This window comes from Chiroxiphia lanceolata, chromosome 6 (genome assembly GCF_009829145.1).
Source record: "Chiroxiphia lanceolata isolate bChiLan1 chromosome 6, bChiLan1.pri, whole genome shotgun sequence".
NCBI lineage: Eukaryota > Metazoa > Chordata > Aves > Passeriformes > Pipridae > Chiroxiphia > Chiroxiphia lanceolata.
Window position 1 is genome coordinate 47,403,718 of NC_045642.1, and position 288,358 is coordinate 47,692,075.

Below are 288,358 nucleotides of genomic sequence, written 5' to 3' on the forward strand. Positions count from 1 at the left end.
TGCACAGCACAAGTGCCTGTATATTCTCCATTTTCTTCTGTCACTTCCAGGACTGAAGTAGCCTCATCAGAGTCAGCAGCTTTCACCTCTCTGCAGTCACCAGAATAAGTCATAGGGTCTGCTCTTCCAAGAAGATTGAATCCAGTTGGATCACATAATTCATTTAGAAGAGCTGAGCACTGTGCCTCAGTGTTTGCTGTGAAATCTGAGAAGACTGATGGACTATTGATGACAGCATAACGCTGCCCTAGCAGGAGAATGAAGACAGCCTGCCAAACACTACTGATTTGCTAATGATGCTTATCTGCTGTAATCATCCAGAGAATTGGAAATGGCAGAGTATAGAGAAGAAAATCCTCAGGGAAATCAGTTTGAGACAAACTTCTGGAGTCAGCCAAAGGAGTAAGAAGGCTCTAATTTGTGAAAGACTCATATTAGAATTAGAAGTTCTCTTAAATAAGTCAGCAAAACTTAGAGGTGATTTTGCAGGTTTTGGCCAAGGGCTTTCTTTAGAGCTCTACTCTCATGCACTAGATCTACTGGAAAAATGGTTTGAATTTAAAAGACCTTATATAAAGATGTGCAAAACCTAATGAAACTTCTAGTCTTTGAAAGATGTGATTATTAATCAGAGTATCTATGAAGGTAAGGATGGAAATGTTCTGTGGGAGGATGACCTTAACCTATCTGGGGAGTCAGTACAGGGACTGCGGACAGCTGGACAATGGGGCTCCACATACCCAAAGGAAAGCAAATGAATGAATGCTCTGCCATGCCAAATTAAGACACTGAGTTCATTGTGGGTTTGAACCTATGACCACTTCATCACTGCAGTTGAGTTCAGAATAGAGTGAACCTCCAGAAGAGGAATCTAACACAGATTATAACACGTTACAGCTACAGCCTATTCAAGCTAAGGAATAAAGAATATCAGGACAGAATTTCAAAGATAATTCATATGTAAAAATTAGATATACACCTATTGGGCTTAAGCTCTACTGTTCCCAACAAAGCATCTTCCATGATTTTGACAGTTCTCATGGACTGATTTTTTCTTAGTTGGACTTCCTTCACATGAGAAATTTCACCACCTTAGCTAGAAACAAAAACCTGAGTTATCCATGAAGAAGAGTGCACAGTTCATGTATAAACCAGGACTGGCATATTATCAAAGATAACTAGGGCATATAGAAAAGGTTTTACAGTTCTGCCATCTGTCCAAAAAGATCTGTATTCCCCATGGAAATGGCCTAAGGGCAGCCTGATTGTTCCTTGATATGGATCTCCCACATGCACTTCTATCCTGCAGAAGGCAGGAAGGACTTTCTCTGCCAGGTCTCTGCTGTCAGTAAGTCATCAATAGCATTGCTGTAATGGAGCATTATCTGATGTTCTTGTCATGTTAGATATATTCAGACCGGTTTTATTTCCTCTTTCTCCTGTTCCTGTGGATCTTGTCCATTTTTGAAGCACTATTACTAAAATAGCAGTTGGCTGCAAAAAGTTTGATGAAATCTTATTTTAGTCTGATATGCAGTCTGTCAAAATCCACATTATTCTGAAATGGGATTTGCTACGATTTCTGTTTTATACAATAAAATTGGAAAAATAGTTCAGATGGTGTTGAAATATTCTTTTGCCATTTTTGGGAATAGAATACAGCAGTGTTCTATACTGAAAGAATTGCACATTATTCCTCTGCAAAAGAGAGATAAGAGGTATTGTAAATGATCAGTATCAAGAACATCAATAGCTTACTAATGACCTAAAAATCAAAAATTTACTGTTTAAAAATGAAAACACAGATGCTCAGTGAACACAAATTGATTTGCAGATAACATCAGAAAATCTGAGGTATAAAATGAGAGGTAACCACCAAAGGACATAAAAGGCAGTGAGGAAAAACTTTTATAAATACATCCGGGATAAAAGGCGGATGAGGGCATTGCACTGGTCTTAAGCAGGAATGGTGAAAAATGTATGAAGGAATGTAAAAGGACAAAGTGTTCAGAGCCTGAACCTTCATAAAAAGACTATTTGTGATCAGATTCTTAAAACATTCAGTGATGTGGAACACTGGCTAGAATTAGAAGAGAACAGATAGCAAATATTCAGCTGTGATGTGTCTGTGATAACAGAGCCTGCTGAAAGGTTAAGAACCTTAGAAGGTTAAGAAATAATTGAAACAGTCTGGACTACTTTGAGGGCACACAGAGGACTGATGAGAACAACTACAGTGCTCTTTTACAGAAAGGGAAAAGGAAAAGATAGAAAATTGTAGGCTACTCAGTTTAAGTTTAATACCTGGAATGATACCACAACAAAATGTGAAACAATCTGTGTATAAGCATCTAAAGATACAAACATGGTAAGAAACAGCCAGCTTGTATTTATCAAAATAAAGTGTGCTAACAAGCTAAGTTCTTTCCAAGTGAATAATTTGTCTTTTCAGAATAATTTGTCTTCTTGGGTGGAAGAAAGTAGTAGAGAAAATGGAAGTTCAGTTCACTGAAGTTGTTGCAGTCTCAGACAACCTTCTCCACAAACAAACTCAGGAATATGGCTTTTATTATATCACCATAAAATAAGCCCATCAGCTGTGGAAAACACCTGCTCAAAGTATAGTCAATATTATTCTCAATTCCAACTTGAAATTGGAAATACTTTTGAAATACTGAAATGCTTCACAGTGCAGAACTTCTGTTCTCAGCACACCTGTAACGGGAAGGGGTGATTTTTTTGCAAGCAGCAAGAGCAGCCCTGTGCAGAGGAAGTGTCCCAAATCTTATCTGCACTTACCACCAGACAAGATGGTTAGTCTGGAAGCACTAAAGCATCTCTGCTGGAGAGCAGCCACTAAGCCAGTTCTCTGCCTGTGCTGGGTGACTTGGTGTCAGGACAGAGGGGAGTAGCCATGACTGTGTTCCAGTGACCCTGATTGTCAGTGACTCCCAATGCAATTAGCAGTTTTATCCCCATCTGTAAACCAAACTATTCCTAGGAAATAGTCACTGGTATTGTGCTACATAACTGTGGCATCTATGCTTGAGTGTCTCTTCCTTGGTACTCTTTGGTCTGAAGATCCAATGACTTTGACAGGTGGGAAAAAATGCCCCTCTTGTAGGGCACCTCAAAAAGCATCTTCTTCAGCATTTCAGTAGAAAGAAGGGGACAAACACCTGTCTCTTATCCTTGAGGTACAGCAGACAAATTCAGCTTGGTTGTACCAACCCTGTGCTGAATGTCTGGTAACACTTAGTCCCAGATAGCAAAGGCACACGCCCATGTAAGTTCATCCAGCTGGTCTTTACTGTTTCAAATTCAAAGAGGCTGCAATTCTATCAAAATATTCACCAATTCACAGATTGTACAATAATATATTTATACCAATCCACAGTGACTCAATTGACTTTCAAATCATTAACTACTAGTCCTAAATATGAAATTACCATAAAGTAGATAATTTGGGAAAAATTAAGGGATTATTTGAATACATGGCGTGCATCATTTTGCACACGTACATTTGTTTACAAAGAGATATATAATTGTTTACATGGAGTATCAGTAAGCTACTTATTATATTCCTAAGTTACTGATTTTCATCAACTGACATACATGAACTGAGCAATTATCTGAGCAGTTGAGGCATACATGCAGTCCCCTATAGTAACTTCAGCTGACAGGCTGCCATAGTTAATTGGATCACATTGGATAGGCTCACATGTGCCTAAGCCCTGTATTACATCTAGACAGAGTTTACTATCTTTTTATGCATATTTTTTAGACTTTTCTAAGCTTTTTATTAATATATAGTAGTCTTTTAATAATAAAAGCAGTTAAGACTGTTTCTTTTCTTATCTTTAAAAAAGGAGATCAGGTCGTAGGTTCTACTATAACCATGAAGTAAAACTACACCTTTAATAATAAATATTCTGTGACTGAAATTCTTCTTTTCTATCAGCTTTCCTATGGGTCATTTTCTTTCAATAGGCAAAGTCAGGGACAGTTACTAGACCATGCAAGACTCATCTCTCCCTCAGGAGGGTTTTAAATTATAACTTACCTTATTGTATTTAACATCAAGTAGAAACTGATCTATAGGTTCTGCTTGGGGCCTTTGTGGTGTCACAGAAATTAAGTTACTTGCAAGAGTCACCTAAGGGGTTGTCTACAGGGGACACTCAAAAAAAGGGGTAAGATTTCATCCAAAAGCAAACAGTACAAAGGCAGAATGCCTGTAACTAACAACGAGTTAAGACTAAAGTGTAATGGCAGATATCTTGAGTACTGTGTGCAGTTTTAGGTACCACAATATAAAAAGGACTTTCAGCTATTTTGGAGTATCCACAGGAGGGCCACAAGGATGGCGAAGGGTCTGCAGGGGAAGCCTTATGAGGAGCAACTGATGTCACTTGGTTTGTTTAACCTGCAGAAGAGGAGACTGAGGGAGACCTCACTGCAGTCTACAACTTTCTCATGAGGGGACGAGGAGCAGGTACCAATCTCTTCACTCCTGTGACTAGTGACAGGGCTCAAGGAAACAGCATAAAGCTGAGTCAGGGGAGATTTAGGTTAGATTTCAGGGAAATGTTCTTCACTCAGAGGGTATTTGGGCACTGGAACAGGCTCCCCGGGGAAGTGGTCACAGCACCAAGCCTGACAGAGTTCAGGAAGTGTTTGGACAATGCTCTTGGGCACATGGTGTGACTCTTGGGGATGGCCCTGTGCAGGGCCAGGAGGTGGACTCGATGATCCTGACTGGTCCCTTTCAACTCAGCATATTCTATGATTCTAAGTTCCCATGTCAAACAGTAAGTGTTATGACATCTTTGGCTTCTTAGATTCCTGCTCTCAGCTTGATGAGGGTGAAAAGCAGGGAAGGGAGGAATCTTCATAACAGGTCCAAATCTGGCGTATTCATTACATTTGAGTCAACAGCAAGGTGTTGTACCAAATTTACTTCTGCATCCCCCATCAAAGTAAAATACCTACATTAGCAAAATGGCTTTACATAAAATATAATTGGTTCTGTGGAGCTCAGAGGGGAAGAAGAATGACAGGAGTCTAAAATTCCCATGCCAGGTTATCGTCCAGCCAAAGCCATTCCTAGATAGAAAGGAACTGCACTAGAAGAGGCAGTAGCTCAGCAGTCAAGAGGTCAAGAGGAAAGGGAAAAATAAGCCTCTGGTTTTGTCCACTTCCAGAATTCTGAAGAAATCTTCTCTGATGTCTTCTCCCTCATTGGTTGATAGCAGTGACAGAAATGCTACTGTAAAAACAGTTTGTGAGTACTTATACTACAGGTTAAGTTGTAAAGGTGACAGGTTGCTTTTTTCCACTGTGCTGTGTACTGACTGAATGTCAAGGGCTAGAGAGATGCAGCCCCTGAGGCACTACAGAGTTCACTGTTATTGATAGCATTGCTGAGACCTCATTAGGGAAAGCCTTGCAGCTCAGAAATTAGTGTGAATGTGGGCCTGATGTCTGGATTCAACAGATTCGTCAGGTTCCTCTATAGCACTTTGTCCACCCAGTCTCAGCTGCCTCTCGTGACTGGCTAAAATTTCAATGAATTCTTTCATAAACTTTAGGACAAGAGAGCCTCTGGTCTACTCTTTACAATATTGCCAGGTCCTGGCATTTGCCACTTTGTGTGGAGCAAGCTACATCACAATTTAAGTTTGAAATATGCGCTATGTATGTTAGGAATTTCATTCCAATAACCTCAAGGACAGTGTTTTGAATAGTTCTCCTGAGCTAATTAGTTGAATGGCTTTTTAAAGTTTAACTGATAATAATTTTATTGTCACAGACAATAAAATTAATTAGGAATGCATCTAACAATCAGTGTAATTATATCCTTCGCTAATTTTTCAGTGGGTAAGCCTTATCAAGATAATAGGTCTGATCATCCTTTGCATTAGTTGGCACCTTGCATTGTTACTGTGCTTCGGAAGCCTCAGGAAAAAAAGAAAACCTGGTTTGGGAAAACACCTCTCAGTGACTGCAAGGTTTTCTTTTCCCTGTTTTCTCACCATCAGGCTTCATTATCACAACACTCTTTGGTACTAACTCTGATATATCAGAAACCTCTGCTTCTTCGAGGACAAAAACACAGTTTCACATTCTAGGATCAGAAAAACAAGGCAAGGAAATGTACTGAGGTATTCTGGTTTGGGGTTTTTTTGGATACACCTAAAAATTAGAGAAAATTGAGAGCCAATAATAAGTGAAGCAGGAATGATTGTACATGAAAAGGTAATGAATTAAGGAAGAATCATTCAATAACCTTGTTCTACAAAAAACCCCAACAGTTTCACTAATGAAATAATTTTTATTTGAGATCTTTAGGAATACAAACAATTTTAGAAATTGTCTGCAGCTTTGACGAAACGTCAGAAATTCAGGGCATGTGATATCAAAAGATGAGCACTCTGTCTAGAACAGAACTTAGTAACTATCCACTCTGATGTCACAAGGTAAAAAGCAGTAACTTTTAACTTACCCTTGAGGATCAAGCTTGTGTAGAGCTTATGGTGTAACTTCCTGCTATTAGTCTTGCTCCTGCTCTTAGTCGTGCACTTCACTGACATTCAGTGTCAGTACAGTTCCTTCTAGTCATGCAATACTTACATATGCACTAATGGACTTGTCATCACTGACAGCCAAATGCTGAAGTCCTTACTTAGCATCTAGCCAACATTTCCTCAGGATGATGTCAATGGAAGTTCTGAGGTAGGTATGAGTGAAATGCTGACGGACCATGCTGCCACAGAGCACAAAGTATAGGTGAATTGTCATTGCTTTCATTTGAATGAAATAAAGGGAACCAAGAGACACAGCTGAACAAAATAGGTCTCAAATCCTAGTTACTCAGTTCTATTGGACTTTAATTTTACTACACTCTAATTCAGCTACCACTATATAACTGATGCTGAAGTTGTTTTGACTTAAGAAAATATGACATCATTTTTATGAGAAAAAACAATACCGATGTCACCATAATCTTATTTTAGGATTTTATTTCTAATTTAAACTCTGTAATCCAAGTTGGGCAACTGAAGTTTGGGGATAGCAGGAGAATATAGCTGGTTTAAGAATGTTTAGTAAAAAGCAGCCTTAGTAAATCATTCAGCAGAGCAATGAGGATTAAGGAAACCACTCAGACTGAATCCACATCATCGGCAAATCTGATGTTTATAGTGGTCTCTGTATTGCCCAGACCTTTCGCAAACTATTTTTAGTGGCTAATTGTCCAGCTGCATTACATCTTCACCTAGTTTCTCTTTCTTAGCCAAAAGGAAATTGAAACCCTGAGGAAGCACAAAAGCCAAGCTGTATATGAAATGGCATTGGAAATGCTGGAGTACTAGGATATAAAAAAAAAAGGAAAATGAAAAATCATCACAGGAAAATCTATCTATTTTTGGGGGTCATTTAAAAAAAAAAAAGATTGAACTTGTCTGTGAGAGTGTGTTGAAAAAGCATATCCAAGGGCTTTTGTGGCAGGATAAAGCAACAAAGAGATATAAATTAAAGACCAGCTTTTAAAAAGCAGATTAGAACAGTAACAGATAAATGCAAATGAAGGGTCAAAGCAGCATGAAGCCAAGGGAGCAAGGACGTATGGAAAGCCCAGGGCAGGATGGAGAAATGGATAAAAGACATGCTGGATCACAGGCTTGAGCTGTTACAGCAGCATCACTGAGGGCTGGCTGAGTTACAGGCTTCTGTCAGCAGTGGTTTAGGAGTATTAGGTTTGCCTGAACTAGTCTGACATTTCCTCAGATGTGTTTATCAACTCTCTTTGAGGGCAACTGGCCCCTAGCACTTCGCAGCTCTGAGGGGAGGAGCAAGAATTGATTCTTCATGATTGATGCTGCTGTGCTTGTATAAAGTCACTAATTCCTCTGCACAGCTGCACAGCAAGTTCCCCTCATCCCCCAAGCACAGCTGGAATGCAGCCTGTGTGCATTACAAGAAGCTGTATATTATAACAGCCCCTATTTATGGCAGATACCTGTAATACTTCAGCAGTCTACTATTTCATCGACTAGCTGGAGGGGAATTGAGCAGACATGCTGTTGTGCTAGGCAAGCTATGCAGAATGGGGTAGAGAGATGAAAATCACAGTGAAAACTTGGCACATCCCAAGTTCTTACACAGATAATTCTAAAATGACAAGCCCAAACAAAATGTGATACTCACAGTACTCAATGCTTAAAAAGTTATAAATAGCTGAGGAATTTCTAATCTACGAGGAAAGTTTCTCATAGACTGCACTTCGGTGTGTTAAATTTAAGCTTTCTCATCTTAATTTCCTCGTTTCAAGAAACACGCAGTGCTTTCAATTTGAGAAGCCTATGCACAGGGTCTGTCTGAGAGGTAATCAGATATATGCAGATGGGCAGTCAGATACACAGAGCACTAGGTAGTGTTCTAACAGCTCTGTTGTTAGCAGACAGTTTCTCTGCTTTGAACAGAGTTGACACCAGCCTTATTTTACAGCACAAGTTCTCCATTTACAGTATTTGGATTAATTTATGTTCATATTAAGATAGGCTGGAACTAGATAAATTTAGAGAACCAGTCCAAGAGAAGCAGGCAAGAAAGCTGAATTACCTTTTCTTTTTTCCTAATACTTTAGAGTTGCAATTCTAAATTTTATTTAAGCCTCAACTTGTCCCTAAGATTAGTTCTATTGCGTGCTAATTTTTGGTAACCTGAAAGCCAGAAATATTGTAATAATCTAGGAATCCATTGAGTTTAGTGATGTCAGAAGGGATTTTTTTGTCTATACATAACATACATAGATTCTAAATGAACAGTGCTTCACCCTTTCTAAACTCAAGCTCTCTTGCTCTTTTTCAGATGCTTTCAAGTCATAATAAATTACACATGCATGTAAACTTTCTAAAGGACCATCTCCTGTACTGCTGTATGTGTTTCATTATAATCAAACCTATTGTACTGTGCCTAGATTCTGTACTGCCAGGACCCAGTGTTCCCATCATTAGATTAAAAACTGTATGAAAAAAAAGGCAACATCTTTCTACTGAAGCACACCATCAAAACCTAAAGGCAGGTATTGATATTAAAATATAAGCACAGTTACCATCACATATTGCACAGTTAGTTAAATATCTTGGGGAGTTGAAATAAGACATTGCTATTTGCTTTTCTTCTGTTAGGAAAGATTCCCTGAAAATATAGAAAACACTATTTTTCTTTAAGACACAACAGTCAGGGCCCTGGCAAACACTGAATGTTTTAATTTATCTGCACTTTTTCATTACCAGAGAGGCCCCCATTATTTTTAAGCATCTTTCTTCATATGCCAGCATGGCAGTAAATAACATCCATACTAGAAGCCAAACAGGTTCATTAGTTGTGCCTCCATCCATAGCTAACTGGCTCAGGAATATGGTCTTTTGCCAAGAATACCAGTAAGCACAGATTTATCCAACGTTACTCCTCTGTGAAGATTGCCTCGCATCATCATTCAAAGTCCTAATGCATTGAGCTCCCACTTCATCTGGGAATGCATTTGGCCTGCGACTTGTCTCGAACAACGGTATTTCAGTTACTTCCTTTTAAAAGGGAGAGATTTCTTGACAGAGGAGGAGGAAAAGGGGCCAAGAGACAGCTCAATCTGGAGGTCAGGATATACCAGACTGGATCAATATTATAGCTAGTGATTGTGGTGTGCAGATTTCTTTCTCCTCATCTTCAAACAACTCTTGCAAATTCGTCAATGACACCCTAGAGAAAGGAACTCCATACAAAGTACCAGGACTGTTAAACTTGTAAAAAATAAGTGGTCAGGCATCAAGCGTGGAACATCCTGGAAGAGCCTGACTAGGACCATGTTAGCTTGTCCCACACAAGGAATTTTGTGTTGCTTTAGAAACTAGGAGAGGAGAAATGTCTAACATAAAAACAGTATCTTTAGAAGACAAACACTTTTTTCTTTTTTGGTGTTACTGTTAATAGCTTATTTTCTGTGAACATTTTCACTGTTCATTGAAGACTTTCTTCATGGCTGTATGTGCATCAGGTCAGGAAAAAAAAGCCTGAGCTTTCACTTTTTGGCTTTATCTCACTGGCAGAAATCTGAAGTCTGATATCAAACTAAAGTACTTGAAAGTACAGAAACATAAGTCAGACTTTTTCAGTTCTTTTCTTACAAAACAAATGGAAACATTTTTTATTAATCTTAAGTTTAGGAAGTGCTTGGAACTTGATATGAGAGAGGTTGTTTGGGTTTTTTAGAAATTTGTGTTGTTTTAGCAGCATCTGTACAATATTAAAGCATGTGGAATACTGAAAGTGTTTATATGTAATTAATTTTTCCTCAGTTGATGAAACCAGTTTCACAGTCATAGACTTTGATTCTCTATTCTCATTGTCAAAAATTACATCACCCTGCAGTAAGCTATGCTTAGATACGTCAATTTTTGTTACATATCTAGAAAAAAAAATAGTAGACTCATGAAAAAAACAGCTTCTTCTTGTCTAAAGCCTCCTGCTGTTGAACTGAGCAAGATGAGTATAAATTTCCTGGAAAAAAACAGAACAAGAAGAAATATCTCCCAAATGAGTTCAGAATGCCTTGCAGCGATGGCAAGGTATCTGTCTTTCCAGACACTGTGGTAATTCCCGAGGGCTCTGCTAGCAGTCCAAAATGGAAACACAATTAGTGCTATCCAGGCTCCTCACCACAGCTTGCAGAAACAAACCGTACAGACATTTTCTAATGATATCACCAATTACTGTATTACTGGACCTAGTGAAGGTCACCTCAGCGTTTTTGAGCAAAGCTTTTACACATTTCTCACCTTCAGCAACAGCAGCTACTAATAAAGCTCCCTTTTAGCAAGAAATGGAGTGCAGATGACAGCACTTGCAGATGGAGGAAATTTTGGGGTTGCTCATTGGCTGGAATCAGGGAATGGTATATAGGTGTCCCATGGAGGATGGAGAAGGCAGGAAGATCAATCAGCTCGAAAGAAGCCTGGGTGAACCTCCTGCTTCCCATTAATGCCAGTGCGCGGATGCACTGGGGGCAGGGGAGGTGGCACCGATGGCTCTTGCCACCGGGCATGCTTCCCATGGGAAGGCACGAAGCGGTGCAGGCCGGCACACCGAGGGGCCGGCGAGTCCTGCTGGTGCCTCGCTGCTCTCCTCGCTGAAGGAGGCGGGGGGCACAGCACGGCACCGGCTCTGCTGTGTGCCACAGAGCAGCAGAGCGAGACTCGCGAGTCCGCCGTTTTAAAACACGCTCTGCTTAATTGTGAAGAAACGTCTTTGGAAAATGAAAAATCGGCCGTATCCGCAGAAGACTCTGGATTCACAGCAGCCTTCCCCGCCGCTCTGTACCACCCGCCCCTCCCCGCCCAGTGCGGGGGGACCCGCGGCCCCACCGCGAACACCCCCGCGGCGAAGGGAGCGGGTTCGGCGCACGGCCACGGCCACGGCCCGGCGGAGGAGGCGGCGGCGGCGGCGGCGGCGGCAGCGCTCCACCCGCTCGGAGGCGGCTCTCCCTCCTCTCCTCCCTCCCGGTCGGAGGAGCCGGCTCTCCCTCTGGAGGCCTCCGGCGGCATCGGCCGTGTTCCGCCGCTTATGTAACGCCGGGCCCGGCGGTACCCGGGGCTCCTGCGGGGCAGCCCTGCCATGGAAGCCCCACTCCCGCGTCCACAAGGCTCTCAGGGCACACTGAGCATGCCGGCAGCTTACATATGTGGCTCCAACAAACGGGTATAGGTGAGCCCTGTTCCTGTAGTACTTGGTGGACGTGGGAAACACTGCGGCCAAGCACTGGTGCATGATCTTCCCTCCCGTGGCTGAAGCGCCGCAGCCCGTCCCTGCAGGCAGGCAGCGATCGCCCTGGGCTGTGCCGGGCCCAGCAGTTCAGCTCCTGCACGTTTGTTCTGGAGGAGCCTGCGGGACAGTAAGCAAACCATGCAGCCTCTAGAAGTACATGCATGACTTCTGAAGGCCACCTATGACAGCCCAGGGATCTGGTAGTGCTCTGGTTGGCCATGGCAAGATCCAGCTCCCTACCAGTAGGGAAACGTTGCACCCAGCCTCGACCGGACCCCCTGGAGAGAACAGATCCTCCCAAGGGATGGGTTTTAGCACCACCTCCATGGAGCTGAGGAGTGCTGAACCAAGGAATTGCCTAGGATAGTAGTCAGGGGGTAACACCAAGATTAGGATCAAGCACTGTTTTCCTAGATGGGATGGGGAGGCAATGCTGCAAACAAGGAGTCATTCCATATAAACCCTTATGTGCAAGTACCCTAAAGCCCTGCAAATTCAAATGCTTTTTGGACTTCCTGGCACAGCACGAGTTCAGTCATACAGGGGAAATAGCCTGTTAGCCTCCTGCTCCTCTCACCACAGCAATGGCAACTCATCCAGTCCTGTGCATCCTCACAACTCTGATCTACTCTCAGCAGAGGAAGGAGGCTGGAGAGAAGCTGTGATAGGAGCTGTGGGGGTATAATATGGGCTGCAAGTGCTGTGATGCAGCCCACGGGTCTTCTCATCACATCTGGCAGGCTGAGCCTCAACCTGTGGCAGCTGGCTGTCTGTTCAACAGCTCTGCCGTGGTTTGAGCCCCGTGCAGCCTGTGGGCTGCAGGTGCTGTCCTCTCCCCCTCACCAAGTGCATATATTAATCTCCCTGTTTGATGTTGGTAACAATTGCTGTCGTGTTTGCAGTGCTAGAAACCAAACACCTTGCTGACAAGGTTTCTGAAAAAAATAAATGCATATTTTTGAAGTGTTGTGCTCAGGAGGATTTTTGTTGAGCTTTCTAGTTCTTTCTATAACCTAAAAAGAAAAAAAAAAAAAAGGCAAAGAATCATTACACCTCCGCTGTCCAGCCTCCAGCACAGAAATAAACCCAACAGGCTGGCTTGCCTGACAAGCTGTGAAGACTCAGATAATCCTGTCCAGCTTATTCTCCACTCAGGGGCAATTTGTTCCTTTTAAACCCCTTAACAGCATTTTGCCAAAGCTGCCATCAGGGAAATTGTGACACGAGCTGTGCAAATATTTACTAAGCCATCCCCACGCTCCTTCCCAAAGAGGTTATTGTTCCCCCCACCCCCCTGCCAGCACGAAGCATAGTCATGAGTTAATTTGGTATTACTGTTAACACTCAGATTTTACTAAGTGCGTTTGTTTCCAAAGCGTTTTCCTTAGCAAAAAGCCCCCCGGAGCCCGCACGAACGCTCAAGTCCGCCACCACCAAAACACCCAAAATCAGGCTCGTTACACGTGCGTGCAGCCAAGGCCTGTACCATCTTAGGAAGAAAAAGACAAAAGCACCCACAGGCCCCAGCGAGGATCGAACTCGCGACCCCTGGTTTACAAGACCAGTGCTCTAACCACTGAGCTATGGAGCCGCCGCTCAAAAGTCACGCCGGCTGTGTGTAACGAGCGTCCGCCTCCCTCCCCGCCGCCCCCTGCCGGGCGCCTCGGGCCCCGCCCGCCCCCGGCACTGCACAGCCGTACCTCCCCCGGCACAGCCGTACCGACACCGACACTGCACAGCCGTACCTCCCGCGGCACAGCCGTACCGACACCGACACTGCACAGCCGTACCTCCCGCGGCACAGCCGTACCGCCCCCGGCACAGCCGTACCGGTACCGACACCGACACCGCCGCGCCGCAGCCGCCGCCGGGAGGAGCCCGCGGCCCGCCGGAGCCGCTCCTCGCCCGCCGGCCGGCAAGGCGCTGGCCGCCCTGTCTGTCACCTCGCGCCGGCCGCCCTGTTTGTCGCCTTGCCTCGGCCGCCCTGCACCTCTCTCTCCTCGCCCGCCAGCACCGGGCGGGCGCTCCCGGCGCTCCCAGCCGGCCGCGGGTCCGTGGGAGCGCCCGGGCCGTGGGAGGGTCCCAGGGCCCTCTGCAATAGCAGGAAATAGACCTGCTGGAAGGCGCACGTGCGGCCGAGCCGACAAAGGCACCGGAGGTGAAATAGGGGATGGGCCAATGTCTGACATACAGCCTGATTTGTACCGGTTGGGAGTAAAAAACCCTATCGTGACAAAGCAGTATAAGAAGGTGGGTTTTTTTCTGCAGAGGTTGGGCGTTCCTCGGAAGTTTGAGCTAGGCTGCAGCAGGCCAGAGGTGCTGACCAGGGCTTCACCATCACTTGTTGCATGACCCCCCTCAGCACTGAGGATGTACCTCAGAGAAGGTTTCCAGGTAGTTCTCTCACCTGGTGCCTGCAAACTACCTTCACAGAGGTTTTGGAACTCAGAGCTGGAATGTGGAAGCTTCAGAGAACAGCTCAAAGGTGGAAGGCGGCAGTGCCGCCACATCCATTTTTAAGCACGCTGCTGGTATCCAGAGCTAGTGCTGGGTATAGTCACTTCTAACTGCACAAGTTAAAGCAGAGTTCTCTAATCACTTATGTGTGGACTGGACATTTTTTTAAAACTTAGTGGCAGATAAAATTATTGCAGTCATGTAACTTTCAGAAAGCAATATTCAGGGCCCTGTCTTGATTCTGTACTATTATCTCTTTATATAGAATTCAGACTTGGCTCAGCAAATGGGAAAGAGATGCAATAGGATAGCTCATAAAAATGGCTTGGCTTAGAAAAGTCTTAAAAACCCAGAAAGTTATGGAAATAAACCCCAAAGTCCACGGCAGTAGTAGGGTCTGCAGCACCCTGGGTGCTAGATGTGTAAATATGTGATTTCTGCCCAAAGGGTTTTCCTTCCAAGTATTCCCTCACATTAATGCCCTGATAGTTTGTAATAATGACAGCAGTGAAATTTGAAATTAAACACTGAACAATTATTGCTGGCTCCTGGAAAACAAAGCTCCATGGGGCAGCTGCATAGTAGATACAGTCAACAAACCAACAGAGTGCAGGTCCATCTTCACTGAATGTTACTCATTACATGCGTGTGAATTTGAATTATTGTGAAAATATTCAGTGAAGATTAAGTGTTTAAATCCATTAAGCATTTCATCCTAATTCTCTACTAATGCTGGAAATAACAAGAAGGTCTAAGTTGTATTTCTAGTCATCATGACAAAGATATTCTAGTAAAAATTACAAATGTATGTGTTAATCATGCGTTATTTGCTGTGTTGTTTTAGAGACATATCTCAGTAATAAGCCAGGTTGCAGGCTTTTCAGTCTTCAAAGCTATGATGGCTACCAGTGGCAGCTTTAATGCTTTTCTAGATGGTATGTGTGTGTCCTATCTGCACATGTGTACTGCAATGGAAGTTTAAGAGCACTACATTGTAGAAAACAAAAGGCCTACAGATCATTTGTTATTAAGATAATATTGTCACAGTTCGTTGTCATACCCTGGAAAACAGAAAAATGCTATTCCCTTGCTAAGACCATGCAATTTTCTCTTGTGTGCCCCTTTTCATGCTCAGCCTGAGTTACCATACACCCATCTGTGAACTTTGAAAAGTCAGTGAAATCCCTGCTGGAGGCTGTCATGCAAGTGCATCAATGCACAAGAAGTCCCAGAACACATTTAAACATTATTTTTAAAACCCAAACACCCCAAAATGCCCAAAACAAAACAAAAAAATCCTTTATGAAAACTCGTTACATGTTACCATATTGTTCTCTTGAACTTCCTGTTTGTTCTTCTGCTACCTCACATCATTACTAAGGCAGAACAGCCAAAAATTATTTCAGCAAGGTTTTTTAAGTCCTGAGGGGGATGAACCTGTCACCAGTAGGGCAAGAGCTGCCAGAAATTCCAGCTATAGGACAAAGGGACCCTCTTTGAACAAGAACAATTGTACTGGATTTAGTATTTAAAACACATCCTTAAGAAAGACAGTCCTTAAGAACTAATGGGCGTTTCCACTCATTCAATTAACCTGGAAAAAGCAAACAACTGTGCACTGAAAAAAAGCAATATAGAACACAGCTCCTTCTTTAGGAGTCAAAACTCACAAAGACAGGATTGTACAAAACCTCTGGGAGAACTGTCAGCACAGCTGAGGGGGTTGGCACTTACCTTCTCACTTCAACAGGGACTGACTCCTGGAGTCAAAGATGTTCACCTTCCCTCAAACACCAGAAGAAATGCACCAGCTGGGATAGGTGAAAAGGAGAAAAGGAGAAAAGAACTGAAAGTGGCAGCACATATCTGTGGGAGGAGTAAAGTATTTCCTGCATTGTTCAGGGAGAGCATTATCAAAAAACCCCACAATGATAATTAAAAGTAAATTCTTACCTCTCTTATCATCATATTAAATGATTGAATGTAAAGGTTTGAAACTTTGGCTTTTTCTCTCTTGCTATCGCTTTACTGTAGGCTCATTTACAGCAATAAAACAAGATTGACCGGTTTTCATTTGGTTCTGCAAGATGTGCACCAAAACCCCATAGTAGTAATACTGAATCTTCATCGAGCGGTTATTTAGTCCAAAATGAGTGGCAAGGTCAGAGATGTCTGAATTCAGGATAAGAGAGTGGACCCTGATCTCAAAGTGGAGGCAATTGTGCTTTAAAATTTGCATGCACTGGGTCTTTGTTTCTATATGTTCATATCACTTTAGGGAATGTACAGATCACATCTAAAACCCCTTCTGATTACTATGGAAATAAGAATCAACAAATAAACCAATAAATCATTAACATTCCTGCCAGTACTCTTCCTCTACACTGCTCTATTTTATCTCTCCCCCCCATCTTTCAAACACATTTTCAGAGCCAAACCAATATCTAGTTGGCAGAATTTCTTTAAACACATATTCTTATTTCACCTCAATATTACTGAGTAGCTCATCTTTCTATAACTGAGGGTGATTCTTTGCATATGAAGTCTGAAAATGCTGTCTAACATAAAGCTACTAGAATCTATTATGCAGTAATCACTCCCTCACTAAGTCTGAACATCAGTGCCTGAACTGGAAAGCCCTCCCTTTCTTGAGTGCATTGGTATTGACAAAGCTAGTCCTTCAAATACATTTTTAATAACATTTTTATATGGTGCAATATCACTGAAAGTTCACTGCATTTATTTTTGTCAGTTCTGAACGGTGGGATTTTATATGAAAGGATTGAAAAGATTTTGCTGTTAGTGCTCTTCATTTTAAAGGCTCCAAAGCATTAATGCTGTGAACGTTAATATTTTGGCCCGATACATAATCTGCTTCTGCACATATTGCAGTTGGGCTAATGGGACAAACCAGAAAAGTAGCTTTGTGGATTGGGAGCCCTGCCAAATGGCAGGGATCTCCTCTATGGTTGATGATTTCCATTTCTTTTTGATTTTTTTTTTTAATGTCGCTGTACCAGAACAGTGGCATAGGCTGCCTTTCATGTTACCTGAGACATCAAAGGGAGGTACTGAGGACCTGCCTCTTTACTGTTTTCCACCTTTTTCAGGCCCTGACACTGCTGCCTAATGAGTACAACATGCTGCAAAAATAGCATCCCTGTGCATGAGCGGCATGCTAGTCTTTGTTGTGTCAGAGGCGCCAGCTTGTGGCTTTCAGGCTCTTAGAAGCTTTGAGCCTAAATCTAGTCACATCTAGCCACATGGCAGACATGCCTGTGCTTTAGATCACAGACTGGTCCTACTCCTGAGCTCACCAGGACATGGCATGGGCTAGGACCTACAAGATGAGGTGTGGGCGGGGGCAGCAGTGCCTGACAGGGTATTCTCCCATTACATTGCATCCAGCTGCCTCCTTGCCATAGCAAAATCTCCTGTGCTGGGCAAGTAAGGTGCCAGAGCGGAATGTTCCTGCTGGAGCCATGATGCAGACATCTGACCAATAAGTTTCCTGGTACAAGTCCAAAGGGATGAGTTTTGAGTGTCAGCATGTGAGGCTCCAGAGATCTGCCCCAACCTATATTACCCACCAAAGTAAGGGAAGTACCAGCTCTTAAGTGGTAAATTGCATGGTTGCGTCTCTGAAGCTGTGTGCACTTACTGGGGCTGGCACTGACTGGGAATCTTCCTGGCAGTCAGAACAGATGAGCAAAAGAATAAATTGGTTTGCCCTGCACATTGCTTCCCAGTTTGGTCCTTTGGTCAGGGATGAGGTCCTCGGAAGAGGACGTGACTCTTCTGAAGTGAATCAACAGAGGATTTTGACATTATCCACTGTCTTTCAAGAACATGAAATTCATTTTCCAGCTGTCACTCACAATTAATCTATTTATTCACACAGGAGGGTAAAATTTAGTTCTCTCACATTACTTAGATATAAAGTTCACTCTGCAAGTCTGTTTTCTGAGTGAAGAAGGAATTTTCTTAGAATGGACCAAGACTGCTTCCTGCAAAGAGACTGCCACAGTCTCTTTCCTTCTCATCACAATAAAAAAGTCCCTTTGCATTTCCCTATCTTTAATTCTTTCTGTATTCACTTCCATTATTGGTTTATCTTTCCATTAGGGGGTAGGCCAGGAGGAAGGCTCACCAGGGAGCTCTCTTCTGTATATGAAATAATACTGTAGCAAATGAAAACACCAAAGCAAGTTTCTTTCTTTTTTTAATAGGCAAGCTGATAGGAAATGAGTTTCCTATGGGATGGAGCCGGAGGGAGTGGAGTTCATATAAGATTTTCCACACCATTTCATAGCTATCCAGTTAAGAATAGGCATCAAGCTACAGCAAGGGTCAACAGGTAATTTTCCCTGACACAGAGTGCATGCTGCTCATTCCATTAAAACCACATCAAGGTAATGCAGTGAACATTACACTGACTTGCCAAACTGCATTAACTGTAATGCCTTCTCTCCAAGACTTTAAGGTGACATCTCTTGGAATAATAGCTGCATGAGGCTTTTGGGAAATCTGACCAATATTTGGATCTTTGCAAAGGCTCAAATGCTTCAACTTTCTTGAAGCAGGAAAAAAATTTCCCTGTGAACAATATTCATATACACCCTAATATTCATATGAATTACCATATTAGACATTCAAAAGGGACAAGAACAGGTTATTAAATAAAAACCAATATGCAGCACCTCATCAACAACAGAGTAGGACTGGTTTTCCCTAGAAAGAAACATCAAACCCTTGAGTATGATCTCAGGCAATCCTGGCTGTAAAATCAATGCAGGGATCTGTCTCATCTATAACTTTAATTTTGCACAGTGCAACGTTATAAGGAGTGGAAAGAACTCACTCTGCTATTCCATTGGGCATTATTGGAAGACCAGGAAAGAATGACAATCTTTTTGAGAGCCCAGAGAGCAAATGCCCATTTCAGTTTATATGGAATTTCAATGTAGCCAAATCTATTTCATGGCAAGCCATGTGATAGCTCCAAGTTCCTCAGTTATTTTCACTATTTGGAGTGGGGGAATTATCACGTCTTCCATTCCTTTGTTTGATTTCAGCTGAATCGCCAGAAAGCTGTGCATCACTACCTACATTTTATGTTGACAGCCTCCTCTGAAAAATGGCAGGTGCGATGGGCACATTTTGCTGGCTTGCACAAGACTTCTTTTTATCTGTAATAAAAATTCTTCTTGTTTCCTATCTGCACTGCTTTTAGGTGGCTAATTTAGAGTCCTGGGGTAATTCTAATTGTAAGCTAGGAGTTTTATGTCCCAGTAACAGATCCTATACCAATACCACCATATTCTCCTGCTAAAACATCTCAATTGTAGATGAGAAAATAATTCAAGTGTTCACGCAGGCCTTTTGGTGAAACTTCAAGCAGTCTCCTGCTCTTGCTTGGTTACTGTCAATAGCAGTGTCTACTGTAAATTAAAACTGCAGCAGCTCACTTCAAACAGGCTGTGAGAGTGATGACTTCACCATCACCAAGTCAAGCTGCATCTGAACCTCAACCTCACAGTCAATATTTCTGCACCCAGTGACCAGGAACCCCAGACCTATATTCATGAGCCACGGAGAGATTTAGAGGCCAGGACTAAGTGGTACAATCACAGCCCTGCCTCAGTGAAACCCACAGAAGGAAGTACTTTTTCTTTCTGTTCTTAGAAATGAGACATGGCCCCAGCATTTTCTTAATTACAATGAAGAATTTGTGAACTTCAGTAGTTTTCCAGCTGGAATTTTGTCTAACAGAAATCACGGTTGTGGGTGTCTAGTTATGATAGTGAAAAAGAAAGGCTCCAACCAGAAATTAATTGATATGGAAAGATCAGGGCTTTTAGTTTAAAAGAAAACAAAACAAAACAAAAAACAAACAAACAAACAAAAACCCACAAAAAACCAAACAAAAACAAACAAACAAACAAAAACCAACAAAAACCAAAACAAAACAAAAAAAAACAAACAAACCAAAAAACCCTCCAACTTTTCAAATAACTAGCCCAGATTCCAAAGGAGATAGATTTAGTTTTCCAAATATAGATGGAGAATTGCTTTTAAAATCGACACCTACACATACCAGCATAATTTTTTTATTGTTAGCATACCTTTTAAAACATGTTCTCATTATACCATTTGCCTGGTGTATATCACAGTGGTACTACTAAGCCTTGAAATGTAACTCTTTGGGGACACTTAGCAGTGATATGCTGGCTCTTTTCAGGTATTACATTATTATTATTTATTTACACAAATGACAAAAAGAACTCTGCATTAATATCACAATGACTCCATTCTTCTGGAAGAAAAGGATACTTGATAAAAGTCACCACAGCTCCTGGCAGTATCTTTAGTGTGACTTATTAAGGACTATTCTGTCGAAAAGCCAAGTTTCTTTTTTTGAAAAAAACCCCAAAGAATTAATTTAAAATTACAGAATAAAGTGGTTTGGAGGACCTAACAAGCATAGTACAGTAAATAAAATCAGTCTGGTTTTAATATACTAAATACCACTGGCTGAAAGTCATATTTTAGAATACATTTATTATAAGAAACTACTTAGATAATGAAAGCAGATCTGAAAATCTAATTTAATTTTCCTCATTTATGCAGTTTGTTTGCTTTTTACATTTAATTCTGCTTGGATAATGGAAACAGACTGCTTTTTTCCCTTGGTAGTATCATTTTTCTGATTGTCAGACACTTGCCAAGGCTGCAGTGACTGGATTTCAGACATCTCAGGGGAAACGGTTAAATCCTGTTTTCAGTGGAGAAGTGAGCAGGGGAATTCCTGAAAACAGGTATATGTAATTTGGTCAGATCAGAGCCTTCCCATGACCGCACTGGTGACAGTCAGCCAAACAGCACATACCAGACCATGCTGCAAAGGTTTGGGTCATGCATTGCACCCCTCAAAAGTCAGTGCAAGACTGACTAGAAAGTGCTCCCATAAGCCATTCCCTTTTCGTGCTCACAGTCAGCACTTGGGTTTGGTTTGGTTTGGTTCCAAGAGCACTTGGGTTCTTGGGCTCAGGTTCCAGACTCACAGTGAACACACAGAGCTGAACTGCCACTTCGGGTCCCAAGAAGGGAAGCTCAATTGGTTCATTTCAGGGACTGGATCTACCTTGTTTAACATCATGAGCATAAGAGAATCACATCTGAAGAAAGAGAAAGGAACCCACAGCTGTAAGAAGTTTTTCAAAGGTATTTTTAAAATCTAACTCCAAATAATGGGATGCAGGCCACTTCAGAATTTAGAAGTCTACTAACTTGTGACAATTTGGGCAGTAGTTCTTGGAGAACCACTCCAAGTTGTTAAGTGCTGCCTCTCGTTTTCACAGTTTCTGTTAAATTGAGTAAAGTCCAGATCCGGTCCTTCATTGAAACACAGCTACAGACATTATCTCACTAATGTGCTGAAGCTGGATGTAACATCCCTGAGTTTCAGAAAGCTCTGGATTTGAATTCTCTGGTTTCAGTACAGTCTCATTTTTTAACTGTAAATCCCTGATACCTTCCAGTGAGATAAAAATCCAACTCAGTAGAACTCATTTTCAGGTTCTACAATTGTTGAGTGCAGGGACATGAGGGATTACATCTAGGATGATCTTCAAGCTTGCAATTCTTTCTCTCTAAGTTGTTAAGATTGTAGCAGAGAGATTTTATTATGGTTTAATATTAAACATCCTCATTCAGCTAAGGCTTTTAGAAGAATCTGATTTCTTGCAAATTCTTATACACTAGGGGGTGCAAAGATCCTTTTAATGAGTCCAGAAATAAATGGTCTCATCAATACCAGGAAGGCAAGTGCCTGGTCCTGTACTAAAGCTTGTGTGAAAAATATCTAATGTTTTAAGTCACATTTGACTCATAAAAATTAATAAATAAAAGCTCTACTTTCAGTAACAGCTTTTTAATGTTTTCCAGTTTATATATGGAGCAGAGAAGATGCTAACGTTGGAGTTACATAAGAGGAGAATTCAGACCCAGCCTACTTTGCATGCCATTGCCTGCAGCTTTCTCATGTCCTGTGGTGACTCAGACACCGCCATAAGCTTCGCGGAGGGACAGTCTCAACTTTTTACCCCACATTTTCATATCGTTATGTGATGAGCTAGTCTTCTGACTCAGGCACTGGCTGAAGTCCTTATTTCAAAGCACTTATTCTTCTGTTGTTACACAAAGACCTGTCACTTGCAAGTCATGGTGTGAGGCGCAGTGGGCTAAGCAAGGAAATGTTGTTTCACCTGCATGGGCTCCAGCAGACAAAGTGCTGATTTTCTCAGCTTGTGCCAGCAGAGCATTTAAGCATTTACTTAACAGAGAATGGTGGTGGTTCTGCTGAATGTGATAGGATTGCTCACACGGGCAAGCATTAATCATATGTTTATGCACCGGTAAAAGCAAAGGAGCAGTGCTGAGTACCAGTACAGATTTCCAGCTCCAGCATCAGTAAGGCTTCAGTCCCTCTGCTTATGCATTGTTACTTACTTATACATCTTTACTTTCAGATAGGGAACAGAGCATCTGAAGAGATATCATCCTCTCATAATAATGCATTCTCCTTTTAGGTAACAGAAATAATTCTGCAGCTAATGCAGGATCCTCTTGTGCAACATTTCTTCCTTTGCATTTATTCATTTGCCCGTTCCTTATCTCAGTAAGGCATGATCAGAGCTAGAAAGTCCCTTCTCCTAAATCATATGCAGAAATGACTAAATTCTGAACTCATAAATTAAGGCTGGAAAAAAAATCCCATGATTTTACACACTTAGGCTTTTACATCTGTTTTGTCTATGTTCTGTTTTTCCAAGTACAGGGGTTTGGAGATGTCTTTTCATCTCAGACACAAATGCTGTCTTGTGATTGATGGAACGCTACCTAAATACCTCAAATTCTGCCTGCCACTTAATACTGTTCATACTATCAGCTTTTATTTCTGCATAGTGTTTCATATTACCTTATTTTTCCTGTGTTACCTTCATCACTACATCAAAACAAAACAAGAGGATTAAAGCAGGTCAATACATTATGGTTAAATATTTTTTTCTAAGGCAGAGCAGACCATTCAGAATACCATTAAGACAGAATCCTGATTGAATCTGGTGCAGCCAGATTAAATGAATGTTAATAGAAAAGGACAATTATTGTTGACTTCCGAATGCAAACAAGAACTTCAGACACTGATTCCTATCAGCCCATTAGAGCTGGCTGAATTCTACACACTGTTTTAACAGTTGCTTAGCAATGGCAAATAAGCTATTCTGTCTTTTATCACTGGAGGTATAGTTAGAACAATACCTATTATTGAACTGAATAGGTATGAAATTAGTTTATATTGTTCCTCTTTTTGAGATGGCACTTGGCAGCAAAGTGAATTGTTTAGGCTGCAGGCAGAAGTAGCAATATTTTTCCTGGAGCTAAAATGGAGCTAAAATGAAGCTCAGGCTTTGCTGTGGCTGTTTATCTGAAAGCATGATCAAAAAAACTTTGCTTGTGTGTGTTTGTGTGTGCAGAAATAAAGAGGTGTTCCTTCAGATATCTTCTTTGAGTAAATTTCCAGGGTTGTGACAACATTAATGACTAGAACCTATTCAAAAATCAAATACAGCAATACTGCACTGTGATGTCATCTCCTCCCTCCTTCCTCCACAAGCATCTCTGATGAAGTACCTCAGCTCTGATCTGGGGAAACATACTGGAGATTAAGCCACAAAGCCAAGATCCAGAAGGACACTTGTCATTTACTGTTGCAACTCCTGTCTTTTAAGTGTGCACCCACAGCTGCAGAATTCAACATCTGCAGTAACATCCACATCCAGCATGCAGGGTTTGTGGTCACAACAATAGGGAATGCTTAGCAGAGCAGTGTGGTTTAATTCCTGGTGCTGCAAGGTCTTAATTATGTCTTTCTAGTTAGGTTTTATACTCACAACTCCTGCCTCCCACAGGAATACCCCAGTAACGTGGCTGTAGTCTACTTTGAGGTAGATACTTTACAAGACAAACTGAGCTTAGATAAGGGCTGCAGACCCAAGCAAAAATTTCAGATTTTAGGCCAGCTTGTCATCCTTCAAATCTGGTACAATAAAGTATGAGTTGTTTTAAGTACATTGAGTAATTTCAACAGAAAAATTGAAAATGTTTCTACTTTGCAGTAGACTAGTCTTGTAGCTGGTGCTTTGGGGCAGTGAAAGGTTTGGGTTTGGATATCTCTGTCTGAGGAAATAATGTAACTTAACATCTTTTTGGATTCTCTGACAGAGAGAACCACTGTGCTACTGCAGAGATAACCTGCCACTGCTTACTTTTCCTCCAGCTACATTTCATAGAAAAGAGCAGCAGCTGCTTTGGACCCACATAGCTGGTCCCTAAAGCTAGTTCTCAGGTCACTTACCAGGTTTAACCAGAACAGGCTAACAAGGGAATCCTTGTTTCTGAAACCTGAGTGTAACACCTGGTGTTTGTGATCTTATGTATCCAGCTTCTGAAGTGTCTCAGTACTGAAGCACTTCTGGGCGCCAGCAGAGGTGGAAATCAGGTACCTTTGAAATGCTGTGCATAGCGTGGAGCAACATGCTCTGGGCTCCTGGCACACCACTGGCAGCACTGTTCTGAGTTTAAAGACCAGCTGAATATGGGTTTTGAAGCATTGGAATCATAGAGTGGTTGGAGTTTGAAGGGACCTCTTGAGATCATCTAGTCCAACCCTTCATCTCAAGCAAGGTCATCTGGAACAAATTGCCCAGGACCGTGTGCAGCTGGGTTTCAAAGATCTTCACAGATGGAGGCTCATAACTCTCTAGGCAACCTGTGCCACTGTTTGACCACCCTCAAAGTAAAAAAAAGTCCTGTGTTCAGTTTGAATTGAATGTGGTTTAATTTGGGCCCGTTGTGTCTTGTTTTATCACTGGGCACTACTGAGAAGAGTTTGGCTCCCTTGTCTTCATTCCTTTCCATCAGGTATTTACATACACTGGTAAGATCACAGAATCACCAAATCACAGAATGGGTAAGGCTGGAAGGGACCACGTCTGGTCAAGCCTCCCTGTTCTAGCAGGATCATCCTAGAGCACATTACAGAGGATTGTTTCCAGACAGACTGCCTCTGAGCCTTCTCTTCACCAGGCTTAACAGTTCTAGCTGTTCTACCCTCCACTCACACGAAAGGTTCTGATATTGAACTGAACCCCTCATGGAGGCAACTCCAGTTCCTCTCCAGATCTGAGCCTTCACACTAATTTACTTTTTCAGTCCTCAGCCCATCAGTACAGCTTCCAACAAGTGTGCAAAATGTAGCTTTGCACACCTTTCCATCAGAAGTGGGTGTGAAGCTTTCAGGTTCATTATGCCAACAAGTATTCACAATCTGAGAATGATTTAGGGATTCCTGCAATGCAAGTCAATCTTGTGTTCTGTGAAAGGAGCTTTGTTACCAACCTCACTGCCTTCCAAAAGACACCAAAAGACACTCTTTTATTAATAATCCATGTAAATTTCCAGTGGAAAAAAAATTACATGGGAAAATAAAAACCCTTATTCATTTCTTGCTTGAGCTGCTGGGTTCTTATAATGTCTACAGTACTAATCAGTCATGTGCACTGATTCAAATTATCCCAGTTAATATTTTTACTAATAATTTGATTGCTATAACCAGACACAGCAAGAGCAGTTTAACCTGAGCTTAAAGCTGGAGTCACAGATGAAAGGTTTGATCATTCATTCTTACCTGAATTCCTGTCCTGCAGCTAAATAACTGCTTTTGGGTAACTAAATGAAAAAATTAAATTCTCAAGTAGAAATATAAAATGGAGTGGAACTGCAAAATTTCCCATTAAATGTGTAAAGGACTCCTCATGGGAGAGTCTTAGCCAGAAAAATGGGCAGGCTGAAAAAATGTCTTGGGCTGCCAAGTCACGTAGCAGTCAGATACCAGAGGGAACAGTCCAGGAGCCAGGCAACACTGGAGCCATCTTCCCACTTCTCTGGGTGTTGAGGGTCACCTGGAAGCAGGACTGCCTGTTTGGGGTATGTGGGGGAGTTCTAAGAACCTGAAACACCAGTGGGGTTGCCAGGGGATGTGAAAACTGGGCTGGCCAGAAATGAGCTATGGTCTTGGCAGAGGGCAAGAAAGGAGAGAGCACCTGCCCAGTCAGACCTTCTCAAAACAAGGGCATCATAAGCATTTCCACCCCAGCTTGATGCAGAAAACCTCAGCTGATCCCTGCACAGTTTCAGTGGTATTAACATGCTTTCCAAACTTCTATGGTGTAGGCTTGCACAACCTGCAGCTGGAAAAATACTGAGAAACGAAATGATTGGAACAGTCAACAAAGTGTATAAAAATAAATGCTATAGCAAAGTAGATAAACAAGACCATTCCAATCACATTTAAATCAGTTACAAACCTTTTTATTTTTGTTTTTGTGTTTGTTGGTTTTTTTTGTTTTAAAATAATGCCACTGCAGGAATCCCTACCTACCACAGAATTTGCCATGGTGCATTGCAGAAGCCAGGTGGGGCTGGCCCAGGTTTGATGCTGGTTATAAAATATAATTAGTTACAAAAGAAAAAGCCAGTATCAGCAGTCTGATATTCAAGAGAAGCTCTAGAAGAACAAGTCTCTGGAACAAAATAAAAAGATACTACAGATTTGGTTTCAGGTGTGCACAAGGCTGTAAATTATAGTTCACTGATTCTAACACAGTGACTGCAGCAGAGACACTTGGACAGACAGAGTCCTTGCCACACAGTAGTTACAGGATACACTTTGGAAATAGTGAAATGGTATGTGAACCCTATAGCAAACTATCATTTGTGATTGCCTTAAAACAGCTCTCAGAAGGGCCGGCAGAGTTGACACACACGGCTTGTGTGGAAGGGCTGCAGAGAGATCCCAGTTTTCTGGGATTTGGGGTTTTGTCCCATATGTAATCTTGCATGTGAATAACACCCAGGTCACCCACCTAAGGCCACAAATGACTCTGTCCCTAAGTGCCAGTAGATGTTCCAACTCCACCTCTTGCCTTCTGTTGTGAAAAATCTTCACCAAAACTGTGATCTCACTAATACTCACTCTTGAGGCTTGCAAACTAGATTATGGCTTTGAAATACCAGGCTTCTTGGTATCTCTCTCAAATCCTACACCATCTCTGTTGTTGTCTCACATCCCTGAAGAGATTAACAGCATTTTCAAGGTTTCAAATATAGATATGTCTTTCCAGAACTGTCTGCTTTGCCTAGCATGAGCAATGCTGTTTTCATTTAAATAGCTCTACCCACATCACTCTGTTTTTAAAGCTATGACAATTGTTGTCATACCACAACCATCTAATGGCAGGAGCTGTAGTTCTGGGACTAATAGCTGTCATCTGCTGCAACCCAACTGAAAATTTTGATAAGGTCCCCTCACTTACAGCAGTGAAGTCTCTGGCACACAGAAACTGTATGTCTCAGATCCAGTGTAGGATCCTATTTCTATTCAACTATATTCAATATAGAAAATAGAATTTAGAAACAAAATAAACTAAATCAAACCATCATGGAATCCTGCCCAAGCTGATGCCAGTAACAATTCTGCATTCTATTTTCCTGGACTGGGGTTTCACACTGAGGATTTTACTGCCTACTTTCACCTCTAAAATTGTCTGCTAATGTTTCACGTTTTATAATAGCTTTTTATTAATTTTTCAAATATTACCTTCTGTTTCATGAGCCTTCAACAACAATTTTTGGAGGAGGAGGAGGGTTTGCATCACCCACCAATGCAGAGTGAATAGGAATCCCATACAACTTTCAGTAGAGTTTCAGCTCCAAGAGTTTGCAATAATTTTGCTACAGAGTCACTCTAGCCTGCAATTTGGTCCTCTGCTTTCCCATCTTCTGCATTTACGCTACTGTTGGTTGCTGGAGGTTAAAAAAACCCCCCCAAAAAAACCAGGAAAAAAAGCTATCTATATGCAAACTACTGCCAATTCCATGAACAGATCTTTTTCTTCTTTAATGTGTTATGTATAGCTTTCTCAGGTGCTAATTAAAACAGCAGCATGAGCTTCCAGTAAGTTTTATGGGGATTTTTAAAAAAAAATGAGGGTGTCTTTTTTCATCAATCCTGCTGTTACCATGCAGTGTTAGCAGGAAGGTTTTTTCCTTACCTCATTGCAAGAGAAATATTACACAAGATATTTTACAGTTTAAGTTCTTATCAGAAGGCAAAACTGAATATCAAAATTTCTTCACAACTAAGCAACCCCTGTACCACGATTACAAACTATATTACTGTTTCCCATACTCTGGTATCTAAGCTTGGCCTTATCCAACTTCCCCATCAATCACTTCACACTACTCTTTGGTATCATGTCATCATATTTCCATAATCATTAATCATGTTACCAAATAAATCCTTGGGCAATTATTTAAGCTGCTCTCTTAACAGCTGTCCACTTCGCACATTGCCACCTCGGCTGCTCATTTACCAGCATGCCTTTGATCTGGGAACTGTTCAATCAGATCAATAACATGTAAGGAAAATGCAAATTGTTTGAAACAAGAGAAATTCTTTCATGTGGAATATTCACATTTGAAACAAGCCTTTCAACTCAGCAGCTGAAGCTTTCCTTTATAGTGATAAAGTTCTTTATAACAATTTAACAAATTACAGCTAGGTAATGGCAAAGCATATTGCATTTAGCAGCAGAGCAAGTGGTTGTGTGAGGAGGAGCTGGAAGTTCCCAGTCACACATGCACTGGAAAGCCCCCCTCCTTCCCAGTAACCCAGGAGATGAGATGACAGACTTTTCCCTGTGGGAGACAGATAAAGTGAGACACAAAAGGCCAATTGCACGTTCAGGTCTGTGGGAAACTGCCTTGTTTATCCCTGTGCCTTTCCACTGGTCTCAGACCTGACTTCCCCATCCCTTTCCACCTTGCATACTTTTTCCCATCATCTGTCCTGCTCCTTTTCCCACCCTTTCCAGCTCTCTTGTGCATTGCTGTCACAGGATTTCTGACTTTAGGGGATCATTTTGGTTGGTCTGGTTTTGATGATAGGTTTTCTCATGTGTGAGAGAATCTCTTTGGCTTCAGGCAGATGTACAGCTCCTGTCTCTCTGTCAAGAAGATTCATGAGAAAGAGGCAAGATTACTAAATACAGTTTACTATCTGCAATGACTAAGTGCCAAATGCAGATATAAATTGTAGTGCTCTTGGAAAGCCGATTAATTAAAAAACCCTAACACCACTGACAAATGCTCAAGTTTCAAATGTTTCTTTATCAGCATCATCTTACTCTTCCTAGACTGAGGGCAGATTATCATCAAGTATTTTTCAGCCTCCTCTAGTGAAGCTTTCTTAAGCATTTTCATATTTTGAAACAAATCTTTTTCTGGAGCCCTGTTTTCTAATGGTACCAATCCTCTTAGTCACAATTTACCATGGTGGTGTATACATTTCCCCTCTAAAGAAGACAAAATTGGAGGGAAAGAAAGTAATATACATCTTTAGGAATTATTATATTCCATACTTTGTTTTCTGAAGTGAGGGCTGTGAGATAAATGGTGCCACGTGGCTCTGTAGTTCATCATTTTACCACAAACCTGCACTGCTAACATTTGTACTGCAATCCCACCCCCAGGCCCCAGTGGGGCAGCTCCCCTGTGCTAAATGCTGTACATAAACACTGAGTGACAGGCCATTCTTCAAAGGCCTTATGAGCTAGAGACAAGAGATTCCTACTGATCAAAAATGTCTGCTTTCTTCAAACAGACGAATAGCACATTTTGTTTCCATGACACTTGTAGCCACAGATTGGCTGGGGGAGCAGGAGGAGGACAATTTTGATGATGCCATAAGTAGAGGGTGAATAAAGAAGTCTGCCTTCATGAGACACAGAAAGGATGCAGTGGAGACCACTGGAAGAATCTGGAAATATCCAAAAGCAGTTTTCCTATGGTACAGGGAATGGAGTACAGACTTCTGTAACACAGCAGTATGGCTTTACTGGCCTTCATTTAGGATACCTTATTTGCCTCTTGCCTGTCTTTACCACTTTATCAATAGTTTAATTCCCAAGTTCCTGCTAGTAAATACATATGTGTATAGGATTGAATACACAACATATGAGCAGGTGTTTGATTACAACTCAATCTTTTAAAATAAATAGTTATTAGGATACGATAATTTATGCAACAATTATGAAAATATATACATGCATAACATCAGTTAACATAAACATACCTAAACTCAACTTCAACACTTTATTCGGAAAGGCTGGTCAAATCTGATGCAATTTGGTATTTCCTCCTCACAAGGTACATCATAATGGTTCTTGTTTCGTTTAATTTATATATCCAGTTGAAATCCAGTCCACCTTCCTTTCACAGCAATGTGAACACTGTCATTCTGTCAAAAATGGGTAATACAACCTGCAAACAGAATGTTACAGAATGGTTAAGCAAGTGACAGAGACAAATAGGTGAGCTGAAAATTGAGTAGTGTAACTAGACAGTCCTTTGGGGGTTATGCTTCAGATATTCTGTTACTTACACCTTGAAGTATAACTCTGTGCTGAGAAAACCATCCTTATTCCAAGGCTTTTGCTCTTAAGACATGCACAAGAAATCTGGAGGCATAAGAAGATGCACAGATTACAACAGCAGGTCATGTCATGAGCCAGAATAATAAAGGGCATAGTTCCTTCGGCTTTGGCAGCTTCCATGAAGCTTCCAAGTTCATGTGAGCAGTGAGAATTTCTACCACTAAGAAACATTGCATGTTTCTGAACAGTGCTGGGTATGGCCAAGTTATGAGATCTAATAACAAATGATAATGTGTAATTTTGGAGAAAGAAGCTGGCTGACCACAATTGGGGAGCCACTTAGGTGTTTAAACATGTCTGGTGCCACTTTAAAATCCTTTAGGATTTCACAAGCTAATGATCAGTATGAAACCTCCTTTTGGAAATGTTGCAAAGGGAGGACTGGTGATACCTCTTAGCCCATCTAACTACAACAGCACTCAACAGATGCTACTGGGAACCCAAACCCCACTGCTGACCTCCCATGCAGAAGAAAGGAAAATGTTCCTGAGAGTTCAGAAGCAGCAGCTCAGAAAATGCATGCAAACATGAGTGGTGGAAAGTACGTATAAGGGAATATTGAAGTTGAAAAAATTGAGATTGGGAGTAGGAGGAAATAGGAGAGGTGGTTTGGAGGAGGAAGGAATGGCATGAGGCAGATGTTCCTTTTGTGCTATGTGTAATATTACCACTACAAAATCTGCTCCAGAGAGGAACACAGCCTGGCATGGGCAGGGAGATGCTGTTGTTGCTGCTGATAGCAGGGGCTAGCAAATCAAGTGTGGTAAGGGGCAGAGTACAAGGAAATGAAGCAGCAGCAGGGAATGAGATATGGCTGGAGAATGAGAAATAAGAGGTTTAAGTCCATCCCATTTTGTACAGATTGCAGTGGAAGCGTGGTGTTTTCTGTTGATAGGAACCAGTACTCAACAATGTGGCCTGATGGACACCAGCCCATGTTTCTGAGGAAAAAAACTCAGGCTGCCCTTCCCCCCCTGTTCCTACAGTTCCTATTCATTTGTATCCATTCTTTTCATCACTTTCCAGGCAGGTCATGGCAAAATGAAGGTGGCTGACACTTTTAGAAATAGCTTTTAAACTGAGATCTCCTCTTTAATTTTGTTGGGTTTAAGGATTGGGACTTACATATTGATTTAGACAGAGATGCTCCAATACCATACTACAAGACCTCAGTGATTTGTACAGATGGCTTAAAGATGCACAGAGAAGGAAGGCAAACAAACGTGCTAATGACAGCAAGCATAAAGCTTCACAAAATATTACCTGAGACTTGTACCTTAATTCCAACTGTACCATCACTAAGATGATAAAAAGCTACTGCAATATCCAAAATGTCTTAAAAATTTTTTGACTTTGTTTTTCTTAAAATTAGTGAATCCTTTGTACTGCTGTGACAGCTGTCTATGAGCTAGGAATTTTAAGGCAGTCTGATCAGGGTGATAATTAACAATTTTACTAGAGTATGTCAGAGATGAAATGCGAGTGAAATCCTGATCCTAGTGCAACCAATATTCTCAGGGAATTAAGGGGTCAGCTCTTCACTCTCTAAGTTTTGTATCATCTGGATAAATAATTTTTAATATGATTGCATAAATCCTGCAACTGCACTGGTCTCTTGGCAAAAAGTATTTCTTTATATTAATAGCATATTCAAGAGTATACCAAGAGTAAGTGTTCCAAAGGACACATACAATGGTTTTGCAGCAGAAAAGCTGTTATAATATCACATTTTCTATTAAGTAATTGCAAAATATTGCACCCCCTTTCTGGTTTTTGTTTGTTTGTTTTGCAAGTTGTTTGTTTTCCAAAACTTATTTGAAACCAATCCCAGGACTTTAACAATGCACAGTTAATTGCTGTGACTGAATCTTTTTAACCTAGTGAGAAGCTTCCAAAGAGCTAGTCTCTACCAGTGATCCCAGTAGTATGGGCATCACTGTTGATGCTCTACCCTCTGGGATGATACAGGATAGCATTTGTAGTGCAGATTTTTCCCCATGGATCATCCTTCGAAGTTATTCTGAGGTGTAATTCACCCGGATGCTCAGTTCCCACTTGTCATTCTTGCTTGTAATGAAGTTCGTTTCTTAAAAAATGTCTTGCACTGCAGGATGTTAATGCCTCTTCTTCTGCTGTTGCTGGTTCTAAGCAATAAGAATAAGCAAAGGCTGCTACCCAAAAAAAGAGTAAAAGTAGCAGGAAAGGGAAAGGGGAGCAGCTATTAGAAATTAGCCAGAATAAATCTTTCTGGAAATGTCCTAATAACAGTTACTCTCCACTCCCATCAGGAAAAAACTAAGATGGGCAGCAAAGCACTCTTAGGGCTCAAATGCATGCAGACAGATAAGGTGCAGTGTAATGCAGACAAACTGACAAGACATAAAACTGTTTTAGAAAGAACTTCCAAAAGTCTACCAACGGGGAAAGGTCATTTGTTAGGTTTGATTAGAACAAGGCGAGAGTAAACACTGTGCATTCCCCTGGCTTCCTGAGACAGAAGGGGTTTTTCGCAGGCCACCAACTCCTCTTTCAGGAAACACGGGCAAAATATTTCAGAAGTCCTGTCTAAGCACATAGAGTGAAGGGTGTAGAAAGTAATAACATAATATATTGAGTCAAAGGTGGGTCATAACAGGGAAGTTTAATCATCTTCCTCAGCAGTGATATACAGAAATAAGTAAATAAAAGGGATCTTGGAGACATCACACATGCTGAGAACAGCAAAAGCAAACTGGCTTCTTTAGCTTAACTCTGCCAAGCAAGTGGATGGGACTCTACTTCTATGGCTTTGCTTCATATTCTGCCACCAATTCTTATGGAATGAGAAACCTTCTTTTTCAAAGGACATCTCTTTTAGAAGAATTTCCCTTTCTTCCCAACTGAAGTTTCTGTATGCCCAGAGACAAGACATCCCCACATTTACCTGCTATGAATAGGCTTTGTTACACAGGAGTCTACCAGCTTTCTCTTTGGACAGTATCATCCCACATTCATGCAGTCCTACATGAAAAGAGATGGGGTTGGATTGCATCAAGAATACCTTGTGCTCAGGTACCCCCTAGTAATCCAGACTGTCCTGCTTATAGTCACTCTCTTCTATGGAATAAAAGTCATTGCGTTAAGGGTTATTTCAAGAGGATTAGGGAAACTGGGGAATTAAAAAATCAACAAATAAACTGAGGAAAGCATCTGAGCTGGAGCAGTGCAGAGAGGCAGTCTGGCACAGGGACATTTAAAACACACTCCATAAAGGATACTCATCTCCAGCTGGAATCAAGTGCACGGTCTTCCCATGGAGCACCCAGTGCTAGAGGAAGAGTCTGAGGCTGCCTTTTCCATGTGTGGTCACTGCAATCAGAGAAGCAAATTAACAATCCTGTGCTGTATGGCAACTTCTTCTTTTGCTTTGCAGACCTGCATTCGCAATGTTCTTCCTACAGAAATTGTCTCTTCACCAGATGGAAAGGGACATGTTCTTATAATACCTGCTGGCTTTGTGGTGTGGTATAGGGAGGAATCCTTTCCTTTCTAATCATGTCTCAGACCCCAGTGAGGACAATATTCCAGCCTTGAAGCCAGCAGAAAAATCTGACATCTCTCATGATGGATAGAGAGGAAAGACTTTCCCAACACATGGGCTAGTCATGCCATTTACCCTACAAACAACTTAAAAAAATTCCCTTGTGCAAAGTTAAGAAGAAGGAGGAACCAGACAAGTAGAAAGAATTCTGGATTTTTCTGCTCCCATTGTATAGTCAGAGAAATAAAAGAGGATATTTGTGAAAAGCCACCAAGGACTGAGCCTGCAGTCTGATAAACAACAATAACCTTTTTCTTGACACTAATTCTGTTATTATATTTTTAGAAGAATTTAAAAGCCACTTATTTTTGAAAACTATGATTTCAGGAAAAAAGTATAATTTTCACATTTCCTCTGATGTGTTGTATGCCCTGCTGTGTTATGACATTTCAAGTTTCATCAAGTCACATTAATTTACATTCTCACATGTTTTCTCAGTGGAACCTGCTCTTTGGGTCTATTTTCATTTATTGCTTGATCACTTTAATGTATTTGTTTTACTGAATACTTGGGCCATATTAACTGATCTTTCCATACCCCATGCTTGCAATTCATTAGCAATCATTTCTCTTCCCTGCACAAGGAAAAAGGAAATGAGAGAGAGAGAAAAAATGAGAGAAAGACAAGGACTTGGAAAGAAAGTGAAGAGCAGTTTAGTACACAGCCTGGGATGCAGCCTGCTCTGTTGTTTGGGCTTTGGTTATATCAGGAAATTTTATCTGGTGTGACCAATAGAAATTAGTGATCCAGTAGAAGAGATCGTGTACAATAAATGCAGCTAACTGGTTGTAAGTCATCCTTTACTTCAACCTCCTCAACTTTGGTGTGTTCAAAGTAGTGCAAATAAATATGTGTTTAGAGATTTGTTTTGGCATTAGGTAAAGCAGACTGTTGGATCCCATCATGCAGAAATTTTCCAGGCTTGTGCAATGCTGATGTGAGGGAGAGCTGGGCATCAATCCCATTTGTGGGCATTGTGCAGCACCATTTTGGTTGCCCATGCCACACCTTGAGGTTGAGAAGATGCCCAAATTCTCAAGTTTGGGCCCCCTAAATTCAGTTGGTTCAGAGTAGGTAGCACAGCTGAAGTACAGTATTGCCATTCTTCGTCTCCTGGCATAGATAAAGGTCAAATGATGAAACATTTTGCATACCATTTCCCTATATTTATTAATTTAATGACTGAATGAACCATCGTGTTTCTCCCTGCTCTTGGTCACCTTCTACTTGCAACTGGCACATGAATACAAAATGAGTGATCTCACTTGGAAAACTGCAACCTCCCAGTAAATTCCCTTCCCTCCTCAATGTTAGGATGCTTGATCTTCTCTGGTACTGCTCTCAAGCCCGTGCTGCATGACCTGAACATGAGGTAAAGTGGGTTCTGACACCCTGTGTAGGCAGCTGCTAATCCCCCAGTCCAGAAACCTGCAGCAAGGATTTCAGTGGCCGTGCAAGGCATGAGCCTTTCTCAGCCATGGTGCAGCCAAACATAGTGAGAGTTGGAAGCCTCAGGCATTGGGTGGAAAGGAGCAATCTGCACTTAAAAAAATCATGTTGCCTGCAGCTTTCCATCAGTGAGGAGTCACATACAGCTCTGATATGATCACCATGAGCATCCTTCCCCTCTGCTGTTAACACACTCCTATCAGACAAAGCATCACCAGTCAGTTGAGGGAGGGGATTGTCCAGCTCTGCTCTGCACTGGTGTGGCCTCACCTTAAATATTGTGTGCAGTTTTGGGCACAACAATATAAGAAAGATATTAAGCTGTTACAGAGTGTCCAGAGGAGGGCAATGGAGATGGTGATGGACCTTGAGGCAAAGCCGTATGAGGAGTAGCGGAGGGCACTTGGTCTGTTCAGCCTGGAGGAGACTGAGGTGAGACCTCATTGCAGTCTACAACTTCCTTGTGAGGGGAGGAGGAGGGGCAGACACTGATCTCTTCTCTGTGGTGACCAGGACCCGAGGGAATGGCCTGAAGTTGTGTCAGGGGTGGTTTAGGTTGGATATTAGAAACAAGTTCTTCACCCAGAGGATGTTTGGGCACTGGGACAGGCTCCTCAGGGAAATGGTCACAGCACCAAGCCTGATGGAGTTCAAGAAGCATCTGGATGATACTCTCAAGCACATGGTGTGACTCTTGGGGATGGTCCTGTGCAGGGTTAAGAGTTGGACTTGATGGTCCTTGTGGGTCCCTTCCAACTCAGCATATTCTGTAATTCTGTCACTTACCCCATATTGAGATCTTGCCTGTAACCTCATCTTTCTGAGTTTGCAGCCACAACACGATAGATACAGGCAAGTGGAACAGTCAGCAACATAGCAGGTTGCAGCTTGTATTCCCCCACCTATCTCTGTGTGGATACACACCTACTGCTCCCACACCTCCCCCTAGCAGTGAAGACATTGCATAAGAGTCCAGCTGTTGGCTAATCTCAAGATACATAATTCCACTTCCTGTCCTAAAAGCAGCTCTACCTGCGGAAGAAGAAAATGGTGAGGTGAGGAATTGCCCCAGACAGACATTTCTGTTACTTTGGTCTCATTGTCATTAAGCTGTTTGGAGCAATCAGGCCAGACAGTAGTTTAGTGACAGCTGCATTTAATTTCAAACCTTCTCTCCACTCTTTGGCAACTCTGGGGAGCTGCCATGAAAGTAAAACACTGGAAAATTCTACGGGCAGAGGAGAGACTCCCAAATGTGATCACAACCACAGACAGTCCAGCCTGCCCATTGAGAACTCCTTATGTCCCTGAAAGAGTAGAAAGATGATGCTAAAGCTTCCCACAGAAGGTTGAAAGGAGCAGCTTGATGTATCAAAGCATTGGGAAGAGAGGGGAAGGAACTTATCCCAGCCAATATATCATTGATGACAAGTGATCTGGTGCCACATGCTCAGTAGGAGAGTGATCAGCACAGCCCAGGGAAAGCAGCACAGATATGACAGCATGCCTGTAATCCAGGGGACACTGTTGACAGAATGGAATGTAATTTGCGTGTTTACATTCGCAGATTAAAGACAACGACTGCCTCCAACAGGACGTGCTGTCCTGCAATGGAGAGCAGAAAAGGATGCTTACATAAAATGGCCTGGCAGCAGTGCACAGGAGGTACAGACAGACTCATTTTCTACTGCGAGCAGCACAGAAAGGGATTACTGCTACGGGGGGAGGGAGGCAGGAACAGGGAGAGAGAAAGTAGGAGTCCAGATGTCTACTCTGTATATAGAATTTCCAAGGATCTGGGAAATAAAATAGAAATAAACCATACTGTACTACAAATTCAGACATAAGTGCAAGGAGTCCACATTTACTCAAGACTGAGGTTGTGTTATATGACCTTAAGCAAAATGAATAGCGGGACTGAGTCTCCTCAGTCTTCTTCAGCACCTGTGAACCTGAGAGGTGGATTTTGCAGAGCTAAAAGTCAGTCCCTCCCTTTCACTGGGATGCAGATGTCTAAATGTCTTTGTCCCTCTTAAGAGATCTCAGAGTACAGGGTGGAAGAACTGTAAGAGAAGTGGGGACTGATGTGATCATCCCATTCACAGTTGTGGCAGCTACAGTTCATCTTAACCCTGCTTCAGAAATAAATAGCTGTAAAGTAATTCAACCCATTCTGAAATCTAGGTGGAAAATGGGCCAGGTTAGATTGGCCACAATACAGTCAATCAGAATTTAAATAGTATTGTAAATAGTATTCAGGCTTAATTAGGGCTGAGAGAAGGAATGCCAAAATGCCAGAGGCTGCCTTACCTTTCCTCTTGGAGTAATATGATTCCTGACACTAGCAGACTAAAAGAACTAGTTTAGAAGCCCTGATGCCTTCCAAACACCAGGTGCAGCACTATCAATATCTTACCTAGGCTACAATTGACCTTTTAGCTCCTTTTTTTTTTGTGTCTTTTCTCATGGGAGGTACCAGTTATTTCTGTCAGGATGAAAACATAAAAATGCCATCTGCGTGTGCCAAAAGGTTTATGAAATGAGAGAATAAGAAACTAAACCAAGTGGCTCTCTTGCTATCACTTCCCTGCTGCCTCCTTGAATGACTTTTTGTATCCTTAAAGATGCTGTCCCACTGGCACTGAGCAGCAAGGCAGGAGCCTGTCACGGGGAAATATGCACAGGAAAATGTGCCAAATTTTCCTATTTTACTTACTGCCAGTTGACATCAGTACAGAAAGTCATTCCTAGCCAGTCAGCATAGGAAAGTTATCTTTTAAGTGATGTGCACTGCACAGTATATGGAGACTGAGATCAGCGGAGGACAATAGAAATCTCAATTGACAGTACAGTAATAATTGTTGACATTAACTAATCAGATGTGATTTTAAAGTTCATACTGTGAACACTTATATCTTCTGTGTGATGGGAAGACAGTTTGAACTGATATTTTTTCTATTAATAAATGTTTGAAAGGGTGGTAGAAAGAAATTATTGCTGCAGTAATCAGAGCTCTCTGTGTGAAATCGCTTCATAGTCTTTGAGTTTCATAAAGCATAATACAGATACTCTGTATTCAAAATAGTATGAGCCTTTACCTGACTACCTAATAAAAATGTAAAAGTTACCATTGCTTGCAGACTTCACCAGGAGCCAGGATGGAGCTACCCATACCAGGTCTCTGCTGAGGGGAACAGGAACACAGGACACCAGCCCTGTGTGTTTTGAATAAAACTGCTGGATGTCACTGGCTTATATGCCTACAACTCAGAGCAACCCTACATCAACACTGGAGTAGGTGCAGTTATGTTTGTTTAAGCACATTTCACTTTTCACTAATGACAATCAAACCAGTTCTGATTTAATGGCATCTTTAGACCACAGCACACTGGATTAGACACTTTCCTGTGTTTGCACAGGTGTTCAGTGCATCAACTAGGATGTATGGAAGAGCCCTGCTGGTTCTTACAAATATGAACATGTTGGTTCATAAAGATGAGAAGGTTCTTAGCATCACAGGATCATTTAGATTGGAAAAGACCTTTAAGATCATCGAGACAACTATTAACCTAACACTGTCAGGTCTTGAGCACGCATCCATTGTGCCATTAGTGCACATAATTCAGCATCAGGTAGCTATACACAATGGTTTCTAGCTCTTGCTTGAACTGGGAAAAATATTATTCCCTTTTCCCATGGTGTAGTGGAGACTAATAGTGTAACTTGTACTGATGTTCAACATGCTATGCATATGAAATACAAACCAACCTTCCCTTTGACAAAGAATTATATTTATGACACAATGCACCTACAATATTATGCAAGAAAGTCTGGAAATGAGGGCTTGACACTCAGTCCATATCAGAATGTATCTTCAGTCAAAAAAACCCCAAGTGTTAGCACCTGATACTCCTTCCCAGCAGCCTGCTAGAGGGGTGAACACATTCATGCCTGCTTCAAATCAAATCCTTTTGTTTTCTCCTTGTGTTACCCACTCCCTCTTCTGACTTTACCTTATGATCAATACAGTTCAACCTTAGGGAATATTATCAGAGCTATGATTGCAACCTCTAACATTATAATCTATAGGGTTGCTGAGAGCATTAGAACATCCAGGATAAATTAATTCAGTGTAAGTAAAAGCTTTGAAGCTAGGAGCATCACCAGGCTTTTGAAGCTTAGCCCTGTTTAGATCACTTGATTAAAGTCGGTCCAAAGCTTCACGAATCAATATATTTTGCTTAGGAGTGGTGTTGATACAGAAGCATATTTAATGGGATCTGCAGTACTCACCCAGAAGATGCTCTGTCAGAGCAAAATAAGATAACGTGTGTGGGGGAAGAGGGACAAAATCATTGCCATGTGCTTGTGAGTGCCTGAGTAGATTAGTTGCAGCTGCGGTACAGAATAGCCTGTGTAAAGAAAAAGGGAGCAGGGAAATGACTAGAAAATTATAGGCTTGGAAAAGAAGTAACTGAATCTTCTATTAGTTTAAAATTGTAAAAAATGACCAAATGTAAATAGATGTACTTACAGCCATGCGTTATTAAAGGGACAGCCCTGCTCTTTGGCCACGTTAATTAGTGCTGCAATGTCCAGCAGGACAAGGACTGATGGTCTGGTTATGTGGATGGCAGCATCTCTGTCAAGATTACCGACACGATACCTGTGGGCCAATATTGACAAAACAACAATTATTTGTACTATAATTAAGAAAATTTAAGCCTGACCATTAGATCATAGTTGAGAAATGCCAAAAATACAATCAGCTCATGAATTTTTTTCTCATCTAGAAATATGAATATGCAACAGGTAATGGGGGAGAGCACAGGTTCAGTTTTGCTCCTCTTGCTTCCTTGCTTTACCTCCCGAGTTAGTTATACCTGTTTGGTTATTCATGTACAAAATTTCTTGCAAGTGAGGGGCAGGGCAAAGCAAAGTAGTGGGTCAAGCCACATCAGAGAACATCCACATAAGTGCTTTGCTTTCTTCAGCAAAGGGAGTAATTGTTTTATGTCAACAGAGTACAGCTGAAGTTGGCAGTGCTGATGGCAGAGCTGTGGGCAGCCCTGTAGTTAAGAGCTGTTGAAGCCCTTACTGTTGCTTGTTACGTGGGGACCAGTTCAGCGAGCAGTGCATGAGGTCTGAGGTACGGCAGGCATGGAGCCTGGCCCTGCACAGCTGCAGAGCTGGCGGGAGGTGACCTCCAAATGTGTGCTGCTCCAGTGGCACAAATGCTGTACGTGCCTGAGTACACCCTCAGGGATATGGGGGGTCCACTCCACGGCTTCCACACCAGTGCCTGTGATCAGAAACAGGCTGTCCCTTGTATCCCGATGGAAAACATAATCCATTTAGATTTCTAATTGGTCTTAATTAGACATTTAGATAACTTTTTTGCAGTAGCAATTTAAATGAATTTGTTATATTTTCCAGTCTATTGAACAGAGCAGAAAAACAAATCGTGTGCTACCTTCACGGCACAGTGTGCACCAAGTGCAATGCCCAAGTCCTGTAGCTCCCTTAGGAGGCCTGACCCCACCTTGGTGCCGTGAAGCTGCTCCCCAAGAGTCACGGACCCCTCCAGCCAGGGCCTAGCCCCACACAGTACCTGAGCAAGGTGTGGGGAAGACCTGCAGACAGTAGCCAGGTTCTACCAAGAATCCAGATCTTATCAGGCAACACTGTGTCTATAAGGCAGCTCCAAAATCTCACTGGGAAGTCCATCAGTTATCAGAGTCAAGTGATGATAACCAGGGCTGGGTACAACACAGTGATTGCTGGGCAGGTCCCCAGTGACTGGGCAGGTCCCCAGTGACAAGGCAGGTCTGCAATCAAGATGGGAAGTCAGTCTGATGGTCAGGGTCTGGATCAACAAGGGTCCATGGCCATGCACAGGAGCAGCTCTGCCTGAGGCAGAGACTGATACTCCAATAGCACAGCCCAGACTGACAGCTCAGGGATGAGCTGAAACGGGGCTCCTGGGTCCACAGGCAGACATGCATGTGGAGAACTCAGATGAGGCTGGTCAGGGCCATTAAGGTCTATTAGTGCCCTAACATTAAATCTGATAGTGCAAGACAAACCTTTACATTTCCATTTCATCAAGAACCTCAGTTTAGAGCTGGTGTTTGCTCATGTCATGGTAATAAACACTTCACATGCAGGAAAAGCTCACAAAAAGAATGAAATGAGCATGCCAGGAGACTTTTATGTCTGAAAAAGAGAGCATCCACCCCTGCATTGAAAACTTTGAGCATAGCACAGGGTGGTTATCTTAGAGAAGTACAAGTGTCTGCTTAGGAGACAACATGAGGCAGTACAACCCTCCTCTGCTGTTAAAGATCTGGGCAGGAAGCATTTCTGTGCATTTACACAGGATTCCCTTGGCCAGCACAGCTGCTGTCTGGCCCCCTGGCACAGCACTCAAGGTCCCCATGGTGAGGGAAATGCGAAGGTATCTCAAGTGTCACAGACACCAGTTATCTCTATTGCCAGTGTAAGACAGACAGTCCTGCTGATGTCCACACAGCAGTGCCATATAGAGGTAGCTGGTCTGGTCTGGAAGCTATCTTCCTGCTGTGCCATTCTGGAGATAGCAGAGCTCCACTGCTCAGAGCACAGCACAGCTAGGATGTGCTGACTTGTCCACCTTGTAGTTCATTTGGCACCAACCACCTTGTGTACCCACAGCCAGGGGTACACAAGGCAGTTTCCTGTCCTTTCCACGGCTTGAGTGGCATTAGCTCTGACAGACTGAAGGTTTCCTCACCACTTATCAGTGGAAAACACTTTGCATGTTGCACCATGTCCCCACACTTCTCTGATGTGTAACTAACTTCCACATTTAGATTCTGGGTTACAGACTTACAGTACGAGAGAAAATACAAGCCTCTATTGCCAGAAGTGACTAAATCCCAGCCAGAAGTGCTGTGTATTTAGAAGCAATAAATCCACACGATATTTGCCTCTGTGACAGCCAGGGATTGAGACAAAAATTTGCAGTTTGGAAGTTCAAATTGAAAGATAGACAGGCAGTGAGATGTCTCGGATAATGCTGGGAATGGGAATGGGGTCTTTTCCATGAGTTCATACATCAGCAGCAGACTGAGGAGAGAAAACCCAGCAATCTGGTAAGACTCACTGGAAAGGAGAAGCGAACAAAACACCCTGGCCCAGATGAAAAAGTTAGCAGGGCAGGACCCTCAAAGCTTATTATCCTGTCCCTTGGGAGCCCCTTTGCATCCCTGCTCATGCCGCAGCTGCAGGCTCTGTCCAACGCCCTACACAGGTGTGGACTGAGCCTTCACCTAGAATTCCAGCCCTTGCTCCCATGAAAAATTTCTGTCTTGGGAACACATCCCTTCCCTTTGGCAGCCCCTTTGCAGCCTGAGTCATGCCAGGGCTCCAGGCTTTTTTTCCCTCCTAACCCTAATATTAACATTAGGAGTGGGATAGGTCTCATCTGGCAAACCCTGGCCATGCCCTAGTGAGCAAAACTTCTCAGGGGCTAATCCTTCTGGCAGCCCACCCTTTCCTTTGGCAGCCACTTTCAAGTTTCTCATTTTGTGTCAAAATCTATATGTTCAAGTAACATGTCTTCTGTCTAAAATTAAGTATGGTTGTCTTTTTATTTTTATACTCATCAGACAGTTGTCCTCATAGTGAGCTCTCATGTATTTTAGTGGCATATACAGTCTGCATGAATAAACAACTGGAGGCACTTGAAGGGATGCAAGCTCTGTCTGCCTTTGTCTGCCAAATAATCTTTGTCCCTGAACCCTGAACCAGAAATTATTATAATTCTGCTTTGCAAACACAGTCAGGCACAAGTTATTACTTGGCTGTTTCAGGATGAATTTTTTAAAAAAAAACATATCTCCCAACTTTTGGAAATAATGAATCCTTTTTTTTTTTCCTGCCACTGGTACTTAACCCTCATACAAGTCATCCAAAGCAAGCTTCAGCACTGGGCTGATTGTGGTTCCCTGGCCATGACCAGCCAGTGTGTTCTCAGCAGTGACTTGTCCTACAGAGCAGGGTCCCCATGTGGTCCCTCTGGCTGCCGTGAACACCACTGTCGGTGGAGATGATATTATCCATGCAATGGAGGTGACTGATTTGCTTCCAGTAAGATACATTGTCACAGACTATTAATTTTACTGCAGCCTCATTGGAAAGGAGTGGTAAAGCAGCAGAGCAAGCAAACAGCTCCTGTCTGCGTGGGAACACTAAATGCCCAAGCAATTAGGCTTCTAGTTCACCAAATTTCAGCAGTCCCGATTCCACTTTTGTTTACACTCCATTTTACTGAAGCGAACAATGCCTGAGTAAGGTCAGAGCTGTCTCAGAGTTCAGACGCCTCTGGGTTAAGTCGGAGGGGTCTATTTGCAAATAGCTGTAAAAACAGAGGTAAGAAAAATGATGAAAGGTCCTTAGTACCCAGAATTTATGTTTGGGACAGCTAGTCTGCCAGCACTTAGGATATGGTTCAGTTGCCCAAAATGAAGCAAAGCAGGATAGTGAGGAAGAAGATAGGAGAATGGAGACAAGACTTTTCAGAAGCAGAGATGCATCCTGACATGGAAACAGGAATTTTTTTGATAATTCTCTTCCACACCATTGAAGTCCTCCATCCAGCCCACAGAGGTAATGGTGTTTAGCCTAACTGAGGTTCAGTGTCACCTGGGCGAGGAGGTCACACAGGGCAGCTAGGCCCCAGATGGTGAGGAGCAGACACGGTGCTGGGAGAGTGAAGAGCCCTGGCACAGAACAGGCAGCCATGATGCTCTGGAGTGGGCCTAATGCTTTAAAAGGTGGTGTGGGAGAAGTTCCTCAGAAAGGTAAGGGCTAATAGAGACAAAGCCACATTGGCTTCCTAAGTCAGATGCTGAGCATTTGCTTCTCACAAGGATTTTCCCCAGTCCTTTCCCTACGTACATCTCCCGGATGCTTCAGGTAGCACCAGAAACCTCCCACACTGTTACCTCTTCCTTTTAAGCACGACAGCAGGAGTTTTCCTTTCCTTTCCTTGCAGGCACTTCCCTTTCCTTTGCCTTCTTTTCCCTTCCTCCCTACCTTCCTCGCAAAGCTCAAAATTGCTGACTGAATGCTGTTTGCAGCCTTTTAGATAAAATTCCCCAAATCCATTTTTTTGGATGGTGGATCACCCTTTAGATCTCACTGCACCACACCTCCTCCCCACTGCCATGCCAGGAGCAGACAGCAGCGAGTGGCCACCAGGAGCAGGAGTTGGGACTCTCCTCCTGATTGATGATCTGCTTCTTACAGTACTGTAATAGGCAAAGCCAATTGTATTTGATTACACCCCAGATAGTGTGGCTTCTGTAACTGAAATGGTGAATGAACCAGGTTGGAATAATTAGAATGCCGATAGCTGAATAAAGCTATTTTTAAAATCACTGAACAGCACTGCTCTTTACTATGATTGCAGAGATTATGTAAGACGATGATTAAAACCAGGTCCCTGCATCACAGAGTGATCTGTGTTTTAGAGATGAGAAAACAAAGCTGCAAAGGAATGAGAGGAGACTATTATTTTAGAAAGGTCTCTGCCTGCCCTAATTAAGGGCAAACCAGCCATGTCATCAACCTCTTCATTGTCATTCTAACCCATCTTACTTTTTCTATCATATTTTGCCAATAAGCCATTTATTTTTTAAGGCTGGGTTTGTACATACGGAAATGTCAGCTCAGGAGGGATCTGCTGCGTCATCCTACAATACGCAGCCGTGTTACAGGGTGTCCCTAATGCACAGCTTCTGCTTCTTAAGGTGCATCTACCAAGAACATTTTCGTCCTACTTGCTGATGTATTACCATTCATTTAAAAAAGCAGGAGAAGTAAAACATGAGGGCTACCTTTGTGTATTGTCTAACTGATTGAAAACAGACAGATAAGGGAGAGTTGTATCTCAGCAGTAGGAAGATGCTGTGTTTCAGGACCAAGCTACCAAAAAGGATGCTGTTGTTTTCAATGACAGTTATTTGGGAAAAGCCTCTAGAAATTGATTGTCATTAAAGACCTGGAGAGAACATTGCTTATGATGATAAGCAGAGATTTTAAAATTTCGTGTTTACAGCCTCCTGCACTCTAATGCTCAGATTGCTATATATACACAATCATTATTTGATTTCTTACACCACAGTGAATAGCAGCTCTGCTGATCAAATATAAAGTGGCAACCAATCCTAATGCAAATAGAAATATAAACAAACCCTGCAGATTTATAGCCAATAAAAATTATGTCAAACAGTGTAAGATGAAAAGCAGAGTGTATGCTTGTTATTCAGTCTGACAGATGTTTGCCGTAGAGTGTTTTCCATGAAGTTACTCACCATTATTAATCATCTGTATTCTATGATGAAGTTTAAAAACTCTTTAATTATCTTATGTGGATTGAATGTGCCCATTCAAAGCACCACACTGTGTTAAAGCTGAGATTTATTCATTTATAATATTTCTTTAAGAAGCAGATGTCACAGGAACCATTGTTACTTCATTTCCTGGCATGACACAGGATCTGGAGCACACAGAACAAAGTCTTTTGTTGTTATTTACTTATTTCTTTGAAGCAACTTCCCCAACCAAGGTGCATTATGCCAATAGAAGAGTCAAATGCCACCTCTTCAGAGGGGAGTCTGTAGTACCAGATGCTGTTATGTGAAGACAGGAATTTAACACGGAGGCCATATGAACTTGGCCATTTTGTGTGGATCTACCTATTTTGTGCGAAACACACATTAGGTACCTGCCCTTACATGCAAGGTGGGTGAGCCTGGGGGCCCACGTTTTTCCCTCAAGTGCCGTGAGCGGGTGAGGTCTGTCTTCCTTGCTCATTTGGGTCCCCAGAGCCTCACACCTCTGGCCATGCAGCTGCTGAACTTCAGCGAGAATGCAGGGATGTCTGGATGGGGCTGTGCAGTACCTTCACACTCAGTGGGAAGCAGCCTGCCTGGGCTGTTTGGACTTCTGTAGCCAAAGTTTGCAGTGTAAAAGCTCATATGCCTCATATGCTCTGTGTTACACACTTACGCAACCACTTCTATTTCTACTTGGTGAGAAGGGGCAGGAGCCCTGCCATCCCACTCTGCCTAGGGACTACTAAACGGAAGATATGCAAGGGGCTGGGAGGACAGAGGCAGCTGCCCCAGGGCAGGTGCCCGTGCCAGGAGTGGGTACCTTGGCCACGAGGGTGGGCTAGTGCTCTTCCTCTGCCCCATGCAGTCCCCAAGGGCTCTCTCCCAGAGTGCAGCCTCGGCACCTGCCCTGGTGGGTTCCTCATCAGAGGAACCTGAGTGGGCTGAACACCACTGCCACCGCAGCTGAGATGTTGAGGGAGCGAGGGGCTGCAGTGACCAGGAGAGACAAGATTTAAGCACAGGGGTGGCAGCATCACCGATGTGGCAGTCAGCCAGGAGAGGTCACAGCCAGTTTCAGCCCACTGAGGGCTGAGGTCAACAACAAGGGGAGACCAATCCACTGGGTGGCACCGCTGCAGGCAGTCAGAGGGGCACAGGATGCTCCTCCTCAGATGTGTTTTACAAAGGAACCAGCACACGGAGGGCTGCTGGAGACCCACTTGAGGTTAGGATTCTGTGCACCCCTGAGGGACTGCAGCCTGTGGACCACCCTGCCAGGGCAGGAATTCCTGGAGTGGCTGCAGGCAATATGTGCTGGAGCAGGGACATCCCTGAAGAAAGAGCAGGAGAAAGAGACCGTACATAAATCACCTCACCTGCCCATGTTGCCCAAGGGCTTGTCAGAGGCATTTTGACAAATTGAGCACAACCCACAGTGCAAAAAAAGGTGTTGAGCCTGGAGAGGAGGTAGGACAGGTGTTTGGTTGTTTATGTCCTTTCTAAACACCCAAATAAGTGATCAGAAGTCTGTGTTAATTGCAATGAAGTAAAACTCACAACTTGAGACTGTTTTGCCCATAACAGGCAAATGGCACCGCTGCACAGAAGTCTGTAGCACAACTGGCATTCAGCCATCTCCGACAGCGCCCCTGAGCTGAATGGCTTAGGGCCCTCCCATAATGCCCTATGCTGAAAAGAGCCCACAACCAGCCTCTTGGCAAGCTTGCTGCCTCGTATATAAGGGCTAAAACATGTTCTGTGGAGACTGCAGGTCTCCCTGCTCCTCTACACACGTCACTACAGATACATCCACAGATGGTGCTGCGTGATACTTGCTTAACTGGCGGCAGATGGGAGGGGGGATCCATTAGAGGAAGATGATTCAGAGCACAGTTAAGTGCTTTTGCCTTCTCACTAGTCTCCTCCTATTTTGTCTCCTCAGCCAAGTCTCTTTTCTCTCTTCCTTGTTCCATTGCAGTGGCAGTGGGTACCAAGGGTAGATTACAAACAGAAACTTTTCCAGGCAATACACTGAAGTAGTAATTGCCTGGACAGACACTGAGGCTAGGCACTTTTATGCTCTTTCATGCATATCTTTCTTCTGCCCCACTCCCCCCAGGACCTGTTTACATCCATCTTGTCCCTCAGCTGCCTACTGTGGTGTGTCCCATACCAACCACTCTGGATGGCATTGAGATAAGTGAGGGGGACACACTTTCAGCTCCAAGTCAGCAGAGTTCCAGCTTCAGCAGCTATACATTCTCCTTACACGGCTGAGAAACCATCCTCCTCTGCTTCAGCAGAGTTTCAAACCAGGTGTGACAAAGTTTGACAGAAGAACTGGGTTTTTTTTTTCTTCTCAATCCTTTGGAAAGTTAACGTATAAATACCTAGGGCTGTTAACAAAACACTTTCAAACCACAGAGTTTGGGGAATGATGATTTGTAAGATTCTACTATTCAGTTTAATTTTAATTGGAAAATGCTATGAGGCATTTGCAACTACAATTTTTTTATACACCCTATTATTTACTCTCTGAAGAGAATCCTTCTGCACTGTTTTCTTCAACTCTAGACTTAGGTTGGATTGCTGAATCTACAGAGAGAGGGACCAGTTTTTAGCATCAGTGAACAAAGAGCATTACTATTCCTGCTGCAGCCCAAGGTGACCAGGGAGGCTCCAAGTATCTGAAGATCAGGATACCTCCTAGGTGGTTACAGATTGAGCCAGCTGAGGCAACTAGCTTTGAAGCTCTTGACTCTACAGGATTTCCTCCTGCAAACAATGCACTCATGCCGCGAGGTAAAGGAGTAACATGGCAAAAGAATTATGAGCCCTAGTGCTGCAGAAACCTGAATAAAACCTGTGGAGGGTTGATGCAACAACTACAAAGCAATGTTTTTTGGGATGTTATATATATACACCATTAGACACGTTTTATTACTGGATCTCTTCTGATTGTTGCTAATTAAAAGAAGAGATACAATTCCCAGTGAAATCAGCTTTGTTTCTGGGCTGCAAAACTGATGAGAAATGAAGATCAGGCCCTAAATTAACGCCAATTTTGGTATGCCTAGCCATTTGCACATGACAGCAAATTAACATGAGTTGATATCTACTGCAGTGAAGATACACGTAACATCCCATGAGTGGAAGAACTATTTAATAATGAAGGAATTAATTTGTAAAAAAAAAATAAAAAAATCACTGTTGTTCTTTCTTAATATCTGGACATATTTTGAAGCCAATGTTCACACAAATACAATTGTTCAATTGATGCAACTCAGTAATTTTTATTGCAACTGGAAGACAATACATCACAGAAACTTTATGGTAGATTTTGGGAAAGTGTTATTTACAATAATAATTGATGAAATAGTTTGTCTTTGGCAATATGATTACACATCAAGAAAATGTAAAATGCAAGTATGCCTCTAAATCAACAATTTCATATTTCCTAAAGATCAGCTGATTGCACTTGCCTTCGGACTGCTCATTTAGGTAAACACAAATACAACTTAACATCACTGTTCATTCCCCATCACAGTTCGTATTTTAATATTGTTGAAATTGGCAGTTTCAGATGCCAAGTACAGGAAAAAAAATTGGCTTATCACTGTACTAAATTAACTTATTGGCCAGTTAAGGTCCTGTGACCCTTAAGCATTGATACTAAATCTCTTGGTCTTTTGATTGCTTTATCACTTTTTCTGTAAAACAAAATATTTCAGAAATTACAGATCAGAGTATAAAAAAATGTACAAGTTCATAATGCTTTTCATACACACACAAATCATTCCCCCCAACATTTTACATCATGGCAGTTTTAAGTAGTGAGTGTGAATGATGCAGGCATGGAACTGGTTATCAGATACAGGTATGACTTTCAATTGCTGTCCCACACATACTCAGAAAATGTACAATGCTCTAGTAACTTAAAAATGTACTCAAGTTCAATGTCATCCGAACAAAAAAGAGAGTCTTGGGATTTCAGGCCAGAGTAAACAAATGAAAAAGATTCCCATTTCTAGATGAACAGCCATTCCAGCATCCAGCATGTTATTTTGGCATTCGATAAAATCCCTTCTAGCACTGAGGGCCAGCACAAGTTGTCATTTATCCCTTAAACCCTCAGATGATGAGCTCCTGTAACTGCTGGCCTGATCCAAAGCTCAACAAAATCCACTGAAAATAAAAATGTGAAACAAAACCCCCTTCCACTGACTGTGAAAGGATGTTACATCAGGTCAATATTCCCCTCTTTGCAAAAGGAAATGTGATACAGTAGAAAAACCATTTCATAGCTTCAGATAAATATACCTTGTTTCAATGCTAAAACAAAACCCAAACTCCCCAAACTAGGAAAGGCTACTTATTAGAAGAACTTGAAAGTGACCTTTAAATAATTTCTGGCTTTAAATGTATACCAGCAAAATACAGCACCATAGACACATTAGGTTGACACTTTTTTTTTTTGGTCAGTGAAACTAGTACTTGTTTGCTGAACTGTGGAAGAATTATAAGGTCATGTACATGATCAAAGATAAAGCAACCCAGCTGACAAGTCTCTGCTTAATTCAAGAATAACCAGTACTAAAAAAAAAACAAATGCAAAAATAAAAAACCCTAATAAACCACCATCTATTAATACTTTCTAAATAAAAGGGGATTAACAGATGAATTCACAAATGTATGCAGATTTATACAGAACATTGAATGTTGTGTGTAAATCCTTATAAACTGCATCTCAAAACAGAAACACACAAAATGTATAGTTTGACTTACACATCCCATTTCAAAGGAAAAGAGACATCATTACAACTTGGTAACTGTGCTAATTGCAATACAAACCAAACAGAAATTCAGAGTTTGGCAGGTAACTAAGAAGAGGGTTATCACTTAGGTTATATAGCAAAGTGTTGATGTATATTACATAGAGTAGTATAAATAATAAAAAAGTATTATTTAAATTAGATCACAGTGCTGCATTATGTGCATAACAGTGTTTGATATATTACTGGAGGGCTGTGAAGAACACTACTAAAACTTAACTGGTCAGACGGTCAACACTGATATTCCATTACAATCAGGAGGATGTATGGTTCAAATGCTCTTTTGGTGGCAAAGTCAAGAAAATGTTTCAAAATATTTCCTACAAAATATGCCAATGAGCTATTCAGGCAGGAATGATGTGCCCAAAGGAGCTGGGTTTGCATTCTCCATCAAGCGAAGTAAATTGCATTGGAAATGCATTCTCTCAATAGTTTTATTCTGATCCTGGAGCACAGGAGAGTAATGTTTTCAAGAATGCCTAGCATCAGATTCAAGGAAAAATGGTAATAGCAGTGAAATGGTAAAGGCTTCCAGGAGCACTTGGGTGTCTGTAGCTCCACAGACTGCAAAGGAGATCAGACACCTTCAAGTTCCAGAAAACATCAGACTGTGCACTCTCAGGCACATGGTGTGATTCTTGAGGTGTCCTGCGCAGGGCCAGGAGTTGGCCTCAATCCTGATGGGTCCCTTCCAAATCAGCATATTCTATGATTCCATAACTCTATGATCTATCTACATCTTTAGATGGATTGGGAGCCAAAATCTCAGTGAAAATCAATCACTGCCACCAAGAAACCAGGACAAAGTGTTGTTTTGGTAATTTTATCCTTGGTGCTATTTGGTGTAGAATTTAGGATTTCATTCTCTGCTAAAGTATGTTGATGTAACTCTACCTCACTACAGTGAAGAATGCAGCCTCCAGCTCTTTTCTGTATCTTTTCCAAAGGTAGACAGTTAACTCAGTTGAACACTGGAAGTCAATGCATTTCCTTCGGGATTCCCTTCTCCCATTAATGTAAGAGAAGAACAAGAATATGAACCTCAACTGAATTGCCATTGAGAAGAGAACACAGTCTCAGGACAGTTCTCTAGTCCTACACAGCATACCTCCTCACTTCCATGTTCGGCTTTTCAGCTGTGAAACCCTGTGATCTTGGTAGAACTACTGCCAGTTTTGCCAGGAGAAGAACAGAAGCAGACTGCTTTCAGAAACAGCTACAGGGTGATACATTTAAGCTGTTCAAGACCTGTGCCTGAATTTTTAAATGCAAGCAGAATCTGCATCAAAATGCAGTAGGACATCCAACTGCTTGCAGAATGCAAGCACGACCAGCAGATTTCACCTCCGTGCAGGTGCCGGTGAAATCTGCTTATGGCGTTAGCTCTGGCCTGCAAGAGCTTCTTGCTGCAAAAGGCATATTCCAAAGGAACCCGCCATGAAGTCCAGCAACCCTTACAATTCATGCCTATGTGAAACTCGCCACTGAATGCTTGCTGACCTCCTGGGATTCCCCCAGACCCCACCTGTCTTGGAGAAATGCTAATTTGGCAATACTGATAGGGTGAGAAGAATGGAAAGTTAGAGATTTGACAACTTCTCACTCCAAAATGGCTTAGTAAGGAAAGCAAACAAGCAAAACCACACTACCTCATATCTGGCAAGTGAGAGAGTTTGTAATACAGTGCAATTACCACTCTGTTTTGACATCATTCAGTCAAGGTAGAGACAACTCTATTGAAAAGCTGACATTGTATTTCCTGGAAAACAAATCAGTTTCAGTTCTTACAAGAAAAAGAGAACTTCTCTGATGGAGTAGAACCAGTTCTGAAAAAGTTGCCACTGTCAGCCAGGCACAAAAATGGTTTAAAAGGTGACTCCTAAATATTTTATACAATCCAAATTATGTACTTCTCATCAACAGTCGGAGTAAGCATCAATAAGGACAAGTTGTTTTTAAACACCAGAAATAATCAGCTGATGGCATTAGCCCTCAGCCAAACTGCTGGTTCCTGAACATAAATTTGTAAACTCCTACCAAAGCACATGTCCTTAGCAGATCAGACTAGGAGAAACAAATTTGACGTGAAAATAGATGCTTGCCAACATTTTAGGTTTACCAGCAAATATATAGAGGAGTTGTTGAAGTCTTAGATAAGTTTTATATATATATATATATGTATATATATCTGTATAAAGATAACTTGCCTAATTAGATATTTATGCAAAATGACTGTTTTCTAAGATGAGTAATACTAGTGGTAATTATATATTTAGCCACCAAGAGTCCACATTAATGAATGGTACTTGTTGTTCAACAGATACTGATCTCATTTGCACTGACACACTGCAATCAGAGAAGTTGCCCTGGAATTAGTGTTGTGGACAGAATCTGGCCACTGACACACAAACACGTTGCTTCCCCTGGAGGACAGAGATAGCTGAGCCATGGTTTAAGTGTATCTTCTGCTACTAGATTTAACTTTTCAGTGCTGCTTTTTGATAAATATTAAACTACTCCTGAGATGGTACAACTATGCATTAATGAGCAAAGGTGGTGGCAAAGTGATACTGTAGTATTTTCTATCCAAATTACTCTCCCCAAAGTCTGTAAAAGATGAAGACCAAGTTTTCTTGCACAGGGTTGTGTGGACTTTGGCTGTAGCAAGCATGGATCTGGAAAGAAGCTGATTATCCAGGTCCAAACGGACAAGGGAAAACTATGGCTCATTCATCTCTGTGCTACCTGGTCAAGGGACTGGCCTTTTCTGTTTCCCCCATTATTATCTCGAGGGCTGCAGGCAGTCAAGAAAACTTAGTATCTATGTATTCCTGACTTAACTAATGCAGGGAATCAACCCTGCATGCATCAGCCCCAGCAAACTGAGAGGAATACAGGCTGTTTTTTGCACTATCTGTGGCTCTCTCCTTCTTTATTTCCATAGCTGGCAGTTGTGCTGAGCTACGCAGCTGTCAGGCAGCTTCTGGATCCCAGGACACGCTGGCTGAGATGGGAATAGAGGCACCCTTTTGCTGTGCTGCTGCCAGCGTGGCCCTGTTCTTTACTGTGAAAATGCTTGTGGAGCACAGGACCAGGTCCAGACCAGCCCTTCAGTCCTTCCACTTCCTAACTGAACACACCACAGGCATCTCCAAATGCAACTTTTAAGTCACTGCACGGAGTGGGAAGTCAAACCCTTCTCTAACTCACTCTTCATAAACTAGATCCATCTTGGTGAAACTGCTGCCTGAAACAGTTGTTAGGGATAAATCTAAACCTATACTCTTTAAGAAACCGACCATTCTGTTCTACTAAGTGGTTGGTTCCTGGGATTTTCTTTTTGCCTCTAGGATATTCTAAGTGTTGAATTTTTCATGCCAAATGCAAGAATCCAGGTGAGAGAGACTGTTTTAATTATTTCACAGTTTCTCTCTGCTGTAGTGATCTCCAGTCTCACAGTCATCATTACCAGGAGAGTAGCACTGTACCTGAATCACACTCTCTGTAACACTGGTTTTTCTCCGGACACCTCCGTAAGGCTCTTAATTAACTTCATTTTTTCATGGCAAATTAGCAAAGCTATTTTCTTGTCTACTTATTCCTGAATCAAATCAGAGAGTCTTCCTCAATTAACCTCCCATTATTCTCTTGATTCTGTCATACACACTCACTACTAAATTTGCCCTCAGATTATTGCGTCATGTTACACATGTACAGACGAAGAAAGGACACATTTTTACTTTTTTTTTTCTTTTTTTAAAGAGAAGTAGGGAGAGGGGGGCTGAATGTGCAGACAAGGCAGTATAATTCAACCATCCAAGCCCTACCAGAGCATGAAGATTTTATTTTTTAATATTGCAGAGTAAGTTCCCCAACAGTCAGTGTTTGTCCCTGAAGAAGGTTAAACCTTAAACACCTGCTTCAAAAAAACCCCAACAACAACAAAAAAGAACCAAAACAAAAACAAAAACAAAACAAAACAAAACAAAAATAAAACCCCAAAAAACCAAACTCTAAGCCTAAGGGCTTAAAAATTAGAGGCATAGCCTTTTTCTCTATTTTCTATATTTATATGAAAATAATTCATGCTTCATGCTAAATACATTATTTACCTTACAAGAACTTTGTCATCTTTGAATAAAAAAAATTGTTTGCTTTTTGTTTTCCCCCCCTCCCTAAGGAATCCATGCAATGTGGATCAAATTTTTTCTGCTGGCTACGCTGGTTCAATCTGGAAATTTGTTGTCATTTTTGCACAGATGAATCCTGACTGACGGCCACTGCACACTCATTTCTGAGGGCAGTGTAGGAGCTCTTTTGTTAAACTTCTGAATTTTACTGTTCACCAATATGCTTTCCTTTTATTTTTAAATACAGAATACTACTAATGGCAGGTTTGGTAGCTTTGTTTCCCCAGTTAGATCAAGGATGTGATCCACAGAAAAAGATTCTGATGTACATTGTATCTACTGTAATTTCTTAGACTTGATTGCTTTTCACTCAGGCAGTTTAGAAGACATAGCTTGTTTTTCCCTATTACTATGATTTTTTGCACGCAGTGCCAATCTTCAGGCTTATGGCTTTTTGAACATTCTTTCAATTTAATATAGAAGACAGAATTCAATGGTTAAGGATGCTACTAACAGTGACCCCCCTCCCATTTCTTGTTATTTCACTGAAATCCATTGCATACATAGTTCAAATTTCCTCAAACTTATAGTTATCAGTCTTCACATTATGAGCCACATGGGATACACGAAGCACTGAAAGTGCATTACAGCTTGCACAGTTGCCACCAGTGGCTGTCCAAAGACTTGTATGGCACAATGTATCCAAGTGCCACTAGATGGTTCTTGGCGGAGAAGTACATGCCTCCTCTTTCCCACAAATCTCTTTATTCACATTCACTTCTAACCCAATTGTAAGGCCATTAAAAAAATTCTTAAGGGCCAGGCCTGAATGAATACTAAATTATGCACAGCTCTTCTACTATAAGAGGGATTTCCAAGTACCCAATTTTACTCCCATCACATTAATGTTGATGTCACTGCGTATTCAACCACGCATTTTTGACAAGCTGGAGAAAGCAATGGCGATTTTGGCTTTTTTTTTGTTAACTTTTTGTCTTCAGGTAATGAAAAGCTTTTCGTAAATTAGCTGAGTGTCAGTATGAGTTCTATGGCTTCAATCTCCTTTAAAAATAAAAATCTTAAGGGTTCAAAAAATAAAAAGAAAAAAAGAAAGAAACAAAACAAAAACAAATAGAAGAAAAACAAAAAAGGAAAAAATTGCTGATATTGCCACAAATCATTAGAATTCACCTGACGTGCTGAAACAAAACTTTGTAAGTTCAAACAAATCATTGATTTGTTCTAATTTTTTGTGGTTTCCTTTTGCTCTTTCTGCCCCTTTGCCGTCCGATTCGTGATGTTGTTCAAACAGGACCGAATTCCTGCTAAATGCAGGAGTGATCCTGCTGCTTCTTTCATCTCCTCATCGTCACTCTCAGGGGGCTTTTCTGTACGTCTCTTTTTAAGAGGCAGTGTGTCACTTGGTACTTTTTTCGCCTTCATTAAATGTTGCCTTTTCTTGTGCTGAGATGCATACCCACTGTCAGCTAAAGAATCCTTGGTCTCCTTCCGACTTTGCTTTTTGTCCTCCTCTTCTGTTTCACTATGGCTCTCGTGGCTCTGGAAGCTAACTTCACTTCCTTCACTGCTGTCTTGGCTACCTTTAGTTGCAAATTCATACTGGTCATCAGCAGAGGAAGAGGAAACGGAGTCACTAGCAGGTGATGTGCTCCTGTGGTTGGAAGATTTGGCACTGCTGTAGTTGTGATCCTCCTTTGGGTCACCGCTCACAACTGGAGAGCCGCAGGACTGTTCGCTTTCTGTCCGCATCCGGCAGTTTGTTATTCCGTTCCTGTAAAAACAAATCAAAGCAGTCTTAGAAGCCACAAAGATGTGATCCTGCTTCAAAGCAAAAGATGATAAAGCCAACTGACAGGTACTGACAGGTAAATTGAAATTATCATCTGCAATTATGAGTTTTAAAGTAATGTCCATGCAAGGTGGTTTTCAAAGCCTAATTGCTCATGGATTGGACTTGACATATAAAACAAGCCAAAAGAAGGAAAAGAGCACAAGAGGCAGGAGCAAGTAAGGGATGGTTACAAATAAATGATATCTAAACAGTCCTGATTTACATTTTGACTAATAGCTTACACTTCCAGAAATTAAAAAGAAAAACCCCCAACATAATTTTATCTCCTGGATAAATAAACTCTGGTGAGTTGCATAAATATGCCCTCCTCTTTTTCATATAAAATGTGGGGAAGAGACACTAGCTTTCTTCAGTAATTCTTTGCCACCTCTGAAAGACACTTTCCAGCTCCAGCACTCCAAGTGCAGGAGATGTTTCACCTGGAAATAGCACAGCTTCCATTTAGGACTCTTTCCAACAAAAGGAGCAACTAAGTATAAAACCTAGGTCCAGTCACATTTCTGATTCTGATCAGTTAATGAATAATCTTAAAAGCAATACAATTTTAAGCTACTAGCTACCAAGAAAATATTACAATGTGCTCAAAAACAAGCATTAGAAAAAATAAATAAATCTGGATTTGCTCTAGAAGTTGTCATGTCCTCCTTTGGTTTTATGGCACCCTGTGCTGTGGGAACTACTGCAACATGATACATTTAAAAACTAACAGTGTTCCTTTCTGGACTGAAAAGCATTAGAGCATCAATGTGGCAACACTGATGTTACAGCTGGAATACAATGCCTGCAAGACTATTAAAAAGAAGGGACTGACCCTTAATTCTTAATCCTTAATTCCTGTTGAAAAAAGGAGAGTGGGATGCTCATCGTTGAGTAAAGCCATCATCATTGCTACCTGCCAATTCACCAGCTTTGAATCTCTCTATCAGTTAAAAAAAAAAAAAAAAAACCAACAAAAAAGCAAGGCTGTTTAAACCATCACTTGATAAACTGATTTAAAATCTCCTCTTGCCATCTCTGTGCTACCACTAGAGTGCTTTTGCACAACGCTCATGGCAGCGTTGGATTAACGCCTTTTCTTAAATGCATGCACTGAACGTAGATATTTAAGAGGAATGGCACAGGGGCAAGTCCAGAGTATTACTGCTCTTCTTAAAAAAATGGTTTCAAGGAATGGACCTCACATATGTTATTTTAAATAGAATAAGCAGCAGACTATTATCTATTTTTGAAAGGTAAGGTTGAAAGGTGGGAAATATATGAGTGATATCTAATTCCACAGCTCCTATTCATCTTGTCTGTGGACCTCACTGAGATAAGAAACCTGCTTGCTTTTAAGAACCAGTGACAGGATAGTGCTAGAAGGTAGCAAATTCATGGGTCATTCCAAATGTTTTTATTTACAGTATTTTTCAAAGAAATGTTTAGAATAGAAGGCCCAGTTATTAGCAAAGAAAGCCTCTTGTCATCCTCTTTTGCTCAACAAAATTACCGTGCCCTAGATTTCTTAGTACATGCATGATCCATAAATTCAATATAGAATCCAAAGGGACTTCAATTATTAATAACTAAATGCAATGTCATTCATGACTGTGTAGCAAGCCAGCTGCATTTACTCTGTGATGGCTTGCCACTGCAGGGGATGTCATTAGAGGTTGCCAAATGCTTAAAAGAAGAAATCATCCATACTAAACTAGTTTTAAGGTGAATTTATAACCCACTCCTTAAGATCAGCCATTACAAGGAAGCATGTGATGCATTTTAAGTGACAGATTCTTCATTTTTAGGGTAAATTTACATTTAAATATGTTAAAAATTATCATAAATTAGCATAAAATTAAAGTTACTTGATTTTACTAGGCAGCTAAAAGTCAGAGCAATGTAGCTCACTAAAAGTCACATGCTACTAATTTTCCATTAAAAAATAATCTATTCGTGCTCCAAGGAAACAAATACAGGACAGAATGGGTGGGAACTCATGGGATTCCTACTGACTGTTAGCGAACGAGGCTTCTAATGGATGGGATTTAAACCAAGATGCCCATTTTTATGTTATTAAATCTACTTGTTAGTTTGTACTGAGAGACTGTTAATAAAAGGAAAGCTACAGTTCCATGGAGCAGCGCAACCATGTGCCAATAAGACATCCCTGATTTGCCCTAGTCCTGAGTCTCTAGTGTTGCTTTTACATAAAAGGGCTATAATTTGGATTCAGAAACTCTGCCCATGGGACTTACTCTGGATCCCAGTTCTTTCAAATCAGCATAAGAACACAATGAAATGCCTGGGGAGTACAGAGGCAATGCCCCAGGGGAAGGTGTACTACTATGGGGTTAGCATCCCACAGGGAGTGACTGCAAACAGGGATGCTGATAAAGAAAAACAGAAGTTCAAAGAAAGGTGCAAAAAAGGAATCATTTAAAAAAAAAGAGGAGGAAAGGAAATACCAATACACTTCAGAAGAAAGGCTTCTATAGTGGAACTGGTCAGGAAATGGGCAGCATTTGCATCTCAGAAAAATCTTTAGGTTTCACTTACATTTTGAAAGATTTCCAACCAGTTCTGCTTGAGGAAATAAAAAAGGAAGAGAAAGTTGTCAAGGAGAGAATTAGCAAGGAATATTTGCAGAAATAAAAAAGTTACACAGGCAGAGTGTTTTAGGATATTCACATCAAAAGTCATGTACCCTGAAAGGAAATTAATCTAATCTGTATCTTGATATGCAACAGCTCAAACACAAGATTAATTACTTGTAACTGATATTAGTAGATTAGTAAGAGTTGAATAAACTAATATCTAAACCATTCAAACTCCATACTTGCTTCTGAAACATTCTAAAGCTTTACATTGCTCTTATACAATCACATGTTCACTAGGAAATGAATCTGTGGTCTGCTTAGTTCAGTCTGGATCAGTGGACAGAACTCCACGGGGTTTCAGGAGACAGATTTTGGCTAGCTGAATCTATTTTTGCTCACAGTTCTAGTTGTACTTCTAAGTTCGTTACTAAACAGTAAAAGATTTTTAAAACATGCCTGCTCTGATGTTTGGATTATTTTTAAATTACAGAAGAGAAGAAAAGGTATTTAAGAATTCTGTGTTTACTGTAACAATGAGACGAAATTTATTTTGAGTAATACCTTATTTTCCCCCCATTTTTCTTCAGAACTTTATGTCAAAATTTCCAGAAACTGACATATTTTCACGTTTTAAAGCAGTGGCTTACCCTTTCAAGAACCTCCATGGGACAATCTCTAGATCTTTTCATCCTGCTGACATGGACATTTTATTTGCTTGAGATCTGAACCCAAAGCACTGTGCACAGATTCTTTTTAGAATATTTCCATTTGAGTGTAGCACAGTGACACAATCCTCAAGCAGTGCAGAGGTAAGTTTAGACTTTTGAAAGTCCAACTTCATTCCCATTGTTGATGGATAAGAATTCTGCTACTAATATAATCAGAAGTCAGATGGCACTCACAGCAGCTGGATCTTAAACAGTAAGGAAATTATGTCTCTCACACAGTGTTAGTGCCTCTGCCTTTTAAAGAGGTCTTCCTCAGGATGAGACAAAGGTAAGCCTCTGTCATTTTATCAAGGACAGATATATCTTACTTAAATTTCTCTGCTAGCTTTAAAAAAACAAAAAAGGCAATCACATTCTGTCTGCAAAATGGCAAAAAGTTTTCCTGAAAAATACTTACTGTATTCCACCCTTGAGACAGGTGTATCCTTTGATGAACACAGAAAACCTATGTGGATTTTAAATATCACCTTAATCTACCTCTGATCCTTCTGGATGACAGCTACTGTGTACCCATAGATGACAGTTTTGGTATGTAACTGGAAATACCCAGTTAGAAGATACAAAGAAAGCAGTACAGGTAACTTGAGTTTGCAGATTTTGACAAGTTCCAGGTTTGCTAAAATAAAAAAAAAATAGCACTCTTCTTTTATTTTAAAGGGAAATTCAGGACAGTCAGAACTTTTGGCTACAGGTAGTTGAACTGCTTCTTAAAACCACTACACACCAGCAGACAGGAGGATGAGCAAGCATATGGAAAAGTAAGTGCTGCTCACTTGCTGTATGATGAGATTCTGTCAGGGGTTATTGAGTTGAAAGTCAACAAGCTGCTCACACTAGTGACAGCAGCTCTTACAAAGGTACTTCAGAGCATAATTGTATACAAAGGACCACAGTAAATGTGAGTCATGAACTGCCAGCAGTATCAACAGCAGATCTGAGGTTAAGCCAAATACAGCCCACTGCATTTTGCAAAGAAAAGAATTTAATGAAGTCAGTCATTGTTATTGTCCTTTAGTTACTAAGGATTCCTTTGGCTCCCAAGGATAACTCATCCTGCCTCTTACAGGTGGAAAGGGGAATGCAATGCAACAAAGATGACTTGGGGTTTGTTAAGCTGATCATGACAGTAATAAGCAAGAGCATTAAGAAGATGCAATTAGGAATTTATAAAAGAAAATACCTACCAATTTCTTTATCTAAATAAAAATAATCATTCACAGATAATATAAGTGAATGATAATAACTGTACTTATGCTTTGGCATCTATTCTGCACATGTTACTTAAGTTTGGTGTACTTAACCACTGCTTGAATGGGAGAAAAAAATAAGCAAAAATAAAGCCAGCATGAAAATTAAAATCACAATAATTAAAATTACACCCGAGGAATAATCTAGTAATTGCCCTATAAATTTAAAGTGAAAATAATCCTAAATAACAATCTTTCATCTTCAAATAAAGTTAGGCACAAAATTCTTGTCACACCCCAATGACCAGGAGTTGCATAAGGAACTGTGGCATTAATAGCAGAAGAACAGGTATTTTAAAACCTACTCATGATTTACTCATAGGTAAGGTTTGTTACTGCTGCATTTTTGGGTGTTTTGTTGATTTCTCTTTTTCTTAATTTTTTTTCTTCCCCTCCCTCTTCCCTCAAGGAAGAGCAGTAGCTCTGCCAGTGTGGATGCGCTTGCTTTCCCTAGGAAGAGGGAACATTTTATCTTGGAAACCTCAATAGAGGTTTTGTGTGTGTGTGTGTTGTTTTTTTTTTTTTGTTTACTGAGGGAAATTCCCTAGAAGTTTGTTTGGAATTTACAGATCAATGTGAAATTCCTGGACAATGTTGGTGTTTAACCCCAGTCAGCAACTAGTACAATGCAGCTGCTTGCTCCTCCCAGATCCATGTGGCACAGGGAGGAGAATTTGAGATAAGAATACTTTAAAAATTGAAATAAAGTAAATAATAACAACAACAGTAACGATGTTGTTACAACGATGACAATGAAAAGGGAGGAACAAAGAGAGGAATAAAACACAAGAAAGACAAGGAATGCACAATACAATTGCTCACCACTCACCACATCCCCTAGGAGCAACCAGCCCCTCCCAGCTAACTCTCCTGGTTTATATACTGAGCATGATGCTCTATCGTATGGAATACCCCTTTGGCCAGTTTGGGTCAAGTTGTCCTGGCTATGCTCCCTCTCAGCTTCTTGTCCACCTGCTCACTGGCAGAGCATGGGAAACTGAAAAGTCCCTGACTTGGGGTAAGCTCTATTCAGCAAGAAAACCATTATTCTTGCACTAAATCCGACACACAGCTCTGTACCAGCTAGTAGAAAGAAAATGAACTTTATCCTATCCAAAACCAGGCAGAGAAGTTACAAATGTTTGGTGAGAAAGAAGAATTGCAAAAAAAGGGAAAACCCCCATGTAATATCCCATTAATTTTTATTTTTAACCTGCAATAATTTAAAACCCAAGGTATTTCTAACAAACACTACCAAAAGTAATCTAACCTACTAACCTAGGCATACGTAGCATATAAAGAATTGGTTTTTTTAAATTACCACAGATATTTTGTAAAACATCTTCTGCAGAATAACCTGAACCAAATTACAAGGCCTGTCCTAAACAGCTGGTGAGATTCTTTGTGGGGTGAATTTCTCTCAACCTCCCCTCAGAGTGGATCTGTCCACATCAGGCAGATGTGGCTTAGGCTCAGCAGTTCTACTGCACTGCAGCAGGACTTTGACATAGTCACAAATCACTCACACTATGGATAACCAGACAAAATCACAAACATGGTGGAGGCTGTCTGCTGAATGTACTGAAATTGTAGTTCCAACAGTTCTAATGTTGGATCACTTTCCAAGCTTGTGCTCTTCCCAAGGGCTGATGCAACAGGTGATATCTGACTCAAAGGAAGGTGAAGGTGATTATTTATGATAGAACTTCTTGCACCTTGCCAAGACATGTGATGGCAGATAAACTTGCCACTTTGACAGACTGTGCCTACTAAAGTGAACACAGAAGTTCTCCTAGGAAAACAGTTAAAAAATATTTTCCAATGGATGATGATAGGAAGAGGAAGAGCTCACCTTCAAAGCACAACCAGCTTCTTGCTGCATGTAAAGAAATACTGGCTTTGCCTGCTTTCATTGAATACCTTTGTAAGTTAATATTTTCTTTTCTACATATTCAGATTATCGCTGCATTTGCTTTTAGATTCTCTCAGGGAACTGTATGGGGATATGGTCTGCCAAAAATATATATGATGGATCTCATGTTAGAGACATGTTACACGCTGTGCAGCTTTGAAGCGTTATTTTTCCCTGCTGTCTTTGGGTGGGTCTTAGACTCGTCAGCCACAATATGGAAAATATGGATGGTAAACAAGCTAAAAGCGGTGTGAATAAAGTCAATAAAAAGCTACTGTCAAAACACATCCAATTATGCTCTGCTGTGGAGATTTAACACCAGAGGATGATTGTCAAAGTAAAAATAGTGTGGGATGCCTTTTCCATTTGTAGATTAGTTTGGAATGAAAGGCCTATTTGTGCAATTTAAGGCAAATGCACTACAAAATAATGAAGCTCTCTTCAATTGCTATTCTTTATTCATGAAAAGTCATGTTTGTTAAACACATTTCAGTAGGGTTTTTAACCCGAAGTACTTAATTCAATTGTACTTTATTTTATATATAAAAATATAAAGTAATTACATGTAATTACAAGGGAACAGCAACACATTGATACCTTGTGCAGGATCAAAATGCATTCAGTTGCACTGTCAAAGATGAATAGCACAGTAAACCTTCCAACTGATGGGAGCTAACACATCAGAAATCACAGATTTCAGCATTTTAGTCCAGTGCTATGGCTTTGGTCTCCTTTCTGAATAACACATGAGTCAAAACACTCCACCTCATTACAACTGTGAACTTAATCCAAGACCAAACTTTTTGTTACTCTGTTTTGGCATTAATGACACTGCACAATATGACAACATACTGCAAGTTATATGCTCCAGTTTGGGGGACAACAAAACCAAAGAACATTAAGATAGTGAGGAAATAAACACAAAATTAAATAAACAGCTCAGACAGCAAGGAAGTGCCAACAGAAGACCAGCACCTTAAAAAAGAACCTGTAACTTCTACACATGGTAACTAAAGAAAAACAGATAAGAGGTTTAATTTATTATGCAACAATCCTCTACCAAGAAAATGCTACAGGTGCCCTATATGAATGATGAAAAATACCTTCTTTAAGTGGCTTTAGGCCTTTCATTCACAACACCAAAGGAACTCTTCTCAAGAAAATACACACTTGAGTAAAAACTTCTTAGAAAGAAGCTGTCTGGCTTCTCAGTATATAGCCAGAGGCATACAATTTCTGCAGAACTGTAACAGGAGACTGTACCACCGCCCATGCCTGCCCAGACCTCCCTCCTGGTGAAAGCTAGAAGAGGAAATCAACCTTCCTGCACCTAAACAGGTCTGAAAACATCCCCTGCCAGCCTGACTGGAGCATCGTCCTCTGTGCAGGAATGACAGCTCAATCTGAGCAGTACTCCCACTTTTAACTGCAAAAGAAGGCTGTATGGATGCTGTTGTAAATTCTCCCTGTTGCACATTATAAGCAGAAGTTATTCTCATGAGATGCCATGAAAACTCAACATGACAGGTCCTATTTAGCCCTATGTATCTGAGGAGAGGGATAGGCACCAAGAAACGATGTCATTTTTACAGTAACTGATAACAGAAATATCCAGTTTTGAGAGGACCAGATGATGTTCTAAGAGGCACTGTGAATCCAGATTGATCTTCTTCCTAAAGAAATTCTGAATATTACTATTACTATTCCTGAGGGAAGCAAGGCAAAACTGCCTGTACAACTCTGTTGTAGAGTCCCCTAACTTCTCAAAAGCTTTCAAGCCTCTTGTCGTGCCAAACCCTGCCTTTCAAGAATTAAAAGAGGGGATATTGCAGAAGCCTTTAAATATGAGCAGACATCATGCACACTAGGAATATATTCATAGCAAGCTATTTCTAATACTGCCTAAGGCTGGAGAACAAAAAGAATTAGAAATGTCTGCATTAACTAATTATAAATGATTTTCTTCAAGACAGAGCAAAAAGAACATAAGCAAAGGAGGGGTAAAATCCCTAATTTCCCAACTCTACATTAACAGGTAGCTGGTAAAGATCCTGTTCTCTACCTGCTGGGAAAAAACATAAGAAATAGTCCTCTGAAAACACATAAAATTTAACTATATACAGATTTACAGCACAGCAATTTGAGGAAACCTATATAGAATTAAGTTTTCAAGTGGCCTGGAAGTAAAACAGTTTTATCTCCTCCTTGAGTCAACCCTGATTATGAAACAGGGTCTAAAAGCAGGAAATGCAGATAAACTCTACACGGAATATTCAGACCACTATGTCCTCCATTTAGCTTGGACACCTCATAAAAATGATATATAATTAATGACCCAGAAGTCCCACAGCTCTGCAATCCCCACTGGAGCAGAATACAAGTCCTGGGTAAAGCCAGTGGCAAAGCTGATGCAGAGGCTGACCTCCGCTGCCAGCAAGGCCTGGCTGCGGTCAAGCCAGAGGGAGGGAACTCCACAGAATTCTGGAGGATGACCCTTGGGGTTGCATCCCTTCAGCATAGCAAATGTGAAAAACAGCTGAAAAAGTTGCCCATCAAAAAATATGGATTTTATTTCAATTAGTGTCTTCCCCTCTATGCATTTTAAGCATCAAGAGTACACGAATGTCACAGGCTCTCTCTGTCTCTCTTTCCATTTATTGAAATACTGCACCCAAAGGGCTAGACACTGATTCTGAAAAGAGATAAAAAATTAAAGAGTAACTGAGTATAAAACCCCAAGTAAATAATAATGAAATAAGAGCTTTCAAGATACTTTATTTCATTGCCTTGCAGCCGTTTCCTGAGAAAAGAGGATGTAATTGGAACAGCCCAGCAAAGCGGGGTCAGCACTAATTATGAAACCCCACCCAGAATACTCCACTGCCTGAGCTGAAATAGCTTTTGCAGATACTGAGAGTTCTGAAAGAGAAGGGCACTGGCAGAACACTTGACCAAATTCATCTCTGTTGTGACTGACTGAAAATGGAGCTACACCTGAGGCAAATTGTTCTTCCACCAATAAACCAGTACTGCTTTAAGCAAAGCAAACCACGGAACCACAGTTCTTACTGCCATCACTAGATGTCTCTTACTGCCCTGCTTCCTGAGATAATTGAGTATCTTAAACAACATTTACCCTTGAATGTTTCGGTATAACCTTGAAATAAAACTTCAGTGAAAGAAACAGCCTCACAAAGACCCCAATTAATAACAACATGACAGCTATGTGTTCTGATATCTTTCAGGGTTTGCTTTAATATTACTGATATTCTTTTCTCTGGTATTCAATTCAGGAAAAGGTCTTTAAGAAAAAGGGGTGGGGGAGCAGCAGGAAAAAGCATCTGCACTTAGAAAAACAGGCCACAGTAGGAGGTTCTCACTATAAACTGTCTGTAATTTGCTAGTGAAAATAAAACTGCTTTTTACAAACCAGTGTGCAACACAAATATGCCATGACTATGTTGCAAAGAATGATAACCCAAGAATTTTAGCTGTCAAAGTTTTATTTCATTTAGAACCTCAGAAGTATGAGCAAGCAGCAAAGTATCTGTTGACCAGAGCTCACATATACTTTTACACTTTCTGCAAAATACTAATTTATTTCATATGGATCCCACAATGAGCCACTCTTACCTTACTGCGACAGCCATGCTTCCTATAGGGTTGATTGGCAATGGCCTGGCTCCAGGAAATATTCCTCTACTCAGTACTCGAGCTCCATTTTGTATCACTCCCGAAGGAACTAAAAACAAAACATAAAACATTTTTTCTTTGAAAAGAAATGTTAGAAAATTATGGGAGCACAACATGGAACTTAAGCTTTTCAATGTACTGAAAAATCATGAGAGAGGCTCGTGCACTGCTTACCTTGGACATGTCAGCCTCAACTCTTCTGAGTGCCATGCTACTTCCAATGCTACTTTCACAGCAACCAATGATAACATGACTTGTGAAAGCCACTGCGCCTGACCTAACTGCTGCAGATCATTCCTTGTACAATTGAATCACTTTTGTTTTGTAATTGCCATTCTGCTGGGAATGCATGTGTTTAGAGTCAAAATCATCTATGAGAACAGATTAAACTATTTTGTCTACAAAAAGAAACAATGATCCTTTACAGATAAACAGAACATAAGTACTTCATTGCAAGAATACAGTTCATAGCTTTTTATCATCCCAGTTTACTTTCTGAGCAGCAATTTCTTTGCCTCTGCCTCCTGCAAAATAAAATATTAACTACAAATATGTATTTACCAGGAAGGGAGAGAGAAGAGGTTAAAAAGACATTATGTTCATGCCACTAATTAGCCCCTCTCTCTGGCATCAATAACCTCTGTCACCCAGCCTGGCAGTACAGGGATGGTCACAGCCCAGCCTCTCCCATCCAACAAGGCATGCTGATGCCACTGACACTGAACTGTGCAGGTACTGGCCACTACAGATGAGAGATTTCACTGAGGCCTTTTAACTTGGCTGTGTATCAAAAACTGCAGCTCTGGCCAAGAAGATTTTAACCTACAACGCAGTACTTGTTTTCTACGCTATGCAGGCATGTTTCTGTGCACTGCTCAGGCCAGGGCAGCCAGGCCTGCAGCTGAATGAACAGCAGAGAAGCACTACCAAGGCACCATCAAAGGAAGAGTTACCTTAGCAGGTCTCAGTATTTTCATCCTCCACTGTGAGATGCAGGACTACTGAATACAGTTCTTAGCCTAGGCACTTACCAGGGACTTACTTAGATGCAATGGCATTTGTTTGCACAGATGTTATGTCCCTTCAGGCTGGAGCAGTAACCTCCAAGAGCCTGTGCCCCAACTTGCATGTTTAACATCCGTAGCTAGCCAGTTGGGTCACTTTCTGTTTACTGTAAGTCATCATTCATACCATAACTTCCCGTAATGGGGAATGTCCAAAAAGAAAATGATTATCATTACTCTGGGTATATTATTTTTAAACACACAGATATTATATAAACACATACAAGATAAATGTAAACCTTATCACTTTATATACACCCACGGAATTTATTTTTAAACAAATTACAAGGAGACTAGAAAAATTATTCAGCCTAAGAATCAACACATACATTTTACATGCCCATCTTCAAATACTCACACCCCAAAATATTAGTGTATTCTGAGGCAGAGGAATATTGGCTCAGAAGTATATTAGTTCTAAGCTGCTGAGGCAGACTTCAACTTTGTATTAACACCAAGCCAGATCCACAATTCCCTTCCTGCTATCCTGGTGCTCACCTTGCTTTACTCCAGGCTACACAGATTAGTTCTGGGAAAATAATTTTCTTTCTCCTGCTTGTGAGAGTACATCACTTCCCTGAACAAATCCTATCCCTGTGTTACACCCACCCTTCTAAGCACCTCTGAAGAACAGATAATTTATATTTAAGTGCTTAAGTACAGTCTCAAATGGCTAAAATTACAGAACCTACTTTATAACAACTTGGGTCAGCTTTCAATGACCAAAATAATTTTAAAATTGCATTTTGCTATTTATACTTCACTTTTTTGTACACTTTTCCATCCAGCACTAGTTCATGAGAAATCGATCAAATGTTTCACTCAGGGGACACTATGATGCTTTCAATGCTACGATGTTTGGGTTTGTAGATACTGTAGAGCAATGTTATATTGCTAAAAACCCCCAAATCTGAATTTACTATTATTTGTTTCAACAGCACGACCTTGAGATGGTCGAAACACCAGTGTCATGAAAGAAAAGCAGCCTGCTCAAGGATATGGCTAACCTAAAATGCACAGATAACAGGTAAATTCAAAGTAACAGATAAACATGCTAAATACCAAAAGATCAATAAATAGACATAATTTCCAATGGGCATGGTTTTTCCAACAAGTTTTTAAGAAGGACAGATTTTATACTGCACTACACAGTATGGTTTCTCTACATTTACAAAGTCCTGTTAAAAGAAATGAACAAGAGTTTTGACAAAGATTTCGACAAAGAAAGATCTGGGACTTTTCTCTTTAGTATGATACAAACCACAGAGTTTTATATTGAAATGAAATATTTATGCGAACGCACAGAACCACGTGTCAGTTAGCTATGGATATTGTCTAAATATACACAGTGTAAAACTTCAAAGCAAACATACTGTAAGTTCTACTGCAAAAAGAGAGCAACAGGCTCCTTGATGCCCAAACTCTTCTTTCCATGGTTACCATATAATTATCCTGGTCTGCTGGCAGAGTTAGCTGATGCTTATTTTATTCTTTTTCTTCTCCCATCCTCTCCTTCTGCCTTATTGACAAATCCCATTGCTTCTTCAAAAAATCCTGTTTGCTTCCTCATCAATTCTATAGTCTCCTGTCTTTCCTTCTTTACCTTCCCTGAGTTTCCTTTTTTCCTGCACTCCTATATATATATATATATATGTATATATATATATATTTATATACATATATATACTTAATACACTTCCAAGTCTCACAACTTAGACCCTCTATACATTGACATCCTCACTGGAACCCATACTCCATGTTCCTTGACTCTTTGCAGGTTTCTAAGTCACAGTGTGCTACCCAGGAAACACTCTCTTCAAAGGCTTCACATTCTAAAACATTCCCACCTCAACACACAGGCAACACTCCACATATTCCCTTCAAGGATTAACAAATGTTTGAAAACAGAGAAAACATGGAAATTTGCTGTCCTCTGAAAATATCCCCAGAGAGACAACTTGGTATTTTCTCCTGCCTATGAAATTCCCTTCAGTGACGTCTGGTCTGTGCCACATGCCACCACTCACTGAAAGGCTTCAATAGGACTATTTAGGGCAGAAGAGGCCTTAACTATGATTCTGGGATTCTAACTTTTCTTCGAAGTACACCACAGCTTTGTGTGCTGAAATCATCACTCAGAATTCAGTAACTATCTCAGCTTACAATAGCATTGTTATTGCCACTGATTTTTGGTTTTGTTTCCCCAAACTCTCTGAATTATGATGCAGCAATACCACTACATCACTCAGACAAAGAGAAAGGTGGTATGCAATGGATCACTGAAGGAGGACACTGGACAATGCAGTGTATCCTTTCAGTAAGTATCTAGAACCATAAAGAAAACAGCCCCAAACATCCCAACTTGCTAGTACATTAGTTTCCATAGCATTTTAAACCTAAAATGAAAAGCAGAATCAAAATAATTCAATGGTAAAAGGTATGAATTTCTAGTTACCCACATAACCAATGTGCCACTGTAAGACCGATCTTTCCTGCTCATGCATCTCTACTTACAACATTTAAAGCATCAATACTCATCCTTCTCAAAAATAACAATTACTGAATTGTAAACTACTAATACATTGTCCCTAACACCCACACACTTTTCCTGCCTTTGTGCAGGTTGTATGAAGATGGCTACTTATATGCAATTATTTCTACATCTTTGTGATTTTGAAGGGTCATGGATTATTTACTGGAAATTACCTGGTGCTTTTATTCCAAAGATATATTTACGCCTTACAAGCTTTAATTACGTTTCAAATGCATACTTCGAGGTGAGGTATTTATATTTTAGATTGAAGATTCAAAGTGTAGAGGCAAGATAATTTACTCCAAGCCATTTCATCAATCACTGCCATCCTGGACTAACACCTTACATTCCAGACCCCTCTCTTCTAATGCTTCTTTAACCAACAGTACAGGCAGGTTACATGGTTCCTAATGCTTAGGTACAAGTGTGAAATGTAATTTACACCTTTTTGTGCAAGTGGCGAGAGCCGTTTATGTCTGAGATACTCAGCTCAAGAAAAGACCTGTGCGTCTCTTTGATGAAGGTTTCCTCTTTCACAAAATGTTCCTACTGAAATATAAAGAGTCTGAAACAACAAAATCATTATTCACCTTTCAACTCTCATCACTGCTATGTTCTCATTCTGCTCTCAGGAAACTTAAACCCAGGAAACACTTCCACTGGACTAGAGTTAAACTGTGTACAGAGAATATGCTGCATGAATGGAGAGATGATTTTTGGATCTTATGCTGCTTATGTCAAATATCAAGACTGCATCTCTGAAATTCTCCAAGGGGAAAAATCTGTCTTTTGTAGCGAACATTCATACTATAGTTTAAGAGAAAATAAAGTGAATGATGTCCAAGAGAACATATCATAATCTGAATCCATGAAGACACTGTTCAGCCAGTGTTAAAAGGATCCAACAAAAGCCCTTCAAAAATCCAATGTTGTTTTGTAGCCTGTTCTCAGGCTCTGTAGGTGGAAAACAAGTAGATGGTCATATGATCACTCCATAGTCAGAGCAGGACTGTCTTAATCCAGAGCATGGTCTTGAGTGCACATTAGCCGAGTAGAATATCCCAAACTGTGGACTTCTTTGATCACATCCCTCAACAGACTGCATCCATAATCTCTTATTTGCAAGTGTGTGTGCAGGTGAAGCAAGCTTCCCTGCTCCAGCTGAGACAACCACCTCATCCAGGACCTTCACAACAATCAAAACCATGTCAGACTGTGTCCTTCCCTGAAGATTTGATTGTTAAACATAAAATGTAGCAATTTGGCAAAATCGAAATGGAAAAGAACTCGGGAATTGGACTTTAGGGGTCTCAAACTACGACAAGGAGGAAATACTCAATGGATAGAGTCACCAGACACACTGACACCTCAACAGCTCAAAAAAAAGGAAACTAACTTCTTGGTTAAATGTTGGCACATGGAAGTTAAATATCAGCACTGAGTGAGATTTGCTGTCAAGGAAATGAAGAAGAAAGGGGTAACAAACATAACATGTTCTTTGTGTCATCTGGGAAACAAGCATACACTTCATTAAAATGTCCAGCTCAAGGTAGGCAATACTTAGTAAGGAAGACTGAATAGTATTTATTGAAAATGAACTTTAAAAAAGTGGAATATGGGAGTGTGAAAGTATCTTGTAGAGATAGACTGATTCTTTGCTTCTTTTGTCATCATGTGGCACATGCATTTATCTCAGGGCTCCCTTCCATGACCCATCTTTTGTAGCACAGATGAAATTATTACAGACAAGAGGTACTGAATTTCTGCTAAAATCTGTCAGCTTCAGGTCTTTTCTGCCAAGCTTTCTTCCAGTACAGAGTTCAGCAGAGTACTTTGTCTCAGGCTACAAGAACTGAAAATCGGAACTTGCTGATGATGTATAATTGATGGGACGTTAGAAGATGCCAAAAGCAAATGTTATCTGCCAAATGAGTAACTTTATTCACTTCAACTATCTTATCCCAGGCATAAATTTGATGCCATCTGCCTAACTTCTATTTTACTGCTCAAGAACAATTTTAAAGCTCTTAAATTTCATAGTCTGTAGTCCTTAAAAACTGTCAATCTAGGATACATCCAAAAAGCCATTTATTCTAAACAAAAATTTGAGGTGGGGGAGAGAAATGTATCCTGATAATCCTATCACACTCATATCTTGTTCAAGAGTATTACGAGGACTAGAGAGAAAGAAGTAGAAAGTATTTCATAAAAGTTTTCTTTCCAATTCTATTCCATCACTTCAGTGACTTAATACATTAACAACAAAGTAAGAAAAAAAACCAACAAAAACCCACCAACTAAAACCCAGCAACTGGAATGGGAAAGTTTGAACCTTATGAAAATGTCTTTTCCTAGTTTTTGTTTTAAAATGAAATTGTCAACAAAAATAGCTTTATGAGACATTTTGCTGACAATGATTTATCATTTATCATTTTAATATCATTTTCTGATATTAAAAGTCAGACTGGAAGCTGTCTACTAAGTTATAATAAGTGACTTGTTCACAAGCAGTATAAACAACATTAGAGTTTTCAAGTTTCATATACAATAAAAACGTCCCAAGAAAACAGCATGATCTATTTTATCCTATTTGAAGAATTTCTGACTGTCATTAAGGCAATTTTATCTTGGTCTTGATTTCTGTATATGTACCTTCCACATATACAGTCCACTTGCATTAGCTTAAACAGCATATTTCATTGGGGTAAAATTTTAGCGGTATAGTGGAAAAGTATTAGTAGATCTCTTTAGGGAATTACTTCTCCTCCTACCAAATTTAAAATATATGTATCTAGTCTGGGTTTTAAATGCTTTCAGACAAAGATTATTAAAGATTTCCAAACCACAGAGAGAACTAGTTTCACCCTTGGAAAAACCGCTTTTTTAGAAGCACCAAGCAAAACTCCATGCTCATATCTTCCCAAACATCTCCACCACAGCACTTCGGTCTCCTACAAGGAACCACCCACAAAACCAGTGTTGCAAAGTCTTCTGACCCCTTTCCAGCCACCCTGAATGAGTAGTGATGAGCAGTACTGAAACCAGAAGATGGATGTTCAGGACTCTCAGGTTCCTGGTTTCTACCCAAACTTTTTCTGTGAGCAGTTTTATAGCTGTTTGCGGTATTAAACTTTAGCTTGAGAAATATACTTACATTTATGTGCAATTCACAAATTATACAGCAATGGGCAAAGGACTACATGTGAATTTAAAGCTATGTGTAATAGCACTGAGTAAGAAGCTTCTTGAATTAAATCAGTATTTCCAGGATAATCCCTGTGACCACAGGACTGTTCGCCAGCAGTAGCAGCAATACACTACTCGTCCTCGCTTCTTCACTGGTCCTTCCTGAAGAGCAAGTGGCTCCAAGTTCAGAATGAGCTCACCAGTTAAGAAGGTGTTGCTACTGACATGCTTCCAGTGACTTGAATCTCAGGAATTTAAACACACTGCAAAATCACCAAAACCAATCTCCATTTTAATCATGGCAAAACACAACGGTTTGGCAAGACTGAATGATGTGCCCAGAATGCTACACTCTCTAGAGTAGAGAATGCTATGCTGGAGTGACAGCTGGTAATATTTACTTTCAAGACATTGATAAGAACTGAAGTGTTGAAAATCTTTTGTACAAAAAACCAACTGTACAAAACTAACCTATGGACTTCACTAACTTAATACCCATGATTTCTAAATTGAGCCCTAACATTTGTTCGCTATCCCTTTTTCCTCTGTCCTCTCTGTGAACTAGATTCCCATCAGGGAAACAGGCCCAGAAACGTGATGCAACTTGCCCAAGATGGCGCAGACAGTACCCAGTCCCCTGCAGGTCAAGATACAGTTTTTAATGCAAATCACATATTTTGGAATTAATATTCATGAACAGGCTACTAAGAAAAATCCAAACTATTTGTAACTTACGATAGCTGCTACTGAAGAAAGCAGATGTTCCAGCTGTTGTTTCTTTTTAAACATAATTTAACTATACAAAACCCAATCAAACACAAGGACTTCAATAAACTGAGGCAAAAGAAGTATTAAATCTATGTTCTTACATGCCCTTCCTTAGCATATCACAGTATCTTTCACGCTTTAGCTTCTGGTTCCAGTTGGATTGCATGTTTCAGTAGGAACTTGTACACAGCTGGCTACTTTGAACTTCTGCCTTTAGTTACAGTATAGAAGCATTTGGTCTGTGAATATACTGCAAAGTGTTAATAATTTAGAAATTGATTTCTGATGTTAACACTTTAACTATAATTGTATAATTCCTATCCTTTAGCAGCAAAGTGAACAATCAATTTCATGAGTCTATAAAGTAAAACCCCCACAAACAAAATAATCCTAATAACAGTGTTTTACTCTTTTATTCTGCCTTTTTGGTTTTTTGAATGAAAACTAAAGCATGATGGAACTGGGGTAAATGGTAAGCAATATTTGTCAGGCAACATTTCAATATTTCATATAAAAGAAAAAGTAAAAGTAATTAATCAATCTGTTACAAAGCAGGAATAGTTTACTCTGGATTTTCTCATGCCATTGAGATGGGATTCCTTTCTGACAGACTATATTAGAAGAATAAATTTCAATAAGACTTTGAATAATAACTTCAACCTAAAGATGCTTTTAGCACTCACATTGCCTAGTTGAACATTGATTTTTATGCCACTTGAAAAGCAAGATGTCTTCAAAGATGTCAATACATGTAACCATCCACAGAAAACGAATCCAGACTCTCACAATCTGCTTTGGAGGTATCCACTTGTCACAACAATGGTTAAATGTTGGTAGAATAGGCAAAGGTCTTAATTGACCAGTTTTAAACTTCCTGAGTCATAGAGTTGTTATAAGGTGAAATGACCTCAGGTTCTTCCTCCATCTGATTCTTTGCTGTGCCAGTAAGTGGCATATTTGGAGTCAGACTCTCGGACTGAAAGAATGTTTTCTGTCAAGTATTAACACCTGTGGCCAAACAGCAAACTAGGTCCTTCCCTTTTCAAATCTTGTCTTCAGAGGATGGGGCATTTTGCAGCCCTTATGCACATACTTGACACCACAGTTTGATACCAACAACAGAATTCTCGGTCTTCAAGGGATCAAACAGTATCCACACACTTAACTGCCCTGATTATTCAGAGTTTGATTTACAGACCACTGTAGCCACTGACAGAGCAGAGAACGAACTGTGAGCTTCTAGATGATGTTCAACATTGTGATGAAACTTTTATAAACAATCTGCCTTTTATTTGAAAACAAATTTGCAGTGTGGTTTTTTCCAAGCAATTTTTTCTTAATGTGCAGTAACAGTTAATTAGGTTGTCTAAGATTTTCCTAACATAGTACTTAAGTGAGACCCAACTGGAATTCATAGGACAGGCTGATTTACTTCCTCAAGGTATCCATTCACATCCCCCCCAAAATATTTCTCCTTTGTAATTTAGAAGACCTCTGAGGTTACAATAAAAACTTCTGCCCTGTCCTCCTGGCAATTCTACCAACATCTGGAAGGATTCATGAACTTCTGAGCAGACCCTGCATTTGAGTTTAAAGGCACAGAGAAGGGCCTCGTTACTTGTGGACATCAAGAAAGGAGAAATGTGAATGAGGAGCCATCTTTTTGCTTTCATCTCCCTCTCACTTTTGACATCCTGACACAAGAGCCCACTGGGAAGGATAGAGATTTGCCAACCTTCAAACTATGAAGTCTATGAAACGTACTAAACACACTGCAGATTTAGGCCAAACTGGTGCCTAAAGAGACCACAGAGAAAAAGACTGCAGGCCAATTTAGTGTATAAGATAAGATAAAAAGAGCAGGTCCTTTAATAAGGCCTCAGGCCCAGGAGAATACACATGATGTGCGCTGTACAACTGCATCAGCTGCTCATAGGACATGTCGAGGAGCTGATCCAGGTCAATCCTACAGTAGGGAAATTTACGGAAGGTTCTTTTCTTCCTCTGCTCCACCTCCGCCATCTTTTCTGGATTCTCTCTGTATTCCCCAACTGCAGCCTTCCATTGTTGTAACTCAACCAGAGAAAAAGGAACTTTTATCGAAGTGCAGAAGTCTCCAAATCACTTCCACTGCAATGTTGGCAAACATGTGCACGTGATAAAAATCTGCGGTGTGCTTAGTACATGTTTAGTACTATGTATCTCCTCCTTTTCTTGTCTGCAATCTTCTCCCATTCTCCAGTTCCTCCAGGAGTTCATATTACTCAGTGTTTTCCCCATCCTTTTCTATGCACATACTGCTTTATGTCCCCTTCCCTCTCTCACATGCCCTTTTACCCCTGCGCTTTCATTCTACACCAACTCCTTTCCCTCTTTTCTCTGCCCCGCAAATCTGTCTTCTTTAAACCTGGGATCCTTTGGAAGATGTCTCATTTTATTCTTCCCACTAAGTCCAAGGGTAACCCCCTCTTCCCAGTAAAATCTTTCCTTTTTCCTACCTACACAAAGAGGGGATTGGTCGCCCTTTTACCACGCACAGTCCCTGAAGACTGCTTAGGAGAAGACAAGGACCATTCTTTTCCTTCCAGAACAGAGAGTTAACTTGGTACATCATGCACTACTGAGAGAAGCTTCTCAAAAGGCATTCCTCTGGCAGGGTCACTAGGCAGGCTGACTGTATCTTTCCTCGGCTGCATGGGAAATGCTTTGATGGTAATTGACTCTCTTCCCCAGGCAGAGTAGCAAAGTGCGAATCATGGCTTCCCCTGGAATTTGGATTTGGTTGCCCAGGCTAGAACAATAGCAGTGATGCTAGACAGGCTTGATAATGGTTTCTATTTTAACTTCTGCCTTTATTTTTTACAGCTGCCTGTCACTTGGCATTACCACCGTGCTTGCTGACCAGCGATGTGTTTGTTTTCTTGTACTGCCTGTTTCTGTGCGCTGTATTCCACTATGGATTCCTTTAATACCTTCACTGCGAACCCTGTGGGGCAGGACGATTCCTGCAGTATTTGCACAGCTCCGTACAGCGGGGGCCAAGGCCCCTTCAGTGCTCTGCTAATACGCAGCACCAAACCCTTAGGTCTGGTCATAGAAGAGGGAGGACAGTATTGGCAGGAAATGAGACCTCTCTTTGCTCCCTGTAGCTGCTACTGCCTTGCATCAGACAGAGTAGAAAAAAAGCAAAACAGGCAGGATGTGTGCAAGGAAGGAGCTGAAACAGTGCCCAAGTGAATGGAAAGTATCCAGATGGCTGTGGTAACTCACACGATGGGAGTCAAATCAAAACAAAATGAAAACAAAACCATATGCCATGTACCCTTCACTCTATTGCTCTCTCTCCTTGCCTTTCTCCTGACTGTTGCCCCAGGTCTTTCTATCAGTATGGATAATAGTATGTTATTCATTTAAGTGTATGCCATGAATAACAATAACCCCTCTTTTACATTAGAGATCATGGATTAATATTATTCATGTAACAAAGAATGTAATATGAACCACAAAATTATACTCGTGTAAGGGTCAAGGAAGTGTAAGGTTCTATAAGGGATGCTATATTTCTTTATTAAATCCTTTTTATCTGGTAGGTTGTATACTTATAAAAGAGAATATTAACTTTACATGTCTATGTTGCTATAGAAATATCTACTCACAACCTGCTTGTATCTCAGGGGGAGTATTCAAAAGCATCATGGCAGTGGCAGCATCAATGTCAGGATCTGGAAAAATCAACCAATAAATACATTATTTACAACTGGGCTAATCTTCTTGCCCCCGTTGCTAAACTATAGGTTCAACCAAATCTCTTCAGTGAAAAGGTATGAGAGTTTATTATTCAGAGGGCTTGTTGATCACACACTGAATTTACCCACAAACTTGCATGTGATCCCATTGCTATTATGAAGTAGAGCACAGTGACCTGTGTCACCAAACCATACTCGTGCTCGTACGTGCATGAAACTTTTGTTGTCAGCCTCATCAATTCGCTGTTTAATTCTGTGAAGAGTATTAAATTTCATTACAAAGGATCTGTGAAAGCAGGTGCAACATCACAATTTGGAAGCAACAGAGAGGATGAGCCAACAGTAGAGTGGGAAAGCGTAAGGAATACCTACACCTGAGCAAGTACAGAAGACGACACTCAGTCATTTTGATTTGTCAAGAAAGATTTCAGTGAAGTTTGAGAAGGTGTTGGAAGACTGCTACAATTAAGGGAAAAAAAAAGAAACTAGCATTTCATTGAAGCATTTGCATGCTCATACATTGTCACTTTAATATAAGCAAAAATCATCAGCTGGCTGCTGTTATTCTTAAATTGGTTTCTGCATCCATCATGAACAGTCAGCTGACAGATGGTAAGTTATAGAGACAGAACAAAATATGATCCTTTTATAACTATATTCACTTGCTTCGCACACAACAGCTCGGCTGCTATGGAAATGCAGGTAGCTATGACAACAGTAAACAACCTCACAACGGCCACTGAATAAGCTGAAAAGAACATCTGCCCCAGCAAAGCGTCCCAGCTGCCCTGGGGCGCAACTTGCTAATCGTGCAGTGATGCCGTGTGACAGAGAAAGCCGCCTATGCCATGTCCAAATAAATGAAGTGTGCAATTGAAGCAGACATAAAAACGCACACCCTGGCCGACTGCTGCCTCTGTACGGCTAAACTGAATGACTAATGAGTATGCATTTGTTGTTTGGGGGTGGGCTTTTTTTTCAGCTTGTCAGTATTTATACCAAATTACATACTAAAAAATTTAATTTACTGCTAATAGCTTCATGGCACTTTATTTTGGCTATTATGTCAGAAAATTGTTAAAAATATGTGTATTTTTGATCTTCATATCTTTCAAATCTATTCGCAGTGAAGTGATGTGGTATAAAGCCCTGTAATTTATTAACAAGACAAATGACGTAGACAGGATTTTAAAATCTGCTTAAGCCAAACAGAAATTCACTTGACTGGTGAATTAAAAAAAGGGATTTTTTTTATTAGTTTAAGAATGTACTACTTTTCTCTGAATCGCTGCAAACACACTTCTAAAGGCTACGATATTATTTAATTGCTGAAACAGTAAACAGAGAACCAGTGCAGCAGGTGTAAAACTGAAGTTGAAGCAGCAGCAGACTTAGTATAAAAGGTGCCCACATAATGGAAAGCAAGTGCCTGTGTCTCCTGGACAGGTCATCATACTCTTTTCCAATAGTCACCAGCAGACTATTGAGAAAAGCAGCTTTACCAACTCATGTTCATCTTCAAGTCTGAAGATACCTCAAAAGCAGCATTCCTGCTGCAATTATCTATGCTGAAAGTGCCATTTCCAAACAGCTTCACTCCCAAACATGTGCCATGTTGCAGGAATGGGTCCACGTACCACACAGTGAGTGTGTGGTATCAAACTGAAGAGGGATAATCTATCCAATGTTAAAAAGCGAGACAAAAAAAGCAAAGAAACCGGAGAAATAAAGACAACCCAAACCAGAATTCTTCCATCTCTTTCATACCATAAAATCAGAAGATTGTTAGAAGTTGAATTTACTGTGTCATGATTCATACAGCCAACTTCAGCATTTGCTTATTGGCTGTTCCTAAATTTTGTTTTATTGTTTTACTTCAAATATGGCCCCTCCCCTGGGTAACATTGTAGAATAATGTTAATCTTGCTGTTGAAAGAATAAAAGGACATTACCAGAAAAAACACTGGTGACTTTGGGTTTTGTTTGTGTAACAAACTCTGTGATTTGAGATAAAATTGATGCAATGAGTTTATCTTGAAAGGTGCATTCTTAGCCTTTGGAGCACTAACAGTACCACTCTGTTTCTGTAATGACGTCAGGACACTACCATGAGCTCAACACAGGTCTGCATCCATAGTGGCTGTTTCCTAAAGTACAGCCATGTTTCAAGCTCATCCACACCTACTATTGTGCCTAGCTCTCTTTCTATTGGTATATTCCTGAAGAAATTGGACAGCTATTTTATAATGCTTTGGCAGAGGTAAGAGGGCTTGCGGACAAGCACGAAGGATGCTGTCAGTAGGATCCAGGACAACGTACTTTGGGTTGTCCTACTGGAAGGAGACAAGAAAAAGAACAGACTGGTGCACAAGGGACACAAGGGCCAAGGGCCAGCAGTCTGAGACTACAAAAAGAGGTGCAGAAGAAACGTCCAAGGGCAAACTGAAAAGCCAGTACATTCATGTGCAGCATTTACGTTCATGATTTGGAGGCGTTCTCCTGAGCAGCATGTCAAAAAGAGCCAAGAAGGAGTCATGAGGAGCAGCACTGAAGGCAGGTGAAGGAAGGGCACGTTTGCTGGGACTGGCCCTTCCTGCTTTGGCTCCTGGTACCCATCAGTGCCCCACACTGATGGCCCTTTCTCCACAGTGGCCATCCTTGTGAAGTCTCCTCCATGCGGATTCTCTTACTTCAAGGAGTAAGGGCTGACCCTGTGTGACAGCCCCACCAGCCTGGTAACTGGATCCTCTCCCTTCTACCTGCCTGTCTGCATTCGTGAAGCTGTGGATTTCAGAATTGAGATCTCTGTCCCACCTGAAGTCTGCGATCAGCACAAAAGCTCCTGAAGTTATTAACAGTGGGTGGTTAGTGAAAAATGATTGCAGGAACATCTTTCCCTAGGAAATCAGGTTAAAAATAACTACATACAATGCTTTGGAATATAGAAAATTAAGTATTTAAATGAATGCATTCTGGTTTCTTTTTTTGCTAATTCAAGTAAGTGGTGAACTGACTGCATACACAAACAGTTAATTTTTTGCCAGTGGAAAGTAGAAGATGCTTGGCCTTCCCTGTGAAAGAGGGAAGTAAGAAACAACAAAGAAAAGGAAGGATTGTGGGTATTGTACAAATAAGTAAGAGTATATCAAGGTCTCAGATAGGCAACATTGGAGAGGGACAAAAAAATGAGAAGAATGTCCAGCAGCCACAGTTTTTCCTAACAAACAACTGCTGTCTTGTTGAACTTGGTATCTCATGCTACATTCAGAAGTTTCAGTGCTTGGTCCCTCATACACCAAGGGACCTTCACAAGGTACCAGAAAGGACCTGGACCTTAAGTACTTACACAAACTCATAGGGCATGAAAGTCACCAAGGAGCAGGAATTCCATCACAGCTGCAGTACCTCCCGTTGCAGTGTGAGCCTACTGGTGTTTTTGCCAGCACTGCTTTCAAAGACAAAACTTCTTTTCATGAAGTCGATACCAACAATGGCAGAAACCTCATGGCAGGGCTGTTTGCTGCATTTTAGATTCATGCCCCTTGTCAGCAGAGTGTTCAGAAATGAACACGAAATCTCTAAACAGCACCTAGTTCTTTCACTGAGGAATTAACCTACAATTTATCACTTTGTGGAATTATATCTGCATGTTGTCAAGATACGCTTTGAACGAAACTCACTTTGCATGTTAACTGTATAGGATTGGAATCTGCCTTGCACAGACATGAGAAGTGGCAAAATGGTAGACATGAAATATTCTGGCATAAGATTTCATACAAGCAATGCAGAGGTAGCTCAGGTAGCAGACTGTTTATTCTGGACTTGTCAAAAAACAATTAAAATCAAACAGGTACCTGAGAAAGCCGGATGTGACAGCTGTTGTTTTATTATGTGGTGATCTCTGATCTGAGTTCATTTCATAGAGAGAGAAAGTGGTTTATAATAATTCATATTATTTTGATATTAGTTCAAACTTTGATCTGGTTTCATCAATTGCTTCAAATCCATCCCCTTCCAACTAAATAAAAATTAGGATAACGCAGTCCCCTCTTGACTTTGCTAAGCTAAAGGGTATTTATCTTTACAGCCATACTATAAGTTTTTAAAGAAAATAGCAGCTGAAGCAGTTCAAAGCAACCATGGCCTGAATTTTCCAGTAGAGATGCCTAGAGAGAGGCACTTAAGATGCATATTTGGGTATTACTAAAATGTTACTGCCAACTGACGTAAAAAATGTAGCTAGTAAATAAACTGCACCATCTGTACACTACAGCCATGGTTATGTTATCTCATCAGGAAGGAATTTATAAGATCTTATTTTAAGTTACTACATCTAAAATAGAACTATTTTTGTAAAGAACTTCACTATTGAGTATGCTAGTTTTTGGTCCATTTTACTTCTGTCTCAGCATCCTCCACTGTTTTTTTCCATTTAAATGCTCTACTCTAGATGGAATGCCTAAAACTCACTGCCACTGTACTCAGAAGGCAGAAGTCCAGTTTATTCCTTGTCTACAACATCAGTCTTTTTACCCCCTGCCTCACTTTCTAGCACAGACCAGTCCTACATATTTTGTGGTGATTTGATTCTTTGATATTAAATTTTCAGCAGCTAGAAAATGCTGCAAAAGCAAGACTCTTGTCTTCCACCTTTTACCTTTAGGCTTATTAAACTGCAACAGAGCAAATAGCAGCTTGCCCCTATTTAACTTGTCTGTTAACACACGTGTCCTTTCCCTTCCCACATCATGATAGTTAACCTTGGTATGAGTTAGGTTAGGTCAAAGACACAGAGAATAATGACCAGAGTGGAGGCTTTTTTCCCATTTGTTTTCTTCTCTTTTCTTTTCCATTTTTATTTTGCCTAATGACAGAATAAGAACATAGCTGTTAAAATAAAATTGCAATGTGCAATATAGAAAGAAATACCTGAAGAGCACTGTAAGTACTGTAACTCTGTCAAACGCCTTGGTGTAGGATGCCATTGAGTTCACTTCTGAAACACTTAAATAAGGTTGAGAAAATCTCTTAAAATAAACAGAATACTTGTTGAAATATAAGGTAAACCAGTAGGATTCAGAACCAAGATCTTGGGAAGAAACAAGAAATTATATTCATATCTCAACAACAGTGCATGAAAGACCAAGAATGAGAATTTTGGAAGCTATATAATAGAGGCCAGGAGGAAGCAATTTCACTAACAATACAAAACTGGGCTGGCAGTCACAGTGGTTCTCCCACTCCTTAGAAAGGATCTAGTATGAGACACAGAAGAATAAAGGTATGAGTCTAAATGAACTAATAGTTTTTCCTATTTAAGTTCATTTCTGGCACTGCCAAGTAAGCTATGGCACAAATTATCCTGAGAAAAAATACAGAACATTTGCAACAGAAACCTTCTTCCTGCTCCTCTATTTTGTTACATTTGTATTGTCATGAAGCTACACATATGATTTCCATTCTCTAACAATACCATTTTATCAGCTGAAAAACTGAAACAAACAGTTACAACATATTCTTGTTAAAAATACTAGCTTTAATAAAAAGAATGGTAGTAGGAAGAGTTATAGATGGTCTTGCACATCATTCAGAAACCTGTAGAAAACCAAAGCATCTTAACTTTACATCTTGGGGGTAAAGATTAAGATCATGTAATTGTTAGACAGACTCACAACACTGATATGTTTTTCACCAGCGCAAGATAAAAATATTTTAAGAGACAGCTGACTAAAGAGAGATGAGATATACATCTTACACATAAAGATGACATATTATAATATATACTCTTCTTAAAAACAGGTTGGAGATGTCTGCCGTGGTTTTGTTCCTTTATTTTAAAAGTATTTTTCCATTTTGATGCATATTACTGGCAAGCTTAATTTTCAGTGCAGAAGGATGTGAAAATAAAATTTACCCATTACAAAGGCAACAGTAAAGTCTTTTTTTGACTCCATTCAGCCTGTGGAGCTTGTAGTACTGAACAGAAAACATCACCGAGAGAAAACACTAGCCAATGAGCTAGCAGAGAAGAGAGAAACAATTTGCTGTTCCATCATGTACTTACCTAATCTGTGATCAGGAATTTCAACCATCTTCTTGACTGATTGCTGCAGCCTCTGCTTCTACAGTGGAAGATGGGATTATGAGGGCTGTAACTCCTTGCAGCCTTACAGGTTGCACACATATTTTTTTTGACTGAAGAATACACATACACACAAACACATGTTTTTTGTACCCAGTTATGCAGATGTGTGTTACTTCTGCACTGAGGTCATCATTGCTCAAGCTTTCATAATGTCCCTGCTGTTAACAATAGGTTTTCCTTCCAGCAAAATGGGAGGATGGCTGGCAGGAGGAAGTCCTCTATAAAATTCTGACCATTTAAGACCAAATAAACCCAACCTTACTGTCCCATACCAATGTTTGTTGTAAGCACTCATTTCCTTCTCATTGCCATTTCAAAATACACTCGTGTCACCTAGACCTTGAAAATTGAGTATGTCTTTCTGTCTTTCAGTCCAGCAAGTGCAGAACATGCCAGTTGGAAAAGAACTGACATATTTCACACAATCCCTTGAGGAAATGTTTACAGTCCTCCTGCCTCTCTCAGCTGCTAGTTCTGCATAAAATGGTGGCTTCTGGGTACTTTGCAAGATGAGTCTTCAGGAGGGTCTCACCCAAATATTCCAACTGCTAGAACCACCGTGGCACAATCCACATTATGAACACAGCAAGGAAAGGCCTGGGGAGTTGAACATAAATTCCTCACTGGTTTCAGGATCCAGAAAGCAATGGGGGAAAATGTCAGATAAACATTAAAATAACAGTGAGAAGGGTATTTGGGGGATTTGAAGAAAAAGAAAATGCAACTAATGATGAGAAAAGGGTCAGGCATGTGATACTGCCAGTGAAAGCACTGTATATAGTCTAACTACGGAGCCAAATGCAGTCTAAAACCAAAATAAGAGCAGAAAAGGTGAACAAAAAATCCAGCAGCTAAAATAGCTGTGTGCTATTAACACAAGCAGACTGACATAATGGAAGGGGAACTCAAGGCATTAGTGTTATTACAGGAAAATTCACAAACAGGGTGGAACACCAATTATTATTGAAACAAGTGTCAAAAGGTCTGTGCTTTTCAAAGAAAAGAAATATGGGTTTTATGTGGTAGGATACTGTCATGCAATAATGAAGCAGCAGACTTTGGAAACAGCATAAAATGAATATATTTGGAAATGCTGTGGACAGATGGTCAAACAAGGCTACTAAGAGAGAGACACTGGGTCTGCTCTTGACTTCTTACAGCAGATATGGATCTGGATAGAGCTCTACATCATTACTGAAATGGGAATTGTATCAACAAGGGAGACCTAACTTCGCAGTACAGATTGGAGAACAAATGCTATTAACCACAGTAAGACCAGTTATTCCTGGATGTGACAGCTGAAAAGTTTCTTTATCCATGTTGCTGAATGAACATGAATAGATTCTATTCTGCTCTTTATCTTAAATAATGAGGATAACTTTGGAACAGAGGACCACGAAGTGATGCAGTTTAGATTAAGTGGGAAGGATAACAGCAAGCCTAATTTTGTTTAAGATCTATTATTCCCAAAGAGTAAGTTCTGATGAACTAAATGGTTCCTGTGGAACCTCTGGGAAACACACTGGGCTGAGGAACTCTAGATTTCAGTCTGGGGGAGGCTGCAGTTTCTGCAAGTCACTGCACAAAGACCTAACTGAAACTTTTATCTGGAAAAAAGCAGGAAAGATGCACTCTTTGAAAATAAGAACACAAAAGCTTAAAAACCCAAGCTGGACAGAAAGCAGAGAGCTTGGCTTGCTCAGTTAAGCAAAACAGAGGCAGAGAAGTAAAACTATCACAACGAGGTATCCATGGGATGCAAGGGTGAAAAGCAAGGTAGAAGAACTATTAACTTCTAAGACAATTTCAGTAAAGCAATACTGGCTGAAGACACAAGTGGTAATCGGAACACTTATAAGAGCAAGGCAATGGTATTTTGGTAAACTCTTCTAACTGGAGCTGAAACAAAGCAAAAAGTTTGAATGTCAATTTTCAGAAGTATTTACAGAGTATTGCTGCCCACAATGTGTCCTGGGGGAGGGGCTCTCCAGAAGCTGCCTTCGAAACTGCTTCTCTAGGGCAGGTAAGCTCTCTGTAAAACCCTATGACAGAGTGGGAAAGAGCACAAAAACACAGTCATGAAGAAACTATGCCAGTGAAGGCCTATTTGCAAAATGGCTTATGTACATAAACGTGCAGAAGCACCAGGATGATGTTTGACACTCCAGGACCGGATTCATGCCACTTCATGTCAAAGGTGACTTGCAATAAACTTAGGGGCTGTGCTATGGACACACAGGACTATCAGCTTCCAGCATGTTCTGTGCCCTGAGCCGCTAAACTTGGGCAGGATGCCTGCAGATCAGTGGTGTCTGCACTTGGAGGAGACAGTTGCAGAGCTGGAGCCTCACACCAGCTCAGAGCAGAGCAGTGATGTGAGCCCACAGCTGTCACCCGTAGCTGGCCTGAGCCCTATGGCAACAGCCTTGAGCATGTAAGTAAGACTCCAGGTGCAACAAAGAAGAGTTGGCCAGTAGCACTGGAGTCATGGCACTTATGAAGAAAAGTCAAGTTACATGAGACCCGGGGCAAGCTACATGAGACCCGGCTTGCAAGTCCTCTCACCCCTCTGACTGCACTCCCATGCCTGCTCATAAACTCCGGTTCAAACTGTCACATTCCCTCTTCTGCTTTCTCTGCAGAACAGCAGAGCGCGTCCAGGCAGGAAGGTGCAGAGAGGTGCCAGCAGGCAGCGCCTTGTACACGGGGGACGGGGAGAATCAGAGGGAAAGGATGCTGGCCCACAGCTTAGGGAGGTCTGTGCACAGGGGCTTCTTCGTGAACCTAGGAAAGGCTGCAAGAATTAGCTGCAAGCCCAACAGTCCCCACTGGTGTACACCGGGCAATCCTGGGTTTCAAGGTGTAGATGCAGGCAGGACAGCTAGAATTGTCACCAGAAGTATGTTAAAAAAGCCAGTATAAGCTTGATAACTAGCAGGTACACAGTCAGGCAGGCATGCAGTCTGGTGGAGGTCAACTCCATGCCATACAGCCATGACAGCAAGCCGAGGCTTAGAGAGGCTTTGAAGAACTTGACATTCCCACTGCAGATGTCTACAAGATAACCCATGGAGTAGAAGATTACTTTCAAATTACAAGTCAATATTCTGAGACCACATTGGCCTTTTTTAGTGAAAGTTTCTGCTGAAAGCAACACAGTGAAGGTAGGCTCCCTGAACACTGAAGAGACCTTAAGAGTGAAATTAGTCAGCCTTAGGGTGGGGCTTTAACTTAGCTTAAAAAGCATACATAAGAACAGGATTTATTTAAAACAACTGCAACGCTATTTGTTGAGACTAAACACTGCATCCTAATTATCAGGTGTGTTTTGTTTCTCACTTACATTCTTCATAGAAGAGATTTTGTAGAAGATATGTTCCAAACCTGAAAAATCCTATCAAACTTGTTTTCACTTACTTTTTTCTTGCATTCAGTTGCATATGCATCTCAGATCTTCCAGTAAACACTTTGCTAGCATTAATTTAGTACCACTTATGCTATATAGTAGCAAATGTGTAAGTTCAATATTGTCATCGCTGGAATTTTTACTTGAACATTTCAAAAGCAGAGGAAACACGAAATGTCATGAACTGAAATGTGGTGAAAAAATAATTCACTTGAGTGTCTAAAGAGCAAGCACTAAGGTGAGACTTTGCTGCCAAGTCACATTTACAGGCCCCTTGGATGCTTCTAACTTGCCAACAGTTATCATATAGCTCCTTTCTGGCCAAAACAGTTGAACTATCTTTTTACTTATTATTATTTGTCATATTTCAATTAAAATGAAGAAGGGGAGATACAGGATTCCACTTCTGCCAACCTCCAATTTGCTATGAATGATCCTATTCAAGCTCTTTGGACTCTGAATGGCCACTAGCTGACAAGTTAGGTTAGCAAAGGAGTAAGGAATGGGCAGAACACGACCAGAATTCTTTTGCAGACTCTTTCAGCTCCTCATCTGAAAGGTGTAAAAGTATATGTACTTCACAAAACAGAGCAGGTAAGCTAAGAGGCTCTCAACCCCTTCTCTTTGTGCACTGAACAGGGACTCAACTGACCACGTGCACAGGCCTAAAATAAGTTGTTGGACATTAAAAAAAAAGTAAGAAGAAATACAACTTTATCCAGGAAGTAGTGAGAGCTGTCTCTGTAATCCAGGAAAACACTTGTACGTGTATACAAGCCAGAAAACGAGTAGCATCTGTGGAAGAGGATCAGAGTACCAGCATCCAGCAGGGCTCAGCCCTGGACTGGAACAGCTGGGCAGCTTAACTATAGCTCAGGACAGTTTTGTAAAAAACTAGTGCTTTCATTAACAAGAATCATAAGAACATCCTGCACAATTCTCACGGGCATACAGCATGGTCAGAGAGGAAATCACCTTTTACACGATGCTAGATCTCATCTCTCTGCAGCCCCCCAAATGCAGCTCCTGATGCCAGGCAGCTGTGTCTCTGCTTGGGAGGAACAGACATTGCTCCCACCAAGTGGATGGCATGGCAAAAGCCACCCTGAAGAAAGAGCGAGCTTGCTTTTAGTAAGTATTTAGTCATCTTATCAACTTTGTGTTTACAACCAAACAGAGAAAAAGCCTCACACTGCTTTTTGTACTCCAAAATTTCAACAAACTCTAGTGAGAGCTGGTTTATTGATTTTAAACAGCAGTTTTTGCAATTCTTGCCAGTGCAGCACACAGGTATCTCTCTGGCCTTTCAGAGAGTTCTGCTTCATGTCCATAGCATACAGTTCATACGAACTCTGCCAGTGCAAATTCAGTTTACTAAGATGATCATCATCAGATCTGATGTCTGTGAGAGTAAGGCATGGGCTATCTGGGGAAATGAATCTTAGTGATGTTGTGTAATCAAATCGATTACACCAAAACAAACCAGAGAGAACAAACACATTTGCCTTGCCCCCCTCCTCATCTCTGCGCACTCATCTTCAATGAGCACCTGCCCTCTCCTGGCAGCACTGAACAGACTCACTACCCCGCTGCCCCCTCCATACTGAGGTCCTCATGGTGCATCTCAACACTTCTGCACAGCCAGAAGCAGAAGAGTTTCTAAGCTCCCCAATGGGACTGTTGCACTTTGCATCTCTCTGCCTCTCTCCTTCCTGTCTCCAGCAGGGGGTAGGGAAATCTCAAAGGATAATGGTGGTGAACCTCCAGAAAAGCAAATATGAAAAGAAAAGCTTGTATTTATTTTTCATTTTAATGCCATCATTTATAGGCAAACAGCTGCCTTGTACACACAGTGAGGAACAGAACTGAAAGCCTTATAAGGGATCCTTTCCCCTCCCCTAAAAAATAACTGACGCCCCCATTTAGAAACAATTATTCATAAATCTGGTGCAACATTTCATCCAGTACAACACACATGCTAATAGCATGTACTATAGAATTGTAAGGCTTTATTTATAAAAGCCAGTAATATTCTTCCTTAGGGAATACATCAATGAAAATGTTTTATGCAAAATTGTCAATAACATTCCAGCAAAGTTAGAGACCTGATAGTTACAGGACTCCTTAGAGTAGAAAATAAGTGCTACAATTATTCTACAACTATAATACAGTTATGGAAAACAGTGTAAAGCCTTAAAATGGCTGGAGAGGAGTTGTCTCTCACTTGTTTCAGGAGACTAACAGCAGTAATTATGCCTGATTAAAAATCAATGTTGCTAGATCTGATACTGGCTGGAAAGGACCTGGAATTCATAAACCCCCAAACTCTTAGCGCTGGGTATGCACTGAGCTACATCTTCATTTATCAGAGATGAATGTAAGCAGCTACCTTCCTTTTAGTTTCAAGGCAAAGTATCCGGAAACATGTTTGAGGTTGGTTTTCATGTCACTATTGGGTATTTTAACAGAAACGTGAGGATGTATTTGCAATGTAACAAAGAGCTTATTTATAAAGTCAGTTTTAGAAGTGGGAAAACTTCGTTTGCTACTCATGTCAGCCAGCAACATCAAATCTGATCTGGCCCTCAATCATGATAATGCAGCACAGGCTTAGGCTTTTTACTGATGGGACTGCTTTGAGATTGCTAGAAAGGATGCTGATGAGCATTAACTATGATGTCTGTCATTTTGTATCTCTGGATTAATAATCCTATAGCTCTATCATTATGATAGCAGACTACCTCTCAAGAATTTAAACACAAAATTCTCTCTTTTCTTTCAAAACTTTTGTAGTAAGTAGTTTGGCAAGGGTATATGTGTATATCAAAGAAAAAGAGACATGCATGTGAGTACAAGGTATCAAAGAAAAAGTGCAAAATGTAAAAAAGTGAATTCTGCAAAACCTGTGATAACATTCTGGCTGAGCATGTCTACCTGAACTCCTCCTTCCATGGTTCATAAAGCCAAGGCTACACAGCAATTACCAAAGGATGTCACAACCTTTCAGGGGGCAAAACCGCAGAAAATCTCCTGGAAAACTTTGACAATTATGTTGGCTTTCCAGGATGGAAACTGAATAGATATATTTGTAAAAGTCTCTATAAAACAAAGCAGAAAATTTCCTTTTAAATCAGATGGAGTGTCATGTCAGAGCAGCAAATCCATTTTTACTATGAAGTCCTGTAAGTGCATATATTTCAGTCACAGCAGCAGAGCGTCTAAGCTCACTGTCATAGATCGATGGAGCAGATACTTCTCACTGGTGTAACAGAATGACATTCAACAGCTCTGAAAAACTGAAAGGCCCCCAGAGCAGAAGCAGAAGCAATGGTCTGTCACAGAAAGGACATTTCCTAGTGCTGTCCCATCTTACCCACCATCCCACATTTGAAACCTGCTCACAGATATCTGGATTTGCTATAATAGTCCAAAGGCCTGGTTTGGAAGAGCTGCAGGATTGCCTCCCATGATGGCTGATGCCATCGTTTCCATGGACGCAAGATGCACAAATCTGACATCAATACTGAGCCACCAGCTGACCAAATCCAGAGGAAGCTCGTCCCTGACCCCCACACAGATGTTTGGCCTTCTCCTAAATTGCTCATTTGCATGTGTTCTTCTCAAACCAACCTTTTCCTGTGCTTCAGGAATGCAGCTATGGAAAGGCAGCTGACCACAACCACCTCTGCATTTCACAAGCTGGCAAAACAGCGTTCCTTTCAGATACCCAAAGTGTACCCAGAGCCATTAGTGGCTTGCCCTTTTCCCTTACAGAATGCAATCAAAACCCCATTTCTGGTCAAAACCTTTCATACCATTTAAACATCACTCCTCTCCAATTTTCTTTAATTTTCCTGTTCCTCTTGGGCATTTATCAGTTCTTTCAGCAGGCTTTTCCCCCTTTTTCCACAGGGATAAGTGTGTGGTGCCCATTGCTGTGGTACCAGAGCTCCTCACACCAAACAGACGTACCCACATGTCCTGCCCAAGACTCCCCAGAAGGCTGGGACATGGCTGGGGCCTGAGTTTCAGCAGGGCTGGAAACACAACCCCTCTGGGGCAGACAGCCATAGCTGAACACTGAAATACAATGCCTTAATAAGTAGGTCAGCCTGTTCCTATAAAAGCAACGGGTTTAACGCTGACCGTGCCTGACAGCGGGAATAGGAAGAGACTGCAGTTTTCCTCCATTTCCCACATTTGAACCCTTTGAAGCCACTACACTCCTCGCCTGCTGTCACCCTCTCGGCAGCAGGACTGGACTTGTGGGGTGCCCGCAGCCCTGCCATACTTTGGCCCATAGTAACTCCACCTCTGCAGGATTGCAGTCAGGACTGCCGGAACATTGCATCAGAAAGCAAATTCCAAGAAAACAAACACTATCACTAGGCAATTGAAATGCAGTTGGTAGCAACAAACAAACCCTCTGCAATGAGGATCTAGGGCTCTGTTCTTGCCAACAGGTTCAACAGGTTTTGAATATTAAGTCACCCTGAGCTTTATTAGTGCTTAAAAGGGAAACACCACAAGATCTTGGCAGCTGAGGTTTCACACTGTCTCTGCTTTAGAGTAGCCCACTCCCCTTCTCCCCTTTCTCTCCCTTTGCCAAAGAAGTATTTTCACCCTCCTTAAATTAGTGAAGAAAATATTCCTCTCTGTCCAACTAACACATGCAAGCACCCCAGCACACTGCGTGGGAAGGGGAGGTGGTGGGGGGAAGCACCCTGCCTGCAGGGCAGCGGGAGCACCCCTCAGTTTCCAGGAGTTTTCAGTTGCACAATGAAGCAGATATGGGAGTGAAACGTGGTGCCAAGGCAGTGTGCTGGCCCTTTGTGCCACAGGAGCACACCTGGGCTGCCAGCTCAGCAGGCACCACTGTGTGATCCCACTCCAAACACCTGGGGCTGAACCTTACCTGCATGGCTTCTTACCCTTACCATAGTCAACACAGACAGCTCTACTGAAAGGAAGGATCATCGCTTGCAAAGGACACCAATTTATTTTAATAAAGGCTCTGATATACTCTTGTCACTTTCTTTAAATATAGCAGCAGTAAATGGCATTTACTAAAGACAGCACAAAAGACAAGAAAGTTCATTCAAATGTGTCTTCTCCTCTCAGTGAAGGAGCTCACTATGATGCCTCTGCAAATGGAGCTTCATGAATCAGCCCAACATGGCACTGCGTGGACTGCAAGACCACAACACAATGCCCAAATACCATCTGCTCCTCCCATGAGTTGGTCTTGAAAGTCTTTAGCTTGTGTAAACAACTGCTGGTCCATTTTATTTTGAGATGTTGCACAATGTAGCAGAGCACACTTACAAGCTGACTATAATCAAAAGCTTTATAGTCTGCTAAACTCGTTTTAAATAATGCATAAATACCAAAAAAGACACACTGTACTCTTCATCAATTTTCATGTGAACTCTGTTCTCTCTGTTTGCTGCATTCTCTGTTCATAGCAGCACAGTATAAACCATAGAATAAGTAGTATTATTGTCTGTTCCCTTTTAGCTCTAGTCCAGAAACATACACTATATTTAATTACTGTTTTGGTAGCATCCACCTACACAGACAGGCTGTGCTTACATGAATCAACTGGTATTTCTGGATTCAGAGCACTGAAGAGGTTAAAAAAACATGAGGGCACTTATGTCAGCCCCTCCTTCCTCTCTCCCCTGCATGTCATCACACTGAAAGGGTTTAAAAGTAAAAAATTCCTTCCACATCATATAATCCTGGCATCTGCTGTGTAGCAAATCAAGCTCACTCATTTTGCTGTGTTATTCCCAAAAGTAACTATACAGATTCAGGTCTACAACTCCATTTTCCACTTCCTGAAGTTTCCTTAGGCACATTAGAAAAAGCAGTAAACACAGCTAGTAAATACAAAGCAATCTTCTCTGTCTAAGTGCAATTCTGATTGCATTACTTAAGAAATATAACTTCCTGGGGCTTTTACTACCTTACTTTATGATACACATGATATGGTATCAATCTACCAACTTCCTTCTGCTGCCCCTTTCTTCAGAAGCTCACAGCTCACCCATGACATTTTTTAGTTCAAATATGAAGCCATTACCAAGATTAAGCCACAGAAGGAATCCAGTTCAGAGAGTGAGTAGGTCGCTGTGTCATGTTTATTATTTAATAACAGTGGGAATAATTCATATCACAGCAACAATTCTCTACCACTCCATTTATCAATTTCAAAGAAAAGTAAATCAGACCTCCAGGCAGTGATGGGAAGGCTCAATCCATCTAGACACTGTCTGTTAAACACTGGGCCCCTATTCAAGGATGGACCCTATAGTAAGATATACGGGAACAATTCTACCTATACTTAGGTCTAGCAAACCTGTGCCACAAAACCTTGGGAGTAGCATGGCTTCAAATTCACATTCTATTTCCAAGCAGACACTGTGGTTTCAGGTAATGTGTTTCATCCCTTCCCAACGGACGAAGTTTAATTTTTCTCCTTTGCATCAGCTGCCTAGCTGGTATATTCACTCTGCAAGCTTTTTGAGGTAAAGACTGCCTCCTACTACGTGTGTCTTGGCTGACAATAATTGTTATAGTTGTCCTGAAGTCTACAATTTCTCATATTTTTTAAAATGTGATTGAAAGAAACCTTATGGCCTTACTAATACCTGTCTCGGATCTTTCTTCTTTGCAACAGAGGACAGTGTCATTAAGCTAACATATCCCTTAATTTTCTTCTTTAACATGCTTTCCTTCACACCCTTGCTATTTGTTAATGTGATTTCCAATACCTATTGAAGGTGCAATGAAACAGAAAGGAAGAGATAACACTGAAACTTAAACCTTTAACACAAGTATTCCTAAATATCTCATAGATGAGCTGTTTTACTTTCAGCTTGCTTCTACCTACTCGCCTTTATCCTGCAACCCCAACAACTGATGAACTACTGGGTTTCCAAATCCTTACAACAGGGCCAAGGTTTTTGCCTTTTTGTTTGGCTGATCTTTTCACATCTATTTGCCTTGCTGCCACAACAACTAAACAGCACATAAGTGATTTTGGTTCATTAAATAGATTCCAAATTGGGAGACTGCCTATTTTGTTTGCTTTAGGGCAAGAGGAGGAAGCAAACAGCAGCTTTGTAAGTGAAGTTGCTCGATATTCTTCTCTCAATTATGGCTGTGAAAAGATTTAGAAATGCAAAGTACTCCTTACAAACAGAGTCACTTCATGCTGATCCAACTTGTTTCAATTCACGTTAATTTGATTCCACGTCTAGAAGTGGTTAAACTTTGATACCTACTATGTTTTTTTACACTTAGACAGACTGTTTTCAACTCAGCAGGGCAAACTAATGTTAATAAGTTCCATTTAGTTTTGAATATTTGCTTAACATGGGGCTAGGAGCTCACAAGCAACAAACCCCAAGGCTGTAACCAACTCTCTGGGAGCCCAATGCCATCTTCTCATTTGTATCAGCTGACCAATTCCCAGCGCTGACATCAACACTTTTAAGACTTCTCCACTAAGGTGGAAAAGAAAAAGCTACTTTAAATAGTCTAATAAGCCCCCACAAAACCATTTTTAATAACTGCTTGCCAAGAATTGCATAATAATTTTGCAGAGTAGCTGGCAGGCAATCAGGTCTGGAATACGGTAGTTCAGCTGCAGTATGAAATAGGTACTGCTTTGAAGCACAATTTTACTGCTCCATGCCTTTATGGCAGCAATTTGAAGACTTCTTACTCAATGTAAAAAAAATCAAACAAAACTAACACAAACAAAAAATTCCCAACAAAACATTATAAAAACCCCAACCCCAAACCAACCAACCAACACAATTCAAAAGAGCCCACTGGAATCAACATATTCTTTAATAAAATAAATGCATTTTGAAACTTTCCAAGTTCATTCAGCTTTCTCCCAACCTGGCCCTGGCAACTAAACAAGCGTAACACAAATACACATAATAGCAAGAAGCCAGAGTAATATTGCAGCTAGGAATCCTTTTCCTTCTGAAGTCCACACAATTGCACGAATAAGATTCATCATTTGTTAAACAGGTTTCAAAACCCAAACAATTCCTGCATCTTCACTGAAAGGGAAATGTCACAAAATCCTGCAAGGAGCAGAGTCCCAGAGGAACACAGAGGCTTGATTCTCTTGGCTCCTTCAGCAGAGACAGGGCATCTCCCCTTTCAGCTGCTCCCTAAGCACTACTGGCATTGGCATAAAACTGTGAATTTAGTGACATCATGTAAAACCCCACAGCCACTAACACATAACTATCAGGAAGTTCCTAATGGTGCCTTATTAATTCAGTCCTTACTTAATATATCCTTGAAAACAGTCACTGTACATATATGATTAAAAATAAATTCTTTAAAAAAATTGTTAAACTGTTGAGATTATTGTTATTGCAATTACTGTTGGGTAGGAGAGGATAGATGAATGAAAGAAAGGGAGAGGAGGAACAACAGATTTCTTACCTGAAGACATACGAGAAAAGAAACAAAAAGATGCTGGCTCAGAGTCCTAAGAAACTCTGGGTAACTGAATACAGAAATACAAAAACATACAACGGATAGAGACCTTGAGGGGGGATAGAAATTTGCTCCTTTGTAAGATGAAGGTCAACCAAAAGAAATGAACAGACCTCTACAAAGTTGACTCAACTCTACTTTCTGGTGTTGATGACAGCCCTGTAGAGACACCTCCCCTGCCTCACCGCCCTGTACTTCCCACACAATGGTTGTCCCGTTACGCAAACACTACAAATGATTAAAAACTACATGAAATTTTACAAAATTACATGGTATGCTTCTGCTCCTGTGGCACACTCTTATGCTATCAAGTTTTGTACTCTGTGCCAGTCACTCCCCAAGGTGTTTATGTGAAGCACTCAGGCAAACTGAACAGAACATCTGTATTCTATTTGCTAATGAGCAATCATCATTTCCACAATTCTCCAGCCAGAGATTGTGCTGTTTGGAATACTAATGCCATTTGAAAAAAATTAAAAGAAAAAAAATATGTTCTGCTCATTAGTATTAGAGTTACTAAAATACTTCAGCACTATTTACAATGCAACCAGGTTTCTATTTCCATTGCTTTCCAGTATTTTTACAAAATTAGAACTTTCAGAGATAAAAACTTTGATGATACATACTTAATGTATTTTCTGAATTAGCACCATTTACAACACATCTCTTGCTTTAATTATATTTTACCTGCACAGAGGCCAGGTTGTAAAATCAGCTATTATAAAAACTTTTCAAATGAACCCTACTGAGGATTCCCTTCATTGCTTGCTTTATGTGGCAGCACCCACAGCAGGCGAAATGAGGTAAAAAAGTTATGAAAGTACAGCCCATGGTTTACAAGCTTGATCATATGAAATTCCTATGTGTGCAGAGAGTGAGGGAATACCACAGCTTTGAAACTCAGGACACGTTTTGTCTGTAGACAGAAACAGCTACCACTTTCCTTCTAACCAACGGATATTCAGATCACGTGAGGATCAGGATTATCCTCTGATGGAAAGGTCACATCAGGAAAATGGCAACATACAAGGGAGCACTCCTGACTGCCTCCCCTCACTGCAGTACTTTGGGCATCTCAGATGCGAACCTCTCTCACCATCTGGTGCATCAGAAATGCTGCTGAAGTCACTGAAGTTGAAGGGCAGCAAACAAGTTCAGAATGGAATATTAAAGTCTACAAACTCAATTAAAGTGGCTTATGTAAGAATTGTCTTTATTCTTGCTCATAGCATACTGGAATGTAGTTTACAAAGCAAGAGAACAACGACTAAATAGAGGATTTGACTGATGTAGCTAAGGAAGTCCGATGTGGTACTCATGCTCTCACACGGGAGCAGGTGAGGGCAAGGCAACCCTGCTAGGCAGAAGAAACACAGTACTCCAAAAAGGTATGTATTCCACACAAGAGCAGAGATGTACTTCAATATGCCAGGATACCCTTTCAGGCAATAAACACCCTCATCCCTATGATCCCAAAGAACATCAGGTAAGGTCAGTACATTTCAATCACCCATGAGATACTCAAAGCCAGCTCGGCTCCCTAGCAGGGAAAGATGTCTCTGCTGCTGTAGCTAATTCCCAGGGAAGACACAGCGATGGAGCAGCTCCTCGGCTGGGGAGGCTTTTTATTGCCATGGCAACTGGCTGCAGTCCACCACCACAGAGGACCGCAGTCATCACCCCGGCAGGACAGGAAATGCAGTGTTATACTTAAAAGTCACCTTCCTTAAAGACAAAACAAAATAATAGAAGAGATCGAGAGACCCTGACTCTTGCAGATGCTGGATGAAATAATCTGCTCATCACAAACCTCTCCCTCACACAGTTTCAGACTGCTTTAAATCACTCCAAGGGAGGAATTCTGAAATACCCACCTGGCCTTATTTCAGTCAGCCAGGCAGGAGGCAGCCTTGGGTTTTTTTCAGCATTTACCTCCCCTTTTAACCAGTCATCAACCAACTTGGAAATGCATGTCCCTCCTCCTCACAGAGCTTCCAGCCATTAGCAAAGCCAGATGTACAGAGGAGCTGGACACCTCAGAAAGAAGGTGACCCCAAAGCCCCCCACATCAAGCCAAGTTTGAGGCAGAACAAAACCAAAGCTATAAATAATATGCAGGAGAAATTAATGTTTCTTGTGCCATGTTAAGGTAACTTGCACCCATCCCCTTCTGCCCTCGGAGTGCAGGATGTTCTACCCAAGGGAAGGAAAAATGCACTACCAGAACTACTTCTATTTGGTTAAAGCATTCTATATCTGTTTAAGAAAATAATATAAACCTATTTTAATATAGAGATTACCACAAACCATAACTCACTCTTGTTTGCCCAGAACTAATTATATACATGTCACCAGAGTATCATATATATCTTTCCTTCCACCTAGAGAACATGCTGCAGTCTAGTACATTACATACTGAATAGTAGTCTCCATGTAACAGTTCAGGAGAAAAAAACCCAAATACCTAGTCCTAGTCCTAGTGCTCTTTTATAAACTTACCTCGAAATAATACTGAGCTATGGCTGTTATTATTTAACAACACATCCATCCAGTGTGGAAAAATAAACCATACACCTTATATAAATATTGATGAAAACCTTTCTTCTTACTGTGTTAGTTGTAGCCTACATCCACACCAACAGCAAACATTAAGGAACACCGTGTGCTTGCAGAGAAACAGCCAGTGAGCCTTTACTATGAAAGTAAAGCATGCAACCACGTTTAAAAGCAAACAAAGTTAAAACCTGACCCATGTTAAACACAAAGTTCATTTGAAGGTAGAGGATTTGTGACCTGGCAGTTTGAGCAAAGCTGCACAACTATCTAGAGGGACAGAAGCTTCTTTTGAAGGGAAACACAAGAGTAAGCACTCAAAAGAACCTGTAAAATCTCCAAAACTATTGAAGGAAAATGTTAAACTGACCATACATAAATGCCTGAGAGAAATAAAATATCAGGGAAAGACCAGACTGAAAGACTAAAAAGAGGAAACAGTTTACACAAATACTGAGTGTCCGTCATCTGCACATCACAATTCCCCTTCTTGCTGTGAATAAAATGGGATACCTAGAGGCAGAATCAGTTATTTTCATCATGCAATGCCTATACAATTTTGCCAGAATATACTAACAAAAAATACGCCAATTCTGCTTCAAAATGTGTTAAAATCACAAATATTGATGTGTTTCTCCAACTTCAAGAACCAAAAAAAACCAAAAATGGCATTGGAGATTGAATGCCTGATAAGAATAAAAGTCCAAACAAACATGAGAAAGTACAGACAGGCCTGTGTCTCCTCTAAAATCTCCAAACATCCTCCCCCTGTCTCAGTATGACAGCTTGCTGTACTGGGCCATGTACCAGAGACACACTACAAATAGAAGAGGTTGCAATACCGAACCAACATCAAGAAACCATATCTTAAAACTAAATTTTAAATGAAGCACTTTCATGAAAACTGAAAAATGAAAGGACGCCAAGAAAATCTGATGGAGTTCAATATAACACAAATAAGTCAGATAAAATTTTCAGTTTCTGTTTTATGTCAAAGAGCCAGATTAGAGGTTGTTCTCACAGTAAGTCAACTAATGAGGAAGTTTCATGTTTCAAGCATAAAAAAGATAGTATATTCAAATTTTAAGTGTGAGAATAAAGTCATCTGCTTTCAAAGTACTTGTGAACAAAAGAAATCAAGTGAGTTGAATCTTTCTTTCTTTTCACACATTAATGAATAATGGCCACTCTCATCATTACTAAACTAGTTTAAGCAGTGCAAGTTGATAATTAGGAGAGAAAATTCATATGCTCATCCCAAAAGGAGAGATGTACGAAGACCATTAAGCAGCAGGACTGCAGGAAACAACTGATAGCCAAACGTGTGCACATAACGTAAAATGGAGAGATTTGTTTATTGACAGTTCCAAAGCAGGCTGAGCATTTTATTTACTGTTATCTCATTTTCAGTATTACACAGACCATTTGAAAGAGGGCAATAGGGACATAAGTTTACCAAGCATGAAGAGTGCCCGTGTGCATACGTTTATGCCAACAACCATGAGGAACTTCAGCTCTTTACCTTCTGCCTTTTCCCTGTGTGGGGCCACGAAAGAAGAACAACTTCAGTGCGTGCCAGGCACACAGTCTTTCCTCCTGACCTCTTTAGGCAGCTCCTGAACCAGGATAACCACTGGTGGTCATAGCTGTTCTCTCTTTGGAAGCAGGACTGTCTGATCTAGTGGCCCGCTGGCTTATTCCCTCCCCACCCCTCTGAAGTAAAGTCTTGGCTCCCGCTAAGAGAACTGGCAGAAAACACTTCTGCCAGCAGCACACAGAGCCATGCACTGTGTTCTACGGTCAAACTTATCAGGTTGGGATAACCTTGGTAGGACATCTACCACTATAGATGTAAAGGCCTGAAATAACAAGTCTCCAAAACGTCCAGCCCTCCCACACCATTTGGATCCATTTTAAGATGGAGCATCCAACCAAGTTCTTGTGTTAAAGTCAAACCAAGGAAAGACCAACCAACTGAATTTTAAACTGTCAGGGCTGTGATAGAAATATACTGACAAAATTAGAAGGCCAAATCAACATGAGTGCTGTGCAAGCTGTGGAGGTTGTCTCAAATCCCTTCCTGTACAACAGTACACCTGACTGCACAGGGCCCAAAGGCAGACAGACAGACACCCTCAGTCCTTCCAAGTCAGTCTCTCTCCAAGAAGAACTGCACTAGGTGAGCCTCGTCCTTTAAGTGCACCATGTTAGACAATGTTGTTTCCAAAGAGCTGCTCACTGAAATGATTCTCGCTCCACAATTAGCAACCACCTGAGTATGGAAAATCAGACCTGTCCCTTGCCCAGTTCCAGCCTTCCTGTACTGAGTCCAGGGCAACAATTTTATAACATACTGCAATATTCTGTACAGCTGCGTAACACTGATCGCCTGTGACAGGAGGCATTTGTACCCAGAGATTTCTGAAAGCAGTACAGTATTTCTTTGTGTGAAGTAGCTGAGAAATAATACTCTCAACACCCCCCAGCCCCCAACCTTCTTTTCCTTTGTGCACTGCCAAGTAAAATGGGCCCAAAACCATGCTCTCTTTATTCTTTTACTGATGGAAATTACATTAGAGAGAAGCCCAGCACAAAAGAAGTTTTGGCAAGGAATGTGCCTTTTATGTTATGTTCCACAAAACACTCGGAGATGCATCAACTGATATTTGCAAAATGATGCTCTTCATACATCTATACACGGTGGCTACTGCAATGCTGACTTGATCTGTACTTCAGGCTGGCAATATAAAACAAAACATTTAAAAACATATTAAGAAACAAATACTTGGAAAAAACCATCCAAGTCCTATTCCTGTATACCTGTATTTTAAACTAATTATTGCAAAGACATGCCAACTTACAATGTACTTCTAAGTATTACTGAAAATAGAAGTGGCCAAAAACATAAGCATTGGACTACAAACACATATGGAGTCTTTTTCCTAAAAAACCCCCTACCATAACTAATGGCATAGGCAATCCTTGTAACCTCCTCTACTGAGCCTCTGAGTTTGATTTTTTCCCCATTTCTTGGTACACTGTCACAGGCAGCACTGATTGTCTGCCCTCCTTGGTGACTGCTGAACTCCAAGTTCAGGAAGCCTTTTGGATTCAAACTTGTGCTCCGTTTTCAGGAATAGCAACAGTGTAGCTGGAGTAGCTTTTGTTGCAAGACAGCAAAGAGCCAACAAATCACACGAACACGGGCAAGGTGTGCAGCGCTGTGCCAGAAGACACAGTCCTTTCTGGTAATATCTTTTCCTCACAGCTATGACCTAATCTGTAGCTATGGAGTTTTGCTTATTGCTGATACTTATCACTGTGCTCTCAAATGCTTTAATAGTTGCAAGTCCTCACCAAAAGGTAGTCTTATCTGCACAACCAAGAAACTGTTCATCAGTAACAACACTAAAATATTTTCCATTTTTAATAAGGAAAAAGAATACACTAACATACTTGCCAATTCCAATTTCCCCAGTTACAGTTGGCATATTGCTGATGAGATACCCAGTGCAGCAAGATCCTGTCCCACAGCCAGCCAGGGACACATCCATGTCACCTTTGGATGAAGCCAGGGGCAAGCAGAGTGTAGCAGGGCTGGGGTATGATCCTGGCATGCATGGTCTCACACTGCTGAGGAACCAGATCACAGCCAGTTCTCAGCAGGTACCCAAGCTTGTTGAGTGACAGAACAAACACAGTCACCACGTGCCAACCGGTGGTATTTGATGATGCCTCTGAAGTAAGTTACTCTACTTAGTAAATTCAGCTGTGCCAGCAAAAATGTTTTTTGTTGGTATACAGTGTATCTGCAAAGAGAATTTACTTGTAAAACTGCATTAACAAACACTCACCAACACAAAATTTGCCCAAGCTAAGTGTTTGGGAGGTACAGCTACAGTTCTGCATAATCCATAAAGAAAAAAAAAAAGCGCTATGAATTATTTCCAAATAAGTATTTTTAAATATAGTAATTGCAGCAATGTTTATAAAAGTTAATAATATTTCAAAATATTGCTGCTTTGCATATTAAATAATTTCTACTGCACTTGTGCGAATTAGAAACAAAAATCTGGACAGTCTTTAAAGAAATTAGTTTTTAATACAGTACAGTAACTAAATTTTCTTTCTTTTAGCAAGCTGAATCAGTGTCATAATTTACTTTCCCTAACTTTGGTAAATAATTTTCTCCCTGAACTTCATAAATGATTAAAACCAGCCCAATATTTGGGAAGAATTTTAGGTTACAGACAAAATACACATTTTAAAATACAGAAACTTTAACTGAAGTAATGACTCATCACCCGTTGCATCTCTCTAAATTTACTTCACAAATTCTATTACTTCAGGGTCTGTCTGTCATTTCTGGAGGGAAGAGAAATACTTGATTGAAAGATCCAACTAAATAAAAGCCACAGGGGGGCTGTTCAGCTCCTGTACAGGTGTTGCCCCCAGTAACGTGACTGGCAGTCAGACACACCTGCATGGGTGAGAGAACTGCATACAAAGAAAATATTTAAGTTGATTAGCAGTCAAAAGGCCTCTTAGATAACCTGATAGTACTGCTGCAACCTCTTCAGAGTTTCACCCTGTTTAGTTTCAAACATGTGTCTCAGCTGTAAATCATTCAACTGGCAGCATGCTGCATACAGGTCCATGAGTCACTGGGGGGAAAAGATAGACTGATAAAATCTACACTTCTTTAATGTCTTCCAACATCATAATAAACCCTAAACTCTTTATAATTAGTTACGTTATATTCAGTAAATGATGTTTATGTAATTAAACACTCATTGATACTGTGGGCAAAGGAAAGCCACCGGGAAAACTCAAACTGCCAGCTGAAGCCTTGCATTCAACAAATGTTGTGCTGCCCCAGGATTTGCCCTGTGCAAAAGCCCAGCAGAAATTCAGGCAACGCATGAGTTGCTTCCCTATCACATCTCTTTAACATTAAACTGTTACACCAAGATAATTTCATTTTCAGTTGCTTGCCTCCTCCCCCATTTATCTCTCAGTACACCTCTCTGAGTTAACTGCTTTTTAAACATTGCTCACACTTAACATTCAGACTCAGCTGATACCATTTACTTACAAGTAAAACTTGATGTTCAGAGTAAAACACATAATTATTGTATAAAAAGTTGTACAAATATGATTAAATATGAGGTGGAAACTTGTCCCCTCCTGCAATTCATTTTACAACATACATGCCCTAATTAAGCTTCAAGCCCCCAGTTTTTGCCAGTATTTTGAATCTTGTTCAAACTACAGCTACATGAAAGGTACTTGTCAGCATTATCACAGCAAACTCTCAGTCTTTATGGAAAAGTTTTCTCGAAACTTCCTTCACTGAAAACATGCACAGTCTGCAATCTTTTGCTGAAAGCTTCTGTAACTCCACAGACTTCCAGGGGCTGAACAGTTAGTTCTTCATGTGACACGGCTGAACATCACTGCTGGTGTTTTCACCACCTATGGATTAGCCCACCAGTGATCACACTGCACTGTGTGTATCAGACACGCGGGTTGGTACCAGGGCTCAACACGTGGGTAACAAAGAAGTGGCTTTAGTACTAGTATTCAGTATTCTGCTCTATCAGCTGATGTATCGCCTCCCTGAAGTTCCTTTATAAAAGAAGGAAAATAAATAAAACCTATGCTTAGACAAGGCAACACTATACCACTGTTCTCTGCTAGTACATAGACACAGTGCAAAACTTGTGCACACATTTTTTCTTAATTAATGTGTGTGAAATCAGGACTTCCCCAGAAACTAAGCAAATCCATGCTGTCAAAAGGTGTGAGGGGGAGGGGAGGGAAATACAGTATTTTTCACCTAAAAAAACCTGGTCAATATTTCCCCCAAACAGCTCTTACCAACCACCAGCGGTGCTTGCTGTGTACACTGTCTCATACCACAGGCTCAAGCAGGAGCAACGTGTTTGCTTTTGTTCCGCTAATGGCCACAGGAAAAGACGACTGCAGGAATTATCCTCAAACTGGAGCATCATTATCTTGAAACTGTTTACCCTCTCAGGAAATGTAAATTTTATACTTACCTCTGGCTAACAAGAAACTCAGGTTTTCATTGCAAAGTTTGGGGTTAATTATTCTTGAAAAATATAGATTTTTCGGGAAGAACTGATGTTGTAAGATGTTCTGGTTTTAGTTCAACAGGATAATACTGACTTTCTTACCTCTTTAATTGATCTCCCATGTAGTGTTTTGGGTCACTGCTGACCTGGAAGCAGGTCAGGTACTAACTCTTCCTTCTCTACAACATTTGCATCTATTTCCACAATCTCTGTTCTAGGTCAGGACATCCATGCCTTGGAAAGTGTAACTATGAAATGCCCATTCTTCTTTCTTGATTCAGACAGCAGAATCAAGAAATGCAGAAATTGAGGCAATACCAAAGTTCAAACATTTTGAGTGTGAGCCTACTCTCACTTCAGAGCAACCAGCTCTAAGCTGAATGGATGCCACAGTACATGGCAGATTCAGATACACGACTGGTAAGTGGTCCCAAACTTTAAGTAGTTGGCACATTATTTGAAGCTTTTGAAAATCTTGCTAGATACTGATGGATCCCTCCCACTTACCGCAGCAGAGGTGCTGACAAAATTTAATCATAAACTACCTACAAAGTAATCTTTTTATAAAACTGGTAAAACGACAGATGCCTTCCCCTACATCATTTAATTGGAAGTGATAAAAGAGATATGGGGGAAAAAAGGAAAGTATGTCTAGGAAACCATGACCAAAACCAGTTACAGTGGCTCAACAATTTGCTTCTGCTCTTTGTCCCAAGCAAACCAGTCAGTGTCTCATGGAATGGGCATATATCACCCCTTCCAAAATAAACAAGCAACCAAGCTATGCTAAAGCACTGCCAAAAAATATGCATAGAGCATCAATGCAGCAGGGAAGAGAAACTTAGGCTTGCAACAGATGCTGCAACTAAAATAAAAAGAGCTGCAAAGCTACTCTTCATTTCACCCCAGAAGTAAATTGTTTAAGTGTAATTAATGATCAGTTTATTAAATAAACATCAGGCTTTTACGTCATAATTCTCCTAAAATCCTCAGCTGTTACATAACACTTAAGAGTGAATTTACATGGGAGACTTTGATTCTGAAACATCAATATTCATTTATCCATCCGGGCCCAGTAGGATAGCTTACCACTCCTTTTAAAGTCAAACACAATGTGATTTTACTTACTCTTCAAGATTAGTTCAGTGCATTTGCACTTTTGTGTGTCAGGTGTGTTTTAAAGACTCACTTTCAGAAGTCCCCAGAATGCACTGCATTTATCACAGCAACAAAGCCACAGGAAAGATCTTTTTGAGTTTTTTATGCTTGCCTTTCCCCCCCCCCTCTTTGTAAAAGTACAGTATTTTCTAGCATTCTTTTCACAGTCACTTTTCACAGGTCAACACTGCAACAAAGGCAATGCACTTCATCACATTTACTGAATTCTTATTGTGACGAGAGACTATAGATTTGCCAGTGAAATGCTGAAGTTACTACTGTCTGTGAATAAAACCTGCTGTGATACAGTGCAATGCAAATAGTTAATCCTAGCTAGTTTGCAGAACACAGCTAAAACAAGCCCGTTCTCGGTGGTGACACCATCGAGCTTTCTAGGGTACTATCAGACACCTCAGCTTCAGCACTAATAGAGAAAAAACCCCTCCAAGTTAGTCTTGAAAACATCAAATCCACAGTGCAGCAAAGAATCACAGGTTTTATAGCTCTTTCCACTAACTCAGAGAACATGCGCAAAGAACAAAATACCACCCTGTCAGCTTTGAGAGAGCCGTTATGCTCTGCTACCCATCAAGGCAGAGAATGATTAAGTCTTGATTCCTGGTGCCAAAGACTTCAGATAAAAAAGCGAACCATTCATTTCCAGCCATGATCGCACTTAGCAAAGCAAGTGAGGGAACCAATAGTAAAGTATACTTGGCTACTGAAGTTTTTTGTGAATTGCTTGGAAGTAAGATTCCTTTCTACTATGACGTAAAAAAATCCATTCCATGGAGGCACCAACAGATATTTATTCATCTGAGGTTTGCATGGCTTCGTGAAGAAGGAAGGAATACTTAATTTGGATGACAAATCATTCCACAAACATTATAAATCCTCCAAGCAGTAAATATTTCAGGTTTCAAGAGCCAATTAGAAAGGTCAGCATTTATCTTTTTGTCTGTTTCTAGCCTTAATAACTTTTGCTCTCTGCCTGTAGATTAATCATTGAAGTGAAAGATACAGAGGTTTATAAATAGGAAAAAAACCCCAGGCATAATAAGAGAAGGTTCAGACTGGACAAAAATTATCTCTACCTGTTCTGATTTTGATGACTATAGCCTACCTTAATCCAAAATCTAATTATTTGGATTAGATTAGGACAGTGGATCAGTGGATTTTCCTGAAATGCCCAGGCAAACTACACGCAATTTTGTATTTGGGGCACAGGGTTCCATTTCATTTCCAAATACCTTTTAATTCCACACGGCATTTATAACTTCTTTTTCCCATGGCAAGAAATATTTGCCCTCTGCAAAAGTTTAAAAAACAAAGATCAAAATTCCAGCCTCTAAACCTAGTAGAAGACTGCTCTTTGGCTCTCATTATTATTCATTAGCTGCGCCTGGAATCATTGCAATTATTACAAATCCAAGAAATTCTACTGTTTTTCAAGTGAGAAGTATTTTGCAGGGGGAATTTTTTTTTTTGATGTGTTATGTGCCTATATTCCACAAAAAGGCACAGTAGCAAATAAAATATCAGCAGTACCCATCTCTTCCAGTGTATGAGATCATTCCACCCAAGACACAGAATTTGGGATGTTATGAAGAAGCAAGGATGCCTACAAATCAGACTCATGTATGCAAAGAAAGCACAACTGACAAGATGATGAAAAACATGCCTGCCATGTAAATATTTTCTGATTACTAAATGGGAACCTTGTTCCTACACCTACAATAAACAGACAACCAGACCCACCTATGACAGGTTTAACTCATCCAAACTGGTTCATGGATAAGTTTGTTCAAGCAGTCTTCATGAAGAAAAATCATTAAGAAATAAGTAAAACTCCTTAATTCCTATCAAAAATTTTCTTTTAAAACTGATGACTCCTTTCTGTATTCATGACTCAGACTTCTCCATCTCAAACTGTTCACCTCTATTGATTCACAAACATTGCTTTGTTCCTTCTTGACATAATGATATCCAAAATGCATTATTATGAACAAAATAAAAACAACTCTCCAAAACTATCAACATATATATATAACCCCAATGCTTAAAGACAGCATATAATTTGGACTGTTTGCCTCAGTACAGTTCTTACAGGCTGCACTGAGCAGGCATGTACAACTCACAATTTACTTCCAAAACATCCCCTTAGGAAAAGATCCTCAGAAAGATTTGCTAAATGCTAGTTTGTACATTATGTGTTTTAATTAACGTACAGAATAGAAATTACCATTTAGATAAGATAATGCTCCCCAGCCACCCCACCTTTGCTTTCTGAAACTCTGCCAGGTTTCTCAGCCCCTTATCCACTCGTTATTTATTTCTAGCAATCCTCAGGCCCTGGTTAGCATTAATTCAGCTGCAGTTGGAGAGTTTCTCCAAGGCAGTCTCTTCAATTCCAAAGTGCATGAACTACTTAATTTGAGTGCTCTGTGATTTGAAGGCTTTAAATAGAGAAAATACTGCGGGAAATGAGAGAGCTCATACTTGCTTACGAGACTGCTCCAACAGCTGTATGGACATGGTGAGCTGCACACATATTTGCAGCCTCAACTGCCATTACAGACACCCATGGGACAACACCTGAGATATGCCTTAGTCTCCTGACAGAAATTTCAGAGAGTTCATATGCCAAAGTTCAGGAACCCACAGCAGAAGGTGTCACTGGCATTTGAAACATGAAAGCTAGCCCAGCTATTACACAGCAGCCATGCCTACAATAAGGAATCATACAGACTACCAGAGATTAAAATATACCCTTCTCTAGTCATGGAAGTGCTAATGGGATTTATAACCTCTCCTCACAGATAATGCATTATTCCCCGACTCCTTTCCCCACTCCTTGGTCGTGATGTGTACCTTCCCATTTGTCCAGGTGCAGAAGCTCTTTCAACCCCTGTAACACCTGCCTATTTCTGGCCTTCTGTGAAGCAATCTCGCTGTAAATGTCCATTACCAATAAAGAAAACCTGTGGCAAATTTCCTACCAAACTGAGAGACCATGCAATTTTTCATTCATTGGAAACTCTGTGTCCAAAATGTACAGGTAGATACTTAATAATTTTGAGGCACACTTCTGGACTATGATGGGAATCTCTCTCAAAGTGGATTTTTAAAAAGTATGCAGGAATCAAGGAGGGATCAGGGATCTTGTGGCTTCTGCCACACCTGATAGGTCCAGGCTCGCTCTGAAGAAGTTGCTCAAACTCTTCATTTAAGCCAGGGGTGCTAGTGCTCACCCAAACCCATGAAAAGGGGTGCTTTGTGATTTGACAATGCTTTGAAGTACTTTGAGTGACAAGTGCTGTATGGGGCAACTGCTCAGTTATTATCACGATCCAAGTAATTTATCACTCCTGAAAAGACTCCATAGTTTTTGAGAATAACAAAAAAGATCTAAGGGGTCCAATTTAGGCATGTTACATTTAGACACTGGATACCACAGGGCCAAGGTCTCTCATCTTGATTTTCTGCCAAGTGCCATACCACACCTACAGAAAAGCACTGCCTGAATAAACTTAGGTACCATATACTACGCTTCTATTAGAGTGACAAGCTTATAAAGTCTTAAAAAATGCATATGGATTTCCTTGATAACAGAACTGACCCACAGTTTCAATTTCAGTGAATGAAATAATAAATAATGACACTAGCAACTGTAATGGGCAGAGGTAAGGGGAACAACCCACTGACTAAACAACTAAGTAACAGAATAATCTTTGTTAAATGGATACCTCAGTCTCTGAGCAGAATAAAACCTTTAGAATGTGTGCTCAAGAGTTCCTTTTTTTATTATTCTTTTGAGCACCTTAGATAATACAATATAGAAATTCATTCCATCTCATACAGAATTGGCAAGCAGAATGCAGAAGTGTGATAGAATTGAGTCTAAATTTTCTTACATATACAAATAAAAAACCTAAATGAAAGTCATGAAGCTGGCAGAACCAAAAAAACCCAAATCCAACTCCACCCACCAAAAAAGGTGAAGCACTTAAAAGCTAGGAAATGATACATTTCAGTAGATTTACAGTAGTCCTCCAAATCTCAGTTTCCATAGTTAATACACCAAATAAAGCAAGAGACGAATGGAAAAAAACCCAAACAGGTTAAGCAATTTTATAATAAGAGGATCTGTATTCTAAAGTACACATAACAGGAGAGCTGAATTAAAATTGCATGGAAAGATATAAGCTTATTTTTTCCAGTCTGTATTTGACTTGTAGGAGACAAATCACTACCAATAGGTAATTAATGTAACTGACAGTCAGCTTTGTCAGTAGAATGCATTATGGCAGAAGAGCAGTCTGGCGGGGTTCAGCAAGTGTAGAAGAAATATGACTTGTGAAACCACCACCACAAAGCAGTGCAGTGAAAGCTGCGATGAATCTTTGTGTTGGTATAACAAAAACAGCATGTCAAAATCTTCTCAAACTTCAGCATTTGTTCTAAATTCATGAGAATTAGCTAAATCTTGAGTCATTTAGGAAACTTAGTGCTTGATGTAAAACTGTTCCTTGTCAGCTCAGGGAATCCAAGCAGAGAAAAAAAGTATTGAAATTCTCAGAAAGGCGACATGAAATGGGGCATTTCTAAAGACATCTTTAATATTAACCATAGTTTACTCAAATTAGTCCCTATCAGCTGGTTTCTCCTTTCATGGATCTCAAAGAATGCTTTTCAAATTGCCTCTTTTCGGAACAGTAGCTGCTCACAGGAACTGTGGGATCAAACCCACAGACTGCTTCCTTTCAGAGGCCACCTTGCCCTGCCCCTTGCAGGGGCCTCTTGGCATCAGGCAGATGAGGATCACCACCCTTCCCAAGGAGTGACTCCCCTAAGTGGCCAGACTCCTGGCCAAAGGTAACTGCTGCTTTCCACCCAGTGAGGACAACAGGAAACTCTTGTTTATTATTTTGCATGCAGCTTGCATACCTGAAGGTACTTATCATACAAGTTTTTTTGCTGCTGAATGACAAATGCCTGCAGGGAAGAACTTCTACAGGCTTCAGCTTGCTGTCTTCCCCATGTAAAGTCAGCAGCCCATTCTTCTTCCTGATTTTTTGTTAATAAATACTGAAGAAACAACATAAATGAAGAATTCAGGAAAGCTGATGTTGGAAAAGTGACCTGTAATAAGACAATGCCTCAAGTCTGTTGAGTGCTGCACTGGAACACATCAGGCAGTCCCTAACAGCAGTGCAGGTGGCTGTTTTAACTAGCACAGACATACAAGTGGAGGCTCACCATGCCAATTACTGCTGCCACACAGTGATTCATGCACTTCATGTGCCTTGATAAGAATATTCCAACCTTCAATAAAATTATTTGTGTAGTGATACATGTACAATAACCTGAAACATGTGGAAAGTGTGGTGGAGGGGTTGCACATTTACAGACACAGTTGCCCCCGTGAGTTCAGAGTTCAAAATGAAGCCACAGCCAGACATTTTAAACTCAAGTTTTCTAAGGTAGCAGACAGGCAGCACAAACTGCTGAAGCTCCACTCCTCTCTCAGGACTCTTGGCCAGTCACTACAACACTTGGGTGTGCCCCAAACTGCAGGTGATGGGTTGTTTAAAAAGCAGTTTTAAGATTCTTTGCATGTTGTCTTGGGTCTGTAAAGCTGTCCCTCCTCCTGTCAGGCTTACAGAGTATACTCCCCTAGGATATTATCTGGAAAAGAATTTCAGCTTATAAAACAGGTTTACCAGCTGAATAAAACATCTAGAGGAACTGCAGACTTTAGGATCTCTTGTCCCGTAACTGTGAAGATCTGTTCTAAGTTACATTTTTTCCCTTATTATTACTTTAAACTGATCTACAGTGGAAAAGGTTGTTATTCCAACCAAAGTACTGTGCACATCTCTATTTATTCAGATATACTAAAAAAAAACCGCACAAAAAACCCAACCCATAAACCAAACCAAACTTAAAAAAAAAAAAATATGCCTTTAGTTAGACTAGTAATTCACTAGCATCATCTTGAGCTATTTTACCCAATCTGTACATGGCTAAACAGCTGTTTAGTGGTCTTCTGTACTAGCAAATCTCATTCTGAACCTTTATATTTCATTTTCTTCCTCAAATACATATTTAAGATTTTTTGTTGCAGTTAATCACAGAGAAAGTGAAGTATCAGTAAAAAACTCAGCAATGTTTGTTTTATCATCTTTGCTGGAAGAGTTTAATGTATGTTACTCTTCAAGAAAAACATATCCATGTAGACAGAGGAGGCATCTCTAAAGATAGCAGTCAAATCATGGAATGTTTACAAAATAATTCATGATGTCACAGACCTATATGCCCTTGCAAGTCTGGCAAAAGAGTAACTGCTCCTCCTAGGAACAAAATTTCAGAAGGATTAATTTCAGAAATCTTCCAGTAAATTATGAACCTGTCCTTCAGAAGTAATTGGAGCCCTGCTAGCCCCATCGTGACTGAACTGAAAAGCCAGGGAGTCGTGACCTTGCAGTACCATGTGCTCACTATGTCCTGTCCCCATCCAGTTCTGCCATGTCTCATTTCTTCCTTCCAGCATTAAGCTGTTCCACAGAAGTTATGAGGAAATTAAGGGTTCGCTGGGTATTTTGAGTATCAATTTGAGTAGAAGTGCCTTTCTGTATGAAACTACATGCTGAGCACTCATGTCGTACACAGGTTGCCTTGTCAGTGATTAATACCGTCAAAATCACCAAGAAAAGTGTCAGCGCTGTACTCTGTGACAATCATGTCAAACCCTTAGTCAGACATCAATTCACATGTTTCAGGCTTCATCTTCTTACAAATAATACACCGGCTTCATTTGCTTAGGTAGGGTAGAAAGAGCTGTATTTGTGTAAGACATTGTAATCAATTTAAAGCAGCAGCTAAGTTACAGACACAATAAAAGGAACTATCTAGAAAAGCCAAAAAGCAAAACCAAATAGCCAGAACAGCTCCCAGACTGATGGCAACCCAATAAAATAAATAAATGAAATTCTCCACTTTCTTAATTGATCATGCATCTGGGTCAGCATTTGCTATTCTATGCTTTCAAATCACATACTCACTTCTACAAGAAGTTTGAAAATGCAGACCTATCTATTTTTGTGGCTTATCAGTGTGACCAAGGTAAGTTGTGATATTATTAAAAGAAACCCAACAAAATAAGTCTTCTCTCTCATGAGCAAAATCTGCAAGAGACAGGTCCAGAAATATACCTCGACCTCTCTAGACTTCATACAGCAAATCTTCTATCTAAGACGCAGACAGAAACCTATCTTTGGTAACAGAGTAAATTGACACGGACATAATTTCAACACAAATTAAAGGATTTTTTTTTTTTTTCAACAAAACAACTTTACAATCAACCTAGTTTATTTAACTTCAAACTGCCTCAAGCATTAGCAATGCCAATTGCAGCGATCAAAACTTGAACTGCTTGAAGTGGAATGGGGAGGAAAAATCATTAGGGGAACAACTTCAGTTCTGCTCTAGAGGACCAGAACAGAGAATTGACAGAAACATAAAAGAGGAAAAAAATGTTTATAGAGCTCGCAAACCCTTAAGCTTGAGATACTTGAAGCATCACTGCAGATGATGAGGCCTAAGCTGATATTCCCCCCCCCCCCCATATCCATGCTCCTCAAGGTGCAACCCTCACCTGGTAGGAAACACAAAGGGATTTGATACGAATATGTCACTGAACCCAAGAGGTGCCTATTTTTGATAGGTACCTCTACACACACAGAAACAGGTGTACATATTGTTTTACCTGTTGATGATTATATGAATGTTACTAACTCAACCACATAGTTATAACTGTAGTGAACCATATTGAATCACTTTGTAAATGTTCAAGTACTCAGTGATTAAGAAGTACTAAACCCTTTTGCCTCTTTATCTCTGCATCCACATCCTTTGCACTCTTAGCCCCTTTTGCATTTTTGGCTTCCATGTAAATCATTCCAAGTTCCTTCTAACCTGAGCCTCCTTGGTATGTTTTAACCTGTGTAATAATGTTCACTGTATCGAGTGAACTCTGTAAAGTCTCATTTTCACAAATTCATATTAAACCCTGCTTTTGCCAATACCTTTGAGAGTGTTTCTTTAAGCGGCCAAACTGCTCATTTGTGACAATGAGAATGGGGCAGATGCACCGAATTTTTAGCACAAAAAGGGAAATTTTTCTACATAACCGTGTATTTCTTTGTACATGTTCAATATATTAGATAACCATATATATTTATATTTAAATGCATTTATTTAAATATACACACATGCACAGAAATATTTGTACACACACAGTTGATCAAGTGGGTGTGGCCTTAGCTGTTTTATTTTTTCACCTCCAGGAGAAATCACGTATTGTTCTTATTTCTCAGGAGAAACAAATTACTTAATATATTAATCACAGAAACTGAGTGCTGAAACTCAACTTGTGGATCACAAAGCAGTAGTTCCTATTTTCTTATGATGAAAACCAACGTACGTATTCACACGAAATAAATAAACTGTGTTTAAATGATGCAAAGCAAGGATGTACTGCAGAAATATGAAAAAGAAAGATATGCAGGAAGTGTTCAAGTATCTCGAATCAAGTACCTTGATTCAAAATATGCGTGTATATAAAAATCAGGACTGGAATTTTCCATCGCTGTATAAACAACTTTAATTTCAATTTCACCTTATTCTTCTTGCGTACTAGACAGCAGAATTATGGGTTAGGCACAGAAATAAATACTGTCAGAGAGAAAAAGAATTTATTACCTTTATTGTATGCAATTGCAAGCACTGTAACACTCTGACCTATAAAGAGAAAGGAAACTAAGAGAAATTACATGTAAGATGAAGCCAAGGATCCTATAATCCTATTTTCAAATTGACAGAAGTTGTCCTAAAATAATTTACAAAGAAAAGTCATGTTTTCTTTGCTAATTTAGGATCAGTATTAAACACATCAAAGAGAGGATAAATATTTTTACTAGTTGAAAAGTCTTACAGACTCTTACCTTTGTAAGAAATGAGTTTATTCCACTCTGCTGATTAGAGAGGACTGTTTTGTAAAAATTCATCTTTCAAGATTCAGGTGCAACCTAATCTTTCTTTTACAAAGGGTGAGGGACGCGAGGAAGAAGCGTTGTATAGAGTAGTTCACAGTCTACTGTCTTGGCAGGTGTACTTCAAATAGTTTGAAACCAGTAGTGTAAAGCACTACTTACCCCAAAAGATGCCCCAGCTTTGGTTCTGGGATTTCTGAACACACTGTACTGAAAAAGAAAATAAAATCCTGCCTCCTTCCCTCTCACAGTCCCAATTCATTTTCTAGTCTGTTATAAATTTCAGAAAACCAAATTATGAATTCACAGTTGTAAGAACAAACTTGGCCATCTGATAGCTCTGCATACTCTCAAGTGTACAACTGAAGAATTTCTAGCGGCAAGATTTATTCCAATATCTGAAATTAATGGATTTTTTCACATTTAGCTTAAATAACACAGCAGTGAAACGTGCAAGCCACTGACCATGCTTTCAATTCAAGATAGCGTCTACTTTTCTCAACAGTTCAAATAAAATTAAGCTCTCCTAGTAATATTCGACTGCAACTAATTTGCCATTTTTTTCTAGATGTTTAAGAAATGCCTTTTAAATAATCAAGAACTTACCAATCTTTAACCAGCAGCACAGAGATCTGCTCTGACCAGCAGGAAGAAATTCTTAGCATGTTAAAGAGGGAAAATTACTGCCAATGTTAACCATGAACAACATTAACGCAAACAACATACAAAAAAACCCACAAGACACAAACATTGCTTGGACTTGATCATCATCACTGTTTTTCCCATAATTTTCTTCTGTTTACTAGTTATGAAGCTTTGGCTTTGTCAGGGATCCAAAAACATGTAACTGCCCATTACACAAGCAGGTCATAGGAAGAGAGTGTCTCAAAAATTCCCAAACCTTCTGTTTTAATTCTCTCAATATAGGTCTGGCACAAGAAACCTGACATGTAGTCAAGGAACAGCCCAACTTGACAACAGCTTTCCCTTGCTCATAGCAATCTGCACATCACCAAAACTGCTCATAGCAACACAACTGCAATATTATTCTTATTTTAGCAATCTCCATGTAAAGCACAGGCTTACGCCTCTCTTGTAGCTGTGCTCTCAAACAGATTCTAGACTCATGAAAGCCAAGATTGCTTCTAATACCAGCCACCTTCACATTTTAGTAATGCCAAACATTCACAGGCTCTCAGCACGAAGCATATGCTCCAGCTCATCAGCCCAGAGATTTTGATGGCAATAATCACAATAATTTCACAGTTACAGAAAATAAATCTTTTCATACTCTACCATTTTCCAAGTTACTATACAAATTTTACCACTGATTTCTAACTGTGACTTCTGCTCTTGTAAAATGTGATCTAACTGGTGGTATGCTATGTCCCTGTCGCAAGCCACTGAAATTTCCTACACTAAGCCTCAGCCTAGCCAAAAGTGGCCTGGCCCCAAATTCCACTTACAAAAAAAGTTTGTTACCAACTGCTGCCAGACTTGTCTCTGTATCTGCAGTGATAACATCCAGTACTTCCCAACTACATGACAGTCCCTTAGGAGATGATCTCACTGTGCCGCCAGGCATCCAGCAACCCTGGACACAAATAACCACGAAAAGAACCCTCTCTGAGCAGACCACAGCTCCTGGAAAAGAAAGGAAAACATTGGAAGATGTAGGGCAGTCCTAGTAAAGGAGAAAGTCACTGAACAGGAACTTGTCATTTCTCTTGCTCTGTGTTGTCTCCATCTTCCTTCATCCAACTGAAACCCAAGAGCCCCATTTGTAAGTCCCACATGGATGTTTGTAGGTGGGATATGTGGGATGTGTCTCTGGACAAAAGCAGCTGTGCTGATGCCTACAGAAGGGCCAGTTACAGAAAATACTTCTCCTAACTTAAAGGAAATAGATTCCAGTGTTCAAATTGCAAAGTCACAGCCACATCACCTGCAGGAGTAACCCCTCTCTCTGGTGTGTGCTGCAAAGTGCTGTTTTACTGCCACTGCTCACACAGCAGTTGATTCTGAAGGTAAAACAGGTGGGTACACAAACACCTGTGCCCAGAACCTCTGCCCAAGGTTAGCACTGTGGTAAGACTTGACTTGCAGCACTCATTCACACTCTCCAGTTGTCAAGGAAAGTAAACAGAGTTAGTAATCTTCATCTTCAGTCACTCAGAAGTAATGATTTCAGAAGTCATTATGCAGGACTGTTACAAAATAAGCAGTTATCTGTAAAGACAGCAAAGACACCTATGCAGATCTAAAACATATGTTACTGAGTTTAAACATGTTAGGAATTTAACTTATCTTGGTGTACTCTGCGACAGAATCTACCATTACCCAGACCTGTCTGTCGCAGTTCAGTTTTCTTCCTTCTCAACTTCAGAGGCCAAAGGTAGCTCAGACATTTTGGTCACAAGGAATATAAACAGCCAGCAGTCACATTTCCTTACTAATGGATCTAATATCAATGTTAACAGGCACTTCAGGCACTTAACAAATTACAGCTTTTGCCATTGTCTTACACACTCAACTAGAAGAAGATGAATAAAAAGACTACATACACATTGCACAGCTAATCCATACAACGTTCTCTATATGTCCTGTACAGAATGTAGAGCTAAAAATGTCACCCCAAAGTGACCATTTCTGCATGAATCACTGCAAAATTCAGTCTCTCACTGGGATTTTTTATTGACTGCAGTGTTAAGGCCATTACAAAATCCTCTCACAAACACAAGTCCTTACCAGCACCCTCCAGGCCCCAGCAGCCCCACTAGGATTTTACCTACTTTCCCAAACAAAGGAGAGCTCTGCTGTTCAAATTACTCCCTTAGGGACACACTGCACAACCCCTCTGACTTAATTTTACTTCTTCAATAATACCACTGCAAACACACTGAATGCTAATAATAAATAAATTATTCAAATATTCAGTCTCTACAGAAGCACCACGTGAATCATCTTCCTGAAAAGAAACTCCTGCAAAGATTGTCAGGTACCCTTCATGTGGGGGGAAATAAAAAAAAAAAAAGCAAACCCAGAAAAAACAAACAAACAAAATCCCAACACAACAACAACAACAAAAGAAGAGGGGAAAAAAGCTGATTTTAAAAAATTATGTCATGTGAATGAAAAGTGATTTATTTTAACAAGGAGAGATAGCAGCTTTGCTGTTAATTCAATAAGTTGACCAAAACCAAGTCATCAGCAAACAGAGCATGACTGTCGCCATCATTTCAAAGACAGGGAGCCCAGAGTATCAAAAGTTGAAAAGAAGACAAGGTGAATTCAAAAGGTTTTGTACTCCACTGATGAAAGTAACGACACTGGAACTAGACACTCAAACCCCCAGATTTCTACCCAAAACAGTAATTTTCCAAGTGTATCTCTCAGAATAAGGAGTTCAATAGGGAAAAAAACCCCAAACCAAAACCCAAAACACATTTCCCTACAAAAGCTAATGAACAGCTCTGCTTTTTACAACCCCGTTTAAGGTTCTTCCATTAGTGGAGGATCAGAATATGATGCAGAGCCAATATTCTGTAAACGGGTAGCTCTGGGCAGTGAAAAGCACTATTATTATCCTCATCTCACAGAGCATAAACGCAAGGAATTATAACCCCAGAACAAAAAACATATTTAGATTCTTGGGAACATGAGATACCCTAATACACATTAAGAAATTATTGTTTAGCTGTATTTGGCCATAAGAGTCTTGCCCAAGATTGTGTTACAGATCACGGCACCTAAGTCTACCAGTCCTAAGGCTGGACTGTCTTGCATTGCTTTTGGCCTTTTTCTTATGGTCCTCATGATATTTAAGTACTATATAATATTAAATTATCTGTAATATATATACTACCTTGCCATGTTCTTTTTCCTTGCACCACTAGGCAGTAGAAGAAAACAGAGCATTTCTCTCCAGGGCTGGTTTTCTTTTGAGGTGTGACATGCAATTCTGAAAGTTAAATGCACGTGAGACCTGCTGAAGCCTCCTGTCTTTCCGCTCTCCCTTGCTCCTCCTTCTCAACCCCATTAGCACCAGCAGGAACAGATACCTTGTGCTCCAGGATGGGCTGTACCTCTCCCTGCATGCCCAGGACTTGGACCATTCTGCTTGTGCAGTGGAAAGAGCAGATAAGCTGAACTGACACCAGGAGAAAGAAGCCCATTGTGCCTGCAGGGGCCCCTGGGTATTTGTTGGTAGGTATTGACAAACACATTCCAAATGTTCACATTATTACAGAGAAAATGCATGTGGCTGCATGCACACAGGTATCTTCTTAGAGAATTTGTTGTCAACTTGCCTCTTGAAGGTAGCGGGAACAACTCCTCCCAAACTTCTCCAGAGAAAAGACTGAGTAGTTGGTGTGGGCAATACTTGTCCAAAGAAGCTGGTCCCTGCTGTTGTTACATTTTTATCACAATGTCACTATTAACATAAAAACGCAGGTGGATGTCTTCATTTATGAGTGAATGTTTCTAATTTAGCCATCTCAAGGGAAACCAGCAACAATTGCCCCTGTTCTGCCTCCTCCCTGCTGGTTTATTTCCATCTCAGCAAGTGCTTCTATTAATAGCTGAAAGTCCCAAATCTGCTCTCTCATTTCTTACAAACTACTCAATAGGTAAGAGATTAAATGGCCTGTTTGGTCATTTCAAGGATTTTCAAGTTTATTATTCTCAAGATAAGAAGAAGATCTCTGTACAAATATGCACATGTGTTAAAAACGAGCTGGTTCCTCATCTTTTTATGCAGGACATCTCATGCCTGGTCTGTCCACATTTCATACAAAATAAACTTTCTTACCGGGGATGCAATTTTCTTGCTCCAATAAATCAACATAATCAACCAAGAATGAAGTGACCTGTATTCTTTGGCACTTTCCACGTGCCAAAGTCTCACCTTATGGTCAGGTATCAGATATTAGCACACTAAAAGGTGAAAGCCACCACCCTGGATTGAGGGTTGATTAAGCAGCAGCGCATAGAGTTTCCATTTCTACTCTGCAACAAACTGTGAATCACTGTCTCACACTGATTTTAGTGATAACTGACGGTGTCTTCCAATTCTTTCCTGTCAGAACTTCTCACAGGTTGTGCCAGCTACAGCCATGGCAAATGGACCAAGGCAGATCACACATGGGCTGCTGGAAGCATCAGTCACAGAAAATGTCTTCTCTCATATCTTAGTGCTTTCCCAGATGAGAAGAGGACAAGTCATCCCTATGTAAGCATCCTATCCCTTGCTCTGTTCTAGAGCATGAGGATGCTTATGTTTTGCAGCTGATAGCAGAGAGAGAACAAAGCAGCCCTGTGAGGTCTGAGGAGGGCAGTCTCTCCTTTCTCAAGCCTCCTCAGCCAAGAGGGACCAGAGGCCACATGCAAATCCTCACTCCTCTCCTTCTATGTTCTGGGGGGAAAGTATTTTTCCAATCTTTCTTTCCATCCTCATTCAAAGAGAATCATGGCTTCAAAGGAAAGCCATGCAGTCTGAATTCAGTTCACTGACAGCTGCAATCCAGTTCACAGGAGTAAGCCCAGTTCTGCAGGATCCCTGTAAAAAGTACATATCTTTGATGCAACATCCACAGGCAGCAGATTTAAATTGTACTGCTTGTCAGAAGAGGAAGCGGAGGACCTTGCTCACACAAGAAAGCAGACAGCATGGAAAGGATCATGGCCGTACATCCAGCAGGTCAGGAACAGCAGGAAGATGGACCATTTAGTCACAATGATCAAGCCCATCTCCATTTTTGCCTCCAACAGCAACAGAGTCTAGATGACCCAGGTTAATTTTCCTTCCCTGGACAATGAAGAAGCGCTAACTGTGGTATCACAAGGGCTTGGTGCTGCCAGGCTTCAACTAGAAAGTCAGGAATCTTATCCAAGAACTGTTAAGCCTGGCAGACGCATGTTTGCCATAAACCAGGGAGGTGGCATTGCTTTCTGTCAGCCACTGCCCAGTCATGGGGCTCTTGCATCTTCTGGGACAACTCACACAGCTCTTGTGCTCTTGTTCAAATCCTCACTGTAGCAGCAACAGCAGATGCAGATCACTGTTTTCACTGCACAGCACACTGCTTCTGTGCCAACTGTAATTACATCCACAAACACCTTCTATGTATGTAATTACACCCACAAACACCTTCTTGCAACTCAAGACAGACCAAATTTGATAAGAAAAGACATCATAATATGCTGCACTTAGTTTATTAAAGTATGAAGGCAAACAAGATAAAAAGAGAGTGGTAATAACTTTGTTGGTTTTCTGCCTCTCAAAATGGAAGTTGTATCTTTAAGAAATGAAACCAAGCACCTCCACAGTCCAGTTACATCTTACAGGTGTAAGCCTGTACTCAGCCACTGGAATTTACATAACTGCTGCTAAAAGTTAATTTGAAGATTTTTTTTTCAGTTTATTCAAGAAGAATGTTAGATATATTGAGAGCAAACCGGTTTTATTATTACCACTGATCTGTGAGCAACTGCATCCTCAAGTCTATAACATGAGCTTAACACCCAAGATCAGAGCACAGGCAACAAAACTGCCCTTTTCTGAACATGACACATTAGCTTTACGGTCTTGAAGTCAATGTGACTATGTCCCCACCTATATCACCCAGTGTAAGTTCCTGAAGAGTTCAGAAGATGTCTAAATCTTTTCCACCATAAGGACTTTTTCCTGCGATACATTTTATTAAATATGAATGGATGTGTTATGATAGATAAGAACAGAAAAAACAGCAGGAACAAAGGCTCTCCATACACCAGGTTTAAAAAAATGAAGCCATGATTTTAAACAAACACACAATATGTATAACAAGCTACAAGTCCCCCCCCCCAACCAAACAAAAGAGAAAAAGGAAAGCACCAAGAGCAAAAACCTGTTTTATCTGGGAATCCTGAAGGCTAGAACACAGCAATTTCCATGGATGCATAGACAAGTTTTGAGAGAAGACATCAGTGTCTGCTAAGACTGAAGGTCCTACCTAAATTAAGCTCTGCATGGGACTTCATGAAAAGATCAGAGAGTATAAAGATACAGGGAACAAGCCTCACCTAGCAGAAGGAGTTCAAGACTTCAAAAGGCATCTGAGCAGGGAACTTAACACAGAGTAACTGATTAGAGAGTTAATGCTAAGAGCAACAGTATCATGGATCCTCACAAAAGAAACTGAGGCAGCCATCTTTTATCTAACAAAACCAAAACCACAGGCAAAAAGAGAACGGCATATATATATACTTTGTTCAATATTCTTCAAAAAATACAAAGACAGCCCAAATGGAACAGAGAATTAATCCTACTCATGTAAAAAACATTATGGACACAGAATAGGTAAAATGAATTTTAGCTTCCTTTTCTCTTCCTTTGATACTTTGAGGTACACAGATAACTGGTTTCTCAGTCACTTTCTCAGGAGAGATATGTTAAACTCTTTACAATGGTTAAGATTGCTTTGCCAAATAGTTCTGATGTAAAATGAATAGAAACCAGGAACATCTAGAAGTCTTTCTTGGCTAAAAAAAGCACTAGTTACATTGTGGAATTATTTTCTCTTCATTCCCCAGACCAGAAAAAGAGCATTTTCTTAACAACTAAGAGGAAATGAGGTGTGACAAGCGCACATGAATATCACATTTACTAAAATTACAGAATTATTCTATATTATTGTCTATAACACACACTGAACATTCTTTTCAAATGTAGCAAAACATTTATCAAGTAAAAATAGTTTTAAATCCCTTTCTTACCTAAACTTTTGCCAATCAAAAGACAATACCATAACTTGAAACCAATAATTGAGTCAATTTTTCATTCTCCTGTCTGCATTTAACTGGATATAAATACTAGAAAAAGACACTTAAGATGGTCACGTAACATAGGTACCGACAAACATCTGCACTTCCTCTTACACATCTTTGCACTGCTACCACTCCTCTACACATGCCTTCTGGAAAAAGATGGTCGGAAGCAGCAAAGAGGTGGATGCACTATTTCCATGCAACCCGCTGAAGCTTATACATGAAACAACTCACTGTAGGGAAAAATGGAAAGACAGAAAGGAAGACAAAAAGAAAGAAGGGAATGCTTGGTTGATTTATCTTCTTGTTTAAAAATTATAACCAGGAAGTGTTAAAAAATTACTTTAATGAGGCTTTTCTTCATACTCTCATCCTTCCAACCTCAGTTGTGTCATGCACATCACAGTCCAAATTGGCTGCGTTTTCCACATGAAATGGCAATGCAGAATGCCAACTCAGTTAAAGGCCTGTTAGGCTTTGCTAGTTGCTTGAAAAGGCAATCATCTCTCTCTTTTCTTCTATTTCTTTAATATGTTGAAAAGTTTTGGGCTTTTAGTTTTTTCCCCACAATTTGGAAGGCAGAAGCGTGCAGAGGAGAAGAGGATAGAGAACAGTGTATTCTTCTTTACTGGGAGAAGGCTTCAAGCAACAACTGAGATAGGAAGGACTACAAAAACAGCTGTTATTAATTCCTGTTATCTTGCGTCTTAAGAAAAGGTAAAACATTTGTGCCATACAGAGTTAACACAGCAGTTCACACTTTATGAACTCAAATTACCAAAACTGTGTGTGTGCAGATACCCATTTACAACCAGAATTGTTGAAAAACTGAAAACAAATCAAGGTATTTCACAATAGTTCTTTCTCTTTAAAAAAAAAAAAAAAAAAAAAAAAAATTATTTTCATTAGGAAGGACTGCGAAGGTAGCAGATCTATCTGATCAAGACTAAAGCCAAAAGCTGTCAAACTCTACAATTTATACCATCTCTAAGGTTAAGAAATTATCCGAATGCTTTAATGTATTTAGAATTTGTTTGAACAAATCTCAGCATAGATAATATATAGAATTATGCAAACTCTTAGATATGTGTAAGGAAATCAGTTGAAAACTATTCTCAGGTAAACTTCAGATGCTGGATTACTTTAGTGTGTGGAAGGTGAGCAATCAATTATTTGCTTGTGTGCCTTGTCCTGAGTAAAGCTCCGTGCTAGGTGATTTGGACAAATGTTCCCAAGAACATTATACAGAATCTTCTGCCAGTAAGAAGGTCAGAAAAGTTTTGGCATCATGAAAATGAACACAAAACTGAGACACTTCATGGATAAATACTTGCAAAGACCATCTGCACCACAGACAAACAGCTGCAGTCTGGGGACACAGGTTTCTGTGTTCCCAAGACACCTCCATTAAGAGTGATGGTAATTCTATGTACTCAATGGTAGAAATATAAACACACATAGCAGTGGGTAATGGTTTTAAGAAGTCTGGTGAGACAGACTGAAAATTTTGTCCTATCAAAACTACAGTCATATAGCTTCTGTTTATATTGTCCACCCAATGGAAATAAGATATTTAACATTGTTCTATGAATATAAGCACTATTAAACATGGTAGGTTTCTTGAGACAATTACTCTGTCCCTGTTTTCCCCACTACAGCATTGCTACCTACCTTCCGGTACATTTTGCTATCAGCACAATTAAGGAGTAAAGAAAGCATGTCTCTCAAAGAACAACCTTGCTTCATCCACAGAGCTAAAGCAGTGTTCCTGGAACATTTCCTTCTGGTCACTCTTTATCCACACAAAGGGAAAAAACCAAAAAGCCACCTTTCACCATATATAAGAGCAAGCAATTTAATGATCTGAGGAAAGAAAAAAAGCAGCAACTTTCACAGACTACACTCACTGTACGTGGTAAATCGTCATTTTCAAGGCACCAGATGCGCAATTAAGGAGACAGGGTAAAGGAAACAAAAAAACATTTGGTTATTTCTTGCCAGGTGAAATATTAAAAAAGCTGTGCAATTTGAAAAAGGCATTTCTTAAGTAGAATAGTTAATCCAAGATGCAGAATCTACCACCTACCTTGTAGAAGGGCTCCATTTCTCTTGAAAAAGGTGCTTCCTGGCCAAATGGGTGGACCTGATGTGCTAAAGGGAATAAGAAATAAGTGTAAAGAAAATTACATTTGCATTAAACAATTATAAGCTACTATTTGCATGAATTCTATTTTGTTTTTAAAGGTAATGTAACATCATGGCACTTTTGCCTTCAAGCAAGCATCTAAAATCTCATGTTAAAAATAGATTAATTTGATTCAAGATTCACATTTTCTTCACAAGGAAAAACCTCTTCAGCAAAGCGCACACCCACACTCTCTTGGAGGAGGAAAGAAAAAAGCAATTTGGAATAAATAATAAAAAAAACCAAATCAACGTCAAAAATATTTACTGAATTCTCAGTACAGCAAAATACATGCCCTTTCACAAAGCCATCTGCTAAAACCCCAGATGCTTTATGGCTTTCACTCAGCCGTGACAACACACTGCCCCAGTGTATCTGCCTGGGACAGCCTTGCCCAGACACCAGGTAGTTCCCGTAATCCGGCGGAGCCTTTTGCCCATGGAACGCCCATACATGCAGAGGTCCCCTCACGGCACCAGCAAACACACGGCTCAACACGCTCTCTGCCAGCACCAGCACGGACAGAACTTGGCCTTCACCATGTGCTCGGTGACCATGGTGGCTCTTGTGAGCCCCTGGCAGGGTGGTGGCCACGGGAGGCCCTCAGGCACCTGCCTGAGCTGGAGCCCTGCTCTGAACTCGGACACCTCCAGGTCCCTCGTATGCTTCGCCTCCTGCTCATGCAGCGGCTGCCCGAAGGCGATGGACTCCAAGAGACCTGTCCTGTGACAAGTGCAGCTGAAGACAACAGCATTTCAAGCATGGCACAGGGAAGAGGAGGGAACATTGGCATGATCATCTAAACCTTGTTTTCTTTGTTGCCTTGGAGCAGCCCCACGGTGCTGCGGGCAATAATAGACTGTGGAGCATCCACTCCAACAACCTGTGGTGCCAGCGAGCTGGAGAAAGAGAGGAAGCTGTGAGGAAGCCTCCCTTCAGCAGCCACCCACAGCCACGTCTCTCAGTGGAAGGACTGAACATCCCAGACATAGAAGGTAACCCTGCCCTTTTCCTAACAGTGCCACTGACCGCTGTCACTGCGGCACAGCTCACCCTCCCCACGGCCATCCGCAGGGAGTGCTGCCCAGGGCAGGAGTGCCACCACTGCTCCCGCCGTGTGCGCGGGCCTCAGCAAGAGGCACTACCTGCAAGAGGAGTTCACGGATGGGATCTGAGGGCTCAGGTGCAGCAACTATTTCAAAGCCATTGTCCCTGGAGGAAATAACTAAAAACATATAGAAGACTTGTTGCAGCCTTGTCAAGGCAGGTGGAACAGAGAGGCTGCCAGGGAGCCTTTCCTGTAGTCAGGAAATAGGTTTCAAAATCCTCTACAGCTTGACGACAATCATAGGTGTTCTAATATACTAAGCTTTTATTAAAATTAGCAACATGAAACTATGATATCAATATATAAATAGTTGCCCTTCACTCAAATTCAAGCACAATTTAAAAGTAAGGGACTAAATATCCTTCAGTAGGACTGCTGTAAGGCACTCTGCCTTTTTAAGGTAATCCACCTTCCTCTTAGGATGCAAAGTGTGAACCAAGCCCAACACTCCATTTCTGTTCAAAATTACTTTTGTCTCCTCTTGTGCTGACCAGTGCTACACAAAATGTAATGAAATGTAAAACAGGTGTTGTCTATTACGCTGACAACAATTAGTGAGGTTCTGATAAAATACCATATGTAAAAAACACACTGCTTTCACAATTATTCTACAGATGCTCTTGTGCTAATATGCAAAAAATTCACCGTATTAAAATAAGGACTGTAAATAGATCCAAAGCAATTACATGAGTAATAAAAGCCTTCAATACTCCTGAACGAAGAAGGGAGTTGAGAGAGAGAGGTAGAGAGAGCAAAAGGACCGAAAAGAAGTCAGTCAGTCTACATTCTAAGTGCTGGAGTGTGTGGGGCACACGCTCTGAATACACACACCCACTTTATAGGGCTTAAAGCAACCAGTTGTTTGCATTCCTTATAGTAAGTGCCAGCTCTTCAGTGTAGCTCCTCAACTCCTATGAAGGTCAAGAGCTGTTGAGGGCATTCACACTCCTGTAAGATTCACAGTCTTATAGTGCATCAGAGTCCTGGATAATCTCTGAAACAGATTAAGCTACATCAAGCTACAAATGGAAAGCAATAGCACAGTCTTGATATTGTATAGATTTGCCACTCAGAAATCACAGTATGGCAACTACAGGCCTTTCAAAAGCCCAAGAAAAAAAAATTCTGAAATGAAGCCATAGAAAAAATTCACTCCCAGGCTGTCATAGGCCTGTAAATGGGTGGAAGGGGGCTAAAGAAAGGAGAGGGAAAAAGCGTATATATTTGAATAGACAAAATGTCTCCACTAGAGAAACAAAGCCATAGTGATTTATCTTATTTTCCAACTTGAAAAAAGGCCCAAGGCTCTCATAAAAATCTCCATCTGATTCAGCACAAACCCACATGAACTAAGAAAATTAACTATGCCTTCCCAGGGAAGGAAGCTGAAGAATTCAAGCATGTAAATAATGTTCTGCAGCAACTGTCAAGCCTTTCAAAACAACCAACTTCTGTGTTTGCAGGGCTTTGCTGAAGTTTAGCTATGCCTGATCTGTGCTGGATAACTTCTCTGCCTGTTCCCAAACTTTGGCATGTGAAGTCTCAGAGGGTATTAATTATTAAAACATATTTCAAGTTGATAAATGACAGAGTTGAACTATCTCTCACTTTAAAGTGTTCAAAACCTGCTTCCTCCCTGTTCCAGATTAAGAAACCATTTGAGTAAGTTCATTCTTCTAAAGACCATTGATAACAAAAAAAATTTGGTCCATCCTAGGAATTTTTTTCAAACAAATGGTTTCTTCAGTGTAGCCTGTAAGCTGCAAGAGTGGTTAGTTCTCCTACAGAAGTAACAGCATATTCTGCATTTAGACAAAATAAAAATGCAAAATGTGGGTTTACAATCTTATTTCGTAATCAATGCATGCTGTAAGATTAGTATTTTTGCAATTAGCACTATTGTTGGCCAGGTTTTTCCCCAAATTTACCAACTAAACACACTGACTAATATTTTATTCCTAGTAAATCCCTACCCGGCTACAAGAAGAAAAGCAGCAACCAGTTCAAACTCTTATCTCAGAGCGAAGAAACTTGAGGCCTAATACATTTTTGTTATGCACAGGTTTGGACTGCCTTAACTCCCAGAAGCAGATTAGCACAGGGCACTTGTGGGAGTGGGTTGAAGATGGACCTGGATCAACAAAGAGCTGAGATTTCAAATAAACATCTTGAAAGAACAATTCATACAGTTTATGAATTAGACATGTAAAACACCAGCAGTTACCTGTCAAGGAACATTGGTTTGATTTGCAGAAAATACTATTGTTTCGAGCATACCCTCAGCCAAAGGGATATCCAGGCTGCAACAGTACTTGTAGCAAATGCATAAAACAGGATCTGGGGGTACAAGTTCACATTCATCCAGAGCACGATCCGCCTCTCTCTAAAGCACAGTCAGTGGCACTGTGGCATCTGCGCAGCACTACAGGGAGCAAATGAAGTATTCACAGCCTGCTGAAAACCTGTAGCTCAGAGAACTGATGAAGGACCACGTTTAACCCCTGAGGAACAAGGAGCCACCTCTGATCAGTGCCCACCTTTCCCATGGATAGCGAGTGATTTTTCATGGCAAGTGGGACTTGACTTCCTCCCAAGGCAAGCAATGAACTGTTTTTCCTCTGATGACACAAACAGTAGGAAACTTCATTGTGCCACAGGGCCCTGGGTATGGGAAGCTTCTTGACCAAGGGCTAGGAGGGATTTTTCTGAGCAAAGGTTTTTCCATAGGAAAATTTTGCTTTACTAAAATCTAAAACATTGTAGGAGAATGTGTTGATTCGGACGCTGTTTGTGCTGGAAACCAGGCTGACGTGAAGGCTGGCTAGCCAGCCAGCGAGGGGTCATGGCAGCTAGCCAGTCCAACCAGGAGCTCTCAGGGCATACAGAAGCAATAATGTTTGTGAGCCCCCTAATTAATTATTTCTACTAAAACAAATGCCACACCTTTATAGAAATCTTTAAAATGTGCACAGGCTTCAGGAGACATAAAAAAGGAAACATAAATCCTTTGTCTTCTGGAATTCACATTAGAGAAAGGAGACTGCAGTCTTAAAGCCAAGCACTAAAAAAAGCCAGGGTATGAATTCTCTCTCACAGTTGCAGTATTTCACAACTATGCCAAAAGCTCTCACAGGCCTCTTTGTCAGAGAGGCCTGATTAATAGATTTAAAAAACCCAAACAACAAAAAATTCAAATCAAATTCAATTGTGTGGGACTACACACCACAATTAAGGGATTATGAAAACACAGAAGCAAGGCAATAAATACAGCCCAATGACTGTTACCAAATATGTCCAGAGAGTGACAGCAAAGCAGGATGATGCAGAAAGAGGGGAAAGCAAACAAACAAGCCAACACCATCCCTTAATGCACATTTCTAAGGCCTCTGGAGCTGAGGGCTATTAGCTCGAGGAAGGATGGCTCAGTGGAGAGGCAGGGAAGATGCTCCACACACACCTCAGCCCACCATGGTCAAGAGGAGGTGGGATCAGCTGCTCGGGCACAGCTGGTGCCAAATCACATCCTGGCTCCCAAAAAGGTTTAGAGTACAGAGCAAGACAGTTCCGTAAAGGGTAGAAAGATGAACAGTGTCAGCTGTAAGCTAACAAGCTGTGGCACACAAAATACCGAATGCGGAGTCTGCAGTAAGCAAACAGCTGCTAGACCACAAACAGGCAGCAGTGACACACAGGATCTCCTCTCCAGCCCTTACTCGTGGGAAAAATGATGGGCACAAGAAAAGATGACTGACTGAAGTTCCTCTACATCCAGCTTAGCCCATGGATTTTGCAAAATGATGTGACAAGTGCAGTAAGCTCCCAGTAATGCAGAAAAAGTGGATGGGAGAGCATTCAATTCACTGTGACCACCACCCTTTGTCTTGGGGGTGACACCAGCTATCAGGATATCCATATAATTAAAAATTCCTGGGAGCAGAAGCTGCCGCTGAAACATGAAGGGAAAAAAGGCATTGCTGTACCTGTGCTGGAAGTACTCCCTTACAAACCATCCACAGTGCAAAACACTTCTTTGCAAGTTTCACCTACACCTCTGACAAAGAGTGAACTGAAGGAAATGTCAAGGACACCAAACCTAGAAGCAATAAATCTTTTTGTCAAAGAGTAACCAATGAAGCTTCTTGAAGGCACAGAAACCCACTTCCCAGAGTTTCTGAGAAGCAACTAAATTACAATTATACGTATATTTAAGTTGCTGAGATAACAGTAGTTGTAGGTGCCTTATCTGGGTGGAGTCCATTAAACCCTGTATCTAGTGGCAGCAGGGAATGATGGCCCTGGCAAGCACATTCAGCTATCAATGCCAGCAGGACTCAGACTATAAGATATATAAATGGTTATTCAGCTAAGCTGGAAGATGGTAATTTTTACCATTCCTTGAGAAAGTAAATTTAGGATGGTGTTCTAAAAAAGCATATTTTTGTGGGAATATCACATTCCTTGATGCTGGAAGATGAATAGTACTTTGTTATGGCAGTCACCCTGTGTAAGGCATGGGAAATATTCACAAGTATGGCAGTGAGCCTTCTTGGCTTCTGTGGTGCACAACTGAGGTCTGCAGAGCTCCTGTTGGATTGTACAGGAGGAGGTCACTTGGTCCAAACCACACTGCCACGAGCTTGCAGACTGAATGCAAGACAGACAGCAGCTCATTCTGGTCGAGGATGCCTCTAATACTTGCCAGCTCTTCACTGTTTGCACCAGAGAGCTCAGATCCTTTTCCTGTTTTATCAGCTCCTTTTTCTACAACCAACTTTAATACCACTACTGGACAGGGGCTAACAAGACTACTGCACTGCAAAGAGAGGCCAATTCTCTGCATCTGGGTATATAAGCATAGTTGTTTTAAAGAATTTATCACTGCCACTATACGTTTTGAGCAATACAGAAGCATTTACATACTGCTGTACCTCTAACACGTGTTTTGTTAAAGAGGAAAATAGAAGTCTAATCCTTGACAGCAGCTTGCTGGCAGTTAATATCACAATTAGCAATCACCCAGCAACAAAGCAAGCAAGCTTCCTCTCCAAGCAAAGCGGAAAACCCTCTACTAACCTGAGCTAATGACAATACATAAAAAAGTATCTATAGGGTTGGTGTTAAGGTATTTCCTGATTTCAATGAAAACTGATTACTTTAGAGATTTTAAATACATAAACCCATTACTCCATCTTCTTGAATTTTCCATAGCTGACAAAACATTACTCTTAAAGAGATTTGTGAATTCACAACACTGATTTTTAATTTATGATAGCTAATCTAATATTCTGGCTATGCTTCTCTTCCCTCTGCAATTCCCTTCTTTATTGTCTCTTGGTATCTCTCACCTACTGCGACATGTGAGATACAGACTTTAAGCTCCTAGATGGAGTCTTTCCCGGTTTCTCTAGGGTGTCTAACACATTTTCAAGTGAAGAATAAAATTTTGATCTCTTGCGCACTCTAAATGAGTTTTCTATATGACACGACCGCCAGAGGGTTTACATCTAAATTTTTATTAAAGACAAAATAAAAGTTGTTTGGGAAAGCCATTCATGAACAAAATGCCTGAAAATAAAATTGTGTTGCTTTTTGAAGGATGAAGTGAAATGTTGGCTAAATCTTTACAGTTTCCAAATAGCCAAAGCTATTCTCCTGACACAGTCCCTACATAAGTAATTAAGCAAGAACACACACACACAGAGAGAGAGAGAAAGGAAGAAAAAGAAAAAAAAAAAGGTTAAAAAAAGCTTCTCAAGTTTCCAGAACCAGGGATGAAAATGGTAATTCCTAATTTCAAGAAAAACATAGTCATGTGTCTTTTGGAACCCATGAATAACTACTGTGGTGCTCAAAAGGCCCCTCTCACTGCTGATGTGGTATATGAAGCCTTCTCGTCCCCTTGGTGTGACCCTGTAGCCTTCAGCCAAAATGTTGGTCTAAATATTATATATATTTAGGTACAACAATGGAGGGAGGATTTGTTTAAATAAGTTAAAAGATCATAATTTCTAGAGAGCTGTTGTTTTAAGAGAGTTGGCTACTTGAGGTATTGTAGCCTTAATGCAAAGTGAAAATTTCTCATTAATCTGTGTTTAAATATTTTAACATGTATTTTGTGAACACATTATAATTCTAGGCTGAATAGTGAAACAGGAGAAAGTCTAGATATATTTCAAAATTCATGGTGAGACAACTGTCCCATGTTACTTTTAATTAAAAAAGATTTGTCTCTACCGGGAATTGGGGGATGCTGGCTATTGGCCTCCAGTTCTAATTCTGCCTCTACTACTGAATCACACAGTGACTCCAGGCAAGTAATTTCATCCTTTCTGTCTCAGTTTTATTTTTCCTCTTTTATACTAAAAACAGGAATAAGTTCTTACTGACACAGACTACATATCTCTGGGAGGAATAAAGAATTGTTAAGTAACAACACAATAGGTGAGGGAATAGTCTTTTGAACTGCATGTAGTTAAATAAGGACCAACACAGCTCACTCTGTAGCATGGGTTGTTATTTGTTCCTGCTTCTCTTACTTTGAAGCAAGGAAAAATACTGAAGGTTACTTCACATACTGAAGTGCTGTGTTTTTCCTTTTTTCACAACTGCTATTAAATGGTTCCTAGACTGTCTATCACTGGATGAAAAACTAGTAGTTGTCAGACTGGAGAAACTTCAGAGTTACTTAAAGTTGCTCCTGTGCTACGGACCATGCCTGTGCCAGCTCATGCAGGAACCACAAGTCAGTGCCCTAAAGCCCAGATGAATAGAAGATTCCATTTACAGACAGCCACTGGCCTCTGAGACCACAGAGGACTGTGGCCTCTTTTGGGCTGTGCCAGCATCAAATGCTGACCTGCCCAGTGGAGAGAAGTTAGATTCTCTTCTATTCTACAAAATCAGAAATGGAGCACTCCAGTTTTCTGACAACAGCCTTCATTTGCTGCAAAACATGTGATGAGGAAGAGGAAGTTCATTTCTGTTTTGGTTTTACTTAATTAGAATTGCACTGGAAGGAAAAAGTCTTTAATCTCAGATTCTGGAAAATAAATGTGACCTAGAAAATGCCTAAATTTAAGGTCCACCTTAATTTTCAACTTAATGTAAAGAGTCTGCTCTGATACTTAAAGCTACAGCACAGACAAGGCTCTAGAGAACTTCCACACGGACCACCTGAGCAACTGAACTGCAGTGAAACTGCAGAGCTACTACCCAGGCACAACACTGTAAAGCTCTTCTAAAAGAAAGACTCTCCCAAACCAAAACTGATTAATTCTTTAAAAAGCCTAAGATCACACAATTGACTTCTGCTATTCTAGTCCTGAATTCTCCATTTATTATTTTTGCAGAACATCAAACAGTTTTGCTGGTAGACCTGCCTGGATTTCATAAATACTTCCTACATGAGGCTCCCACTCACAACTCTAACCATGGCTACAGCATGGCCTGTCAGTCAGTTGGACTTGAGAGTGACAATTCACCACCTCCACTAGAACGGCTCGTCACCATTACTGAGAACGCATCACTTGTTAATTTTAAAGACACCAGTGTACCTTGAACACGCACAAAGTTGTAAACGTGCATATGCAAAAGGCCAAATCTGATCTCGAAGTAGAAGTAGATGGGAAAAAGGAACGTGAAGCCTTTAAACTGTGTGCGTGTGTGTCCTGCCAACTGCTTCACGTTGCTTGCTGAAATTCTTGTTTATCCGGAATGGTGTGATTCCCCATTTCACCAATTTAAGTACTAAGGAAACTTAAAACTAAGCATGACCCAGAGGCTGCTGCCAGTATGAACTCCCTCTCCACCACTTGCTCAAAGCCAAGGCGCTTACCAGCTGAAATTTTCCATACTTGGTCTTTCTCATTAATCTTGAATGAATGTGGTTCAGATGATTCAAAACTAATCTGGCTTCTGGAATTACAGCAGCAGAGGACAAACGAATGTTTAACCTCTCCCCTGGAACATTTAACCTCTCCCAGATGCTGAGGGTATTTTTCCCTGGGAAGCTTAATGCGCTTACAGGATCTGCAGGACTGCTGCAGAGGAGCGTGCAGAGATTGGCAGTCACTGGGCCCTACACCAAAGTGCTTGATGCACATGTTAGAAAGTTACGTAAAAGCAGAATACATGATCACATAATACCAATACATAATAACAATAACAACAACAGAAGTCAAGTACTCACACACTGGAAAAGCTCCAATTATGTATTTTATTATCTCAATTCTACCTCTTCATGCATATCTACTTCACGAGTTCTGCATTCAATGGTCACACTCTTATGTTCCAGAAGATCAGAGCCTGAGGACTATACTGCACAGAGTGCAAGGTGCTTAAAAGATGAATGACAGACAGTTTTTGGGTGTTTCTATCACTAACACCAAAGTTTATTGCATAAATAACACGTTAACCTTAGAGAGACATTTTTAGAAAAAAACTGCTAAGGCATAAAAAATTTAGTATCAAAATGTGTCAGTTTTCACTCACTTGTATTCCCAAGGTTACTCCTTTTGAAGCACTAAGAGCTGTATTTTAGGGATGGGGGAGACACAGACCAAAACACACATAAGAAAAACTATAGCATCTAACAACGGGCTGTTTCACCTCACATTCTCGGTCTACAGATGCAACAAAAGACGAAGCGAATACAGTATTTTTTGCATTCAGAAGCACTGTAGAGACATCACCTAGAACAATTCTCCCACCCACAGAGCTACAGGTACCATTTCCATTCGGAGAAAGGAAAACACACACACAGAGGTAACAAGGTACCTCCAAAAGACCCAGGAAACCATGGTAGAGCAGGACCGGACCCTGGATACGCCTCCTCCCAGCTCCAGGTCCCTGCTGACAACCCACACTGCTGCTGTATTAAGGCTTCTCATCACTGACTGACTGACTGATTAGTTGCACCTACCATAGCTCAGCTTTTCTCCTAAATGTATCCCAAATGACTCAGGTTGGATGCAGAGAAAATTAAGAGCAGAATTATAATATGCCCTCCATTTTACAGTAAAGCAAACAGTACAAGTTTGATTGAATTCTATCCTATCAGCCCAATCCAATCAGGAGAAGATGGGAATTTTTCACTTATTCCTGAAAACTCTTCCGAAGAGGCCTCAAATTCAAGGGGCAGAGCAGATGAAGCTTCGCAGATATTTACACTGCGGAAGTCTCTTCCCTTCCTACAGCCTCTGCCAAAATGAAGAACCCCACTGACCTGGGGTTGGGTGAACTGTGCATGACTGGTACAGAACAAGAGTGCTCCTAGTTAATTTTACAGGAGCAATAACCACAGCATCCAACTCCCGGTATCTTCCACACTTAAAAGTTTTCAAAGCAGAGCTATGAAATAAAGAATTTCACACATTCTGCAAACCTAATTGTAAACAAATACTCAGAGGACTTAATTTTAACTCATTTTAGCCACTTTCATCTTTACAGAAAAATAAATCTCCCACCTGTAATGGGAAATAAAATTCAGTGTGCATCTTTATCCCCTAATCCTCACCTCTCCAAACAGCTGTTCAGCCTACTGAGAATACTAACATTGTACTTAATAATATTGTAATAATTCAATAATACTCAAGTATTATCTACATGAATGAAGGAATTTAGTGAGGAAAAGAAAAGCTGACCTTCACATAATTTCTTGCAAGAAGTCACCCTTCTACCAGTGATTTCTCATATAAGCGATGAAGCTGTATGTCTGAAAAGGAGACTACTCTTCCCAAAATTGTCTTACAACATTGTCACTTCAACAAATCACAGCTGCCCTAGTGGAATCCATGATGTGCTTCTAAGTTTCCCTCTGTTTGCTGCTCCTTCTCAGCTGTTTGTGCAGAAGTTGGATTAACTCAGGAAGACAAGAAGGCAGAGGTGTAGAAATAAAGGCTGCATGAAGAAAGGCGAAGCTTTGCAATGGCTTTTGCAATGAGATATTGGTTTCTACATCTCTGCTTTATCTGCTGCGACTCCACGTGGTGAAGGTTGAAAAAAATCATTATGAACATGAAAAAAAGTCACAAAAAAAAAAGTCACAAGTTTATTTTTTCTTCATAGTATATTTAAACAGCAGTTTGGTAGCAACTTTGTGCCAAAACACAAAACCACAGAGGGAGAGTCTAGACCATCCACTATTTCTTGACAAAGCTGAAGAAAGTTATGGAATAAAACCAAACATGGCAATTCAGCAATCCTCTGTGCCCCTCACTGAACAGCTCTGGTTTAGCAGCCAGTGGAGGAGACCACAAGTTCTCTCCTTGGCAAACCAAGAGGTTCTGGGAGGTTCATCTGCTGATGAGCAACCCCAAACCCAAAGGTATTTCACCAATGAAGAGAACAATCCTTGCAGGTACCAAAAGGAGCTGCTAAGAATGGGCATGGTTATCTATCACATATTGTGTAATTCTACTTCCAGTTGAATCAGCATCTGCCATGCAATTGCAAAATATCCTTATTAGCATTAACTAGCAAAAATATGATCATGAGTATATATGCTCTCTCACTCTCTGTGTAAATTAATCCTTGGAGTAAAGCTGTTCCTTGGATCACCTCAAATATAGAAAATCAGTGAGTTAGATTACAGGAAACAATTAATTATGGTTCTCTGGTGTTTAGAGACACGGACACCCTGACATCCCCAGATAGCATTTGAGCCCTCTAAAGCAGCAAATTACAGAAAGTAACAAACATCAAACATCAGATGACCTCAAGCTTGTTCATTCTAGTGAAATGATACTAATCAGTCATAAAATGAATGGGACATAACCTTTTAAACATTCGAGAGGCAATTAATTTATAGTATCCATTTACTACAACCAATTAAGCAGAAATATTTTCTTCACGTCAGTGTAACTTCCAACAAATCAGGGAAGGAAAAAAAGGAACAAACAACTTTGCCAAATCACTGCAGTTAATTCTCATGTTGGTGGTTTCATCGATAGTCAAGTCTCTTTTTTACAATGTCATGTACAGAGCACCACTGATTTTCCAGCCAACACACAATGTGCTAATAGTAAATATACATAAACTGGAAAGCAGCAGGCTTCAGTATTTGCAGCACTGAACCATCCAGAGAGCTGCCTCTGCTGGTTGAGGCCAGTACCACCTGCGGTTCTCACTTCAACTGGAACATGCTCAACCAACAGCTCCTTTTTAGAAAGCCCTGCACCTAAATTTCAGATCACAGAGAAACAGGACTCAAAGCAAAGCAGACTGGGATGCCATCAGCAGAAACTGTTGTCATCTCATTGTACTATTAATCCCTTTTCAAACCTTTTTTCTGTCCTACTCCTAAGAGGACCTGCCACTCTGTTGTCACTACCAATCGCTTCTTATAAACCGTCTCCTCCTCCACATTAGCTCCTCTGCTGAGCCTCTTTTGGGGTTTTATTATTGTCTTTACTCTATTTCAGAAAGTTTATGGCTAATTTGTAGAGCCTTTAGCATCTCAGCATGGGACAACTTCACACTTAAAGTCTTATTAAAGCCATTTACACAAATCCCATAGACAGAACAAGGACAAGAAACCTGTGTTTCTTCATCAACTTGTGTGGAAACTGCTGGATGGGTTTGTCTCTCAGTCTCTCTTTCCCTCTTGGAGGGCTGTGCAATAGGTTGTGAAGGCTAGAAAGCTGCAAGTCAGATTCACTAGATTATGTGAGAGTAATATAATGGAATGAAAACAAAATGGACAATAATTTAGCATTTAAAGAGGGCTTTGGATAGGAATTAATATACTTGGTTATAAACAAGTCTGAAGAGTACAATTCAACTCCAAGAACAGCACACAGAATGTACTATTTTAATAGCTTTGTCAGAGTTAAAGAGTCCACTCTATTAAAGGACAGGTTATTCTCAGTGTGTTCCCCATACAACCCAATCTTGCCCATTATTCAGGCTACAGCAGCCCAAGTGGCAGGATCGTGCCTGCTAACCTCTTGGTGCCACACTGGAAGACAGCTTTAAGCACTGAACTCAGAAGTCTTTTCTAACCTTAATGATTTTATTACTTGCCTATGAAAGCAGTTTTAACAAGGGCTCACAAGAAATGCAGAAGGGGAATCAAGAGCATAGGAGAACTCATTACTCCTTCATGATGAGAAACTTCTCTAAACTTGTGGGCACAGCGAATTGAAAGCAAAGGTTTCATGCCTGCCTGCATAGGTGTTTCACACTGAGAAGTTCCACTGAAAAAGTACAGAAAGAAAAACGCTGGTAATAGATACATTCATGATCCCTCCACAAATTTTGATTCTAAGGCACCCCAAGAAAAACAGCTTCTGGTCTTTGGAAGGGCAGAAAAAGTGTCACTATTTCATGCAGTTTTGCAGTAATAGACTAAATCAAAACATTTCCTATTAAATCCACAATATCTGTAATTTTTTTTGGTAATTCCTCCTTTTGTAATTTTCCTTCTGGAAGGAGAAGAAGGGGGAAGACCTCTATTTCTGCTGTCTCCAAGCAAGCTCCAGTCTTCAGTTCCAGACCATTACAGGCGTTACATGAGCGGGTATTGCAGTCTCTTCAACAGAGCAGCAAGGTTTAGTGCCCACTTCCCTCCCCAAGGAAGAGAATGATGTACATCACTATGGCACTGACCGGAGATGGTGCTTTTAACTGAAGTAGGAACTGCCTGATCTGCATCTCTGAGCAGGCCAACAAACAAAAACCGGCACTGAAACTCATCTGCACGATGGGTCCTGAAAGGGTGACTCCAAGTGCCAGTTTCATAGTAACCACCAGGAGAAAAGTTTCCCCAAAGGAAAAAAAGGGAGTTCAATCTGCCTTCTTTCCTTGGCTTCCCTTTCAAAGAATACAAATAAGCTTCCTGAAAAACAACAAGCCTTTTGATGAGGCAATAGCTTTCCTCCATGTTTTTGTTTGTTTGTTGAAAACACTTTGATTTCACAGGAAGCACTAACAAATGCAACTGGGGATCAACTTAGCTAAAGAACCTTAAAAAGCAACAGGACACACATCTCCTGCTTCAGCCACTAAACTGGATTGTCTCACTGGCTCGAGCAAAACTGCTGAATTATTTCCCTAACAAAAGAAAGGCGCTTTTAGGTCCTATAATCTCATTTCAAGTCCTTTTACCCACTCCCTACTCTTTTTGGCCTTGAAATTGCAATCCTCTTTCAGGACTAATCTTGGGACTAATTGGTGCCAGCACTCCAGTTTCTCTCACCATTTCTTTCCCCTCCCTGCTGCATTGTTCAGGTGCCGAAAAGGACGGCAGGCCAGGGTTCAGTGGCCCTATAATGAGTTTGTTCCTACAGAGTAACTGTTAATAATTAGCAGGAAGCATTTTGTCTTTAAATTGCACAGCATGAGCAGCACGATTTCACAGAGCCAGTGAATTGCTTCACTGTTGCTCAAGAAGCTTCACAAGTTTTTGGGTGATGTTCAGGGTTGTGTGCCTGGGCCAAGGCCCCCAGCCAGGCACGCAGGGTGGCACAGGCAGTGCCACCTCTCCAGAGCTCCGTGGATGGCAGGGAGGAGGGAAACAAGGAGCACCCTGCGCCCTCCGTTTTGGCAGCTGCCAAGGAACACATCGACATGATGGGACTGAGTTGGCGTGGTGAAAGGACAGTCTTTGTTTAATAAATATTCCAACAATACAATTCCCTGAAGAATAAAGAGCAAAGAGGAGATTTAAGAAAGTCTGCTACTTTTCAGCTAATGACTGTATTTGCAGGTAGTGCCAAAAAAGAACGATGACTTCTCTTACCGAGGGAATAGCAGTGTTGACCATTTCCCATTTTCTGACATTTTCTCAGGACTTGGAAGTAAAATCAGTTTATCTCTATTTGGAAACTTCAATCTAGGGAGTGCATTAAAACAAAACGATAAAAAACCTGTTTCCAATGGATGTTCACTTCTAGCAAACCTAAGGTTAACCCTGAGCTTCGATTCAGGCAAAATAAGCAGAAAGCATCACGAGTTTTTCAAGCTGGTAGGACTGCATCTCCAAGTGTGCACATTAACTTTTGACACTTAGATATTGCACAGTGCCTGCTACTGTCCTGAAGCCGAAGGGCAACACAGGAAACTCCATCTGAGATATACATTGCTTCCATCATGACCCCGAGGAGTGCTCTGGAATTTAAATACAATTATGACTACATCCACACTCTTGTTCACTACTATACACCTGTAGGCATCTGCATGCAGGTATGCTATGAAAAATACATTAGCATCAAAACCCAAAAATAATACAACTCGTCTCACTCTCCTGAAAGATCAACCCTTCTTGTGGAGCATCAGTAAGAGACAAGGTGTCAGATGTCGAGACTCCTGCAGACGCCAGCAAGCAAGACACACAAGATTCTCATCAGACTTAGAAATCTACTGCTACTGCAAAGAGGCAACACCAAAGATATCTGTGCAAGAAGGTATGCTCAGCCAGCATCTCACTGTCACTGGACTAAAAAGCAGTCTGTTACTCCAAGTACCTCCTAGAAATGGTGTGGGTACTCAATTGTCACACAGCAAGAACTTGTCATTTATCTCCAGTCACAGAAATTGATAGCGAGTATGTACCCAGAGCTGTAATTACTATTTTAGTTTGCTAGCACCATAGTTTGAGATCAGATGGTGTTTCAGTGGCTTTTGAGTTAAGATGGATAATAATTATGCTTAACTCTGTGCATATTACAATCCTCTGGACACTAGGTTCCCTCAGCACTCTAAAGCCATCCACGATGAAACACCTGACCGAGGGATTCACGTTACAGATTAGCTGGAAAAAGTGCATATAAATTCTCCATCTCTTGAAAATGCAGTTTGCAAATGTGCTCAGGATCCATCGCTTATTTCTGTTTGCCTTTGTGTCACAAATTTCAGACAAAGGACTCTCCTTAGGTCATCCAGTTCAGCTTTCTGCCAACAGAAAACTCCTTCTTAAAGCCAATTTTCTAGGATTTTATGGAGTCTGCTTTTCAGCCCTCTACCAGATGGATTTCATACTATTTCCTTTAAGAGTTTAATTCAGTCTAACAAGTTCATTATTTGCACCTGGTCAGTGACCAAGGAAAGATAAGCCAAAGTCTGTGTGTCTCCTCCTCACATGCTATTAAAATGGCAAGTTTTCCATCCAAATGTTTACGTCTGTTCACAACAGCAATAGAACAGAAGGAGAGAGACATCCCCATGAAAATCGACCACCTTGTCCACAGAGATACTGTTAACTTGTTTATGGCATCAAAACAACCTCCTTTTTCTACCAATTTGAAAACTGGTAACTAGAAGACAGCAAGTGGAGATCAGTTCACATTGCCAGTCTCTTTTCCCCAGGCCAGAGTACCTTCACTGGTAGGAATGCTTTAAGACCTCATCCTTGACAAGTTCCAATACCTTAAAACACCAAATCCCCAGGATCACATTTACAGTGCAACTATACAAGTCACTTCACCAGCACAACTAAGAGAACAGTTTGCTATTGTACAAGGGCAGCGAGACCATATTAAAATGACTTTGCAAAGTAAAAACGAAGAAACCACACCAAAAAAACCCCCAACAAACCTCCAAATCTAAGCCCAACAGCAACTCTCTGCTGCACAATCAGATGATACTGCTCCGAGGGTCCCCAGGCAGCTGTTTGAGAATTAGTCTGCCTGCCACTGTGACAGTCTATGGTCAAAGCTCAAGTATGCTTCTGTTGTCTTAGACTAGCCAAAGGGTAAATTCAGTGGCAAATCCCAAGAGCTTGTAAAAAGTTTCCTGTGTCAGTCTGAGGTGTGTGAGGGGGTTAACTGATCAGACAGCAACAGTTAGTGGGGTTTTTAACTGTAATGCCTAAGAGTGCCACCCACAAAGTGCTGACCACTCTTCTCAGGGGCATCTCATAGCCAACACAGTGAACCAAGGATGGCAGATGGGAACAGAAACAGGCAAAAATTACCTTGCTGTGCTTTTTTTGGTTGTTGGGGTTTTTTTGGGTTTTTTTTTTGTCAGTGCCACTCAGCACAGACCCAACCCCTAAAGTTCTTGCTCCATATAATTACAAAATACAGAGCTCATCAATACAACTTGCTCCGTTTTCAAAGCAGAGTTTCTATAGTAATATGTCAAAGGATGACAGAAAAAGACCAGTTCTAACACTTTCTGAAGATATTTCCAGCCTCTTTTCCCTCCAAAATCTGAGCAAGTCTATTTCTATATCTGAAGGCAAAAGAGGCAAAAGCAGCAAAATATACTTAATAACCGAAAGATCTACATCGCTTTAGCAATATAGCTGACTGTGGCTCTTAAACTATCATGCAAAAGATTTGTTTGCATAAAACCTTCCTCATACATCATATTATACTTGCAAGCTGCAAAATAAAAGCTGGTAACTCCAGAAGCTTTGTTTGTTATTAATTCCCTTAAGTTTAGAAAATTATTTCATTCTAATTAATTGTTTTATTTATTTTTTTAATCTCATGAGAGAAATGGTCTTCTTAAACTTTCATATGCAAAACAGCTAAAGAGAGAACAATCTTTTATATAGAGAAGGAATTCCAATTAATAGAGATCTTAAATACTTGGGGAGCTGTTATGAATTTTGCCATTGATCAGACAGCTGCTTGGAAAAAAAAAAAAAAGCCTTTTCAGGAAAGTTACATAATTAAAAGTAACCCAATTCCTTCTTGTTTATATTTTTTTCTCCATCTGCTTATCCAGATTAAATATAAAAATTAATGAAACTCAAATGATGCCCAATTTGCTAAATTTACATCTGTTTCATATACTTTTACTGGATCCTGCATCATGCACTACCATCAGTTATGAAATCCCAATGCTCCATGGGCATTTTAAAGCATTGTTACATTTTTAATAACTCAACCTTCAGTATCTACATTACTATGCAATTAATTTTTCTGAATTCCATATATTTTTTCTTAAAAAACAGCACCCCTACTACACAAGACTAAGCCCCAGAATTATATACACTTCTAAACGCTGAAGTGAAAGTGTCAAAACAAGAGTCTGTTTTGCATCTTAGTTTTTCAAACTAACCTTAGGAAGTTCTCCATCAAGCCTGTAACCACTGTTTGAATCGAATTTCTTTTGGAAGGATATATAATGGAATTGTGATAAAAACAGTTACAGGAAAAAAAAGCAGTAAGAGGCGTAGAGCTCTGCAATATTTATATCACTCAGGCAGACAACACAGAGAACCCATCAGTGAGGTTAAAAACTGCAGTGCAGAGAACAACTGACAACAGCAGTCAGGTATAAAGGGCCATAAGAAACAAATGCAAAAACCCACCAGCTGTATAAAGCTGGACACTAACTTAAAAAAGGGCAGAATAATAAACTAGTTACTTCACTTTAACAAATAAAGTCCATGTAGTCCTGATTCTAATACCAAAAATATGTCATACAAGCTAATGAAAAGAAAATTGAACAAGTGCACACATGCTGCAGCAAGCCAAGAAAGAAATACATTTACAGTTGTATTAGCAAGACTCACTGGCTGAGCAATCTTGAATGTTTCAAGAGCAGAGCAATAAAAAATTACCATACATAACTGAAGTATACACATGAGCTGAGAGAGTGAGCCAGTACTGGAAACTAACAGGAGGGGATTGCCAACAAAGCAGAAATGAGTCAGGATGAAAAGAAAGATATTTTATAAAACTGATCCACACTCATATTTGAGTTGGCCAATCTCTTCACTCGTTCCCCTTTCACAAAAGAATAAAGGATCTTAAACCACAGAGGTAGAAACCATGACCCCTTGTAAACAGATGCACAGGTATATATGACAACCTAACCAACTCTACCCTGCACAGAGAGCTGGGCTGCACCCTACCCATGCTCCTCTTCTAGTATCTCCAAATTATTTACCAAAAAAAATAACTTCTCTAATGTGTTTGCTAGTCAAACTGCTTACACAAATCCACTTCAGATTAGTTGTCTCAAGCAATTCTCCTATCACTGTTCTCTGAGTATTCGCTCTTTTGTAATGCAAATAGGTCACCTGCTCTAAAACAGTACATTTTGTTTCTAGAGAGTGCAGCTTCCCTGGCGGCCAGGCTGCCTTCTGACATAAAAAGTACACTGCAGTATGTACACATACCTGTGCACTGAAACGCCAAGAGGTTTGCACATTTATCACTGAAACCACACACAGACATAGGGAAAAAAAGCCTCAGATGCAAAATGGGGAATCTTATCCAAAGCATAACAACATGAAAACAACTAAACTCGATGAAACCCACAGCCTGTTTAGTCCAGGGTTTCCATGACCTAGTGGCAGAGATGAATGTTTCACAGAAAGTGGAAGAGCAACATAAAAAAATCTGTGCTTGTTACTACAGCCCACATGGACTTGAACTATTGGAGAGATTGATTTAAACCTAAAAGTCTCACAAGGATTAGTATCCTCTTCCAGATGTATTTATATTAGGTGTGGACACAGTTTAACAGAATTCCACCTTTTGGGGGACTACTGCTTAATCATTATCCTCAGCATTCTCCTGTGGTACCATGCTCCACCAAGTAATTTACACCCTGCCTAACCTTCTCACCCCTATTTTTTTAACCAGTAGCCAAAAAAAAAAAAAAAAGGCAAATGCTGCATTTTACAAACAGTTTCACAATTCAGAAACAGAATAAATGCCATCAATCAGCACCTCACACATACAGACAGCGCTCAGGGCCAACTGGAATGCTAAGAAAGCCAGCAAGAGTTTCTTGAAATCTATGTAAAACACAGCCCCCAAATTCTCATTTATCTTTAGCTGTACTAAAACTGCTTGACAGATTTTCTTTAAAAAACTGAGGGGTTCCCAAAATAAGGTCAAAACATCTGTGAAAAAAATACAGTCCAGATAATCAAATATAACCTTCAGAGTTTCATCAGGGCTTTACTGAAAAAAAACAAAACAAAACAAAACCAAACCCCAAAAAGTGCAAGTGCTGAGCACTTCTGCTTCGAAAGGGGAACAATCATTTTATCAAGCCACTGCAACACTGGACACACTGGACAGGCAAAGAGACCTACATCTCACCTCCCGTCTTTTTACCTGGGGATGAACAAGTGAACATGTGAAAAACAGTCTGTGATCCCAGCCATAGAGGACTGTGTGGAGGATGGAAATTTCTCCACTAAGGATCCTCCAGCTCCTCCAAAAATCAGGTTTTTTATAAGTAGTTTATTCTGATGAAACAACCAGCTTGATTTTTCCAAGTCAAAATTTCAAACACAAGTGTAAAAAAGTTTTAGTATTAAAAAAAGACTCTACGTGTTTTGTTCCAAAAGTTCAGTGAGATTTTAATACCATTTAAGCCTTTTCTTTTTTTATTCATCTGAACCATGGAAGTTCCTGTGAACGAAAACAAGTCTAGCAAAACCAACATGTTTTATTTCTACGAAACACAATTCCATCAAAATAGGAGGAATATCACTTTTACATAGTGGGATCATACAGAGGGCAGATTCACACACATTAAAAACTGGATACAACAGATATCCGTGTGTCATGGCGATGGAGTTATAAAAGCCAGAAAAAACATCGTCAGTAACCACAACCTGCATGTGACACCAGACCTGAGCTGAGGCTTTATGGTGTCAGAAGTTAAGTCATATCTGATGATGACAAAAATCACGATTCAAGCATTCAAATACTAACAAACAAAATTATGCCAAAACTTACTTTATTCAAACAAACAGCTTAAAAAACCCGAAATCCCCATAAAGCATACCAAACTGAAGAGAGAGTTACTACTCTACCGCCATACAGCATCCTGTATACACACGTCTATAGGCTGGGATATTCTAAGTACCCCAGAAAAAGTGAATTGCCTAATAAATATTCAAAAAGACTAATCCACTGAAACTTGTTTCAAGCTTTTTATCTTAAAATACATTATTACTAAAAAATAGGACATCTGTGCTTTTAAAAAAAATAATTTACAGAAAGACTGATTGATACTTTGAGAAATACTGGGTCAGATACACAGGCAGAGATTATGGAGACACCTAGGAAATGCAGTTACACTTTTCTTTTAACTATATGTATAAAGTAATTGGAAACACTACTGGGGCAAGCCCGGCTCAGCACGCAGGTGCCCCCTATGACTGGAAGATAAGGAAATCAGAGGATTTTGTTCGGGTTAAAGACCAGCTGGTCAGTCTGCAAGGTCTGAAGGTCAGCCTACCTTCCCCTTAAGTTCAAGGTCTTCCAACTCTCTGCCTGCTGACCCAGAGCCCAGGCTGAAGGTTCACTACCCAGCTCAGTTTTGCACTTGTGATGGGTAATGCAAGACCAGAAGGGCCACCTCGATCCCCTGGACCCACGTTGTTAGGATTTTCCACAGTCACACTGTGAGCAGCAACAAAACCTGTCCCTCTTACATTCTGCTTCCCACTAACGTCACGCAGAGAGAAGAGGAACTGATTCTCACTAGCAATGCTCATCTCCAAGGATATTTCTCTATGGACAATCAGCATTTTTATGGTCTATCTGTCACCTTTTGTTATGACCTGGGAAGAAGATGGGTCACCTACAGTCAGTTCCTTCAACTCTTGGACTCTAGTGGGCTCTCACAAGACAATGAGGAGCTGCCAAGCAAGTCTGCTTGGCCTCTTTCCTTAGCCAAAGCCTCTGAACCTGTGGCAGAACTGATATTCTCAGTGCAATATTGCATACGGAACAAATTGGTTACACAAATATTAGGAGTTTTGCATAAACTGCAACAGCTGCCTGTGTTAAAATTTGTTCTCTATTACCTAATATATATTCAAATGCTAGGTGAAAGGTCCACACAGGTTTTTGTTTAAGACAGAGCTAAAATTCTTGGAAATAATCGATGCACTTTACTGTTGTTTAAACAAATATTAAATAAACGAGGAGTTAAACTGTAAAATGTCTTAAAATCATAACCTTTACAGAAAAGCCAACCCTTACCTACCTTTGAAAGATTCTCAATTAATCAAAACAATTTTTATTCACAGAATGTTTATTACTATTAATAAGACACCAGACACTGCTCTATGAATGTCAGTCTTACAACAGAACTAAAAATAAGGTGACCTTCCCTGTCAATCTTTCTTTATACAGGCACTAAAGCAAAGAAAGGTCCAATAAATAATAGAGAAGTGAATAAAATCTAGAAGGAAAAAAAAGAGAGTAATTAAAACTAAATTTAAAAATTTAACTTCAGTTCTGGAAATAAAAAAACTTTTTCTTAATCCAACAGCAGTAAAACGTGACATACTATGATACTATTTGCAGCTTCCCAAGCTTCATGAGTGTGTTTTCAAACGCAAAAGTCAAATGATTTCCACTACGGTAATATTATATGATTAGCAAACATGATGTTCATGAAAGCCACTGTTCATCACACAAACCCTCGTTCCTGAGCCTTAATTTTCAACTACTAAAACTTCAGTGAACTGTTGTTGAACACTGCACAGGCTTCCCCACCCACACAACTGCTGCAGTTGTTACAGCGATGCAATGGTTATTAATGGGACGAAGGGTGAGAAGCGGACTCACACTGCCAAGCAGCCAAAGGAGAGGTGTCCCCCAGGCTCTCTTTTTGCTACACCATGCGTCAACGCACAGCACACCCTCTGGGGACAGAAAAGAGGGATGAAGAGCTGCAGAAGACAGTCTCAGAAGCACAGCACTCACATGATTCAAGTTTCTGAAGACAGTAACTAAGTCAATGAGGTCACTCTTAACAATTTTCATAGGGAAATACCCAAAGCTAGAGAGGGTTTTACAAAGTAACAAAAATTTCAAAATACACCCCTAGACTTTCCTTTTCCCATGGACTGAGTGGAAATTTCTATGGTACCATTCCAAGTTATCTTTGGAATAAGGCTATATTTATCTACAGAAGGCACAGAGGAGGGGAAAAAGAGCCTAAGAAGCCAAGTAACTGGGAAGACTGTTCAACAAATGGAACTAAGAAAAATAACAACATAAAACAAAGACCTGGTGTTTGCCCGGCATCTAGAGAAACATGAAAGGCTAAGAATGTTGCTTTGAAGTACTTTATCAAAAGCCTACAAACGTGCAGACAAAACAAAGACTCAACCAAATCTTCATGTATTTGGCAAATGGGAAACGACATTTTTTCTATTTAGTGGGTATGAATGAGAAAGAATTGAAAACATCTCAGCTGAGAAGGCTCAGAAGCATTTAACTAATTTTGAGAGGAATGAAGATGTGATTAGAGGGTTATTAGTATTTCCATCAGCCATTCCTGCTGAGCACAAGGATGCTGCAGAAAGGATGCATGAAACTGCTGTGTGAAAGAGATGACAGACTCAAGACTTTCTGCTCTTCTTTTTCTGTCCAAGATCTGTAGCCACCTTTCCCAACTTACCATTGTCCCCAACACCTCCCTCATACTATAAGGTACTAAAAATAAGCACCTTTTAAAAGGTAAGAGTCGATCTGTTTTGTTTTCTGAAACTATGCTCAATCACTTCCTCTATCACAGAAGTCTAATGGCTAGAGAGCTGATATGAATATGTTAGAAACCAAGTCCTGGATTGGCAAATCCTCAAATATATATGCACTTAGTGCGTTCACTCAAGCAAAAGTTCTCTTTTCCTTTGCTATTCATACCTGGCACCAAACTGAACCAATATTCTCTAACTTGCCAGAAAACAGACATAAAGCTGCATAATTCCAAAGTATAGATGCTCTTCAAATCAAGACATGCGATGGTGGCAGAGGGTACATTTTGGAAGAACTTGTGTTCTCTGAGACCTCTGAACTACAAAAATATCAAAACAAAAATTCCCCAAAGACTCCACCTTAACACCACACCAAGAGAAGAAAACTCATTCTTACTCTGCCCAGGAAGTAAAATATCTAGGTCAATCTTGATAAAGTGGTTGTAACATGCACACAAATTATTAGTATGCTGTTCTATAGACTGCTCTATGGTCAGCTTCATTTCCTATTGAAAGCAAAAACAATAATACAGAATTAAATCTGAGTTTCCAGACTGCAAAGGACAACCAACTAATTCCTTTTCTAAGTTCTTTCTTGCAGTGAGACACCCTGCAGAGTCTTTCAGCGAATGGGTAAAAATCGTTTCACCAGCTTCACTAAACGGCCACAGAAGATAATTTCTGATCTCAACTTATAAAGTGTACAGATAGGAAGAATGCTTATAATTTGCCCAGTATGATAACCTACAACTATTGACTTTGATGCAGATTTAGCTTCAATAAGCAACTGTGAAAGGTCGAAGCTTGAGACAGTAAAATCAAACCTGCAAATATTTGAAGCAGCTGTTCCAGCAAGAGCAGTTTCCTCAGCAGCCAAGAGCTGCCCTCAGTGGGGAACACGTGTCCATCTCACATCCCTGTAACATCTTCAGTGTTCCCCAACCTGAGGGGGCTCTATGCAAACCTAATCCTGACAGCATGTGGCAGTGACTGCTGGAGGAGGTTTTGCTGCAGCAGTGTGCAGGGGGCATGGGGGACCTGGGGTGGGGGTGTAGCGAGGGCCCCACACAGGCACTGCCTGGGAGCTCCTGCCACAGGACTGCCCCTCACTCTCCTCACTGCACGTGGGAGGGCTCGTACTGCTGAGATGGAAGCAGAAAGCCAGAACTGACAGTGCTAAGACTGTGTGTCTTTAGTCTCAAAATAGGCAAAATGCAAATGTAAGTGTGCTCAGGCCACCTCTCCTGCCATTTACCACAGGGCTTACAGTGATGGTCATCACTTTCTCACAGTGATTTGTCAATCTTGGATTTTCAGGAATAAAGCTTTAGCCACCAAGTTTCATGAATTTTTCATTGTGTCTCTATGAATAGATCTCAAAACCCTAACCCTAATCATAAAGTCCACTTTTCTTAATCTCTGTCTTCAGAAAAAGAATATTTTTGTCAGAAGGAGGTATCAAAAGACAAGACACTGGAGAAGCGAAGAATGTTGAAAGAGCTCACGGTATTTTTTTGGAAGCCAGCAGCAGCAAAAAGTGATAAGAGACACTAAATTTGATAAAACAGAAGCCACTTTAAATGTTTTAAATTCCAGGTTAGCAATGTTTCATAAGACATGTAGTCACTCACATACCTGCAGGCTCTCTGTGATCCATTGGCCCACCCCTGCACCTATACTTCAACAGGGGAAAGGGAATGGAAAACCAGATGACAAAGCCATGCACATTTAAATGAAATACTGCTCTGGGAAGTGACTACACAAGCTGCAGAGGTGGTTTTCTGCTGACTCCCTGTGGGGCCTGTTTCCCCCCCATCACCAAGGCTGCAGCACTGGCCGGGAGTCCAGCAGTGCAGCAGGATGGCTCTGCAGCATCCGCTCCACCAACCACCAGCAGATGCCACATACACCAACTGCCCTCCAAGAACCAAAACCATGTTGCAGGTGAGTTCTTGCTACATGTTTTCCCATTGGTTTCAGCCCTGCAAGGCTCAAGCCCTCTCTACAGAGGGCAGCCCAGCTGAAATGCAGTGATGCACACCAGAGGAGGCATTTTTCTGAAATGCAGTGATGCACACCAGAGGAGGCATTTTTCTGATAGGAGTGTTGTGATGTGCACAGGTGGACTTCATGTCCGAAGTCAAGCACAAGTCTAGTTCAGGACTAGCTGGGATCTCAATTCTTCCTGAAGCAGAACCAAGCTCACCCAAGGAGTTGTTCCAATGGGAAGGAGCAAACTAATGAGGAACTCAATGAAGCCTTTATGAACAGGCAGGCTTGGGGGGGCAGCACACAAAAGAAACACCTCTTCAATTTCTATCTTGGGTATGTTAGCAATTGCATCAGTTATAGGGCAGATGTGTCAACATTTGCCAATGCTCTAACAAATTACAATTAACAGAAAACTCTGGAAAAAAATGAAAAGCCATGTAATGATTATCTACAAGTCTGTAAAGGGATCTAGAATACTCCTGGGTGGTCACCCTAATCTTCAAATATTTTTTATCACTCAGAGAAACTAATAATTTCTGTTACTTTAGATTACATTTTCTGATACTTTTCAGCAGCAGAAGGAGAAACAGAATTGAGAAATAGGCCCATGTAATACAGTCAGAGAAAAATCCATTCCAAGATCCCCTCTAAGCGCTACTGGAAGAGAAAATCCCACCCACGCTTCAATTACAGTCAGGAAACTGGAAATAAAACATATAAATGAAATATCGGGGCACTGACTTGTATATTTACTTAACCAAGTTTGTGTCTACAAATGTTTCAAGGTTGCTATTGCCAACACAATTGTAAATATTTAAAAAGAAACACATTAGACTAAAGTACTATTTTTGCGCACCAAGGAGAAAGGGTTTTTTTAACAACCATGTGTATCACTGTTAGTTCACTCTTGAAATTTATCATAAATTGCGCTTCAGGACATACACTTCAATCAGAAGAACCAGATAAAAATCCAAGGGGTTTTGTTTTTTTTGCATGAGTGTTGTTTTTTAAGAATACACATCCAAACCAATTAAAATTATTCAATTTGCTATATTCTTCTTCTCTTCTTCCAGCTTACAGATAATCTTTGCCCTAAATTGCAGTAGCAATTCACATAAGTGAAGTCTGAAGTTCCTTCTTATGTACAAACACAGCAAGGTTGCCTTTTTCCCAGAAACTATGGTCTTCTATACACGGAACCCAATGTAATCCAAATATCCTGGTTTGAGTTATGTTTTATCTCAAATGATACTGGTATAAACTGACCCAGCCATCCAAACATGTGTGTTCACATTATAAAACTCTTTCATAAAAGGTCCACCCTTTTACGCTTATGCAGGAAGCTAAATTATCTGATGTAATTAACTCTGCTCAGAAAAGGAGAATTTGTGTGTTTGGTGATCATCTTGCCTGGGATATTTTTATAATGCATTCCTCCACTCTGTGCTCAATTCAACCCTAAGCTGCTTACGCAGATACTAAACAGAACACGTGATTCATTTCTGCATCTTTATTCTTTTAAAACATCCGATAAAGACAAGCAATAGGTCAATTTGTCCCCCTGGAATTGCAACAACTGACCCTTATAAATCTTGTAATTCCTCTAATTAATCCCATACGCGGAGGCAGAAGTAATACTGGCAAATTATCTGGTTGCAGATATATTTCATTAATAGCAGGTGACAGTTTCTCTTAGTTGTGGGCTTCCGCTATGTAAGATGGATGGACAGCAAAACCCCTGCCATCCAAGGATTTTTTCTATATGTATTGTCCTCTCCATCAGAAACATTTCCCCTGGAATTCGTTACTATGACAATTTATTGCTCTGGAGATCTGACTATGGTGGACTGGATTTACATTTTCTACTCTTACTGAAGTCTTTGTACACATGAGAAAGCAATCACACATCAGATTACTGGGGTTTTTTTCAAACACACATGGAATGTTAAACTCCTTGTGAATATATTGGAAATATATTCAAAAAAGTACCATGTAACTGCCAATTCAGAATTAATTCAAAATTCACTGATAGCCTAGACCAGTTTCATGTTGATGTTTCACCAGACATTAGTATAAGAATGAATAAATAAATATTTTAGAATACTATGTGAAGATTGAGTTTTATTTAACAGTGGAAATGCTGAAAGGTAGTCAACTAAAAGTAGCAGCAAGATCATAGTTTCTTCATACAAAATCCAGCCTCCTTTGAAACACAATACCTGTGTTTAAAAGGTATTTACTGCTGCAGTCACGCAAGCTCTTTGTTTTATGATGCAGTCATTACAAGGAAGATTCCAAATCACTTGACAGCATAAGCAGTGCAGCAGCAGCTCTGACATTCCATGGTTTCCAAGGAGAGGAAGTTTCCCTTTCAGTTTTGGGACTTTTGCTAGCCCACTCCTTTTCCCTCGCTCAGAAGACAGCTTTGCCATTTGTCCAGCTACAAATGGGCATTGGTGAAAGCAGGCAGTCTTTCAAAATGCTTTCTTAAATCCCAGGCTGTCTATGACCTTCCAGTACACCTCTCCTCTCCCACTCATGAAAACAGGTCATGAGGTTCTGGACACTCACTCCACTGGAAGAGGGCAGCATGAGTTTTACCCAAGGTCTGAGACTCTGCAGGCATCCTTTGCCCCACAGAGCAAAGACAGAGTGGCAGCGGGCCAAGGCTGTGTAGGATGAGGATGGCAGAGCAGCGGGCACATGGCTGTGCAGGACACAGGGCGGTTGCACCACTATGGGCTCCCTGACATCCAGCCGGGGTGTCTCTAAGGGCTCATCCCTGCAAGCACTGCTCACAGCAGCGCTGCTGCATTGCTTCCTTCAGCATAACCTGAAAAAGCTCCTGCCAGCAACATCTGCCAGCAGATTGCACAGTGGTTCTGGCAAATCCAGCCCATTGAATCAACAGTTGCTTCAGCCATAGAAAAATGGGAGATCCTCTGGCTTTTACCTCCATGTGTTTGCCGGATTTTTTTGTTTGTGGGGATTAGAAGAGATCAAAATCCCTCCATTTCTATGTCAGATGTGCATTACACTTCTACTTGATACGGCAATCTCTCAATAAATCTGTATAAGCATAATTAAAATACTCTTAAAAAGGCAGCAGTAACGATAAAGCGAGGCTCAGGGAACACGCTTTGTTCAAATGTACAAACTACGATTTTAATCCACTATTTAAATTATTTATCTGTCCTTCTGCGGAGCACAGGAGTAGGGGTACTTCCGCAGGTGGTGCTAGGCACAGCGTTTCCCCAGTGGCCCACGGGACACGCAGGACAGCCGGGTCGCCGCCTCGGGACCCCCCAGCCCCACCACCCCCCGGTTTCAGACCAGGGGAACCCCCGGCGAGGCGGGGGATCCCCTCGACACAGTGGCCGGCTCCGGGTCCCCATTCCCAGCGCCGTGCCGGGATTACTCGTTACCGCGGCAACGGCGCGGCCGGGCCCCGGCGGCCTCGTGACGCGACAGCGCCGGCCCGGCCCGCGCGTTGCCGGGGAGATGCTCCGTCGCCACGGCGACCATCACGCCGCTCTGCCCGGCCGCTGCCCTGCCCGGCCGCTGCCCTGCCCGGCCGCCAGCCTCAACGACAACGCGGAAAAAACAATAATTAAAACAAACAAACAAACAAAACCCCCCCACGCCTCGGACGCGACGAGAAGCGTCTGCGTCACCGCTCAGTCCCGGCGCTGCTGCGGGCCCTGCTGCGGCTGGCCCCCGACACCTTCCCTATCCTGAGGAGTGCGGGGCAACACGGGCCACGAGCAGCATTCCTGTCCCGGCCGCGACACCCTGCCAACGCTTGGAAAAAGTGAATTTCCATATTAGCAGCGAGGAGAAAGCAGTTCTGTCAAAGCCCAGTGCTTGCCTTCTCACTTGGCGGATGGCAGACATAGATTCTCTCTCTTTGCAAATGTTTGTCATGAAAGCCAGACCAAAAAATGCAAAACAAGTGGAAAAAACCCACCCCATGTCTGTTTCACTGAAGCAAGGCAGGCAATTCGGGCTGATCCCAAGAGCCAGCACTGGTGCCCATCACACAAGTGCTGGTCATGCCATCTGGGTACAGGGCTCACCTGGACACCTCCCGCCTGCACAAGCAACACCAGCTATGTACTTCTCTTAGGAGAGAAAAACAAGCCCATCTCCGCTGAGTGAGGGTACTGTGTTTTCGTAAAAGGGACAAGTGGTCACTTCAGTGCCCTCCATTTGCTTATATGCACTTTAATTCCAGGTATTCTTTTCCAAGTGGCTCTGTGGCTCTGGCAGGAAGACCGAAGGCTCGCTGATGCCAGGCAGGGGCACGGCAGGTAAGGTGTCCTGGACATAAGGCAAGGCTGCTGCCAGCACTCCTGGGCTTTCTTCACTAGCTCAGTTCCAAACTGCATCACTTAATTACATTGAATGTCTTACCCAAGATTCACACACAACATTGTATGAAAGCATTTAGAGTTATATAAAACATCTAGTTCTTACCTTTGATATGCCTGAGGAGATGTGGGAGGTGTATTGAACACATGCGAATATGGGTGATAGGGTGTCTTTTTCAAAGCCTGAATAAGATTTTGTCTATATTCTGGGTCTATACACCACAAGGACCCTTTTCCAATACTCTGCAAAGAAAAAAGAATTAAAAAAAAAATCAAATATTTGATCTAATGGCACAGCCTTATTTATTTAGCAGTATTTGTCAGTAGAAGCAGTGGGTTTGGGTTTTTTATCTGACAGAAGTGAACATAGTTTGCTTGCCAGAGATTATCGCTCCATTAATAATGTATCGCAACTGTATGATTTAAATCACACTTCTGAGGGGGAAAAAGTAAGAATGAATGTTTGGCTGCTCTTTTCCCCCCTCTCTCTTGTTACTACTGAATATGATTTATTAATATCTGGCAATTTCCCCATCACCCCATACTGGAAAAATAAGAAACTACAGTTTAACTGTTAAATGGAAACTTTGAAGAAAAGTATCTTCTTTTTGGAAGTGATTTTCTTTTCCTTTTGTTGTTATACTAACAAGAAACAAGGCTAAGAAGGAGGGGGTTAAACACCCCAGCAACTGTTTTAAAAATAAAAGGACTTTATCCTTCAACCCACATGACATCAATGCCATTATACTACAAGAGGAAATTAATCATCTTTTCTCCCCTGAGGGGAAAAAAATACCCCAAAAACCCAAAACAAACCAACCAACCAAAAAAAAAAAAAGCCCATAACCATTTAAGCATGTTGTGAAACTGTGATTGGCTAAAACAACAGTTACTGTAGTTACCCTTTCTGGACACACAGAGCAACACAAGCGGTCAATCTGTAAGGCAAAGACTAAACTAAAATTCATTATTTATTCTGCAGTTACAAGCAGTGAAATTTCAGATCTCGTCTCAATCCCATCAGAGGTCAGGCTGAGAGGATACTTTGAATTGTTTTGTGTGAGTTCTCAAACACATGAAAACATCTTTCCCTCAGCTTCACTATGAAAGCATACAGAATGATAGCTCAGGAGGAACCTTGGTCTGCTTGAGCATAATAAAAAAACCCACCAATCCTAATTGTTGACTGAACTCCACTGGCAGCTCTCAAGGCATTATGATAAGATTTTATGGTAAATGATGATGTTTTCTGGGACAGGTGGGGGAGGCCGCGTTACCACCTCTTGCCACTTTTCAATCCAGGATCATCCCTTTTCTCAGCTCCAACTTCTATCAGTGGAACAAGGCTCTCGGTTCACATGTTTAAGAATAAACACACACAGACACACACAAAATCACACCAGAAGTGGCATATAACTTTCTTAAGCCATAAGGAAGACCACGAACAGACACTTGTTTCCTTCAAAAACTTACCATCTTTGCCCTACCACCTCCTAAATGCTCCTCTGCCTCACCAACAGCTTTAGGATACACAGTGCATTGCAACATGCCAAGTGCTTACAGACCTCCTTCCAAGCTTACAAAGAGAGCAAATCTGCAACAAATTCTCCACAAAAATAAATACATGGAAGACAAAAATCTTCCCCAATGCCACTGGATGGCCGTGTGGGTGCACCTAGGAAGTTCACAGCACCATGTGAAACTTATCTCCAAAGACAAGTAGAGGGGCTGGCATTACCCACAGGAGCTGTAACAGCTTTCTGTCAGAAACAAGCACGGCTGCTGGATGGGATGAAGAAACCATTCTCTGCATGCTGTTCTGGGGGAGCAGAAACATGGGGCCAAGCCTCTTCAGGATGGCAGGGTTCAAGCCCATCTCCCCTGTTACTTCCCAGGGGTGCCCTACCACAAGGCCACAGAAGAGTCTAAGGGAAGACACCTTCCAGCTCTTGAAGTGAAGCAAGGCCCTTGCATAGCCAGAAATCAAGATTCAAAGGGCTAGAGAGAGACTCTTGGACTCTCATCTCAGTAAAGCACTACAGCTGGTGACTGAAAGATCCATTGCTGGTGTCAGTGGTGGAAGCTGTGCACCACACATCTCAAACCAGTTTGCAAAAGAAGGTTGTTAGGCTTAGCCTTCTTAAATATGACAGAATGAGCCAGACACTTGACACGATAAGCCTAGTAAGTGACTTTTTTAGGCAAAGGACAGAGTCAAAAATAGAATCCAAACCTCCCAAATTCCACTTCCATGCTCCATCCAAGAGCCAGATGAAGAACATAAAATTTCCTTTTAAGCAAGCAATGTGCAAAACTAGAAATGTTTTTTCAGGAGAAAACCTTGGTTGGATTCCTTACTTCTTACAGCATGGGATAAGTTGGGGAAAGAAAAAAAGCTACACTTAAATACCATCTACCTTACTTGTACTTACTGGAACACAACATATTGTTTCCAAACTTCTCTGTTTTTTTATTTACTTCCAAGATAGACTTTTCATGTACCTGGAAGAGACTACTCCCCAAAACCATCAGAGTTAGTTTAAGCTGAAGGCCTTATAATATGAAGTCACTACTGAAGAGTAACTTCAAAACGTTTCATTACAGTTAAGATAAATTTGTTTGGCTTGCCTGTATTCTTGCAAAAGCCAAAAATAATCTCACTGAAAAACTGAAACTCTCTCTCACAAAAAGTATTGAGAAGAATTACACTCCATGTTAAAAAAAATCACTAGGAAGGCAGATTTGCTATATTTTCACTGCAACTGAGCTGACTTATAATATACCAGCAAAACCAAATGCAGTTTAAGGCAAAGCTCGCCAACCACGTAACGTTCTCTTTTAAGACACTTATTTTTGTTTTTCTACAATCATGTAAGAGAGCAGGAATAAAAAGAAAGCTTAAGGGTCATCCAGTTAAGAATCCTTCTTGACTGTTGGGAGGCATGAAGAGCTTCATTACCTCTCTGTTTAGATTTGTCATTAGTCTTCCCATACACAGAGCAATCACAGGAAAGGAAATCACTGGCGCTCAGACCCGTTGGTTAGTGATTAATTTCCATCTTATGACACTTGGGGTGCTGCTTCACTACCTCCTCCATGCCAGAAGTCAAAAGTGCCTCCAATCAAAAACCAGCAAGGAAGGGTCAAAAAAAAAAAAAATAAATCCCTGGATTACATTTGTCTCCCAGACAACAAGTGACTGAGGAGTGGATAACAGCCCCCTGATCATCTCAGCACTGGAGTGCTTTCAGACCTCCTGACACGCTCCCAGGGCCAGGCACAGCCACCTCCCTCCTGCCAATCACAGGTTACAGCTTCTGCATTCATTCCTGGTTAAGGTTAATAAAAACAAGGGGAATGTTACTACAAGTCTCCTTCACATTGTCCAAGAGTAAACTACAGTTGCATGTAAACTATTTCAGAAATGTTAATAGGGAGAGAGAGCAACACAAACTTACCCCAGAGAAGTTCATGACCGAAAACTCTATTTAAAAAAAATCCTTTTCTACTAGGAAATTGGTACTTCTTTTTATGTCACTTACTATATATGTAGATTGTGCCATGATATTGCATACTAAATCCCAATTTATTAATACATTTGCTCTTTCTCATATATACAATTCTGATTGCCTCCTATCCATTAAAACCCATGCATTGCCATGAAAAGTTACATGGTACACTCAATGTTCAGTCAGTTTTTCTCCCAATGGACTGCATACAAAAATTTTAAATCCTACTTCACACAATCTATTAGTATCTAAATAAAAATGTTGGATCGTTTTTTAGTAGAATTGAAAAAAAGACTGAAATAATTAAAATGCTGCTTGTCAGCTCTTTCAGTTGTTACAGCTGGGAATAACAGCATTACCCACTATTAAAACTCCTCATGATAAAGATTTTGCTTCCATATACCTCACAACTAACTGCCCAGCCTTACGTATCAGATACTGTCTGCCTGAAGCTCAATTAAAAAAATTATGCATTGAGCTCTTTCCAAGACCAGTGGCTGGGAAAAAACACATAACCCATCTATATAAAAATTCCAAATAATGTTTATTTGAGGAAATTTGTTCCCTGGTTATTTTAGCACAGAACTTGAAATGTGTTAGGAATGCAGCTTTTTCCCCCAGATTTGTTCTTTTCATTGCCATAAAAACAGTCTGGCCAAAAGAAAGCTGCGAGAAGGGAGCAGATAGACGAACCACAGAACATGTTGGCTCAGGGGGATGTTGGCAATTCCAAATTTTACCTTCTGAAGCTCTGGTAATACATTCACTTTGAATTCACACCAGGGAGGAGCAGCTCCAGATGCCCATATCTCTCACAGCAGCAGCATCACCAAGACAGTCCCTAAGGGAACAGACCCCTAAAAAAAAATCTCCCAAAAGGGATGTAGTGGGTGGAGGGGTCCTCGCATCTCCTGCTGCTTCCCTGATCCTCGCTGCACTGTCTTCCTCCCTAATGTCTTGCATATGTCTGGCCTTTCTTCCACAAGCCCATTTCAAGTCATTTTCTTCAAAGAAAACTATTCTGCTCACACAATTTGATGTCATTTAAACTTATTAAGCTGGCTCACATGAAGGGTCTGATGAGCACCCAGAGTTGCTGCAAAGCAGGGGATGGATGTGGAGAGCCAGGGAGGGGAATGGAAGCTCTCCCCTTCTGCAGCAGGAGGTGTGGTGACACCTCCATGCATCTCTTGGAACAGCACACTGAGAAAAGAAAAACAGGACTCTGGCTGGACACAAAGCAGCTTGTAACATGAATGGGAAAACCAGTATGACATAGGGCGGGAGTACAGGGGAGAGCTGAGGTGAGCTGGGCAGTAAGGCCAGGCCATGCATGTGAGACTAGAGACACCAAGATGCTGGGCACCAACATAGGGGTAGACTGGGAGGAGAGAAACCAAAACAAGACCCATGGGTGACCCCACAGTTCTGCACAGGCACGTAGGTTATGCAGCAAGCTGAGAATTATTAAACAACAGTTTGAGTTAAAGACCTTGCTACTCCAAACAACAGCTCTCCACTGAGCAGATCTGTCCTCTTACTTCTCCACTACCAGCTGAGGAGGGAGATGAGTGGCCATGGCTAGGCTCTTCTCAACAAAATTATAAACAATATGAATCAGGCATATGGCAGCTACACAGGCTGAAGCGGTACAGATGTACACCATCTGAGAAATATGTCACACTGGCTACAGGGGTACTTCAGTAACCATAAAAGCAAACAGAAAAGGCAGAGATTTCCTATTATTCAAAAAAGGGCATTTCCAACTAGCATCTACAGCCTCAAGCTATCAAATCTTGAAATCACACCACTGTGACATCTGTCCCTGCCTAGCTTAGTGCAAGTTGCTGCAGTCGTTAACACACAACCTGCGAATAACATTAAGGACACCTTCTGCAGTGATGAGGAACCTTTTGGTCTCAGTATTCACCATTACATATCTAGTTTTCTCTCAAGGATGAAACCTACTATTGTTACAGGAGGTGACCTCTTTGCAAGTAATAATGGAGAGATTACTGGGTATCAAAGATTCTTACTCCAAAGAAATACTTATCCTGAGCTTATTGTGTCCAGTTACGCTGCAACAGTAGCCTTGAAGTAAACCTTTCACACAGATTTGCCACCAAGCTAATCCATGGGAATTCCAAACAACTTCTACAGGTGTCCAAGTATTTTATGAGCACAGAAGTGTTTCTACAGGATCAAAAAGAATTGGAGGATAGAACTATCCATATCACCACAAAATTTAAAACAACCATTTGACTAACTACAGCCAGGACCAGAACCTGAAATAATAATTGTTTTAGAGCACAAACACGTTTCTGAACTCCTATGTCTGCACCACACCAAATGTAGCAGCAATAAGCCATCAGCTACCTTTTCACAGACTCTGTGTCACTGCTGACTGCTCACACCTGCACATGAAACCTCTGGGAGTGGTGAGAGCAAGGCCAGGGCCGTCAGGCAGCAAGGACCTGCACAAGAGCTCAAGAGACTGCAGTTACCCACAAGACAGCAATTCTGGAAGCCTTGAGTAAAACGGGTTTCTGGTTGGTTCCCAGGAAGAGCAAACTAACATCAAGAATTCCTCCTAAACACAAATTCCCCTTTTCTAACCTTCTAAAAAAAAAGTATTTAGCAAGAAAAATGAGACATTTTTGTGAGGAAACAGAGAAGCAGGAGGAAGGGAAGTAAAATACTTTCTCAGTTGCACCTCATGACCCCCTGCCTTCAGCTCTGAAACACACTGAGAGGAACACAATAATCAGTGCAAAATCCACCTCAAGAGAGAATGACTTGCTTAAATAACTTTTTGCACTATGCAGAGAAACTGCCAAGTGACTTAAAAGCCATTCCACAATACAACATCAATTACATATCCTTCACCAAATATGTCCCTACTCTTGAAGGTCTGCAAACGTCGTGCAGGCACTGTGAGAAAAAAGTGCTTCGTGATTACAAAATTCACAAAAGCTAGAAAATGCAAGCCTGCTGTGACCACTGATACTGTGTTGAATCAGCACTGCGACAGCCAGGGCAGAGAGGTTTTTCAATATCCAAAGAGAACTTGTGCAACCAGGAACACTACTCAAGGGCCAGCTATGTGCCATTCACTTGCAGACAGTGATGATGAGAAGAGTGTGCCTTATCTTTTTCGTTCAACTACTTGTCCCTCACATAAGTATCATGCTACTCCAAATGAAGAGTATAACTGCAAAAATAGAACCAATTCAGAACTGTGGTTCCTTCATCTACATGCATCACAATTAACATACTAGTATCAAAACTTGGAAGTGATATTACATAATAAATTTTAAACTATTTGGCTGGCAAATGCTCAGGAAGAGTTAAGATTAGATGCCAGAGTTGGTCTGCCAGTCTGTCTAAAATGGTTGGTTATCTTTGCTCATTGGTATTTCAAGTTATTAAGAAAGACAATGTTGCTTGCTCTGCTCTCCTACATAGATTCTCCAGTTGGAAACAGTTTTCTGTGGGTAGTCACAGATAACAGGAAAACTTTATCCTGTTTACTTTGTACCTTGCATATGAGTTTGGTGGGTTCTCTAGAAATGAACAATGAAATGAATTAAGTAATTTGCAGAAAGACACAAAGCATTGAATCATCTGAGGTCAGCTAGTTTTTGTGGGAGTTTTTGTTTGGTTTTGGGTTGGTTTTGGTTTTTTTTAAATTAAGAAGTACAACTGCTAAGAAATTCTTAAAGAAAGAAAAACAAAGCCACTGCCAATGATTCCTATTATTACAAAACACATTCCTCAGATTTACTGCAATCTCACATAAAAATTACAAATAACTATTCATGCAGTTTAAGGGTAGCTTTTCTTCATTATCTTTTAACTTTTCTAGCACAGACCAGTGAAATTCTCTATGTCCAGCTTTAAGAATTGCACCGTAGACCCTAACTACACTTTATTACAGTGACAACTGCATATTAAGCATTTAACTTTCATAAACCCTCACAAAAAATCCTCCTGACCTATGAACTTAAGAGAATTAGAAATTTCCCCTGCTCTTCCAAGGAAGGTTTGGCAATGTTATGTGCCAGCTTGACACCAAGAGAAAACTAAAGTAATATCTGCATGCAGCATAGAAAAACCTTCACATCCATTTCTCCTGCACATTTTCAACTTTTTTTTCAGTAAACTAGCAGTCACAGCTCAGCTCAGACAATGAAGGTGAAAAAGAGTGAAGAGACTAGCTAAAACACAATTACATAATCATAGACATATGTTGATTTAATGCCTGAAATTAAAGGTTTGATGGGAAAGATTGCTGAAGTACAGTGTTCAACCCAAGTAAACCACAGGCATCAAGAACCCACCAGCATTTCTCAAGAAAACAAAATGTTGGGGCTTTTTAAATCCTATTTTGCTCCAAGTAAAAACATCCATTACTTCAAATCACACCAGTCCAAGTCTCTGCTTTCACACTCACCTCTTCGTATTTTAGCTCACTTGCTCAGTGAGATACCCCAGACACCAACTCAGCCATCAACCTTTTAACCCCCTGGTTTGCCATTAGGAAAGTGGCCTGGTTCTTCCTCAAGTGGTGCAGCGGCATAAACCATCTCCATGTCTCTGCTCTCCTTTCAGTCACAAAATGAGGACTTCTTTCTGACTGGAGAGGTTGGGTGGGTAAGTTACTTCCCTGAGAATGGAAGTACAATTAGAGTGGAAAAAGACTACTTTGTCTCAAAATGAAATAAAACAAAAAGGAAGCCAAGCATACAGATAAACAATGATACAGGAATAAAGAGGCTAGACCAGTGCTGTGAAGTAACAGTTGAGAAAAGGGAAGGCTGTGATATTCCATCGTCAAAAAAACCCAACCTATTTCAGAGGCAAGATGCAATGCAAGATCCTGCAACACAAGAAAGTGCTACCAAAATGCACACTGTCCAGTGGTCTTCTAATATTAAAGGAGTTCAAGTCTCACCAGCACAAGACATAACCAGAAATTTTCCTTGTACCTCTGGGTTAATGTGTGCTATCAGAGTGAAGGGCCCTGCTCCCTGCAGAGGCTGCCCACCCCTACCTCCCACCCAAACCTCCAGAGAGACCCCTGTAAATAGAGTCACAGGCACAGATCCTAAGGCCTTGTCTACCTGCAAAGAAACAGTAGGCACAGGAATGACTGTGTTCAGGTTTTGCGCAAATGAAGACGTTTGGGGGCTTTTAAGTAATTTTTTACCTCAGCACTTCCCCTCATGAGTACAGAGAAGTCAGAAATGTCTTCTAGACACACAGCAAGTCTGAGCTGCTACCAAAGACTAACAACCCAAAGCACGTCTCTAGAGTCCAGGCTCCTGATCCTGGCAAGGGGCGCTTAAACACTGGGTCTGGAACAATTCTCTACCATTATTTCAACCCGGTGACCCACTGCCAGGTAACACCACGGGCACAGCTAGTCCAGTGCTCCTCCAGCACAGCGGCACCTGTCCATTAGTACAGGTAAGCTCACACAAAATGACTGCCTACAGCCAGCAGTGATCTCATATCACATTAGCTTCCCACTGCTCTCATCATAAAACAATTTCTCCAAGAGGCTCAGGAGGTGTTGCATTATGTCACCCAACTCCAAGAGTCATACTTAGCTTGTTAAATATCTCCTTGTTGAGTTTATATGCAAACCACCCTATAAAGCTATTAGGCTGCCACACAGAAATCCTGCAAGCAGCTGAAGAAAGCAGAATCATTAACTGCCCTTAAACAATGCCTGGCTCCTATATAAAATAGATGTTGTTTCATGCTAGTGCCTAGCAACTCCAGACATCCCCCAAAGCCTCCCCTGGCTAGGCAAAGTCCGGGAGCTGAAGAAGACAGGCTGTGACACTGCAAGGAAGGAACAAAGTGCAAGATCAAGCAGACGCAGGGAGACTGGGCTGGGAAAGCAGGAGCACCCAGAAGACAAGCCTGTCAGCATGATGGGCCATCACAGGCACACTTGAGGGAGATTAGGCAGCAAGTAGCATTAATAATGCTCTTTCAGCCTATAGAATTTCTGTGTATACATGGAAAGTATAATTATCCCTACTCTATTGAAAAGAAAATTGAGGAGATGCAGAAACAAAAGAATAAAAAAGAAGTCCTCAAGGTCACCAATAAAATCAAAGGCAAAAAGGAAAAAACCCCTGAGACTCCAGCCTATTTAGTGGGGCATCCTAATTTCGTATCAGAGGTGCACTCATTCAAATACTCACTGGTCATCTGATACTCTTCATATTATCTACATTATACAATAGGAAAAGACACAAATTGCCTTTTCTTATAAATATATAGTTACATTGGATATGGAAACCCAGGGACAATTTTAAAACACAACCCTTCACACAAGAGATATTAAAAAAATTATTCAACACTTATATCTGTGCTAAAGGTTTGCAGGTCATTTTTTGCCTATTGGTGTATTAATGATGAAATTAGCCAGTGGGTGAATTTCCAGGGGAAAGGGTTAACAGCTAGCAGAAATGGGTAGGAGGGAGTAAGTTGCACTAAATCCATTAGCAGTGACAAATAAAAACAGAAATAAGGAAGACCTGACAAAAGCTAATGGATTTGCACCATTTCCCCCATAACCGTCTATTTAATATACAGTTTTTCTTTGCTTAGTATTTAATATTGGTTCACACGAATTGAAGAGGAACACCAAGCACTTTGATAAATGGTTTGAGAGGTTCCCTGGATGGGGGGTTTCCAAGTATCCCTGGGCTCTTTACAGAAACAAAGCTGTGTTCCATCCCAAGCTCTGCTCAGCCTCCTCAACAGATCACTGTTACCTGCAGCAGGCATGGACTGAAGAATGACTATCCTCCTGCAACAGAGACCTCACTGTTACCCCACATCCACGAATATACACATTATTTCTGCTACTTACATATACATTCTACTCTGCTTGTGCACCATTTCTACACTATCATTTCTCTTTCCCTCTCCTCCTTCTCCTGATTGAACGAAATCCCAGAAAGCAAAACAAAACACATGCTGCAGACATCCTCCAATATGAGGCAACTCTTGACTGCATGTGAAGCCTTCATCTCGCTCACATAGCCCAAATCACCACGAACTCATCAGGCCAGGGCCTGGCTTCAGAAGCCTCAACAGCGCAAACGTCATAAGCCCAGACCTCATGGACTCAAAAAAACCTGGGACTTCACCAGGACTTGGCATTTTTGCAAGCAGCTTACACCAATTCTCCTTCCACCCAAACACCAGGTACTATCACAAAGCTCTGGAGAAATGTCTCCTAAATTAGACAGTAAGATCAATGGCTCTGCAATGAAGACAAACCAGGGCAAGACCTGTTTAGCTCCAGGAGCAAACCAGCCTCCTGTGGGGAGGTCAAAACCCAGCTGCACCAGTAAGCACACTCCCTCTTAAACACTGGACACCCTAGTGGGACTAGAACTGCAGTGCCTGTGGGAGAGGGCTTTCCTCACTTGGTGGGATTTGGCATCTTATTTTTATTGTAATCCAAACCAAGCAAGAAATGCCACCTGAGAGCCACACCACTGCAACCCACACATGGCCAGACAGAGAGCAGCAAGCCCTCACCAGGCCCGTCTGCAGAGTAAGAGCACCACCAACTACGGCACTAACCTCTTCCTGAGTCTTCTGGAGAGCTGGCCACAAATGCCTTGCCATGAGAGTCACAGCATCAAAGCCTTCCAGCATGGGGAGGCTCCGATCTCAAGATGGCAAGAAAATTACATACCCCGGCAGAGATACCCGCCGTCTCCACTGACTACCATGCTGCAGGGTGATAAAAGCACCCTCTCCCAATCCCAGCTGTACCTTTGGTCTCCTCTGGCAACAGCTCTACAGCCCATCTGTGCACAAGTGCACAAAGCTTCCTCCCACATCAGCTGGAGACAGCTGGAGAGAGCCAGGGCCACAGCAGCACCACAAGTGCCAACAGGAGACACCGTGACGTGGATTAAGTACAGTGTGTCCACCCTGGCAGCAAGCACAGTCCCTGGCCCTCCCTGCAGGTATATGGCATCAGCACCCACTGTGCCACAGCTGGGGAGCCTGCACCCAGCATCCTATCATGGTCAAGGTCAGGGAAGGAGAAATGGCAGAAATTGTCCTTCTCAGCAGAAGGATGTAGTGGCAGGGGGTAAAAGAAAGCTACATTGTCAGCTCTCATCCAAGTTATCCTCAAGGCGGAGTAAGTTAAAAGGAACAGCAGAGGAATGTCTCATTGTGGGAGCCATTAATTCAGATGTACTCACATTTCCTCCCATTTTTACTTTAATTCTGCTGCAGAAGCGTGGGCTTGTAAAAAGGGTAAGAAGATGAACTTGCTTAGCCTCAAACTTTAATTCACAGTAAACTTCATTAAAATTGGAAGAAGACTCCATTTATTATTTTTCTCCACACAGCCATCTCAAAAATAGACTTGACAATTACAGGGGGGTTTGTCTTGGGGTTTTTAGGTGACCATATTTTTACAAGTATGACTACGTGGGTTGTAACTAATAAACTGGTAAATGCAGCAGATGCAACAAAGTTTGGCATGAAGAACTGCAGCATGAGCCACTCAATCAAGTGTATTTTAGAATGGATAATTAATACTGCATTTCAGCTTCCCTGAGCACCTCCACCAGTAAAACAGATTTGAAAGTCTGCAGATAGTTTATTAAACACGGCAAAGTGATTTCATTAGAAAAATAAGATGTGAACTCACTGGTGTTATGGACTTAAAGAGGAACATTTAAATCTACAGTTTTTCCAAGGAAGCTAGTAAGTCCCTTATCAAAACCTACAGTTTGGCAAGAATAGGATTCACAGGTTTATTCATGTTATTTCCTGGGCAGACTAGTTCTGCATTAGCACAGCATTAATCAAAGTCTAAATACTTAAGAATCCTGACTTAATATAGATTCTTCCTCTGTTTAAAGTCTACCTCATTTTTCCAGATGCCATTCCAAATCCCACAATGATTTTGCTATTTCATACAAACAGCAAAGGAAGAGCGGGTTTCCTCAAATTCACAGAAGAGAATCGAAAGGCATGTGATGGAGGCAGCAACAGAGAACCAGCCTGCAAACTCACTGAAACAGACCCAACAGAAATAGAAATGTCACTCTTCAGGGCACTCGCTCAGCTAAGCTGGTAGCAAACAGGATGTGAGCATCAGTCACTGTGTGCAGATAAGAGGTTATTCAGAATAGCAAGTTCAGGCACAGACTGGGTCTTTTACCCGGTAAGGAAAGAGTGGGAGGAAGGAGGGGGTAAAAAACAGCTTTCAACCCACACACCACAGCCCTGCCTACTTGGGTTTTCCCTGGCTTCTTTTTAACTGAATTAACTCACAAGCAGTCATTTTTCATTTTCAAGTGCCATATTCACAGGACGCCCCCATGAAATAGGAAACCTGAGCGTGCTTTGAGTGAACCGAAAGGAGAAATTACAGGCTCCACGGGAAAATAAGACACTGGACAACCCCAGTAGCACCAGCAGACCTGAGAAGAGGGACTGGCACACTTGCTGAAAGACACACCATCTACAGAAGTGGAGGATTTATGCTTGGCTTGAACAGGAGAACAAGAAGAGAAACAGTTTGGAGCAGGGGAGGGGGAAAAGAGAAGATAATGCTACTGGATGGAGTCTAGAAACCTCTGGAAATTAGAAAAGCTATATCAACTTCTACGTGGGGCTAACTTGTCATCTTCACCCTCCTACTCCTCCGTGTTTACTAGCAAGCTATTACTCATTCTGATCATTGTATACAAAAAGGCTGCTGATCAATATTGCACTAGGGTGATTAGTGCTCAGTGATTAAACATCAGTGCATGAATTTATCTGACTTAACATGCTTGAAGTGGAAGGAAAAAGGGAAAAACAATTTCTGAGCAGACTCTAGTAATGAAAATTGACAACTTGCCCAAAATCAGATGATGATGATGTAAGGAGTTCAAAAGTAACAAGGAGGCAAAGATGTATGATATTCTCAGAAGAATAGAAAATTGTTTTTCTCCAAATTACTTATGATCAAATATGCCTTTGAACAGATGTACCATCTAAAGGAAAAGAAAATCTCACTTAAGGATGCCAAAGCAGGACTATTTTGATGACATGAGTGTCTTGCAAACAGGCCTGCTGTGACCTGAGTCACTGCTCCAGGTCTCCTGTGATTTTTTTGCTATCAGTTTCACACAGGAAGCCTGCATATTTGACATACCAAAAATAGCACATGGTTTACGAATAAAATCCTGCTTCAAAAAAGGGTTGCAACTTTTTTCTTTTTCAAAATGCAAATGCACTTTCAGTACAGTGCAACAATGACTGAAAGCATTTGCCCCTGTGTTCCTCAGACAGATATTTATTATCAGTTCCATTTATAGATGATGCAAGTAAGAAAAAAAGAGAACTAAGAGGAGGAAAAACCCCCCACGAAAATAGCAATTGGAAATGAATACCTGAATGTGAAAAGCAACCAGAAATAACATGCAAACGCCCTTACAGAGAAAAAAGTATAGCTAGAAAATGAGGTCCAAACTGCTGAAGGCCCTATTCAAAGGCTGAGGAAAAAGGAAGGGACCCTTTATAATTGACTCCATTCATCCTATCAATGCTAAAACACTTTGGCAGCAGTCACCTCACCTTTTAGAGCTGCATAATGTACCAAAAACGGCTGAAAAACAGTAACCAGCCCTTGAGCATGCTGGTAGTGTAAAACTCCATTATTGCTTGCCCCACAAGAGGAAGCCAGTTATACCAGCTCCAAAGCACCACCCCGTAGAAAAGGACTGGCTGCTCCAAAGGGTCCTTCTGTCTTAACAGTCACACCTAGTAACCACAAATGCTGACATCTGTACTGTACAGAGAAGGATTTCTGTAATTACTGTGTTTTTCTTGCAAAAGACTCTCCTAGGCAATACTAAACACACCACCAACAAAAGAGTTTGAAAGAAACTTGCCAGATTACACCTTTATCCCAGTCTCCAGAATCTGGCTTTCATATTGCCGATTCACAGCATTTTTAGCATGTTGGTATTTTACATGTTTCTATTAGAAAGTCATAAGATGGTGCAAAATCATGGGGGTTGGAGGTGAGGTCAAACCAAAATTTTTCTAGCTGTCTTCACTTCTATGAAAGAGCCTCCTCTAAAAGATCATAAAGGCTCTAAAATAAGGCATACATCCCCTCCGTCATTATTTTAAATGACAACCTGATTTTTAAGCCAATTTCAGAACTTTTAAGACACAAATCTCTATATAATAGCCCCTCACACCACTCTTATCAGATCCATTATTACACAAACACACCCTTAGATGCTAACAGTACTTGGTCTAACTTAAAACCCATGGAACACTAACAGCTACATGTGGTGTGGACTGAAAAGCCATTTAAGCCACTCTCAAACCAACAGGAATCAACAGATAGTCAAAACAGGAAAAATGCAAGAGTTTACTGAAAAAGCAAATTCTTCCCCTTTTTATTGCATGTCTAAATTAAAGATTCAGAGTGACAATCCAACAACAAGTTTGCAAACCCTGTTTTATGAATAGGAAAGGGAACAAATCTAAGTTAATGTGACACACAAGTAGATAATTCTACCATAATTAAGACACGGACTCTTGTCCCTTCAGCTCAAGTCCAGACAAATGCATTTTTGGCATGTTAGACTCTACTGGAGAGTGAGTGCAACTCAAATGCTGGTGAAAGAGCAAAAGGTAATTAGCAAAAGATCATAAGCATATTTACTTTGAAACTAAAATAAGGTAAGTATTTCAGCTAGTGGGGAGAACACATTTTCCCGTATTTTTTCCTAGTCAGCAGAAAAACAGGATGAAAAGGCAAAATCTTTCCTACAATTCCATTGCTACAAATTAAAATCAAAGCTTTCTAAATGAAAATAATTTTTTTTCTAACAAGAATGACAGAAAACCTTGCCTCTTAATGGAAAGGATCATAATTACATTTCTGCTTTTCCAAATTCAAAGTCACTCAGCTCTAAAAACCAACAGCAAATGACATATCAAAGCAGACTTGCTAAGCCAAGAACAAGGAACTTTATTCCTCTGAACAAATGCAGCACTATCCAAAAGGCAGTTAAGTTTTAGCAAAATCTGAAACAACAAACAATTAGTCAAAGTGGAGGTGTTTTACTAAATTTTAAATGCTAGTTTGTTTTGGAGAAAACAAAAGAGACGGTTCAGATTAGTTAAGACTTTTACTTGAGAGTGATCTGTTGAAACTAACTGGTAACCATTTGTGGCAACAGAAGATGTCTGTCCCAAGGAAATTTTGACGGTATGTACCACTATGACATCATCTTGTTTTCCTAGCACAAAGACATAAGCAGATAGAAAGCTCTATGTGACAACCCAATTTTTGCTTCTATTTTACCTTAAAAGTGTTTGGATGATCTAAAAACAATGCAACTATGCCATGCTTTTTATATAAAGATATATTTGTATATCCACACACATATATACAGATAGATAAAAAAAATAAACGAATTTGAGCAGAAAAGGGAGGTACAGCCTGAACAATAAAATTGCATTTGCCTCAATAGCTGGGAGCTAGCACCGGACTGAGTCTCCTGTGCAATTTGTCTCTATGACAGCTGCCTTCCTCTTTCTCTGCCATGCAGGCAGAACTCTAGAAAGTATTAGAAATCAATATAAAATTGTAAAAACCAAATCTATGCTCTTTTACAAAAGCAAGGTCTGTATATTTAACCCTAAGCATTGAAGGGAAAAACATTCCTCTGTATAGAAGAAGAATAAGCAAGAGAAAATGCAAAGAAACTAGTGCAACGAGTAATTACATAATAATAAATGCATTACATTAATTGCCAACACAGGAAAAAAAGTTTTGGACAAGTTATCTGACTGCTTCAAAACAAAACATGCAACACTACAAGTGCCAGCAACTAATTCCCAGCCATCTCAGTCACATCCTGACTCTCCAACTTCCCAGCTCTCCCAACTGAAGACTTAAAACCTGCACTTCCTGTGCACACCATGCATTCCTTCCTACCTCAGCTGTGCAGGCAAGCCAGAAAAATACTTACACTCCTATATGAGGAAGAGGTTTTTCACCCAGAGTCTGGTTGGGCACTGGAACAGGATCCCCAGGGAAGGGGTCACAGCACCAAGCCTGATAGGGTTCAAGAAGCGTTTGGCCAATGCTCTCAGGCACATGGTGTGACTCTTGGGGATGGTCCTGTACAGGGCCAGGAGTTGGACTTGATGATCCTTGTGGGTCCCTTCTAACTCAGGATATTCTGTGATTCTATGATTCTATTCATCTACAGCCCCTCAGTCCTCAAGTACTTCAGGAAGGGTGGAATTATATTAAGAATCGCATCATTATTTCCAGTTAAATTTAAAATAAATATTATCTCTGAAGGGGATTCCTGCAGAACCGAATACCTTTTGGCTCAGGGTATTCTCCCAAAGCCTGAGTGTAATTGTAGCTCTGTATGAGCCGGCAGCAGGCAGTTCTTAAAGCTGTCAAACATTGCTCTCCAAAAGCCTTCAAAGCGCTCCCAGGAGCAGTGATGATCTCTGGAAGTGCAGTGATTCTGTGTTATTCAGGGACTGGAGAAGGCTGCATGCAGCCAGCCACTGCAAAGCAGTGGTACTGAGGAGAGTCCTTCAATTACAGCTTTTCCTGCATGGCAAGGACTTTATTCCTAAAGATGAACCTTGCAAGATGTATTTAGTTCTCCCCAACTATTAAGGGAAAACAGATCTAATTACAAAACTACTACAATTATTACACTCTTTATCACTTAACAGTGATGTTTGCCACCCCTTCTCCTAATCTAAAAAGAGAACATTTCATTAATGGTTTCCCTATTTTTACTGAAGCACACAGAACCTACAAGAAAGGTGTTCCCACTCTCCACCCTCAAAGGTGAGGAAGAGATAAAAATATGTAAATGAAAGCTTGAGGTATCCCAGCACCTAACTCGAGTCTTGCATTAACCCCCACAGGTCCTGCAAGTTGCACTGTAGGCATTTTTTTTCAAGTGTAAACTCAGACAAACATTTATAATAGTTGCTTCATCTCAGAGAGTATCCTCCCACAGTAGGCAGTCGTGGGATCTCATAAACATAGCGCTGGAGCAGAGCCTAATTTTCTGCTCAAAGCTTGAATGAGTGTGAATTTAGCATTCAACTAGATTGTCTTATGCAAAATCCCATCAATAAGTTTCTGCTCCATGTACTATCACAGAAAATTCTCCATGCTGTTGAGAATTCCCTGTACAGAAGCCCATTCATTCCTCTGCTTACCAAATACTGTCTTTCAGCAAGTTACACCAGTGCTTCAAAATCCAGAGAGTTCTCAACTAGTGGTAAATTGCTACTGTTCACTTCTGCAATGAAATACAGCAATTCAGCATGCTGTAGATAGTGTTTTGGTATCTTAAGTCACTGGCTAAGGGCAGCAATTTGATTTCTTTTCTCATACAACACAGAAAGACCACTCACATTTAAGATCCTTGGAATGAGTCCTCCCACAGATTCCTACACCAGCCCCCAGGACAGTTTTTCCTTAACACCCAGAATGGAATTTGAAGAACTAAACTGAAACAAATGAATTAAAAAAAGAAAAAGAATTTAAACATACTGTCTCCAAAATTATTAAAATGGATAACGGAGTAAGATCCAGAGGCATCATTTATGGCCACAACTGCTACTTTCCACAGCCCTCAGTCACAATTCTGTTGTTGTTTACTCAAGAGTAAACCAAAAGCAGCTCCTCTGAAGTCAGGAGTCCAAACTGGTGGAAGAATAGAAAAAAAAGGAAAGCCCTCTTCAGGCTTAGAAGGGCCAATAATGACCTACCAAAATTCAGGAGGAAAAACAATTGTCTACCAAAGCAGGCAAGTCACTCCCCTTCTTCCTCTCTTCTGAGGCTTATCTTTCATGACCTCTAACACTGGTGAGTTTGACACCAGTGACAACTACACGAAATTTAGGACTCTTTAGAAGCCAGTTTTGTTGCCAGAAAGTAGATAAACCTTGTCAGCATCCAGGCTGTTATAAATGTGCTTATTCTCAAGAAAAGATATCCACTGTTTTATTGCCATTGCAATAAATGGTCAGACACGGCAGCGATGATGAGCATGTGTAGGTGCCTGTCCCAACTACCAGGCATTTCAGCAGCTCCAGACACTTGATCAGTAAGATCTGAAGGCTGCAGGCTAAGAGGAATCATGGACAGGATGATATGGCCGAGCCAAGGCATTCTGCACTCCCTTGTGTAATTAAAGGTTAGAATTGCTGGGAACTTCAGTCCTGGATGCTAATTTTGCTCAAAGGGAAAACACCTCAGGAAGCTCTTGATAAAAGCAGCACAACTGAGGAAGGTGCTCCTTGCCCCCACCTATGAGGCCAGTTAGTTACAGGCCAGCCAGACTGCTGAAACCATCCGCAGAGCCACTGTCCAACAGCAACATCTGCTCCTTCAGAAGGGCCACCTTTGTATCCACAATTAAAAAAGGCATATGGTATTACTTCCATGCCTGAATTCTTCCAAGCCAGAAAAAGACACATAGGAATTAAGCCACAAAAACTAAACTATACTTGTAGTGTAGGACTTGTTGAGTTTTGTGACACAGTGCTTTGTTATAGCTACATACAGTGCTTGCACCATGACGTCATCTAGCAACAGTCTGCCCAGTCTTGAAATGACACAAAGTCAATTACTTTTACATGCTAACCCACCACTGATCAACATATGAGAAACAACCAACTAAATTAAAAACAGTCACACAGGGTCTCTTCTTCATAAGGATTTTGGCTTGTGTTACTCTAGGCCATTCATTTTTTTTAACTAGATTTATAATGAAGATACAGCAATTAGCTGAAAACAACACAGAAGGAGCAGGTATGAGCAGCCTGGAGACTGCTGCCCAGATGCCACAGGTCAAGTCATTTGAATGACTTTACCAGAAATGTGAAGATCCTGCAGGACTGAACCAAGGTTTCAGCTGTCTGGCTCAGCAAGCAGGACACAGCAACCGCCTGAATCCAGAGCAAAGAAAGGAAACTTCTCCAGCAACTCAGGCTGCCTAAAGAGCATTCTCAACTCCTCAATTATTTTCAGCTGTTCAGTTATGATCAAGACTTTTAAACGCTTTTTCACAAGGTCTTCACCCAGGAAAAGAAGCCACACAGCACAGTCTGCTGGGCTCTTTCAGACAAGGTAAAACACTTCACTTCCCTTCTAAGAAAGGAAGGAGGAAGTCTAAGGAATACATATTAGTAATTAAAATGGATTCTTTGATGTTTTGCTGAACAATGAAGTGTAAGACAGGAGAGCATACACTCAGCTACACCAGCCAGACCAGCAAGCCCAGTTCATCTCTGATGTTCAGCTACAACAGCCACCATGCCTGGTGCTCAGGGACATGTCTCGCTAATGGACATGTAAAAGTGCTCCTGTGCACCCATGTCCTCTAGCCCCTCATCAGCGATGCTTCCTGTGCTCAACCAGAATGCTGCTCCAGGACCTGTGCTTCCTCTGCTGGCAGTGACAACGGCAGTTCATTAGCTCTCTGACAAATAGGAAGAAACCTAGGAGGTGATGAGGATGTAACAACAGCACGAACAAGCCTGACAATAGGTTTTATAGACATCCTTTCCTCTCCTGCAATAGTTTTCCAGAGGATATAGAACACAGCTCCATGCAGAACCACCTCTACTAGCAATATTAAGAACTTTGGGCAACAGAAAGAAACAAACCTTGAGAAAATACACGTGTGCGCAACGCACATCCCAGAGTAACTTTCATAGGACCTTTCACCTCTGTCCTATGGACCCAATCCAGCGCCAAGCATGTGTCCGACTGAACATACAAGCAGCCTCAGTGATTTAAGTGCAGCCTGTGCTCTCAAAGGTAAGAGCATCCTCCATCCCTTCCCTTCCCGATCTCCTGCTGTCACCAGGTCAGTTCTGAGCTGGTTGGAAGCCATAGGCACAGCTTCATGCCAGATTAAACAGAGCTGAGCCCACGGCCTGTGCTGACACCGGTGCTCCACTGACCACAGTAACCATGAACTAAACAGGAAGCTGAAAATGAATCCAGCTAAATTAGCCCACTGAAAAACAACCCCCCAAAAATTATGCAAACAGTTTTCAGCCCACTCATTGTGTGATGACACCATGTGCCAGTATGAGCTGAGGAGGGGCTGGCAATACACCCCCAGATCAGTTCCATCTCCCAGCAAAGGGAACAGGTGGCCAGGTTGGGCAGGGATAATGCATGATGGTGGCAGCCCAGACTTTGATCACTTTAAATCAGCTGCAGAACACTACAGAGAGCCACTAACACAGGCCACTTAAACTGCAAATAGCACAGTCCTGCTCCTAAGGGAAAACAAAAGGAAACATCTCCACAGAAGAAAGCCTTCCACTGTATTTAAACTTCTGTTCTCATTTCTTCTTAACCTTCACTGTGTGGCAGAGACCACATTCAGGAAGGTGCCAGGAAGGTGCTGGAGCAAACAGTCAGGAGCAAGGGAGTGCAGTCAGCTAAAAAATGGACTCATTAATCCCACCACAGCCCAAAGCCAATGGTAAAGACCAGCTCCTACTTTCCTGGGCTCCTTCAATGCTGCTTAACACACTTTGCATCATTGCTGTGGGTGAAGAGCACAGAGAGGGCCCCCTTACTCCAGTTTACTGAACCTAAGTAGCCAATCTCCTCTGGTAGGTCAATAGCCTGTCACTGTGCAACCAACACTCCAGTTACCCAGCAAGATGCCTGCACACGGGCTATCATAACCAAGAGCAAGACAGCATAAATACCTAAGATGTAAGGTTCAGAGGACTCCCCAGATATTGCCAGTTCCTCATCATTACTTGAAAAAGAACTGATTGTGATTTTTAAGGCTCTATAACAGTTCATACAGGCAGACTCCACTGCAAAGAGTTAGCTCTGATGTGAAGTCAAGCAGCTGGAAGCCAGTGAAATGGAAGAGTGTTATTTCCATGCACAGTTTCAGGAAATCTATTATTTAAATATTCTGCATAATTTCTAGGGTTTGCAATTCAAAAACAAAACCGAAAGAGTTCAAGAAAAGCTCTCCATAAATTGTCGGATATCTCAAAACTCTATTTACAGTATGGTTTTACAGACTTTTATGACTGCTCTAGAAAGAGATGACCCTCATTTCTCCACATACCAATTTGAAGAGAAAATTTCTGATATTAGAAAGCTTTATGGTATGACAGATAAAGATATAAGAAAATGGATTTCAATTTAAAACTAGACAAATTCCAAATTAAAACCAAAATATATTCTTTTAATAATTTGAGAAATTAACAGTTGCACCCACTTATTTAGAGCATTATTTTATTAATGGTTCAATATTATCCGAAGCCTTTAACATGAATCTGAGGGGTTGTTTTCTTGGGTTTTTTTTTCACTTTAGCTCCACCAGATGTTATAAATGCAGTGGAATCCTGACACTTCTCTTATTTGGATGAGTCTGGGTAATAAAAACATTAAAAACAGAGGAGATATTTCTATCCTGAGAGTGCCACCGAACTTTCACAGGAAATCTTCTCAAATAACAGCATTAAAAGAGGGAGGACAGGGTCCCATGTCCCTCACCTTTGTGCATATGCAGATTGGATTAGGAGATTCTAACACAGAACAAGCAGGCTCCTTTTCCTCTCACTCCAGATAGCACTTATTTTTTTGCACAGTTTTACCTGTCAAAAGCCCAAACACTATCAAATCAGAGGAAAGACATTTGCAGGAGGCACTCCTGAAATTTCAGTCTCCTGTGCCCAAAGGGTCCCCGACAACTCCTGTCAGATGCCCTGGCAGAGTATTTATGAGAGGCAGTACATAGATGAGGACAAGTTGGACATCAGCTCTCCAAGAGCTCAAGGACCACTCGGGAGTCCTCAGATCTCAGAGCCTGCTCCAGACAGAGGAGGAGCCTGGCTCAATCTCCATGACCCAGTTATGGACCACGTACTTCTAAGAATAACTTCCACATCAAGCAACGAGAATTTTCTTCCCCCATCCCCATAAACATATCCCTTTACCCTCATTACATTTTTATTAAGATGTCCCTCAGCACACATGCCAAGCAAACCTTCATTATGCTTGAATTTCTTCAGCTTGCACACAGCTGGGAGCATGTGTGTGTTTCCCTATCTCAGACAACACAGAGCAGACACAAAGAGGAGCGCTCTCGATAGGATGGATGCTCAAAAAAGCACAAACCATGGAAAATACGGCAGAATAGTAGAGAAGAGCAAGGGGACAAGAGCTCCAGCCTTTATAACTGCAGGCTGTTCACTGAGACAAAAATATTGCAGCGAAGCCAATGAGGTCAAACATCATTTCCCCTCATCTGGTAACGATGACTGAGGAAGTCTGCATTCATAAAAGGCACAGACTTATCACACACCCTGAAAAGACAATCCTACCAGTCTTTGTTCAAAGCAGGAATCCCTACATGAATAAAACAAATCTTCAAGGGAGAAAAAAGTAGGGCTTGTAACAAAATTTTTGAGCAGCCCCTTAGCTCAAGCAGCACTAGTGGGCGCAGCTATAATCACAGCAAACCTACATAATGGGTCTGAACTAGCTTAGCCCTTTCCCTGCAAGCAGAGAAGCTGCCACATCAGTAACTCCGTTGCTAGGGCAACTGCTTACTTTCCATATCAACTGCAAACTCGTTGCTATGGAGACACATATACAAGAAAAATTCCTCTCTATAGCCAAGGACCAGATGGTAGGGAAGTCAGGGAAGTCAGGGACTAACGGGCTGTACTAAATGGGACACACACTAGAGGACATTTAGATCTGTATGTTCACAATAGGATTAATCTGAACAAGTGAATTCACAGGTCTGGCAGTATAAACAAAGCCAGGGAACTCCTCATCTATTCCCCATCATGTGATACTTCATACCCTGGCCAACTACTATTAAAACTGCTGAGCTCAATGCAAAGAGGTTTGTACAATCAAGGGCTCAGCATTTTCCCTTCTTCAGCCCAGCTCTCTGTCTCGATCCAGATCAGCCTCATCGCAAAGTTACACGAATAGCCACGCTGTCAGCTTACCAGGTAAGCCTGATGGCACTGCAGCTGAAGTGGAATAGCAGCAGTGTAAAAACAAATCCGAGCAGAAAAACGTCTTTTCCTGGCACATCTAAAAGCACCAGGACAGGGCAAGTCAAAAACAGAAGTGATGCAGCCTGTCTTTTTTCCCCCCCTCTCTGTTACAATGATCTCACATCAGGAAATTGAAGCGTTCATACACAAGAAGAAAAAGCTGCAGACTATTAGATGCATATTTAGTCCCATGAATATAAACTAGTGGCACCCAAGATTGAGAAAACTACTATGCAGAGGGAATTCAAAAAAGAATTAAGTGTTCAGCAGAACTTTTTTTAGAAAAACGATTACTGAAAGGCTACACAAACACTGGAAAGCACAACTATGAGAGAAAAGGCTTCTAGCTTTTCGCAATGTGTCAATGCACATCATCCAGCAAATGCCTGCAATTCCCAGCACTGATTAACTCCTTCCCCCCATACTGTACATGTTTCAGAGCCCATCTTGTTAGCATTTCATAACATGTCATTTGTTAAATGCTGCTTTTTCTCCACATAAAAACAGTAAAACAGGCAGACTCCACACCTGCAATTTGCAGGATCTGGTTGCAAAGGAGAATAAGTGGCACAAAATGATTCCTTAGAGATGAAAACCCCCCTTTCCCCTGCCCCAAGACCAAGACCAAACCCAAACCCACAGAACCCTTTAGATGGACACCTTCCTTCTGAACACCAGATATATTTGCTGCAAGGTACTCAAATCAATCCCAAAGCGTGCATGCGCACGCACACACACGAAGGTATTTTCAAAGCCATCAGTTGACATTTACTGCTTTCCAAGTCCACAATTAGCTGTCAAGCACCTGATTCAGCAACTCTGACTGAGGGCCAATTCTGTGCTCAGGACTCTGTCTGCCACATCTCTTGGCCAGGACATGAGAAAAACCCAGCAGGGGACTTAAAAGACCTGCTGTGGTGCATTTTACGTTTTAAGATTCCCATCCCACTCATCTTAATGCTGGCTACCTGCAGTTATTAGCATCTCCAGAAAGTGGAAGAAATTCTTTCTCATAATCTGGGATTTCCCAGGCATGAATAAAACTCCACCTTGTTATTCATACAGGCAGGGCCTCCCACCACACCTTGTTGTCTATGTAACCATGGTTCTAATCATGAATTTGAGACATAGGTGACTAGTCATGCATTGTGCTGTGCCACTTCCCTGTGGAGAGGCAGCACATTGTGGTATTGTTCATACCAACTCAGTGGACTGCCAGATATTTGACAGATAGACATGAAGAGAAGCTCCTCATAGGAAGGAAGCTGAAATCTGAATAGTCAACTTGTAAACAGAGGAAAAGGAACTGAACAAAACACAAATGGCAGTGTAACATGCCTTGCAAGTTACAGTATTTTGGGGGGGTTTAAATGCTTTGTGTGAAGATTTCTTACAGTCTGGGACAGGATGACGAAAGTCTGGTGTGGTGTTTGTTATTATAGTCTCAATTCCAAACAAGAATTTAAGACTCTGGTTTACACAAAACAAGATCCAGTTCAGAAACAGATTTTTTTAATCTCACACACAATCTTTCACAGCAATCAACTGATAAAAACACCAACACACAGTGTGTGATCAGCAATATGGAAACATGGATTTTATGTAACAGTATTTTTAAAAACAGAAAGAAAAGAAAGATAGAAGGGTCAATCCTTTAAAAAGGGAAAGCTCCAGAGAAGAGAAAATTAAGCAATCTAAAATGAAAAGTTCCTAGCTTAGGGTAGTATGTGACTCTTCCTCTAGAGTAACTTGAGCTCCTATTCCACAGCTTTTGAAGTTAAATAGCACACAAAATAGGGAGAACAGCACCACCAACAGAAGTCTAGTTTCAGGGTAACCAGTTATAAGACAATCACAGCATTTACCTCACTGAAATACAAAATCTGAGTGCATCTACTGTTTCTGCCAGGGAAAAGTGTCCACTGTCTGATCTTCAGCCAGTTTTAGAGACAGATCATCAGTGATTTGATCATACCTGCTATTTATTTCCCTAACCTGTGGGAAGGTCTCTGAAATTAATCTGCAAGCTGATATTTTTATCAGTATATCCATACTTTGCCAAAGATTCATCCAGACCACTGCTTCTTGAGACAGTCCCCTTCGGAAACTGATACCTGCTCCCAGGCCCACTGACGCAGTAGAAGGCTGTGTGGAGGCAGTAGGCAGTCCTTTCTGCCTCCGCTGCTCCGCCCGCTTCCCCATTCCCTCGCACACAGCCTCTTCCTGCAGACGACGCTGAGGAATCAGCAATGAAACCAAGCGACAACAACTGAGATCAGAAAGCAAAGATGTGCTCCCCAGTCCTCTGCACTGCACCAGGCGCAGAAGCTACGTGAGCCCAGGGAGAGAACAACTGAAATTTTGGTGAATGGTAATTTTCACCTTTGATGCCAGACCTGTCTCATCTCTTTGAAGAGCTTTTCTAAAACCTGCTTGAAATGGAACAAAGCTTCATCACCAAAATTCAGAACTACTTCTGCTGGTGTAAGAAAAAGTTTTTTCAGATTACAACACTGACCAGGAAAAAAGAGATGGACTCTTACATAAGGCATACCCTTTCACTATACATTTGTATTAGCCAAGAACAGCAAGCAGCCTATTTATAACATGATCACATTCATCTAGTATAGCTGGAAACCATTACCACAGCATGATAACTAAAAACAATATTTAACCACTATGCATGAAGACACCAGCTGGGGGGAAAAGAAAAAACACACACACACACACACACACACACACACCCTGAGTGCTTTCTTACAGATGTCTAGACAATGAATTTAATAAAATCAGAATGAGCAATGCTAAAGAAATGTTGGCTCTCTGAATTTAATGAATTATGTTACCAGGGACAGGGTTGAATGTTCTGTATTTCACTGTTAAGGACACATTCCGGGATTAGCAGGTGAATATTTTCAGCACCACATACGTTTCCATAGTTCCAAACTTACCTGACTTCTGTCTTTGTCCACTTTCTTAAAACACTTATTCAAGGATAGATTATGTCTCACAGAATTTTTCCATCCAGTGGGTGCGTTTGCAAAATATGGAAAGTGTTCCAAGATCCAGTTGTATATATCCTTTACGGGCAGTCTTTTGGTTGGTGAGTCCTCAATGGCCATAAATATGAGGCAGCTAAAGGAATAAGGAGGTTTGCAGTTGGGGTTCTGCTTGGCATCATAGGGCATGTCAGAGTGGGCAGGAGACGGTGGCGTGTCATCACCAATGTCCTGAACAGGGCTAACACTCCTTAACACCGAGTCCCCAAAGCTTTTCAGCAAGTTCTTACTCTCGTGTAACCAGTTCAAATTAGTTAGTTCTTCATCTTCCATGGCCCCTTTATCTAATCTGATGGCAGGCAAAGAGAAATCTAGGTCCTCGTCATCGTGAAGTGCCTTTGATAAATCGCTATCTTGGTAACGCTGGCTCAGTCCACTGGGAACACTAATTCCTGAGCCCTCTGGCTTCTTACTGGGAGGCATGACTGGACCCATTTAGACAGCAACTCCTGGGAGAGTGAATCCAAAGGAAAGGGAGAAAGAAACACAAGAGAAAAGTTAGCTCATACAAAAAGATCCTGCATAGTGTTTGGACAGCTTTTCCCTAACTGGTCACTCAGCCTTTTGGCACCTGACAGGTTCACAAACATCCACAACTGTTCAGTAAAATAATCTAAAGTCAGCACACAGGAAGAAATTTCAGTCAATGGAATAAGATGATAATCCAGATATATCTCGGTTCTGCATGAACATGAAGACCCACACAGGAAATCCCGGAGACATGACCCTTTAATGATGAACAGGTGTATCAAATCATTCATTGTATCTGACTGTATCACTTTAATAAGCATGTGAACTAAAAAAAACAACTAAGTAACAGTGACTTAAGGGCAGTTCTTCAATTTCAGCTGTTTCACATTTGAGGACAATACAACAGCACCATGATTAAAGTCACTCTGGCTAAAGGCCAGGGCAGACAAATATCCAATTTGACTATGGATTCAGTTGCATCAAAACTCAGAAGTGACGGCAGAACTTCAAAACCATCAAGGGCAGGAGAAAGGAGAAGGGAAAGCAACACACGGTTTTGGGACCAGGGCCAAGACATGGGGAAACAAGTGCCAGAGGAATAGAGCATTTTAAAACATACGTAAACAGAGAAGATGCTAACATTAGCTGAACTGTATTTCAAACATGGTAGAAAACAGTCAAAGTCTGCTGTAATGCTCAACAGTGGCCTGGGAGAGGTCAGATGAGATGCTGAGGGTACTGTGTAACTAGGCCCTAGGGGGGACACCTGTGAGCTGTAATATTTGGGATGCCTTGAGCCCTTCTAAGCTCAGCGAACTTGGGCACCTGCCCAACTCAAGAGAATCAGATAGGAGACCAACAATTCTACTTCAGAAGCAGGAGGTAGGCTCACTTGGCTTCTGTATGCAGTCAAACTGCCAGGATTTAGGTCTGGAAATGTGAACAACGGTAGAACAAAAATTTGAAAGAGTTAAATTAATGATAAATTTTAAAAGGATGAGACTTCCTGCACAAACACTGAATAAGAACAAAATGATTCCCTGTACCTAAAACATAACCTCAGGAGCTCCCTGAAGTCATGCAGTCACAGTCAATACCATGAACAAAAGGTAAAAAAACCTACAGGTAACAATAGAATAAATCATCTATCTGCAAGGAAAAATAAAGTAACGTAGCCATTCCGGGAAAGAGAAATGATGGACTTTATTTTAGCTGTTATAAACGGGCAAAAATGAAAACTGAAAGTTCCTCAGGTCTTTCTATAAACACATTACACCAAAGCAGCCAATACTAAAAATAAAAACACAGAACTTTTCTGCACAGAAGCCCCTCAATACACACCATCACTCAAGATACTGAGAATGTGCAGTTTTACACGAGTAGTATCAGGGAAAGGAAAAAATACCAAGGCAGATATAAACACCGTGTGGCAAAACTTACGTCGGTCCCACTTCCTAGCTTTCAAAACTGCAGCCAGCGCAGCCAGAAGGTAAACAAGGGAATCGCCGGCGTCCTGGGGCTCCGGCATTGCCTACCTACGCCGCACGCTCAACTTTGACTCCAAATGGAAGTTACGTCCCATGAGCTTCTAAACAGGAAAATTATATGATGGCTGACAGTAAAGTAATTTAATTGCATTGTTGCTATGACAACATGCTGCTCTCTTTCTGTTTAATTTGCTTATTTGCCAGTATCCTCCCAAAGGGCCATATCACTCCATGATTTTTCTCCCTGTCTCTCTTTCCCCGCTTCAAGCAGCAGGGGTGACCGGGCGGCCGCGGCCCCGCGGAGCCCCCTCGGGCCAGCAGGGAGGGCCGGCAGGGCCCGGCCGGACAGCGGCTGTTGGTGGGGCCGCGGCGGGCGGGCGGGGTGCCCGGGGCTGCCCCCGCGGCGGCGGGGCCCGGCTGGGGCCACGCGTGGGGGTTCCGGGGGGACTGCTAACGAGGCCCGTGGCGGCGCCCCACCGGCAGACAAAGAAGCGCCGGTCACACGCGGTCCCGGAGCTGAGCCCGCGGGCACTCGCGGACACCGCGGACACCGCGGACACCGCGGACACCGCGGACACCGCGGACACCGCGGACACCGCGGACACCGCGGACACCGCGGCTGCCCCGGCCCCGCAGCCCCCGCACCCCGGCCCGGGGGGGCGCCGGGCAAAGCCTCCGCCCGCCTCCCGCCGCGCGGGGGAGGGGGGGCGGGCGCCCATTGGCCGGGGCCGCAGCCAATCAATGGCGTTGCCAGGCGACCGGCGCTGCCCGGGCCGGGCGGCGCGCGCCGCGCACCCCGCCAATGCCGGGCAGATGTCACCGGCCCGCGCCGGGCCCGCGCGCCGCCTGCGCGCACCGACCGCACGTGCCTGCGCGCGCGCGCACCGCGGTCCCCGCGCGGGCACCGCCGGACTGGTTCGGGCCGGGCGTGCCCCCGCGGCGCGGGCATGGCCGGGCTCGGAGGGGTCACGGAGGCGCGCGCGCCGGGCCGCGCACCAACTCCCGGCCAAGTTGTGGCGCGGGGCCGGGCTGGGCCGGGCAGGACTGCACCGCGCCGCCCCCCCGGCGGCGACCCCCGCCAACAACAACAATAACAACTCACCTGGTGGGGGGCGGCGGTCTCACCGCGGTCCCGTCATGGCAGTGGCGCAAACTTTCATCTGACGGAGCCGGGCATGGCGCGCCCCCGCCTCAGCCCGAGCCCCGGGGGTGCCGCGGGGGTCCCGGCGCACGGGGCTCCGCCGCCTGCATGGGGCCCGCCCGCCCCGCGCTCCCGACGGGCAGCGGTCGCCTCGGTGTGAGCCCGAGAGCGAAAAATTGTTTCCACTGCAAACAAAAAAGGCGACACATGACCAGGGAGGGAGGGGAGAGACGGAAAACGTGGGCTGGGCCAGCCGCGACGGGAGAAGCCGCGTAAGGGAGGGAGGGAGGCAGGGCCGGCGGCGGTGGGGGAGGGCGGCGGCTCCCCGGGCTGGCAGCGGGACCGGCGGTGCCTCCCGCGGGGCGCCCGCCCGGCGGCGGCGCCGGGGTCGCGCCGGGCCGGCGGCGCTGCCCGGGGGCGGGCGGGTGTCCGTGGGCGAGAGGGCGGCGGGAGGCGTCTGGGGAAGTCCCCGCTGCGGAGAGAACCGGCGGCGCTGCCCGCCCGAACCGGCGGCCGCGGCGCTCCCACTTGTGCGAGTGTCCTTACCCCCGGCCCAGCCGGGCCGACCCCTCTGAACCGCTGCGGGCACCGACGAGCCCCGGGAGCCCAAGGGTCAGCAGAGCACAGCCCTGCCACTGCCTCCCCCCGCAAGAGAAGCGGGGGAGGCATCTCTGAACACCCTCCCGGCGGGCAGGTAATTTTGCCGAGGACGGGCGACCCTGCCGGCCCAGCTGCGCGCTCGGGAGCGCGGCAGCCAAACACCCGCCCCGCGGGTGTGAGCGGGAGCCGGGCCCCACAGGGATGTGCGGGAGCGACAGGCGGGGATCGCGCACGGGGGCTCTGCTGCTGACTCTGTGTGTCATGAAACTGCGGTCTCGCTGAGGGTCTGTCTGCACCGTGTGCAGTAAAGAACCGTGTTGCAGAAATCTGCAGTAACAGCCGAGGGGGGAATAAAAATTATTTCTTTAAGGAAATCTGCTTTAAAATAAGGCTTGACTCAATTAAGAAGAATGGTGCATTTTCTCCTCTGCTACCATACCCTGACATAACTGGTATTAACTTGAGTAAAAAACCCTTACCATCAGTTAAATTAATTGAAGGGAACTAACTTGATTTAAAAATAAAGAAGCTGCCCAGTCTAGACAGCACTAGTTGAACGTACAGTCTCCTATATGCTACATGCCTGATCTCAAGCAGCTTCCGTGATTTGCACCACAGAACTCACGTATGACTCTCCACCCACAAAGCAAGTACAGGGAATTGTTTTGTAGTTGGCTCACAAAAATCAAAGATTTTCTACTCTGGATAAAGAAGGCTTGCAGATTTAGTATACTCGAAAATAAATTTCACTTTCAGCATAGAAAAGGTCCGCTGCAGAAACATATAAATAACAAAATTCAATTCAGAAATACAGGTATCCTTTCTAATGCAGCCCTCCCTGGACACAGAAACTGTCACTAAGCATTTTAGCTGTTTTATTTAGAAAAGTTAGGACAGCTGTCTCAAGACCTTGCAGGAATTCTATGCTGGCCCACAGTCAACATTATCCCACTTAACCAGGTTTACCACTGTATCCTCCTCCATGCCTGTGTCCATACTATTTCTCAAGGCATTGGTTACCTCTTTTAATCTCTGACAGTTGCGAAATTCTCAGTTTTAGACAAGAATGGCAACCACCTCATTTTCGTAGTACAGGGCTAAGAAGCATTTTGTTGATTCTTTGGAACTAGAAATTCCTGTCATAACTAGCTAAGACTTTCTTTTGCCGATAGCTTTCCCTCCCCTACCCAGTGAACAGCTATTTCACATTCTTGCATATTTTCAAGAAGACATGCCAGCAGCTGAATTGCAGAATGGGAAGAATACCTCTCAGGCAGCAGAGTATCATCATTACCCACTGGTAACCTGGCTATGTGACTCCACCAGCCCTAACACTCAAACAGTCAGCAGACCATTAGTTTACACAGTCCTTATCTCATGGCCGTTTGGTTTCAAACCCAAACTAAATTATCAAGTCATAACTCCACCCACCTGAATTTACTCCAAATGCTTCAATGTTTTTCTGACTGAATCAACATGTCTCTTTATTGGCAAGCAAGGAGATTTATTGCATTTATTATCACTTGTAAAAGTCAAGTGCTTTGAAAGACTACCAAGAAGAATTCAGCTAATGAGAAGTATTTCTGAAGTGACAAGGGGGAAGCCTTGTGAGATGCAAGGTAGTATGCAAAGAAAATTATACCTTGAATACATTATGTACGCATCCTATTCAGCTCAATTCTGTTCAAAATTAATGGCCAAATTCCCCATCAATATTGGTGGAATAAGATTGGTTCCAGAGTTTTCTGCCTTTTCCATGGCAGGTAGGAATTTCCCCAGAGTGCACACTAGGGATTACATTGAAGGGCCGCTGTGAGACATTTGCTGTATAGACAGGAAAGCCAGCATGATCAAGCACAGGGGCCAGCAGCAGGTGACAGAGAAGCCCAGGAGAGCAGGGGGACAGACTGCCCGCTGGGTCGGAGGGCTGGCACAGGGCTCCCTGCTGAAGTGCCACATGAGAGGCAGCGGTGCGGGGCAGCCTCTCACTGGCTCCCACTCACCCCTGAGCTCGATAGCAACTGCAGCTGCTGACTTGCAGAGCAGTAAAACACCAGCAGTTAGGCAAACACTGATATCTTGCCTCTTGGGAAGACTGTCCCCCAACTTCTGGCTTTTTGCTGAAATACCTAATACAACTAATATAAGAAAGGAGCATACTGTCTCACACAGCACCACAGAAAGATTTGCTGGCTTAAAGACTACAGCAGCATCAGAACATCTGATGTATGGCCATCAAGTAACTAAATACTACTGCAATCTCAGGCAAGCCACCAAATTTATTAGGGTGTTGATTTCCCCATTTCTGAGACAGAAATAATACTAATTCATTTAGCAAAAGATTTGCAACACTGACAGATGAAACTGTTTGTACATCAAGACCAAAGTACTTGCCGTACCCAAGGCCAATTAGAAGTACCAACAGTGCAGAGCTGCACTTTAGCCTTGTGGGCTAATATGCAACAGTCTAATCTTTCCACTCAGATTTCAGAATACCAACTGCAGATGTTGCAGTATCTTATTTAATGAGGATTTCCAGCCATCTCCCTATACTCCTTTATCTCTTATCCTCCTCTAGATTGGAATCCCTGAAAATTTCCCACAAGCCATCAAGCACACAAGCCATCGAGGGTCACAGGCTCATGGGCTCATCTTCCCCCCTCCATCTCCATGTCTGCTGGAAACATCTTTCTTTGCTAGTATTATGACCATGTGTCATGGTTTAACCCCAGATGGCAACTAAATACCACACAGCCGCTCGCTCCCCCACCCCACACACACACAGTGAGGAGAGGAATCAGAATAAAAAAAAAACCCCAAACACCTCATGGGTTGAGATAAGAACAGTTTCCTAATTCAAACAAAATAAAATATAATAAATAATAACAACAACAATAATAATACTAACAGTAATGGAGAGAGAAATGGAGAGAGAAAAAGAAATAACACCAGAGAGGAACAAGTAATGCACAATACCATTGCTCACCACCCACTGAGCAACATTATTCTCATATTAAAACCAAAAATACAGCTCTGTACCAGCACCACCATCCCAGTCAAAAGCAGGACACCATGTCATGTGACCTTGCTAAATACTTCTACTTTCTGGCCTCACCTGTCTCACCATTCAACGGGCCTGCTTATCCTCGCTTTTATTACTTATCCTCGCTTTAAACCCCCTGTTCCTAACCTGATCTCCAGTTATAATGCCCTTATTGACCAGCATCCTTATCAATCTTTATTCTCTTTACATCAGAGTCAGATTTCTTTCCTTGTCATCAGACCCTCACTGTGGGACACAGCTGGAGCCCTGACACCATACACTGGCCATCTCATTTTGTTTCAGTTCTTCTCCCATGCAGAATGACTGATGTCCCACACATCAGTCTTGCCATTTCTAAACATCTGTTTTCTCTGAGGCAACGGATTTAATCTTGTACAGAGCAGAAGCATGTTGAACACCTTTGAGCACTTTTATATATATATATATATACCCAACATACAAAACTGAATCATGAATGCAGTACGTGCTTGTTCATTTTCTCTTTCACAACTCCTCTTCCCACTATTCTTCCCCTGCAATATCAAAACTTCTTTATTTTCTTCATTTTTAAACACAGCAGACCAGCCTGGTTTTGTTGTTTTCACTATGTCCACTTTTGGGGCAGAGAAAGAAAGAGCTGTATCTGAATTCCTTGAACAGCACCTAACAGCCAAAGCCTCTGCCTCATACGGAGGTAATGCACCCAAAGCAGGTGACCAACAGTGCCTTGCTGCCATGAAAAAGAGCAGCTCTCGCCTTGCAGCTGCTCCGAGCACAGTTGCACCCTGCCTGCCTGCTTGTCCCATATCTTTTAGATGCATGTGCTCCCCTTTCTTCTCCCACACCAAGCACTAGCTAAAGATACAAGCTGCACATGCAATGAAGGCCCAGCTTACTCACCTTACCAATAAATTTATCTTTTGCTCATTCACTGGAGAACACGGAATCAGATTTACGAAGCATTTCCCCAACCTTTCATTCATTTACTCTTCAAGTTCTCATTTGCCCCAGCAGGCAAAACCCAACAGAAACAGAGCCGAATCAGTGAGAAAAGGGGCACCAACACAAAGCTTTGTCAGAAGTGTGAGCAAACAAAACTATCTACAGCATTTCTGTTTCACAGGCTAAAATAAAATTATTTTCTTACAATAAAATCCACAGTTTTTATGAAATAGCTTCTTTAGAAATTAACGTATGCACATTTACGATGTTATTGTAGTAACACTTGCAGCTTCTAGAAGAATGAGTATACTTAGTGCTAAAATTATATACAGCTGACAAGCTACCATCAACTGTGTTTCTGTACATGAGTGTGGCAGGAGGAGAGCATCATGCATGCTCATTTGTGCTACATACATTTGTAAAAACAGGTCCATATATGAGAGATTCTTTCCCACTGTAATTACCCAACATACAAGCACCCAAGCACAAACCTAGCTTATACTGGGAAAGTGAAGCTTCCGCCAGTGCAGCTTATTTTAGTAGCCCAGCCAGTGGAAAGCAAAATGTTGCTGGGATAAACATATCTTTACTGGAGTCTTCTGCTATAATGGCTATATTGGTCTGAACTACTTAACCTAACCCAGTTGGTACATTAACTGCAATACAAGCCAGTATTTCTGGTACAGTTGCAGCATTTCAAGAGGCTGAAAAAATCAAAGAACTCTTTCTGGGGTTTAGTGCTCAGACTCTGCTATCAGTTGTACAGGTGTAATGCCACAAAATGTGGCCTGAAGTTATCTCAATATCAGTATTCATCATTTGGCAGCTGAAGTCAAACTTACAAGTAATCAGCAGAACAAGAAACTCTATTTTTGTTCTCCAAAGCAACATGGAGGAAAAGCAGCGGCTAACACTGCAGAGAAGTAAAGATTAGAAGTTTTGCAGAAAACTAGAATGGAGAACCATGTTATTTTTATAAAGTTCCCAAACTGCATTGCCAAATGGAATTTCTAAAACTAAGACAAAATTATTTCAAGGCAACATCTCAACCTGCCTCAGCTTTCCTAAATACATTCATTTCATCAATGGCTTTAGGAGTTTGTCCTTTATTTGTGTATCTATGCCTGCAAAAATAAGTTGCAACAGGACCTTGCAGGTAGTGAAGTCCTCAACTGAGGATCTTGGGAACTGACACTAAACGCAGTTTGCCATCACTGCTGCTGTGAGCTAGAAGGTGATTATCCTCCTCTGACCACTTCCTTGTGCCAGGTGCATTTCCTAACCACAACAGCACTGAGTCCCAGCTTGATTTCCAGCTCTTTGTAGCACAGGATATTCCAGAGTCCTTTCCTCTACTCCCCACTAAGCTCTATTCTTCCTGTACGTTTCTTGAACACTGTTCCTGGAGGAAATCCTGTGAAATACAGATTCCCAGACTGCAACAATGCAGAGACAGCTATGAGAGCCTGTATGAAGTGATGCAGTAATGAAGAACGAGCATGGCTGACCTACAGTTGTGTCTGCAAGAGATGCTGAGAAGGGTGCAGGTTGTGAGAATCACACCAAGTGTCATAAAATGAATAAGCACATTTCTATCCTTGTTGTGTTTTTAATGCTAGCCTACCAAAAGCACCAGGGAGCAAGGAATGGAAAGCAATGAAAAACTGCAGTGGAAGGACTAAAAAGAGTCAGTAACATCTGCAGAAAGCTTCTGTGCTGTCCTGTGCTCCCCTCCACAGCTACAGGAGAGGTGGCCTCCAAGGCTGAACCAGAGAGCAGCCACCATGAAGAGCAAGTAAGTGAGATTTGCAGAAGAAGGAGGAAAGCTGGCACAGGAAAAAAGCACAACTAAAGTATCCACATCCCAGCGGCAACTGCTATGGCCAGAGAACCACCCCCATGGCTGCCATGCCCACATCCTGTGAGGTGGGTTTCCCTGCAAGCAGCTGTTGGTTTCTCCATGGTGACAAGAGTGCATTATCATTATGGGCTGACTTATCCACTGGGGCATTAATTTCTACCAGGCTTTTTGGCACTGCCCCAGTCTTTCTGGCAACAGGTAACTTCAATGAGCAGCTGCAGTAATCTGGGAGGTGTGGTACATCTGGCACTTCACAGACTTTTTGCAGGCAAATTTCACATTCCACAGGTTTCTCACAGGAATGCCACAGTGATGGAGTGGGCAAAGCCAAAGCACTAAGAAATAGCCTTGGGAATGTTTTTGTCTTTAAATCTGCAGTCCTGTAAACACTGATAGTTAAGCCTTCTTCTAAGGTTCAGCTAGTTCCAACACAGTTTAGCACTTCTATAGGCATTTCAAGGACAAACAGTTTAGCACTTCCATAAACATTTCAAGGACAAAAAAATGCTATGGCTATGTTGTGGTTTAACCCCAGCCAGCAACTAAGTACCATGCAGCTGCTTGCTCACTATCCCTGCCTCAGGTGGGATGGGATGGAGAATCAGATAAAGATAAAACCTGTGAGTTAAGAACACTTTAATAAATTAAGTACGATATAGTCATAATAATAGTAATGGAAAGGGGGAGATGAGAGAGGGAGAGAAATAAAACCCGAGAGGAACAAATGATGGACAATACATTTGCTCACCACCTGCTGAGCAATGCCCAGCTCGTCTCCCGGCAGTAATCAGCCCCTCCCAGTCAACTCCCCCCAGTCTATATAGTGGGCATGACGCACTATGGTATAGAATATCCCTTTGGCCAGTTCGGGTCAGCTGTCCTGGCTGTGCTCTCTCACAGCTTCTCATGTACCTGCTCACTGTCAGAGCATGGGAAACCGAGAAGTCCTTGACTTAGGTAAGCACTGCTCAGCAACAACTAAACCATCAGTGTGTTATCAATATCATTTTCATAATAAATCCAAAAAACAGCACTGTATCAGCTACTAGGAAGAAAATTAACTCCATCACAGCTGAAAGCAGGGCAGACTATTAACAAAATTTTGCGTAACGCTTGAGGAGGAAAGTCGCTTTTATTGCTTGTACACAAGTAGAAGCTTTTACTTATTCCACATCACCTGTCACATAATCTTCAATATTTTTTTCCATAACAGAAAAAAAATACAACATGGAAACAACATAACACCAAACCAAATATCACATATAAAAAAGAAGAAAAAAGCTATCATTGGAAAAAGCCCTGCACAATACCGGACCAGCTCTGGACATGAGAGTTGGGGTTTCAGCAGCAGACTGGCCAGTCGGGGCTGGGAGGTGACAGGCTATCCCAGCACAAGCCAGCCAGCGGCCGAGCCCAGCCGTCCCTTCGCTGTGCTGCTGAGCAGAAGATCTGTGTAATGACGACCACAAAACTCATTTAAGCTCTGAAAAGGTGACTAATGAGCTCATTCATGCTGCTTATAAATTATTCACTACAACACTAACCCACTCCAGACAAGCGGCAAAGTAAACTTTAAATACAGGGAGCAGGAGCCTCCTGTGTTGTCAACTTCTGCCTGTAAAACTTTTTGCAATCCAACAGGCACTTCTCTCTTGCTTCTGCCCCTTGTTAAACTCATTCAGATGTTTAGACCTTCTTTCCTACTATCTGTAGCAGAGTTCGAGCATCTGCAGCTGCTACGTACTTATTTTGCCAGCGCCAAGTCTTCTTTCTTTGTAGTTGCAGGTAGTCACAAAGCACTGTACAGAGCTTTAAATTACATTCTTCAGAAATTAAAAGTCTGACCTCAAAATGAAGGCCAGGTTGGAAGAAGCAGGAAACAACAGCACATGCATGTTTAATGAGAAGCAGCCCATCTCCAGAGCCTGCACTTATTGATACTTCTGTGAACATCTATGATTTGTGCCAAAATGAAAACTGAGGTCTTAAAAAAAACACGATAATTTTTTAGGTGCTGGACCAAACAAGTTTCTGATGTGTTTAGAAATAGCCCATTTCTAAGAATGCTTTTGTTATACTGTTTAGTGTGAAATAAGAGAGAGGTAATAGTTGGATGTTGGCAGCATGAGTGGTGGAGTTCGCTGCTGTGGTGGCTGAAACAGGCACTGGCTTCAGATAGTACTTTTCTTTGTAAGATAAACTATTCACAGTATTTATAAGTTAACTTTAGTAACTTTTGCATGTTGAACTAGCAACTACAGAGTGACATTAAAGACACTGTCTTAGACGACATGTCTGATCTTCAGTGGGAAAACACTACTTGCACCTCTGGTTACACAATCAAACTCCAAAGGTCGGGAACAACTAGATAAAAGGGAAAGCCGGGAATTACATAGCTAAAGTCCAGTAAGGTATAAAGCGGCATAAAGCATGGGAGACATAAGGCAACATCAAGATGATATCTAAACACAAGAAAAGAAAAAGGCCTAGCAAAGTAAGTTTGCAAATGAAATAATCACTGCAGATTTCACTAATCACTCTCTTCCAAACTGCCAGTGCTGTAACTAAGCATACTAAGAAATTCTTCACTACTTGAAGAAAAGGACTTTACCACCTACCAGTAACTATGTGATTAGTCTTCATTTATTTAAATCCATGATTCTGAAATTACTAGACATTCACAGAAACAAACCATGCTGCCCTGTCAGTACTGCTCTTTAAAATGGTAATTAGAAAAAAACAAACACAAGACAGCAAGGAGCAACGTACACCACATAGCATGCAAGTAAACTTATGAAAAGCTGTCATGTTTTAACCCCAGCCAGCAGCTAAGCACCACACAGCTACACTTGCTCACTGCCCCCCAGCCCCAGTTGGGATGGTAAGAAGAACTGGAAAAAGGTAAAACTCACAAATTAACATCAATTTAATGACTGAAATAAAGTTAATAATAATAACAACAACAGTAATTATTATTATAATAATAACATGAATAATATTAGGAAAAAAAGGGAGAGAGAGGAATAAGAGAGGAACAAGTGATGCACAGTACAGTTGTTCATCACCCACTGAGCGATGTCCAGCCCGTTCCCCGCAGTGATCAGCCCCTGCTGGCCATCTTCCCCCACACTATGCGTGACACTTTATGGTACAGAATATCATTTTGGTCAGTTTGAGTCACCTGTCCTGGCTGTGCTTCCTCCTGGCTTCTTTCTGCACTTGCTCACTGGCAGATCATGGGAAAGTGAAAAGTCTTTGACTTAGGTTAAGCACTGCACAGTGGCAAAGAACACATCAGTGTGTTATCAATATCACTCTCATATTAAATCCAAACCACAGCTCTGTACCAGCTACTAGAAAGAACTCTATCTCAGCTAAAACCAGGACAAAAGCTGCTGAGATTCCTAAGCCTCCTGTAACTGAACGGTGTTGGCAAAGGGCTCCATTGAAACCACAGACCCCACTAACCTGCCTGGCAAGGGGAGTTCACCTCCCAGTTCAGTGGTGGGAAACAGAGGCGCTTCCTCCAGCCAGCTCCCCACACCCTGCTCTTCATTTCCCTAATGAGGCCCAGCAGTGATGTCAGTTTTGCTCCAAGGCATGATTTGGTCCAAATAACAACAACCTACAGTTGGCTGCCTAATCAGAGGAATGCCAGATCTGGGGGAGGATGAGCAAACAAACTGACAGTATAGCTTTTAACTTCCTGCAACAAAGCCAACACTTGGCTACAACTGCCAGTGAATCTCTTGACTGGTCAATGCCACTGCTTGTGTTGAGGGTGCCCTGGATGGCTTTGACCTAAGAGGTCACCTAGGGGGTGTTTCTGAGACACTGGTCTCAGCAAATTCATGGGAGACTCCCATGGCATGAGTAGGACACACAGCCAGCACTGGCCAACTGATTAATCCTGACTACCACTTTGGGGCCAGCTGATGTCGCTGAGGTGAAGGCAGCTGGATCACGCTGGGTACCAGGGAAAATGCAGCCTAATCCAATGCCATGTGCAACTGTTACCTCTGCTGAAAAACTGGTCTTGCAACTCCTCCTTTCTCTTGGCTCTCCAAACAGCATAATCTCACAGCTCTTAAGACCCCAGTGTAAGCCAATCAGTGGGGAGGGTTGGGCTACTCTGTGCTTTTGTCATATCACTACACCAAACTGCAGGTATTTCTTACAGCAATCAGAACATTCACATGTTCACAACACAAAAAACCTCACAAATTCAACAAAAAGGAAAAATTGCAGCCCCTTTAAATTGCATCATGCCCACTTCCATATAAATGAAATGGCCTCTCTGCTCATCCATTACCACGCACATGTCCCAGTCCAAAAAAAAGCCAGGATCTATATGCTCCAGTGATTACAGGGTACTCACTTTGCTGAGTGAGAAAATCTGTAAGTTCTGGCCAGATGAGGCCAGAAAATACATGTATCCCCCTTATTTTTATGTATTTCTGTCTATTGTCACAAGCTCTACAGTAATAGAGAAGGCAAAACAAGTGGCCTGGAACAAGCACTGCCATTAGTAACCTGTTCTTCTGCTATAGCGCTGGTCTTGCACACTCCTTGTACACAGCCACAGTTGACTCTGTATTCCCATACATATCCATCAGATTTAGGGAGCCAGAGACATGCAGCACTCATGTGTGAAGCACAGGTCTGCAACTAGGCCTTTGGTGGTACATGTATTCATGTGTGTGCATGCACAGCATGGCAAGCATGTGCTCAAGCCTGTTCAAGACTGGGATTTTAGTTGTCAAGTACCCAAAGGGGGTCCTTACTGAACTTAACGAGTTCCACTTGAACAGAATTTCTTCTTCCATAGGTCAGGCAGATGGAATAAGACCTTGAAAGTGGCCAGGTGGAAATTTATGCCCCTGCTTGCCTTATTGAGCAGGAAGTGTGATGCTGGCGCCTGCAGAGTCCTTGGGAGCTGAGCTGAAGCTGTCCTCAGATACCCCAGCACTCTGTGGCTCTGTGCACTATTTGATTGCGTCCTTGGATTTACGCCAGCTCTAATCAGCATCCAACCCTCTACCTTTATTTCTCCCTTACCTCCCTGTCACATAACTCCATTTAACATTTACTGTATGAGTTGAAGAAGCCAGTCAGACCAAAGCTGCTCTTGCCCACAGTCCTGGTTCCAGCCATGTCCTAAGGAAGAACAGGGCAAATGCACAGTGATACTCCACAGTTTTCTCCTGTACTTCCAGAAACCTGCTGCTTAAAAGCTTAAGCTAAAGATGCGATCAGATGCTGTGGTATGCTGTAAACCCAAAGTTATTTTTTTTCTATCAACTTTCAAAAAGGTTCATGTAAGCTTCAGCATCAACAACAACCTGTAGCAAGAAGTTCCAGGCTTTAACTGTGTGAAAAAAAATTCTTTCTTTGCTTTAAACATATCACCTCATAGCTTTGCTTGAAACCCCTATTTCTTGTGTATTATGGTAATTACTGTATATCTAGGACATGTGACTCAGGTCTATGCAAACTTTTCTGGATTTTAAAGTGCCTTCCTACTGTTCAGACAGCACTACTAATATTTAATCTGCATTTCACTCCTTGAAATAACTACAGGTATACAGAAACAACAAAACATAATACACAAACATACCTATCAATGACCATCTAATCATACAGTCATAATTATCAGTATTGTGTCTACCCAGATAGGAGAAAAGGGAGTTATTTTTCAGTAAAAAGGCTCTAACAACATGCTTTCCCTTGTAGTCCCACTCTGTATTTTTTTCCCCTTATAGTCTCGCTTGAAATATCTGGAGCTTTTCCAAGCACTTAATATGTCCATACAAAATGTGGAAGCAGATCATTCCAGCTGACGATATCTTTATCCATGAAGAGAATGGCAGCTGGAAGATGCTGCCTCACACAAACACAAGCTGTAACAGATGAGGCCCTATGCAGGCTCAGTCCTGTAAAAAAGCTGCAGCTTCAGAGTTACCAAAGTTCTCAGAAGTGCTCCAGTGTAAGTCCCAGCCTCCAGCTTACACCTGGCATCTGCCTAAGATATCAGGGGCATGGCCAAGGTGGAAATGGCCTGGGAGATGAGGAAGGACCATGGAGCGTGGTGGGAAGGGCTATGGGGGAAGCAATAAAGTGCTTTCAAAGGGTGACATGTTCCAGGGTGGTCATACGGGAAGCAATGGCCTTGCATCATCTTCTACTCAAGTTTCAGCTCTGGCATCACATGAAAAGGGCAACAACCCCGCCTCCAACAACCTGCACTCATCATTATACATGGCCCCCTTGTGCTTGGATCAGTGGAATAATAAGTGATAAATAAGGGTGAACATACATGCAGTAACTTAATTTGCACTCAAAGTATCTTCAATTCTTCACCTACACTTCCAGCCCCTGGGAGCAGTTCCTAATTGTGGTGTACAGTGCAGGGCAGGGGACCTGCCCATTTGAGGCAAAGACCAGCAGTGTGTCATGGCTCAGCTGGCAGGATGTTTGTGAAAGCAGCTCAGTTCAGTCAACAATCTCCCCCTAGAGTCCAAGTACATCACCTCAAAAATATGTCTCAGCTCTTCTGGCACAGAGCCTGGGAACCCAAATTTGTTTCTGATCCAGGTCCTCTAGCTGGCAGTGTAACAAATTGCTGTCCTGCCACCAGGATGAATAAAGTCATTTTTCACTCATTATGGTATTCAAAAATAGAGCAGAAGCTTTATTTAAAACAAGAGAGCAATACACTGAAAATTAACAGGGAAAAAAAGGCTCTTTTGCTTTATAAACCACAAGGACAAGAGAATGAGCTAGAACAATGTGAGTTAATATCCCAAGGAGGTTGACCAGAAAAAAGACACTCGGGTTACAAATTCTACTGCTCCTGGTCTTCCAGCTAAGCCTAACGTTACATCCACGTCGGGCAGTCTGGCTTCTCCTGCAGATCACTAATATTCTTCCTTGCAGTCTACAGAATGGCTTCAGGCAAAATGGTACAGATCCATACCAGCTATTGGATGGGATAATCTATGGTTGTTTTCTTCTATGAGTATGGGATATGGGTAAAGCATGCTGCAGTGAGTGATACCTCTGTTGTTCTGATTGCACCTTCCTTAAGTGTGAGGCATCACCCTCTTTCCCAGGATGCAATCCTGCAGCTGCTCCTGCTGTGAGAGGCAGCCCTGAGATGAGAAGCAGCACCCTGAGCATGAACTCTGTTTATCTAACAAACTGTGAGGACTCTCCTGGACTTCTGTCAGAGCCGTGTGACAGGACCTTTAAATCCAAGGTGTTACTTAACAGCAAGTTAAAGAAGAGTAGGCAGGTGTATCTTGTGTCACCTGGCAGTATCATGGCTACAGCTGACTCATTCCTCAGGAGACACTGCTCTCCCCTCAGCAAGTCTCCCCTGGACTCTCCCTTGTCAAAGCGAGGGAAGGACAGAAAGGCCACAGAAGCTGCTCATGCCGACTTACTGGCCTTTGCCTGCGGGATCCTTCCATCCTCGCACTGCCTGTCACCTGCCCAAACTGGGCTCCTGGAGAAGTGATTTACCATCAGCTTTTATTACTGACTGGGTTATTTTTCCTATTAACCTAAATCAATATACTCATACAGTGAACATCCCAAAACTCAAGTCAATATAGAGAATTCATAAGGTATTACAGATTTATAGATATTTACGGCTTTGGTTAGAGATCCTCAGACGGATGGCGCAATGGAGGCACAGCCAATAGATTAGATTTTCAAGTACTGATGGTAACTTTTAAGAAAAGGACTGGAAAGATTTAAGAGCTCAAGTCTCACTGACTTTTAATTGACTTTCAGTGAAGTTAGTAGTGCTGCAGCCTTCAGGTACTCTCAAAAGTGCCATCTTACAAGCCCTACCTAAAGGTTTGCCTCTCTCCTCACCAACACAAAGCTTGTGAGAGAAGAGGGCAGTTACAGCAGAATATTCATCAAGACACTTGTCTTGCCTAGGGCAATGTCCTGCACAGAAATGAGCGTGATCCTGGGTGTATCTGGCCCTCAGCCATTACACCAACCAGTATGGCCAAACCAGCTATGGCTGCTGTTAGTTCTGCACCTATCCTGCTCTGCTGCCTGAAGGAGATGGCAACACAGACAACCAAACTGATGTCTCCCTCTCCTCTGATAGCTCTGCTTTTCAGTTCTAATCAGACAGACAAGATGGTAACACACCCTGTTAAACAGTTTTTTCTGTGAATTATTTCAGAACTGTGCACTGCAAGTACTGGATTAGTTCCTACTCCTATGAGATACTGATCCCCAAGGGGAACGTGCCCAGCTCTGTGCCGACTGAGAGCACACACAGTGAAACGGAGGCCCAAGCCAGGCCAGAGGGATAAAACCGCTGCCAAATCATGTCTCTTCGGAGTCCAAGGCCCATGTGCTTAGACTGTCTCTTCTCCATAACCATTAGCAAGCCTTCACTCTTGGGAGAACATTTGAGCAACCGTCTAGACTTGGAAGCTAGCTGAAACAAAAAGGAACCACAACATCCTCTCATGTGGTAATCTCTAAGGATGTATCTGCTACCCCCTGCACAGCAGGGTGTAAGGACAGCCAAACCACAGCATGTCCTGTAAACAACGTCCCCACACCAGCACAAAGATAAACTCACAGTCTAGGTAGCCGAATTTCTTCAAGAGAGCTTCTCTGGAGTTCACTGAGATACCTTCACAGGCATTCCCCTGGAGAAAACAGATTGGTTTGTTTTGTTTTTTTAAAGAATCTTTCTTAACGAGCAAAAGTCACAACCAAAATAATTAAGTTTCCTTTATTTAAAATCTTTATTTAAATAAAGGGAAATGTACTAATAAATGAAAATTTCTCTTTTTGTCCTGTGCTTTTACACCGCGGAAGAGGGATTCTTTGCCCAGAAACTTCTGTAAGACTGTTATACAGTATTTCTTCTATTTAAGTAGGACATCTGACAGGGGAAAATATCTATGCAAAATTTCAGTGAAGCCAACAGATTTCTGATCAAAACTGGCACCTGGCAACAGCTATAGATTTCCACAGATTTATCCCTTCAAGCACAGAAGTTAAACATCTAATACTTACTAAGATGCTTATGGACAAAATTTTGTATACATTAACACAAAATGTAGCAACTTCCTTCTGTGCGTTTAGATCACCCTCTAGAAAAACAAAATAGCACATCCCTCTAACAGAGTTCTGAAAGTGGATCAAAAATCCTATATAAGGAGAGACTTCTGTATTTAGCTCCAATTAATTTGACTTCAGTACAGATATGCTGGAGCCAAAAATAAACCCTAGACTGTTTGACTCCCATTTTCTGTTCTAGCCACTACACCACGCTTTGACAATGATAGGTACTTTACATAAATGCTGGTTTCTCTCAATATTACATATTTTCAGTTGCCCTTTCAAATCCACTCCATTTCAAGTGGTCTGCCACGTATGCGTATTCTCTGAATCACAGAGTTCAGTTTGTCACTTCACGGAACTGCTGCCTTACAATACAACCCTTGTGATGTATCAGCTAATTCCTAGGATCTAAATATATGGGTTTTATCAGAATACATCTATCAGAGTTCATTACCCTGTTGACTGCTGCCAGCAGAGCACAGTATCAGGTACAGGCACAGCATCTAGAAACACCTGCTTGAAAGCACAAAAATAGGAATGAGACTTCAGCAAGAGGTAAGGTCAGGGGAAACATCCCAGTATTGCTGCCACCAGTTCCATGCAGGCCAGGTCTCACCATTAAGTGTGTCAATTTAAGGACTGTGAAAAAAACCCCAAAACTTTACTTGGATGCCAGTCTGAGGGCTCAGGAAGGGCAGGTCTTTCCAAATTGGCACCAATTCTGCACTCTTTATTCTTGGAAAGGTTTTATTTACATTATTGCAATTTTGGGGTAGGGATTGCAAGATGTAACACTGAGATCAGACCTCTAATCCTGCCTCTCTGTTTACTGCATTGATTGTGCTCTTTTAGACTCTGATCTTGCCATTCCTTCTTAGTGCAAGCTCCCCTCTGTTGGGGATGGGGAATTAAAATGGGATTCAACTGAAAAGCTGCGGCAGAGCAGGGAATGATGAAAACACATCATCTGCCATGAGCAGCCCTCACCATGGTTAAATTTAGAATGTAGGCTCCTCAGGCAGAGAGATGATCCGCCTTCCCTGTGGGGCACCAGTCACACAGTGCTACATAAATATTAAAATAATAATTGATGATTAATTAATAATAGCTTCCTTTTCCTCATGACCATCTCTCAGCTGCCATAAGAAATAATAATTTCCTTTCTTCTAGATGCAGATACAAACAATCATTCAAAAACTTATCTCCTCAAAGAAAATCCACTTTCCCATTCCTTTTTAGTAAAATATTATTTTCTACAGCCTTGGACATGAGATTCTGGACCATTCACAGGCACTCTGTTTAAGAAAGAAATACTAATTTAAAAAGCCTCAGAAGCCACAATAACCAAAATAAACATCAAGAAGGCAAAGTTGAGGAACAGAAAAAAAGCAAATCTATTCATTCTCTTTCACTGTATAACCACGTCCTCTATAAAGACAAAAGTCTTTCAATAAACCCCATTTTAGATGCTGTGGGGAAGTATCCAAGGATACTTACATTCCTTTGGTGACCATAGAGACAGACATCTGACTCTGCTCTTACAGCTGCCTTTTATCTGTGTATTCTGTAAAGTTAGAAGACCTCCAGAAATTCAGCAAGCAACCCTCTCCTTTTGCCTATCACCTTGCTCTGCCCATCTCTTCCTAAGCAAGAGCAGCCTTACTGCACCTTCATCCACCAGCCTCATTCCTGCCACTAGCGAGTCCTCTTGCTGGTTACTGATCCACCACACATCCAGCAGATCTTCTAGCTACTAGCCCCTCCTGTAACCCTCCTAGTTGAATAAATAAATAAATAAATAAACAAACAAACAAATCAAAATCCCTTTTTTCTCCATCTGCCATATTCTCTCAGCATTCAGCCCTCAAGCTCCAAAGTTGGTTTCTGCTGCCTGAGTTCATTTCTCTCCAACTCAGCCTGCTTCCTAAAAGTCAGATCCTGCCAAAGCCTTTCCTTACCAATGACTACTACTTCTCTTCCTCTACATCCTTTTTTCTCTTGGTTAGTGTTCAGGCTTTTTCCCCAAACAACCAGTCTTACCCTTCCCAGCTGCATAGCACTGCAGGTGTCAACCATCTAGAAATCCCTGACCAAGCCCTAAATCACAGACTAAGCCTTAAAATCCAATTTAGCTTTTAAGATCATTATTAAGATAATTATGCTTTTTAGATAAAATTGTTTCCTTATGGAAGAACATTTACATCGTCTAGAACATCAACATTTGTCTAGGAAATTTCTTCATGGTATTTTTACTGATAATGAATGCCATCTCTTAATAATCCCCCAGGCCCTCTTTAGAGACAATCATTGTAAAAACAGATCTTCCTAATGAAGATAGAGTTACTGAGTCCAGAAGTTTTAAATCACTAATCAGGATGGCTGTGAGACTCCGTGCAGCAATTAGTTTTAAAACAAGTTCTAAGATGAAGCTGGACTGCTTTCTGAAAGGGAGGGATGTCAGAGCCCGCAGATCAGTGAACCCCGCGGGGCGTGGTGTGCCTCCAGCTGCACAGCAGCAGCCGACCAGGACCTGTACATGTCACAGAGACACAGAAGGACTAAAAGCACATGAGAAGGTTGTAGGAGAAAATAAAACAACCAGAGCCCCACGTGCAGGAAGCAGCACAGGGAACACACTGGGGAGCCCCAGTGGCAGCCAGCCCTGGGGAGGTTGTGGGGGGTACTGCAAAGTGCTCAGCATGAACATACGTGGTTGTAAACACCAGAGACACTGGGCTTCACCTGGTTGTCCTGTACCTGCTGAACAGCAGCCTGGATGTAAGAAACCACCTCTGTAAAGATTTCACCCCATGAAATAGTTTCTCCATGCTTTTGAAGCCCATAGCAAAAGGATGGCACCTGCCTCCAGGAACATCATCTCACGCAATGGATGATGCTCACCACTACATTAAAAATGTGTTTTAGAAGTTCCTGGGCAAACAAGTGAGGGTCCAGTCCTTTAGCTCAGATCCTGCAGCTCCCACAGCCCTCCATTCAGGCAGAAGGCTCCTGCCTCCTTACACAAGGACAGCCTCAACAAATGAGTGCAATTAAAACATAGATAATGCATCTGAACATGTGCATTCCTCATTTATTTAACAAGCACAATTTAGCTTTAATTATTTATGATAACACTTTAGAAGAAACTAGTAAACATAGTGCAGTAGACTCTACAAATTAAGAAATCCCTTGGTGAAGGAGACTGCCTCATGGCCTCCTGCTTGGAAACCTCTACTGGGACAGGAACTCAAGTCTCACCTAGTAGAGGAATTATAAGGTGCAAGAATTAGGGCAAATGAGGAGATCGAGGTTGTATTTTACTAAAAAAAAAGAAAAAGCATAGAAAACAGTGAGCAATACTATAAATAAAACTTTCCATCAACATGAACAGTCTTATTCGGAGTTTTCTGTGTTGAAATCCTCTCACCTCACGTACATGTGCAGGATGGGTAAGTCCAAGTGGCTCAAGGAATGTTCAGACCTAATTATTCCTCCTCCCTCTCCCACCAGGAAAATCAGTTGTTGCAAATCAGTGTATTTACTGAACAAGTAGGGAAGGGGAAGGGGAGGCCTTGGTCCAGTTTGAGCCAGGCAACATGGGATCAGACATGGCCCCCCAAAAGCCCACAGCCCGTGTTAGGGCTGCAGATGGCAGCACCCTGTGTCAGCAGACTGACAAGCTGCACATGTCAGTTTGGTGCCAGCAGTACCTTAAGCTCAGCTGGGGAGGAGCTTTGTTGCCGAGGACAGGAGGGAAGGGGCCATAAAAGGAAAGGGGCAGCTTGGACATGAAAAAAAGGAGAAAGAGCTATAAGAAGAGAGGTAAGAGCACACAGCCGGCCACCCCAGGAGGGCCTGTCCAGCATCACCTGCAGGCCAAGGCAGTGAGATAGTGTGGGACATCTCCAGGCATCCCCTCCCACAGCTCTCACTTCCACAGCGACAGCACTGAATGTTGGTGCCCGCTGCCCTGATCCCACTGCAGGCAAGGGGGATCTCCTGCAGCACACCTCTGATACACTTCTGTGGACTTCTGCCATCCTTCCAAATCCAGCTATCTGAGGAGGAGCCAGAGCTTTTCTTACTGTCTCTCTCCTTCTTAGCAAACCTCTGTTCCTGTGGACAACACATGGCTCATTGTTACTGTTTTCAGAGATCACTGGAAATTTCAGTGGAGGGCAATGCAGTGGGATGGAGGCAGTGCCAATCTGAGGGCCTGTTCTCAGTTGCACTGCTGCCTGCCACGTGCTACAGAACACAGTGCTGTCTCCTAGCCCGGATTAGTGCATCCAAAGATGTAAACAGAATGTAGAACAGAATGGCTTGAAGCTGAAAGTACTCCAAGGCCACAGCACTAGTCCCTGCCTTCCTGAGACAATTGCAGTGGATGAAGAATCTGTGGTGTCTACTGAAATCCGAGCATACCTGCTAATAAAGATCATCACATAGAGCACTGCCAGGCAATTTCAGGACACCTGAATGAAGAAGTATGTTCAGCTGGTTTACATGGATCATTGGTGAGTGGATGAATAACATCTCTGCAAAAACTGACATCCAACTCAAACCCATTTGGATGCACAGACATACAGACAGACCATGCAGCCTCTTCCAGACAAGTGGGCATGATGCAGGGATGTTCAAGTCTCAGGCCAACTTGGGATTGTTATTCACCAGGGAAACCCGAAACTAAGTTCAGCACTTATCTGGAATCAATTCTTTTGCCCTTACTCTATAAAAGTCAGACCTCTTCCTTAATGAAAAAGGTGCTATGCACACTAGATTTACCTTTTCTATAGTTTGACTTAAGGTATCGCTGGCTGTGTTTAATAGTTTCACTCCTGCAGAGCAACCTTCTGAAAAGGTCAAAACAAAACACTAGGAGCCAAATTCATCGCTGGTACAACTCCATTGACTTCAGCAGCATTACACCTGGGACAGATCCAGCCCTAACTGCTTCCATTATGGTAAGTGGAAAAGAAGTGTGCTTGCTGTCTTAACTTTACTTTTCAATTGATCTGTTCTGTTCTACTCTGTGTGTTTCATTGCAATCAATAGGAATATATCTACTAGAGAAAGTTACAGCACAAAACATCTGAATAGCTTTTAAAAATCTTGGCTTCTTGGTTTATAATGAATGTCAGGAGATGAGAAGGTAGCAGGCATTCAGCCTGCACTCAAGTACTTTATCTTTTAGGAGAGGACAGATGTAAGCAGCTACCGTAAATATTTTTATGTATAAGCTGCATCATAACCAACAGAGATCTTCCTTGGAGATCTGCTCTTGATAGCAGACGCAAGCTGCCAGCCCTGAACAACAATTTCAAATATTGGTCAGATATTACAGGAATGCGCACCATAAATGCTTATAAGCAGTTAGACTGGGGAGAATAAACTTAACTTCTCTACGACTATGTCCACATTCATTGTGTTCTGCTCTACACCACATCAGCCATGCTGACAGACTCCTTCTAGGCAGAGGAAAGATTATGGGAATCTTATTTGTATTTCAAGTGGTTGTTTTCCTTTCCAACCTTTCAAAGCTTCTTCCTTCAATTCTTCTTTATATGCCATGACGGCACTTTAACACTGTACCAGTGCCCACTGGTCTGGCTGAAACACCACCCAAAGCACCACTAACTGAGCTGAGTTCAATAAGTGATCCTGGAAATATACCACAAATCAATCTTCTGGATCAGCTTTGGTCATTAAGGATGTCATGAAATGAGATGACATTACCAGATTAGACAGCTCTTAGCATTAAATTGTAGTCATGTGGATCTTTTAATTTGACATTTAGCATTTCACTTAAATCTTTGCCTCAGAAATATGAGAAATATCTATTAATGCCTGCCATTATTCCAGGTTTTAATTTTTATTGCGTTTCAGTGTCACGCATCATTGTGTTGGAGGCTTCCAAAAGACGTTGCAGACTGTGCCTGGCAGTGTGCAGCACCTCCCAAACTGGGACATGGGATGGGAGATGGGTTTGACCAAGAGATGGAAGAAACAAAACTAAATTGCAGTTGCACCAGTCCAGCACACATGTGCTATACAACATTTTTAGTTGTGGGATTCATATTTTGAGACAATTTACCAAGGGAGAGGCTTATCTGTGCTAGAATACTACTCTGCTCACATCTCCTTCACTTAAGTCTATAAAAGTTATCTAAGATGGTCTTAGTGCCCTGAAGGACCAAGCACTAGAGAATATCCATGTGTAGCCTCTTCCACAAGATAAAGACACTCTACCCAATAATGGCAACTTCCATGCTCTCTCACTGACTCCCAGTTTGAAGGCTTTGTTGTGAAATTCAGAATTCTAACTATCACACAGACCCTTCACCATTTATCTCATGTCAGCTCAGTCAGCGCCAGTGACCAGGTCTCAGGCTGTCATTTAAGGGTTGCTTTTAATTTACAATCAGTTAAGGAAAAAGCAAAATACTACTGTATTGATTTAGTTTGCATAACTAGGATGTCTTAGCATAATGGATAAGGTATTCATGACCAGCATGCCATGCTATTCCCTGTGAAAACAATCTTAAGATATAAATAATGAGGCAAGGAGGATTTGTGAAAGGGCTTTTGCTGCTCTTTGTATTTGCTTGCTCTTCGTTTAAACTGTGTATCATTCACTTTAATGTACATATTCTGAACAGCTATGCAACTGAGAGTAATTCAATTTTCCCACCACAATCAACAAAATGTTCTTCCCTTGATCACTCCACTTTGTACATTACTTTGTGGCCACTTCAGTGTCAAATTCAGTCTTCCCTGCAATACCCAAATGCTTCTAACACAATTTACAGCCTACTCATAGACTACCTTCTTGGAAATAATGTTAATCAGTATAATTTCTCCTCTTACTTTAAGGAGCTCTTGATTGGGTGCTTTCAATCAGCTGTTAGCCAGAGTTACCTCAGAATTTCTCAAGTTCTTAAGGGGAAATGGGACAATGCCATTTAGCAGTCAGAGAGCATGTTTAATGGATCACGCTACTCTCAAGGAGGGCCTATGAAACTCTAATTTGTCAGGTTTCATTACATTCAATAATGACTGTAATTTTCCTGGAGTGTTCTGCTCACTGGTAAATTATGTACTATAGTTTTGCACCCCATTTTCTCTAACTCTTTATTTGGAAAAATTGAAGGCATCTCGTTCTCCATGGCCACTGCCCAGAGGAGGCCTGAGAAAGAGGGGTTAAGAGTTCACTGTCAGATGTATTTATCTCAGAAGCAGGTATAATTCTTCACAAACAGCTAAGTGTCAGTGCAAAACCAAGCTGATTCAGGGTAATAAAAGCACTTCTCAAAGCTTTTAGGTGACACTATATCCCTCACAAGCTTTCTTTATCCCTGCGTCCATTTTATCATCCGATACCATCATTACCTTGACCAATCTGCACATTATTTCCTTTCCAAATGGATCGATTTCAAACCAGCTCATCTGCTAATGCTCAGTGCAGGTTTGGGTGATTCTCCTATTGTTTCAATTATTTCTTTGAGGAAAATTCAATCCTGTTAAGCAAACAATGCTTTTATCTCAGCTGAAGATGTTAGAGCTATGGTAGCCACTGACAGATCAAGAGCTTCTCAGGGAACCCTCCTCTGCAGTTGCAGCACCCTCAAGTGACAGAGATGTCCCAGTTTAGCTCATTACTTGTATTAGACAGTGTTAGCTATAACCCAGCACATTAATAGGTGAGCTATTAAAATTAACGAAGTCCCGCATATTTCTGGAGGAAGATGTGCCATCTCAGCAAATGATTTGGTGATCTCCCTGGTGATCTGCTGTGGCAAAGGAATGGCATCCTGAAGAGCAAAACAAAAGACACATATGGCTTCACCCCAATTTCCAGGGACTGATTCTGTTTTGGAGGGAAATGCAGCATTGATCGAGATTTGAAACTGAACCTGTCAGGTTTTCTCAGATATCTTTGGAGATTTGGCCTGGCAGTCCATAAGTAATGCAGAGTGTGCAGATGAGAAAGCCCCAGGCAGAAGAGAGTAGTCACAAAGGAATAAATAGAGCAAAATAGATGCTCTTCCAGTTGCTGCTTGTAGGGCGAGTCCACTGTACTTTTATACCTCTTCACTCCAGGATAACAGTGCCTACGTGCTTTCTAGACAGAGACTGGAGTGGCTCTGTCCACAGCCATTCAAAATCCTCTTTATAAGGTACTATAAATTGAATGGGGGCAAAGTAATTTGATTATAAATGTCTGCAGTTACATTTAAACTCTACATTCATGTCCCAGGATAATCTTATGTAAAATTTTGTCAGCTATGCTAAGGAATGGTGTTTATCAAGATCTGCCTTTCATAGAGTCCATTGCTGGAAATAAACACCATCTTGATCAGAGATTCTACCTTGCAGGTTTGTCATGCCAGCACTTATATAATTTTCCTGGTCTCGTTCAGATACACACGAAGGGCCCAAAAGAACAGTCTGCAAGCATGAGACCAAAGAGAGTCACTTTCTGTTCATTATTGCCTTTAATATACCAGCCTGGTGCTGGAAAGACCATTCTGTTGCCACCAGTGAAGTCCTGAGCAGCAGACATAGCTTTCCTACTCTAGGCACTTAGTACTAGCCCAGAATAAAACAGAAGGAACTAAACTGCAAAAACATCCTCTGAACTCTAATCATGTGACAGAGCACTATCGTACTTGAATCCTTCTAGTCCCCAGGAGAGTAGCTGCCGGTGACTAGGAAATCAGCCCTGTTCAAAGCAAGGGATTCAAATGTCTCTTAAACTTGTAAATGATAGGCTTGAATGCAGACTTTGTGGCTCAGCCCATCACCAGGTATCTAGAGATGTCTTGGTATGCCAAAGCAAATACAGTAAATAAGCCTATTATTTCTACGTGGCATTCTCATTCCTGATTTGAAAAAAGCTTTTCAAGTGAAACATGCTTTGCATTACCTGAGTGCAAAAACAGCTTTCTGTCCTGCAGTGTTTTGCTAAAATGCTTCAAATGGCCCTTGGTTTCCGTGCCTCAGGCTGACGCACACTGGCTTATACCAGCAGCTCCAAGGCTTGAACCCTCATCGAGGAAAAAGCCAATTGTTGTTTGCTGCTTTAACATCACCGTAGCAAGAATCAGAGCACTTCTGAAATATCCTCTGTGATTGTGTTTGTGACTTGGGCACTTGGGAAATCCACGCCACTTTGAATGATGTTGTTTTATAGGGAGAACATCAAAAGTAGCAGGATGTCTTATATTGACATATTGGTTCCACTTTGCTAGACATACGGGATCAAAGTCATCCCTGGCGGAACTCCACAACCTTCAACAGATGGGATAAATTTGGCCCCATATGCCTGTAGCAGCTGGGGACTACAATTGTTTTCCCATTTTCAGCCATATTTTGAGGATACGGAGCCTGATTTTCTGCTTGTAAAGCAACTTGAGATTTTGGCATAAGTGTGATGTGAGGCAAACAATTTGTATTATCATACATGCCCTGGTATGATTGTTACGGTCATCTGCAGCACATACCTAAATTTTAAATTAAACATGTGCTATAAATAGCCTAGGAAGAATCAAGCCAGAGATTATTTTATCAGACATACAACAATCTGTTCAACTGGCTTTCCTGCTTACTAGACATGGCATCAGAGTCCATTTTGAATGTACAATTATGTTTTGTTTATGTACCTTTTCCTATCTTCTATTGTATTCATATAGAGAGAAGCAGTTCATAAATACCATTTCACATTCCAAACGATTTGCTATAGGCAACTACATAATTTCTTTGTTCAAATAAATTTACATAAATCATTATTAGAATGTTTTATCTTAGCAACTTTATTTTGCTCCCAGAGCACAAATTAAATGCATGCATAAACCAGAATATTTTAGAGGGAGTTCATCCTGAATTGTTTATGAGACAGTAGACATTTCCATCTAATTTTTCATTCATAATGTAATTTCTTTAGTTTTCTCTGTACATTTAAAAACTGCACATCTAATTTGCAGGGGTTTCCCTGGAAGTGCGCAATAGAATAGATGACTGTGCCGCAATCTGTTCAGCCATCAGCCAGTGCTTCCTTTGACTCACTCCACATTGTGCTCAAAACACTTTGTGGGAGAGGCCAAGAATGACAGTAAGTCCCACTTGCTCCTTGACATGATCATATTAGGAGCAAACTGTTGTTGTTAACCAAAATTTGCAAATAAAGTCACTGGAAAATAAATCCATTTCTATAAATACTTCTGTGTTTGGATTAATTGAACAGAGCTCTGAGTCCTCGCTAGCTCAGATTTACAGCTCAGCATCCACCCACGCATCTTGTACCGAACTGTGTTGTTCTCGTTAGTGTTACTCAATCACGGACACAAACATCCTAATTGTGCTTGACCCACAGCACAATGAGTGACTTGGAGAAGAAAACCAGTGGGCACAGCCACCCAGTAATGTCCCTTGAGCCCAACCTGAAGGTGCAGCAGACCCATCCCACAGTTGTCTGTGCCCTGTGATGGGCTCACATCCACTCACCATTGCCACAATCAGCACCCGGCAGCTCCCAGCTCTAAAACTGTCCTGTCCTGCTCATCTCCACCCTGCACCCCAGAGTCAGCCTGCAGGATCAGTCGCTGCACAAGGACTGGTTTTGAGAGACCTGGCAGGCCCATGCAGGGCCAGGAAGGTTGACGTGGAGACATTAGCTCTCCCTGCCATCTGCAAACTCCCAGTTAAAAGCCCAGCTGCAGCTTTTGCAGCACTGCTGCCCCCACCCCCACAGCTCACTGGTGTGCCACAGGATCTGGCACCTCTGCATCATAGCTGTTACGTGCCACGGACTTGCCCTAGGAAAAGTCAAGCCACTCTTCCAATATGCCCTCAAACACGAGCTTTTAAACACAAGGCATGTTAAGCAAAACTTGATCTTTGATCTATCTCTCTATCCAACACTCTTCCCACTTGCCCCCTCCTCAGCTTCTTTGTGACCATTTGCAGAGCTGCTTTATTCCCTCAACTCCCTTCTAGAGAAGAGCAGCCCCAGAGCAAGGTTTAGAGCTCAAATAAAGACCCTGGGAAATAAGGAAATCAGAACAAGAACTTCTGTTACTCTGCACTGTTATCACAGATCACCTTTGTGCAGGTAAGAAACCTCTTCTGGCCTAACCAGCACAGCTACCGTTTTTTGCACCATCTCCACAGCTGTCCCAGTTTCCTTTGAAATGAAACCCAGGTTTGTGGATGGGAAAGAAAACTACAGTCTTGATGATCCACAGACAGCTTCCAACAAGTACTGTGGACACAGCCATAATCTCTCCAAGTATTATCAAGCAGAAGCCTTGATGAGAACTTCTGCATGACCCTTTCTTCCTCCAGAGAAGCAGCACACCATATGCGTCTGCTGTTACGCCTGCACATCCACTTGCACGTCCTGTTATAATCATGGCTGTCATGTCCTGGCTGCCAGCCCATCAGCTGTACATCAGTTTAAACGGACATGAAAAATGCAGCAGAAGCAGAGACACGGCTGAGAAATATCTATCAGGATTCAATGCAAATACCACCTGCCCCTGTGGTGTTTCATCTCAGTCTTGATCTCAGAGATAAGCTGGAATTGTACAATCTGGAACTACATCTGGGTCAAGCTGGAGGTGTGGGAGAGGTTTAGGACAGAGAAAGCTGTCTTCCAGGGCCTCACAACATTGTGCTAGCATATATAACTCTGCTATTTGGGATAAAGGATGGAGGTTCACTGCAGACAGTGGAAAAACCTCTTGCAGGTCCTTGCTTTTGCCTTTCCTGAGAATTCCAGCAGAATTTCATGCAGAGCAGAAGGACCAAATCAAATCTCTTTGCTTTTACTTAATCTAAGTATACAGCATATACTTAAGGGCCTGGCCAGATCTGTTCTCAAACTAGCATATCACAGAAAATTGCTTCAAATATAGAGGCTTTCCATCCCACAGCTATGGTGATATTGTGTGAATAGCAAGTAACTGAGTACTGGGAACCCAGTGAAGCTTCAATAATACAGCCATGGAAGATGGCAATAATTTATCATCTCTGCGGTAGTTTAATCCCAGATGCACCATTTGCTAATTTATTTCCATATGTACCTGGCAGACAGATTAATCAGCCATCTCTCTCTGAAACCTAGAATGCACTTTATCCCTTTAGTAAGCAAGACAAAACAAATGTACACAGCAAAATAAGAGTCCCTTACAGAGGAGCTTCATCAACCTTTACAGCTTGTGGTTTCCTTTTTCAGCTTAACAATGGCTTTTCGAAAATCTAACACCCAAATCTACTTTCACATCAGTGCACTTCTCCATCTACTGAAGTCTCTTTGCTAACGGTGGTGAAAATTAAGGCAGGGATAAAGAGGGAACGTCCCTTACACATCTAGACTCAGCTGGAGAGAGCAACATGGTCCAAGGAGAGGAGCAGCAGCCCTGCAGCAGAGCCAGGGCCATCCCCACAGTCAGCAGTGACTCCTCCAAGCCAAGGAGGCTGTTTCTCTGTGCCATGGTTTGCAGAGTTGCAAAATCAGGATAATAATATTTTACAAAACATTTTGAGCTCTACTGAACTAATTACTATTATCAGCAGTAATGTGCTTCTGATACACTTAGCCCTTCTTCTGGAAAACTCTGCAAAGGGGCTGCACTTGCTGGAGCTGAGCAGCTGTTAGCACTTCAGCGATGTTATTGGTAATAAATACAGTGTCAATTCTATGCCTGGTGCCCTTTAAGGATCTGTTTGCAATCCACTCTTTATTTTGATTATAAGACATTATCTGCATTAAACATAATTAGTCATATTATATCATTTGCCAGTCTAAGCGCAGTCACTTAACAAGGCAGGATGGAGCTGAATGAAAACGTAGCGCGGTCTGAAGCCCAACACGATGAAGTGAGTGAGAATCAGTGCACATCCAGAGGGGACACGGGCTCAGGCATCCCCCCTAGCCACAGGCTTTTTGTGAGAAGAGTGTCACTTGCATAGCCACACTGTGACTCTGTTCCTTGTGTCAGAGCCTGAGCAGGCACAGCAAAATGTCATTATCAAACCATTGAAAAGTAATAAAATGATTGCTGAAAATGAAATTATTTATGAGCTTCAGTACCTCATAGTAGTTATAATAAAATACATAAATATTTGTATATGCTACTGACAGATGGTGTATATTGGAATAATCATACAGAATATGTCAGCTTTCAGAATCAGCTTATTCCAGAGTTGGCATGTTTCAGGGCTTTCTGCTACTAAAATAGGCACCTGGTATTTGATCCTCCAAAAATGTATTTTCACAAACACACGGGTGTCTCTTGATAGAAAAGCTATCGGGCCTGTCACCACCCACATACAGTACCCATGTAACACTGTACTGCCACCAGCTTCCTTTGCTTTGCCCGCATGTCAGAAGGCAGCGGAGACCTGTCTCGTTAGAGCTGGGGTTGTCAGGACAGAGTGGCAGTGCCTTGCCAAAGAGTATCTGCGGTTTGGGTTTGATCCACATATTCCCTGCGAGACAAACATTTTCATTTGCAACCCCAGGAAGAACAACCCGACTTCTTTTGCCTATGAACCCATGCCAACAAGTCTGAAAAAATCAGGGCTTTTGGAGAGCTCTGGTTGGAAATTAATGTTCATTAATAATGATTAAAACAATTACTGTGGACAAATAAGCTTATTTGTTTGGGGCAAACTGTGCCCTGAACTAAGAAACCCACATGAAGGTAATTCCAGGTGAAGGGAAGGAGAAGAGCAAAGGCCATGTCCATGGTGGGCTGCTCCTCCTGCCCAGCACCTGGGACAGCAGGGAGCAGGCTGGCATGCACGTGGGAATGGAGATACCACTCCCACAGGGTTATTAACAAATGGTAGCCTCCTTTCTCCCTGGAGGAGACCCTGCCTCAGGTGGGTGTCTGTCACTGGCCCCAGGACTTCTCCGGGCTCATCCTCCCTCAAAGAGTCTGAAATGCTTTGTCCATGGCCCTCCCAGGTAGTAATTCCTCTCCATGAATACCAGTATTTCAAAAAAACTGTTTACAGCACCGTGTAACAGGCTATTTTAGCAGACAGTAAACAGACAAATTTTAAAGATTAATAGGCATTCATTTGTTATGTTACACTCTCTTCAATTTTCCCAGACAATCAAAATGCTAAATTAGAGCCATAATTTTCCAACAATTAATACCAGATGTGACACATTTTGACATTAAAAGAGTAAATAGAAGAGAACTGTCAAATACTTCATGTTACTAATATAATACTGTCAGAATAGAAAACCTAAAATCCTCATGCCTCAGACCTAATCTGAAACATAAACACAAAGGATGCTGATGTTTCCAACTACTGCACATTCACATGCTGCACGCTGACCACTTGACAGTCACTAAAACCCTTCCCAGCTGCATATTGACTAAAAAGCCAATCCCAAAGCAACAGTTATACCTCTAGTCCAGTAGAGGACATATTGTCATAACATTGAAGGAGATGCCAGTAAGAAGCAAGAGAAAATGCCAAAGACAAATGAGGGGCATTGCATGTTTCAGTGCAGTACAGGACAACGGTAATTACCAAAGCTTTTAGAAAAGAAAATGGAATACAAAAATCTTGATTTAGTGTTTCTTTTTTGCAACAGTTTCTACACTAGGACATCCCAGCATCAGTTCCAGGCCAGTCTGCAGAGTGCCACATTCTGGCAGTCAGACAGGCTCTGTGTTAATAAAGATGACCAGTGTGACCAGGTCAAGGAGACCTGCTTGGCACAAGTGGTCTGGGGGATGGACTTGCTCTCTGTAGCCCTCTCAGTTCCCCCAGGCAGGCTGGACCCTACTCCTCAGGACCCAATGGTGCTGCCAGCACTGTTCTGCTATCCAGAGAGGGGAGACACAGAGCTCTGGGAGCAATTATGGCTCATCTCCTTTAAACTCTGCATCAGCTACAATTTTGGAGAGGTGGGAACCTACCATACAGCAGCTCTCTTTTACTTTAATTATCGCTATACTCCCTTTTTTCATACAGTCCACATAGCACAGGTTTTTGATACAGGTGACTTTGCAAAGGAAATATCCCCTTCACACACCCCATACCCCTGCCCAGGCCCTCACGCAAATCCCCCTGTGAGTTTTCCCCATTCACAATGCGGAGCTGAACTGGGATCACACAGTCTATCACCAGTATCACATAGCCCTCACTCTGTCAGTTGTCTGCCACAACCTCCAGTATCTCTTCCCAAACTCACCAGACAACAATTTCTGCAGACTTCAGGTTTCACCACAACTTAAAGGGAGTGAAGACAGGAGGATGCCTAGAAACAAGAGGTCTTTTCCATCAGTGCTTGCTTTGCCACATGGAGCAGCAAAGACCCACCATAATTACATCCCATTAGCAAAGTCACTGAAGTAAAATGTGGCCGGGTGGAAATCACTCTCACTCTTGTGTCTCACTACTCTCACAATGAATGGGCTTCCCACGCACAACCACATGTCATGTTCTGCCAGCACAGCCAGGTAGCTGACAGGTTTCCTAGTGGCCAGACTTAGCTGGCCAAATCTGGTACTCAACTGATTTCAGCAGAAGACTTTTTTCCGGATTGGAAGACAGGGGCTTTGATGCATTTTGTATTATCTGGTTTCATCAGGCTCCAAAATTGGCAGGGACATTTAGCCACAGAACGAAAAAAAGCTGGACTGGAAAGGGGCTCAGCCTCATTTGCAGCAACGTTACTAGGAATCTGCAGAAGGGTCCTAGCAGGGTTCTGGATCCAAAGCAGACAGTGCAAAGCTACAGTCAGCTGTCAAAGGGGAAGACCATCCCTACTGGCCCTACAACAATCATGATGGGATGAAATACAGCCCAAAGCTCCAGAGTGACTACACAGCCTGCCCCAGCCTCTGTACGGACACTTTCCTGGAAAGGTATGAGAAGAGGGCTTGAAGCAAAATTGGAGCCCAGGCAGGAATCTCCCCCTTCCAGTCTTTTCCCATAAACGGGCTGTGGGGGGCAGAGGGGAATGGACTTTGAATGGCTTTGCAAGAGGAACTCAGATGAAAGTAAATCAGCTACAACTGAGAAAATCCAATCTACTTAACTGTCCTGCACAGAACTAATTTTGCCCGGTGCAGCTGTGACCTTCATGAACATCAGGTCAGTAGTAGCCTTACCATTTCCAAATGAAGGTAGGAGACAGTCGTCCCTTAGCAGGCCTCCACAATGTCAGAGAGAAAAGAGCTTTTTTTATAAAGCACAGTCTCCGGATCAAGAGGAATGTTACTGGAAGATTACGCTGCAAATCTAATCTCCTATCCCTAATGCTCAACAATCTGATACATGAACCCGCCTTTCATCAAAGAGCTGGTGACTGCAGTATTAGGCAATCTGAGCAGTGAGTAGAGAACGGGGTTGCCAGCTGGATGGGCCAGCTCAGGCACAGGTGGATGGCCACACCAGCTCCTCTCGATAAGGAGCCCTTACACACATGTTCATCCACATATGTGTGGCAGCACATCTGGTCAATGAGTTTAAAAAGGGTCTTAACATTTTCCATGATGCTGGTACAAACTCTCTCCTGACTGTCCTGTCTCCAGTTATTTGTACAATGCCTGTCAAAGTGGTATCTGACTGCTTTCAGTCTTCAATGTTCAAATTGACTTTTGGCAACCTCATTCACTCCTCCCAGATAGGGGGACCCAGCACAGGCCATCTACAGAAAGAGTCATATCCATTAACCTTCCCTACTCAAAAGCCAGACACACACAAAAGATAGCAGTCCAGATCCCACCTACACAAGGCAGAGGTCCTGCCTAAGGGAGCCAAGTGACTTGTGCCAGAATATGTTGGCCAGTCAGCACTGCTCAAATGGGGACATTTTATTAACACACACTAATGGCATCACCCCTTACCTTCCAATAAGCACCATGCTGGGCTACGGTGATGAGGCTATAAGGTTTGCACTTCTAAACTCAACAGCCAGAAAAAAAGGATCTTCCTTTCATAGTCTTAAATCAGGAATAAACTTAGAACAAGACAATATAGAAGCATTACTCTGAAATCAGAATCAGGCACGTAAGTAAGCTACAAGAAGTAGCTTTAAAGTATTCAGAGCACACGGCCTAAAAAAGTATTTAGTGTCAACGTTTTCCCCGTAGATCTCAGAGTGCACAGAAATTACCTGTGTCACAGACTAAAAGTTTTCAACCAGTGAAAATATTGTTATATACTGTGAACCCCATTTAAGTATACGCAAATAGTAATGGGAAGAGTAAACCACTTGTCAGGAGGTATACATTTGCTATACGAGGAACCCCCATCACCAGTAAAACTTTTTAAGTGGTTCGCAGTGGAAAGAGTCATAATACCACTGCCAGAGATGCCTCTGTAATTTGCTAAGGGATAGACTGACACGTATCGCTGCAGTTGATAAATTCATTTGGTTGTTGATAAAACAACCTGGCCAAAGTGAGAAAAAAGTTTTATTTTATTCATTCAGTTCCTGTCGCTTGAATAGAAATAAATAGCAGAGTCGATTACATGTCCCATGCCTGCACAGCACAAGTAAGCACAGTGCATTACAGTCCTCATCACCAGCAGTGCTAGGATAGCCATCAACTTTTTTGTTATCACAGCTCATTCTTATCCCACCATTTGTTACCATACATCCTTTTTGCAGAAGCCTGCACTCCTGCTCTCTGAATGTGATCCCCAGACTGTCATCTTGAGAGAGCAGGGCACCTCCACATCATGGATCTCCTTGCTTTGCAGAGAGATGCATGCCAGTGGAGGGCTGGAGCTGAAAGCTAAGCTGACTAAAATTAAAATCAGCACTAATTTACCAATGGAACAAACTGCTAGGGAAGCAGTGATCTACATCTTGCCACCTCCAACACATCAGGATCTGAATGCAGACAGCATTTAATAAAAGACAAGCTATTGGGTGCACTACTCATCTGCATTATATAGGGTATGATGCTCTCTAGAATATCAAGAGCTTCTTCACTTCAGATCTGGTACTCTATGACTCCTTGTCCACATACACGACAGATTGACTGCTGTGTGCGTTTTATCACATGTGAGAGATGTGAACCACTCTGGACTTTTTCCAAAGCAGCAAACTTTTTTTTCTGTAGCAATCTCCAATCTGGAATTCCTCCGCTTCTGTTGGAGGAGTTCTTGGTGACTCACATGTGGATTGGGAGCTTTCTCAGCCCACAGCTGAAGGCAAGGGTGTTAAATATTTAATAAAGAGACAGCTTTTCTCCCAAATGTTTTGGATAAATAGCTGCTAAGAGAAACCAAAATACAAAAGGGTTTTAGCTGCTGGAATAAAAATATCTTTTTCCCTTTCCAACAACCCAGCTGCCCTTGCCTGGGTTCCCTCCCTGGTGCTCACAGCTGTCCCCAGCTGCCACCGCCAGCCCATGCCTGCACTTAGGAGGGAACCACGTTTCAGCCAGGCTCCTGCAGCCATACCTATCCCACAGCCAGCCTCAGCTTCAGTCATTTTAACGAGGAGCAGTAGTAGTAGTTTTACCTGTAGTCTAAAGCAGCAGAAATGGTAACAGTGGTAGGGTGTTTGGGGAATTTTTGTAAAATACTCTGTAACTGTTGCCACATAGCAGAGCAGGGGAGACATGCACCCTCACTTGGGTCTCAATGCTAGTCTGATTGATTTTAACAACAGGAGAGCAGTGAATATTCAAGAATTTCTACTTTTTAATGTCTAATTAAATATCAGTATTGAGCAAGCAATTTGACCTTCTTAGGTTCACGTTTCCCAACACCTAATTATCTGCTAACTTTATTCTGTATGACTATTATGTGACTGTTCTTTATTTCCTTTCCATAATTTCTACATGGTTAAAATACTGCAAGTTGGAATGCCAAAAAGTGAAAGAAAGAATCAAATCTTTGGACAGTAAGCTATAAACACTGTTGTCTACAGACAAAGCAGGATGAAATCCTTATTTAAGCATCAAACAGGGTGTATTTAGGCATTCTGTTATCTCTGTTGAAGTATCAACAGCACATACCATTGTGCTACCAAACCCCCTATCAGAGTTCCCGCCATACAGGAAGGTATAATAGGTATAAGCCATAAGAGGTATAGACACTGGGCCAGGATTTGGCCACTGCTCAGCTGAAAGACAGCAAGTGCCTTCTCTGTGGCTGTCCTCTAGTTCCATGCTCTGCTTTCAAGTTGGGAGTATACCCTGAGGGTACACACAACCATCCTTGGCGTTACATCTAGCAGCTGATGATCTCCAAAACCTTGGACTTTTCAAAAAAAAATCCTAAATGTGGTTTGAACCAAGCCATTCACAGCAACAACTTCTACCTCACCAGTTCATTTGCTGGGAATGTAAAAACTGATGAAATTCAACTTTTGCAGCCATGATCCAGGACCTTGTCAGCAGGGAGCCCTGGGCTTTCGGTCAGACCGTCACCTGCAACATGCTGTTACAAAGGTTACCTCTGGCATTTATCATCTGCAGGGTGAGAGGCAGGACTCTTCTGCTGTGGTGAACCTTCTTCCAAGCCAGTGGCATTGCATGGATGCAATCAGTGTGTCCTGCATTGTTCCAAAGCTGTTAACATCTGCCAGGAATAGTAAATTTTACTTTCTCTCATTTAAGTGGAATGGGTTTCCATAAAAAAAAAATGTAAATAATACTAAAAATAATAAAGAAAATTAGTTGAAACAGCATGGCAACCATTAGCCACAGTTTTTACAGGGACTAGGTAAGCACTGCAGGAACACACTGCTAACAGATGGAGTCCAAGCCCTGCTGTTCATGAAAGGGAGGTGAACTGGAGATGAAGGCTGCATGGCTGTACTTGGTAAATTGCAGGACAGGACCCAAACCTAAAATAACACTTGCTGCTGGAACTTAAGATTTTAAGACTGAAACTCCATGCCAACTCTAGTCAAAAAAACCAGAAAGCCAAAATTTGAAAAAAAACAACTTGAAAGCTTGCTACTGATACAAACCAAACAGAGGAATAACAGAGGAATAACAACTAACACAGAAACATCAAGTAGAGGTCAATGTCTGCCTCTGTACCTCATATAAACACACAGTCCTTTCTACTCACTTCAGTGGTCACTTCAAACGAAGTAAGGTCTTTGAGATATTTCACTACACTAAAATCACAAATTCTGATTTTACTTATGCCTTTCTTCTGCTGCCTGCAGTTTCCTCATCTTGTTTCAGTACAGCATGTAACTGCAAGCAGAATGGGACCAACCTTTCTTGTCCCATGGTAAGCAACAGATAGGACCGAAGCCATGGCACTGAGCAGAGATGGTCAGCAGCTTCAAAAAACAGAGGTGGGCTCTTGTCCGTAAGTAACCAGCAGACAGTAGCTAAATATCTGCAGTTAAAACCACAAACCTGTATCTACAGTTACAATATAAACCTGTATGTATGAATGGTTCACCTTTCTATAACCTCTCAGAAGACTAAAATACCAGAATTTTTTTCAGAAAAAAAACCCACTAGCTTTTGCCCACTTGACTCAGAGAAGGAGACTTTGCCTGCACTGTCTTCAAATATTAATAGTGAACTGCCAAGGCACATTTCTTACTGTGATGCACTTGTATAGCTCTGAGTAATTCCCACTGGCATTAATGAGAATCGCTTATATAAATCTCTTTGCAGCAGGTTAAGGACCTCATCCCATAATCACAATCATGGCTCTAAAGAGGGCAATACGCAATTTCTGTGTCTCCCTACCACAGGACAGGACGGTTCCTATATTCAAGTCCTCTGTATGTGCCAGAGGTAGTCAAGTGGCACAAGTCAAACACCAAGTTAGGGTATCACCCCAGACCTCTACCTCCCAGGAAGCCAAACTACATTCACTTTCCTAACGGAAGTATTATCCTTGCCTGGATGTAGCACATTGTCTGAGCCATTCTGAGCAGGTGGTTCTGCTCTAGGATTTTAAATTCCTGCTGGAAAGAAGGGCACAAAAATGCTTATTTTCGTTTACTGTAACATCTCATTATAGCCGTTACCTTTATTTCATGGCCCCCTTTCCCTGCAAGAAATGCTTAGAGGGTGAAGCAAAGCCTTCCATCTCACAGTGATCATCTTAACTCACAATGTTCATTTGAGGGCAATTCAAAGAGCACAGACAGCCTTTGGTACTGGCAGATAAATTCCCAGATGTTGGGGATTTGTGGGGGCTTCTGGTTCCTTCCCCACCCAGAGACCTTCCTCAAGCCATGCTGGGAAGCCTCTTTGTGGGCAAGTTGTGAAACAACTTTATTCTCACACCACAACAATGCCAGCTCATCTGAGTCCAATTAAACCCCCCAAGAATGATTCACAGCAAACTGAGCCATATTTACTTTCAGTTCATTATCACACTCACAACTTGTAATTTTGGAAATTTTGTATTCTGAGTGTGGCAGCAGGCTACAGGCTGCACATCTCTTGCTACTGTAGATGCCTGAAAGATGCCTCTCTTTTCTTCCTCTCCCCCACCTCCTTAGAGGGGAATTAAGGTAGCAGAGAACTTCAGAAGCTCTGATGGTATCCACAACACAAAATCCTACCTAACACATGAACCAGAGGAAATGCCATCTTTAACCTGCTGGACCAGCCCCAGGATAAAGGTTTGCTCTAGGCAAGGACATGACAAGTAGGTTCTTCAGTATTTTTCATTTAATATCCTTTTAACTTGAGCCTGTAGTGGTGCACAAATGAGCACAACTGCTCAAATGAGTCATACTTCTTTTTTAGGGCCTTGTTCTGGCAAAACTCCCATTGAGCTCAGCAGGGGTTTGGCAGAGTGGGAACTGAGGATCAGCCCAGGACCCAGACCTGCGGGACAGGCACATGAGCACAGGGCAACGTTTGATTAAATAATCCAAGTTCTACACCCTGTGAATATTTGTAATCTTCACAAATGGCAAAACAATACAATTTAAACCAAAATGCTCAGCTCAGAGACAAGACAAAACTGGTGCCCAGATGCCAGATTGCATCTTTATCAGTTCTTAAAGCTCATGGTACCTTAAGTGCATTTAAAGGATCATAACTATTACAGCCCAATTACCTCTGGAACCCCAGAGCAGGTGCACTCATCTAAACCAAAGCCTCAGAGAAAGCAATTCAAACTGAAATTGCTACAAGATTTTCAAAGTGTGAAAGGGACTTGTTGAGAGTAATTAAAGGCTCCAGGATGCAAAATAAAAAGGATATATTCTATCCGGACACACAGGAAAGAAAGCACCAACTCCAGGTATGCAAACTGCCAGCAGGAGGTGGGCACCCACAGGGGGCCAGGACAGCTGAACCAGTGGGGTAAGTGGGGGAATCTGTCTGCGTGAACCCTGCTTGATACCATGCAGTTATCACAAAGCAATTAATGTGACAATTACTGGCTAATGAGCGCACTCTCTCCAGATAAGCATGATCTCCACCATGGGCTGGCATGGCCAAGGGAAGACTTCAGCAGACAAAGGAGGGTGGTGGCTGGTAGGAAGACCACAGCCATGGATTTAGGGTGAGACACGCTGGTGGTATCAGCTGGAATCTCCAGGAGGTTTCTGGGATGCAGCAACCAGCAGCAGAACAAAACATGCAGCAATGCTGTATCACACGCTAAAGTGGAGACAAAAAGAACCCAAACAACACCCCCCCAGGCATAGACAGAATTTAACAAAGAAAGGCCGTAGAAAGGAAAAGGCTTCCCAGGATGCAATGCAGGTTCAGGCAGGATCCAAACAATCCTGAGCCCAACCCAGGAGATGCTCCCTGTGGCAGATCAAGATGAGAAATGCAGGGTTGCTAACTGGGTTATGATACTTCTAATTTTCCTTCTGTTAAAGAAGTACTGCTGTGGCGTAGTCTCAGGCTCTGGTTACCTCTAAAGGAAAAAAAAGCTGTGTAAGTCAGAAGACTAGCAGTTCCAGGGCTATTCCAGGGAGACTGTGCTTGGACTGCAGAGAGCAGCAGGCAGGAAAGGCTTCAAGGAGCAGAGGAGCAGCAAGGTGGTATCCATCAGGACCCTGGGGCATTGCACACCAAACGTGCCTCTGCTTTGGGTCACACCACAGGGACTAGGCCCTTGGTCCCCTCCTCTGCCCTGTGAGCCACAGCTAGGAAAGCAAGACCAGAAAAACACAGGTGAAACCAGCATTTCGCACATTTTCCCCCTTTTCAAGAGCCTGTGACATTCCATTTTAGGATTTTCACAGTCCACGAGGATGCCTGGGCACTTCATCTTAATCCCAAAAGTCAAAAAGGAACTTAAACATTGGAATAAATAAATAGCAGTGCTACCCTGCAGAGGGTATTAAAGCATTAATTTCAAGAGACAGATGGTGTGGAGAGAGAAGGGTTATGTACAGAAGAGTGGAGCCAGGAGCTGGATGTGAATTTTTGACCCTGACATTTCCATACACTGAAGTATCTCCTCCCCTCATAGAGGACAAAATTTTAAAAAAACCAATAAAAGAAACAAAAAAAGACAACAAAAAAAAGAAACCAAAACCAAAGAAACACTCCCCCCCAAAAAAAACCCCACAAAAAATCCCAAAAAACAAAACAAACAAATAAAAACCACACACACACACACACACACACACAAAAACCCCCCAGATCGAAAACCCACCTTGCACCTTCCATTTGCAGCAGTAACAGGGCTAGAAAAGTGCTGCCACTGATGAGCAGGAGCCTGAGGTTTGCCACAAACTTATAAATAAGATCTTTCTTCACAGGAGGTGCTGCAGCAGTGGGTTGCTTCCTACTGTCCAAACCCACACAAAAGACCCCGTTGTGTTTTGGCACCCCCGCACCACACGTAGTGCCACACTCCAGGGCAGAAAGCCAGGGCCCAAGGCACTGAGCAGGAGGGGGCAGCACACCCAGCATCATCTCTTTCTGCTACAGATCAGCCGAGTTCATGTGCCACCTGACCGGACCATACACAGAAACAAGGAAAAATTACGGGCACATGCCTAGATCTCTGACTGCCATAAATTTATAATTTTATTGCAGTAATAAATCTGTCATAACAGTGATTTGCCTGCAGCTATCCCATATTGTGGTACGATCCCATCGGATCTCAAAACCCAAAGGAGGCAGCACAGGGCATGAGCAGGAGGCACCCAGGCATGTGTCCTGCCTCCAGAGCTCACCCCTTGCATAGGCCTCAATCCTACACCCCTAAACCAGGTCGGGGGAGAGCCTGCATGAGGATACACTGCCCAAGAGATGCCCTCTGCCCAAGCCAGCTGCCTTTTGCACCACACTCTGGCTTGCACCACACTTGCCTGCCCCACACTCTGGCTGCCATCACCATGGCACTGTTTTCCCTGCTCTCCTTGGTCCCCTCCTCACCCTGCAGCCCCCTGGCCCTGAAAAGACGAGACCAGTGCTCGTGCCAGCCTGGGAGCAGCAGGGAGTCAAAATTTAGTTTTGCTAACACTGCTGAAATAACTGGATTCATCTCTGGGCATATGGTGGTATCTTCAGGGAGAGAGGAAGCCACTGCTGCCTCCTTGCCAAATTCCTAGTATTTATGGAGTATTTACATGTCATGCGTCTCGGGTTTCTCTTCTCCCTCAGGTTGCTCGCTGGGGCAGGATGACGCAGTCCAGCCAGCAGGGGCCAAAGATATCCTACCCACAGCCCCTGCCACACTATCTACAGATGGGCAGTTTTAGCTGTCTCAGGCTACTTCGGTTTTCTCCCAGATTTAAGCAGGATAGCCGACAAAAAAATTACTTGCTTTTAAATGCATCTGTAAACACCACAGCCTCCCCTTTGAGACCACAAGAGAGTCCAAGGAGAGCTTGGGATGAAGACTTGCCTGAGCCCAGCACAGAGATGAGTTTCTCATCCCTGTTCAGAGGTTGCTCTGAAGAACTGTGAAGGACACAAGCATGAAAGCACAGCTAAGTCTTTTTAACACAGAAAAGATGTTTTCCAAGACGTGCCAGCTTCACTTTTTAAGTGATCAGGGAAAACCAGAAAAAGGGAAAAACCTACCAGCCAAATAACCTCTGGAGCTGGAGAGCCCCCACTTCCACCAAAAAAACGTACCACCCTTGCTCTCAGAAAGGAAACAGAAAAGATAAAAACCAAAACTGAGTGGACAAAGCAACTATTCACCTGGGCCCAGAAGCTGGGGAACAAGCAGAGATTTCTTACAGATCCTAACTTTGATTTAGGCTTCACCAGAAGCAGGACTTGCGCAGCCATGCCATGCGGTTGCTTCATGCCTCAGCAGGAAGGGGCTACCCAGGCAGGAAGGCAGCCTGCAGGAGCTGCAGCTGCCACCAACCAGGAGAAAGGTTCAGCTTCATTGACACAATCCTTGACTTTCTTTGAGGTGATGTTCACACACAGAGATGGGTTATACTGTAAAATTACTCTTCCCTCCCAACTTGCTTGTCCGTGTTTAAACACAAACATTGAAAATAACATGTCCTGTAATGTTCAAAACCTCAAGCGAGGTGCAAGCAGCCTTCAGCATGATCAGATGAAGAATCACAACCACAGGTTGTGAAGAAATAGAGAAGGCAGGAAGCACATGGTGCTTGGAGGCACCTCCTCGACCCGAAGCTCACTCTGCGAGCCGTGGTCAGCCACTGACTCCATCTGCCCGGCAGTCCATCCCCAGGACCCAAACCTGTTTCAGAGCCACAGTTTCGGACATGAAGACATCACAGCTCAGTACCTTCCAGACAAAATGAACACTGCCATGTTGATGTAACCACTGGCAAGCACCACTATTTTACTTTGAAGTGGGAGAAAAAAATCACTTGCATGCCCAAACTGAAGCTAAGCTCAATTTTGACAATATATGCAGAAAAAGGAATGCAGAAAAAGGATAGTCTTATATTTCCCAGATATTTCCAGAAGATATTATGGAGGAGTCATATCTCTATTAAAGGGTGACAACAGCATAAAAATACACCACAACAATAAAAAAGAAAAAATATATATTTTTTCAACAGTACATTTTTGAAAGGAAGCCAGCTGGCATACAAACAGGTGATGTATTGAACAGGTTACAAACAAATACATGTTCTAACAAAAATGTTTGCAACTTTTTCCACAGAGCATTTAAAATATATTGACAGAAATAATTACAATGTTCTTTGAATACTTAACAGAGATGGCAGCATTTCAAAAAATTCACTTTCCATACACTGTATATAATTCTGTGTGCCAGTAAGCTATGTTGGAGCAACAGCTACATATTTTTCATATATATGTACTTATAATATGTATGTATTAATTTATATTCATAAATACATATAATTTCTGTATATATTTTATATACACATAAAATACACATATATAGAAACAAGTCTTATTTAAAGTTAAGAAGTAGAATTTTATCATGTCAGAAATAAAACTAATTGCAAATTAAATTCAGAAGTGATGAATCTGCCTAACCTAAGGATGGGAAAACCACTTCTGCTCCAGGCTTTTCTTTTGCATAAAAGAAAATCTGCATATGGTCTGTGGTATCAGTTTGGTTTAAATTTTTACTAATTGTTTTCACAAGTAGCATTTCACTCTTGCTATCACAATCTGAAACCAAGGTTTAAGACTGGCTGATAAAGGCCATGAGAAGTTAGTGAGGAACAAGCTCTCTCAACCTTTCAGCAGGGCAGCAGCTGGGACTTCAATGGCCTCATGCCCCATCATGAAAGACCATAAGGCCTCAACATTCAACCAGCACAGCTGGTAAAGTTCAGTAAATATATTAACCTTCTTTATGCATTTCCTTTAGTTTCAGTCACAGCCCAGAGGAAAGTGCCTTTTCCAAAACAAAATATTCTAAACCAACACAAGGAATTCCAGCAAAACCACCTTTTTTTTTCCAGACATGTTTTTCCTCATCTACACTTCCAGTAATCCCCAGCTTCCCAAAGGGAATCAAATGTTATTCTTAGGAGTCTTCATGGACTCCTCCTAGATGCCTTCATGTACTGACTCTTCTTTCCACTGCAGACCCATGCCCGCCCGGTTCTTCCCTGTCCCCTCCCTCATCTGCAGGCTGACTGAGGAAAAAGAGGGAGATACAGCAGCTTTAGCCTCCAGGCAGCCTCAGCATCAAGTAACCATGATCCATGCAGATCTAACATACTCCCATGTAGATCAGAGCATAGCTACCTTGCTCCCACCCCGAGTCGGGACAGTGGAGATTTCAGACTCGCACTGTCTAGCAAAGAGGAACAGCTACCAGGGGAGATTCAAGTGAAATGCAAAATTTTCCCCCCACCTGGGTTTCATTCCAACCTCTGCAACATCCTTCAGCCAACAGAAATAGCCTAGAAACTGCTAAATTATAGCACGGCTACAACAGGCTTCTCTGGAGCAAGGAAAATGAATTAAGCTGTCCCTCCTTCTCTTCTCTGCAGCAGCTATCTGTTGATGTTCATGAGAATCTGCAAATGATTCAGATAGCAGCATTCACCAGCAAGATCAGCTCTGCCAATTATTCCTATACTTATCTATTAAATTTAAGAAACCCTTGAGAGGCTGAGCCTGTCAGATTGGGAGCTGAAATTATTTCACCAAGTAAGATACGTTTCCTAAAAACTCTTGCCACAGAGTGTTGGCTTGAACCCTCACTAGAGATGGACTGTGAGCTCCACCAGCAAAAACAAAATCATAGCAGACCTGTGTGTTTTCCTCTGTGGAGCATGGCACAATTAGCAGCATTAATGAACAGACTGTTCATTTAATTCAGTTTTTTGTTCCACAAATAAAGTCTTCTGTCTGTTTTTTATTTGGTTTTATAAATTAACCTCTTTCTTTTCTCATTAAGTAAACAATGAATGAAGGATTAGTCTCTGGGAAAGATGCAAGTGCAAAGGGCAGCAGTTTTATACTGCTGCAGCTACTTCTTTTCATGCTACCAAATAACTCTGCTCTAGAAGGCAGAAAATCATTGACGTCTAATCATTTATTTAGTAAGATACACTGTTTTCTTTTAGCTTGGGGAAACTTATGGCTGGAAAGCTACTCTGAAAGTTAGTCTGTTTATGAATGGCCCTCGGTCCTTCAAACAGTGATGGAGAAACTGTGTGCACTGGACATCAAGCAGCGGTGCAGTACAGGGAAGGACAGACCACATCCTGATGTACTTGTTATTTGGACCTGCAGTTCCTGTCAGTCTCATCACAAGGTTTTCCATCTTCACTGTACATCTGCACATTGACACTCGGCAGCAAGTCCTGTGGAGGGCTGCTAAGGTCAGGGGGCTGGAGGACAGGACACACATGGAGAAGCTGAGGGAGTAGGGCTTCTTCAGTAAAAACAAGACAAGGCTCCAGGGAGAGTTGCCTAAGACTACCTGGGGATGGAAGGATGTAAGAGGCTGAGTGGATTTCCCTTAGAGGACTACAGGAACAGGGCAAGAGACAATAGATACAAGCTGAGCATAGAAGGTTCCAGTGGGATTATGAACAAAAAAACCCCAACAAAACTACAACGAGGGTAGTGAAGTGTTTGAGCAGATGAGCCAGAGAGGCTGTGAAATCTCCATCTGGGAACAGCTGGCTCTTGTTGGACCTTGGCAGACTGCTGGACCAGATGACCGCCAGCAGTCCCTTCCAGTCTAAATTATTACTCTGTGATTCTGTGATGCTATCATCAAGTTTTGAAAACAAAGAAAGCCCCAGCACTACATGCAGAAGCAGATCTGGCTCAATCAAAGCAAAAAGCAGTAGCCAAAGAGTTGTTAACCTCTTCTGCCTTTTCAAAGTGCAACAAACCTGAAGATGTTTACAGAATCTTATTCCTGTGCACTTACCCTAGGCCACTGCTGAAGGCCCTTGCCACTGGTATTGCCCTCTTCATATCTTATATGAGGGCTACCTTATACCTCTGTTGCCAATGGGGTGCACTACATGGCACCTGGGTAAGCAAGTTCTTTCTTTGTCTCAGCAGCAGAAAGCCTTGGCTTGCCATAAAGTGCATCCATGTGCACATGTGGTGAGCAAGTAACCAGGAGCGGAAAGAGCTTTTTCACTCAAGAAGAGCCTCTTACATGCTAAGGCTTTAAAGTAATATAGCCAGGATATAGCCAAATATCACTGGTTCCTGCGATACAGATGCAGAGGCATCTTCAAAAACCTAAAATGGACAAAGGTTAATGAGAAAACATACTCAAGACCTCAGAGATACACAGTTGAACACAAAAATTTAACCAGTGTCCAATCCACATTTCTCTTAGGCCTTCCACAGCATTGTGGGTGAAGAGTCCACAGTGGGTCAGCAGCCTCCTTGCAGGAGTTCCTCTAACAGCAGCTCTGCTGACCCGTGGACTATCCCTGCTGTCAGATGGAGACCAAGGGAAACTGTCTCTTCACTAGGAAAGCCCATTTCTCCAGAGGCCAGCAGTCCGCAAGTGTTCTTATAATCCTTCTGCTTTCCAGGCTGGCCAACAGCTCTGTGCTGCATTCCTCTTCAGATGCATAAATCCTTCTTATTTAATTAAAGGAGTTTGGGAATTTTTTTTCAATTGGGACAATTAACCAAGAGACCAAAAGCACTGTATCCTACTCTCCTCATTCTCACTTCATCAATCTTTGTGTCACCCCAAAATTTGATCAGAAATAACTTTATATTTACTTCCAGATCACTGCCAAAAGTGATGAATAGCATGGGGGCTCTGACTGATCCCTGCAGAGTTACATTAAAAAATGCTCACATTCAGTAAAGATTCCCTATTGACAACCACTTTTTGAGCTCTGTCAGTTACCCAGTTCTTAATACATTTAAGATGTGCTTCAGTAAAAGTATATAGTACTAATATTTTAATAATAATGTCATGTGGAATAAAATCAAACGCCTTACAGAGGTTTAAGTATGTTATATCTACACAGTTATCTCATCCCCCAAACTTGCAATCTTATCAGATAAATCAGGTTTGTTTGACAAGACATATTCTCCCAAAAAGAATGTTGAATGGCATTAATTATATTCCCTACCTTTAATTCTCTAAATCCTCTCTCAGTACTTTTATTCTTTTGCCTGGGATTGATGTCAGGCTAAGCTCCCTGCAGTTACCCGGGATCTGCCTCTTGCGCACGTTCACTCATTGTGAATTTCCAAGAGCTTAAGAAGTTAACAGAAGCAGACCAAAGATCTTCTACATCAACTTCTTTTAGGACTTTTGACAATAAGTTATCTAGCCTCACTCACTAGAGAACGTTTAAGCACTACCTCACTTCAGTGCATTGCACAGACTGAACTGCAGGTGCTGTCAGTACAACACATAGCTCTACCTGGACTTCACCATGTGCAGCAGGGTCAGTCCACTGACAAAGACTGACCAGTCAAAGACCTGAGAAGGCAAAGATGACTTTGGTGGGAAAAGGACAGTGCTCCAAGGAGTCTGCTCACACTGAGCAGGTCCCTTCATTTGAAGGAATGCCTTGCTCCCTTACCCCTTCCCCATCAGTCAACCCAGCCGGTAGCCAGGCTTACATTTGACATCAAGACTAAATTATCCCACAGCAATCTTTCTAAGCAAGAAAATACTTTCTGTCAACTTTGGGTAGGAATCTCCACCTCATTCTAACAGTTGGTGACCTTGCTGCAACTTTTTGTGTTTTGTCACCTCTCAATTAGCAATACTCATGCAATCTACCAGGCACGAAGCCTCCAGTTCTATGAAGAACTTGAACAAAATGCCTCAGTGCATGTCTTCACCAATACAACATATGGCTGTCCTATTAGCTTTGTTACACCCAACTATATCAAATCCAGAACCTGTGTCTTCAATTCACAAAGGCCCCACAGAGCAAGTCCAAGCTGTGTACAACATCTCCAACATGCCCACCCGAGGACTGTGATCAGCAGTTTTGGTCTTCAAGCACAGTAGAGTTTTCTACTGAGTTGAGAAAGCAGTGCAAGAAACATCACTTTCTGGGGAGCTGGACTGATCCTGGGGCTAATCTCCCAGGAATTAGGGGAATCTTATCTAATAATACATAAAATAATACACAAAATTCACCTACCACAGCAGATCTAGTATTGCATCCCAAAAAAGGACCTGATAGATCAATGCATTTTGCTGAAAAGCCCTCCTCTGCTGAAGGATAATTCGTCTGATATAAGGAGGTGGTGCTCCAGATAGCTAGGACACACACCAGACAGGGAGCTTTATAAATATCATACAGAAGGCAATACAGAGCCATTGTGTTTGTTCCAGTCAGTGTTATTAAAATGGGAGAAAATTACGCATTTAAATAAAACTCTTCTAGCAGGAGGTAAGGCAGCAGATCAGTGAGAAGCATTAAAAACGCTTATTCCACTTCACCCATTAACTATTTTTAATTTTTAAGCAAGTTATTACAGCTACTATAATATTATAAATATTATATTACTCATTCAGAAAGATTAAATGGTCTCAAAAAAGAGAAGATATTCTTGTTGCTGCTTCAGTAGGTCTTCATGATCAGCTACCTGGCTTCTCTACCCTTCTTTCACACCTCTCTAGGACACCATCGTGGATGGCACTGAGTGCCCTTAATTCCTCCTCACCCTAAGGGACAGTAGAAGGACAGTAGAAACACCCAGCATCAAGCAGAATCAAGCTCTGAACATATCCTAGTCAGGCAAAATCACGCTCTGGGCCTGTTTTGGTGTTATATCTGTGATCTGTATAATGCAATCCAGGAGGCTGCAATGTGCTGACCTCTGTCTATGGCTGCACTGGTCAGCTGGGCTCCAGAAGAGAGGCAGAATGGCATTCCTAGAGGCAATCATCTGGCCAGAGGCACTCCTTGGGCTGAGCCAGTTTGTACCCCCCCTGCTACTTCTGCAGACCATGGAGGGGTGCTGCCTGCTTGCACGGGTGTGGGCACCCACACCACACCAGCCAGGTGAGTCCCGCCACACAGGACAGACAGCCTGGCTGAAACACTTCCTCCATCGGCAAGAAAGGCTCTAATCCAACAGTTTACCTGTGCATACTACAGTTTCTTATAATATAAACCCATTTAAGATGGAAAATGGTCCTTTTTGGTTTATGTTCATAGACTACTGAGTAATGGCAGGATCACAGGTCACAAACAGGCTCATCAAGAGTCTCACAATGCAAACTAATGATGACTTGTTAGGACCAGCACTGGTAAGGGTGAGAATGCTTCCCTGCACAGACCCTGACTGATGTTCTTTTCAGTATGCAGCTTACAGCACATTCCCATTTGACTCCTCGGTGAGGGGGGGAAAAAAAGTGATCTAATCATGGGAAGGATTCCATTCCTTGAAATGGGAATACATAAGCAGGAAACCCATCTCTGGAAACTGGAAATCCTATCCATCTCTGGATAGGAAACTATCTCTGTCAAAAGGAGCGGGACCCATCCCTGCTGGATTTGGCTAAAGAGATGATAAGACACAAATCTCATAACTAGGAATGAATATGGCAAGAGTTGTGCTCAGACTGGGACAGGAGCAAGACCACTTGTTCCCTGGTTGCACTTTCTACTGTAAGAAATGTTTCTCCCCAACAACCTGTGATTCACTCAATTAAAACCTTATGTAGCCTTTTGCTGTTATCCAGGCTCCTATCTGATAAACATGATGTTAGTTTTTCACAGCTCTTATTTGTTTCCTGACAAATAAGCACATCAGCATTCTGAAAACATTCCTCCTTTTAAATTTCAGGCATCCAATGCTCCGCTTCCAGGTACTTCTCTCTGCCACCCTGTGCACAGCCATTTTAGAAACAGCACCGACAAAAACAACAGCACTGTCATTGAACAAAGCTCCACTATCCAGGTGATAGAAGTTATCAACGTAGAGTTGAAGGAATTTAACAAAATAAATAAGAAAGAATCCTTGCAAGGTGGAAGAACAAAGACAGAATAGCAGCTTTTCAATCAAGAGCCACACATCATATGCTTTAGGAAATAACAAGTTCAATAGCTAGTTGATAAATAGCTTGCCACCAGAAAGTGCATTTGAAATGGCACATAATTGCCACACATATAAGCACAGACTAAGCAAGAGCCATGCTGAACCATCCCACTGCTTCTGCAATAACACAAATACCAGCTCTCAGAGGCTGTCCCTGCTCCCCTAAGGTCACGGGCACACGGGCAGAGTCACCCCAGGACATGAGTGCAAGGAAGAGCTTCAGAGCAGCTGCATGCCCATAAACAGCTGCACCAGGTGGGCCGATGGAGGGAAGAACATAGATAAAGCAGAGCACTATTGCTGGTGGGGGGGAGGCAGGTTTATCTCAGTTTAAGGGGCTGCAAATTTTTTTCCCCCTCAGTGCTATCCCTGATGCGCCTTTTATGTTTCTATACCCTAATTTGCAGTGGACAAAGAACCTGATCCAACAGCACCTAAGCCACTATAGCCTTTTCTGTGTTCCCCAGGTTCCCAGGTCCTGCTGGCTCAGCGACATCGCTCACACTGGTCCAGATCCAGCAGAGCACATGCTCAAGTTTCAACCTGTCAAGAAGTTCATTAGCTTCAAGGGGAATATTAAAACATTTAAAATCAAGTTCATTCGTAACCGCTTTCCCGAATCAAACGGCTAGTAAAGAGCTTGTCAACATAAATAAGGCACCAGAGCCAGACCATGAAAGATATCTGTGACTACACAGGTAGGATTTTGTGTGAGCTTTTCAGCAGGATTTAGCTCCAGCTACTGTAAATGTGCAAGAAGTTTAAATTCATCCTTGAGTACAAGATTAACACATCTTCTAAAGAAATCCAAATGTATCCTATAATAATTAAATATTCTAGAAAATTAAGGAGACACCATGAAGTCCTAGTTGGCATCAAAATGTTGGCATTACACAACTCTCTCCAACAAAAAGAGCCCTTTGATTCCTCCAGAGAATTCTTAGGCTGCATCCCAACAGTGCCTGGCCCACTGTGTGTGTGGCTGGGTGTCCTAATGCCGGGCAACCACAGCACAGGGAAGCACAGCCAATGTGGAGGTCAGACCTGGCCATGTCAGCTGAGCCCAATTCAGGAACAAAAGAACCTACCAAAGAGAGAGAGGTCAGGGACACATACTGAACTTTGCTGACATTTGCTGAGTTCCTACAGCCCATGGTTTTGTTACTACAGATAAGGGCCTTTGCAAAAAGGAGGGGAGACGATGCTGGCAATATGGCTTTAAGAGCCTGACAGAGGGGAAGAGCAATGCCATCGACGTGAACAAGCTCACAGCACCTGCTCCCAAACCAACACAATGTAGTCAACCGAACTAACAGTTTTAATGAGGATGGCATGAAATGCATTTTATCCAGCGCTGACACAAGAGCCAACTATTGAGAGTCGACATCCCCCCGTCGGCTGAGCCCATGCCCATCTCCTGCATGCGCAGCGGATGCGGTACCATGAATATATTGTAGCTCAGCTAAAAGCAGAGCGAGTGGCAGGACATCCATCTTCCTCCGGGAAGGTTGCTGGGCAACTGGCAAGCTTTTGGCTGGGCGCTGACGTCTGCGCGCACACGCACCTCCTCCATCTCCTGCAACTAACTTGATTTTGATGGATTAACATAAGATGAAAATCTACTGAGCTTCTCTCTTTCTCTCTCTCCCCCCAACACACAGGGATCATTAAGATACAAAGGAAAATACGATAAAACGTCGACTTGTAATGCATGCAGAAGACCATGCAAAGCACAACGCAGGCACTAATGATATCAATGTTCTGAAGTGATCCCTTATTCTATAGTAGAGAAAAATATTTTATTGGTAAAAATCTCATAATAATAATAATAATAATAAAAAAGCATAACGCCCACACAAATTGTGATTCTCTTGCATCCTTTACTCTTTTACATCCTTCAGAAATGCTGTCTATTTTTTTCCCTGCTCCTTGCCAAATGATGTTTTAAGATTATTTCCCTTCACCTGCTGGAGACACACCACTGGGACACAGAAGTTCCCTCTAATCCCATCCAGTCAGGCATTTATACCACTCTTATTAGCTTGGTATCCCAGTACCCTACTGAGCTGCATTATCATTAATTGTTTCTCAAGTGTCAGCCACAGGCTCAGCTTTACACAGTACAAAGCAAAGATGCGATCCCTGCCCCGAGGAGTTTTACATGCTAAACAGATGGTTAATGACAGCAGCGTAATGACAGCCTTTGGACTGGTAGGGGATAACATTTATGGAACAGGGAATAAATTAGCTGGGATTCATGACAAACTGCACTTGCTTTTCCTGGAGAATTCTGAAAATCTGGTGGAGACTGTTTCTCATGATACCTTGGAAATGTGTACCGGGCTTGCGACTCAAAAAAACAGAACCTCAGCATTTTTTGCAAATTAAAAGCTTTACTCTAACTAAAATTTTTTACTGAAAAACTGATCAACCTTCTTCTACCAAACACACACAGGGTGTTTTGTCAGAAAGAAGGAGAATTTTAACTAAACAAAAAATATTACTGTTAAAAAAATAAAGCATAAAATGTTTTAGTTACCCCTGAGTTTAAAAAAGTTCATAAAAAAATGCTGAAAAGGCAAAATGGAAAACAACTGAAGAGCTGAATGGGAATCAGAGACTAAGGTGTCAGGACACACCATTGGATGAACACCATGCCAAGGATACAGTGACACATGAGACTTTGGGCAGGTACAAATAAAGAGCTGGGCAGAACATGGTAGCTTTAAGGACAAGAGACTCAGACCCGCAAGGCTAGTGAAGGAAGCTGATGAAGATACGCTCTCCGAGAGCAGCATCAGGTGCAGTGTAAGTGCCCCCATACAGCAGCACTGTACAGGGACAGTACTGCTGAGACTGGGCTGGGGGCACCATGAACACCCAGCACCCAGGCTGGGACCACCAGGGGGACAGGGCTGGAGGGGGCATTTCTTGTGCTTGTAACACCTGGCTGAGATAGGGTTCAAAACAGCCTCCCTGTACTCACCAGCACACATTATTTTTTCAATATACATGTAAGAGGATGATTGGCTCATTAGCTAAGAGATCACAAACCCACAGAGCCCAGCTTTCGGAGTACCCCACGTGCAAAGATGTAAATGGATGGGACAAGCAAGGTCAGGGATGGTTTGAATTCTTCTTTTGTGACAGAATTTAGCCTGTTTTTGTTTTACTGCCATTGATACTGGTGTTACTATCTTCAGTGCCAGAAAGCTGTTCATAATTTGGGTAACACATTGCATGAAGTACAGGGTATTTTTGTATGATTTCTAGAAGTCAATTTTTGATTTTATGGTACAACCACATTAAAAATATTTTCTACTCTGTTTTGCACTGTAATGCATAAAAGTTTTCACTTAGCCTTATTGTGACCTTCTGGTATTGGGCAGGCTGCACCAGACAGACCTCCCCACACATCAGTCCTTCCCTCCATTGTAGAAATACATTTCCAGTTTTTTACTTGAGAATAACTCACTCTGAATTCCCCTGTGAACTTCATAGATCTTCAGATGAGACACTGAAGTAGGAACTGTGAAAAGAAAGACTTCTCTTGGATGGTAGAAGATGCAGGTCCAGCTACCTTTCAGTTTCATTGTCCCAGTTCTAGCCCTCCAAGTAATATTTCAGAAATCTATCAAAAGACAAGGTCCTTTTTCCTTTCCAACTCAAGAAATCCTCAGCAATTACATGAAGACCAAAAAAGGTATAACCACGAGCACTTAAATCAGGAGACAACAGAACCTTCTCCCCAGTTGGACAAAAACCTTTACACATCCTCCCAGTAACTTCAATGCAAATTTAACTTATAACAGCTTTGAGATGATCTCAAAATGAATTTGTGAACAGAATAATTGATAAGACTCCTGGGCCCTTATTTCTGTGTGTTCACATAATGGCAATTAAAGCTAAGCACCTTTGAATGGCCTCTAAACAAGCACATGGAAATCTAGGAGAACCTCTGAGTGGGGATTATGCATTAACCTAATGTTCATAATCACGCTCAGAAAGTTTCCCTTTCAAAGCTTGAAACAGAAATGTTAATAATCTCAGGCAAATAAAAAACCTTAAGCTACTGCAAAAGGCAACTTTTGAATCAAGTATATAATAGGCAATAAAACTTCAAAGGATTCATTGCTCGCTGCAATTAAAATGCCCAACACAATTTTTAAATAGCCTTCCCATTTCTAAGGAAACTTTTTTCCTCCAAGTAAATAGCTGAACTCAGGTGAGCATCAGATTTTATTTTAGGAATAAACATACACTTTCATCTGCGGTGCAGTGAAAAGAGCAAAGAGGCAATCAAAGCCAGTTCCACCTTGCCTAATTTTGTTCTTTAACAGCTCACAGTATCAACCCTTCTCTCAGAAATCTTCAAGTATGAGCAGTTAGCACAAAACAATGAACAGCTTACATGAGAGAGTAACAAGAAGACAGCCCCCCCCCCCAATTTCCACACAATTAACTGGAAATCTTCCATATTTTGGCAGAAGAGAGGATGTCTGTTGACTGCATGATGATAGATATGAGCCACAGAGAAGAGAATGCTCCAACAATCTCTCCCTAGCTTGCCTAGAAGAGGCAAAAAAATTTAAAAAAAGAAATATCCCTGTGGAAAGTGAGACTTGTAGCTATGGCTTTACAATGAAAAAAGTAAGCAGGCAATTCCCTGTTAGATTTGACAAAATACCCTGAAGTCTTAGTTTCATCACCATAACTGCTAATTACACAGCCCCAACCAATATCCATGCACTCCCATGGACCCAGCCAGGCAAAATCACCTTGTTTGACTGCAGTCCCCAAGCTGGAGTAGCATACTTGGAATGGGAATCCTTTGTGATTGCCTTACCTTAACAGTGGGAACAAGTGGCACGTAGGCAGGTCTTGAGCACCAAGCTGGTATCGTGTAGGCCCACAAAAAACTGTGATGGATGTTCCTTTCACAATACACAAAGGAATCATAGAAGGGCAGATAAACAAGCAGAAGTTTTGTAATGAAATCAAACTACATAAAATATGGCAGCAAGTCACCTACACCAGCCTAAAGGCTTTATTTAAGAGTGGTCCTACTAACAGCTGAACTAGCTTGAAGTCTTACACCCAAACAACACAATTTAGGCGTTCCTTACTTCCATTCAACAGTTTCAAAAACCCATTGTTTTGCAGCACAAAACTGAAGAACGGGAGAGAAAAATGTCCCTAGCACCACATCCAAAATCACTTCAGCTTATTTGATGCCTTTAAATTTTATAGGAAAAAAACAAGCTCATTTCCAAATCACTTTTAAATTAGTAAACTCTTAGTATAATAGTATCCATTAATCTTCAGACAAGGTCAAGTTTACCCCTTGTAACTTGTCAAAAAAATCAAACAGAATCAAATTGACGCTCTTGTTTTTTTGAAGACCAAAATCTGAGCACGATCATTTCCTTTCCTTCATTAGCAAAAGGATACATGTGTGAGACATAGGATGAAAACATAACAATGCTTAGATCTGGGGGGGAAACAGAAAACAAAACCAGGACAACAGGAGCAATCAAGAGAATAAAAATTAGAGAACTACAATCCTGTGGCCTGACAGAGCCTCTTACAGAGTATCTAAACAGAGCTAATGAGATCAACCTACCACAGATGATCTCAGGATCCTCAAAAGTCATTGAGATCTTTCATTAGGACCAGGATTTTATCCCAGTCTCTGATAATTAACATCATCTTTACAGATGGTTTGAACAGAGGTTAAAGTTGCTACCCTATCTTCTCAAGTGCTATTTCAGCTAGAAAAAAATCCACAGACAAAATCTGAAATCAAAGCTTCCTATGGCCAGGCCCAGAAATTCCAACAGTTCCCAAACATGCTGCTTTCCATTTCTGCTGATTAGAGTGATGGCTTGAGAGTGATTGTAGCCCCTTACCTGGACACACACAGATTTTCAATGGATTTGTGCTCCAGTTTTACATATGCACTTCTGGAAATCCCTGTTCTGTCCCGGATCTGAAGCAGCACCAGCTGCATAGCCAGAACACGCTGCTCCTCACCAGTGTGGACCTGCCTCCAGCTGCAGCCAGCTTCCCAAGAGAAGGGCAAGTCTTGCACTGCCAACTCTTCACAGACACCCAGCACATCTGGATTTTGCTCCAGGTGTTCCACAGCCTGCAAGGTGATATCTGCCACCTGGAGCATTACAGTCCCCATCTGCTGAATTAGGGCAATTGCTTTGTGAAACGCAAAAAAATCCCACAGATGTCAGGATAAAAAGCAACTTCCTAATCTTTTTCCTTTCCTATTAATAGTTATGTCAAAACCCCAAAGCTCTGATGTTACAGTTTTTTGTTAAAGAACCATGTTTAAAACCGGAGGACTTTGCTAAGTTTGAAGACGCACAGCAAACACATCAGGTGTAAAAGCAGAAGGCACGTTATGTCAGTAGATATACTATGTCAACAGATACAAACCAGCTGAGGAACTGATATAAGCATATGTTTAAATCTCAGAAGAGAGAGACCTAGACCAAAACAGAACTAAAGGAGAAGCTGTTCCCTCTCCAAAATGGCACTATGTAGGAAGAAAATGCTTTTTGCTATGTTAAAATATCTCTACGTTCCTCCTCCTTGTTTTTCTTTTAAAACAAGATTTCCATACAGAAGGGTGCAGGTAAAACTTAATACATTAAAACATAAACATTTTTCACCCAGCCACAGATCAGTATGTGTATAGTGGCACTGAGCTTGCAAAACTCACTCAGACAAACTCCCAGCTACGTGTACCAGCAGTTTGCCAGAGAAAGGCTATTGAAGCCTTTTATAGCCATTCAAGCAACAAAAGGACATCCCTCTATACACAATCATCACAGCCTAGCTTATCAAAGCACTCCATAAGTCCTAGTGCTCAACATCTTATTTTTTAGCAATTATTGTTCTGATGAGTAACCCTTGGGCAGCATCCAAGAATAAGGGGAATTTCTGCCACGGGATGCCTGGAGCATTCCTCCTCTGCAAGGCGAAGCAGTAAAATCAGTGTGTGAATGTGTACAGAAACAACTCAACCCACCTCCCTTCCAGTTGTGTTCAAAGAGGTCCCAGGGTGAAAAAGCAGCCCAGATAGTTGAGAGCTGTCCGGGAGCTGCCTCTTTGCTGTCTCGGACTACATGGTGCACCACGCAGCCTAAAAGCAGGCAGCCCCTGTTTACAGGTACCTGTGCATCAGCCAGCTTTCCCTGAACCAGCCATCCAAGCACAGGAAAAGGAGATGGTTCTGAAGGCACATTTAGTGGATGAACTAATGTGGAGTTTTAGCTTTGGTGCAGCGACTGGTGAAATTCAAGGGCATCTGTCTACAGGCTTGCAAGAGCTACTAACTAGATATTAACTTGGCACTAACCAGGAGATAAAAAATCTTATCATGGTCCATGCTGAGAACAAAACCACTGTTTGGCCCTGGATTAATGACTACAGTACCTGACAAGAGCAATTGGAGATTAATGGCCTGTAACTGCTTGGCTACCTTGCACTCTAAAGGGTCAAGTACATTAATGTCAGGAGAGAAATAGTTTGTCTCAACCCAGTGTTAGTACTACAAGGACCCATGAACTTGAAGATATGAGGGCCAGGCTCTCAGACCCATTTTCTGTCACTAAGGTCTAGTGGTGGCTGAGGAAGGGTCCTCATTGAGACAGACTTTAATTCTCCCCTTAGCACATTGTGGAGGGATATCCTGGCATGTGTCACTCAGCGAGATTGTGACTGAGACAGGAGCTTTAGGGCAGCAAAGGCAGCAAATGTGAGAGCAGGTCACTCTGACTCCCATCAGGGCTGGGAAGGAGCAGCCCAACACCCAGACAACCATGGGCAGCCCCCAACCCCATCTGTTCTTTGCTTGGCACATCTTCGTACAGGAGAGAAATACAGCCAAAATTTTTCATTGTTCTTGGTCGCTAAATTTAATTGCAAAAAAATCACTGCTCTGACATTTGCAGAAATATGCCTTTTGCTCTGCTTTCCAAATCCAGGGTATTTCCAGGGGGCTCGAGATCCAACTCCTAAGCAGAGGCCAGGCTCAGTGGAGCACCTGTGCCCACCTCCAAATAACAGATGTGCTCATGCTATACAGCTGCAACACCGAAACTTAAAAGCAGTAGTACTCAAAGGAGTGTATTAATACAGGAAAAAGCTGTATTATGCTATGCTACACCTTTGAAAAACAGAATAGTTTGAAATAACTTACGAATCCTCTCTTATCCCCGTTCCTCAGTTTCACAAATACAAGTGTGTCAAGAAGGGACAGAAGGAGACAGAAAGGGAAGGAAGACCCTGTGGTGTCTCACAGGCTGGCATCATAATGTACATACTACAGACAAATGAGTTGCTCTGATACGATGGAAGCAGAAGCCACAGCAGTCAGATGTCCTTACACACCCAGCATATGCTTAGGAAGTATGTTTTGGCCACAGAGGTCATACAGCTTTCAGATATGCTCCTGGTACTTAGAGAGAGGATATGCAGCATCCCACTGACTCCTCTCAAGCTCCAGGGCTTCCCAAAGGGCCAGTGGCAGCCACAACTCTGCTGCAGTGGCCCAAGCTTCCCAACAGCTCCAGTTCCTCCGCTCCTTGCTAGTTCCAGCAACATTCCTTAAAGAGGGCTTGGAACGAGCTCCAGAAACACATGTGCTGTATATATCAGCCCCTAAAATATTGATATGGAGTACACTGGAACATATGATAGAGTACATCAAAGCAAGAAGCAGGTGGTGAAAAGTAGCAACCTATAAATTAATCTTTTGACAAGTTTTTACTTTGCAGTCTCCTCAGCCAACGGTGCTTTAATAGAAGAAGCTTCAGCTTGCCTCTGAGAGCAATGGATCTCTGGCCATGAGTGGGCATGGAGCAAAGGGGGTTTCTGTACCCAACACCACTCTTTCTCCCCCTTTTGAGTCCTCAACAGACTTCATGTACCTTCCCACCACAGCACACTCTTTGGGGCAGAAACCCTTTTATCTCTGTTTCTGCAAGACGTACACTGCAGCCAGCCCCTGAGCCTTGCAGTGCTTCAATCCACCAATGCTACAGCAAGGTCTACCATGGCTGTTCAACTCTCAGGTGCGAAATCAGCTCTGTCTAGCTAAAGAAGAAGAAAAAGAGACCAAAACAAAACCCTGAGCACATTAGTCATTGTTAACTGTTCTCTCTAGAAACATAGCATTGAGAGGATTTCACATATTTCCTGGTAGAGAGAATTTGTGGTGGCTCATAGCTAAGATCAGCAAGAAATCCTTTCAAACACACATATATACACATTAAAACTTGAGTACTTTACTTTTCCCCCAAAAAAAAATTTGCTCCTGTCAAGTACAGCCTTCTATTATAGCCACATGCTCTGTTTAAGAATAGCTAATCAGAGAAAGGTACAGAGTTATTTAATAAGGTTTTTCTTTTTTCTTTAATGACCTAATGTTTTGGTTTGCAACTGCTGCCAACTCATGCTGCGTAGAAATTCAGTACTGTCAGCATTTAATTATTATTTTAACAGAGATTTCTCTACCTTCTTACGGTGAAGAAATAGCTAGAAAAAAACACAGCAATGAACAGCTTTTTAAGCCATTAGACATCATCCTAGTTATTTAGCTGCACTGAAAACTACCATTTAAGGACACCCAGACACTTGCTCTACTCTCTCCTGCTAGGGCAAATGCTCCCCAGTTTGCAGCTCTGTAGCCAACCAGAGGGAACAGTGTCCAAGGGACAGCCCGGAGGGACTGCAAACACCCTGCTGTGGAAGTTTGCCAGTCTGGGATACGGTTCACCAAAATATGTGCCAAAGAGCTGAAACACAGAGCACCTGGTTGGTCTTGTACCTTGGGCCATAAACAAACCAGACTGGTTCTTTTTGTCAGCTTAAAATCTGTTTTCTTAATTTTTCCTCTCACTGTCTGAAACTCATAAACTCAGTTGTGCAACCTGTAACAGGCTATGGGGAAAATACATGCATTGATCAGCTGCAGACTGCAAGACATGTTTATTGGATTCACACAGTGGAAGTCAAAAAAGACCCATAAAACTGGCTGTATGAATTTCAAAAGAAATCAAGAGCTGTGCTGCTCACAGTAAACTCCCAGCACCGTGTAAGTATTGCACTGTGTGGTACTCTGTAGCCAGGACAGGTGCATGGAGACGGCTCTTCCCACACTCCTACCCAGTCTAGCGAAAGCCTGCTTCCTGCTCTCCTCCAAAAAAGCAGGATTTAGTCTTCAGCCCTCACAAAAACCAATGGGAGAAATGAGACTGCAGCAAAGCAGGGCTTGTGACAGCATGTGTTAAATGGTGCAAAGCAGGAAGGGCTGTGAGGACGCACGTGGATAACATTATCTTCCAGAGCGGATGGAATAGTCAGCCACACACTTATTAAAACAAGCATTAGTCTGTGATAGCAATCTAAGATAACACTAAGAGGTTTGTCACCCAAGGAAAAAAAAACATAGAGGCCAAAAAAAGATGCTATTGCTGGACTTGTGTCCATAGAAACCACATTTAACCTTAACAGAGGATCCAACCACACAGGTGACTCCTTATTTGAGAAAAACACCCTGTTTGGTGTATGCTGACCTTTGCATACAGTCATTTAAGAGAAACACGTGTATGGAAACAGACAAGAATGGAGGTTAGCAACAGGGAGGTAACAAATTTCATTGACAGCAAAGTAGGGCTCTCTTACAGCTGGCAGGAATAAAGCATTGCTCTTCTCTACCTGAAAAAAATAAGGTGTGGATGTGGGATTTAATATCCAGATGGTCACTATCAATGGAACCTACCTGTGATAAATAAAGAGGCAGCTATTTCATCTGCTTAACATTAACTCTTCCCACAGTATGTTTACAAGTCACATTCCTGGAGTGAAGGGCATGTGCTTAAGAAGCCACATACAATTCCAGTTTTGCAGAGTAAAAGAGAGGGAAATAGCCTTGGTCACTGAGAGTATTTGAATGTCACTTTGTTAGGCTGTACATTGCATTTGACAGAGCTAGCAAAGGAAATGAGAAGTGATAACTGATAGTGCCCTGATTAGATCAGCCACCTTGGGAAAGGTGCTGAAGCAGAGATATTTCACTAAAATAAGGAGAATCCTGGGAATAGATTTCTGGCAAGTGATCACAAAGGAGATATGGCCAGAATTAGAAATGGATTTTGCAGGCAGATAAAACGTAATAGATAGAAGGCAGCTCAAAATGATATATCGTGAGGGTCTACAGAGCGACTATAAAGTTTGTTCACAGATATTTAACATATAGAGATCCCAGAAAGACTTAACTTCAAAATACACTTCCTGTGTTATTAACTTTAATGTGCAGAAATAAAACAGTGTTGCATTAAAGGTCTCTAGTAAAAAAAAAAAAAGATGTCTTCTCCCCGGATACCCACCTCTGACTTCAGTGGAGTTGCATTACTTTATACCACAAGATAGCAGTGGAACAGGAGTGTCTTCTTGGGCTTCTGACTGACAAAGACACACGAAAATCTACATTTCATTATTTTATCTTGAAGGAAATTGCTTTAATAATAACAGTAACTATTGACAGTGGTAATTAACATATTGTAATAAACTCCTTATATGCATTTCTGTAATCTAACCATGTTTTCTTCTTCTGAAGCTCATAGACAAAGCAATTCTTTAGACTGATACTTAGGCATTTAGGGGAGTTAGCTTTATTAGCTATTTAAAAGTCTTCAGTGATCCTGCTGTCCATGCCTGTCTGTCTATCTCCTCCTTAACAGGTTTTAGCCAATTAAATATAAAGACAACAGTCTTCTTGCAGTCCTGTACACCATGGTGGCCAAGACAGAGACCTGATGACGGTAACTTGGGGAAAACCTGGGTTCAGTCATTAGACATCAGAGTTTATCACCACAAGACAAGTGTGTTGACAGCCCAATTTAACTTGCTCCCATAGTTACAAGACACAGATCAGTCTATAGGCTTAAGGGTCGACAAGTCAGTAAAGGTCTATACACTGCTCCCAGGGGAATGAATTTGGCCCTCTGCTCCTCGTTTCATTTGACTGGTAGAGTGCTGAATTTTGTGCAAACAAGTAATGGATTGCATGTTGTTCATAACAAGATACAGATATCACGGTTACAACAATATGAATCTATGTTGCAGTATACCTGTGTATAAAGAGGTCTTCTCATCTGCTGGCTCCAAAGAGCCGTATGTGCATCACTCACACTGCCAGAGTGAGAACAGTCACATAAATCACCTTTGGTATCAAGAGATGACTCACTTGAGAGAGCTAAGATGTCTGAGGAAGAGCCAAATACTAACACTGTTTACCCACCACTGAAATACAGGTTAATGATAACCATTATCACCATCACTGTATCAGTGACAGCAATGGAGCATCAAATTCTTCGTCCATAAAACCAGAAGCAACTGCTACTGCATCCCACAGGAACTCCCCATGAATACACAAAGGTAGACTTGAAACCTCAACCACCTACGCAATCTAATGCCAAGCATGAGAGAGAATCTTCACTGAAATCAGTTGACTATCAGTCAACAGATTTTGGTGTGAAAAGGGACAAGCTTCAGTTTTTGCCAGGATTCATGCCCACACTGGCACCAGAAAGAATAATTTTCCAAAGTGCCATGCTACTTGCCTCAACACTTGTAGAAGACAAGGCGCTTCCTCACCTCCAAATGTTGCACCTGGGCTGAGCCTCTTGTCCCTTGCATTTGGAAACAATCAATCCATGCCAGATTCTGCACCTGGGACAGGGCTACCTTGGAGGTATGTACAGACTGAGGAATGAGATGCTGGAAAGCAGTGCCATGGAAAGGGACCTGAGGGTTCGGGTTGATGGGAAGTTGAATATGAGTCAGCAGTGCCCTGGCAGCCAGGAAGGCCAACCACATTCTGGGGGGCAGCAGGCAAAGCATCACCAGCTGGTCAAGGGAAGGGACTGTCCCACTCTGCTCTGCACCGGTGCGGCCTCACCTTGAATATTGTGTGCAGTTTTGGGCACAACAATATAAGAAAGATATTCACCTATTGGAGAGTGTCCAAAGGAGGGCAACAAGGATGGTGAAGGGCCTTGAGGGGAAGCCAGATGAGGAGCAGCTGTGGTCACTTGGTCTGTTCAGCCTGGAGGAGACTGAGGGGAGACCTCATTGCAGTCTGAACTTCCTCACGAGGAAAAGCAGAGGGGCAGACACTGATCTCTTTTCTGTGGTGACCAGTGACAGGACCTGAGGGAATAGCCTCAAGTTGTATCAAAAGAGGTTTAGGTTAGCTATCAGGAAAAGGTTTTTCACCCAGAGTGTGGTTGGGCACTGGAACAGGCTCCCCAGGGAAGTGGTGACAGCACCAAGCCTGACAGAGTTCAAGAAACATTTGGACAATGCATTCAAGAACATACTGTGACTCTTGGGGCTGTCCTGTGTAGGACCAGGAGTTGGATTTTAATGATCCTTGTGAGTCATTTCCAATTCAGGATATCCTATGATTCCTAGTACTAGCACCCAAGAGTGTCCATCAAAGCAAAGTTCTACTTTTTAAATAAAACAAGCCCTTCCCAACAGCCCGTGAGCTTAATCCTGCTACTTTCATCGCTGTTGTTTTGAATGAGCAAGAGGTGGGAGGGAAGTTTCTGTCAAAATTAATCAATATTTAGGTGGTTTCCTGCCCGTTCATTCATGCGCTTTTACTGTTTTTGACAGCAAGAAATCCACTGAATGTAAGCAGGCCAGTATAGCAGCTGCTCGAGAAATGACAATAATACTGTGCATCCCTTTCGAATTTCCCCAATGTTCCTATGTTATTAGTGAGTGACAGGAGCTTAAATAAAACATGTGAAAAATGAAAGCAGGACAAATAATTATATTGGTGTAGAGACTTCTACATTAGAGCAATTTTTGCTCCAAATACCTTACAAAGACTGTAGGTTTTTGGGGTCAGAATGAAAAACTTTTTTCCACACTATGTCTTAGGAGAACACAGGCTGGTTGGGATCCCTCCTGCTCTGTGGTCCCAGCTCATACCCTCACAGAACCAGCAGTAGCTAAGAGAAGCAAGACTAAACACAAACTCAGAATGAAAATTACTATTAAAAAAGTCCTGCTCCAGATTTCAAAGCAATTTCTGAAGTGCTCACATCACACCATAAACAGGCATCCTCATTTGAGCAGAGAACACAAAAAAGCAAGAACGGAGGAAGCCCAGCTTGAATAAACCAAGCGCTGACCACATGGGGAGTGGGCAGAGTCACTGGCTTGGGACATTACCCTAAAAAGGAGAAAGGGTACGTGGGCAAGACTAATACTATTCTTATCATCAGCATAGCAAAGGCTGTTTCATGAAGCCCCTTGAGGAAAGATAACATTGCTTTTCTGTTAAAAAAAGTCTTTGCCACTAGCATTGTAGAATTATACCTTTAGAAAGGGGATGAAGGAGGTATATACTTGTGCCTGGCCCTCTCATCTGCTCCATCCCTTCAGCACTTCCATACAACTCTCCAACCTTACAGAACAGGAGCAGACCACCAGAAAACCTGATCCTACAGCCATGGTCTCTTATCACCGTGGGTCACAGCTGAGGGCACATGGCCTCCTGCCAGTCCTTGAGGAACCAGAGCAAGGCCATCTCCAGAGCACATGCCAGTCCTCCACCTCCTGGTGACTGCGCAGGACCAGGAGCAGGCATGAGCCCCTCGGCTTTACAACCACAGATAGGCATTGTAAAAGGGGAACTACTGCTTTCTGGGGACAATCCACCTGAGTGACCCATGGTGAAAAGCTTCACATCCATTACTGTGCCTCTGAGCCCACCACATCTTTCCTTGCTTTCCCTAGGAGTCATCTCAACAACTTTAGCTTCAAGATGCTCAGCCATTTTTCTCTAATTGCTGCAATGGCAGCAACAGATGCTTTCAATACAACTAGGAAAGAAAGAGATCATTCCACTTGGAAAGCCAAAATGCTTTCTGTTTCTAAAGACACTGACTTTCCAACCCAGGCTGGCTGCCTCTGAGGTGCTGGACTGGAAGATCCCCAGAGTCCTCAATGGGAAACGGGAATGTCTCCATCTATCAGAAATGGTATCCTGGCTTACAAAAAAACAGAAGTATTTTTAAAACATACTTTACTTTTCACTATTTGTGCTGGTTTTTTTTTTATTTTTCTTGCCTTGGTACCACTAAGCTGGTCCCATTTCCAGTCAGCCTGTTTCCAGTTGTTGCACTGGGCCCCAGGACTGTGAATGGGTTGCAGTTACTCCAGTAATAAGACCTGCTTGTGACCACCCTAAAACACATACCTAATTTCTAAATTTTTTCTCTTTTTTTTTGCTATATTTTATCTCATTTCTCCCACATTTTACCTCATTTTTTCTAATCTGTGTTTTCTTTCTCATCTCACAAAGTTACTCTATGGCAAAATACATCCTGAGTGAGATCTCCGGCTCAGTCACAACACAAACTGAAGCTGCAATATTTCCCTCAGACCTTCTTCATCACAGCCCAGCCCTGCTCTTGACTGATGTGGCAGACCAAGGGGAACCCATCCACTGCCTCCCCTGTACCCACAGGTGGTTCAGCACCACCCCACTCCCCGACGTGGGCTCTAATACCTGGGGTATGGCAACCGCAGCTACAGTGCTGGTATATTTAATCAGAACCCTGTGACTTCCCAGCACCTCTTTGAATTTCCTGAGCAACAACCTGACCGCAGCACCTGTCCCGGGATCCCAACTGCAGCAGGCACAGCGCCAAGCTGGAGGTCCCCAGGGTAAGCCGGGGCTAACATGGCCACTTCACCCCAGAAGAGTGAGACACAAAGCTCAGCACAGCACAGCTGTGGCAGCACCACACAGCACAGTGCCCATTAGAGATGCTGCTGTGACATTAAGGCCTGTTGAACCACTATATGAGACTACTTTGCAACAACAGAAGTGAGGAGGGGAATAATCAGACATACCAGTGAAGATGTAGCTTATTTATAGCTCAGCTTTTCAAAGTTTACTAATTCTAGTCCCTTCTTGACTATGTGAGATGTTGCCTTCTGGCCCTCTTCATCCTCATCCAGCAATTCTTCTGTAACTCCATGTCCTCTCTCCCAGCTCCTACCTTGGCCCGTCCCACGCACACCCCAAACCCATGTGTGATCTTATTCACTCTCACACCAATCGCTACTGTGCCAATGTGAAATGTACTTTCTGTCACTGACTTTCCTCTCAGCCAAGCCCATCTTTCAGCCTGCCTTGATGACATGTCTTCTTGGGCACCTCATCATCAAATCAAATCCAATATAGTTGCAATGGACCTTGTGATCTTCCTTTGCTTGCCCAGCCTCTCTATCGCTTCTGAACAAACTTCCACCGTCCCTGTTGCCCAGGCCTATAACCTCTCCCAGTTCCACCATTCTTCAAATCCTCACTCTGCTTGTAATACCCCAGGACAGACCATCAGTTGCTGTAAGTCAGTGTAATTCCACTAACTCCAATGGCATTATACCAATTTACAAGAGATGACTTTCTGTCCTGGTGCCTCTAAAAGCAAATATATTCTATTTGACAAGTAAAAACCTTCAGCTAGTTCCCTCAAGATTTCCCGTATTTATTACTGTGATCTCTTGCCCTCTGGACTCCCAACAGCCACACTCCTTTCAAAACAGGACTCCTCCTGAAATTCTTACATGTCCCTTAGCTCTCCATTGCTCCCAAACTAGAAGTCTCCTGCCTCATGTATCTGCCCACTGCCCACTCCTCAGCCATGCTTGGCTTCTTAAGCCTTCTGAATATGCCTGAAATAATCTGGCGTGATAACAGTATTTAATTAACAGTAATAACAAATCACACACTAAGAGATTTATTTTATGATAAAATAAAGGAAAAAAGAAGAAGAAAAAAGAAAAAATAAGGAAAGGAGAGTTGCCATGAAAGTCGAACACCAATTTCAAATTCAGACACAATTAAAAAGCTTGTTTAACACAAGGTGGGCACACACCTTCAAATTTATGTACTGAATCACCAAGATTACATGTAGTGTTACATGTTATTTGTACCCTCCTAATACCAAACACTGCTATCCCAGGTAAGGCACCTAAAAGTTTCATAACCATTTTAATACCAGTATAAATCTGTGCTTGAACCAAACATGCCACAGTACAAAATGATGCAATCAATACCACAATAACACACTGCATCTTCACACTCTCTAGACCACATTTAAGCTTTGTGATGGCTGGAGGCTTGGCACTTAGTGGTTCCAAACTAACCATTGCTGCTATCTTTGTATAAATGTTTCCAGTTTGTAAAAACAAAAACCAAATTAAAAAACCAACAAAAAATAAACAACAGCAAGCAAAAAAACCCCTTACACGTCTTGTTCAGTTTACTATCTATTGGAAAAAGAGAAAAGCTCTTTCCAAAAGGCAGAATAGCACCTGCATTAGGGTTTTCCACACCTGGAGGGATGTGAGAGCATGGGGGCAAGATCAGGCCTTTAATGAAAGTGCTAAGGATTTCACCATATGCACTATGCTAGAATGATAAAATGTTAATGAAATGAAAGTATATTAGTGAATTATTAAAATTTCGCTCCTCTCTGCAAAGCACAGAGTAAGAAAAACTCAGTGAAGATAATGATAAAAATAGGATCAAAACATTTGGATCCCTTCACTACCTCCAACATAAAAGCTTTATAAAATCTGGTGTTAAAATTAACATATTAATTGAGAAGCTTCTACAAATGATCTACTGTAAAACCCAGTTCAAAACAAGTTGGAGTTGGTAAAAATGAGATATAATTCAGTTAAATCTGGATGGGTCAAACCTACAACCTCCTCCCATCTCTAGCAACCTGTCATAACCCCTCTAATGCCTCTGCTCCTCTCCCCAGCAAGCCTGGCCACCAACTGAATTGACCACAAGAAGCCCTTACTGCGAGCGGAGCCCTACACGGATGGGTCGGGCTGCGGAGTTCATGTCTGTGTGCTGTGCCAGAAATCAACTTTATCCACGGAAAAGGTTGGCCTCTCTATAAAGCCCAAGAGATAAACCAGAAATCAGCTCTGTACCAGAAGCCACAGAGCTGCCAGGGGTTGGAGAGGGGGGCCTTGGCAAGTCTGGGATGGGAGACAGTGCCACAGGAGACATGAGGCCACTGCTCAGTCCAGCAGGGCAGGCCCAGAACTACACTAAAAAGAGCAACAGCTCCGCCGAACAGCATTAAGAAGCAATTTCCAGTGAAGCCGCCATTCTGTGAAACGCTTTCCAGAATCTAGCTTGGATTGCCTCATATACAAAGTCCCGTCTGTTAGAAAGTCTGGTGTATTCCCCTTGCAACAAAAAGAGGTATGCCCAGACATGGTGAGTGGGCTCCATCAGCAAACAGGTGGCAGGTAAGCAGTTTGCCATTAGGTTCCCACCAGGAAACCTCAAACTCAGCCTGAAAAAACAGTTCAGTGGAGGGTCCCACAACCCATTACGTGGGAGAAAAGCAAAGAAAGAAGCTGGTGTAGGCCAAAACCATCCCACTCCTGAAATAACACCTGTATTTACTTGGCTTTAACCTATTTTCGGTAAAAGATAAAAATATTTGGTGTTGGAAATTTCATTGTATCGGCTAGCATCGATGTAAATTCCTGCTAATGTTGGAAAAAAAACCACTGTCAAACATCTAAACGGATCTTTCCATTCAGTGGCACCTACCAAGCCTGACCAGAGGTCACAGCCTTGCCATCGGTCTGTCCTGCAGTCAGTGCTGACACAAAGAAAACCATGTCCAGCAGAGACTCTTAGACTACAGACAAGAGAAATAAAAGGAAAGAGACAAAATACTGTCCAGCATAATAAGTAGAAGTTTCAGCTCCAGCAGTCTGCCGATTTTTTGCAGATATTATGGAATAGACGCTCTTGATGGAGAGTTTTGAAAAAGTGTCACTTATGTTCCTCTCTGAGAGTGGTGGGGAAAAACTGATCCCCAGCAAGCAAGTGGCCACCAGCACCTGGGCTAGCACGAGGGTGGTCCCACCTGACTCAAACCACCTGACAGTTGTGTCCAGCTGTGGTGAGTTTTAGTCATTCTCCAGACCATCCTCACTGGCCACTGTCAGAGCAGGGCTATCCCACTGCTTCATGCCCATCCTGAAGGGGAACAAATAGGGCACAGGGAGCTTCACTTCTTTGTGGGCTTCACAGGCACTCAGGGTACAAACTTTTGGCTAGACAACCAGCTTCAGCCCAGATCAGGTAAAAGTCCCAAGGGTGCTAAAGGCACCTAAAGTCTTACAGCGAGGTTAGGGAGGGGTTTGAGTTGCCTTGATGCCTGGCAGCTCAACTTCAGGCACCTTAAATGGAGAATAATTTTCAAAACCTAGGCAAGAATCACTTCCCAAAAAATGCCCTGCCTTCTAGAGCTTCAGGCCAGTTTCTCAGAATCAGCTGATCACTTCTGAAAAAACACAGCTGTAAGTTTTACATTTAAATGAAACGCTCCTTTGTGGGAGTCCTTCTTTTTTTCCTTTTTTTTTTTTCTTTATTTTGTTACAGTTTTACTTTGGCTTGGTCATAAAAGCAGGTAACAAGCCAAATGCAGTTTCATTACAAATATGTCAAAATTGTGACCACAGTCGTGCTGCATTGTGTTACATCTGAAGTCATGAACCGGCAAATTCTAGTATCAGCCAGGATAGTCCCGCTCCAGCCCAGCTTAGGCTTCTGGACAGCCCTGGCAGCTTCTGCCAGGAACAGCTCTTAACACCAAGACATCTCCTACACCAAAACTCACTACTTAAAGCTATTTAGCATGCCAGACAGCTTCTTACAAGTTTATGTAACTTTCCCACGTTTCCCCCTCAAAACCCTCTGCAAAAGTTCAGCTTAACACCATAAAAACTCTGTTGTCAGCTGACATCAGAGAAATGTTTATTTCCCTGAACCTCCCTGCTTACTAGAACACACAGACCTAAACCTCAGTGCTCACCTTTGGTCTTGACCTTCGTCCAAAGCCGGGTCTAATTTTACAAGCCTCTAACCTGGCATCCCAGCCGTGCCACACTGGGACCAGTAAATGACTGGCATTTTCTGGAACCACTGCTTATATTCTCACCCTGGACCCCATATCCCAAACATGTACACACTGCACTCGTGCATTAGCATGAGTGCACTCAGAAAAGACAAACACATTTTCAAAGTTTTAATCCATTAGCAATCGCTAATTAAGGGGCAATTAATTTGACTCCAAGCTCTGCTCCTAATTTGCCTTGCAACTTTGTGCAGTCCATGTAAAATGCTAAGTTTCAGCTTCCTATGCTTATACACTTCTGTGGATATTAGAACATTAATTTCTCTAAAGTGATTTGTGATCCATGATGAAAGGCAGTTCAGAAGTGTAAGGACTGCTCCTATTAGTAAAATAACTGGTGCATTTTTTGATCTTTCATTCTAAAAGGGGAAGAAAAAGAAAAGCCTATCTGACTATCAGTAATGAGGCTCAAAAGGTATAAACTGCAAATTTTGAAAATGTAGCCCAGAGAGGCTGGTGGGGTGTTTTTTATAACAGCAAAAAATAGTAGGACAACACAAGCATTTAACTTCTTGCATTTCCCTTGGGAATGTTGGACATCATAAAATTTTTACAAACTAAAACCATTAGAGATAAATAAAGTATCACAGACACAGAGGCTGATGAAGGGTAAATCTAGAAGGTACCTAATCCAGATCATTTCCTTCAATGTGTAAAAACAAGTAACTGACACACTTCCTGCCGGCAAACCTTCCTGCCGATAAGGGTGCTCCCAACAACAGGAAATTCACTTCTAGAAGCAAGCACACTTTCGCTACCAAGCCAAACTTTCTCCATATGAACTCCTCAGGAACTAAAAGCCACATCTGGCTAATCAGATGTGAGCTGGATTAAATAACTGCCCAAATCCCTAAGCCTTTCCTCGACAAAGGGAGGGAGGTCCCACCTCCTGCACCCCAGTGCCAGCCCAGATGCCAATGGGGACTCCTCGAGCAGAAGTAGGCGCTGCTCCCCCTGGCTCTACCATCCCTTCAGCTTGCTCTGCCTGCAACCAAGTTTTAAAGACAGGCCTTGGGTTTTTCAGATAGCAAACTGAAAAATTTTGCTTTGGGTGGAGAGGGCACTGGGCACCTTCGCCTCAGCACCCAGCAGGATTTACCTCCTGATCTGTAAGACCTGCTCACCTACTTTTCTTAAGAAATAATAATGCAAAAAGTGAAATATGCAAGCAAAGAGGCTACAGAGGTCAAACCAGTCATTTAAGATTTCAAAGTGATGATTTATACAGTGGGTGAAACAGTCAAGTGCTATTTCTCAGCTTGGTCACTGCAAAATGAAGATTAAAGGGACCAAGAAGAGGAAATGTTTTGGAGAAAATGCAGTGAATACTCAAAGACATCTCTTCATCACAAACATCTGAAATCAACGGTGATGCCCAAGAAAATAAGCGAAAACATTAACATCTTTCTTTTGAGTTTGCTGTGAAATACTTCTCCTCTGCTCCAAAAGCAAAATAGCTCTCTCCTTTCACACGTGACAAACTTTCAATAGTGCAGCAAAGTAAAACTTCAATTTACCACAATAATAGTCTGATTTTCTCATGCTGCATTCAGCAGCAATGAAGTATATTTTATTCTCATATCTCTGCTTTTGTCCTCAAATAGCATGTTATAACTGAACTATGATTTTTTTTTTTTTGTTATAAATAATTGCACAGGGCTTCCTAGAGCCATCTGCCACTTTTTTTTTTCTTTAAAGGTGAGGCAGATCTGTGAAATGGCCTGAACATTCAAGTTTGGGAGATCAATCCCAATTTTCTCTGCCAGGTCCATACACTCCCACGGAAAGAAACATGGCCTGATCATTTGACTAAAAAAGTGTCATCCCTTGTTACTTTTGGCTTTTAAAAGTAACTGGTCCTGCTGCTTTGAGCCTTTCCTCGGATTCCCCAGCAGCAGGACGGGCTGGGGCACAACACCCACTGCAGGGCAGCTCGGTGAGCACGGGCAGGTGGCTGCATCTCCCCAACTCCTTGGGTGGAAAGTGCGGGACAATGTTCCGAGAGGACAGAGAGAGGCGGCAGCACGGGGTTTTATTGTAAAATGACCTTGATTTGACAGGCATGTTCTCAGGTTTCAACAGATGCTGTGGGAAAGGCAACAGCAGCCAAAGCGGTCTGCAGGCATTTCTGATGATATGCAGACTTTTTTTCTTTTGCCTATTTTTTTTTTAAATACATGGGAGAGGGGGTAGTCTTCTCAGTTTCCATGACAACAGAGTCTCCACTTGTCTGTTATTAGATACCATCCGCTTCCTGTGTCTAAATTTTTAAACCAATCAGAAAAGTGTTTATAGATTTTGCAGCTCCTGGGACAGTCCCTCTCCTCCAAGAGAGCTACTTTAATGACACGTAATGCTCCGACAGCCAGGGCTGCAAGGCCTTATATTTTCGGCTGCAAAGTGATCACAGTTTATGCTGTTTAACGGCTGATACGTGGAGAAAACTGGGGGGTTGCTGCCCGATTTACCGTGCCCGTAACAGACGTTACCATGCCAGATTTAAAAAAAAAACCAACAACAAAATAAAACCAACTAAAAAAAAAAACCAAAGCACAAACTCATTTTCATTGTTTGCTCATTTTTTTTCCGATTCCCCCCATGAAACAGCAGGATTACTCCGTGCGTGACAAGCGACCGCCTCGGCGAGGTCGTTATCCCACCAGAGTATCGGTCCGCCCTGACGTAAATGGATCCACGGCACAACATCGCCTGCTGCAATTAAAGTTTCGGCAAACTGGGCTCTAAGAGCAGCCGCGCTGTAGCCCTGCGAGCCCATTTACACAGGCATATCTTTGATGATGTAAATAATACCTGGCCGCAGCACAGTCGGAAAGTCAACAAGGAAATCCTTCTCCAGGGTGCAGGGACACCCGCATACATTGTGAAGGAATTAACACACGGTAAGTCCAGTTAAGTGAAGAGTCAGCACTGAAGACCAGCAAGCAACGGGGAGCTGTTGTGGGAAGGGGAAAATCCCTTTCCCAGCAGCTCTGACAGACCAGCATCACCGGAGGATGCCCTTCAGGCGGGTGAGCAGGCACAGACGGAGCCCGGGAAGTACCGAGCGGCTTCTTCCCGGGCGGGGATCCAAGGCGGGCGGCACGCAGGAACAAAAGGGAGCGGTGGGGGGGGCCGCCGGCCGCGCCGCTGCCCCAGCACCGCCCGCCGAGCCGGGGCCGGACCCGCGGGCCGCACTGTCGGGACACAGCCCGCCCGGGATGCGACCCGGCGGCCGCCCCGCAGCGGCCTCGGCTCGCCCCGGGTGCCTTTCCCTCCCCTTCCCTTCCCCGCCGCCGGGCTGCCGCCTCCGCGTCCCCAGCGCGGCGGGGCTGCTCGGCGGCGGGACGGCGGCGGCAGCGCGGGGCAGCCCCCGACAGCGCCCCGGGGCGGCGGCCGGGCCAGCGGCCCCAAAAGTTTGGCCGGCGCTCCCTGCCCCGGGAGGGACGGGGCCGGGCGGGCGGGCACCCGCGCACGCTCCCGATGACCCCGCGAAGCGCCCCCGCGTTACCTGTGCGCGCGTCCCGGCGCTCCCGCCGCCGCGGGGTGGTGGGCGCTCCCCGCGGCCGCCCCGCTCCGCGCCCCGCGGCGGGAGGCAGCCGGAGGCAGCCGCAGCCCGCGCCGCCGCTGCCGCCCCCACCCCGCCCCCGGCGGCGGCGCCGCGCCCCGCCGGGCCCTAGCGCCGCCCGCCGCCCCGCCCCGCCCCGCCGGGCCGCCCCTCGCAGCTGGCGGCGGAGACCCGCGCCGGGCTTCCCCGAGGGAAACTTCGCGAGCGGGAAGCCGGCGGGGACGGGCTGCGGGATGCTGTTCCCGCAGGGGTGCTTTCCTGCGGGTGCGCGGGGATGCAGCAGCCCCGGGCAGAGGGAGGGCGGCGGGTGCCGGTCCCACGCGTTCTGTCCCTTTCCCCCCAGGAACCCTCTCTGGCCCGCCCTCCCACTGGGGCCTGACCCGCCTGACCTGGCCACCCACCACCCGGAGGGACACGATCGCTTGACTCAGCTGCCTTTCTTGGCCATTGCACTGTGACTGCGAGTGGCCTTCATGCCACCGGAGCCGGGCTCCTACGTGCTGAAAACCGGGACATGCAGAACTAAAACTGTTATTTTAGTACTGTCTTAGCCACTGGGGGCCGCAGCCAAGGCCTGGCAGCTCCATGTTCTTTCCAGCTGAAAGCAGAGAAAAGTCAGAGTCAGAGAATTGTACAACATGCCAAGTTAGAAGGGACCCACAAGGATCACCAAGTCCAACTCTTAGCCCTGCAGAGGACCATCATCAGGAGTCACATCATGTGCCTGAGAATATCATCCAATTGCTTCTTGAACTCTGTCAGGCTTGCTGCTGTAACCACTTCCCTGGGGAGCCTGTTCCCAACCACCCTGTGGGGTGAAGAACCTTTTTTTAATATCCAACCTAAATCTCCCCTGAGATAACTTTGGGTCATTCCCTCGGGTGCTGTCACTGGTCACCGCAGAGAAGAGATCAGTGCCTGAAGAAGATCCCCATGCCAGAAGAGCCAGCACTGCCAAGGATGCACCTGCCTCCTCCTCCTCCTCCTCCTCCTTACTCCTTTGACTCTTTGCAGCCCTCACCATAGTTACCTCTAGCTGCTGCTCCTGCCTTGCTCCTATGAAAGGAGATGAGGGAGAGCTTTGGGCTGAACTGGGGCCTGTCTGCAAGTGCAAAGGCTGGCATGGTCTCGGAGGGAGCTGGTGCCATTGGCACTACCACATGCCTGGAGACTGTAAAACCTGTAAAGGACATTTAATTATTAATTTTAAGTTTAGCTTCCTCCAACCAACCCTGTAGAGTGACAACTCCACGTACATGCGATTGCTGTAGTGATTATAGGAAAAGCCTATCCCTTTAGATTTATTTTGTCATAATGTGGGAATGATTGGTTCAGGATGGGATGAGTTGGGTTTTTTTCCCCAGAGGGGTACATTCTGTCCTGGACAGTGAGCCTGGACATAGGGCAGAATGAGAGATGTATCCTGCCAATCCTTTTTGCTGCCTATCTGAACTCCACTACTCTACTGTACAGGGCTGCCAACCCTAGATCAACATGCTTTGCTGTGGGCATGACACAAGAAGACCCAGATTTTGCACCACCGTATTGCAACCTTCAGAGGTCAACAATGCACAAAAAGCAGCAACTCCCAATTTTGATGATGAGATTTGGAAAAAAAAAAAGGAATGGGGTTTTCTATCTGTATCAAGTACGGCTTTACTGGGAAATGATGGAAACATTGTTCCTCTGCCCTTTTTTCTTGCTGTCTCAAAATGGATTTTGAAAAGCCAGCATAGGTTGGAGTAGCAGCTCAATTTTTTCATTTGTAAAAATTGCTGGCATGAAACTTCTCCCTGCCCCCACTTTAGTCCTAGTTATATGCCTGAGCATTGCTTGTCTGTGCAGATGGCAAAACCTCCTGTTGATTCCCTGATGCTCGCCTCTTCAATGGATGGACGGGCTCAGTTTATTCCAAAGTGAAAATAAAACCCTGGGGTTTCCTGAGCAAAGTTACAGTTTTCATTTCGTAGGTGGTTTTGGTGGCATGGAGACAGAGGCATTCCCATCCCACAGGATTCCTGTGTAAGACACACAGGTCCCTCATTTGGTTCAGTTGAAAGTTTTTTACTGACTGCTCTGCATCATGACAGAGGCTGTGGCAAGAGAGATCAGCTCTGCCCCTGAATGCCCTTCCATCAAAGCACTGACAGAAAATCAGAAGCTGTGGAATAAACCAAACCCTAGGATCCTTTTCCAGACTTGTTTCTTGATTCAGATAGGTAGCCACTGGAGTGGTGGCCACTGGAGATGCTCTTAAAGCAGAAACACCTGATTAAGTTTTAGTGACAGCACCCCAAGAGTAGCTGAGCATTTGGGCTCAGCTATCGATGCAGCTAGAGCTGGGGACCCCAGGCACCATGTTAATAATAAGATTTTTTTTTTTTTTTTAAATATGAGTTTCTGCTTGCAACATCACCACATAAGGAAATCCCACAGATGCCATCAGCAGTTTTCACAAAGGGCAAAATCCTGGCCCCACTGAAGAAATTCCCAAATCTCATAATGATTTTAGATACTACAGGTATTGATTACCCTTTGCAGGGCTACTTCATATCAACATTGCAAAGAAGGCATTTTTTCCTGTGCTTACCCATTAACTCTAAGCTAGGTAATTTTCCTAATGAAATCAGTAGTAACATTTCTTTGTCCTTTGATCAAGTCATTTGAATTACTCTGTGCCTGTATCTATGCTAACCACAGCCATTTTAAACCTCAGCCTAAGTTCCTGCAAAATTTAGCCACAAGTACATGCATTTCCCTTCTCCTGTTGTTTGCTCCCAGTGATGCAAGCTTCATTATTCTTTCATTTCTTCCTCCTTCCTCCCACTCATGTATCCGAGGCTTTCTTACATGCTTTGTAGCTCTACTTCCCACCTCCTCCTCATTTAGATCCTTTCTAAAGAAAAGAGTGTTTTAGAAGACCCACATTTGCAAGGGAAAAATATTAATAGTGGAAATTTTATCAGAGATGCATTTTTCCTATGCCTGCAAGTGCATCTTGTCTCTCTGAATCAATCCAAGCAATGTTAACTCTCCCATGTAGAGGGCCGCTTTGTTATCTCTATCTGCCAGATTAAATTAATGGAGATGAAATTCTTACCTCTCTCCAAACAAGGAAGAATTTATGATTTATGCTGTAGAAGTTTTCTGATGTCCACGTCAGTCCATTTTATCTAATTTTCCTTTGAGTTTTTCATTAAGCCTCATTTTCCTGGACAGTCTGTAAATCCAGGCTCTCCAGCCAGCAGCTCCTGGGTTCTTTGTCTCTTGGCCTGAGTTTGCAGCCCCCAGAGCAGCCCCAGGGCACAGGTGACTCTTCTGCCTCAAGAGAAAATGTCCCTACCGCCTCCTCTCTGCTTCTGGCAAAACACAGTGCTTGCTCCAGGGTTAGACAGATGAGAAGCCCTTTGCCACAGGGATCCCCCTTAGGAAAGGCTTCAGTCCCACAGGGGAGGAAGCTCAAAAGGATCTTGCCTGCATCAATGGAGTAGCTCTAGGTCCTGCTATAAAACCCCTCGTGTCTCATAAACAGCAACGCCGTGTGATTATTTACCAAGGACTGGAGTTAGGTGTTGCACAGGGGGCCGTGTGTGCCCTACTCCACAACTCCATTGTGTTATGTTGCTACCCATTTCCTTTTTTCATTTCCAAAGTTTTTTATCATGACTGGGATGTGTGGGGAGCTACCAGGCCAGGTATTGTGGTTAATGTGGGCCACATGAAACTGAGCATAACTGATAGGAAATTGGTCACCATACAACTGCTCACTCATCACTTCCGAAATGTCATTTTATAGCTGTGCTGTTTACCCATTTTGTTGAACTTGTTTGGTCTCTTCATTTGAACACAAAGATTGAAATGCCGGTGCTTTAAGCTAGATCACATTTTCAAGGGCAGGAAGATGTCAGTGACTTTTTTCCACTTACCCATTTGCTAGTCATATCTGACACTGCAAAACCAGAAGGCAAATAATAAAAAAAATTCCCCTAAGTTTTCAGGTATATCTAATATACCTAGTGCCTCAGGTTTTTTGCGTGTCTGATCTGAGGTATGCTTATGATTTCCATAGGACAAATACTTATGTATACAGTTTCAGGTCAACTTAAGTGTTGCCTCTCTGATGCACAGGGCACACAGCACCAAATGCTCCCTGCACCAAAATGCTCCTGTTGCCAGTGCTGTACAGCCAACCAGCCTACCACATAAGACTGAGCCCCATCAAAGTAGTGAAATACAGGGAGATTACAGTAATGACATTCCCTCTTTCATGCTGATGAATGAAGTTCCACTCGCCTTCCCTCTGGACAGCCAGGCAGACCTTTTATGGTCACATAGGGGTACTTAATTATGCACATATATGTGTTCTTGCACTACTTTATTAACAGTGTAAGAGTCACTTGAGCGATAGATTTAATACTATGAAACAAAAGGATAAAACTCATGTTCTCTGGTGGAAAATGAAACTGGATTTTGCAGTCTTCCTTATTATTTTTGTTAATACTACCCATAAACTTTGAATTATCCTTCAAGTATTAGGGCTCATTAACTTTGTTTCAACTTGTACTTTGTGTTAATGGGACTTTTTTTGTAACAAATATGAATCACTTGAATGCTAAGGCTTAAATGTTTAATAAAAGTCATTAGCAGAATTACATGTAAAGACTTATAAGAAAGATGATGGTGTTGTTATGGTTACTGCTATATCTCTGGCTGCCAGTGGCCTTTCTGACTTGCCTTCTGCTTATGGCGGGCCTTGAGCTTTTGGCTTTCCGTGCATGGGATAATTTGATTCCCACATACTAAAGGCAAGCTCCAGCCTACGTAAACCATGCATTTTCCAAGCTCACCCACGTATACAAGAAGAGAGACCTTCAGCCTTCCTGCATGACCCAAACATTTTTAAAACAGATGAGCTACTTAACCAATGAAACAAAGCATGTTGGTTAAAAAATATTTCACATGAACTTTTTCTTGTGGTCTTGCCAACATCTACTAAATTAAACATCTACAGATCTGAGCACTTTCAACCCCTTTTGGAGTCTTGCTCTCAAAAGCTTCTGTTTCAGTGGTCCTCTGTAAATTCTCTGGAGTCTTTCATGTCTTGTTTTGCAGGCGCCCACATTCCTCCCAGGGAAATCTCTCCAGTGAGCCTAACAGGGGCCCAGCCAAAACATCACAGCTTGCTTTGTTTCCCAAGTGTTTCCTCAAAAATGCATGCCTGGATCCATCTTCACTCCCCTGAGTACACATCTTGACAATCCAGCTATTGAAGTAGCTCAATGTATGCACACAATAAACATGTCAACACGTCACATTCATAAATTATTACAGGCAATGCCAAATCTGCCACAAAGATTTTTCAACTTGAAGCTGTAAAAGAGGATTTTCGGTGGCAGAAATGCTGAAAAACTGAATGTAAAAAATATGAAGGTTATCTGTTAGTCTCATACAACCAGGATCCAAGACAGCATATGCTTTATGGTCAGTGGAAAAAAGACTGAGTATTCAAAGGCAGAATTGAGAATAATGTAGAACTATCAGAAAACACTTATGAAGCTGTTCTGCTACTTCCAAACTTAGTCCTACCTGTCTGTCTAAGGAGATCTGTATGAGTTAGGAAGCATGATAGTCTTTCAATGTTTTATAAAATTAGTTTTCCTTTTCTTTCTAATTCTTTAATCAATCATCCTGGAATTTACACAGTAGTTACAGGTGCTGCTTTGATTGCAGCCTTGCAACCACAAAAATGCAGTCAGTTTTTCTGTCTATTCTAGGTATAGTCTGAGGCAAAGGGATGCTCACTATGCTACCTCATTCACATCAGCATCTTCTTGCCAGCCTTTTCTCGTTCTCCCTTCTCTCACTTCTTCTCATCTGACAGGAAGGGATACTAAGCAAGTTTGCAGACTGCACAAAACTGAGAGGGGCTGTTGACTCCCTCTAAGGCAGGGAGGCCCTGCAGAGAGACCTCGACACATTAAGCGACTGGGCAATCACCAACCATATGAAATTCAACAAAGGAAAGTGCCAGATTCTGCACCTGGAATTGGGCAACTCCAGATGTATGTGCAGACTGGGGAATAGAGATGCTGGAAAGCAGTGCCGTGGAAAGGGACCTGGGGGTGCTGGTTGACAGCAAGTTGAACACGAGTCAGCAGTGCCCTGGCAGCCAGGAGGGCTGCCCCCCCCCGTGTTCTGGGGGGCATCAGGCAAAGCATCACCAGCCGGTCGAGGGAGAGGATTGTCCTGCTCTGCTCTGCACTGGTGCAGCCTCACCTTGAATATCATGTGCAGTTTTCGGTGCTGCAATATAAAAAAGACATTAAGCTATGAGAGAGTGTGCAAAGCAGAGCAACGAAGATGGTGAAGGGCCTTGTGTCAGGGGAGGTTTAGGTTGGATATTAGAAAAAGATTCTTCATTCAGAGGGAGGTTGGGCACTGGAACAGGCCCCCCAGGAAAGTGATCGCAGCAGAAGCCTAGCATAGTTCAGGAAGCATTTGGACAGTACTCTTGGGCACACGGTGTGACTCTTGGGGATGGTCCTGTGCAGGGCCAGAAGTTAGACTCAATGATCCTTATGGATCCCTTCCAACTCATCATATTCTATAATTCTGTGATTCTCAGGCTAGCACTCTCCATGCTGCCCTCCCACCATGCTTCTGAGTACAGGCAGTTGCACTTTTCTGCATCTAACTTGAGTGGGGTTAAGGATTTTGCCCTCTAGTGTAGCTCTGCTCTGCCTCTGATATGACACTGCTGAACCACCATCATTCCCTGTGTGACAGCACCACTCCCCTTCAGCAAAAGGTAATCCTTCTCAGCACAGACCACTTTCTCATGTGGTTCAAGAAAATCTACTTTATTTAGCATAGAAATGGATTCAAAATGTAGAGAATCCCAGTTCGCTGTGGCTGAGGAACAGTCAGAAAGCTGCTCCAGGCTTCTGCAACTGTCCTGACAGATCTCCCAGAGCTCTTTGCCAGCTCAGCAAATTCAGCTGCTCCATCCACAAATCTGCTACAGAGGCTTTGGGCTGCCATAGTGCCTCAGACCTGGGTAGAGAGGCACATGCATTTTAAGTCAAAAGAGTGTAAATCAGACCATTAATCTTTTAATCTCCATTACTCTGGGATTTGTCAAAACTTGGGGCTGCACCTGCCATGAAGGCTGTTCCTGACAGCTTCCCAAGACATGGCTTGGGCAGATGATGTTGATTTTAGCTCTGCTGGTGCCCAAGGCTGTGGAGGAGCAGCTTTGGGTCTGCTCTAGTGTTGTGCTAACTTGCTGTGTGCCACTGAAGCTAAACATTCATCCTGCGAGGCTGCAATTTGAAATGCCCACGTAACTTCATCTGGCTTTGATTTTCCCAGGTATGTAGGTCTAGCTTCTTCCAGCAATGTTTTTAGAAAGGCCACATACAGATTATGCACCGTCCTTCACTGCAACTCTCACCAATCAGCCATTTTAGTTATGGAAGATATTTTTTCACAGCATTTTGTTATTTCACTGGCTTTCAAGTTCTGAGATGAGTGGTATCTAATTCTCTGGGTCTCTTTTTTGCCTCTGCTTCTGGTCCTGTCTTGTCTTTCATGTATGTAAAGAGTAAATGAAAGGAGAGAGATTTTTAGCACTGTCCTATTAGTTCAATATGCCAGCTACACATTCAATACTTTTCAGGCATATAAAAAACACTGATACTTGTATAAAAATGAAGGAATTGCAAGTAAAAAACATGGTGGCAACAAACAATAAAATACAGCACGGGCTTGTGGGTTTGTCATTTTTGTCTTCAGGTTTGATCCAGATTAAATCCTCTCTTTCACTGACTGTAACAACTCCTGTCCTGCTCACATCCCAGGAGCTATGGCTAGGTGGCTATGCAGCTATGCAACAGCTGCTGCATTTTGTGTCTTCACCTTGTTTTTTTTTCAAGAGGGAAACCTCACAGATATTAACCCCACACCTGTTACAAGCAGTAGGACTGGAGTATTGTACAGCAAGAGAACAGCTCTGCCCTGATGCAGATGGAGAAACCTGGCCACAGATTTTCCATAATCTCAGTTGCCAAAGTTTGTGCTCTGGTTTATTAATCTCACCTGAGCTGATGGCAGTAACATGTCCCCGGATCATGTTTAATTGTTCATATATTTGAATTAATTTATTGTGAACTTTACTGAGATAGTCTTTCCTTCTGCAGCCTGAGAGCTTTCTGTTTCTAATGAGGTCAACCTCTGTATTGTTCTATGGTCACCTCCTTGTTCCCTGAGAAAACAAAACCTCCACATTTTATTGGGATGAATCAAAGAAAGTGATCAAGTTATCTTGTAAACTAGCTTTATGTGCATCTCGTTAAAAAATGTAAGTCATAATCATGTAGTTTATCAGGAAACAGAACTTCTGCCAATTTTTGGCTTTTCTTGCTTCAGTGTTTATGCTGCAAGGGTAGCCCATCTGGTTTAAATTGCAGGATGGAAATCACAAGACCAACCCACCATTCCCTGACTTGCAATCCTGGAAAAGACTGGAAGTAGTTTGGCAACATAATATGTTTCCCTGCCTCCTGTAGACATAAATCTCCAGCTTCAGAGTAGATTGAAGCAGACAACAGAGTAATTTTAAGATATAGACCCAAAGTACAAAATGGGCAGCTGAATCCAGAATCAGAATTCTAGTAAGTCAGTAGTTGGAGTTCTTGTTGAGGTTCAGGCTATTATAAATTAAGTAGGAATTAGCCGTGCAATCTACATTCAAGCCCACACTTGGATACCACACCTCACAATGTTCAGTGACACCTGGATGTCTGGAAGTGATCTTCAGGCATTTTGCCCTAGAATAGAGATTTTAGTAGTCTGGTTCCTTCCATAATCTGCTGAATACAGACACAAATGAATACTCTGTCTACAGCTATTGCAGAATTATCTGTTGCATGTATTTTCACGGAGATGTTCTCAGTACCATAAATGTACTACCTCTCAACACTCATGCAGACAGTGAAACATTATTGTCTCCATTTTACAGGTGAAGCAGAAAGATGCAAAAAGATTCAGCCACATATGGAGTCTTAATATATCTGGGAGCTGAGTCCTCAACCAGTGCTGCAACAAAGGAGCCAGCTGTTCCCCATCTGAATTCAATGTGACAGGCCGCTACTGATATCTGATACCTAAAGAACACTCTCCTTGTAGAGTTCCCAAATCCCTTTACAAAGGTGGTTGAATAGCCTTCTTCCCAAATTGCAGGTGGAAAATGGAAAACAAAACCAAATCCTTGTGAAGGGGTCTTACTCCCTGCAGTGAATACCTGAGTAAAGAGAAGGACTAGGCTTGTGAAATGCTTTGAGATAGTTTGGTGGGATATTTACCAAATTTTAAGGCATGACTAAAACAGTTGCTGTTTGTTCCCAAACTGTTACAGGATGCTGTGTCTAATCACAGAGGAAACTCAAGAAATACCCATATGTCCTTGTTTGGCCAGCAGCAGGATGGCTAGGATGTGCCAGGATGACAAAGTGCTGTATGCTGGCCTATTTTAACCACTCTGGATATATCCAGCCACTTGGAACCAATATGGGCTTTGAAGCTACCTTGCTGATTTGTATAGGGCATGGAGCAAGTTGTCATTTAGCCTCTTTCAGATAACTCACATGGCCGCTAGTTTTCTTTACGAAGTTACCATCAAGATAAAGAGAGATTCATTGCTTTTAAGGCAATGAGTCAAGTGATTACTCCTGACATGCCAAAGCAGACACAGATAGTTCCTTCATCAACACCTGGGTTTTTATAAGTGGACAGGACCGAAATGGAGCTGGAGATCTGAACTGCTGCCTGCTTTAAGAGACAGCATATCCAGAGGCAGGAACATCACTGCTCAGATCTTTCTCTATAGTGGATTTAGCTTGGAATGTGAGACCCAGTTTTTCCTCTCTTCTGCCATTAATATGTGTGTGGAGTAATGTCACTGAGGCCATACATCTCCTCGTCACTACAGAGACAGCTGTGTCCCTGGGTTGGGGAAGTAGCACAGCCCCAGCACGGGTGGGAAGGGACTGTGAAGCTGGTGGTAGCTCTTGTTCTGTATGACTGCAGGCAGAGAGTGCAGACTGGAGTGGCAAAGGGATGGAAGAGTCCTGACTGTGGAGCATCCACCCCTCTGTGTCTGAGCCCAAACACTGGGGATAATAGAAGTTTTCAATGTTTTCCCTCACAGAGTACAACTCTCAAGAGGAAGTGGGATCATCGTTTAGACTAGACTAGATAACACTACTATAAAACATTTGAAATAACAGAGGAAAATACAAATGCTGCTGGAGATAGGAGGTCACAACCTGTGGACTCCAGCCATCAGGTCCTGGCACTAATTTACCCGTGAAATTCTGGTTCTGTATCTTATTCTGTTGCTACTGGAAAATGCAGTTATGACCCTCAGACTTGGGAGGCACAGACTCTGCTGTAGACTCTCTGAGACCAGAATATCTGGTGCTTGGCATCAGCTGTCAAAAAGTTTTACCCCCAAACCCCTCTTTCAACTGTACTCAGGTTCTGCAGGGGCAGGTGTGTTGGAGGTTGCAGGCAGCATCTCTGAGCCTGCTGTACCATGGGGGTCCCTCAGGCAACTACTGAGAAACACTTACACAACTAACTTCAGAGTTTTTACAGTATTTGTTCAGAATACCTGGGTTTATGGTTGTTGTGGAAACTATAATTAGGAATTTTTTGACTTTGGTGCTGACAAAAATCTCTACACAGAGTAACATCTTCCAGGTGAGAGCAGGGTGGGGCTGTGGAGTTGGTATTAGCATTGGGCACAGTCGGGAGTTTGGTGTAAATCAGGAGGATTGATGTGTGCCTGCTGAAACTAGAACTGGACTTAGACAATATTTCAAAACAGATGCACATGATATTTTGTCCTGCAATCATGCTTTCCAGCCATACATCCTCTGCCCTTGAGCATTGCTTCCCACCTTGCTTCTCCTGCAGGAACGCCATTGTCCCAGTGACTCATCCTCACTGGAAGATGGACTACAGCAAGATCTTTCACTTGCGAGGGTAACCAAAGATGGAAGAACCACCAGTAGGCAAAAACATCTGCTATATTTTCCAGGAAATATCTATTTCTGGAAAATGCAAGATGTTGAATAACAGTGCAGCTCTGTGCTGAAATAAGAAGGACTTTGCCTAAAGATCCTTCTGAAAAATACCTGTTAGCTAGTGCAGACTGGGTGGCTTCAGGTAAAAATCAGAAATGGAGCAAAAATATTATTCTTCAGAAAGATATTTTCTGAGCCTCAGGGCTAGAACATTTCCAGCTATGGTAGTTCAGGAGTTAGGGACTCAGGAGCAGTCAGGCTCAGGGAGAACACCCCACCTGCCCGACTCTGGAGGTGCTGCTCATGCTATGGTCAGTAATGTCTCTTGACTGTCTGCTTGCTGCACTTCACTCTGCTAATGAAGGCAGCATCACTGGAAGAATACTGCTCCTGCACTGTTATGCGTGTGTGAGGTATACATAGTGTTGCTGTGATTTTAATACTGTGAATTAAAATGTCTGAGGATGGCTATAGGTATACTGGCATTGTGCTTGTCAGAGGGAAAAATGGAACAAACCACTCAAGGATGCACAGAGATAGGAAGTAGCAAAGAGTTCAAGTCTTTGCACTTCTTGCTGAACCTCCTTCTCTGGACAGTGTTACAGCTCCACAGACACACCTCCTCAGGCTTCCCCATCCAAGAAACCTCCTCTGTGTGAGTTGTTTCCGTTACAATTAGCAGTTTAAAATATTCAGATATGCCTCCCACCTTTTTTTTTCACTTTTCCTCTGATCCTAGAAATACAGAAAACGTCCCTCTACAGGCAGGCTTATCAAGCAGGAGTGTTTGGGTGAGCTGTGAAAAGCAGCACATTCACTAGTTGTTAGAAAAATCTCCTAATGCTTGCATAGCATTGTTCCGAGGTGTGTAAAGACACGCACATATGTTATGGCTCATTACGGGAAGCTGCACCAAAAAGAGCAGTTACACACAGACACTGCATTTAAAGCTATTTACTGTGGGATTGTCAAGAAAAAATTGAAAGGGAAATTTACTCATGGAGAGCAGGCTTTGCTTTGAAAAACAGGCTTGCTGAGCTCAGCCTAAACAATTTGGGATCAAGGACTCAATTCTCTGCGGAGGGGACCTCAGGCTCTTGCCCTATAAGAGATTCATGGATAAGAGAAAGGCAACACAACAGAGGAAAGCAATACTCTGGCATGACCTCTGCCAGTGACTCACTAGCCATGTCAGCCAGTGGCTCAGTCGCTGCCCTGGCTTGTGGGTCTGAGTTCGGTGTTTTGGGGCACATTCCCAGGTCAGTCCCTGCCCAAGGCTCTGACAGCAGAAATACTCAGATTTCACCCCAGCTCAGGCTGCCAAAGTCATGTGGGCCTGGCAACAAAGGTCACCTGTCTGCTCTACCATATCCCCAAGACCTGGAAAGGGGAGATGGCACCAGGAAAAATGGTGCCAAGGCAAAGGAGCAGAAAAAGAGCTGGGACGTGGGGACAAGACTGTTGGTTTCTTTTCTTCCCCATTCCATGTCCTGGCCCAAGTAATGAAGTGAAGGGGACATAGGGACAGCAAAGAAATCTGAATGATGTCACTGCCACCCCACAAAGATACTAAAAGCAATCCAGAAGAAAAAATGTTAACTTCTAGAATGTTAAATCAGCAAGCCATTACTAAAATTATAAAGAGAGAAAACTTTCCTCAGGAAGCAGCAAACACGAAGTCCTCAGAGGAATCAAACAAACCCACTCTTTTGCCTGTGTTTCTTCAAGTTAGGAATGATCCAGATGTATATGGAATATTTTTTGAAAACAAACCCCTCACATTACTTAGTATGCTGCATTACTGCATGGTGAAAAAAAAAAAAGGCATTGTAACCAATTAGATACTTCAATGAGAAATGGATCTGTCTCTCCTTACCCATTTTCCCAGCAGAAGAGATCAGTGTGCTCAGGTCTGGGTTTATTACCTTGATTGTACACGGACATTTAATCTCACGACTGCAGCAGTGCCTTTCACATCTCCTCCTCCCTTGCTCTATCTGAAGCCAAAACTCCTGGAAGGTGAAGGTCCGTCCATGTTGCAGCTACATGAAGATGTGTCTGCGTTGCTTCAAATGAAGATTATAACAAAGATCATTTATCCCTTCTTTGAAGAATCTTAAAATGATAAGTGGTGAATCTGGCATTGCTTCTGCCCGTGTTTAGTCCTGAGAGACTTATAAATGTCATTTGGAGGTCATCAGTCTGGTTAGTGTCCTCCCCAGAAACCACATTTCAGAGCCTTTTGCTCAGCCGGTGCATCAAGGTTGTCTCAGTTTTCTCAGACTTGCTAAACAAATGGGAGTTTTTCCCACTGAGGCTGTTCTGCCTTCTGTTCTGGAAGAATGGGGAATGTGGGTAGAAGAAGTTAAGGGCTGCAGGAGTCAGACTGGGAGCTTCATGTACTGCATATACACACAAATATCCAAGAAGCAACAATCTTGGACTTCAAAATTTCAACCTGGAGGCTGCATACTTTAAAAGGAAAATAAAATATTTTAAATTTCCAATACTGCCCTCTGTGATAGCAACCTATATTGAAGGGTCTGTGGTATTTCTGTAATGCAGGATGACGGCATATTTGCAAATTAATGGGTGAAAGGCTCTACATTTGCAATGATATGAGAGAACACAGGACATGTGATGGAATCACTCTGACCGGTATCTGTTCTGTCACTCATCTTCTAGCAATAATAAATGATGGGTCTAATTCAACAACATTCACATCTAGGTTTTATCTATAGAGAAGTCTCAAAAAGTAATCTTCCATTGCCCTGCAATGAAACTGGCTGTATTTTTTGATGAACTGTGCTCTAAAAATGTGTCTGTACTTGTTATCACCATGCCTTGGTTATGAAAGCCTAATGCCAAAAAAATGAACTTGCTTACTACATTATCAGGACATGCTGGGGTTTTTTTTCTGCTTTCACCATCTGCTTGCTTTCATATGCTTTCCATTACTGAGACAGCATATTACACTGCTAGCAGAATTAGGAGGAATAATTTAGCTCCCAAAACAAACATTATAGTAAATACAATGGGCAACATTCTGCTCTCTCTTCAGTCTGTAATTCACTGAAGTCTGTTTTGTGACACCTAACTGGGTCAAATTATTTTCTTAATCCTAAAGGTGCAGCTCCTATTGACTTCAGTGAGGAAATCTGGGTGTAGATGAAAGAGGAAAGCATCTCACATTATGCCTAACATCTAATCTAATGGAATAAGGGGGTTTCTTCACTGCTGTGGCATACTATACTTTTGAGCTACTTACTGAAGTAGGTGCAATCTCTTTAAGGCTTATCTAATATACACCACGCATGGAAGTTGCAAGGAAAAGTCTCAACAGGCTGGCGTGCCTGCTGGGTGAGGACAGCCAGCAACACCAGCTTCACAGAGCAAAAGGCCCTTTGAAAAGCCGTTTTTGAAGGGGTGGCTGAGGAGGGACTGTGCTCTGCACATGGGCTGGTGGGAAGAGAGGCATCCCAGCACAGCAGTCACCAGCTACTGGGGACTGCAGCTGTTTCATCCTCTTATGAAGAAGACCTGAACCCAACAGGCTCTGCTGACTGGCATGCCTTGGGAGCTATCTGGTGCTGAACAGACAGCTGTACCTCGTGCTGGCTTGTGAAGGACAGGAGGGGCTGGACTGAAACCTGTTTGTGTTGTGTGAGTGCAGAATTCTTGTGCTGGTCCAGCAAGGCGGTGGCTCTGTAGAGCAGCCAGAGGAAAGGGAGAGCCAGCCACACCTGGAGGTACATTAGAGAGGGAGTCTCCACAGCAGAATTGCCACACCACTCCATAGTGAACACTAGAAAAGCACCAGCTACACTGTTCAGGGAGTGCAACCAGCTGCAAAGGCAGCACAGGCAGCTGGTGCAAGTGGGTAGCAGCATCACCCACTCTCACTCAGCCCTCTTCAAGGACAAGTAATGGCCTCTAAGGTTATACTTTCAGGGAGGGAACAGCTGGTGCCAGAAAAGAGACTTATTGAGGCTACCACTCCACCAGTGGTGTTGCTACTCCTGTCACAGATGTATGTGAGTGCTTTTCAGATCATAGTCTCACAAACCAAAAGTTTTCCAGGGATCACAAACAAGAGTGCAGGCTTTCTATTAACAAAATATAAAACAAGAGAATACCTTTATATGCTATAACATGAAAAATACAAGTGTGCTAGCAATGTAGTGACTTGGCCACTGCTTTTTTTCTTACACTCAAAGAAAAATATGATTTTTCTGTGTATTCTTCTCTATTCATGCTGGGAAGTCATGCACTCAGCTTCCTTGAATGCTCAAGATGATGCTGCACTCCTTAGTCTCAATCACTTCCACTAGCATCTCCACATTAGCTGAATAAAAAGAAAGTAGCAAGTTGAAGAGGTTCAATCCATTGTGTAGGAAGAGCAACACAGAGAAGGACTTCAAGGTGAAGCTGAACATTTTCTCTTTATTGCATAATTAGAGAGAACAGAGAAGCACCACTTGTTACTGGCTTAGGCACTCTCCATTTTGCTGTGTTTACTAAAGATTGTTTTCAGGTTTCACTGTAAAAGAACCAGGTTTATCTCTGAAATGAATTGAGCATATGACTGCTGGTTCTTTTCATCCATACAGCAACATTTTGAATGTTCTGCATTAAATCATTGAATCATTAAGGTTGGAAAAGACCTCTAAGATTATCGAGTACAATCATTCACCTAACACTACTATGTTTACCACTACAACATGTCCCCAAGTGCCACATCTACACATTTTTTTGAACACTTCCAGGGATGGTGACTCCACCACTTCCCTGGACAGCCTTTTCCAATGCCTGACCACTCTTTCTGTGAAGAAGTTCCTCCTAATATCCAATCTAAACCTCCCCCGGCACAAATTGAGGCCATTTCCTCTTGTCCTATCTCTTGTTACCTGAGAGAAGAAACTGCCCCACACCTTGCTACAAGTTCCTTTCAAGTAGTTGTAGGAAGTGATAAAGTCTCCCCTGAGCCTTCTTTTCTCCAGACTAAACAATCCCAGTTCCCTCAGCTACTCTCATGTTCCCCAGACCTTTCACCAGCTCTGTTGCCCTTCTTTGAACACACTCCAGCACCTCAATGTCTTTTTTTAAGTGAGGGGCCCAAAACCAAACACAGGATTCGAGATGCAGCCTCACCAGTGCGGACCACAGGGGGACAATCACTGCCCTGGTCCTGCTGGCCACACAATTTCTGATACAGGCCAGGATGCCACTGGCCTTCTTGGCCACCTGTGCACACTGCTGGCTCAACTGTTGATCAACACCCCCAGGTTCTTTTCTGCTGGGCAGCTTTCCAGCCACTTTGCCCCCAGACAGCCTGTAGCACTGCATGGAGTTGTTGTGACCCAAGTCCAGGACCTGCCACTTCACCTTATTGAATGTCAACAATTAATTGGTCTCCACCAATTGATCCAGCTTGTCCAGACCCCTCTGCAGAGCCTTCCTACCCTCCATCAGATCAACACTACCACCCAACTTAGTGTCATCTGCAAACTCACTGAGAGTATACTCGATCCCCTTGTCCAGATCTTTAATAAAGATATTAAACAGGAATGACCTCAATACTGAGCCTTGGGAAGCCCCACTAGTGACCAGCCAAAAATTGTATTTAGCTCCATTCACCGTCACTCTCTGGATCTGACCATCCAGCCAGTTTTTAACCCAGCAATGAGTGCACCTGTCCAAGTCACGAGCAGCCAGTTTCTCCAGGAGAATGCTGTGGGAAATGGTGTCAAAGGCTTTACTAGTCCAGACTGACAACACCCACAGCCTTTCCCTCATCCACTAAGCAGATCATCTTGTCATAGAAGGCAATCAGGTTAGTCAAGCAGGATACCTGCCTTGTTCAGGTCTTCCCCCTGAATCTTACCTATAACCACTTAACCGTCTTGTCATCATCATTAAACTCTAGACAATCAAAACACTCCCTAACATACAAAGCTACCTCCCAGGTTCTTGTTCCTTACCTATCCCTTCTGAAGGGTTTATAGCCATCCATTGTAGCACTCCAACTGTGTGAGCCATCCCATGCTTCTGTGATGGCAACTATGTCATAGTTTTCCTGCTGCACAATGGCTTCCTTTCCCTCCTGTTTGTTGCCCATGCTGTGTGCATTGGTGCAGATGCACTTCAGTTGGATCCCACCACCCTTTTGAGGGGAGGAGCTCTAATTCCTGTGTGACCACAAGTACTTCCAGTGTTTCTAATACCTCAGTAACTCTTGCATTCTTGCTGCCACGTGGATGTCCATCACGTACATCTACTGAGACTGCAGACTGAAGGATCTCTCCAGCACACCTTCCCTCAAACTGTGGCATACTGCCCTCAAGCTTAGCTGTAGTGAGCCTGGTTTTATTCCCTTCCCCCTTCAAATCTAGTTTAAAGCTCTCTCAACAGGACCTGCTAACACCTGAGCAAAAATCTTTTTTCCGCTTTGGGGCAGGTGTACTCCATCTGTTGCCAGAAGACTTGGTGTCATGTAAAGTGATCTGTGATCAAACCCCCAAAATTATGCTTAACAAATTAACCCATAGTACATAAACATAAATTAATATTCACAGTAAGTAAACTTCCTCCCAGATTTACTTGTGGTGAATAGAACTTGGCTCCAGTCCTTGAAAACCAACACTGGAAGAGCAGAGCTGAAGCTGTTGGAAATTATTGTTTGTGATGGCAGTGTCATAGACTAGATGTGTATCAATGTGAATTACTGTAAACCAGGAAGGAACTTTCACAAAATGTGCTGCTGCAATAAACAACAGGCTTCTGCAATCGAAAAGCACAATTGACATCAAGTTCTTGATTCAATAAAACATTACTTTCTTTATGACACACGAGCTCTGCTTTCACGATATTGCCTTACACTGTTTTGTATTGGGATGTTAGAAATGTTACTTCCTTGAGCTATTTGATCCAGTCTCCCCCCAGCTGGAGAAGCTACAGGCAAAGGGAAATTAATGGGAAAATTGGGATATTGATATATAGTGTTATTGTTTTAGCAGGTTTATTTTGACTTTCCAACACAAGGAAAACAATTTATCTGGAATATATATGGCTAATAACTCCAGGAAACTTGGTTACCTAATGTAGCATCTAGCTTACTTGCAGAAATTTTAATGGATTCTTCTCTGTGACATGGTAGATCACAAAGATTGCATAAATAAGTAGAACTAAAAATGAGAAACACTGTTGAGGATCTACCTGACAACAGACACCCGTTAGAAAACAAATAAGTACTTCAACTGCCAACATGGTATAAATATTTTCTTATTGGGTTGCTTGGTTGTGGTTGCTTGCAAATGAATTTGATTATTAGAAAAGGGAAGATAATAACGAGGAAATATTTGAGCTCATCAAGTTGTATATACTTCCCTGTTGACTTCAAAATATGTCTAAACACATACAAATCAAAACAAGTTAGGGGTATCAGTGCCTTCATTATTCAATCCACTTGAGTTCATCTTGTGAACTGCAAATTAGTTCTTCACATATCTCTCAAGATTAGGGTAGGTTTATGAGTGACTCATAATAATAGGTGGATAATGGAGTACACAACAAAGGACAAGGGAAAACCAAGGAGGCTGGTGTCTCTGGTATGCCTCAGGCAGGGATGGTATGTGGTAAACATGCTAGGAGCACTCCTTTCCTACAGAGGAGTGGTGAACATTAGAACAGTATTTGTACAGCTCAGATATTCCCAATAAAGACCCTGAAATACCTGTTCCTCACACAAGGCAAACAGGTTTCCAAGGGAAGAATTTACTGCCTTTTTCTTTTTTCCATCTGGAAACCAAGCTTTAAAGAGAGAAGGGGGAGGGGGGGAATGGTTAATGTTGTTTTCATTGGGATCTCACAGTAAACTTCAGTGCATAAAAGAAAAAGAAAGGGTGTAACTGAAACTGTGTGATTCACAGATGAAAGTGTGTGCTTCTATTCTCTGTCAGCCTAAGGCAGAAGATAAGGCTAAGAAAAGTTAGTGAAAGGGCTACTTAGTCTTCACTAGCGCAGATTAAAGGAATTGAAAGATCTAAGGAAAACGCTGTGCTAAAAATGACTTGATTTAATCGCTTGAGTTTCACAAGTCCTTGGAAGGTACATACTGTTCAGGAAACATGGAAATAGAGATTATCATGGCAGATTAATGTTGTAGTGCCATGATGTGGTAGTTCATAAAGGAAAGAGAAAAGGCAGCATGGATGAGAGGCAATCTGCTTGAGCTGAAGTAAGTCTGAGGAAGGACAGGAAATATTGTTTCTATGGCATCTCTGATGGCTCTCAGGAAAGGGCCATCCATAATGCTCTCACAGAAATATCACATCCCATGCCTCAATTGCAGAACAAACACCATAAGCATTATTACAGCCTAAACACTTGTGGATCGGGAGACTCAGATTTCTTCACCAAAGAGCCACTGAATCAAGATGCAGAGTGGCAGTTAAGACCTGGTTTTGGCAAGCAGGGAATGCATCACACAAGAGCTATTCATAGACAAGAATTTTGCGGTGAGTGGGCATGGACCGGCTCAGTTAAAATTAAATCAAATAATAAACAAAAATAGACCTGTTACTATTTATTGAACCAACTATCAGGAAACAGCTAGTGAAAATAAACTAACCAAATAACTCAGGGACTTAATTTTAGGGAGGGCTTAAAATTTAGATCAAAGAACCTTCAAGTAAGTTGGGGAAAAAATCAACAACTTCTAGTTAAATGCTTCAGATCTAACAGGATGAATAATGACTTCAAAATGGCTGCTACTCATATGGAGATCAGACATCCCAGATTACCACAGCGATCCTGAAATATAGAGATTTTCCTATATATATCCTGGCAAAAATCTCCGAGACTTTAGAGCTCTGGATTTTCCCTATCCCCACTGCAGGCAGTGAGACCAACCCCATTCCCAATACCACTGCAATGGAAAGATGGAAACAGCTTCAGCCCATTGCCAGGTCACACATCCTAGTGTGGAGGACATGTCTCTTGCACTAGGACCCCATGTCCCTTTTATAAAAAAGCAAAGTTAATCACCTGGAATCTAAGTAATCAGAACACTTAGATGAAATGGAAAAAGAAACAGATCAGCAAAGAAAACTGACTTGAAGGTCAGAGCGTGTAGAAATACAGAGGACCTGTCGAAAGTGAAGCGTTGTAAAGAAAATTAAAATAACAAATGGCTTCTTGGCTGTATAAATAAAAAGAAAACAAGGAAAAAACAGAACTCCTCTGAAACAGAAATTATGTGAAGATTAAATGTAATTCAAGGATGGTTCCAAATCTAAATGAGTACTTTTCTCTGGTTTTCTGTAATGATAGCAATACTGAATTTAATAGCAGAAGGCAGGATGCATCCTGCTTACCTGGAAGCGTAAGGTATTGTGTTCAGGAGGAGATGGAGGGAACGAGAGGAGGTCATGTCTCTCCCCAATTCTGAGTGATGCAGCACAGTAACCAGAACACCAAATGACACTGTCAAGGGGCATTGTCTCCCTGGATAACAGGACTAGTAGCACCTCCAGAAAGAAAATGAAGAGTAATCTGGACAATTTGATGTCATTTTTCTTGAGATCAGTACTGTGCAATTTGTTGGGACAATTTCTGAATAAAATAAAAATTGAGGACAAGAAAGTAAATGAGGTAAAACGTAACCTGGGCTTACTGAATAATATATTCTTCTGAAGAAGGAGAGACTGTGCTGACAGAGGTTTCTGCTGAGGAAAGTGCTGAAAGTAATGCCCATGGACTGCTCTTGTACAACAATTTTGTCAGAGGAATTTGCAAAAAAAGAAGTTATAGCAATATATAATAATTAAATATATATTTATATTAATAAAATGTTCTAATGTCACACATTTAGGAAGTAGTGCTAGCACAGCAAAGAATTGGAATATCATATAGAAACACCTAGATTACTTTGAAAACAGAAATTGATTGAATTTATCTGGAAAAGCAAAGGCTGGTTACAAAACTTGCCGTTAGATGGAAAGCTGAACATTAATTAAAGAAGCTAAAATCACAGGATACTCAGCTGCAGGGTGAGTACTTCTAAAAGATGATCATCTGCACTCCTAGGTTGTGGTAAATTAACTCAGAAATGCTATTTTTCATCTTTGAAGAAGCACCCATGCCATTGCAGCCACTGAGAAGGGCCCCCCTGTGGAGCTCTGTACTGTTCAGGTAGCGGGTGACCCATGAGAGGAATTCAGACCTGAACAGTTGGGAAAGGACTTCTGCCAGGCCCAAAGGACTACCTGTCCTGCACGGGGAGTCCAGAGGAGCAGGAGCCACTCTGCTCAGAGAAAGGCAAGGCTGGGAAGAGTGAACATAGTAAGGAAGTGAAATATGAAAGTGCTGGAAGAACTCATTTTATGACAGTAAATCAGTTATGCATGGATCAGTGCTGGAAGTGAAGATACCCAGAATCAACACAACTGCATGACTAGGAGCCAGGAAAAGCCCTTCGGAATGGTGCTCAGTACCACTGGTCTTACAGAGCCCAAGCAGACTTCACATCCTGCAGGGAGAGTGCACAGGACCATCACAGGTTGCAGCCCCTCAGAGAGGGTGTCTCTGCAGGCTGGGAGGTGGCATATGCCACAGAGGCAGCAGTGCCCAAGCCAGAGCTGCAGTCCCTAGAGCACCCACTCTGAATTCCTGCAAAGAGATAGAAATGCTTCTGCAGAGCCCGCTCTGCTGTGGACCCTGGCCAGACCAGGCCAAAATCTCTCCTTTCCCTCTCTGCCACAACAGATAATGAGGTTTAGTGCATTTATAATTTATTTTGCTTGTTGTGCGTACTTGCATATACTGTCCTGCAGCTTGAGTAATGTATTGGCAGCTGAACAAGGCACTTAATTTCTGTTGACTGAGGGTTACATCCTCAGGTACCTCAAACTAGCAAAGGTATGTTAGCTTGGCCTGGCTAGAGATCTAGGCAAAAATATCTAACAGAGGAAAGAAGACCCATGAAAAATACAGAGATATTAAAGCAGAGTTTTGTGTTGTAGCTAGGAGGTGGCCTGAAGGCTCTGGTTCACTGAGGGTCCTGGCATAGGAAGGAGTAGCACTTGCCAAAGGAAATGTTTTTACAGTGTTAGCTTCCTTCCTGCTTCATGGTGCTCCAAGGCTCAAATCACCAAATTTTCACAAGCATCCCAAAAAATGGCTGTGCAAAGCATGCATGAGTCCTTCTGGTGTTGCTAAATGCATTCGAATACATGAGAGCTGAAGCCAACTATGCTGGTGAAACAGTCCTGGCTTCTGTTTCTGTGTTCCTTCAACAGGACCAAAAATACTAACATTTTAAGGAGAGTCTATCAATATAGCTGTACACACACACACGCATTAATTTAATTTAACTCTTATGAGTAGCTATATAAAACTCCATGAAAATAATTCGCCAGATTCCTACCTCCTCTTTAGCCAGGTACATGGATTTATATTTTGGACCCAATACAAACATTTGCAACTTTAATAGTGTATTATCCTTTTTTATCTCCTGAACCTAAGAGCATCACCCTAAAACCAACTGTATAGTTATACAGGGATAGATGCTTAATCTAACATCCACATCTCTTTTGATCTTTAAGAAAAGCTCAGTGTAGGATGGATAGTGCAACTCTAATAAAATGTTTATAAAATGTCTTCTTTTTTTCAAAGGCTGCAATTTATAAAGTTTTACCAATGTATCCTTAACACAAGAAGCCTGGCAGTCTAGAAGACACAAAATAGCCTGGCTTGCAGGAAGAGAAGAGAAGAGAAGAGAGGGACAGCTCTTCATCTGCCCAGCTGAGGTGAGGTGTCTTCATCAGGGCAGGGGAAACCTGTGGCCCTGAGAAAGTCCCAGGACACCCCTGTACTTTGGCAGGGTGCATGGTGAGGAGGCAAATTTCCTGGGACAGGAAATAGTGAAACAAGTTAGGAAGGTCTGCAATGATAACACAGAACATCATTTCTCTCTCTTATAGCTCTTTTCTTTAGTAAGAGTTTTCACTGTTGCCAACCTACATTTTTGGCCCTTGCTTTATCTAAATAAAATAAACATATGCCTTTCTTATACAATTTTATGCAGTTATGAGGCAAACAGCGAGTACTATGGCAGCAATAATCTCCTTCCTCACTGGGTTTAGAGGTGTGTTTGGGCTGTATCAGACTACTCTCTCCATTTGACAGCCTCTGCTGAGTTAGGAGCTTCTGGGAGACTGGAGAAACATCTCTCCAAGTTACAAGGTCCTGGCTGCAGACTATCAGCTGTGTGGACATTTGTGACATATATATTAAGATTAATCTAGTTGACTTATGAATAGAAATGCCTGTGTGTTGAAGCACCATAAGAAATGTAAGCAAGGTTTGAAAGAATATCCCCTGCTCATTGCCAAGGCTGCAACTGGCAGAAATTGAGCTGTAGACGCTGGGGAGTGTGTTCCTGTGAAGACTAGTTGGGTATTCTGCAATAAAGCCCCATCAGAGATGGTTCACCAGGAGGTGTCTTGCACTTTGGTAACAGCAGGATGGGAACAAGGATGTACCACAACTCTTTTACCACTGTCTTCCTTTTGTCTCAACAAGAAAGAGTAATAATCTTAAAATGGGGAAAAAAAGGGGAGTAACCTTGCTTTACATCCTTGGAATAAGGACAGAGCAAGATTTGAGGCCAACCTACTACACTACAGTAGTTTCTCAACTTCTAGAGAGTATGAAAGGATTATCCAAGTGAGAGTTTGTCATTGCCAGAAAAGAGAAAGCCAAGAGGTGTGGTAATGGGTCAAGGCACAGCAGCTTTTGTCTCTGCCTTCCTGGGCACAGACAGAAGAAAGTTCTTGAGTGAGTGTGAACACATGTGAGAAATGCATGTGTCTGCATATATGAGCATTCCGAGAGACTGAGCATGAGGCATAAAATAAAATTACCTTTCCGTTTCATATTATCTTGCACCAAATTTTCTTATGTTCATTTCCTGCAATCATAGTGACAAATGTAGGGAGGAGTATTCATCAGCCTCTTCGCCTTATCATGACTCACCCATTACAATAAGTTTGCTTCACTTGGTGGAGTCTTGGGTATGTTGATTTTTGAATGAATTTTCTAATGCAGCTGCGATGTCATCACTAGTATTGCTGCACTTTAGCAATCTTAAATTAGGAAGTTACAAGAGAAGAATTTTCTTAACAGAGGTAAGTTTCCTTTACTACTACCCTTAATATAATTAAAAAGGGAAGAACTAAAAATAGGATGGTAAATATACAATTGAAATGTTTTCTGGACTACGGGGTTGCTGTCCCTCCTTGACACCTGGGTCTGTGTTTATCCCGGGCCCCCAGTTAACACTGACACACCCAAAAGACAGAGTTCTCTCACTCCATAACCTTTAAAACATATGAAATAATTCTTGCTTGTTGGTTCAGCACTGATGAGGTCGCATCCCCAATATGTCCCATGGAGGACCTGGAACAACCAGGAACAAACCAGATGGGAGGATCTAAAGAGATCAGCTCTCTAGAAACCACAATCTGCAAGTACAGACTTAATGAACAAGGGTTGTTTAAGGCAAAAGAAAACACCAGCTAGGACACAACAGCATCCTTTAAGTACAACCAAGCTGTTGCATAGAGAAGGGAAATAATTTCTGTGCTCATGATGGACAGGATAGGAAGTAACTGTGGAGAAGTAATGGATGAGAATGTAATTGCAATAGTGACAATTTGAAAGATTTAGGTTAGAAATTAGGAAAACCATAAAGAGCATAGAGACACACTAGAAGAGATTCACTGAGGTGGCAGTGGAATTGCCATTAAAGAAGGTTAAACAGGTCAAAAGCAAACATCCTTCAGGGTGCAAAGTCTGACTTTCAGTCAAGCAGAAAACTGCTGCCTTGCTGCCACATCTAGCTCTATGCCACAAGGCATGTCTACCACAGCAGTTTCCACACAGGTCTCCATAATCCCAATACTCTGTTTCAGTCCTGCTAACTACAGAGAAAACAGTTTTCCACGTGTAACTCACCCTCTAAAGGTGAGCAACATGGGCTTTATTCACTGATAGATGTAACAACATAGATGTCAAACCTATTGGTATACAGTACAGTACCTGTGATGTCCAAGCGTCAACTGGCTCCTACCAGCATGTATTCTGTTACATGTGCCTTCCCTGGGCCACATTATTTACACAAACTGTTGCATTCTGCTTCAGTTTATGCAAGTGGGGAGTACTACAAAACACACTGAGTTCAAAGGGAACACTGCCATGAGGTTGAACAGCACAAGATGTTAAAAAAAGTGTAGTCTTTATTATCCTGGGAGGCTCCTAAATGTTATCTCACTTCAGCCATGTACAGATGGCCTTTATCTACACTAAGGAGGAGTAGATTTTTTTCTATGAAAGCAGTAAGATGCTTCAAGGCTGTTGCTTCACTCCTAGTATCATGGCTCTAGAAGCAGTAAGAGAAGCAGGACAGAGCTGCAGTTTCTTCAGAGTTACCTCAATGCTCCTCAGTTTGTGCATCTCTACTATGGATCTATTTCTGCATTTCTCTGAGCTGTGAAGATGAAAGTTCAGGACTACAGCATGGCTCCATCAGAGCAAGATCTGGCACTGGCTTGCTGGGATTTTGACTGTGTATGCCCTGGAGGCTCTACTCCCCAGTTCCCTGGGCTGTAGCCCACAGCCTGCTCGGTTATAGGCATTAGCTGTGACTGGCTATATTACACTGTGGTAGATAGAAGTAGTCCAGCTTCATTTCAAATCCTGGTTTTTACATCATTGTCAAGAGTCTCATTGAACTGCCACTTGTCAGGGGAGGAAAGGGGAGTGCTTTTAGTAAGATCATCTTAATTTCTACCCTGGATGATACCAGCCATAGCCACAGCTTGAGGCATGGTGACAACTGTGAAGTCCTTTGCTGGTCCATGGATTGTAACAATACATAATGCAATATGTAACTCCCTCAGGCTTTATGAGGATTAATTAGCTAATGTTCATGAGACTTTGAAGATAAAAATCACTCTGTGTTAAAGAATTGCTGTCCTGGTGTGTCATACAGATATCAAGGATGTCCTGCTCTGCAAGGCACAGTTATTCGGGTGATCCTACACAGAAAGCTATTTTTTCCTCACTTGTTCTAAACTTAAAACTTGACTGGAGAATTGTTCCACTGAAAGATGCAAGAATCTTCTTTTTCACCTCAGGCTCCCCTCACTTACAAGGGCCATGTCCCCACTGCCCCAAGACTGTCATGAGCCATGCTCCTGAAAGGTTTATCTGAGCTTTCCAATACACTTTACTGCAGGAGAAATCACGCTGCTGGGTTGCCAAGAAAAGCAGATGCAGCACACCTAGCCCTGCCTTCCTTTTCCACAGCGACAACATGCTGTATCAGTCCAAACAGACACCTCCATGAAGCAGCTTCTGGGGAATCAGGATGCAATAGGAACAGCTCGGAAGCTCAGTTTGTGGCTGACTGCTCAGGTCCAGTCATATGCAACACAACAGTAATTTGTTTTCACTTGTCCTAAGTATATCTTCTCCAACAGCAACAGAAAACAGGAGAGACTGTCAGGTTTGGAGACCAATTCATCTATAAAAACATGTGCAAATTTCAGAGAACGATAAGGGTACCTCTCTGTAGTATCCCTTCCTAGACACACATAATGACAACCTATTTATAACATACAAGCTGCAGCTCAGGTGCCAGTGGTCTGCCACACCAGTGCTGGACACAACTCATTGCTTCTGGAATATGACCTGGCTCACCTCTGAGCTGAAATCCTTCCTTTAAAATGTAAATTAATCCTCATTCAACCTTGCATACTTAACATAGTTGTAAATAAAAAACAACTGTCAGCTCCAAAGCTTATTAGAAACTGGAAACAATGTTTGATGAAAGAAAAAGGGACCCCCCCCCCAAACTAAACCGAACCTAAACTCAACACTTTTCTGAGCCATCTAGTCTTAACATTCAGGGGGCCAGATTCTGCAAAGCTAAGCAGGATCTGGAAACAGGTATCAGGCAGTATATTTTGTGGCATCTCTTGGTAGACAATTTTTACCAATGCCATTGTAAGTCAGAAATCTACAGTCCACCTTGACTTAAGCATTTAAACCCCTTTAGCTTTCATGGGTTACTCTGAACTGCAATTGATTATTAGACTTAAAAATGGCAGAAAATGAAACTTGCGGATCATTTTTTTCTAAAATATCCTCTGCTCTAGTTGGATGAACCACTATTTTCTGTAGGAAAAGCTGATTTGTTAGGGTATAACAGTTGGACATGGTTGGATAACCTTAGAAAAGGACTACAGGTCCCATCCTCTGGAAAGAAGGATGTGGGCTTTTTAAAATTCAGGATAATTAATTTTTTCTTAATTTCCCTGGCTATAGGATTTAATATGTGTCATAGGCAAATGCATTTCATCATTCAAATAGAAGTCCACAGAAATTTAGACGAAAATATGAGATGATGTTATCAATATTATAAATCACAAAATGATGTGTAACTTGGACTCAAAACAAAACCTGAAGTTGTGAAAGTTTCCTGCTTTGTGTCTTTATCACCTCAATTCAACTGTTTTATGGAAAGTCACAGATGTCAGTCTCAACATACTGCACATCCAAAGGAAGAAGCGGCAGCATCACCCCAAATGGCTGCTGGAAAGAGCAGTGTGTACACCACATGCATACAGCCAGGCTGGAGGACTTATAAGGCTTGTAAAGCACAACTGTTTAAGAATTAGATGAAGCCGCTTTCTGATTTTTCAGCTTATTTTTTGCTTAGCTTAGAGAAGAAATAGCTCTGCTTTTTAAAGGGATCTCTTCAGAGCAGTTGTCTGAATTGGGACTTCAGGCAAAAAATCCTCCGGTCTTCTCTGGAGAAGAGGCTAATACATAAGCATAAGGTTTCATAATTTTATCTAGATAAAAGTCTCCTGACCTTCTAGTTCTGGACAAACAAGCCATGTTGCAGTGATATTAATTGAAAACTCGAGGCTTCAGCATTTTTTTATAAAACTTGCAAAAATGAAAAGCTTCTTGCTATTAATAATTAGCTGTACAAATAAATTCACACGAGAGAAGTAGCAGTAGCTACCGCAGTAGCTGCAGAAAGAGAGTTAGACAGATGACCACTCACTCTGGCTTATTGTTTATTCACAAAGGGACTACCATGTGTTCTCTCAGCCAAAATGACCCAGATAAGGCAAATCTGCATTTTGTAACCATAACTGACTGAGACGCAAAGATAGTAATCCCAGCAGGGCTGCTTCAGCTACAGCAGCATTCCTCTTGCAGTTTCTGGTTTTTATTCCTCTGCCATTCACATCTTTTCAGCTCCAAAATGCTCTCTATTTTTAGTACATCATTTGAATTAAAAATTAAACAAAACGGGAAATAGCAGACTGGAAATCACTGTCCCTAAGCACTGTATAATTGCAGATGCGCTACATGTCTCAGCCTCTTCTCTTTCCACCAAGTTGAATGCAAGTTTAATAGATCTTCCCTCCTCACTCCTGTACTTGTCTGTTGCCCTTGTTTTGCTCAGTGTACTTGGTTCCTTCCTTTGCTTTTATCTTCTCTTAGTTTCTTATTATTTTCTTTCTCATAACACACTTGCTCTTGGGATAATTCCTAATATGCTTGCACCAACTGAAGCTCCTATTGACTAAAATGCTGAGGAGCAGCCAGAGACAGGAGAGGACTGGGAAGGACTGGAAAAAGAAAATTACTTTATATGGATGAAAAATTTAAGTAGCACAAATAAAAAGCAAATCTGAAGCATAAAGCTTTTACCAATCCAGATCCGCTTAAAATTGAATAGAAAATAAAGTCTTTGCAAGAGGGCATGAGGATACAATCACTGTCTATTACTTGCTGTTATTTATAAAGCACAGTAGCACTGTCTGGTGATGCACAGGTGAATAAAAGGGGAAAAGTTTAAAATATGGAAATGTAGAGTAACTTCCTGGAGCAAGCAGTTATTCCATCAGTATAAATGCCTTCAAAATTGGGTCCACATTCTAAGAGATTACTAGTATTAGAGTCTGCTCTAGAGATCTATGAAATCAGCAGAGATCTTTCAGTCAATTTTATCTGGCTTTTGATTAGCCTCTTAGGTTAGACTAAAAACATGACAAGGAACAATAGAGCTGATAAACAAGGAACAGGGAAGGAAATGTGTTCCAGAATATTACAGATAACTCTCATTAATTCATAAGAATTATGATGTCAAATCCCAAATAGCTGCAAAATGGTTTGGCTAATATGTTCTTTCTAATCCCTACTTTATTTTAAAGTGTAATCTTTACACGAGTGTCACCTAAAAGATCTTCACTGCTTAAATTTGCTACAATAGCCTTAAAATTACCACATTATTAGAATCCAAGATCACCAAAGTAAATCAGCAAATAGCTCTGCCCAGAAACACCACTGGTTACATCTCTCCTGGCTACAAAAATCACTAAAGTTCAGACTCAGGGTCCCTAGATCACAGGGCCCATCACAGCCACACATTCTGGCAGCTGGTGGATGCAGTATTTTGACAGGCTGGCTCCCATCTCCCATACCTCTTGTCTTTGCATGCAGGAACCTTTGAGGATATGCTGCTGGGACATGTCATGCACTGAATCTCCAGTATGTCCTCTGACAAGCATCCTGTTCACTTTGGACTCTCATTACACAGATGGTCCTTTCCGTACAGGTACCCTGTTGCACAGAGGTGCCCAACTGAGAGGTTAGCTCAGAGCAGTTTTCCTGAATATGGTTCAGCTTACAAGCCACTCCTGTATGTCAGGACTCCTCCATTACCCTATGTCGCAGTCTGAGGAGACTGGAATGTTTGCTAAAGAGGATGAGTTATAAGATAGACCAAACTCCTCTTTCTCAGCAATTGTAAATTCAAAATCAAGGGGCTTTAATCGACGAAGTGTGGAAAAAACAGAAGAAATAACAACCCTTTATTAAAAGATATTTGTATGTTGGCAAAAACAGTAACAGAACACAAAAAAACTAGACAGTAATCCTAGAAAAAAAAAAAAAAGGTCTGAATGAATACTTCTCTGTCCTTTAGCACAGTCCTAATCGTGGCCTGCAGGGAGCACTGTTGGATCACTGGTGGTCACCGCGCGGGGAGAGGGATTCATGGGGTTGGTCTCGGGTCGCGGGAGGAGCCGAAAAGAAGATGCGGGACCCTTCCCTCAGTGGAAGGAAGAGGTAAGGAAAAATAGTTCACCCCCCAACAGGTGTCACTGTTCCCAGACGACGGTGTTCCAAGGCTCTCCCCTCTTCTCCCAGCAAGCACCTCTCCAATGAAAAGAAGAAAAACAACCAGTAGGTCCCGGCGGGAGCCACGAGGCAGTGGCGGCGCAGGGCCGGTGGTCAGGCTTCACCAGGACAAAAGAACCAGAAAAAAACCTGGCTCCCAGGCTTTTCCTCCAGAAATGCCTGGATACAGTCCCTGCCTCCGTCCCGGTGAGAGAACTCTGCGGTCTGACCTGTCCTCTGTCTGGGTGGTGAGCCCCCCCAGCCTCTGATGGGCCATCAGCTAGGAATGTAGTTTGACCTACTACATCCTTTGTAAAGCTAATGAGCTCCCCTTCCCCCCTCCCATTCCAGCTCCGTTTTTTCTTACAGTGAAGCAGGGAAAGGAAAAAATCACCTCTCAGATTTATAACCTATAACACCCTAGACAACACAGCTACCCTCAACTTGGCAAAACCCAGCATGGAGAGAAGAACACCATCAAAAAAGATGCTTTTGAAAGTCTGGGACCCACCATTGCACCCAGTGTATGCCTATACTTACTACAGCTTTGCAAATGTCAGTAGCAGCAGCATACACTTATCAGTGTGACCTGATTACAGTCTGCCAAGAGGAGCCTATGCCAAGTGGTCATGGTTTAGGAATGGTATTCTTCCATTCAGTGTTTCCACTGAAACCACTCCAAACCATGCGCCACTTGCTCACTCAACCCTTTGCCTTCCTCTCCCCTGTGGTGGGCTGGAAAGGAGA

At 42.1% G+C, this 288,358-nt stretch overlaps 1 protein-coding gene, 2 long non-coding RNA genes and 1 other non-coding gene across 9 annotated transcripts; 1 reads left to right on the forward strand and 3 right to left on the reverse strand.

Annotated features, from left to right (window-relative positions):
- Positions 1 to 13,341: 13,341 nt before the first annotated feature.
- Positions 13,342 to 13,414, reverse strand: TRNAT-UGU. Its single transcript has one exon. It is a non-coding gene; the product is annotated as a tRNA-Thr (tRNA).
- A 36,161-nt stretch (positions 13,415 to 49,575) lies between these two features.
- FOXN3 (forkhead box N3) lies at positions 49,576 to 185,300 on the reverse strand. Of its 6 annotated transcripts, none has more exons than XM_032689971.1 (8): positions 185,162 to 185,300; positions 181,994 to 182,550; positions 155,519 to 155,655; positions 125,433 to 125,497; positions 78,509 to 78,571; positions 67,239 to 67,347; positions 59,678 to 59,701; positions 49,576 to 57,061 (listed from the first exon to the last, which is right to left on the reverse strand). In XM_032689971.1, the coding sequence occupies exons 2-8, from the start codon at positions 182,534 to 182,536 to the stop codon at positions 56,512 to 56,514; spliced, it is 1,491 nt and encodes a 496-aa protein (XP_032545862.1). In that variant the 5' UTR covers positions 182,537 to 182,550; positions 185,162 to 185,300; the 3' UTR covers positions 49,576 to 56,511. The 6 variants fall into 6 exon arrangements, with proteins under 6 accessions (XP_032545862.1, XP_032545860.1, XP_032545861.1 ...); XM_032689969.1 differs by having other exon boundaries at positions 78,506 to 78,571; XM_032689970.1 differs by lacking the exon at positions 185,162 to 185,300 and adding an exon at positions 184,013 to 184,316 and having other exon boundaries at positions 78,506 to 78,571.
- LOC116787907 lies at positions 107,289 to 108,257 on the forward strand. Its single transcript, XR_004357486.1, has 2 exons — positions 107,289 to 107,422; positions 108,046 to 108,257. It is a non-coding gene; the product is annotated as an uncharacterized LOC116787907 (long non-coding RNA).
- An 84,958-nt stretch (positions 185,301 to 270,258) lies between the features above and the next one.
- Positions 270,259 to 274,339, reverse strand: LOC116788600. The gene is made up of 3 exons (XR_004357699.1): positions 274,233 to 274,339; positions 272,558 to 272,693; positions 270,259 to 270,820 (listed from the first exon to the last, which is right to left on the reverse strand). It is a non-coding gene; the product is annotated as an uncharacterized LOC116788600 (long non-coding RNA).
- Positions 274,340 to 288,358: the final 14,019 nt, after the last annotated feature.

Bases quoted from the DNA above. Each gene is read 5' to 3' on its own strand.
- FOXN3 (XM_032689969.1), bottom strand. From the start codon at position 182,536: ATGGGTCCAGTCATGCCTCCCAGTAAGAAGCCAGAGGGCTCAGGAATT. The intron at 78,572-125,432 runs GTAGGTGGTAGA...TGATTTTTCCAG, and splicing joins AAATGGAGCCCTTCTACAAG to ATCCTGACATTGATGCTGCC. The intron at 67,348-78,505 runs GTGAGTAGATAT...TTTTGTTTTTAG, and splicing joins CCCTGAGATACAAGCAGGTT to TTCCTTCGGGAGTGATACAA.